Raw genomic sequence first — 250978 nt, forward strand, 5'->3', positions numbered from 1 at the left:
TCTCTTAGCAAATGAATACTATACAGATACCTTTTTATATACACATTGGCACATTTTAAAGAATTCGCTTATCTACTCTTAATAATTATATTGCACAAGTATGAATGATCTGAGCGGTTCTCTTTCGATTTCAAAATATTTTTCATACTAACAAACTCATTACTAAACAATTTTTTTTATGATAATATAAGTACATATGTATGTGCATTAGAGTGGGCTGAAATTCCAAAATTGTTGAATCCTAAGTCGGCCCGGTAGTAGAAAGTTGTGTTAAAATATTCTAAGAAGCATCGAGGTCAAAATATTCGCTTTCGGCCAAGTTAGTCAAAATTTGGTTACATGTTTAATTCAGGAGTCTTAGCTGCTTCAAAAACAAACAAAACAAAAACCAAAACGAGAAGAAACGGTCTGAGTCGCTTCTGTGGACGCGACTCTGCTCTTATACCCGAATCCAGTCAGTATATAAATACTGAATTTTAAAATATTTTCTACATCTCCTCCGCTAGAGTGCGCTCGCGCACTGAACGAGGCAGAGTGTGCGAACGAGAAAGAGAGTGAGTAGCGTGTAATCGAGCTGGAGGAGGTGGGGGAAGCAAAAGGAAATTAAAGTCTTCATTCTGGCTATAATAATGATCCGATCTAAACCAGATTCGGAAATCTGGCAGATATGGTCATTCTCTACGATACTTGAGATGGTTGCTCTAGCTCTTATAGTCTCTGAGATCTAGGCGCTCATCAAGACGTACGGACAGACGGACGAACAGATAGACATGGCTATATCGACTCGGCTATTGATGCTGATCAAGAATATATATACTTTATGGGGTCGGAACCGTTTCCTTCTCTGCGTGACACACATCCACTTTTACCACAAATACAATATACCCCTTAACTCTTTGAGTTCGGGTATAGCAAAATAAAAATCAATAGTTCGCGAATTATAAAGAATTTAGAATCAGAATTCAGAATCATTTTCCGGTCGGATATGGTTCGATTTTAAGGGAATTTACAAATTTCAGTTTTGTCCATACTAACTTTTGATTTATTGACTAACTTGGCCAAAAGCGAATATTTTGACCTCGATGCGCACGGGTCAAACGTTAACCGATTTCAAAAATGTTTTCTCCCCGCTGTTCAGAATCCCTTCACACAACTTTGCATTACCGGGCCACTCTAATGCGCATATGTGCTTATATGTACATATGTGTATCTTAGGAAGATTAGCTGGAAACAATCATTGTTTCAAATGTAGAAAAAAAAACAAAACGGAAATATTACTGAGCCGCATTCCAAAGTCAATATCGGGTTTTCCAGCCCGTTGTTTAGTTGTAAATTCTTTAGATAATAATTAGTGGAGCAACCAAACGTAAATCATCTTCATTTTTAATTATTTGCACTGTCCACTGTACAAATCATTGTTAATTAGCCTATGTTTATGCACGGCAGCGGCAGCTCTTTCATTTCTATCTCGCCTTATTCGCTTTGTTGTTGCATTTTCAGCATCTAAGCTGTTCTCTCGCGTTCCATATGACGTTCTTGCTCGGCTTAGCATCTGCTCGACGTTTCATTGTACGGACGCGCGGGGTATTTATTCCATTCTCTTTTAGGCTAGCCTTTGCTCTGCTTTCGGCTTCGTCACCTCGGTCGAGTCGAGCGACAACATCATATGAAGTCTGACGACGGGAATAGGTCCAGGGCCGGATTAGCAGTTCCCTAGGGCCCCCTAGGGCTAACAAAAAATTGTTTTTAAAAAACAAAACTCCAAATAATGAATAAAAAATATAATAGCCACTGAGAAAAATAAAAAATCATCAAACAAACATTAAATTTATAAGTTTTTATTTCAAATGAAAATAGAAGGGAGCTGGCGTGAAAAAAAGGAGAGCTTCAGATTGATGGTTGCCCAGGTTATTATTATTTGTTTGTATTGTGTATTTACAGTGGAGACTCAGCCGAAAAGAGATGGCAAAATTAAAAAATATTTTATGAACGCTTTGAATAAAATAAATGTACACATCTAGCAGAAAATTTTCCAGAGCTTTAACGAATCTAACTTTTAAAATAATTTTAGTTTAGGAGATATGAGCAGAGATATGATATGAAAATGAAATATAAAACGAGAAGGAACGTGCGAGTCGCTTCTGGGGACGCGACTCTACTTATACCCGTACTCAGTCAGTATATACATTTTTGATCTTATGATTTTTTAGAATTTTAGAAATAAAAAATTTTTTTCATTTTTTTGCTACATCTGATATCTACATCTACATCTACAATGTATATTATACATCTAACATGTAGATTGTACAATGTACATGTTCCATTTAGATTCTACATTTCCTCCGCTAGGGGTTGCTCGCGCACTGAACGCGGCAGAGTGTGCGAGCGAGAAGGAAAATGAGTTGCGTTGTCGTTGGCAGGAGGGGGCAGGGGAAGCAACAGAAAATTAATTTCTTCATTCTGGCTATAATTATGATCCGATCTGATTCAGATTCGGCAGTCTGGTAGATATGGTCATTCTCTACGATACTGCGTTTTTAGTTTTATCGTATCTTTAAAAATGTGCCTGCCACAGATTTTCGTCCTTTGTGGGGGCGGAAGGGGGCGGGGCGAAATTTTGAAATACACTTGTAGCAGTGTGATATCACATGAGTCTGGAAACCAAATTTGGTTGCCCTAGCTCATATAGTCTCTGAGATCTAGGCGCTCAACAAGACGGACAGACAGACAGACAGACGGACAGACAGACATGGCTCTATCGACTCGGCTATTGATGCTGATCAAGAATATATATACTTTATGGGGTCGGAAAATTTTCCTTCTCTGCGTTACACACATCCACTTTTACCGCAAATCTAATATACCCCTTAACTCTTTTTTGAGTACGGGTATAAAAATGTATTGAACCCTTTTTCACTTTATAATTTATTAAGCTGGGCCCACTGTGCGCATCTGCTGAGCGGTCTTGAGCTCGCTTGGCTCGTTTCTTACGAATAGACGAAGCTGTCGGGCAGCGGGCTCGTGGCAGAGACGAAGCATAGCCGAAAAGAGAATTGAAACCCCGCGCGCTCCCTCTGTCCATGGGGCGTACCGGTAAGCCTCGCCATAGAACAGCTTTTTTGTCGCTCATGCAGCATCTTGGTATTGTATAGTCTTTGGTACTAGGCTTAAGTAAAACGCGCAAAATAGAAACTAGGGTTGTCAAAATTATATCAAAATATCAATATATCGATATTTTCCCAAAAAAAAAAATATATTTATATCGGGATATTTTTTTTGGCAAAATATCAATATATATTTTATTTTTGATATATTTCGATATTTTTTATTCGGTCACACTCAACCAACGCTAAAAGTTCGACATGTCTTCAGCACGTTATTATTTTTCAGATTTTACTGAAAAAACGGGAAAGTGCACTATATGCAGCCGAACTATTAAAACTATTGGAAATTCGACCAATTTAATGTCGCATTTGAAAAACAAGCATAATGATGCATACATTAAGTGTTCAAAAAAGGTAAAGAAGGCGTGTGTGCGTGTGTGGTGTGTATGCACATATAATTGCGTTTGCAAAGCGGTGCACGGAACTAAAACATATATGTACCTACATATTATAATCTACATACATATATAAGTCAATAAGAAAAACTAAGTTTTCTCGCGAAATCTGCGTGTTGGAGCACATACACCTGAAACACACACACACAGCGATACAACGATACCTACATTTTTCAAAAACAAAAACAAAATTTCGCGTTGTGAAATAAAAAAGGCAGGCGGTTTGCTGTGATCTGCAAACACACTTTTGCTAAAATTTGGAGTCATTCCGTCGTACTCCACTAAAAACTGTAGTGGAGAAAAGCATTACGTTCGAGCGAGAGAGAAATATGATGTAGCAGATTTTCATACTTTTTACAAGCCTGTGTTTTTAAACAAAAAAACCACAAAAACACAAATGTATCGTTGTATGTGTGTTTTAGTCTAGGTGTTATTTTTTTTTTTGTTATTGGCTTACATATGTACATATATATGTATGTAGGTTATAATATGTAGGTAAATACATACATATGTATATGCTTTTAGTTCCGTGCACCATTTTGCAAACGCATTTTAATTTATGTTAAAATACGTATTTTAATATATCAAGCCGTTTTTTCTAGAGGTGGAAAAACATCGATGTTTGGAGACATCGATGTTTTCGATGTTTTAGTGAAAAACATCGATGAAACATCGATGTTTTGAAAGACCCCAAAAAAAATTTTAAAAAATACATACAATACTGCAAAGCATATGATTAATATTATAAAAAATAACAGTTTTATTTCATTTGAGATCAAAATCCATTCAGAACAATATACAAAAAAAAGGTAATTTTCCCAGATTTTAAAACAAGTCCTGATTATTGTTTAGAAATAATAACTGGTCCACCACTTCCGGCTTAAGGCGACTCCGACGTTCGGAAATAATTTGCCCAGCCTTGCTGAACATCCTCTCTGACTCGCAGGATGTTGCCGGGACGCAAAAATATTTTCGGGCTGCAGCTTTAAATGGCATCATGCCGTCTGTATTCATCTAAAAATGTAACTATGAATTTAAAAGTATTTCAATTGAAATATTAGTATTACCTTCCAATATAAGAGAGGATCAGTTTCCTCAGGCTCGTTAAGGTTTTCCAGATGTTGTCTTAAAGTCATAATGGCATCCGCGCGAGTTGATTTAACTTTAACCTTTACTTTGTTTTGCAGAAAAGAAAATGTTGGATTCGGTGAAGGTTCGGATAGTGTTTGAAGTTCCTGTGGAGTTTTCGACAAGAAATGACCAATTTCCTTCTCCAAAGCAGTAGCTGCTTGATCTGCATTCGTAATCGTTAAAAATCCCTCCTTTTTAAAGCGTGGATCAATTATTGTTGCTATTTGAGCAACAGTTCGTGTTTCGTAGTGAAGGAACCTTGTGTTTAAACGAGTACATAAGAATTTTAAGGCACTTAGAACTTCTACAGTTTTTAGTTTCGATTTTAAGTTGTTCAGCTTTTGCTGTATTTCGCAAGTAAGTGGAATAACCAGAGATATGGTTACATACTTGCTGCCGGAAATTGCGACAGTTGCTTCTTGGAACGGAGAAAGGAGTTCAGCTAATTCCTTCATAATATCAATTTCCTCTACAGAAAATGGTAGTGGCGCCTTAGGCAAACTAAGCAAGACGGTTGATAATGTGTCGTTAGTATCTAAGAGCCTTTTAACCATGGCGAACGCACTGTTCCAACGAGTAGCCACTTCTTGAATTAAACCCAACGGATTTTCAACATCCTGTGCCTGTTTAAATTTTGCCATTACAATAGGGCTGCGTTTCATAAAAGTAACAATAGCTTTACATTTCGACAAAACTGGATCAAGAATGTCTAATTTTAGCACATCTTGAATCAGCAAGTTAAGTGTATGGGCAAAACAAGGGAAATGTGTAATTCCGAGACGCTCACAAGCCTTTTTCATCGAAGCGTCATTGTCTGTCACAATGCAAACAACTTTCTCCACTAGACCCCACTCTACTAAAACCACTCGAATCGATTCTGCGATATTGGCAGCCGTGTGGTTAGTTTGGTTTATCAGAGTCGTTGTGGACAGTACGGCTGAATTTAGCTGGAATTCCGAATTTATAAAATGGCAAGTTATGGTTAAGTAGCCCTCATTTGCCATGGACGTCCATCCGTCGGCTGTGATCGCCACATTTTCCACGCAATCCAATGCAAATTTAAGTTTTGTTTTCAAATTTGCATATGCGTTTGGAATCGCTACGTTACGGAGATGGGTTTTGCTTGGTAACTTGTAGCGGGGGTCCATTTCTTCTAACAACTCACGAAATCCTCTAACATTGACAACACTAAACGGTTGCACGTCAATTGCGATCATTCGCGCTACGCGTCTATCAATTTGTTCCTTTCGTTTCGATTCGGATGGATACGAAAGTTCTCGAACCAAGAATGCATCCAATGTCGTTGGTGCAGGTTTTATTTCTACAGTCGCATTATTAGGATGCATTCGTTTCAGGTGATCATTAAGGTTCGTAGTGTTACCTGCTGTTTTGAGAGATTTTCCGCAATAATTGCAAATTCCACTTTGCTTGTCGCTGGATCTCTTGAAATGCTGCCAAACATTTGAGTATTCACGTTTGCTTCTCAAAGGTCCAGCCTCACAGTTTTCCTTTGAAGTTCCTATGATATAGAAATAATATATGTATTAATATTTTATGCATACATATGTATGTATGTGTGTGCATGTGAAAAAGCACACTGCGTTTACTCTATTATTGAATAATGTGAATAACTTACTCTTAAGATTTTTTTTTATAGCTCAATAATTGCACACTGCACAGGCTACTTCCAATCCAAACGAAGACAATAAATAAGCTATATATAAAAGAGGGTTTTAATATAAATAACAAATAGCTCCATTAACGACATACCTTTTGCGCTTAATCTTCTTCTCTCTTTAAGTTTTTCTTTCATAGAGACGGCAAAAACATAACAACAAAACATCGATGTTTAGCCAAAAAACATCGATGCTTATAAAAATTTTAAAAACATCGATGCATCGATGGTAGCATCGATGTTTTTCCACCTCTAGTTATACCCGTACTCAAAAAAGAGTTAAGGGGTATATTAGATTTGTGGTAAAAGTGGATGTGTGTAACGCAGAGAAGGAAACGTTTCCGACCCCATAAAGTATATATATTCTTGATCAGCATCAATAGCCGAGTCGATAGAGCCATGTCTGTCTGTCCGTCTGTCTGTCTGTCCGTCTTGTTGAGCGCCTAGATCTCAGAGACTATAAGAGCTAGGGCAACCAAATTTGGTTTCCACACTCATGTGATATCACACTGCTACAAGTGTATTTCAAAATTTCGCCCCGCCCCCTTCCGCCCCCACAAAGAACGAAAATCTGTGGCAGGCACATTTTTAAAGATACGATAAAACTAAAAACGCAGTATCGTAGAGAATGACCATATCTACCAGACTGCCGAATCTGAATCAGATCGGATCATAATTATAGCCAGAATGAAGAAATTAATTTTCTGTTGCTTCCCCTGCCCCCTCCTGCCAACGACAACGCAACTCATTTTCCTTCTCGCTCGCACACTCTGCCGCGTTCAGTGCGCGAGCAACCCCTAGCGGAGGAAATGTAGAATCTAAATGGAACATGTACATTGTACAATCTACATGTTAGATGTATAATATACATTGTAGATGTAGATGTAGATATCAGATGTAGCAAAAAAATGTAATATGTAACATTTTTTTTTTTTTAATTCTAAAATTCTAAAAAATCATAAGATCAAAAATGTATATACTGACTGAGTACGGGTATAAGTAGAGTCGCGTCCCCAGAAGCGACTCGCACGTTCCTTTTCGTTTTTTCCCATACTATGTATGGAGGTATTCATATTAAACATATTTTATTTCAGAATCCAACCAAATGCGAGGAACAGCTCGAAAGCAAACCTGATGACCAGCTCACCATTGAAAAATCGTTTATGTCTGTGCAGGAATCTTATAAAGGTAAAATGCCTGTTTTTATACCCGTACTCAAAAAAGAGTTAAGGGGTATATTAGATTTGTGGTAAAAGTGGATGTGTGTAACGCAGAGAAGGAAAATTTTCCGACCCCATAAAGTATATATATTCTTGATCAGCATCAATAGCCGAGTCGATATAGCCATGTCTGTCTGTCCGTCCGTCCGTCCGTCTGTCCGTCTCGATGAGCGCCTGGATCTCAGAGACTATAAGAGCTAGGGCAACCAAATTTGGTTTCCACACTCATGTGATAGCACACTGCTACAAGTGTATTTCAGAATTTCGCCCCGCCCCCTTCCGCCCACACAAAGGACGAAAATCTGTGGCAGCCACAATTTTAAAGATACGATAAAACTAAAAACGCATTATCGTAGAGAATGCCCATATCTACCAGATTGCCGAATCTGAATTAGATCGGATCATAATTATAGCCAGAATGAAGAAATTAATTTTCTGTTGCTTCCCCTGCCCCCTCCTGCCAACGACAACGCAACTCATTTTCGCTCGCACACTCTGCCGCGTTCAGTACGCGAGCAACCCCTAGCGGAGGAGATGTAGAATCTAAATGGTACATGTAGAATATACATGTTAGATGTATAATATAAATAGTATATGTAGGTGTAGATAACAGATGTAGCAAAAAAATGTAAAATTTTTTTTTTTTTAAGTTCTAAATAATTATATGCTTAAAAATGTATATGCTGACTGAGTACGGGTATAAGTAGAGTCGCGTCCCCAGAAGCGACTCGCACGTTCCTTCTCGTTTTTTCCCATACTATGTATGGAGGTATTCATATTAAACATATTTTATTTCAGAATCCAACCAAATGCGAGGAACAGCTCGAAAGCAAACCTGATGACCAGCTCACCATTGAAAAATCGTTTATGTCTGTGCAGGAATCTTATAAAGGTAAAATGCCTGTTTTTTCATTTTTAATTTGTTTTATATTGAAGTTTTTTGTTTCTAATTTCAGAAAACGGTTATAAGCCTAAAACTATAACCAATGCGATTACATATTTTATATGTAAAGACAATTTGCCTGTCCGCGCTGTAGAAAAGGAAGGTTTTGAATATTTGATGAACATAATACAACCTAAATATAAAATGCCTAGCCGGTCCAAGGAATGTCTTTAAAAGTTTGTTTTTTTTTCCAATTTCAATTGTAAATAGTTATATAACATAAAAAACAATTCATCGCTTTTAATTACAAATCTTCTTTTTGCAGATAACATATTTGATGGGAGAAAATTACACACATTGCACAGAGGTATTGAAAAAGAGAGTTTTAAGGAGGTCAATGACTTTGCATTCACCTGCGATGGTGTCACAATTACAAATTCAACTCGATCGTTTCTCACCATAACTGCACATTTCATCAGAAATGAACGTCTACAGGCAATTTGCTTGCAAGCTGTTAGGATGGACCAGGTTTGTTTTGTTTGTTTATTTGATTTTGTTTTTTATACCCGTACTCAAAAAAGAGTTAAGGGGTATATTAGATTTGTGGTAAAAGTGGATGTGTGTAACGCAGAGAAGGAAAATTTTCCGACCCCATAAAGTATATATATTCTTGATCAGCATCAATAGCCGAGTCGATATAGCCATGTCTGTCTGTCCGTCCGTCCGTCTGTCCGTCTCGATGAGCGCCTGGATCTCAGAGACTATAAGAGCTAGCGAAACCAAATTTGGTTTCCAGACTTATGTGATATCACACTGCTACAAGTGTATTTCAGAATTTCGCCCCGCCCCCTTCCGCCGCCACAAAGAACGAAAATCTGTGGCAGGCACAATTTTAAAGATACGATAAAACTAAAAACGCAGTATAGTAGAGAATGCCCATATCTACCAGACTGCCGAATCTGAATCAGATCGGATCATAATTATGGCCAGAATGAAGAAATTAATTTTCAGTTGCTTCCCCTGCTCCCCCCTCCTGAAAACGACAACGCAACTCATTTTCCTTCTCGCTCGCACACTCTGCCGCGTTCAGTACGCGAGCAACCCCTAGCGGAGGAGATGTAGAATCTAAATGGAACATGTACATTGTACAATCTACATGTTAGATGTATAATATACATTGTAGATGTAGATGTAGATATCAGATGTAGCAAAAAAATGTAAAATTTCTTTTTTTTTTAAGTTCTAAATAATTACATGCTTAAAAATGTATATGCTGACTGAGTACGGGTATAAGTAGAGTCGCGTCCCCAGAAGCGACTCACACGTTCCCTCTCGTTTTTTTTATAGATTTATTCAATTTGTGGTCCTATATATATATATAATAATTTCCATATTTAATTCAGTTACATACAGCCGGATATATTTGCAACTTATTAGAAAGCGCTTGTGACGAGTTCGGCATAGAAAGGTTCAAGTGGAGAAGTCTCACTACTGATAATGCCAATAATATGAAGGCAGCATCCAGATTATTTGTTGGTGATGGGAAACATGTTCCGTGCTTTGCGCATACCTTAATTTTGGTAGTAGATGATGTAGTAAAAAACATTGATTCGTTTTCGAAGTTACTGAACAAAGTTAAGCGTATCGTAAAATATTTTAAGCAATGTCCCTCATCCATGGACGGGCGATGAGCGGTAAAGGTTGCCAGAAGGCGATAAAGACTGACAAAATTTTGATACTCGATGGAACTCATGCTTAGACATGTTAGTGTCCTTCCTAGACCTATCAAATAAGGTTGCCATCGTATTGATAAACCGGTTCGGTTCGGGTTCGGTCACCATGAATGATCTACAAACTTGCCGAGATTTTTGCAATTTATTAAAGCCTTTCAAAGATGCAACTAAAAAATAAACGGAGAAAACTACGTTACCGTCAGTTTGGTAATTCCTCTGATTTCCATTCTTATGAAAAAGTTAAAGAATTTTAAAGTTGAATGGGATGATGGTTACACTGATGCACTGTTGAAAATTTCGGAATCTCGCTTTTATTCACTGAATATGAATAAAACTCTTGTGAAGTCAACTTTATTAAATCCTCGATTTAAAAAGTTTTACATTCAATCTCCAATGTGCGTAGTGGATGCAACCGAAAACTTTATTTTAGAAATGAAGAGCATTTTCTTCATGTACGTAACTTAAATACAATATTTTATTATTTTTTTGATTAAGAGTGTACAGATATATTTTCTTTAAGAATGTATTAGCTATTAAAAAAGATAGTATTAATGAAGATTACTAATAAATTTTTGTATAAATTCTTTCAGCACTCATTAGATCCACAGTTGGAGAGCGAAGTTACAAAAGAAGATGTCAATGAAAGCTTCCTTGACACACATAATCGCTCAATTTCAATCCAAAAACATGTGGAAAACCCTGCTCAAAAGGAATTGTCCTTATTCCTAAGCTTGCCGCTTACCCATTGGCAGAGCGATCCCTTAACATTTTGGTTATCCCAAAAAGAAACCTTTCCGAATCTTTTCAAGGTAGCTCTCAGTCACTTAGTTACACCTGGTAGCTCAGTGCCATCAGAGAGGCTGGCCTCAGCGATCAAGTGCGTTGTCTGTGATACTCGCAGTCGCATGACAGACAGCCATATAAAAGAAAGGGTATTTTTAAAATCCTTAAGCAAAGAATTTTGGATGCTTCCTTGAATAAATAATACCTATGTATAATTTGAAAGTTTGAAAAATTGTCGTGTTTTCTGTATGGTAATTCAATTTCAGGAATTGCTGTTAATTATGTTGAATACAAAAATATCAAAAATATCGAATATATCGATATTTTTCGGTGATATATTTTATATCATTTTGATATTTTTTCAAAAAAGAATATATCACCGATATGAAATTTTTTAAATATTTGGCAACCCTAATTTGAACTATGCCCGAGCATACATAACTAATAAAAATAATTTAAATATGTATCAATTGTGGCATGAGCGAATGGGACATATTAGCAAGGGAAAATTAATAGAATTAAAGAGAAACAATTTGTGTGAAGATATAAATTTATTAAACAACATTGAATGTGGTAATGAGATATGTGAAGCCTGCGTTAATGGAAAGCAAGCAAGATTACCATTTGCTAAGTTTAAAAGTAAAGATTATATTAAGAGACCTTTATATATAATACACTCAGATGTCTGTGGTCCTATTACACCCCGTACAATAGATGGCAAGAATTACTATGTAATTTTTGTTGATCAGTTCACTCATGTGCGACTTATTTATTAACATATAAATCAGATGTGTTCTACTTTTTCAAAGATTTTGTTGCAAAAAGTGAAAATCATTTCAATCTTAAAGTGGTAAATCTGTACATAGATAACGGGAGAGAATATCTGTCAAATGAGATGCGAGATTATTGCATTAAAAAGGGAATTAGTTATCACTTAACAGTTCCACATACACCACAATTAAATGGTGTATCCGAAAGAATGATAAGAACAATTACTGAAAAAGCTCGAACCATGATAACCGGCGTGAAAATGGAAAAACGTTTTTGGGGAGAAGCTGTATTAACAGCTACTAATCTGATTAACAGAAGTCCAACCAACGCATTATATCAGTGATGGGCACGAAAACTAACGGAAAGAGCCAGACAGAGCCAGACAGAATAGTCGAGCAAAGTGAATACACTTTGTTGTTGCTCTGAATTTCATGTGCGTAGCCCAAGACACATGATGTGTTGTTGCAATCTCGAGATCGCGCCTTCGAAGCATTTTTGCCTCTTTGACGCCAAATTTCTGTAGCATTGTTTTTGTAAAAATTCACGGATCGCTGAACGCGAGCGACGACCGCGGGAGCTGAAAGTGCCACGGCGTGCCCATCTCTGCATTCTATGATAAAAAGAAAACTCCATTTGACATAGTAGAAAACCAGTTTTGAAATATCCAAGGGGGTTTGGTTGTATTGTGCATGTGCATAACAAAACAAGAAAATACCTTATGGTTTAAAGTTATGGGCTATGGAAGCAAATAAATTTGTTCTAGCAAGAGATGTGATTGTAGACGAAATTAATGTGACAAACTATAGGACTGGAATTTTGGTAATTGAAGATCCTAATGGTGATTCAGAGATCTCGAATGAAAGTACGGATGATATTGTTGCCCAGAAATAAATGTTCAGATCCAGAATGACAGTAGGGATGGTATTGTTGCCCAGAATGATAGAATGGGAAATATCAATTTTGAAGTCTCGAATGATAGTACAGATGATGTTGATGCCCAGAATGAAAGTATGGGAAATAGTCACAGTAATGTCCTGAATGAGAGTAAGGAAAATGACAAGCCTTATTTCAAAAATTGTAATTTGAAAGAAAAATCTGAAGTCCGAAAAAGTAAAAGGCTTAAAGATAAACCACCAGTACCTTATAGACTTTTAAACAGTTGTCTACTATATTCACAAACTCTTTTTAATAACCTCCCCAATTCATATAATGAATTAAAAGGAAGAAATGACAAGTTGAAATGGGATCAAACAATTCAAGAAGAGTTAGATGCTCACATTATTAATGAAACTTGGACAATGGTCGAAAAACCCAAAAATAAAAATATTATTGATTGTAGATGGGTTTTTACAATCAAGAATGATGAATTGGGCAATCCTGTAAAGTATAAAGCACGACTTGTGGCACGTGGATTCACACAACAGTAATTGATTGATTATGATGAAACGTTTGCACCTGTAGCTAGAATAACTAGTTTCCGTTAACTTATGTCATTGTCAAATCAGTTTGATTTAATGGTACATCATATGGATGTGAAAACTGCTTTTCTGAACGGACAGTTAAAAGAGGAAATATATATGATGGTTCCTCAAGGTTTGGAATATAAAAATGACAAAGTTTGCAAACTTAACAAATCGATTTATGGTCTTAAACAAGCAGCTAGATGCTGGTATGAGATGTTTGAGAAAATTTTGAAAACAGTTGGATTCGTTAGTTCTTCTGTAGAGCATTGTATTTATCTTCTCGATAAAGGAGATGTTCACAAAAACATATATCTATTATTAAATATACACGATCTGGTCATAGCAACTGAAAATTCAGAAAAATTGTCAAAATTTGAAAAATACCTAATGGGTAAATTTAGAATGACTGATTTGGGTGAAATCAAGCATTTTATTGGCATAAAAATAGATAGATCTGATGGTAAAGTAGAACTTAGTCAGTCCGCATACATTAATAATGTTTTAAGGAAATTTAGTATGAATGATTGCAATCCAGTTAGTACTCCACTAGCAAGTAAACTCAATTATAAAGCATTAAATTCAGATGAAATATATAATGCTCCTTGTCGGAATGTAATTGGATGTTTAATATACATAATGTTATGTACTCGCCCTGACTTGAGTACATCTATTGGAATTTTAAGTTGATACACCAGTAAAAATAATAAAGAACTATGGCAATGCCTTAAAAGAGTTTTGAGATATTTGAAAGGCACAAACAATCTTAAGCTAACTTTTGTGGAAAGTATAAATCATGCAAATATTTTTACTGGTTACGTTGATTCTGACTGGGCTGGAAATGAAAATGATAGAAAGAGTACTACAGGTTATTTATTTAAAATGTTTGATTCATGCCTTGCAAAATTCAGTTGCAGCCTCATCTACTGAGGCTAAGTATATGGCATTGTTTGAGGCTACGAGAGAAGCTATGTGGTTTAAGTCTTTAGCTAAAAGTATTAGATTAGAATTTAATGAACCTATAAATGTTTTTGAAGACAACCAAGGTTGTATTAGTATTGCTAATAATCCCACATGCCACAAAAGAATAAAACATATTGATATTAAATATCACTTCTCAAAAAGCAAATTGAACAAAAACTCATTTGTGTTAAGTATATTTCTACAGATAAACAACTTGCAGATATTTTGACGAAGCCATTGCCTGGACCTCGATTCGTCGACCTGCGAGAACAACTGGGACTGAACTAAAAATTTGTTTTTATCTCAACATACTAATGAATAGTATGTCTCATATTTTTTTTAAATTTAAATTTGGATTTTGCCAAAGAAGAATTAATGCATAATTTTTAAATTTATGAAATTTAAGTTATATGGTTTTCCCCAATCCTTTGCAACAAATGTTGGACTTTAATTTGCAACTCCCCAGAATGCTCGGCTTACTGCTATATAAGTTATATTCTTTATTTTTATAAATATTAGATCTATGTATATTTTGAGGAGGTGTGTTGAAGCACTAACCATACAGTATATAGATGTGCCAGTTCATACAACGAAAGGGGCGCAGCTGATGTTCCCAGATCTTCGGCTCTGGGAATGGCCGCGTTCGGCTCATGACGTCACACGAGCCGACTGGCAGCAAGCATGCATGTGTTGTGTACGTGTAACACTCCAAAATATATGATTGTACCCTGCAGTTCTGGCAGTCACCTCATGAGAAAATTCATATGAAAAATTTTTCGACGTCGACTTTGCTGCCGTTGACGACGTCAGCAGAGAATTTGGCCAAGCTTCACAGCTGCTAACCGAAACGGATGTGTAAGAAAGAAAAGCAGATATCCATAGATTTCCCTCTCCCTCTTCCTTCTAATTTTTGGGTGCCTTCGTTCGACTCTCACTCTTCTACTCTCGCCCCTTCTCACTCTTTGTTCTCACTGTTCCATTATGCCAGAGTCAAATGCATATTTTTGGTGAAAAGAAGTACCGAAAAATATTTAATGGCGCACCTACTTTTTTATACTCTTAAACTTTGAGCGCAATTATGTACTTCAATAATTTATATCAATAGCCTTATTATTTTTTGGTAGCCTAATAAAAAGTACATTGTTATTAAAGTCTATTATATAATAATGGTAGCAATATCATTTAAACAAACTAATTTTATATATAGGTACTACCATAATTTAATCTTATTGTTACCATGATTAAATAATAGACTTATATAACTATGAAAAATTAGTTTACTAAATTCTATTTATTTATGTCCATATTATTTCGCTGGTCAAGGACAAAAGTAACTTATAGTCGGATATGTATCACAATCGAAAGGGTACGCGTCAAAAAGCAGATGAAAATGACACACGTCAAGAGGAGATGAAACAAAAGAAGCAGTAGCAAAGCGGTAAGGAAAGACAATTAGTTTTTCGTTGCGTCTGGCTGGGGTTGTTTTGTCTCCGTCTGAGTTTACAAAAAAGTGTTTTTTTTTCGGGTTTCACGATTAACTAATGCAGGTAAGTGAACTAAGTGATAACAGTGCGCGTTTCTACATAAGTTTAAGTGTTACTTGGGTTTTAATAACATCTAAAATGCAGAAAGCAGAATGCAACACAAAATACGTCTAGAACATTCTAGAGATGTGTTAGCCGAGTGCGTCGCACATAGGAGCCTCAGCGGAAGGGGGGTGACAAAAGTCAAAGAATTTAATGAGCGCTTTGGATAAAATGAATAAACTCATCTACATATATTTTCCAGAGCTTTCGAAAATGTAATTTTCAAAATATTCGGTATTCATGTGTTGAGCTAGCGAGCTTTTTCACTAGCGTAGTTTTGCGATATGTTTATTAACGAGACGATGGTTCTTTAGATTAAATATGGTTTTTTTGTTGTAAACAGTATAAAGGCGATACAGAATCAAAGAGATAGCGAAAGGTTCGAGTTAGATTGATGACGAGTCGGTTGGAGAGTTAGCTGGATTCAAGACGGGGTCAGATTGTAGACGCGGGGGTCGGTACAAGACGGTGTCGGATTGAATAGCCCGATTCCAAGACGATGTGCAGTGGTTGCTGGATCCAGACTAATTCAAAGGGCAGGCGGGCGAATTGCCCGTGCCCTAATGCGAGCGAGAGAGCGAAAGATCGAGAGAGTAATAGCGAAAGGCGATAGAAAGAAAGGTGTGAGTTGAAGACGCGAGAGAACGGCGGCATAGGCTGCTGCCGTGCGGGAGCATGAATATGTACATATGTATGTAGATGACAAAGTTAAGCAGTGGGCAGTAGAAATGCCGAACAATAATAGATATTTTCTCTACTGCTGCACCACTGACTATGATCTACTGATTATTTGGCTGCGTAACCAAACATACTCCCCCCGTTGAAGAGCACGGGTCTTTAACATCCCTTTTCAACAGCATACAGGGTTCAGCAGGCAAAGCTTGTTGTTGATGGGGCCGTTCTTCCTTCCATCGAGACCTGTAGATTTGATGCATGGAAGCAACGCGTTGTCCGGCACCCATTCGGTTGAAGTTGAGCCATGTAATGTGAGGCTCGGCGACAGAAGAAGAGGCGAAGAAGAATAGGTCATTCAAACCAGGCACTGGAAGTGATGTGTCCAGACTAGCATGGCTCTCTGAAATTAAGACTGAGGGATTAGCAATTTCTGCCCTCCCCCCAATAGGGCAATGTGGGGATGGTCTTGGGCCCAGCACAGCTCGAGGTCCAGCGCGATGCCCAGAATTACGTCCGCCAGCAGAGAGCGGGGGCTCGTTCAGATGAACATCGGCCGGAACGGGGCGTTTGCAGGGAATCCACAATGCTTGAAGGTATGTAAGCGAGGTCGTAGCCTGAGCAGGAACCAGATCCGACGCAAGTCCACCTGTGTTGATGCAATCGAGGCCGCCATCTAACTTCGAATAGGATTCATCGTCCCCTGCTCTACCATGAACAGCCGGAACAATAAACAGATGCTTCGATTGGTATTGACTTCTGTTGATCAGTCCAATTGGCTCCAAAATCGCGCACGAATCCACTTGGAATGGGGCCGGTGTGATTTCCTGACCAAACGCAGGATGCGGAGCTACGGAAGTGGACCGCTTAGTGATCTCTGAGAGAATGATCCCAGTGAGCGTCACAAACAGCTCTTCAAAGTCATCGGCGAGTTCACTCCCAATCTCGTCGCAGTCCAGCTTCTCGAGTTCACTGTGCACGGTTTTAAAAGTGCCGTGCAGCTCCTCGATTTGCTTCAGCCTGCCAACGAGCATGAAGTGGTCAAATAGGGAAGCGTTCTCCAAGACAACTTCTAGCTGCTTCATCCGTTGAAATAACGCTGGTGCCTTCCGCTTTAGGAAAGCCACACTGTTTCCAGCAGCGGTCACTGCACCGTCGTTCCTCGCACCCATTTCGGCAGCAGGCGCTAGAAAACGTTTCTAGCGGGAAGATGACCGCAAAGAAGAGCGAACGCTTGCAATAAATGCAGCAAGAACCGCAAGCAGATCGCAAAGCAGACGACGCGAGCACCGTTTTTGTGTTGCCTTGTGCAAGCCGAATACCAAAACCCGTGGCTTAATGCGAATTTAACGAACGACAAGTTTTATTGTTTTTGTGATTTAATTGTTTATATCACGTCGGGGTCACCAAATGTTGAGCTAGCGAGCTTTTTCACTAGCGTAGTTTTGCGATATGTTTATTAACGAGACGATGGTTCTTTAGATTAAATATGGTTTTTTGTTGTAAACAGTATAAAGGCGATACAGAATCAAAGAGATAGCGAAAGGTTCGAGTTAGATTGATGACGAGTCGGTTGGAGAGTTAGCTGGATTCAAGACGGGGTCAGATTGTAGACGCGGGGGTCGGTACAAGACGGTGTCGGATTGAATAGCCCGATTCCAAGACGATGTGCAGTGGTTGCTAGATCCAGACTAATTCAAAGGGCAGGCGGGCGAATTGCCCGTGCCCTAATGCGAGCGAGAGAGCGAAAGATCGAGAGAGTAATAGCGAAAGGCGATAGAAAGAAAGGTGTGAGTTGAAGACGCGAGAGAACGGCGGCATAGGCTGCTGCCGTGCGGGAGCATGAATATGTACATATGTATGTAGATGACAAAGTTAAGCAGTGGGCAGTAGAAATGCCGAACAATAATAGATATTTTCTCTACTGCTGCACCACTGACTATGATCTACTGATTATTTGGCTGCGTAACCAAACATACTCCCCCCGTTGAAGAGCACGGGTCTTTAACATCCCTTTTCAACAGCATACAGGGTTCAGCAGGCAAAGCTTGTTGTTGATGGGGCCGTTCTTCCTTCCATCGAGACCTGTAGATTTGATGCATGGAAGCAACGCGTTGTCCGGCACCCATTCGGTTGAAGTTGAGCCATGTAATGTGAGGCTCGGCGACAGAAGAAGAGGCGAAGAAGAATAGGTCATTCAAACCAGGCACTGGAAGTGATGTGTCCAGATTAGCATGGCTCTCTGAAGACTGAGGGATTAGCAATTTCTGCCCTCCCCCCAATAGGGCAATGTGGGGATGGTCTTGGGCCCAGCACAGCTCGAGGTCCAGCGCGATGCCCAGAATTACGTCCGCCAGCAGAGAGCGGGGGCTCGTTCAGATGAACATCGGCCGGAACGGGGCGTTTGCAGGGAATCCACAATGCTTGAAGGTATGTAAGCGAGGTCGTAGCCTGAGCAGGAACCAGATCCGACGCAAGTCCACCTGTGTTGATGCAATCGAGGCCGCCATCTAACTTCGAATAGGATTCATCGTCCCCTGCTCTACCATGAACAGCCGGAACAATAAACAGATGCTTCGATTGGTATTGACTTCTGTTGATCAGTCCAATTGGCTCCAAAATCGCGCACGAATCCACTTGGAATGGGGCCGGTGTGATTTCCTGACCAAACGCAGGATGCGGAGCTACGGAAGTGGACCGCTTAGTGATCTCTGAGAGAATGATCCCAGTGAGCGTCACAAACAGCTCTTCAAAGTCATCGGCGAGTTCACTCCAATCTCGTCGCAGTCCAGCTTCTCGAGTTCACTGTGCACGGTTTTAAAAGTGCCGTGCAGCTCCTCGATTTGCTTCAGCCTGCCAACGAGCATGAAGTGGTCAAATAGGGAAGCGTTCTCCAAGACAACTTCTAGCTGCTTCATCCGTTGAAATAACGCTGGTGCCTTCCGCTTTAGGAAAGCCACACTGTTTCCAGCAGCGGTCACTGCACCGTCGTTCCTCGCACCCATTTCGGCAGCAGGCGCTAGAAAACGTTTCTAGCGGGAAGATGACCGCAAAGAAGAGCGAACGCTTGCAATAAATGCAGCAAGAACCGCAAGCAGATCGCAAAGCAGACGACGCGAGCACCGTTTTTGTTGCTTGTGCACAGCCGAATACCGAAAACCCGTGGCTTAATGCGAATTTAACGAACGACAAGTTTTATTGTTTTTGTGATTTAATTGTTTATATCACGTCGGGGTCACCAAATGTTGAGCTAGCGATCTTTTTCACTAGCGTAGTTTTGCGATATGTTTATTAACGAGACGATGGTTGTTTAGATTAAATATGGTTTTTTGTTGTAAACAGTATAAAGGCGATACAGAATCAAAGAGATAGCGAAAGGTTCGAGTTAGATTGATGACGAGTCGGTTGGAGAGTTAGCTGGATTCAAGACGGGGTCAGATTGTAGACGCGGGGGTCGGTACAAGACGGTGTCGGATTGAATAGCCCGATTCCAAGACGATGTGCAGTGGTTGCTAGATCCAGACTAATTCAAAGGGCAGGCGGGCGAATTGCCCGTGCCCTAATGCGAGCGAGAGAGCGAAAGATCGAGAGAGTAATAGCGAAAGGCGATAGAAATAAAGGTGTGAGTTGAAGACGCGAGAGAACGGCGGCATAGGCTGCTGCCGTGCGGAAGCATGAATATGTACATATGTATGTAGATGACAAAGTTAAGCAGTGGGCAGTAGAAATGCCGAACAATAATAGATATTTTCTCTACTGCTGCACCACTGACTATGATCTACTGATTATTTGGCTGCGTAACCAAACATCATGTTTAAGAGATATGAGCAATCAAAGTTGAAAATTTTTTCGTTTCATAGAAAGTTCTAGAGAAAAATTTTGACTTTTAATGTTTAGGGGTTGCTACCACGAATAGAAAATACACTTTTTTGGTTATATATAATTTTAAAATTCGTCGCTTTTTTTTAAATAATATTGACACTTAGACACTAGTTCATTTTAATAATAATAATAAGCTGAGGTTGATATATTTGGTTATGCAATATATTTGCTGGCAAATAATTTTCAATTTTCTTGTTTTAAACTTTTTAATCTCGGTAGCAACCTCTAAACATTTTTTTAAAATAAAAATAAAAACATTAATATACTATTTTAACCCAAGATAAAAAAATTAAAGGGTGTTCCGTTTAAATAAAAAAAAAAAAACCATTGGCTCAACCTAATACCCTATTTTGCCTGTTTTTCGTTTGTCTTTTCCTGGTGAAAACCCAAGTAACTGAAGTAACTTTAAACTTATTTATATTATTTAATATTAAAAAATTAATTTTTTAATTTACAGGTTTCGATAGAAATATTTATATAGGCAAAAGTACCCAAATGGTTGGTCCTCGTCAGATTCGTAGAATAGTTAAAAGGGAAAGGGATCAACTAGGGGAAAGGTTGAGGTCAGTCGAAGGCAGTCAGAATAGTGTAGAAGTTAGCTCACAGGTATTAAATGATTGTATTCAGGAAGATATAGAAGTAGATCAGGAATATATAGAAATATTTTTTACAGAAGATCCATCACCCAATGAGCAGGTGATATCCGTATTGAGAGGTAAGTTTCTAAATCAACACTGACAAAAATATGGAATGGTAAATAAACATATATTTTCATATTGAATCAAAAGTGGCATATTTAATAGTTCGATTAAGTACAATGTATAATGATTTTTTTTATTGAATTATTGAATTGAATTATGAAATATGCCACTTTTGATTCAATATGAAAATATATGTTTATTTACCATTCCATATTTTTATCATTTTATTTATAAATTATACTTTTCAAAATCGTTTATTATTTATATTTTTACATTTTTAGAAGAGATGAAGCTGCTCCGTGAACAAAATGCTGTACTGATGCAAAAACTTGATGTAATGGCGGAGAAGCTCGCAGAAGCCACCGCCCTTATCAAAGTGAGCGTAAAGGTGGAGGAGGTCCCGGCTGCTATGAGCTTGCCAATAAAGTCGGAGGAGGAGCTTGATCGTTTTGAGGAGTCATTGACTCCTCAGATTAAAGATTTCTACGTAAGTACCATAAAAAACTTCTTATTAAAATTATAATACCTTCTGCAAGAGCTTGCAAAATTTTACATAGTCTCAATCGATTTATAAACATATTTTTTACATATTTACAGATAAATAAAGTTCGGAAGATGCTTGGAAGCTGCCCACTATCAAAATGCCTTAAAAACATAATAGATGAAGACACCATTAAGTTATACAACTTAGATGGGACATGCGGGAAAAAGCGGCTCAAAAACAGAGCTGGGATTTATTCGATTCTCAAAGGTAAAACTAAATACATCATATATTGCTTTTTAGCTTAAAATATATTACCTTCAAATGTTAAAATTCCATAACAATAGAAAGAGATTACAATTTTTTTTTTTTAATAAAATTTCAGAAGCATTAGAGCAGATAAATCCAATAGACTCGGCGGATAGGTCAATAAGAAAGGCGATACTAAATGTAAAAAACAACATCACAAAGAAGAAGACCAGAAATAAATAAAAAATAATATTGACACGTAAATATAATGGTTTTTTAATGAAGTTTTTGTAAAAGAAAGTAAGATGTGACTCTTTTCATGAAATTAAAAAAAAATGTCATCGACATATGAGAAGCCTAGGTGGCTTCCTATATGATTTTTTTAATTTCATGAAAAGAGTCACATGTGACTTTCTGTAAGACATATTTTGAAAAGTCACTGGTGTCTTTCCATAGGACATATATTGAAGAGTCACGAGTGACTTCCCTATGGACATATATTGAAGATTCACGAGTGACTTCCCCATGGACATATATTGAAAGTCACGGGTGACTTCCTATAGGACATGCTTTGATTTCATATAGGACATTTTCGGAATTGTCCTATATGAAATCAAAATACGTATAAGCACTAACCATACAGTATATAGATGTGCCAGTTCATACAACGAAAGGGGCGCAGCTGAGTGTTCTGTCCCGGCTCCCAGGCGCTTCGGCTCTGTGAGGCTGAGACATTCGGGTCGGGAGCTGGGCCGTTTGGCATGTATGACTCATGTCGGGAAGCGAAAGCAAGCTGAGAATTGCAAATGTGTGTGTGTAAACAGACACGACAAAATTTTGTATCAACCCTGCAGTACCAGAAGTGAGCGATGACAAATGTCAACTACGCGTCATTCAGGATTTTTTCTCTGCCGCTGCAACAGACGAGTAGAATATGACGTCGACGTCGCGATCGACGCGTCGGTCAGACCAAAACGTCCCGTCCGTCCGTCCGTCTGTCCGTCTCGATGAGCGCCTGGATCTCAGAGACTATAAGAGCTAGGGCAACCAAATTTGGTTTCCACACTCATGTGATATCACACTGCTACAAGTATATTTCAGAATTTCGCCCCGCCCCCTTCCGCCCACACAAAAGACGAAAATCTGTGGCAGCCACAATTTTAAAGATACGATAAAACTAAAAACGCATTATCGTAGAGAATGCCCATATCTACCAGATTGCCGAATCTGAATCAGATCGGATCATAATTATAGCCAGAATGAAGAAATTAATTTTCAGTTGCTTCCCATCCCCCTCCTCCCACAAACGACAACGCAACTCATTTTCCTTCTCGCTCGCACACTCTGCCGCGTTCAGTACGCGAGCAACCCCTAGCCGAGATGATGTAGAATCTAAATGGTACATGTATAATCTACATCAGGGGTCGGCACACAGACTCACACATTTTTTTGGTGCGTTTGTGTGCGAAAACAACACACGAAGTCAAATACGTTACTTATTTCTCTACCGCTGCGAAAGCCGAAGAATTGTGCATGGGGCACACGAATGCTTCTCTGCCGCTGAGGCAAGCGAGCAGAATATGAAGCCGTTTGTGCATAGCCCGAAGCATGTTTCTCTGTTGCGACGTCAGCAGAGCAGAATTTTCTCTGCCGCTACGTCATAAGGCAGAATAACGAAACCACACGAAGTCTTTACGCTGTACGTGTGCCGACTGCGCTGCTCGAAATTTTTTCCTATGCACAGTGCATACGACGCTGCCGGCCTCTGATCTACATGTTAGATGTATAATATACATAGTAGATGTAGATAACATATGTAGCAAATATATATAAAATGTAAAATTTTTTCTAATTCTAAATTCTAAGAAATTATAATCTCAAAAATGTAAATACTGACTGGGTACGGGTATAAGTAGAGTCGCGTCCCCAGAAGCGACTAACACGTTCCTTCTCTTTTTATTTGTTTTTCTTGTACTCCGATGTGACTTGGCCCAGAACCTGTTGGTTATTGAAATTAGTAATGGTTAAAATAAAGAACGCACGCAGATTTGTATATAATATTCAATTTATTATTTTCTTCCTTTGCTACCGACTTGCCACGCTGAAAATTTGTAAGAGAGTGAAAAAGAGGTCAGATGGAGAGACCATGGCACAGCTTTATAAGGTAGTCCCATCGCGAGAGTTGCACCATGGGAGAGACCAGCCGAAGGCTGGTAGATCTGGAATACATACATATTGCTGTATACAATAGTTGTCCCGCTTTAACGCATTTTTACAAGATTGATCCCTGCTTGTTTTGCACATCACAGGAACACACATACACATGTACAATAAGACCAAATGCGTGAATGATGCAATAGCTAGAATTATTGCAATAGCAATTTGTACTGCGTTGCTGCATTTCAGCTGCTCAAACATTACTGCAGTTTGAAAAGGATAACCCCAGAAGAGCTTTGGATCTCTGCGATCTCTTTGACCAGCGCCAGATCGGTGCCAGTCTACAGCGAGCCATGGCATTGGGCTCATCCTTGCCCTACAGCGATATCCTGCAGGAGCTGGTGGGTGAGCCTGTCATCAATATTGATGGGTTGCTGACCTACTTCCAGCCTATACACGATTGGTTGGTGCAGCAGAATCAGCTAAAAACTATGGACGTGGGCTGGCCATAGAGTACTATCCGACAATGCTGTATGCGGACATTTATATACGAATAACTCAAGTAAATACTTGCCAATGGGATAATAATGTACTAGTACTTCTCCATACTGTTCAGGAGCTAGACGGTTAATAAAGTGTACAGATCTTTGTATTTTGGTCACCTGGTAATTTGAATTTCCAACTCAGCCCGAAAGTATGTACGAGTAAAGTGGAATTCATGTCAAAATCATGTAGATATGCCAGTTAGAGGAATAAAATCCTGATTGTTTGAGATCAATTGAAATCAATTTTTTCAATAAAAAAAGTGTCTACATGTTAGCGTTTGATGGAAATGTTTTACTTTAGATGGCCTTGAATTGAATATCTTATTTTTAGAACAGCATTAGAAGTCAACATTAAACGGATGTATATAGAAGCTCAGCCCAGCGCTATTGCTTGTATATAAAGGCATGTGTTGACCTACTGAGCTTTTCCAGTAGCGTTGTTTTGTGAGGTTATTAAATAGACGATGATTCTTCAGTTAATATATTCACAGTTTATTGTAGAGTAGTTCATTATGTATGTAGTATTGAAAAATAGCGAAAGGTTCGCTCGTTGTCAAATCCGCAGATAACGAGAGTTCGCGAACTATGTGCCAGACAGCAAAACGTTTAACTACGGTGATGATCGATTTTGAAGTGTCTGCATGCTTTTTCTGACGAGCCTCCCTCACAGCGACTGACGAACGCCGAACGCCGTATAAGCAAACGCAAACAAAACGGTGATAAAGAGATGTTACATATGCTCAACTGCTCGTTGTGCTGCCATGGGCCGGCGCTTAGCCGAACAGCATGGATACCGAACTATTACTTGGACTTGCTCTAGTTGAAGCAAGAATTCAAAATTAAATTAGAGCTGATCTGCATAAACCGATTCAATATTTTAACCTACAGTCTAACCATACAAAAACTTCGAAATGGAATCGTAAAAACTATCAGCTTGGAATCCTGCTTTGTAAATTGTGATCCGCTTATCGAAAGACATTTAACGTTAAAGAGAGAGTTAAGCGCATTTTATATTTCGAGATATTTAAATGTAACTATTAAACGGAAACTAGTGAAACCAATCCAGTTACATATCATCTGCTAGCCACGAATAAAAATACACCTCCAAAGAAATATACATATGTACATCGTTTGTGTCTTGGACAGAAGGAATTGGGATGTGCCCCCGCTCGTGCTGCAGAATTTAAAGACTTCATAAGAAATCAGCCCTTGCCGATTTATTTCGTAGTTTCGTTATTTTATCGCCACTTGCTCTTTCCCTTTAAAATCAAATTTTTTCTCTGAATCCGACTGTAAAATCCAATGGGAATCCAAAAATGAATTTCATTTTCGTACAGCAATTCAAAATTCCAAATTGAATGCCAATAGCATGCTTACCGACGGTGTCTTCTCGTGCGAGTTCGAGGTATATGGAAGGGTCCAAGGCGTCTATTTCCGTCATCATGCGATGATGAAGGCCAAGACGCTGGGACTTCGGGGCTGGTGCATGAACACGGCAAAAGGCACAGTCAGGGGCTACATGGAGGGTCGGCGCCCCGAGATCGCCGTGATGAAGGAGTGGCTGAAAACCACGGGCAGTCCTGGGTCGAATGTCGAGAGGGTGAAGTTCAGTAGGCAACGGGAGAAGGAAGGCTATGGCTTTCCCAATTTCCACGATAGATCCGATGGCTACAAGCAGGTTCAAATTCAAAAAAAGGAAAAATTGGGACTATGAAGAATCAGGACCATCAAAGAGCCTCAGAAAATAAAAGGCAAACAAAACAATCCGATCTCAAATGGAAGATTCCTGGGCCTCGGATCTTATCAGCCCGATCTGGAAATATTCGTTAAGTATTCGAACATAGAGCATAGCATTGTCTAAGAAATATACCGGAATGAATCTAAAACAAAGGCACAACACAGGCGTGGAACTATAATTAAAATGCACTTGATTATGATGACTCTCGGAGGCTCTTCGCTCGACAGCCACTCATTAGAGCCGAGCAAATAACTATAGTTAAGAAATAAAAATAAAAGATTAACTGCAGTATGTGCTTGGAGTGCGTCATGCTAAGCGCTCTTCGCTTTGCCAGGCGTATTGAGTTACACTAATTATTCATTCGTGTAAATTAATTATTTACAGACAGTTGACAGCCGATCAGCTACAATATTTTCCCACGGTTCCGACAAGTCCAGAATTTCTGTAATTTCTGGTATGGAACGGAGTTGAGAGAACCATGCCCATGCCCGACCTTGACTCTTAATTAGCTTTTTCACCCAAAAAAAAAATGGATACGTTCCAGGTAGGAATATATCACTGAGCAGCCAACCACATCATAAATCTGGCTAATATTTATGAGCTCATATCCGAGACAGATAGACTTTGCAGATCCCAATCTAATTACAGGCTGAATCACATATGTACATATGTACATACATATGTACGAGTATATCCGTATGTGCACATTCATACTGAATTATGCACTCGCATCCGTATGCCACTGGAATAGCAAGCAAGCAATCAATCAGCGTGCCAACTCATTCACTGTGCCCTGGTGGCCAGTCATGGAGCCCCAGTTATCACCTCTATGGATTTCTCTCTCCCCATATCTCATCTACATCTCTCCTGCATTCACGCTGTGAGTCTTCTGTGAGTCAGAGCTTCGATCACATGTCGCCAGGTCAAGACTGACTGAAAATATTCCACAATCCGACAGCGGGGGTGGCAGTAGTTAACATTCAAACTGAATGCATATATTACCCAGTTATATAGAAAGATAATAGCATTGATAAGGGGCTGTCAAAAATCATCGAAAACGTGATTACGTAATATATGGACAGCCCCTAATAATAATACTCGTAACCCATCTATGCCGGGATCTGCTCAGATTCTGGCTACAATTAAGTGAACTAACTAAAGGTTAGAGTAGATTCTGTGTCGATTTAGCCATAAAATACAAAATACAAATACAATTTATTTGAATTTTAACGGATCTTTTGTGGGCCAGCAATCCCTGTTGGTAATGGCCAAACGCATTAGTTCTATCGTACACAAATATGTACATAGCTCCACACATTTTCCACATTTCGCTGGGTCAAGAGCGACAATCAAGAAATTCCACAAATGCGGGTGGCGCTGCCTTGTAGAACGCATGCGCAACATCAGCGCCAGCTGCGGCACATAGCCGCCGATCGGCAAACGAATTTGCCTCGCTCTGCGGGTCACTGATTTCCATTCAGGTGCTTACAGCAAATAGGGGGAAGATTAGTGTTCAATTGGATGGGGGTAACTTACTCATGGGATCCAGTGTTGCTCAATGAGGGTCTGGGCTGTCGTTAGCTTACTTAGCACAGATAACCACCGACTCACGTTGAGTGACTTTGTCCAGTTGTCCCCCCGCCTACGGCAAGAGCCACAGCAACCCACTCAATCGCTATGTACTTTCTCACAGTCTCTCCGTACAGTACGAGTACGAGTACGAGTATTATGCGGTTAAGCTTTTCGCCTGATAAGTGCCCTCACCTCACCCTCCCTTATAATTGCCAACATGCATGCAAAACACAGATACACACGCATACAGGTGCCTCATTGTTGTTCCCAAGCTTATGGATGATTTGATTGTACGAGTACTCGGAGTGGTTGCTGCAGCAGAGAGGCCGAGGCGGGGGCCGAGTCCCAGTGCTAATTGCGATTATCTCACACGAAAATATATAGAAACATCTGACGACAGCGCCGGCAGCGACGCTGGCTGCAGCTGGGACTGCGCTCAAATTTGAATTCATTTTCGCTTTTCGAGTTGGAAAAAAGTAGCAAAGTAATTTCGAATAATATTCTTACCGTCTAGTCAGTAGAGTTTTAGACGCGTTCGTTCCCTGACGTTACGTTACGTCGGCGGTACGGTACGAGAAAAGATTCCCGGATAAATCGGACGAGATATTGTGCTCAGTGAAAGGGAGAAAGGGAGAGAAAAAAAGCGTCTCCAAGAGTGAAAGCTATTGTGTGTGTGCCGCAGATCAGCTCGTCGATCAGTGAAGTTCTTTCAGCTCCACAGGCGGGGTCTAGGAAAATCTTGGGTTTGCAATTAAAGCAGTTAATTGCTTGCGAAAGACTTAATAAGTGAGCTGTCAGTCCCGACCTTGGCAGTGCTAAATATAGATCTTAGGATAAGCATAATGCACGGTGTTTCGGCCATAAGCTGGCTTGGGCTTTGGCTTTGCCTTGGCCTAACCTGGGCCAGTCCACAGCTCAACCTGCCCACCCCACAGCCGGAGATCTTCTACAATGGCTACACCCCCAATGTGGCCACGACGCCCGCCCAGTTGACGGCGGATCGCAATCGCGACCAACGCTACGGGCCGCCCTATGCAGACGACGGGGGCGGGGGCGGGGCGAGCACGGATGACGGGTCGGATGACTTTAGGGTGTGTTTTGTATTGGGTTAGCTCATTGGTATGCCCACTAACCCGGTGATCTCTCGCTTGCAGTACGGCCAGACCTATGACGAGCGCATGAGGATTGGCTATGCCTATCCCATGCCGCGTGTGAACTTCAGCGACCGCGCTGACTCACCCTTCAGTGGGGATGCCAATCAGTATGCCAACCACAACTACGGCCCGATTTCCAGCACCACCGATCGCAACTCTGGAATCGATCCCAACGCGAACGGACGATACTCGGATGTGCCCTACTCCGCTCCAGGAAACAGGAACTACAACCCCAACGACCAGTACAACAACAACTATAATAACAACCCCAATGTGGAATTCGTGGGCGGTGTGAACAACCGCAATCGCTTCGAGAATCCCTTCCTTTCCAATCAGGACCGCTTCAACCTCAATCAAGGATACGTGGACCGTCAGCGCTACCAGCAGGACCGTCGCTACCAGCAGGAGCTGGAGAAGCTGCGCACTCTGCTGGTGGAATCCGATCAGAAGGGCTCCCTGGAGTGCACGGCAAACGTGGCGGCCCAGTGGAATTTCGAAACGAACGTAAACGATTTTACACAGACGGAAGCGGTGAGTGGTCTCGGGCAAGCCCCGAACAAATACAACTCGCACTCTTGCTCGTAATTGTGGTTGAACGGCACGCGATCTTCGTGGTCGTGGTGGTGGTGGTGCACCTTTTTCCCAGGTGCCTTAGGCTGGCTGGCTTGTGTTCGCAGCTTTTTTACATGCCTCAGACACACACAGAAAAGACAGAAAAGTCGCGTTCTGAAGGTCGAATTGCCTTGTCAGATTCCCAGGCAGACATGCCAATGTCAAAGAGTTGTAGTATGAGAGTTTTTGCTATCGTGAAAAGTTTTGCGAGTATGTACTAATCGGTGCTGGCGGCAGATACAATGTATATGAGAAGCTTTAATGTTTTATTTGAGTGAAGAACAGTGTTTGCATCCTTATAAGCCCTATTCATTCTCTCCACCCTCCAGCTTAATGCTCAACAAAGGTATGTGGAGTTCCAGCGAATCACGGCGGAACAGTCGAAACGCATCAACAAGGACCTCATCTTTGATCGCCGCCTCTACAGACAATTGATGCTGCAGTCTGAAGTGGGGCCCAACGCTCTGCCCTTGGACGTTTTGGATAGGGTGAGATCTCCATACCTTAATCCAACGATGCCATCTTTTTCAAGCTCTTGTTCCTGTAGTACAATCGCCTGTTGAATGAAATGCTCTTCCTGTACAACAGCGCCGGTGTTTGCGCCTACCAGCAGCCATTCCAGTGCGACCTGCACTACATACCGCACCTCAAGGACATCATGGCCAAGAGCAGGGATTGGGATGAGCTGCAGCACACGTGGGTGGAGTACCACCGAAAAGCCGGACGTGGAATGCGCGACAGCTACGAGCAGCTCATTGACGTAATGCAGGAGGTGGCCTATGTGAACAGTGAGTTGGAAATCCACACTTTCATACGAGTATTCAGTCTGACAGCTCTGCTTCTGCAGATGTGACCAATGGGGGCGAGTACTGGTACTTGGCGTACGAGTCGGGAAACTTTCGCCAGGACATGGACATTGTGTGGGAGCAAATCCGTCCGCTGTATGAGGCTCTGCACGCCTATGTGCGAAGGAAGCTCAGGGATTACTATGGACCGGATCGCATCAACCGCATAGCCCCCATTCCCTCACACATTCTGGGCAACATGTTCGGCCAGTCGTGGTCGAATGTCCTCGACATACTCATACCGTATCCAGGTCGCAAGTTAATTGATGTCACACCCCGCATGGTTGAGCAGGGATACACGCCTCAGCTGATGTTCCAGCTGGCCGAGGAGTTCTTCACCTCCATCAACATGTCCGCCGTCGGTCCGGAGTTCTACCAGAACTCTGTGTTGGAGCAGCCCCTGGACAGGAGGGTGCTCTGCGAACCCTCGGCCTGGGACTTCTGCAACCGTCACGACTTCCGTGTCAAAATCTGCACCGACATCAACCAGCGGAGTCTGATCAGCGTGCACCACGAGATGGCCCACATTCAGTACTTCCTTCAGTACCGCCATCTGCCCAAGATCTTCCGGAACGGAGCCAATCCGGCCTTCCATCAGGCTGTGGGCGATGCCATTGGGCTGTCCGTGTCCACTCCAAAGCACTTGCAGACATTGGGCCTGCTCCAACGGTCCCTGGATGAGTCCAGCTATGACATCAACTACCTCTTTACTATGGCCATTGACAAGGTAACCCGAGAGACAGATCCTTTGAACTCCAATATGATGACGAAATGATCTCCTAGGTGGCCTTTCTGCCCTTCGCCTTGTCCTTGGATAATTGGCGCTACGATGTCTTCAGCGGAAATGCGAACAAGCGAACGATGAACTGCCATTACTGGAACATGCGGTGAGTGTGGAGCAGTTTGCAAAAGTATCCCGCATTTATATGCATTCTCCCCACCCACCCACTCAGGGAAAAGTATTCGGGTATCAAGCCGCCTGTTCTGCGGTCTGAGAAGGACTTTGACTTGGGTGCCAAGTACCACATACCAGCGAATATTCCGTATATCAAGTAAGTGATGAAAGTTCTTTGCATTTCGCCAACCAATCTCTGGACGGCATAATTATTGGCAAACATTTCTCTTATTTAATTATTTGCCGCCACATAACCAGGGCAATTAAGACCCGACGACTGTGGCATGTTATTAATTTTGCTATTTCTGATTACAATTCACACACGATTTCAAACATTTTCCGTCAAATTGCCGGCGATTACGCGCTGCGATCGCTGGATCGTCGAACCGGCCGTGGAGTTGGCCCACTAACATCACATAATGACCAGCACATACTCATACAAACGTGGTGTGTGTGTGTGTGTGTGTGTGTGTGTGGCTTGGTGGAAAAGGAAAATAAAATGAAACTGAAAACTCACATGTCTGCAATGTTTCCCGCATTCACTTTCCACTTGGCTGCTGCCGACGACCCAAGCGGGACTCAACCGGGTTTTGGCTGGCCGTCATTTGAATAGGCCGAGACGAAAACTGTTGCGAAAATCTAGACAACACACGATATGTCCATCAACTATGCAGGCCTGGGTGCCGGGTGCCCAACTGGAGCGGTTGACCCATTAAACTATAAATGTCTCGAATTTGCCTTTGTCGCGTCAGTGCAATCTGCAAATGGCAGTGTCAGTGACTGGCTCATTTCGGACTGAGTATGCCGAACAAATAACGGCGAAGGCTTCTCCTTACTTTGTCCAAATCTATAGTAGCTGGGACTAATGGGATGCAGTCCTGTATATATGTTTTCTTTGCCTCTTGTCCTCCTCTCCTCCTGTCCTCCCAGTACGCAGTTCTTTCAGGGTGACAAGGTGAACAAAATACTCGTACTATGCTTGCCGTTCAAACTAAGAAAATATCAAATTGGTATTTATTGTAACTCTTTCAAAATGGATTTAAATTATTAGGCTCCGAATCTGACTATTTAGAAATGGTTTCGTTAAGCCCACAAACTAAATGATAGCCTCGATGGATTGGCCAAATATTACCAAACATTATATTATGAAGCACAGCCTCAGAATTTATTCAGAGTGCCGTTCAGAATTTCGTGTTAAATGTGTGCTCTATTCAAAGTGAACTTTAATTAACTGCAAGTCCGATTCACCACCAGAGCCATTAGCCAGATTTTTATTGCAGCCATTCTTTTGGCATTAGCCGCACGCTTCTGTGGAATGAGGGAGGCGGGGACGGAGGATTACAGCACCAGTTCAGTCTTTGTGTTGGCGATTATTTATTGCATAATCAATAAACTGCAAACGCTACAGTTACATAAACAAAAGCTACCAGAAACAACTGGCCACCGAGAGAGTTCGCCTCAATATGGTAATAAAACGGAGCTGTGCCACAGCTCTCCACTCGATGGTTTTTCGTTTCCTTCTGCATGGTGCTCCAGCTGGTCGGCGCGGTTCAAATGCTCAAATATCGGTTAGCAGCACATGTCCTACAAACCGACTAAGGAAAAACGTGATAAATTCATGTCCCACTTTATTTAACCCACTCTGAAAATTGCAGCGGCTTCAATGAAGCCGAAAATGCAAATTGAAACCCAATCTTTGTGGTCGATGCAACAAGCCGGGTCGGTCACAGCCAGGGAAACCGCACTAAAAAGAGCATACGTACGTATACATTTGTACATGCATACATACATAAATATTTATATACAAGTACTCGTGCATAAAAGCTTGAGCAAAGGCAAAACAGCGCACGCTGGTGGTGCTAATAAAAAGTAATGCCCACACCGCAGAGTAAACGCTAGGAAATGGACGCCAGTGCAGCCGGAGTCGTAGCCAGAGCCAAAGTCGGCTAACTCTGGCCATTGGCTGTGGCTGTGGCTGCGGCTGCGGTGGGGGGGGTCTGTGCTGGGGGCTGGGGCATGAAAAGCGAAATGATACGTACGAGTATGGTGTGGAAAATGTAATAAACATGTTGAACTGTCTCTACTACCTCCTGCACTACTCCTGCCTCCTGGCTGGCTGTCTGTCGGTGGGCGAGACACTTTGAATATGCAATTATGGATGCAAGGCGATGTTTACCTCATTTGAAAATTAGATAAGATATTTATGGGCAATGAATGGGTGAACGACTTGATTTTAGGTCTTCGTCTGCCATGCTTGGTTGCTTGTGAGGAGAGTGAAGTGGATTGTCTGGAAGTGTGTTGGGTTAGAAAGTGAATTCTCCCTACCCAAACAACTGGAGAATGTAAACATGTATTAGCCTTTCGATACAACTGTGTCGGGAAACCCAGTTGAAAATATTTAACTTCAGTTGTACTATCAATCAATCCCCCCAACGGTAAAGAAAAGGCGATTAATAATGTCCAGTCGAGTTTTTAAGTATAATTTACTTAGTCAAATTTATTCTGTTCATTTAGTTTAAAATATCATTGGATATAAATGACTAGCGCATTTTGCGCAACGTAGTTCTTTCTATGTCTGTATTGAAAAGCCTTTTTGCAACCTTTTGTTTTAATTTAACATACTACATAAATATATACATACATATGTATATATGTATGTACATATACAACACATATATAATGTATAATCTGCCCATACCTCCCAGGTTTTTTGCCTTTGGGAATGGGTATCGCTTCAGAAATACTCTTTTTTTTTTTAAGAATAAAAAGATGTTTAATTGAAATTTTCATTGCTCGCGCAAAAATTGTATTTTCTTAAATAAAAATAGCCAAACTTCTAAATAGAAAAAGTGGAAAGTCCGATGGTAATCCATCGAAAAATATAAGGTTCTGTTTGTTTTTATGGTATGCCGGCAATAGTCAATGGCTGCCATTATGGATCATTGTTACAAATTTTAAAACATACTTCTGGAGCAGTAATCGACTTATTGCAGGAAGACCTTAAAGACAATACGCTTATAATTGAGATGGTTGATCGTTGGTTTATGTAGTCATGCTGGGATCAATTGAAATGATTAAATAAGTGTCAAAGCTCGTTAGGCATACCGAGGCGACCATAGAAGTGATTTGTCATTCTTACTGCCATACAATTCTGCACCATTACTCAATATTTTATACCTCATAACAAAAGAAATGAGAAGTATTTACCGCATTCTAAATAAAAAACGCGCTTGCTTTTCATGAATTATACCAATCAATAAAATACACAAAAAATATTAAAAAATAAATAAATATATAATTAATGTATAATAAACGATTCGATTAAACATTTTCTGTTTTTTATTGTCGTATTTCCTGCACATCTATCGTTCCGAATAAATTGATCGCCACAGCAAAGCCCAACAGTAAAATCGACTTCTTTTGAAAGTACTTTCAATTAATGATTGAATTTTCTCCTATAATTATTCGAATTTACTAGCATTCCTAATAGAAGAAGTTTACTGCACTCTGTAGTCTTTACTATAAAACCTTTACCATTACTGTCCTGTATTTGTATGTTTGATTGGGATAATAATTAATTTTGTTGGTTTGCTTCAACAATGGTATTGACTAAAGGAAAGAAGAAAATAATTAGGTAAACATTGAATTCGTTTTGATCACTTGGTTTTGTCGTTTTATTGTGTAACGTTCATCAGCTTCATTTTGTATGAGAATTTTTTTGTTTTTTACAGAGACAAAAAATATTTGGTAAATTAAGTACTTTTTATAAATCCGTTTCGACTGCTTTTCACAACAAGCAAAATTACATCTATGTATGTATGTAAAGATGTAGATGTAGTAAATTAAAAACTAGGTAGCGAAAATATTAAAACACTAATACAATACGTTCGTTAAAAACTGACTTAAATAGGCGCTTGCTGGACGCAGGCGTCTCCTTATCGAGCTAAAAACTTAACGCTAGCAGAAGTCTATCACACGCTTACAACGCTGGGACGCTGCACACAACTGAATGATCGCTGATGATCGCTTGGAACCGGGTGCACGAGTCGTGGGACCAGAGCAGAGCAGAAGAAGGAGGAGCCGCGGCTGGAGGACAAAACAGCAGCAGCAACCACATCAAGATGCACCCAGGTGGTCAGTCCGATCCAACAATCCACAGCACCAGTACAACATCCATTGGATCCTGGAAGGAGATCCCCGCGAGATCCAAGTGTCTGTGTCTGTCTGTGTCTGTGTCTTGGGAGGGAGTGGGGTTCTAATTGTTCTTGGTTTCGATTTCGATTTCATTCTCGTTCTTGTTGTGTGGGCTGTGCGGCCCAAATGTGTCGCTTAAAAGCCTATAACTAAAGATCATTTAACAATTCTCTCGTACATTTCTCACGGGTATTTTCGTCAACGTTTTATGGTTTCATTTGTCTCAGTGTGGTATGTTTATGGCTTAGGGCTAGAAGAGAGTTCGGTCTGTAAAACTAAGTTCGTCTGTTTCTCGTCTAATTTTCTCTGAATCTCAATCATCGTTTATCACGTTCTGCATAGCAAGTATTAATCAGTTGATCAGTGGAATGGGAATGATATGTAATGCATCGGACTGGAGTGGAGTGGAGTGGAGTGGAGGGTAGTGTTTCTTTTTGTATCTTTTTGGAAAGGGACTTGGAATGTCGGTTGGAAGTTAGGAAGTTCGGATGTTCGGAAGTTCGGAGTTCGGAAGTTCGGAAGTTCGGAAAATGACGACTGCTATCCCATTCATTACCGGTGCGCTTGCGCTTTTCAATGCTGCGAAAGAGAGATAGAGATAGAAAGAAAGAGTTCATTTCACCAATTTAGTAACCGTGATATGATTGATAGTCATGATAAGAAAAATCATGCTCCACCTCGTGCTCATGCTCCTCGATGGGATGTGAGTGCGATGAATGGTGATAGATGGGGGCGTGATGGTGGTCCTCCTCGATGTGCTTGTGGATGAACTCCGGCTCCTTGTAGCTGATGTGCTTCTCATGGTACTCCGGCACGTGCTGCTCGATATGGACATGGACGGGCTTCTCAACGGGAATCTTCACCGGGTACGGAACTTGTTTCTCGTGCTTGACGGGCACCTCCTTGATCACGGGGTAGGGGGCGGGCACATGAACCTTGACCTCATAGGGCACTGGCTTCTCGACATGCACTGGCACTGGACGATCATAGGGCACATGGACGGGCACTGGCACCTTCTTGATAACGGGCACGGCCACTGGTTTGTCCACGTAGTGGGGCACTGGCTTGTCAATGTAGTGGGGCACTGGCTTATCAACGGGCACCTTCACGGGGTAGTGGACAACCTTCTCGACGGGATAGGGTTTGTCGACATGCACGTGCTTCTCCACATTGTAGTGGACGATCTTCTCCACGGGGTAGGGTGCTGGGATATGGACCTTAACGGGCACGTGAACCTTCTTCTCGACTGGGTAAGGTGCAGGCACATGAACCTAGAAGGACATCGTTCGCTTAGGGGCATCTCTAGATGGGTGGATTATCGCATTAGTTTACCTTTACGGGCACTGGGCGATCGTAGGGCACATGGACGGCGTAGTGAACCTTCTTCTCGACTGGATATGGCGCTGGAACTTCATAGGGCACCTTCACGATCTCCTTAACTTCGTAGGGGATGTGCTTGATCACTGGATAGGGCTTAGGAACCTTGACCTTAATGGGCACATGGATGTGTTTCTCCACGGGAACATGCACGATCTTCTCAATGGGCACGGGCACTGGCACCTTCTTGATCACCGTCAGTGTCTTCTCCTCGTGGATGGGGAAGTGTGGCACATGATGGTGATGGTGATGGTAGTCCTCGTAGTGATGCAGACCGCGTTTGGACTTTGTGGTGTCTTCGCTGGCAGCAGCCTCGGCCGGCTTGGCCTCGGGCTCCGCCTTTTTCTCGTCGGCAGCAGAGCTCTTCTCGCCCTCAGCCTTGGCGTAGCTGGTGGCCAGTAGAAGGACCACAGCCAGCGTTGTCGCTGTGCACTGTAGAATTAAGGAGTACCGTTAAAGAATAAGCCTTAGCAAGTCTCTGTTTGGGAAATATCACTGATCGTTATTGAGTACGGAAAATTTCGGTCATAGCTTAGCTTGAATCACTCTTCCTTATAGGTCACTGATTTAGTTGCTTGCACCACTGACCGATTTAATTGGCTGTCTTGTCTCTTGAGTCCTTTCTACCACTTTGCACAGTACACTTTGATCCTCGGCTCGAATACATACCATCAACTTCATGTTGCCAAGGTTTATCCTTCGGTGGTGGGAATGGAAATCCGTATTCCCTGATTGGGTGGCACGCGACTTGCCACGAACGTCGAAAGGGGTCGATTTAGAAGGCGAGAACTGATCCCGTCTGCCGCACGATCAATTTGGAACAGTATCGAGGAGGATCTATGATATATTGGTTTCGACTCTACACGCTCCGTACCACTGTGAACTGTTGAACGGTTAACGGTTTAATGATGCCAACTGCAGCGCCTGCGCGCACTTTTATAGTTAAATCCGGAGCCAGCGAATGAATGGATGCACGAAGCGAATGCGCGACCACCAAGCCGAAGAGTGTAGACAACGGCGGACAACAACCACAGGTACAACAAACACAACAGCCACTGCGAACAACAGTAATAATAATCGCAATAGCCCAAAACACATGCGGAGCGGCGAATGGTGAATGGTGGGTTTGTATGGCTGTGTGGCTGTGTGGCTGTCTGTGTGGTTGTCTGCCTCTGGTGGTCCGCTTGGCTCGTTGGATCTTGGAGGCGCGAAGTCGACGCAGCCAAGCGCCAAATGCAACGCCAACTCCAGCTCAAAAAATCAAAAATAAGATTGCACTATGAGGGGTGATTGTGGATCGTGGACCGGGGAGCGGGGTCTTTGATGAGGCAGTGGTACGAGTAGACGTAGACGAGGGTCTATAGATGCGTGCCATTTTGCTGTTTAATTCGACTACCGTCAGCTGCCGTTTCTTCTCGGTGCTGCTGCTGCTGCTGCTGCTGTTGTTGCTGCTGGAAGTCAATGCACGTAAAAAGCTTGAGAAACCGCAAAAACAGCAGCAACCGGCACCACAATTTCTTGCTGGTAATTGAATAATACCCAAGTGGATGCGCCGCCCTCAAGCCACCTTCAAGCCGTCTTCTGGTGAAGAGGCATTCGGCTTCACTTCAATGTTGTTTTTATGTTAATCAGTGATGATTATATGCTTGTTACTGATGGTCTTGTACGGCTTTTCACCGACGAGATGGTTCTGTGGCTGTCCGATAAAAAGTGTTTGCAATGTGTCGGTCAGGGTTTGACACGATTCATTAATTTTCGGGGTGTACCATTTAGGGATTAATACATATATTATTAATTTTAATTTTTAATTTTATTATGGATAGATCAATCGTTAAATTCATTTTGTGTTTGTCGAAAATTCCAAAGGGATTTTTTACATTCGGAGGTTCGATCTGTTTTTTTATTCTACCAACTATAGAACAATTGTTTATCTTTAAAGCCTAAAAATATATAACTAAAAATGCTTTGAAAATCGTTGAGACTTAAGAATAAGAAAAGTAAGTTGATCTATTAGTAGTGACTAGTGACTAAATGTAGTGACTAGATTAGCCATAACCCACCCAAAAACCCAGCCGAAATTCTCCTTTCCCTTCTCCAATCCGGTGAATGTTTTTCCAAATTGAATGTTCCACCAATCCTGTGAGTCTTTTGTTATACCCTGCTATCTGATCGTGGCGGCCAATTTTCCTCTTCCTCAGGTGTCCACTAACAAGCCTCCGACTGTCGCTTGGCATCCTTTTACTTTTTTGCTCCCGCATAGTGCCCACTCCCGTTCACTTGACCAGGACAGGCACGACCCAGCCCCGATGTTCAGGGACCAGTTTCCGCAGGTGACGAGGCCAGTCGAGCGGGAGAGTGTGTCAGTCGGTCATTTGGTTGTGTCATTGCTCCACTTGGGAGTGGGGGCGCAGACGGGCGTCAACCATAACCTAAGACAAGGCGGGTCCATTTCTTAAGGTGTTTCGATTCCATTTCGCTTGCTGAGTAATTGACACCACCACGGTCCAGTCCCCCGAGTCGGGTCTGGTCTTACTCCGGTTGCCTTCCTCGTTATTATGTCAATGGGTCTTCACTCAGCTGCGGCTTGGCACACATATGGAGTACGTACAAAGATACATACAATATGTAGATATGTACTAGTATATCCAAGACTTGTTACGATGGCGAATATTTTCTCGCTTTCGTTGCATGCATGCAACTTTCGATTTCGTTTCGATTCGCGTTTGTTGCATGTCTTGACCACATTGTTCCATTCGCATATCCCAGCCCAGCCAGAAAGACAGAGAAGGAAAGAGAGAGCAGTTAGCTGTTAGGAGTGAGCAGTGAGCAGTGAGTGTTGGAAGCTGCCGTTAGATGCTCCAGCTGTTGATGATTATGTCATATGTTTGTCGGGAAGGGATGGGATGGGATGGTTTGGTTTGTTGTTGGGGCGACTACTGCTTGGGAGATGATTTCCACTACACTGTCTCGCCGCATCATAATCAGTTGAAGTGCAATTACTTCCTTGACTTAATTACCAAATATGGCACAATGACACCAGTAAACCCCTCTAGGCGCTCCTCTTTACGTCTGTACGTACACAGGTACATTCGAAAATCATCTCTCGATTCAGGGCTGTCCTCTTCAATGGCGATAATCAGGCTGCAGCTCATTTGTTACATTGTCTGCGGCCTGACCTTGCCGCATTTGGCGATAAACTAAGCTTTACATAAATACACACATCTATTTCTACTGTGGAAGACAATCGGCGCGGTTCGGTGGTGTCTTGGGGGCCGTTTTATGCGTCAACAAAAGTGTCAAAGTTGAACCAGCTGTCGATTGATCACCATCATTGTGGCGGATGATTCCGATTTGCATTTTTCTTTGGAGCGCGCTGCCTGATTTGGGTAACAATTTATTGTCTCCGCTCCGCCCGGCCAGTCCATTCCATTCCGTTCCCATTTTGCGTCGCCCAGTGTTTTGATGTTGATGTCTCAAATCTTGGACGACTTCCAACAATATGTAGAGCTGTTACCCATGCAGGCAAAACTGACAGTTATGACACTTTATGTGCCATTTACCAAAGTATGTTTCAGTTTGTTGCCGCCTTTATACCGCTGGAAGGTTGTTGCTGTTACCTACCTTGCTGTATAACTGTTTTCAGGTCTCGGCTGTTTCACCGTTTCACATTTTGTTTACCATTTCGACGGGGAACTACTGGGTTCATTGCATTACTGGTCAAGGTCGCTGCTGCTGAGCTCTACCAGTATTACAAGCTGCTTGAAAAGTGGCCCAAGCACAGCAAAAGTTGCCAATAGAAAAGGTCGGAAAAAACTCTACACATCCGCTGAAAGTTGTCTGTGGGGTCAAGGTGCAATTGATGGATACGATTGCAGAGGAAAGAAATGTGATTTGTATCTGGAAAATGGAATAATAATTTAGGTATGTTTTAGGTTTTTCACCGCAAAGTAAGGATACATCTCATCTCATAGATGTATATGTATGTGTGTAGATGAATCAATAGATGAATTGAAACAGAAAGTGAATCTCCTTGGCACGAGTATTGCATGTTATTGAAAGGGAAACCCCCCAAGTCAATGCCAAGTCTTGGCTGACCACCCGATATGTTCATTAGGAAAAGAAACCCAACTCACTGTCGGAACTCTTAACTATCCACATGATCTGCCGACAAGCCGAAAAGACCCTTCCAATGAATTTGTAGACGTGTAAAATGCAATGCAATAAAAGTGCCCCAGCCATCAAGGGAGTGTGATCGGCTCTACCTTTCGCTCTCCACTGATCGCAGCAATTAGAGCCCAATCCGAGTTTACGATCTGAGCTGTACGCATCTTAGGATGATAGGCAAAAAAAAAAAAACAAAATAATCAGAAAAACAAGAGGAAAGGAGGTCAATGGCAAAAGCATTTGAACTCTTGCTGCTTGCTTGTGGTGTGCTGGTTTATGGCACTTTTTTGAGTGGAAATTGTTTAGAGCATTCATTATCTGAAAAGTCAAGACGCGATTTGGTCATATTGTCACGCGCCGTTGAATGCTTCGGCTACGCTCAATTAAGTCGAAGAAAAATAACAAAAAGTATATATATGATATACATACATACATATATATTCACAATATGCATCGGGATATGGTATGAATAGCTACCCATGAAATGCAATTAATCAGGTTTGCGGCTTAAAGTCTCTTTTTGGACGGGGATCAAGCTAAACTGATTAATAAGGAAGTCGAAGCGAAGCTGAGCCTTCGACCCCCACCTGCGAGTTTATGCAGATTTTTGCCAGAAAGCCAGAAAAACCAGTCAAAGGAAAACTATTTATTAGCGTAATAATTCCGCCTTTGGCCAGTTTCGAGCTGCACAGCTGTGTGGTGAGGGGCGTGATCAGGTTTCTCCACCGAAAGACTTAGTTGACCCATTGACTTAGTCAAAAATATTGCACAGCCCGCAAAAGTGTTTATGAAATATTATGAGGAAAATCCGCTGGCTTTCGTCACTTTTGCAACGGAAATTATTTTAAATATAGACTTCACTTTCGGTTTCGCTTTGGTCTTCTACAATCCGTTTTTGTTTTTCTGTCCATAATTACAACAACACAACACCCAAAGCCAAAACAATGTTGGCAATCAAATGCCAGCGCCTTGCTATTGTTGGTGTAAATTGCGTAAATTCTGTTCAAAATTATGCTCTAGCGTGGCCTATGCTACTACGAGTATGAGTATAGTGGGTAGATAATCGCACTCGTCCAAGTCATTTATAACTTGTTGGCATTTTCGCTTTACATTCGTAAAATCTATTTTAAAAAGCTCTTTGCTTTGCTGCCTTCTGGGTCGCACTGAGCTCAAGTTGGGAATGAAATGCATGGCCAAGCGAGAGGTGTTGGAGAAATACGAGCAGAGTAGCTGATACATTAAAATGTACAAATAAATGATCGATACGAAGCGATGGGTTACGGTCAGCTCAATTAAATCCAAAATTCGGTTTGCTTGACTTCTAAGTACGTTGTAGTGCACACATACATATGTTCACATTAAGAAAGTATTGCTGTAAATCCCAGAATACAAGAAAACTCTTTACACACATGATATACAAATTTAGATACATTTTTATAGTATTGTTTTATAATATTAATAAAATTATTTTTATTATAATTGAATAATTGTATTGTATGCATAATATACATTTTTATAAATATATATCATTTTGAGAAACACACGAGTTCTTTAAAAACTCCATTGGCGCATCTAGCTCAGTTCATAAATACGATATATGTATGTATGTATGTATGTATGAACTCGTAGAGCGTAGCGTAATTAGGTAGCCGCATAGTGGATACAAATTAACCAAAACAAAAATAACAATAAAAGAAAAATTAAAAAAAAAATAAATATTGGCCAAGACATAACGATAAATACCAAGCAAATTTCAAAATTCAATTTAGAATTCAATAATTTTGAACACTGTAAATGGACAGACGTCTCGAAAGATTTTTCAATTCCTTTTCGAGCATACTTTTATATCAAAGAAAATAAGAGAGAATTAGAGAGAAAAGACCATGAAACCCCGTATGCACTAACATCTAAACAAGATAATTCAATGTTGTGGACAAAATTATTGAGATTTTTAAATATTGAGATCTACTAAAATCAGGTGATTTTCTTTTTTCTTTTAGGTATACAATGTATATGTACATACTATACATATACCATTTTTGTTATTTAAAATATTTTAATACATACATACTTTATATGTCTATTAATCAATATTATCAAATCTACTTCGGAGAAAATCACAAAGGGATGCATAAAAACATAAAACACTCAATTGAATCATACTTTGATTTTAGATTAAAGAGCTATTGCCTTGAATATGAATTTGTTGTATTATCGAGCTAATAAACAAAGCGGTTTAATTAAAAATGATTTTTTTCATCGTAATGCCTATGATTAATAAACATTTGAGTTAAAACCATTCCATAAACGTTGATATTTATGTACCTACTGTAGCAGTATTTGTTACATAAGATTTTCCTTTCGGTATAAAACATTATCCAAGTGCATCCCATATAAAAGTGTCACTTACAACGCTTCTCCGTCTCCGACTTTCCCAACTGCAATTGTTGCAAGTTTGAGCTGTCCTCCCATATTTGGGATAGTTTATAAATACTCGTATACGTATTCTCTGTGATAAATGTTAAAAAATTATCCAGACATGTTTCTATTTATCTGCCACTCGCTATCGCTCTGCTGGTTGCTTATTTCGCTTTTTTGGGTTGTCGAAATGTTGCAACTTACATATTTGAGTTTGGAAAATTTCTTTGCAACCGAAATGTTGCGGCGAAAGAAATTGCAAGTCAATTACCATTAGACGGTTTGCATGGCGCCATGACGCAATCGCCACATGTGGCAGCGGTTGTGGCAGCAGAGAAACGTGCCAACAAATACAATAACAGATATACATATACATGTACATACATATATTCATACATACAGCAAAGCCGACGTCATCACCATATCGCTAATTGATTGCGTCTGCTGCGGCTGTTGTGCCTGTTGTTTCTTGTTGCTGTTGTTGCATTCACTTTGCTGGTTTTTAGGTCGCGCCATTCTCCATTGCCACATGCCGCACACTTAAACACTCATACGAGTATCGTATTTGCGTGGAGCACTTGCGTAGATTCGCGGGTTAGGACAAGATCAATGTTGCTGATGTTGGTCAATTCGGGCAAGCAGGTTCTCCCGAAACGAAAGACTCAGGCAACGAACTTGAAATGCGTGTCCGCTCCTTCTGGGCTGTTTATCATTGAAATTGATTGAGCCGTCAAATGATGCTGGCAACCAGAGATAGCACTCCCCCTTTTATGAGTTAACTGTTGCATCATTTCCCTGATTGCCTGCTTTTTTTCTGTCTTAAGTGGTTGAAAGATTATGTGGCATAGAAGAGATTGGAGATTGAAGTGAATCGATTGGGACTGGCGGCAGATTCAGTTACCCCGTAAAAAAAAAGGGGTACAGTTTTTAGTACAGCGTTAATATCTGATAAAGAACTTTAATGCCCACTAATCTCAATCGTACACAGATAAAAAAAAACCCTGAAATTTTAATATTTATGCCATTGATTTTCATCCAAGAGTGGTTGTATTAAAATTGAATATTTTTCACTTACATTTTGATATAAATATGAAAAATAAAAATATTTCATATTTAAATTTAATATGTTTTATATTTAAATTTAATATGCTTCATAATTAAATTTTATATGTTTAATATTTAAACCTAATATGTTTCATATTTAATTTTAAAATATTTTATGCTTAAATTTAATATGTTTCATATTTATATTGAGTATATTTCATTTTTAAACTAATTTGTTATTATTTTGACTACGCCGATTTCATTTCAAATCGTCATGGTGTGAATTGGTTAAAGTTTTCAACTAGAAATAATCGCAACATGAGTAGAACTGCATTGGTTGTGATTATGCCCCTGCGCAAAGGTAACACTAGTCAACACTAGAATTAGGCTGTGGCCCAAAATAACTTTTTCTTATAGATTTCGGGGTTTAAATTTTTTTAACGAATTATGGTTAATTTTATGTTGTAGTTTATTTTTAAAGAATTTTTTAAAAATCTGGAATTTTTTTAATGTTTATTGTTAGAGGTAGACTTATATTTTTCACATAACTTAAGTATCTTATATCTGATTGCATAGAACTTTACAGTTCTGAAATGCTGATAAATGCAGCTATAAATCCGACCTAGACTCTTTGTATCTGCAGCTTAACGCCTGAAAGACATTAAGCTTTCAAATTCAAATTTCATAATATTTTGCGGTATTTTTGTTGTTGAAATTTGGACATTAAAAACTCGGGAAAAGTCGAAAAAATATAATTCTTGGCCAACATTTTTGGTTTTAGATAGATGCATTAAGGTAGATGCATTTAAGGTATTGCTTATTAAAATCTATGGATGGTCAACTTGCAGCCGTTTGACAAAAATGATTTTTTTCCCGAAATTTTTACTTTAAAAACTCGGGAAAAGTCGAAAAAAAATAATTCTTTTTGGTTTTAGATAGACGCATTAATTAGGCGTCGGTGGAGCTAAAATTCGTTAACCAAACCTCAAAAGTGAAAAAATAGACAAAAATACTTTTTGGAAGGTTGCGGGCCCAACTGCCAATTGGAAACAAAGCAAACGAAAAAGGGTTGAATTTTTGGTACCTGAACGTGTTCCTTTGGCATTGGATCAGCAACGGTATTTTTTAGGTACAATTTGTTTTGAGTCGTTTTGGGTGCAACGGCTCCAAGTTGTCCGTTTATCCATAGATTTTAATGAGCAATACCTTAAACGACGCCTAATTAATGCGTCTTTCTAAAACCAAAAAGAATTATTTTTTTTCGACTTTTCCCGAGTTTTTAAAGTCAAAATTTCGGGAAAAAATCCCGCAAAATACCGCAGAAAATTAAGAAATTTGAAAGCTTAATATCTTTCAGGCGTTAAGCTGCAGATACAAAGAGTCTGGGTCGGATTTATAGCTGCATTTATCAGCTTTTCAGAACTGCAAAGTTCTATGCAACCAGATATAAGATACTTATGTTATGTGAAAAATAGAAGCACTACCTCTAAAAAAAACCATGAAAAAAAAAATTTTAAAAATTCTTAAAAAAAGGACACCATAAAAAAAATAATAAAGTACTACAAAACTTTTTAAATCCCGAAATCTATCAGAAAAAGTCTTTTTGGTTCACAGCCTAAATAAAAAGTTCAATTTAGTGTAATTTAAATGTGTATTCAAGGCGGCGACAGCTTGAACCAGTTGGGAATTCGAGGGACATAAATAATAATATTAACATAGTTAAAATAAATACAAAAAATATTTATGTTCATTTAATATGGAATCTTCAAAATAAAAAGTGTTTTCTTTTGATTTTAAAACAAAAATTTTGAAATCAAGTCATAATAATATTCAATATTAAACTACAAATTTAATATATTATAGTTATTTTTAAGTGTTTTGTGTTTAGAATAAATATGACCGTATTAAAAAAGCAATTTTCATACATTTATATTTGAATCAAAGTGAATTCTATTTAATTTTCCTATGCTTGTATTTAAAAATCGCATTTCAAATTCAACTTTGATTGTGGCTATTTTTTCTCTGCCATTTTTATACCCGTACTCAAAAAAGAGTTAAGGGGTATATTAGATTTGTGGTAAAAGTGGATGTGTGTAACGCACAGAAGGAAACGTTTCCAACCCCATAAAACATATATATTCTTGATCAGCATGAATAACCGAGTCGATAGAGCCATGTCTGTCTGTCCTGTCTGTCCGTCTGACCGTCTGTCCGTCTGTCCTTCTGTCCGTCTGACCGTCTTGTTTGTCGCCTGGATCTATTAGACTATTAGAGCTGGGGCAACCAAATTTGGTTTCCAGACTCATGTGATATCACACTGCTACAAGTGTATTTCAAAAGTTTGCTCCGCCCCCACAAAAGGTGAAAATCTGTGGCAGGCACAATACGATAAAACTGAAAGCGCAGTATCGTAGAGAATGACCATATCTGCCAGATTGCCGAATCTGAATCAGATCGGATCATAATTATAAATGGTACATCTATAATCTACCTGTTAGATGTACAATATACATTGTAGATGTAGATAACAGATGTAGCAAAAAAGTGTAATATGTACAATTTTTTTTTTTTTAATTCGAAAATTCTAAAAAAATCATAAGCTCAAAAATGTTTATACTGACTGAGTACGGGTATAAGTAGAGAGTCCCCAGAAGCGACTCACACGTTCCTTCTTGTTCTATCAGTGTATAACATTTAACTTGAGACGGTTTTTTAGTCATATCTTGCTTATATTTACTAACTTTTCAAATAAATTAAAAACTATCGGGAAGTTTACTTTGAAAACTCATTTTATTTGTATTTTAGAGAATATTTTTTAATTACAATTTCTAATTTTGAAACTTCCTCCGTTTGCTATGTGTAATACGAGCTTGTAGCTTTAGGGATTTTATAACATAACAAACATCGTATTTTGATACATCTAAATTTCTTTCTTATTAATTGGAATTTTTGCCTTACTTTTCGAATACAACTTATCATTTTCTGATCTGTGGTTTCTCTGCAGCATAAATAACTGCTTGTCTATATTATTTTGCGTGTTACTGAAGATTCAAATTCTTCCCTCCTGCTGCATTTTTTGTTGACCCCCAATGAGACTGCGAATACGCTTTTAATGGTCATACGGCTCACATTTAGCTTCTTTGACAATTTTTCTTCCATAAACTGCCAAATGTCTCCATATTTGCTACCTGATACCTTTAGCCTCCCAGAATTTCAAGCAGAATACAGTGCACCACATAATCCTACGATTCCCTACATTTTTTATGGAACTAAAAATTACGATATTTTTTTGTTGATTGCAAATGCAAGTTCTGAAGAAAAGCTAGTTTGTCTTCTACAGCTCAAAAGCTTTGAATATCAACTGGTCGAAATAATAATTACATGGAATCAATTCACAATAAACGTAAGAATGAGTAGTATCGCTTTAAACAAGTGCGACAGCCATTAATAGATACGCTGTATGTATGAAGTGTACTTACAATGTGATTCAGATTTTCTTCTAAAGCTCATATGATTCAGATTTACACAACCTACTTCCTCTGCTTTATCAATCCTCTGTGAATATGCCACGTATCAGCGTTTTTAAGAAAATTTCACAATTGTGAAATAAGCTTGTTAATGTGTGTGTGTGGGTTATATACGGTACATAAACCGCTACAGTTTTGTCGTCGCACATGACACATGCTACCGTGCGCAAATGATGATTGGTACGTTTTCTGATACTCACTTTATTCAAAAAACTTAAAATCTAATTATAAGTAACAAAAGGTACAAAAAGGGCTCTGTCTATAAGAATAAAGGAAAATGGAATTGGAATTAATATTCAATTAATTTGGAATTAATATTTAATTCATTTGGGATTAATGTGATATTTGTTGCGTCGCACCGCAAAATTTTAGTTTGTTTGGTTCCATGAAGTCTAGTGTAAGATACATTGAGGCGGAGCGGGAGCGCAATAAAGCTCTCTCTCTCGCTCTTGGCGAATTCACCCCGCTTCGCCACCGTATATAAGTTAGGCCCAATAGCTTACTGTCTTGAACGCAGTATCGTTGTCGTCCATTTATATATAAATACATTTGCCGCCACCAAAATAGGTTTTTTTGTTGTATTAATATTTGCAAAAACTCTTCCGAAATTTGTGCACCCTCTTAGGAGCGATCTCTACCAGAAATCGCTGCTGCTTATGCCTAATTCTGCGACTGAAATATTCTTGATAAGAGCTGGAATTTACAAATGTCGTACATATGTATATCAATGAGTAATTTGACCACATATTTGTATTTCACTTGTATATTTAATTCTGTTTATCTCTTTGGGACAATGTTTATTGTTACATGCTAAAAATGTTTGGTTATTCTATACATACATATATGCATGTGATTATGATTAGCAGGCTATATAAGAATCATCTTTGCTCAGGCATCGTATTTCACATGATTATGTTCATGCTCCACGCAATACTTCTTTTGCGTACGCTTGCGGCAAACAAAGAATATAACTAACAGAATGATGAGACAGCCACAAGCATATGTGGCATATTTCAGGTAATCGAATTTAACAAGTTTTGCCTTTGGGTTTTCCTCCGCAGTTGTACTGGAATGCTGCTCCGTTGAGTATTCGTCGTCCCATGCGGGGCTCCATGAAGTGGAGTCCGTTGAAGTCTCAGTTTCATCAGTGTCCGCACTCGAGGTTGTTGTGGGTTTGGTTGTCAGCAGGCGTTCGCAGTCTCCATTGCCGTTGGGGAACATTATGTATCCAGGACAACATACTTCTCGCATTTCCGTCTTTGTTTTATTCTGAGAATATTTTTGAATTTAACGCCGTTTCATTATGCTTTGAACGTCAAAAGTTTACCACATTTTTTCGACCTCCGTTTATACCCAGTTTCCTGTAAGCCTCCTCGAATTTTCCAAATTCACTCAGTGGCGTGTCAACCTCTTCAGTATAGGTGACCTCAACGGGCACAGTGCACAAATGTGGATCTCGATTAGCCCTGATCAGCTTGAATGCCAAAATGCTTAGCAAAAATATGAACAGAAACTTGAACATTATTCTGTATAAGCAGTCCGCACGCAAAGAAATTAAAATTCAACTAAATTGCGATATTAAAGGCATGTTCTACCCGCGAGCCTGGATAAGAAGAAAGCTTCTGTAAAAGTAGCCATCATTCATGCCCATATGGTTTCACTTTTATTTTGCTTTAGCCGAGCTTTCTTGATGTTATTTGGGAGTTGTTGCCTAGTTTAAGGCTTTATCATTTTTTAAATGATCCAAGATTCAGCTTGGATACTTGGTATCGACTGTAGACAGATGAAAGCTTGGATGTGCTTTAAACTTTGTGCTTATAAAGCCTCCGTATGCTTGTCGGACAGCTTTCGCTTAGGCGCGCACAGCAAAAGAGTGGAATCATTTAATATTTGTTTGTGTGCATACAAATTAAAGAGTGTTGTATTGATTGGTTTAGCTTAGATTTAGATCATCTTTGAGCTCTTGCTTCTTATATTTGGTCGTAAAGATCAGAAATTGTTTTTAAAGGTTTTTTGAGCGCAATCCTTTGCTGGAATTCGCAGTCTTAGTCAGTGTATTTAATAAATTAACTATTTCTTGAACCATTTCGCAAATATGGATTTGGCTGGTAATGGCTGCGTCTGTCCGTTACGACTTTTGTCTGCAACTATACAATTTGGTAGAAATGAAAAGTCTACGGGAGGAGCAACCTTTAATCACCTTTTTCTTCGAGTACTTTTATTTGTTCCCTTGCAATCCGCAGCTTATTCATTAGTAGCTGGCTCTTACGCTTTTCCATTGTCAGCTCCAGGCCGATATTCAGATTGCTCTTGAAGACAATAGAGCTTACAAATCTACCAAATATATAAAATAATAATCGAGATGATTCAATGGCTTAAGACGCCAAACTTACGGATGAGTAAATATTGACTGTGATGTGGGCCTCTGGTCCGGATCTGGATGCATCATCTGGGCTATAAGCTCGTTGAATTCCTTGCTTAGTTTGGGCAGATGGGGAACCTCGCCGTCTCTCAGGTTGTGCCACCATGGGCCATTCTTAGGCAAGGGCCCACCGCCTGCTACCTCAAACAGGGTGATGCCCAGTGAGAATATATCCGCAGCGAACAGATTCATGTAGTTATCTTTGAGTATCTCTTTGGCCAAATAGCGGCAATCACCCTCCTTTACACGTGGATCCACCACGGACGTCACGTGTCCCAGATCGCCGATTTTGTATGTCACCAGATTCTCCGAAGGGCGCAATCCCCCATAGACACTGTTCAGCTCATCGTCCTCTTCGGTTTGTTGCGGTTGAACTTCTTCAAGTTTACGAGCGTTTGGGTTCATGCTGCAGAATATGTTCTCAGGTTTCAGATCCATGTGAGCTAAATCATTTGAGTGTATATAGCGCAAGCCCTCGATCACATGCAAGAGGACAATCTTCAGCTCGGCTTCACCCAAGCAATGGTCCTGGATGCGGGCGTGCAGGCTGCCGCCATCGCAGAGCTCGCTCTGTATTACCAAATGATAGTCCTCCGTCCATGCGGAATAATATCGCACCACGTTATCGTGCTTGCCAAGCACTGCATGGGCCCAAACCTCGTTCATGACGCTTTTTCTGGAGCAGAGTGCAGGGATCAGTGATTGTGACAAACTTACTTAGGAAACTTACTCGTGTGCGCTGCCTATCACTGGCACTTTACTCTTTTTGATGGCATAGGCGCAGCCATCGAGCCGATTGACGCAATGGAAAACCACACCGAACTCCCCCGAGCCAATCATTCGGACCTGCGCGAAATCTGACTGTAAGCGACTCGGGTCCAGGGCCAGGCGTTTGGGTGTTTGTGTCTGGCACATTTCACCCATCGAATTGGCGACATCTTCTGGCCCCTCAGATTCGGTGTGCGCTACGAGACCTGAAATAAATGCTTGACGATTGTATATGTGAAGACTGTCCAATGGAACTCACTGTCTGGTGTAAATGGATTCACATGTACCGTGTCCTGGGCAACGTGCAAGTTTGCCAGCCGATAGCTGCGCCGCAAGCGATATAATTTCCGACGAGAATTAGGTGAGCGTTCGTTCAGCGGTCGCTGAAATGCCATTTCAGCTTCCGTCATTGATTTCGGACTAAAAATGTAACTAAAGAAACATAAAATTGAATTTCTGACGGAATGGAAAGCGTTTCGTTAAAAGCGACAGAGTTGCTCGATAAACAGTAATCGGATTGCCAGCTTCTTTTGCGATTGTTTTATCCGATGTTTTATTGGCTACCAGGGCTGGAAACAGAGCTACGATGAATGTAGTAATTTGTGTATGAAATTAGACCTTGCTAAATTTAATTTCAAGAGAGAGAGAGAGAGAGATAGCATGATAGATAAAATGCAATATTAGTGTTCTAGACATGTCGAATGTGTTCAAGTCGAAAAACTGAGGCCCATTTTGTGACAAAATTATTTTTTCCAGCAAGCCAGCAGATTTGTTTCTGAAAAGCACAACTATCAGTATCGAATCAATGCGGCAACGTAGCTGCTATCAAAAGCCCGGTCATCCCTTGCGATGATCTAATTTAAAAAAAAAAGAAAAGTACAACAATCGATAGTTTCTGCTTCTCCCAGCTCAAATGGAGTGCCAACTGGACGTATATATTTCTCTCGCTCTGACTGCAGGAATTTCCCATTAGGCCATCTCTATTTTTTCTGCTAGTCAGCTATTAAAGTCTAGTGTCATAGCACCATAATAAGCTTCAAATATGTGGAAGAAGATTTTTCCCGGCTAATAAAAATCAAATTTTTAATTCGGTTAAAAATTCAAAGTGCTCAAACGAGCGGGAACGCTGTGAGAGGATAACTACGACTGCAACCTATATTATATTAATTCCATGCAATACATATAATTACGGATAAAAATATATATATATATATATATATATATATTTTACGTACAAATGACATATATAAATCGTCATCGTAGGATGACATACATACATATGTGTGTAAGAAGGCTGGGTCGCATACACAATCCTAAGAGAGAGAGAGAGAGTAGACAGTGCAAAGAGGAGATCGCGAGAACGAGAATCAAGAATCGTCAGCGGACGCCGCTCAGAGCGCTCTCTCCATTCCGTTGTCATTCTTCGTTTTCGTCCGTCGTTGTTGGTATCAGTCGTATTTTCATCAGTTGTCATTCGCTTTGAACATATCTAAACAAACAATTTAAGTACATATTCACCTAAACTGTATCCATTGCTACTATATCAACTCAATAAAGACACATTTGAACATAGCCTTTCACATGTACCTACTGACTGGGAATCGAATATATGTAGAAGTTGAGACGCTCATTTTTAATTCTGCCAACAACAATCGAACGCTTTATAGAAACAAATGGATATCGAAACGAAAAGAAGTTCTCTGTGAAAAGTTTTCACTGAAAACCCACCGTCCGTCCCACCAATAGGTTAATTTATTAATTGAAATATCAGATTTGTTATACGTATATACTATGATCTGATCCGCTGCTAACTATTTCCAAATATTTATTTAAAATTTAAAAAAACCACTTAAGTTTAATAAAAAATTAGCTATTTTTTATTTTTATTTTAAGAGTTACAAAAATAGTTTTTTTTTTTACTTTTATTTGAAAAATCAAAAATATGCATAGGAGAAAAAAAGATTATCCTTGAACCGAGTGGCGGATTACCATAAATTTAAACATATTCTTGATCTATGATTCAATACTTTTTAATATGATACATCGCATGTCCTTTAAGGACTAATATTAAGGATTCTTCTATCTTATATTCCTTGTGTTCCTGCAACACAAGTCTGCGTCGAAAGGTCATTTTCATCACTGGGTCTGTCTATCCGTCTTGTTTGACGCCTAGTTCTGAGAGACTATAAGAGCTAGAACAACCGAATTTTGTGTTCATGCGATATAACACAGAAATAAAGTTTGTTTATAAAATTTGGCCCGCCCCAAATTTGTAGTGTCTTTGTGGTGGCGGAATTGCTTTCACAAAGGATGCAAATCTACGGCATCCACAATTTTGAAGATACGAGAAAGCGCAATATCATAGAAAATTACCATATCTACCAAATTGACGAATCTGGATCAGAACGGACCATTATTATAGCCAGCATGATGAAATTAATTTCCCACCCCATTCCATCGCTGCAGCGCTACTCATTGTCTTTCTTCGATATTCTGAATTCTGGTATATATGGTCATTATCTAAGATACTGCGTTTTTCGTTTTCTCGTATCTTCAAACGTTGTGGATGCCACAGATTTTCAGACTTTGTGGTGGCGGAAGTGGCTCTCTTGGTTGTTCCTGTTATTGCAAATAGCTGATTGATTGTAAATAAATGTTTCAGTTACCCAATGATTTGAATGATCTTGTTTCAAGCAGTAATAAATGTAATAATACATATTTTCGATACGCTCGTACCGGAACACCTAGTCCAATTGCATTTGATACATTTTAATTAAAGCACAAAAACGCAACAGATCAGAGCACCAGTTTTCTTACATTATTGAACCAATACAATACAATACCAATTGAACCAATAAATTCTGTTACATTTTTTTTTTTTCAAATTTTCTTTTTATTTACATTATTTAAATATGTACAAACATTTCATAGAATGGAAGTTTACATGAAAAAGTCGAAGGAGCAACTCGTCTGCTATTTGATTTTCCGTCTCTGTCTACAAAAGAACTGTACACATGGAGGGTGAGGGCGAGGGGACAGGCATTGGCAGAGCGACGCAGATGGGCGAGGCAAGCTTTCTAGATTGGATTAACCCATCGACGGCGCCTATCAAAACTCTTCCCCTGCCCAAAATCCTCCAAGAATTTCGGCTGTTATCACAAACTAAAACTAAATTTTAAGTCGTACGTTGAGGGTGGCTTGGCGGGGGAGAGGGTGGCAAATTGGCTGGGTGGCAGGGTCCAGGTTGTTGGCCTATTTTTCGTTTTGATAATGTCGACTTGCTGATGCGCTCGCCTTTACCCGACTTCGATTCTCCAGTGGCCCTCGTAAGCGTTGCAATTGGATCTACTTTTTGTGGAGGTAGCCGCCGTGGCCGGAACTTCCGTACGAGGCAATACCGTGGCCGGACAGGCCGTGTCCAGAGATACCGATGCCGGAACCGCCGTATGAGGCGATACCATGGCCGGAACCTCCGTACGAGGCAATACCGTGACCGGACAGGCCGTGTCCAGAGATACCGAGGCCGGAGATGCCGTGACTAATGTAGGCCGGAGCAGGGGCGGCGACGGTGTGAGTAACGGCAACGGCAGGCTTTACGTGGCTCTCAACATGGACGGGCACTGGGACAGTCACCTTATATGGGACTGGACGGTCTACCTGAACGGGCACCTTGTGGACGACACGCCTCTCGACGGTGTAGGGTACGGGCTTCTCGACGGGGACGGGGTAGGGCTTGTCCACGTGGACTGTGTAGGGACGATCGACGGCGATCTTGACAGGGACCCTGATGACCTTCTCCACGGGGTAGGGCTGGGGCACCTCGACGGGCACCTTGACGATCTCCTTCACGGGCACATGGACGATCCTCTCGACGGGGTAGGGCTGAGGAACGGCCACCTTGACCGGGTAGGTTACGGTCTTCTCCACGGGGTAGGGCACATGACGCTCCACCTGGTAAGGCACCTGCACGGTCCTGATCACGGTGTTGGTGTGCACCTGGGTGGGCAATTCGGCGACAGCAGGGGCGATGGGACCGGGTCCCACACCAATACCCGATCCAAGGATGGCTCCACCGGACGAGGGTCCGTAGCCGTAGCCCAGACCATGGCCAATGCCGCGCTTCTCTTGCTTCTTCTCTGCCGGCTCGGCGGGTTCAGCGGCCTTCTTGGGCGCCTCCTCACTGGCGCTGGCCACCAGCACGCACATGGCCACAAGGCCGAAAATGAGCTGCAATGGACAAAGGAAAGCGAACAAATAAATTAAAATCAAAAGCGTTGGCCGCAATTGGGTTGGCCAAATGGGTTGGTTATGCAAGCAGTGACTGCACCCGCTTCCGACTGCCAGTCCATAATTTGGAATATGACGGTTACGCAATGGCGGCAATGCTCACTGGGCAATCAGCCAAGTTCAATGGTCCCCCAGGTGCCTAAGCATATTGGCAATGTTGCGTATACGTATGAGGCTCGAAATTGGAGCAATGTTGTAGGTGATTGGAATATTTGCATCTACTCTGGGCGGGGCGAGTAAATAATCAGATTCGCAATTCGTGAACAGTACAATACAACACACAATTACAAAGGGAATGGATAAAGCCGAGGTTGGGGTGCCAGGTGGGAACAGCAAAAACCCGTCACAGCTTTCTTCGGGCTCTTCAAAGAGTTTTGTTTGGTTTTGAACTATTAATCTGTTGTGTGGTCTTGAATTTAGCGCAAATATTTCTAGAACTCAAAAAATATATTTTTTTTAAATCTTACTTTTTTTATATTAATATCCTTAAAATTAATGAAATATTAATTTCTTATATACAATGTATGTACATGTGTAAAAAAACATATTTTTCCAACCTATCACCACTTAAAGACAATAAATTGAATATAAATTTGTACATTTCTATAAAATGTGTGTTTGACCAAAACTCTTTGCTTCTGTGTCATTTGTGAACCTTTGAAAAGTTTCGACATTCGTTTTATCTGCTTTGAAGAAGCATTTCAATTCGAGTAATTAACCTCAAACGAGTTTACTTTTCTGAATTATTTCAAATGCACTCGAATTACCACACCGAACTGACTGAGTTTCGCCATAAATAATGTTATTTAAAAGCCACTTTAACTAAGATCGGGCTCTCCAAGCTCAATATTTGTTGTTGTTGGAAACACTTTGGAACAGAACACTCAATCTGGGACCGAACATACCATGGATTTCATTTTGCACTGGGTTTGCACTTAACAACTTTGGATCAAGAGGGCTCGTATGTCTCCACCAACCCGCAACAGTAGACTGAATAATATCGCATAGACGTCGCGAGCTTTTATATGGCCGATGCTACTGTGGGACTGTCTTCTGTGGTGGCTGCGCAGTCGCCGCGAGCCGAGATCGAGGGTTCCAGGCGTCTGCGCAGCAGCCCGACCAAAAGCTCCTTTGCTCTCTCCCTCTCTCTTATTGGCTGGTTCTCCGTCTGTGTGAGGCTTGGCCCGAAGGAAATGCGTCAACGAAAAGCTCTTTTGGGGGAGCCTCTCACGTACACTGTCCGTGTCGTTCGTGTGAGCGTGCGCCTGTGTGAGTGCGTGTCTGTGAGAATCCGTGTGATGTCGGACTGAGGTATCCACTGGCAGTTGGTAGGCGGCGAGTGGCTGGGCCATAAGTCCATAACAATTGAAGACACGACACTAAAACATTGCATTTAAGTTGATAAACAACCAAGTATATCATAAACTATTTGATGTTAGCTCGGGGGTTAAAGAAGTACTGGCCTAAATGTTATTAATAAATATAAAAATGTTAGTAACGAATAAAACAAAATAATCATTATAACAGATTTTGTGTTGCTCCTGGTTCAGATGTGGAAATTATATCCACTGAAGCCGCATACATTACGTTCTGGCATTGCTGACTAATAACCAACCGAAAACACTTCCATCATATCATGAAATTAGGCACAGAAAAATATGCTCCATAACCGTAAGTCAAATTCACATTGGCCACACATTGGCATTCCACAGCATCGGACTACAGTTGCAGTGGCATGTAAATGTTCCGCTGGAAAACATGCGCCGCGGAGTCTGCCGGGCTTGGTTCTGTGGGGCTCGTTTCTGGGGGCTTCGTGACTGAACTGTTGATCTCTGATTTGTGTTTTGCTCAGTGGTTTTTTACATTTTGGCAAAACTCAGCCCGAACCTCGATATAGGTGCATTGATTGAATGGGTCTTGTCTGTGGCGAATTCTGTTTGTGTGTGTTGGTAACTTGACATTTTAATGCTGCCTAGGAAATACTCGCCAATGGCCATGTAAATGGAACGTGTGAACAATGACTAGACCACAGCGGACATAAAGGAGAACACTCCGAACAATCAAAAAAATAGCGCTAGATTTATGTGCATTAAATTAATTGCTGATATAATGTCCGAACATAATAGCATCTGGCGGATTGGGCTTTGTAATGTGCAGTTGAAGGCGAAGGTCGTCCATCATCAACATCACAATTGGTGGCACGGGGTCTGAGTCAAAGTTGAACCACATTCGAGGGTGGTGGCGCGGGGATGGGCGGGTGGTAGGCCTTCCCTTGGTGGCGCTTCTTTTGTGGTTAGCCATCGCTTTGGCGATGGTGGGGCTGTGCCTTGGCATGAGCAGATTCCCCAGAAGCAGCAGAATCACCGCACTGCAATCGTGCGGATGACTTGCGAGCTTCCATATAAATTATGCAGACCCGAAACGAAATCAACAATCGAAAGAGCTCAGCCCCGAGCTCAAGTTCAAGTTTATGCATCGGCGTCTTATCTGTTTTATTCATTCGGGTTTCTTTGTTTGCCTTCCTTTATGGTTTTTCTAGATCACTTTCATTTTGTTGTTGACTCGCCAACATTGGAATAAATGGACAGAGATATATCGAAGACCCAAACAAGCAGAGTTGTTTTCTAGTTGAATACCTGGTACCTAAACAATGTTAGGAGGGCGTATTGGGATTGGTCGACTTTCTTTCAATATGGTTTAACAACTGTTAAAGTGTCACAGCAAAATATTTTAAAATTTCATAATTCTAAATAAATATCAAAATAACTATCTGTCAAAAAATAAATGCAAAAAAGTTTCATTTATAATATCTTATTGGAATCTAATGGGTTGCTAAAATACATTTTTTAAACAATCAAAGTTATTAAAATGACTAATAGTGACTAGCCTCTCACCAAAGTCTGCCTACATTAAACTTTTCACACTTTTTTTACGTGTTTGCTAATGTGTTTAATGATTTAATGGTTTCTAATCATCGCTGCAAAATGTTTGACAGAGTGTGGCGCTGAAAATGGTTGGGAGTCAATAAAACGCCAAGTGGCTACGTTTTTCCAAAATTTAAAAAAAGTTGAACTACGATTCGATGTTCTTTTGAAAATAAATTAGAAAGTAGCTCATATGTTGTCGTCGCAGGAACTGTGATCTCTTCAAACTTGACAAACCAATTATGAACTGATAGTTTATTCAATATCAAAATGGAAATGTACCCGTCGCATCGTCAGTCTCGATTATGCAGATACATCGGACAGCGATTAGCATAAGATACGAGTATTACCAGAGTCGCAAAACAAGAGAGGAGGGGCATCTTCCATTAGATAATCTGATATTTGACATTTTGCGTTCACTGGCCGACCGCCTGCTTCATTTATTTAATTAAAACTCGTGTGACGTCAGACTCCGACTCGTTCTCAAGCTGAATCAAAAGCAATCTTAATTTATTATTGACTGCAAATTAAACACTCTTACAAAGAGTATGTGTATCCTTATCTTGGAAAGGGGGCTTGAAAGGTTTAGGGTCAGCAGGTCAAAATTGATTTTCGAATGTTTTTACAGATGTTTTTCTCCAGATTAGAAAATAATTGAAATTGAATTTTAGTTTATTTTTATGAATAGTATTTGTTTTTATTTCTGGAGCTCAACGGGATTCGAATTTCAATAATAGATTAAACTTTTAAATACAATAATGTTGCGGTATTTTTCTAAAAACGATGCAATATTTGTTGTTTTCGATTTGAATCTGTATATACTCGTATATAATCACCTTGTGCATACAAAAACATATGTATATACAATTATTTCGTGCATTAATTAATGCTAAGAACTTATTGATATTAGCTGAATTTATTTTAGGACTTTATAGCAGTGTATTGACTTCTTTAGATGTCTGAAACAAGTCTTCCAGGTTATTATGTTATTTAATTTTTGATTTTCTGGATACACGCCCAAAATGATCGCGGGGATTTTTTCTTTAAAATTTATTTGTAAATTTGTATGGGAATGGTAAGACTTAGATACTAGAGTGCGATTTCGTTTCGAACTATTTTCAGTTGTTCTTTGTGCCCCGATAAATTGTTTGAAAAACCCCTGCCATTAAAAATACAAATTATTTAAATCTGAGACAGCAGAGCAAACACCTTTCGTGTTGGCAGGCCATAAATTAGGGGAGTAAAGCAGAGTGAAGTACGAAAAAAATAAATATATTCACATTTGTATTAGCGTCTTTCTATAAGCTTCATTCTTCTTTCGGCAGCCGAAGCAAACAATTCAAAAATAAACAGATTTGTTTGAATTTATTTCTGCTAAGGAGATTCAAACATTATATATGGGTGGTAATTAACGAATCGAACTGCGAGTCCGTCCATATATTATAGGGAAAGTTCGATTTATCGACCGCTGCCTAACATTTGTCATTTGCCATTTGAATTGGAAACTTTTTGCACTACTGCGAGTACACTATAAATTATATAAAATATATCGCAGCACAGTCGCTCACTGCGGCTGCTCCAGATTTGAGATGCCACGCATTTGTCAATCGAATGCCGAACATGTTTCGCCGTCTGATCCGTGCAAATATGCTCGAAAGGTGATTAAGTTTTCTTTGGTTTTCATTCATCCAAACTGTGGAACAGCTTTTTTTTTGTGGAAGCCAACTAATTACGGCCTAATGGTATTTAAGTCGATTACTAAATTGTCTAGAGCGGAGTCTGTCAGATTGATAACTTGATTGGTGCTAAGTGGATTACATAAACGGAGAATTTAATTTAACTTTACTAATAGAATTTTCTAAATACATATAAGAAGAAAGTTGTATCTTTCAAATAAAAGACAAAAAATTAAACTAAAAATAAAAAAAATATTTAAGAAGAGAGGCTTGAAATTTTTGGATAAGTTAACCACATTAAAACGGATTTTTAGTAATTGAAAAATCAAAGAAAAGAATTTGGGTTAAAAGACTTAAATCAGCGTAGCGCTGAGCGTTTTTTTAAGCGCTATATTATACCTAACTATAGTCGAAAGACATCAAATCAAGCAACATTATCACTCTTTTCTGTACACCTACGAGTTGAGTGATCACCAGCAAACTTATTGTTTGATGATATATCATAATCACGAGCCCCGAAAGGAAGCGGCGAAGGTAAGGCCAGAGTTAACTCTAAAAGTAAATGCAGCAATTAATTGAGCAGTTTTCGGCTAGTACTTGTAGTTACATCTGCCAGGGTCAGTCTGGGCCTAAATCCACCGAAATTTATCATAATTAACAAGACGCTCAAGCGACACAATTTGACCCAAATTTTCGGAATTGAAATCGGAATGTGAAGTGGCAAAAGATTTTCTTCTGCCGGGCCATCAACGATTTCGTGCTGGAGCTGAAGTCTCTCGGATTGTGGTCTCGAGGTTGTGCTAGGTTCGAGCTAGGTTCGAGCGGGGTCTGGTCTGGGGTCTGGTGCAGACAAGTAACATTTGTCAATTGAAATGGCCAGAAAAACACAGACTTGTACGGACTGCGGGTCGAAGACAATCGTGCAAAACCTTCGACATTTAATTTGGTTTCTGTTTTTTGTTCGGTTGCACGTTTGGTTAGCAAAGAAAATTGTCTAGAAAAAAGCTGTTTACATGGGGCAATTTTTGTGCCTCTCTTTTTTTAGGTAATTGTCCGCAAAAAGGTCAAAAAGAGACACACATTTTTGATTTGCCAGCTGGTGGACACTGTTTTTCGCTACTGTTTTGCCTAATTTGTGGCTGTGACCTCAACACCCTCCAAAACCAGCTACTCTGATGACCTCTCGTAAAGCCTGTTGGCGCTTAAATTTCGGACGGTAATATATTTGGGAAATAGACAGAAATTTGTATCTTAGCCCCGAACAATGGACTGGAAACGAAAATAACCAAAACGATTCTCTTGATTTGACATTTTCCACGTAATTGACCCAATGCGGTAAGGGGCCCGGCCCCGCTTTGGACCTTGAATTACCAGACCAAGACAATACCACCGCACCACCTTCGATCAGAGCAAAACACGAAGTGCAAAAGCAACCAGACTCTGGCCTCTGAGAGAACCTGAGTGGCAGGCCCAAAAGCTGGCGGATAAATCCAGCAAAGAACTGGCTGTCATGCCCTCCTATCCGCCTACACCAACACCTTCAAGCCACTGTGTATTGAGAAGCGAATTTGGTTGGCCAAAGATCCGAAATAACGCAAATAAAGACATTAATGGAGGTGGGTCGTGAGTGGATCTCAATCTTTTAGGAACTTCAGAGGTAGCATACAATTTCTGGGGTTTAACAGAAGGAGTTTATTCCTTGGTAATTCGAGGAATTAAAAAAGACTTATTATTTGGTTTATTCATTTTATTTATTTATTTGGTGTCAGAAACCGCCTGCAAAGCTAAGTCCGTCATGCGTTCTTGATAGTGCTAGCTTCCAGGGCCATGTTTATCCATATTTTGCTGAACCTATTGAAAATATTGAGGCTGATTTATTTTGATATACGAGAATGTCTGTACATGGACTCTGGTATAGCTGGTTCTGATTTATTCTTCTTAATTCCCAGCAATCGAGGAGAGAATTCTTCTGAAATAAATAACAATTGGCTTTTAACATTGTCATTTATATCTCGTAATTCACTGGCATTTTTCGTTTTCATGTTCGAGCCGAACTCGTGTTTGGCAATAAAAATAAATAAATAAATCATTTTGAACTCCAGCCATTGTTCGACCGTACGAAACCTCCGCAGCAATTAGTGCAAAAAACTTAACAAACAATAAGATCAGAAAAACAGAACTACTCGTGAAACAGAAACGGAGAAAACAAAAACTTGCCGGCCTGGGAATTATGTCGTTGGTTTTTCGTTTTTCTCGTCTTAGATTTCTTGAGCAAGTCTCGAGTGTGAGATGGTGTGTAACACCCCGAGATGTGATGTAAATTTATGTTTTAATGTGGCAAGCCGAGCAAGCCAATTCCCAGGCGAGAGCCCTTATACAATTGCCTCTCAGAAATCTCAAAAGAAAACTGTTTCTAGTGTGGGTTTCATAACAATGGAGCTGTCACTAGAAAGCCAGAAACAGCTGAACTGATCCGCACCTATTTCTGGGTTTTCAACAAACAGCAGAAGCGAATATCCTGGAGGAGAGTCGAAGATCATCGTCACTTCCACTCTAAAAAATTTAAAAAAAAGTTCAGCTTTCTTTCTGTTGTTTAATAGGATCCAAGTCTGGGTTTTTAAGATTATTACATCACATAGGAAATGTCTTATAACCCAATCAGAAATGAGCTGGATAAGTACTGAATCCTTCATAACTAACTCAGTCTAACTGACACCCTCGGGCTGCTCGATTGACATTTAGAACCTGGCTTCCAAGCCGTCGCAAATCAATGAAAAACTATAAAAGCGATTTGCCTTTACCGGGCGCTTCAACGCCCACCAAAATCAATGCAAAATTAGGCAAATGATTTGCTGCCACAACATATCATGCCACGAGCATGTGAAATACAAAATTACTAATATCAACAGCACAGCGGAGCGCAGCGCAGAAGACAATGAGTGGGGGCTGGAGATGTGGCAGAAAACCGAAGCAATCCCAGCCAGCAACTGTTTGTTGCAAAAGCCACAGTGACACACTAACTGAGTGACTTCCAAAGCCCCAAACTGCAACAGCAGCAGCAACAAAAACACAAATTATGCAACTATTCAGAGCTTTGGCTCCTCGAGCAGCTGCAGTCGGCACTCGATTCGGCGGCAGGTAATCGTATTTGTATTCGTATTCGTACTCGTAACTGGACTCCAGCAGTGGCCCGACAGTTTAGCCAGATTTGGGAGTCTGCTGCCGCTGCTAAGCCTTTTTGTTGTTTTTGGATTTTTGGCGAGAGATGTTTTCCAAGAGATTTTGCTTTTCAATTGGGGGACTATTAGATTGTTGAATGCCCCTTAAAGGCGGTGCCTCCACTTGGCTCATTTGACATAGTTCGCGGCATAGATAAAGAACTTGAAGGAGTGTCCACAACCCAGAGAAACACTTTCAATACGGAAATTGCAAGTGAATGAGAAATCATTGTGGACTCGAGTTCGTTGCCTGGGTCTTTTGTTTCGTTTGCAGGCAGGTGAAAGGATTCGCTTCGCTTTCGTGCGAAACACACCCGTGGACCAGGCCAGGCCATAGCAGCCATAATTCATGGCACAATTGCATAATCCGATTGGCTGCGATGCGGTAGTGTTTACAAGCTTAATTGTTTGCAATTTGAATGCGCCACAAGATGGGGCGGAGACGAACAGCCAGAAGTCACCGCAGTCAAACATAATTTGATGTCCAGATATGATCTGGAGTATGAGGAAGAATATTTGAGTTGGACAAGAGGCTACCTACGGGTACAGTAGTTGAATCTTCTTCTTGATTTACTCATCCAACTTATCATCGTGGGTTCAATAGACTTGGCATTTAGCTGAAATCGGATCATGCACCACGTCAATGGCTGCAATTGCATTGTGGCTAAAACGGGTATTTTGTTATATGTTTGCTGGCCAAATGAAACAGCAAGCCAAATGCCGGGCAGGCGGAACAGAAGGCACACATGAAGAGGCCAGGTGGGAGGGCCTCAGAGTACCTGGGGTTTCCAGATTGCCAAAGACGCTCGCTTCACTTGACTTGGTCCGCTCCGACTTCGACTTCGATTACGTTTGCAATCAGAGCTTCGGTTTTGGGTTTTGTGTGTTTGGGTTTTGAGTTTTCTGTTCGAGAAACTGGTGCAAGTTTTTCTGATTTCAACTTTGGCTGCCAAACAGACAGACATTTTGGCAATATCGAAAAAATAACAGCCAAAACTAAACCAAATTAATTTCGCAATTGGACGACAACTATGCGGGGATGCAGACGCATTCGTTTGGATTTTGGCGATGGACAACTTGGCGATGACCTTCAAAAACCGCCGACTGGATTGTCGTTCATTAGAGCAGAGTTTCACATTTGGCAACATGTGGAACGTCTTTCGTGGTTTTCTCAGCCAAACCACCAACGACGGAAAGAATTGCGAAAATACATGTTGAGCTTTTCCATTTGCTCCGTTGCCATCTTTTGTCGTCCGCCGTTGTGTCACCATCGTTTTGTGGCAATTAATTAAATTTCAGCAAATATACGAACGTCCCCGTTTCCCTCATCAGCTCTTTGTTCCCGCCCCCATCGCCGCGGGAAATATTGTTTTAATTGGGCGCCGCCGCGCTGGTTGCAGAATTAGCTTGCCTTCCCCAACCGATTGTCCGCTCATGCCTGCCGCACGACAATATTGCGTAAGTGCTGCCACTGGGCGATTCCTTCAGATGTGCGCGATCGAAATCGATCGATCTGCGCGCTGCGTGGGGGATCTCTCTTTTGCTATGGGCGTTGCAATATCTCTGATTTATGGGCTATGAGTGCTCCAGATATGTATTTTTGCGAAGATGGCGATGGGTATATGGTCAATGAATATTCATTTTATTTTGGTTTAAATAAATACATACGATGAAAAGAGGGGGAGTAAAAAGCTAAAGGGCAAATGATTCGCATATTCATGAAAGAATTATATGAATGTGTGTGTACAATAAATTCTATTTAATATTTTATAGCCACACTTTCCCATTCGTGTAAGATAAATTTAACAAAAGTCGCAATGTATCATGTTTGGTCTTTCAGCCGATCATTATTCAGTATTTATAGTCAGTGGTGCAGCCTTAAAGTCGGATTGATTTACATTATTTGTTCGTTATTTGCACTGCCCACTGTACCTAATTGTAATCTACATGTATCTACACCCGCCCCCTCACTGTAATAGCCGTTTCAACCGTTCTTTCGTCTCTTCGTCTCGCACCTTTTCGCACTTTTCTCTCGTCGCGTATATAAACACAAATCGCGGTCTATATATGCATCTAGCTTCCTTCTTTCTTTCGCCTTCGCTGTCGTTCCCTCCGTCTGTCTTTCTCTTGCTTGCATTAGGGCACGGGCAATTCGGTCCGCCTGCCCTTACCACTAATTCGGCATATTGAGAATAAATGAACTTATATGTATATAAATCTATTCGTGACGTTTTAATATAAATCGAGTTGATATATCCTGATCCTCCTCTAAACATATACGTTTCTAGAAGTTTTTCCAGTGTGTCCTAGCAGCTAATGGATATGTCGCTTATTTTGTGTACAATGATTGTGATAATTATATGTAAATGTCTACATAGGGAAGAAATCAATGATTAGTTCTGGAAATATTGCATCCCTATAGAATATATTGATTTGTTACATTTGTTACGTTATCGACAATATATTTTTATTAGTGTCTATAGAGACTTTTTTTATTATTTTGTTTTCTTAAACAACAATTTCCATTGCGACAGCATTTCGTTAACATTAAATTACTATCTTGGTGATCATGAAAATTCTTGTTTAAACTAATTTGAAATAATTGGACCCTACGACTACGACCCAACGACAATTAAGTTTGATCAAGAGATCCGCTTTGTAATTGCCAGCAGTTGCACAACCCAAAAGACAATCCAAGTCAAGAACAAAATAAAACTATAGTATGCACACATATGTAATAAGAGTATACGTGTGCAACAGTGTCTGGTGAACCACACCACCGGCAAGAGCAAGAGCAGTTTCAATTGTAATTTGTAACAAATTATGGTTAAAGATACGAAATTACGAATGCATGTACGTGTAAGTGCAGTGTCTTTTGTGCCCCGTTCCCGCCCTCTATTAGAGGTGTGCACATGCTGTCTATAAAGCCGCCGACCTTCAGCCTGATCCAAGTGAATTCTTTGGCCTGGAACTGGTTCTACCCAGAGACGGAGACAGAGACGGAGACAGAGACGGAGATAGAGATGGAGACGGAGACGTATCGGCTCTCTTTGGAGTCCAAATCGGAGTAGAAGAAAATTAAATCACAAATTAACAAGAACAGGCGACTTTTTATTAGAAAGTTGTTTTAGTTCCGTCTGGACTGAGCAGCGTCCTTGGGATCGGACCTCAAAGTCATCGAGAGGGCTTTGGCCTCGCCGAAATAAATAAAATGGAGTGGGGCTGAGCCCCTTTCTGAAGATGGACAGATCCCGAAAGTAAATCTGTTGATATGGCTAGCATGTTTAGAAAAACGGTTTTAATTACATTCGTTTGGATAATACGTCAAATGGACGGACCGGTTCGAGAATCTTTCGTGGGTAAACAAATATTAAATAGCCCTAAACTTAATTGAACCAATTCATCAAGACGAACATTATGTTAAGAACTTTTTCGCAATGTGCTGGTTTTTTGAAAGTTGATATTTTGATATTTGACGAGGAAAAACCCCGCTTGGTTCGTTCACTTGTCGTAAAAAGCAGAAAACCGAAATTAAATATCAAGTGTCTGCTGTCCTCTCTTCTTTTATTTTTGATCCTCCGATGACCGACGGGCCGTTCTTCGCATGTGGCTAAATGTTATTAAAATTTACGACCGACTTTTAAATGAACTCAGCAGAGACAGTGCCCTGACGTCGACTGGTGAATGGATCGGAATGGAGATGTGCACGTCATCTTCGGCACTGGCTTCTCTGTGCGACCTTGCACGTGTCTCGGATCTCTGCGCTCAGCTAAGCGAGCACATCAGAGGTAATCTCTGGTGTCATTTACATTGCTTGGCCCGTGATGGATTATTGAGTGAGGTCGCTTGAAGATGAACCCACGCTAGGCCATCCACAACTTGCGATTCCTTCCGATCGAATGCGAATTCGTTTCCCATTTAGGTCATGCCAGCCAAAGTGACTGGCAATGTGACAAGATTACATTTGTAAATGTCAAAAGACATCAAAGGGACACTATACCATGTACATATTATGTGTATAGTGATGGAGTATGGCATCAAGCTCCCTGATCTCATTCAATCCAAAAGACCATTTGACGCTAAATACATGAAAATTGGCTTATTCGGATATTTTACAATTTTTCAATATTTTAAAATTTAATATTGAAATGATTTTACGATCATATTACAGCTATTGTGCGCAGGGTTTTTTTATTCACTTTAAATAGTTTAAATAAACCATTGCTTTGTATTTGTATTTATTTTGATTTAGATTCCTAGTGCTACAAGTCACAAAAGAGTTATACTCGTAGTTACAATTACAATATTAAATCTGTCTTCAGCATACGTATTTTCTCAATGCTACTTGTACTTTTAAGCTTCCACAAAACTATTGAAACGATGCATCCATCTAGGTAAGGGGTCCCATATATATTTAATCTCAAGGAAACAATCCGCTTAAAACAATATTTTCTTTATTTACAAAATATATATACAAGACATTGGAAAACAGAAGCTAAATTATTTCCATAAGCCAAATTCGCGCTGCCAGTGATAAAACAATTGAATAGTATTTTATACGTTTTATTTTATTTAGGTATCCTTAAATGATTGTCACATATGTATTTCAGTTGCTGTCTATTCAATTCATTGTGCGTGGAAACCTTTCACTGATAAACGTGACAGCTAAAATGTCCATAAATATTGGCATTTACAAACATTTAGCTGCTGTTTATCCTAAACGGGAGACTCATCCAACACAACTGCTTCCATTGGATGGCTGGATTGGAAATAATTTACAAAAGGCATTTTTTGTTCATCTTGGGTTCTTAGAGCTACAGAGAGTGGCAGGGCGGAAGTGCATCTTCCTAGGGTTGTTGTTGATGTTCTTGTTTGCAGGGACAGACAGGTGGAGTGGGAGCAGAGACCGTGTGAGAGTAGAATTTAATAGAAAATGTGGCTAAATTTCCTTCCGCTCATTTCTTGAAGGTCCGCTTGCTCCAATGGATCGCTGGATCGCCCTGAGTCCGCTTATTTGTGGTAGCCAGAGTGGTCGGCGTAGACGGAGGAGTCGTGCCCGTAGCTGCTCGCTGGGTAGCTGCTGACGGGATAACCGTGCACGGGATAGCTGCTGACTGCTACGGTGGGGGCGTGCTTCACCACGGAGTGGGAGACGACGGGCACCTTCACGTAAACGGGATAGGGGCGGTCGACCTGGACAGGCACGGCCACCTTGACGGGCTTATCCACGTACACTGGATAGGGCTTGGCCACTGGCACGGGGTAGGGCCTGGGAACCTCAACGGGCACTGGGCGATCGACGGGCACATGGACGGGGTACTTCTCGTGGCGGATGACCTCGTAGGGCTGGGGCACTGGGACGGGCACCTTCACGTACTCCTTAACGGAGACGGGCACCTTCCGGATCACTTCGTAGGGCTGAGGCACGGGCACCTTTACTTCGACGGGCACGCGTTTCTCGTGCACAACGGGATAGGGCCGGTCAACATGCACGGGCACTGGGATTCCCTTGGTGATGGTGATGGTCTTGTGCACATCGGCCTGCTTGCTGATCACGTAAGGAGCGGGGGCGTGGTGGACGGCGACAGCGGGAGCGGTGTGTCCAATGGAGTAGGCAGGGCCGCTGTGTCCCACGGAAATGGCTGCGGGACCAGAGTGTCCAGTCAGTCCATAACCATGGCCGTAGCCATGTCCGGCCACGGAACCGTGTCCCAGATAGCCAACATCCAGACCGGCGTGGCCGTAGCCGTATCCCAGGTCGAGCAGGCCGCGCTTGTCCAGTTTCTTCTCCAGAGGCACCTTCTCGCCTTCGGTTTTGCTGGCGCAGGCGGATGCCACCAGCAGGGCGGCTAGGCAGATCTATAAATGGTAGGGATGGTTGTGGCAATAAGTAAGGAACGACTTACACTTATCCTAGCATTTATCCTAGAACTATGCGTTTATTGCAAACTTCAATTAATTCTAAGCTAATTTTAGTCCAATATTTTCCGATCCCATTTAATTCCTATCTTTGTCAACGGATTCTCTTGCAACATAAAAATGGATACGAATATTACCCAACAAAACAGACAATTTGATGACCCTTTTGGACTGCTCGATCGATTACCCAATCGCATTAGAAAGTGACTGTGATATGACTGACGCCCACTTGATTGTTGTCTCATCGCCCTCCTTTGCGATTCAAATGGTCAGGTGAAATTCGAGCGTGCCACGCATTGATAATGCAATGCAGAGCTATGCCCTGCCCCCACTACGCCTACTTCCCCTCTGTTTTACGATTGCGAACCTGACAAAATGTCGCGTCCGACTGTTTGCGGCTTGCGTCATGTCACGCATGCGCAGTCAGCGTCTGGAGCAACTGTTCGAGTGCACCTGCAGTAGTCTATTAATTGATCAGTTGGCCCGGGCTGATTATGGCCTGCTGTTGGCTAGACGTGGCCGGCACTCAAATTATGAGTCGCTTATTACCCATGTGGTTCAAGTTGAAGTTTGTCATTCGCCGCAATTCCGGCTTTGTCTTATGCCATTCAACGGTTTGTTGTGCTCTAGGAAGTGCCCGGTGGCGACAGCTAGCCCATGCGCATAAATCTATTTGAAATTCATATTAAAGAGTTGAATTCCCTGGCCCAACATTCTCGCATATGAATAGCAGACGTCGCATCTCACCACTAACAATTCTCAGTAAGTGCTCAAGCCATAATTATGGTTGTAAAAAAATTAGTTAACATCGTTATTTTATGTAATATATGTGAGAGTCCCCTACAATTCTATGTCTATTCCCGAAGTCTCACGCAAATTAATATGCTCTCGACCCTCTTAATTCACACATTCACCTCAATTAACATTTACATTTAAATTTCTTGCATTCTGATTGATAAGATTTTAGATTGGCTCATTTATTTCCATTGTACTTACGAAAACTTTCATTGTGGAGAGAGATGGGACTTGCCAAGGCTGTAAATAAAACAATGGAATTGTTAGAATACAAATCAGCATACATTTCAAAAATATTTATCATCAGATAGAATTCGAAGTGCTTTTTTCTCGAACATGCACTGCATTTAATTGAAAACTTTTCTGATCTAACACAATCTTGGAGCACACATTTTTGCAAATCTTGAAAACTTTTCAACTTTTTCAGCACGTCTAAAATTAAAATTTATTTGGCACACATTTGTTGGGGTATACACTTCTTCGTTCTTTTCACTTACAAGTAGCGCAGAAATAATATCGAATATACTGTGTAAGGATTGTAGAATCCCAAGCGATTCCAAACCTCTGACTGGATGCTGTCTGTGGTCAGTGGCGCGCTTTTATACCCCCAAAGAGTTTTTGTGTCAAAACGAAACTGAAAACGCCGCCAAGTCCCAGCCGTCGAGCGGTTACCAAAAGCTTTTCCAAGCCGTCGCATCGCTCTCTCAAAAGCTCGCTGCTCGAAGTAGCTTGGCTTGGCTTGGCGTGCTGCTGTGTGGGTGCGCTTTGGTTGTGTGCAAGTGACTTGGAAAGCTGCAAGCGGAAGCGCCCACCACTACCACCACAGACAAACGAGTGTGCCATCAATACAAAGGCACTGGCGGCTCCGCTGTGCCTGTGTGAGTAAGGCGAATGGTTGTCCAAGTTCCAAGTGCTGTATAAAATATGGGAGCAAATTCGCCCTGAAATCAATTTGGGGTACTAAAAAAAACACTTAAATAAATTAAAATAAATAAAACAAAATCCAGAAATGAAATTTATTTTGGGCAAATCCCACAGAATTCTCCAAATTGTATTGTTAGTTATTTATGTTTGGATTTCGGTAAACAATCTCTTCGTATTTCTTCCTCCTTGAAATCGCATTGTTGTTCCTAAAATGTCTGACGAGGAAAGGTCATATGTCTTTCAAACTCGTCAGGTTTGGGGAGTCGACAATATAGTGGGAACCTGATTTCCGGAATCAATTAAATCGATAATAAAATTATTAGCTCAGCCTTTGTTTTGATTGGATTGGATCATTGAAAGCTGCAGAGTTAATATACGATTTATAAGCTAGATAGTGGGCACATAAAATTATGCGGTAATAGATCTGCTGATATGCACGCATATAAGTAACATATTTGTCCCGTATTTCGTGTTCTAAACACAACAGTAGGAGAAACACAAAAGACGTTTAGACCGCTCTACTTTCAATTCCTGATCACGGCTGCTCTCGGCTGATAGCCAAAATTTTCTTGGTGCGAAACGACGAAATTTCGTTATCATTAGTCTTAATTCTACCCATACTCCTCAGGTTGTTTGCCTGTCGTCGCATACTTTTCAACTTCGGATTGCATCATATGGTACAACATTGATACTTGAGGAAAGGCCTGGCTTGGCTGGTGATGGCTCTATGCTTCTGATATTGTTACTTCCACTGGCTCGAATTACGCATTGAACTTCCTAGAGGGAACAGTGGAAAGCGGAAATTGCATAGCTAAAATACCCTGGCATAATTCATGTTGCATGCCTCATGGCACGCACTTTAAGGAAGTGTTGCGGCTGTGAGGCTGTAACCACATTGCCACACACTACTATAAGTATTCCAGGGATCGTGTTTCATTCGAGTATCTGAGTTCGATTGTTTGCAATGTTTTAAATAGCCGAATGGTAGAAGGTAGACTGCAACTTGGAGTGACACTGGGACGGGGACTGGGACTGCAACTGGAACTCTGGCTGGGACTGCGATCGGGAGCCATGCGTGAGCCATGCGTGAGCCATGCTCTCTGCCGCAAAAGTGAAAGGCCTTTATGGGTCGGCGCTGCAGTCGTCGGAGCAGGCCGTAGCTGTTGCATTTGCACAAAATCAGATTATATATCAGCGGAGTAGAGTCTGCGATTTGGCAATTGCCAGCATAATTATTTGTTAATGCGCAAAGTGAAACCTGTTGGATGTTGGACCCCGCCATGAGACAGTTCCAATGATATGCGTGCGTCGTGATTGACTAATCTTATTGTTTGGCTGCCGGGCCTGAATGGAATTTACATTTTCTATTGTCTTTGACAAATTCTTTAAAAGCAATCGCGCCAAAAAAAAAACAAACATTTATCGCTTTGGTTATTTAGTTGGACTATAAAACAGCTGTCCAAAAGCTATAAAGGGCCCAGCCGTTGAACAATTTAATTGAATGCTGTGTGAGGGGGGCGCGGCAAATGCATCAATCTTAGACTTTAATCTACAATTATTGCTTTGTTGTCACCTGCAAGTTTGATGAAACCGACTCAAGTTTATTATCTATGTTTTGCATATTTTAATGCATAATTTTGAATATTAATTACCATTCCAAAAACACAAATGAAATGGCGAAATAGAGCAGTCCAGCACGCAATCAAATGCTTCCTTAGAAGAAATGCTTATAAATAATTTATTTATTTATTTTATTTAATTTATAGTTTTGCAAAATTGCAAAAATGTTCAAAAATGCCTAGAAATTATTTAAATGATAGCTTTTATTGTGCAGGTCCTATTTATAATCTTTACTCTCTGTTTCTAAGCCAAGCAACTTTTCAATTATTTTCCCTAACAGCAAGGAATAAAAATCCTCTCGACCATCCAAATCCAAGCCATGAGAATCCCCACTTAAAGGCTCCCCCAAAATGGAAGCCGCTGTTCGGCCGGACACCGGGCTGCTGGAGGCTCTGCAACTTTTACTTTTTTTTTTTTAGCAGAAATGTGTTTGTTTTCTATGTTTGGCCAGATGGAACCGACCCAAGCCGAGTCGGGCCACTGCAGCTGCTTGCCCCAACAGCAAACGTTACAGTTCTGTCAGCTGGCAACGGACAGACGGATAAACGTATCCAACAGACACAATTCAGAGCGAGAGGGATAGGGATAGCAATAGAAATAGAAGCGAGGCAGGTGGAAGTCGGTTCGGTTCGGTTCGTTGCTGTTCGGCTAGCCATGCGACGTCTTTTGGATGCTTTTGTTGCATGCGGTTGCAACATCTAAGCCTGCCACTCCCCCTGTGCCCTGTTGCGCCCCCTCCACAACCACTGGCTAGCGCTGTCTCACACCCCTTCCCCCTTTCCGGGGGCAGCTGGTGCAGTTGCATTTTGGCTTCGATTCAGCACTAACTTTTGTATGCTTCTTGTGCCCCGCATTTCGGATTCTCATGTTCGGAGTCCCCATAAATTGTGGTCAACCGATGCGACGTAATTCATTGATTATAACGACAACAATAACTGCATTTTACCCTCGTCCTCCCGCCATCTCATTCCCTTCTGTGCCTGTGCATTTGGTGCATGCTGATTTATGGCCAATTGTTTGGAGTGTGTTAATGCTTCGAGTGCCTCGGTGCCTTCGGTGCATGTTACTGCGGTCTGTGTCTGTGTCTGTGCCCCAGAGCCTGGCCAGCTGATGAGCCTCCGGACAGGGTGGCTTTGTATGCAAATATGCCATATGCCATATGTTAAATGCGAAAGAGTCACAAATAAGCCAAATATAATTAAGGTTTATTAGAGCAACACGTCGGGCAAAAGGCGGGCCCTCGCTCGTGTGTGGCTTGCATTGGTTCACACAATTGTAATGCTGTTGAGGTGCAGACTCCACTGTTGGGAAATTGTCTGGGAACTTGCTTGGGCACAGAAGCTGAAAGTCAATGAAGTGAATGGAAATATTCTGAAAGATAAAGTATGCTATGCAGGAAGTGTGGCTCTTCATCCTAGAGAAGAAGTTGTCATTGGAAATACGCGACCTAAATGAGGAGTTTATACTTCAAGAAATTAAGATTAGGGAAAAGCTATCCTTAAATGGAAAATGTCAGTGTAGTACTTCTTTTTATTAGCAGATCAAAGCGATCCAAGACTCGCCTCAAGCCCTTGTCATTGACACATTCTGATTAACGATCGAGCTTCCAAGGCGCACATAATTTTCCATCGTCTAAGTTTGAGTACCCTGCCAAACTACGATAAGTTTGACAACGTTTTGCTGGCGAACAAACCTGAAGAGACAGTAAAATTATAAAAATAAGAAGCAAACACAACAGTAACCATAACAACTTTTATGGCGACTCGAAAAGGAATTAGATCAAGTTCGCTGGAAGCGAGGCTGGTCGCCTCGAGTGGATGTCTGGCGATTCGGTTGTGGATTATTGATTTATGCGCACGACTCTGGCGGACAGTCGAGACTTGAGCTAAACTGAGCTCAAATTATAAGCTAATTAGGTTCGAAAAAGCGGATCTAGAAGAATGAATAATGAGATAATTTAGATTTGAATTACATGGCCACTGATTTGAGTATCAGCTCGAAATGGAAAAACATTAATACGAGCAAACAGCAGAAACGGATTCGAATCGGAATTGTGTTTGGAATCAGAGTCCGAGTCCCAGTTCGAAACCGAAACTGAAACTGAAAGTGCATTGTGTAACGCACTGGATCGTTCCGTATCGCCATCCGACACCGACTCTATTTATGGCCGAGACAAAAACCGGACCGACTTCTCGTCGTCTGTCTGTCCGACCTGGCCCGACTGCATCCGCAATTTTTCTAAGCGCAAAGAGGGGGAAAACCAAAGCAATGTTAGACCAAGCCATCTGAGGCAGCCCCTGCCGCGGCTTTTGAAGGAAGCTGGTGGCCATTTGTTGTCTTGGTCGCCTCAGTTTGTTCAGACCACACGCCCATGGCGCTTAAATGATTTGCTGGCAACGAGGAGCGGCATGGCCAACAGGGCGTATGCCTAATGCCCGGCCATTGGCTCCGTTCGACATCGGTCCAACCACGTTTTGTGCAACGTTTTTGGCATTTTGACATATCAAGTGAAAAACTTAAACGATTTCCGACAAGTGACCAGTTTTTTCTCTTTTATTTTTTCGGCCAATGGGTAAGATTTTATTTGCAACAGAAACTCATTGAAAATGCGCATACATTTTGGGGTTATTTAAATAAATCTAAAAGTTGTGATTTCACTTGGTCCGTGAGAGCGGGAAAAATTGAACTAACGACTGACCCAATCAAATCAATTTGCCATAGATAAGAAGTGGCCGATTTTCATTCCGATATCATTGAGGATGATGGATGAAATATTGATTAGTTAATCAGTTGATGATGAATTAAATATTCACATGTTAAGTGAGGATGACTGGAATTAACACTGTTATTAGTGATTCTTAAATCATAAATTTCTTTAGCTCCATATATGGTATATGCAATTGAACCAACTAATATTATAAAATGTGGAGATACTTCGACAAACCCAGTCTTCAGTTTATGTCAATATCATTTAAGATTTCTTTAATAACCATTAAAACTATAAGGATACCTTAATATAAATATATGGTACTACTGATTGCCATGGCAACCGCTTAAGGACTCCAAGAGTATAAACAATTGAATGTTTCATTCATACCAAATGATGAACTGTATTGTGATTTAACCAAAGACCTAGAGACCTCGTTTGCTGAAGTCGCTGAATTTTAACTCGGACAGTCATGACATGAACTTTATTTCAACAAATTAGTTGAACTTTATTTGGATTCCCCCACAATTTCGTTACAAAACATGACCCGTTTCCACCCGGCGAACATGGCTATGAAAGTCAAGGTCGGAGCACAAAAAAAACAGAAACCTAAAAAGTGTAAATCGACAAAATTGTACTTTTTGTGAGAGTAATTGTAAGCTTTGTCAAGCGAAACAATGAGAAGAGATATCAAAATCAGAGGAAATCTACAGGCCAAAAATAATTATTTAATTAGACCTGCTCTGAAGAGTGGCTTGGACTCGCAAAACGATTGAATGGTTACATTTTCAACATGTCAGTCCGACAGACAGTCAGTCCGGTCCGGTCATTGCATTGGACATTGAACCACTTTCGGGGCACGGCTAGCAGCTACTAAACGAACAGATCTCAGCCAGAGTTAGCCCAGTGTGACCTCACAAGCGACATTCACATCTGGTGGAAAATTGAATTGGAATTGGAATTAATTTATGAGCTAAAACTAGAAATCTATTAACAGACCATATATAGAGAACTAGAGTAAGATATGAGTTGGAATAGATGTATGCACATGGGTACAGGTTTACGAAACATCTCAGAGCTTATCAAATGGAAATTCTCAAGCGTTGTGGCTTTCCTTGAGTCCGCGTCTGTGCCTGTCTAGCCTTTGTCTAAGCCACAGATTCTCAGCCGCATTGTGCCATAGGTTTGGTGCGCAAGACTTTGGATTGGCGGCTCAACTTAAACCGAAATAACCAGAAATGTCAATTCCAATCACTTGCCTGTTTACAGGAAAATAATCTTCGATGGCTTAGCCATCCAATTCAGCAATTGGCAAATGAATGGCTCTGAAAAAAATCCAAACAGAGCCGAAAACCGATCATTAGTGGCTATCTCATAAACGACATACGCTCGTTCATACGCCCCGCAGCAGCAGAAGCAGGCACATTTCAGCTGAATAATTGCAGTCGCTTTGTGGCTTCGGAAAATTAAAGATTTTCGCATATTTCTTGTTGAAGTCTGGCTCTGGCTTTGGGTCTGGCTTTGGGTCGCTCGATCGTCGAACACATGTTCCATGTCCGAGAGGTTGAAAAGAATTTTCGCAACATTTAATTTTAGCACAAAGCAGCAGCAACAAAAATTGGACTAATTGCCGACAATGTTGGCTCTGATTGACTGGACCAAGACTGCTAACCCCGTCAGAGACTGCCCGAGTGTCTGATTGAATGATTGAATGAATGGCAACCGTCGGGCGACAAGCACACACGAACACATCCACTGGAGTCGACGAGGCAGCTGCCTAATCCCTGTTATTGGGTCATGTCGCGTCTCTGGGAAAATGTGGCGACGATGTGGCTATGTGGCAACTGCTGCCAAGTGCCAAAAACATAACACACCGCCACCAGACCAAGCCGCTGCTGCTGCTGCTGCTGATGCACTTAATGGAGCTGTGGCACGTTGGTTCCAAGCCTGGGAGTCTGCAGCCGTGATCGAACATTGTGAAAAGTGGGCATAAAAATGCCTTTTTTGCGGCTGTGCTTGCAACATTCTCTCATCGGGGAACAGTGAATGTGTGAAGTGAGGGAGATGGGAGACGAATGGGCAGAGGGCTGGGCTCAACGCCTCGACACGATCAATACTGGCATTGCTTTAAAAATGGGGAACCCCCTAAGGCGAAGGCCATTCCAACTAGAGTTCGGCTCTTCTAGTTTCTTTTAAGAAGAAACCAAGAGGCAACCAGTAGTTGAACTTGTTCTTAAGCCAAACTAAATATAGAAATGCTAAAAAATCCCCGAAAATCTTCAAAAATATTGCATAATGAATATAAATCAATTCAGAATGAATCGACAAAAAAACACCAACAGTTTCTATAAACATAAAATTCAATGGCTAAATTAACATTTCAAGCGAAGTCCGCACGGCGCGGCGAAAACAGAATCGGAATGGCTTTGAATAATTGCTACTTGATTGCGCAGCCGTCATAAAAATGAAGTAAAAATGTTATAAACATAAGTGCGATTAAATGAGCATAGAGCAAACGGCAATTACAAGACCACAAATGTTCACTTTTGCCTGATTTCAAAACTCCAAGAAACCAAACGGCTTGTCCGTCCGCCGCCGCTGCTGCTATGGCTGCTGTGGCTGCTGTGGCTGCTCGGTTTAAGGCTTTAACTGGAGCTCGACCTTGAGCCAGAATGCACAACGAGCAGCAAACTCGACAACAACTTGGCACCACCACCACCAACATCAACAGCAACAGCAACAACATAAACTGTGACCGAATCTATTCACAACTCTCCCTCGCAACAATTGACAAATCTTACACAGGCCAAGAAGCGTGACCGCGGCCGTTCTAAAGCCCGTTCTCATATTAATCATACTAAAGTCATGTTTCCGTCCCATTGCAGATACTTTTTCTCCACGGTGCTGCAGTTCCAGCTCTACAGGGCCATGTGCCGCGAGGCGGGCCAGTATGTTCCCGGCGATACCAGGAAGCCGCTGCACAAATGCGACATTTACCGCCAACCAGCGGCTGGCAATATGCTCAAGTAAGTCTCGCTTTCAGTCTAAAAGTGCTGCAATAGAATATTTAATTTTCCGCGAAATGTTTATCAATAGAAAAAAGCCTATGGCTTATAAATTTCCAAGCTTTTGGAACCACTATATGTGTATTGTAGTATATTGACCTACTTATCTGAACACATCTGAACCATTCCCGACCGTATTTGTAATTACCGAAATTTCTCGCAATTTTTCAAAAACAGAAAACTAATGGCCAAAGGCGCCTCCCAGCCCTGGCAAGAGGTGCTTGAGGAGACCCTGCAGGAGGGACGCTTGGACGGCAGCGCCCTGCGGGAATACTTTGCTCCGCTCGAGGAATGGCTGCGCCTGGAGAACCTGCGCACAAATGAATACGTTGGCTGGAACTACGATGGAGACTACTGCAAGAGAAGCATTGAAACTGCTGGTCTCCAGGTCTATGGAGGTTACTACAACGGGGCCAATCAGGGATCAACCCTGAGCATTCTGATCCTCATGATCTGCTCCTGTTTAAGCCTACGTTTAAGTTAGATTTCTAGAAAGTTGGAAACACACCTACATATGTACATATGTATATATGTTGAGATAATGTTAACTAGCAGTCAAACAAAATGTTGTACTTATACACTCACAACTTCCGCCTATTCAAGTCGCACCTATAGCTACAGCTATGTCCATAACCAAGTTGAACTTGAATCAATGCCAAAAAAATACATAATTCTAAAATAAAAGCAAAAAAAAAAAATAAAACGCAAATCTGACAAATTGCCAGACCGGCGGCACCCTAAACACTGCAACCGAACAAAAAATTAACATTGAGAATGCACAACTCTAGACTGATCGAACAGGAGACACCCAGTAGTCCGCAGATCAGCATATGATTGGGATCTTGTCTTGGAGGAGGCATTTCAATTGATTCTCTTAATGCCTATTCACATTTATTCACAGAATATATTTAATTTAAGTGTATTCAGCGATTATTTTTTTAATGGCCAGATTCAGCATCTTTATTGCTTCTAAATTAAATGCTTAAATAGAATCTCTCACCAGACGATATATGTATGTATGGAATTGTATGTACATATATCGTACAAAAATTAAATGATTTTTTGGCCTTTCGACAGGGGCAACCAACTGCCCAATATGCCCTCACGATGTATGGATATTACGCACAAAAAACCAGTACCACAGGGGGTTTGGCTGGGCATGGGATGGATTATGGTGAGTGCATGCGGACTCCATGCGGGTCATTGGAACTCTGTCGTCGCACGCACATTGCTCACTCATTTGGTGGGTCTGCTGCTGCTGCTGCTGCTGCTGCTGCTGCCGCTGCCGCTGTTGTTTTACAATTTAATCAAATAAAATAAATAAACTCTCGGAGCTGCTGCAATTTTATAGTTTCTCTTTTGTTTCTGCTGCAGCTGCTTCCCCAGCCCCATCCCCAGCCCCTGACTCTGACTCCGTTTCAGTATCCAACTGGTTTTCTGCTATTTGTAAATTTGATTTAATAAATTGCAGTCAACAACTGCAACAACCTCAGTGTAAACAAGACAATCAACACTTGTGTGGGTTGGTCGGGGGGGGATGGACAGCCGGTGGGCGGACCGCTCAGTGTCATTGTTCTAAAGTTTATCTAAGAAAAAAGACACTCTAGCTAAGTGGATAGAATGGAGCTGCAGATGGACTCGAGTGGACTCCCAATCAACTTAAATACAGAAGTCGTTGATGGGGCTGTGATAAATAAGAAAAGTTCTCTAGAATCGTTGAAGCAGAATGCAGATACTGAAGTAGGTGTGATGGGAAAAATATGAATATTTTCACGATGTTATGAAAAAGTCTTTCAGGCAGGCTCCGGCTTTAACTTTCACAAAAAAAAAGTGATTTATTTTTCAAAACGAAAAGTCAGGCGCTCCCGCACTCGTAAAACGCGAGACTTTTCTGTTTTCAAAACGGCAACAAATTCTTCTCCGAAATTAAAAGTAAACGGCTTTTTATACAACAAAACAAATCTTAAATGCAAAAGGGAAAAAACAGATGACTTAAGGATGCATTGACATGAATTTGACACCATTACCAGTCCAATTGAGCTTGTGGCCTTTTTATAAATAAATTTTATTTTAACCAACCTCAAAATTAGATCGAGGAAAAATTGGTTCGGGCAAAAACAAAAAGTAAATTCATCTTAACAGCTGTGACAGCCCGAGTTGGCTATCGATAAATCTCTGTTAAACATAAGAGAGGACTGTTTGTATGAGCTGGCACTAGCGCGTGGGTATAACAGCAGTAAATTTTGCGCTTAACAATACAAAGATTAAACAAATTCACAAAAGTGGAATCCAGAGCGCCTTGAAATGAAAAGTATGACTTTTTGCTGAAAAGTAAAACGCAAAGTGAATGTGAAACCGGAGCCTGCCTCTTTAAGTTGCTTACAGAGAAAAATGAGCATATGAATGTATAATGTTAAACATTATGGAATGATGATTAATATTGTTACACAAATTATAAAAAAAAAATGTATATATAGTATAGTAATTTCATCTGCTTTTACGATATTTCTTCTTCCTTTCTCTCCTCTATCGCATTTCAATTAGCTAATGCTACTTTCCCACGTTGGTTGAGGGTAGGTTCTTTTATTCAGGCAACTCCCCCAGTTTAGGCAAAAACCAAAAGCGCAAATCTGAGCATAACATAAATGTGACAACAACAGCAGCAGCCGGAGACAAGTTTTTGCCATGCAATGACAGCCGCACGTTAAGGACATGATCAACATTTCAATTAGATGCAATCATCACCATTCCCTCGACCCGGGGCTGGGAGACTCGATCGCTTTGGGGAGTTGAGTTTCATTCACTTGCATTGGAGACTTTTCCGCCTCTGACTGGGAGAGGGGTTGTCTGTGGTTGTCTGTGTGTGTGTGTGAGTGTGTGAGGGGCTGTGCCTCAGATTTCACTTTCGTTTTGTAGAATTTACTGTGCAGTGCGTACTTCCGCTCTCCGATCTCAAGTCCCCTCGCACTCGACGCGGCCTTCATTAGCCCGACGACAATTTGCAATGACAACTGTTTTTGTATTATTTGTTCGGTTTTTTTTTTCGTTTTGGAGAAGGAACATTCGGGCGAGCAATGGAATCACTGCCAACGGGGAAACAGTTTTACGGAGAGTCGCGTTCCAAGCGTACACGCAATTCAAATCAAGCGGACACAGCTCAGTTGTGAATGGAAGAAGAGCCTTTCCACTATCAGATAATGCCACTCCACAAAATAAACGGCAAATAGTGTTTACCTTAAAGCTTAAATTTTGGTACTCAAGAATTGAATCTAAAAGTGAAGAGAAATTACTGGTACTGTACCCATAACTTCCAATTAAAATTCAAATAAAATACTTGGAAATTAAATGGTTTTAAGTGAGATGCAATCATAAAACATTGTTTATAGGTACACAATCCTTAAAGCCCTCAAAGAAGCCGGAAATAATGAAGTGAACTCAACACAAAATCCACCTTAGTCGAAAATAAAAATATAAAATAAGTATGACGCGAAACGGATTCAAGCAGCAGCTGTTCCTGCTGCTCGCAGTTTTTCTCCACTGTGGATCCACGCAGAATAGCAGCTTGAGGATAAACACGAATGTGAAGGAGATTGATGCAACGGCCATTGCCCTGCCGTCTATCCAGGGACCCGGTAATATTTGCATACGCGAGGAGCCGTACGTGGAGCACATCCAGGTTCCGGAGATGCAGCCGGTGCGCGTGCGCACCTCCAGCTGGTGCATGGAGATTCCTCCGCGCTGCTCCACATATAAGACGGAAATGCGCGAAGTGATGAAGGTTCAGGTGAGTCGCAGTGGCTGGCCAAATGTTCGATGTGGCGCAGGTGTTCCACTGCCGGCTCTGCCTTTGCGGGAGCCTGTTGCATCATCCCACCCAGTGGCAACACCTTCGCAGTGGCCACTTTTTCCCCCATGTGGCGGCGCCTGCTCCGCAAACCTGATTCAGTTTTGCCCAACCAGGAAGCCGCTCTCCACGATATCCATAAATTGGCCCGATTCGATGGCCGACTTTGATTACTTTGCTCATATATTTCGTTTTTTTTTAAATTTAAAAAAATTTTTTTTTATGGGTTCTGTCGGTGGAAAACTCGTTGCGCAAGCTCTTTAAGCTGCTGCAGAATTTCCTCTATGTCTGATATGCAGAACGGAAGTCGAGATTGAGTGGCTCTTGCCCCGCTGAGCGAATACTCAATTTGACTCAGATGCAGGCGACCGGTTTTGACCCGAGAGTCTTTGGGTTCTGGCAGTGCGTGTCCTTGGCTGCTAAACTTCTATGAACCATTGTGCACCTGCGACGTGTACGTAATTCTCACGATAGCCTGGAAGCAGAACGGATGAACATGGAGCTACTCTTCTTTAAGTTTTCAATTTTGCGAAACTGCGTCGCAGGGGACTTCAGAACTACCGCATTTGAGTTATTAAGACACTTTTGCGCGTTCTTAATCTGATATTTTGTAGTTAATTAATAATGATTCATAAATCCTTCCTTCCATTTCTGTTACCCATTTTGTCCATGACTTCGGTCCTCATACTCCTACGAGAAGAAATAGTCGAGTGAAGCTTCACCGCATTGCATATCCACATGTTCCTTCTGAACAAATGTAACTTAATAGTCGTAATACCCTCGGTCGGTCTGTATTTGTACTCGTATCCAACTGCGCAGTGTGGAAAACCGAGAAAAACAACAGCGGCCAAGTGTTGTCGAAGCATGGCTAGAATCCGGTTGCAGTTGCCTGAACGGAGGCACCTAATCAGGCTCAGCTGGTTTTTTCTTTTTCTTTTTTGCTTACTCGTGTTTACTCGTACAATATTTGCCATTTTTTTCGTCGGGTGGTTGGCCGGGGGTAAACAGAAATAATTATGTCATGGTGTCAGTGATGGAAAGTGCAAATGAAAAGCGGAAAATCCAGCGTTTATGGCCGGGCTGGAGTACGAGTACGAGTACGAGCAATGCTAGGCGGGAAGGCAGCCTGTCGGACTGATCAGCAGCATTAAGAGCTCCACTTGAGTGTACGGGGGCCTGACGCGAGGTGAGTTGATGCCAAAGCTGTTGACACACTTTCGATTGCATCACGAATCAGAGTTGCTTCGAAACTGCATCGCCATCGCCATCGCCATCGGTGTGACAAGACGCAGCCAGTTTTGGCTTGGTTTATTTTGTTCGGTTTCGTGTCTAATGATTTGTGCAAGTCGAGATCGGCTTGTTGCTTGCCCCAAATCAATTTCATAATTATTTTAATTGGAATCGAGCATTTTGTCCGAGTATGAGGTGCTGGGGGTTGATCCGTTGGCATTTTTCTGGACCTAAGCAGATGCCAACGGGTTTCTCACCCTGCAAAGGCTTTTCCAGGCACCTACCCATTCCCCCCAACTTGGCTGAGACATTTCTTGGCCAACACTTCGCACGATTTTGGACAGAAAATGCTGCTGCTAATTCGCCAATTTCGTCTAATTAATTAACATGAACATGGACGCGCAAAGAAGTGTCTGCCTCCGAGTGGGCAAACTAGTTTGATCTGATCTGCAAGCTCGCTGTAACTTAAGCCTCAAAGTGCCGAAAGATTTTCAGCAGATTTTCCAACTTCAATTATGTAAAGAGAAAATGTCGCTGCGACTGATTGATGGGCACCCAACCACCAGCACCACCACAAGCAGAGGAGAGAAGTGGGTGGTGGGTGGTGCGTGATGTGCGATGCTTCATGCGGTTATTCGAGTGGCACATGTAAAAATTGCTCAACTCAGATTCAATTACCAGATGCGAGGAGCATTGCATTTGAAAAGCCAGCCATAATTATGCAGACACAATGAATCAGAGACAAAACTCGAATCGAATTTCACTGTTTATATTAAAATTTCCGCCTTACTCATTTATGGCGGCCCCACAGATACACACATACATATGTACAGAATAATGTACATATGCATATATGTAGTATGTGATGGATCCATCAGCAATCTGGCGAACAATGCGTAAGTAGGGAAACGAACTGGGACTTTGGGACTTGTACTTGCGCTCTCCGGGAATGAGTGTGAGAAGCTTGGCTGGCATTCAGTTATTCACTTAAATTGGCAACCAAGGGGTATTCGAGTGTGCTCGTGGGGAATTGTGTGGGCGGGGCAGTGCCCTTTGCTGGGGGACGGGGGACCTACAATAATAGTCTTCACTTCGTGCTGTAAAAGAGCTGTGTCAAAGTCCACAAGCGGGAAGTGTCGCCGAGGCACTGCCAGAGATGATGGAAAGCTCTTCCCGAGTTTATCCAATTAATCTCCCGCCCAGCGTCCGAGATCAAAGAGAAGATTTGGGGGCCACACCCGACACCAATCTCAAAGCTCACATAATTTTATGTGCTACTTTTTGGGTTTTTTCAAGGCATACTTTTGGGCTGTGCTCAAGTGCAGAGCATTTTGCAGTACCCTGAATCACGAGTATGTGCAGTCTTTATTTTATGAGTTTCTTATATTTAGAATATTAATTTAAAATTTAAAGGCGGGGCATCCATGCTGAACTATGACCAAGAATTGACTTTAACTTATACAAGATTTACTGCACTGAAACTAATGCCATTTTATTGTATGTGTAACAGAAATTGAACAAGACGCGAACGGTTCGGTTCTGCTGCCAGGGCTACGAGGGAAACCTGTCCGATAGCCAGGCAACATGCAAGCCCATCTGCAGAGGCGGCTGTGGGCGTGGAAGCTGTGTGATGCCCGAATCCTGCAGCTGCGAGGAGGGCTACATCGGAAAGCACTGCACGCAGCGTGAGTAGAAGTGCATACGTACATATACATACATACATATTTATGTACCCAACATTCTTGCATTGGGGATCTCGCTGAAGGCTGCGACCACGATCGCTGGGGCCTCGACTGCAAGAACCTCTGCCAGTGCCAGAATGGGGCGGCCTGCGACAACAAGTCGGGCATCTGCCACTGCATCGCCGGTTGGACAGGTCAATTGTAGGTGTCCCCCGCCATTGCACCCACACCCAATACAAATCACGCAAGCAATCCGATATTTCAGCTGCGAGCAGACGTGTCCGCCGGGAACCCATGGCATTATGTGCCGCAAGGCTTGTGACTGCGATGAGAAGCCCTGCCACCACCAGACCGGAGCCTGCATAGTGCAGGAGCGTCCGCTGGAGCTGAATGTGAGCCACGTTATCGTGGAGACAGTAAACTCCACGCTGGAGAAAATGGGCATTATACCACGGCCAGTCACGCCCAGTCCCCTGCCCGACGTCATAGTGATCAAGCAGTCGCCCTCCCAGAACCCTGGCCAGCTCACACCCAAGATTATTTTGCATCAGTCGAGCAGTGATCTTCTTGAGAATCTCCACTCGGCTGCAGCTGCTGGCGTCCCGGCGCCCGAGGTCATTCATGTCATCACCAACGGCGTCACGTCCCCACAGGAGCACTTGGCCGGCTTCATCGCTGGCGAGGGGAACATCAGCCAGAGTGCGAGCGACCAGCAATCGGGCCTGGTGGCCACATTGATCGGCATCATGCTGCTCCTGCTCATTGCGATAGCTGTCGGCTCCTTGTACGTCTACCGCCGCTACCACCGCAAGGAGGCGACCGTCTACAATGCCAATGGCACTGTGGCCACACAGCCCTCCAATCCGGAGGTGGTGCTCACCGAAGCTGTCGCCCTGGGCAAGAACTTCCACGAGCCGCTGCCCGAGCCCCCAGTTGTCTCTGCGAAAAGAGCCCATACGAACGATGGTATGTAAGTGTCTCTACCGACCTGGTACGAGGGCCGTTCGAAAGGTCCTTAAAGATGTGTATCAAAGAGAGCAAGCCCCAGCTCAGTCCACTTTCCACGCAACACCACAACCGTCCCCTTTTAACTAGCTACAATTAACTATTTGAATGTCTTGCAGCGCCTGCGGAATTATATGACACGCCCAGCAATAACTCGTCGATAAAAACAGCGCCCTACGCCTACGCTAGGAAAGAATCTCTCTACTCCATCGTCACGCCCAAGTCGCGCAAGGGCAGTCTGGACTCGCATCTCTATGACGAGATACGCTATCATCAGCAGCAGCAGCAGCAGCAGCATAATCTTCATCAGCATCATCACCAGCATCCGCATCCGCATCCGCCGAGCCGAGGTCATCCACAGAACTTTCAGCACGCCACAACTGCAGCGGCCTACTTGCCGGCCCAAACGTCTGCGATGGCAGTCAACGACCATTCCACCAGCACTCACCACCATCACACCCACCATCGACCGCACCACGTCAGCCACTTGATAATTCCGCCCCAAAACTCCAACTTCCTGCAGGTGCCCGCACCCATCACAGCCAAGCGGATAGCTCACCTGTAAGGCGGCAGCAGGACAGCAGGGCACACCAGGATAATAACCACACCATATCTAGCTTGTAGCTCTACTCGACTCGAATAATTCCATTGCCTGCTCATTCTCTCATCTACAATTATGCCTATGATTTAATATGCACGAGTATGTACGACACTTTGAATATACATACATATATGTACTATAATTTATAGAAGACCCCTGGCGTGACTGCTTATTTCATTAGCTGTGGAGCACGTACCACAAATGGAGTCGCCCATGGCGCTTGATTTATTTTTGTATTACACAGGAAGTGACTGCTATAACTTGCCTACAAGTTGTAGGAAGTGCGATGATTATATTTGTGTCGCAAATAACCAGCAAAGATGGCGATGCCCACAACGAGGACAATTAATGCAGCTATTGCGGGTGTTGACATTGCCTTTCCGGGATTGGTTTTAACAGGAGTTTCATTGTTATTCACAGGAGTTTTAATGTTATCTTCTCTTTCTGCATCCAAATATTGCTTGTGTTCCTCGTATTTTTTCGTCGTGGTCGAATAATCTGTTTGGAGCTCCTCGGTGGTGTCTTTGGTGAGCCCTTCTGTGCTGCTTGAAGATTCCAGGGACACCTCGCCCTCTTCCTTGGTTGTAGATTCCGTGTCTATGGTGTTGGCGTTCAGCTCCAGCGCTATGTTTAGAAATATCAGCGAAATCGCACCGAACCACAAGGAGAGCCTGCACAATTTCATTTTTAGTGATTTATTTAATTGAAATACAAGTTGTGTATCCGCCGAGTGTGCTAGTAAAACTGCAAAGTTTGAATTTGTTTCGGCACAGCGAATGCCGCATCCGCTCGTATTTTCTCTACGGATTACTCTACCGATAAGACTCGGGCAGTGCGAACTCAACTGCTGGCAGTATAACTGTTAAGTTGTGTACATTTTTTAATGACTAATACGAGTGTATCCGAAAATGCCCAAGAGACTAGCTTCAGGGCACCACCAAACCAAGCAAATACGAATAATAATAACAACAATATAAGAACAGCGCAAAGCACACATTTTGTTTCGAGCTTTTGAGGTTTGCTCTTCCGGAGAGCGCGCACGATGATAAGGCGGCGCTATGCCCGTAGTACAATATCGCATATTCGATTCCCATGCCAGTCGATCATTCGCTCCACGAATCTATAGCTTTAAACAGCTGGTCGTCATGCACTCGAATGGAAATTCATTGTCGTCTGTGGGGACGGCTCGGCTGACGGTGGTCGCGGGGCTGGCGATGCTGGCGATGATTGGGGCCATGCCAGAGGAAGAGCCACCGCAGCTTTTCGGCGACATACACATACCGAGCGATATGGAATCGCTGAGTCTTACCCGAGAGCGCCAGCAGCATCTCTGCCAGCGCGAGGTGCCGTAAGTACTCGAGGCCCGTTTATTTCGAATGGAACTCCATCCTACATCCCTCACTTGCAGCGTTGTCTTCTTCCAGACACGGAGGAGTTCACCCCATCGAGGCAATGGCTCCACCATCTTCTACAATCGCATTGAGGTCTGCTGCCTGGGCTACAGGCGCGATCCCTACTCCGGCAGATGCGTGCCAGACTGTTCGCAGAGTTCGCCGGACAACTGTTTCAACGGCTTCTGCCGGGCTCCGGGTCGATGCGAATGCTTTGCAGAGTTCGTGCGCAACGCGCACGGTGCCTGCATCCACACCTGCCCCATATCCTGCCAGAATGGCAGGTGCTACCTGAACGGGACATGTGCCTGCCATCCAGGCTACGCCCTGGACCGGGAAACGCGCCTCTACTGTCGGCCCCAGTGCTCCCAGGCGTGCGGCACTCATGAGGAGTGCGTCGCTCCAGGACTTTGCGACTGTTCCCCTGGCTATCGTCGCACCGACGAGCTGGGCTGTCAGCCCATCTGCACCCCGGACTGTGGGTACGGCAAGTGCGTTGCTCCCAACCAGTGCGAGTGCTTTCCTGGCTTCATCAAGCGTCCCCAGCGAAGTGTCTGTGAGGCAGAGTGTCACATGTAAGTCGCCGCATCTACCCTCACCACACACTAGATCGTGCCGCTTCCATTGTTGATCTTCCCTTCCCTTCCCTTAAAGAAACTGCGAGAATGGCTTCTGCGAGTCGAGGTACAAGTGCCAATGTCGGGAGGGCTATCGCTATGATCTGAACACCACCAGCTGCCTGCCCGAGTGCGTAGACGACTGCGGCCATGGGAACGGAGTGTGCATTGCCCCCGGAGTGTGTCGCTGTTTTGAGGGACACGAGGGCCGAGGCAATGGGTGTCATCCCAAGTGCGATGGGTAAGGCTAGTTGGGAAAACTGTCCCTGTCCGTATATTATATGTATGTGTAACCCTCTAGATCTTGTGGCCCCCACGGACTGTGTCTGGAGCCCAATATCTGCGGCTGCCGGCCGTCCCAGCAGCACTGCCTGAATGGCAGCTGCGATGCCAGCGGCCATTGCAGCTGCCCCAATGGACAGACGCACTTCGTCGATCGCTGCCTAAAGCCACCACAGCTCATCCATCAGTTCGCCACGAATGAAAGAAGGCTGCACTTCAACCAGCAACTTAGCTATGAGTTCAGTGCCCTGATCGGACGCCACTTTAATCTCGGCTAGCCCACACAATAAAGCTTGTGATCACCTTACTAGACAGCTAGACAGCCGTACAGCTCTGACGACCCTTTATGCCGCTCTTGATGAATCCTGGCCGGCAAATGCAGAAGTTGGGGGCGGTGCAGAAGCCGTTGGGACAGCCCTGGGGGCAGTGAGGCTGGCAAATGTACCGCTGATGCTCGTCCAGCACGTACCCCGGCTTGCACTCGCATTGGTTGTTGCCCACACAGGCTCCGTTGAGGCAGGGCACGTCGCACTTGGGCAGGCACTCGGCGGTCTTACGATCCCACTCGAAGCCGTGTGCGCACTCGCACAAGTCGGGGCCAATGCAACGGCCGTTCTTGCAGGGTCTGAAAGAATAGACGAGATTAGATCGGGTCGGAGATGTGGGCACTCCTACTTACTGCTCGCAGATGGGCTCGCAGCGTCCCTGTAGCTTGAGGTAGCCCGCCTTGCAACTGCAGTGGCCCGGGGCCGTGCACTGTCCGTTGTCGCAACTGTCGCATACCGGCTCACAGCTCCCGTCGGCCGCCTGGCGATAGCCTTGCAGGCACTCGCACTTGTTGGGGGCTACACAGCGTCCTTGGGCACAGCCCTGCCTGCACTCCGGCTGGCAGTACTTGCGGCTCACGGGATCCAGGGCGTAGCCCTCTCTGCATCGGCACTCGTTGCGCTCGTCGCACACTCCGTTGCCACAGCCCAGGGGGCAGGTGGAGATGCACTTCCCCTCGGTCGTTCGCACGTGGCCAGGAATGCAGACACAAGTGTTGGGCGCCGTGCAGATCCCGTTTGGGCAGTCGTCCGCGCATATCGGATCGCATTTCCGATAGATGTGCGGGTTGCGCTCGTAGCCCTCGCAGCACACCTCAACACTGCTCATGTCCGGGGTGGTGCCATTGCCAACGAACTTCTCCCGCGAGTTGCGCAGCAGGGAAGCGGTGCTGTAAATTCAAAAACGGATCTCGGACTCAAATATTCATGGCTAACAAGCAGAGACTATATTTAAATAAACATAAGCTAATGAACCATTCCATTCCCATCAATAATCACCCCCGAAATTCGTGGAGATGTGGGTCAATTGACGATGTCAGTGGTGTTTGCCTCAGAAACATTTTAAGTCGATTCCTCACAATTACCTTGCGTCCCAGAAACTTTCCCAATAATATAGCAATATCCATTGGTCTATTGCAATTGTCCTCTAAGGCTTTCCATATTCAATTGACTCGAGATTTTCATGTTATCATGGATTAACTCGAGTTAATTGTTTGTTAAAAGTCCTTCTATTAAATGACTAGCCGGAAAAAAAACATCTTTTAAGCATTTTCTAGAATATTTACAGCTGCATTCGGAGGGAGCTAATCGACTGCATTCCTTTCGTATCGCGTTGCATCCTATCACTAGAATGGCTGGCGACTTACATAAGTCGTTGGAATCCGAGTATATTGTACTATTTGCCCGGCACACAGAGTGAGCCGCGGCGCACTCCATTATCAGGCCAGAGGAGGATGTGGAGGTCGTTAGTTCACTGTTTTAATGGTTCGCCTTGTTTTCGATTTCTTTCCCAATCGAGCGATAATCATTAGTTTTACGTTCAATTTTAAAGTTGTTTGTTCTGCTCGTTGCAAAAGCTATTCCCCGACTTACGGAACTTCCTTATAGCAGACACCGCTGGCCATGGCCGATCGGGTTTTGTTGATGAACAGTGCCGTCTCGTCCAGAACTTGTGGGGCCCGTGTCACCAGGCGGTCCAACCGGCTGCACGTAGTGTCCGTACAGGGGCGGCGAGGTTGCGGGCTGGTAGGTCTCGGCAGGGACGAAATCGCTCCATCCATGGCTGGTCTGGGTCTGGGTTTGGGTCTGGTTCTGGGCACTCCAGCCGTAGCTGCTCTGGTTGTGGCTGTTCCACCCGTAGCCGTTTTGGTTGTACTCACTGGCATTGCCCGACAGCTGAAGATTACCCGAGGGCGGCTGACGCGTTTTAATGCCCGCCGTCTTGAACTGTGCCTGGCCAAGGGCGCAGATGGCCAGCAGAAGAGTCAGGGCGAGTATCTGACACGATGACCTCATGGTGATGTGATGTCACTTTTTTTTCTCGAACTACAATTGTAAAGTACGCACTTATGCGCCCACGTCCGTCGGCGGCTGGTGTTGCACTTCGACTAATCGACTGACTCTCAATAAACGGGCTCAATTGCGAAAGCTGAGTCTGTGAGTCGCAAATCGCCTCCAGCGACCCCTTGCCCGTCCCCTAATCAGCACCTCGCCAGTGGTCGTATCAATGGGGCAGCCGGACTGAAGGTTTGCTCTCGGCAGCTGAACAGATGTCTATCTATATGGTCAAATATATTTATAATTAACAATTTGTATCGGCTTCTGTTTTTGCTATTTTCAAACCATTTGAGCGGCGGTTCGAAGAAATTCAGTAACAAGTGACTATTATTGATTTCGAGTGGAACTTTGGGAAAGTACACTCCATAAATTTAATACATTTTTAGAATATTATGGCTCAAAGACGATCAAAAATAATATGAATATTTATGTATCTACTGTCTTATGATTCAACTAACAAAATAATTACAATATATTTCTGCCCTTTGTCTATCCTCTTTGCACCCAATGAAAAATATTACTGCTGTTTCCATACCGTACATTCGGTTACATCTCTCTCTCTCTCTCCGCGGCAAAAATCCAAGTTTTTGTGAAGATAATTATTATTATTATTAGTAGCATATTGATTGCATTAGTAAATGAATAGAAATGTTTATTTACTACTTTAATACTTTAATAAACAAATAGTAAATAAACATTTCTATTTATTTATTTATTAGTAGTATCTTCAACAAACAAACTTTGCGGAGCACTGATCTAATAGCCATACCAATTTCATATTATTCTGCGTTTTTCAGTTTGCTTGCCTCTTCAAAGTACCACAGCTTTTGCCCGCTTTCTTGTTTTCTCAAGAATATACATACATATGTATACATAAGAGTATTTTTATATGTATGTCTTCCCGTGGCATGCATCTACACGTTATGATCTTTGAAATGCAGAATATTTATGAAAAGTAGCACTTGTTTTTATTTTGGGTGTACGGACATTGGAACGGATGAACAGATTCGACAATTGTTGGAGTGGATTATTGGGATTTCCTAGTCTTAATTGCTCTGCAGCACTAGAACAGCCAGCCTCACATCCGCTTACACCGCCGCTCCTCCCGATAGTAGCCCGGAGCACACTCACAGTAGCCTGGCGAGAGGCACAATCCGTTCGCACAGTCCTCCGTACAGATGGGCTGGCATTTTAGGTTCTGGGGGCTGCCATGGTTCACATAGCCCATGCAGCAGAAGGATATCTGTCGGAGTCTCGCATTCGGGTTGATAGTTTCCACACTGCAAGAAAATCAATGTGAGACTCGTCTTGGGAACTCTGGGGGTGGCCTACATCTCCTCCCTGTAGCAGACGCCGGAGTCTCGTGTGGCCAGCATCTCACGCTCCCAGTTCTGTTCGGGCAGCTTCAGCCAGAACTGAGCGGCGGTGGGCGAGGGCCGCTCAATCGCTAGGCAGACGATAAGAAGGCCAACCAGTGGGGATTTCAAGTGCATTTCGCTCAGCTCTAGAATCGTGAATGGGGCCGTCAATGGGAATGATCGTCAGCGCTGCGCTCGCAAGTGTCTCCGAGCTACTAAATTGTCTTCTCAGTCAGGCTCGGCTTTTAAGTGTATGGAGAAAGAAATTGTCTATGTTCATGAATAGATAATTACTCGTATTATTCTAAAATAGACAATACACCAGGGGCGTCGCACATAGAGGGGGGGTGCGACAGAATACACATGCATGTATACATACATAAGTATGTATGTATGATACTGATACTGATACTGATAAGCTATAGTTGGGAAATATTTCATTGTTTATTTCAATTTTCTTTGTGGCTGAAAAGTGAGAGAGAGTGGGTTTACGGCAAAGAGAGAGTGACTTCGAGGAGAACATGAACTGCTATCAGTCCATGTGGGGGCGCTCCCTCTCACAGCCACCACATCGAATTATGGAACCGCTCGGCTCCGCCCAGGATGAAGTGCCTGCCCAGTAGGAGCTCGAACTCCAGGATTAGGGAGCTGTTCGCGCGCGTTGGATCCACCGAGGCATATGTGGTGACCGTGTCCGGCGACATGCACTTGTCAATGAACCGCATCTTCCCCTCCAGACAGCGACAGCGGCCCAGGGCGCTGCACAGTCCCATCGCACACTTCTGATAGCTGGTCTCGGGTCCGGGCACTATGGCACACCCACAGACATTCGGAGCAATGCACTTGCCATAGAAGCCACAGCCCCGATCGCAGACGGCCTCGCACTTCTCCCGGTTCCGCACGTACCCGTTGAAGCAGCGACAGTTGCCCGGAGAGATGCAGACTCCGTTCTCGCAGTTGTCGCCGCAGTCCGGCAGGCAGCTGGCAGTATAATTGTCGTAGCGGAACCCGTTCTGGCACACACAAGTGGTCTCGTTCGCACGGAAGCCATTCTCGCACCGCCTGTGTGGGGAGTAGAAAGTGTCAGAAAGTGCTGATTAAAGCCATATCTTCAACTAATCGAACTCAGTGATGGAAATCGAGATGAAAATACCGCGAAATATTTATCAGTTCTATAACTAAAATGCACTAAGGGGCGTGCCAGAATTCCGTAACTCTCTGTAGAGTAGAGAGACCGGAGTAATGATTGCAATTAAGGGTGCAAAGTAAGGACACCATGGAAGTGTGCAAAAACCCTTGAAATGTCTGAGATTCGAACGGACATAGCTAATTATATTAAATTATAATAGCAATTAGCACTCCCCAAAAATTCAGTGGCTTGCGGAACACTTACTTGTAGAAACCGTTTTCGCAGGAGGTACCATTGATCCGCTTATGGTAGCCGGGAAAGCACTCGCATTGGTTCGGGGCCACACAGTGTCCGTAGCCGCAGTCGGGAATGCAGATGGGTTGACAGCCCAGGGCCGCCGACTCCCGCAAACCCCTGACGTAGCCCTCGGCACAGGAGCACTTGCCAGGCTCCAGGCAGACCTCGTTGTGGCCACAGGTCTGATTGCACTGCGGCTGGCAGAAGAGTCGCGAGCCATCCAGCTCGTAGCCCCTGTCGCAGAGGCAGGTCCCGTTCAGGAAGCAGCGCCCGTGGGGACAGCCCAGTGGGCAGGTGGGCACGCAGTTGTTGCGGTAGTTCAGCACAAAGTCGTCGAAACATTGACAGATCCCGCCGGCCAGACAGAAGCCGTTCTCCTGGCAGCGATCGTCGCAGTCGGGGACGCACCTGCTCCAATCGTACTCGTACCGCCGCCAGCCCTTGCAGCACACTTCGATGACGTTGAAGTGACGGTTGGTGGTGCTGTTGCCCACGATCTTCACCTCCTTGTCGTACTGAAAGAAGACAGCCCTAATCAAAGGAGTAGTGACCCAACACCCTAAAATTCAGAGCCCGTCCCGTCCTCGTTACTCACGGAACTTCCCGAAAGCACTTGTCCGGATGTTCTCCTCGTCGGGGAAGCGACAGGCCATTGGGAATGATGAAGGGCTTTCGACTGGTGGTCGTCGAGGAGTGGCGTCGCTGCTGTGCCTGCTGCTCGCGCTGCTGCTGCTGCCGCAGTTGCTGTTCCCTGAGGCGCGCCTGATCGTCCTGTTGCTGTTGCAGTTGCTGCTCATGCAGCTGCAGCTCCATGGCCTGCAGCAGACAGAGGAACAGGACCAGCAGCACCGATTGGATACCCAACGTACGCAAAAGCTGCGACATTTCAGCTTTGTTGGCTGAGTTACCGAAGCGTTCAAGTCGCGATTGCCGACTGTTCCGGCTGCGACGACTCACTTGGGTCAGTGAGCGTCTTAATCGCGGCCAGAGGCTGAGATAAGCGGGCTTGACTTTTAATTGAAATACGAGAGCTGTGGTCTGTGCTGAGGCCTGGGGAGAGATTGATCCAGAGACGCGATGCGGCCCACTTCATGTGCTGTACGAGTATGTATGTCAAGTGAAAGAGTGAACTACGCCCAAGCATAGATTTTTGTATGGCATTTCATAGCTAATTGAGGCACTAGTTTTATTGAGAAAATTAATACTTACATATATGCACCCAAAATATAGAGACAATTCCTGGAAATTTAAAACTACGTTCGCAACTAACGACTGAGAATCCATCTACATCTACATCTACATATATTTTTAAATATTTCCTAATAATATAAAATGGAAACTGTAGAATTTTGATCTTGGCTATGGTCAATCAGACGCCTCTCCTTCAGCTGTAACTTAATTGTAATCTTTGTATTGCTTTGTAATCATCTCTAAAACCACAACCGAATTGCGCTCTATTTCGCGTAGGCTTTGGGACCCTAAACTGATAAGCCACGAGCCACGAGCCAACTCTGGGAAGGCAGAGAGCTCGCTAATCTCAGGCCCATTAGTAGGATTTTAGCAAGCGTATTGCGAGGAACGTAAACAGCAAACAATTAAATAAGCACAGACTGGAAACGGCCTTCGAAATGGGGTTACATGAGGCGAGCCAACATCTGAGCCTGCTGCTTCTTTGCCTGGTTTGGGGACTGCCCCGTACCCAGGCGAATGTGCCAAACTACTCGGAGTACGATTCCCCGAATCGTTACGACCCGAGGCGTCCCCAATCTCAGGACCCAAGCCAATTCGGACGTCGCTATTCGGCCAACAGACAGTCGCTCTCTCAGCCGCTGTACAACCGTCCTGGGGGAGCGAACTATGAGGTTTTGAAGCACTTGGAGCAGACGCCAAAGCAGCGTGAGTACCTGATCCGCTCCCACGAGACGCTATTCGACAAGGTACAGCACAAGTGCCGCATCTGGGTGCCGTAAGTAGATGCGACGCTCTTCCGGGGGATAGATACATTATTACACTATCCCACACGCTGCTTTAGTCCTGAAACGGCCGCCAAGTACCCGCACGCCAACACCATTCAGACAGACCTGGCCAACAAACTATCCCTGATCGAGGTTTGCTGTACTGGCTACTCGGCCAGCCGCCTGCTGGGAGTGACCCAGTGCCGTCCCCTGTGCGGGTGTCAGAACGGAAGCTGCCGGTCACCTGGAGAATGCGACTGCTACGAGGGATTTGTGAAGAACGACAACGGGGACTGCGTGTTCGCCTGTCCGCTGGGATGCCAGAACGGCCGCTGCTTCCTCGACGGAAGCTGTCTCTGCGATCCTGGCTACAAGCTGGACGAGACGAGGCGCTTCTGCCGTCCCATCTGCAGCAGTGGTTGTGGCAACAGCCAGCGCCATAACTGCACGGAACCCGAGATCTGTGGCTGCTCCAAGGGCTACCAGCTCACCGACGATGGCTGCCAGCCAGTCTGCGAGCCGGACTGCGGCATAGGGGGCCTTTGCAGGGACAACAACGAGTGCGAGTGCGGACCGGGGTACATGCTAAAGGACGGGGTCTGTCAGACCGACTGCTATCAGTGAGTAATTACCGTGTGGTACGCCTTTCGCTCATAAATTTTATTCCTTTACTTACCGCAGGAAGTGCAGCAATGGCGTTTGTGTCAGTCGAAACCGATGCATCTGTGATACAGGCTTCAGCTACCACGAACCATCTACCATGTGTATTCCCGTCTAGGCGCATGGAACCTATGCATATAATTTCAAAATTCTTTATTTATACACTTCCCTACAAGTTCAGGTTTTTTTAACAATCGGATTATAAGAATATAATTAGTCATTTATAAAAATAAAGTCAGATATCCGCACGGAAGTTGCAGTTGCCAGAGGGACAGTCAACGTTCGTGGGAATGACAAAAAAAAACTCAGATAAACATTCGATTATTATATTGCTATAAATGACTCCTCATATGAGCCCCCATAAATAATAATTGTTTTATTAGCCAGCCATGAACGCAGCAACGTTTTCAAAAACATTATCTTTGAATCTACACATGTGATCTCCATCTGATGTTTTATCAGGATTGCTGATGTTGATGTTACTGAGACGAGTTATAAATTCGAACTGTTTTATTCTCAAAACTTATGCACTATATATAGGAAACTCTTTAATTATGTTAATTAAACTAAGACCAACTCTAAGTAAAGAACAAATGTGCGGCTCTTGTTCCCACGACTATCCTTGATAGTGATAAGTGTGTGTGACTGTGCGACAAGTGTGTCGACAGATTTGGGTTCGACGCGACCCATCCTAGATTTAGATGTCCCTTTTCTCAAGTGGCCTCCTTCAAGTGGACTGTATTATTGATGGGGTGGCCTGTGTCGTTATGAACAGCTGACAATAGCGTGATTGACACTTTCCAATTTGTGTCATTTAAATCAGTTCAATAATTCATTGTGCTCACTCAGTATTTCGTCCAGCTCTCCGATTATGCGCCTCGCTATAGGCGAATTGGAAGAATTTGAAGAAATTTGTTTTTACTATCTGGCAATGGGAGCACGGAGCCAGCTCTGTGATAGATTTTTCATTTCATTTTGAGAGTTCGCATGAATTGGCCAGTCAAGATTTGCGAACCAAAGGACGTCATTTGGAAGCAAGAATTATATTTCCTTATGTTCGATAGAGACTGCTTCGATTCAGCAGTAGATCCAGCAAGTGGCTCTGGTGGTGCTTCAAGTGCAGGTATTTTGATTTTCCCGCCAGCACAAGACAATCCTTTCGTTTCATTATTAAACTTTGGAGCCTTGCAGTGAGTGCAGACTGATCTGGCCAATGAGCACATGGCGACTGGCGCCTAATCAACATCTGGATCATATCGAAATGCAATATGATTGTATCGCTGATTTCCATCTACTGTTACCTCTGCACGTAATTCAGCAACCTTTGCCCCATCTTTTAATTTCTTTGCGAGCGAACCAGATCTGTGGCTGCAGAACGCGACTGTCGGCGCAGAACACGCCTGGCTGCAAGGCTTTCTGCTGGTGCCATGATAATCCTCTGCCTCTGTAAAGACAAAGGTCTTTGTCTAGCTGCGATTCCCCCTCTTCCACAGTTCTATTCGAAGCACTTCCTCTCGTAATTTCTGCGTTGCGAGTACGTTTGTATTTCGTTTGTGACTGAAACCGGGCAAAAGGGCTGTTGAGCTACTGAGCTTTTTCAGTAGCGTTGTTTTGCGTTATGTTTACTAACGAGCCGATGGTTGTTCAGATTAAATATGGTTTATTGTTGTGGACAGTATATAAGGCGATACAGAGTCGAAGAGCACGGCGAGTCGGTTGGATAGTGAAGACGGGGTCAGATTGTAAACGCGGGGGTCGGTACAAGACAGTGTCGGATTGCATAGCTCGATTCCAAGACGATGTGCAAGAAGTGAGTGCAAGACGAAATCAAAGGGCAGGCGGGCAGTATTGCCCGTGTCCTAATGCGAGCGAGAGAGCAACAGATCGAGAAAGTGATAGCGAAAGGCTAGAAAGAAAGGTGCGAGATGAAGACGCGAGAGAACGGCCTCATGCATAAATGTGTACATATGTTTTTTAGTACAGTGGGCAGTGCAAACAACGAACTATAATGAGGATTTACTCTACTGCTGCACCACTGGATATATTCTATGTATTTAATTCCACTATTTGGCTGCGTAGCCAAACAGGGACTCTGGATCGAAAAAAATACTAACATTTGACAGCCATGGAAAGACCTTCTTTATACAACAATATTTAAATCGCGATTTTCAGAGCTCCGGTCGCTGTGCATGACTCTCGGCCTGACTCTATTGTGTGGAGAAACGAACACAACATTTTTATAAACATAGATAGAAGATAGATATGTATTTATATGTATGTGTACTTATGTAGTTTAAATAAGACAACTTCAATATTCTATAGAGAATTCTCACAAAGGGCTTCATTGACTTCGTAAGAATGTTTTTTGCCATATTTTGGATAGAATTTAACGGCTGTAGCTACGATGGCCACAAAAACGACGACAGCGATGCACCACCCCACTACGGAGTGCCAGTTGGATGACTCCGATCTATTTTTGTGGGTTTGGCTGGGCTCGGCCTTGGCTGCATCATTCTTCCCTTGATTTGAGGTTGCCTTGGGTTTGGCGGCCTTGCATATGTAGCGCACTACCTCGGAGCTGTAATCCCCACTTCCCCCACACACTAGTTGGCCACTCGAGGGATCGCAGAGGCACTCACGCAGCTCCAGGCAGGGCTTGTCATGATCATCCACACAAACGTTGACACATTTGGCGTTGTTTAGGGGACCCAGCTCGTCGAACTCATTCCAGCAGAGGCATTCCTGAGAACAGTTCGTGTCTGGCAATTGTGAGACCATATCGATGGACGTAGAATCTTCTGTGGTGTCAGTGGGTGTGGAGGCAGAAGTAGATGTAGAGTCGGAAAATGACGTGGAGGTGGAGGTAGTCTGAAGCGTCTGAAGCGTCTGAAGAGTACATCCCATATCTGTCTGCTCATAGCCAGGCTGGCATGCACACACCTCTGGCTCCAGGCAGTCGCCGAACTTGCAGCCCTTGCTGCAGTGGGGAACGCAAGTGGATAAGGAGAGGTGCACGTAACCCTCCAGGCAGCTACAATGATCCGGTCCAGTGCACGTAGAGTTCACACAGTTTGTCTGACAGACGGGTTGACACACGAAGCTGCCAGAATCGTTGGGCAGCGGCTGGTAGCCCTCGTGGCAGAGACAGATCTCTGGGGCCACGCAGTCCCCGTGCTCACAGCCCTTCTCGCAGACCGCCTCACAAATATGCTGCGAGTTCCCTTGGAAACGGTAGCCAGATTCGCAGGAGCACGTCTCTGGGTGGGTGCACTCTCCGTGCACGCAGTTGAGGCTGCACTGGGGCTCGCAGGTCTTGTTGGGGCCCATCAGGTAGCCTATGCTGCAGACACAAACCTCCGGCGAGAAGCAGAAGCCGTTGGCACAGCCTTGGCTGCACTTTGGCTCGCACTTGCCGTCTTCCCCGGTGGCCACATAGCCGGGGTAGCACTCGCACACATTGGGGGCTGTGCATTGGGCATAGTCCGAACACTTTTTGGGACAGTGCGGCTCGCACCGGTCTCCCTTCATGGTGTAGCCTGGATCGCAGATGCAGACGGAGGGTGTCAGGCAACTACTATGATCGGGACAGACCTTGGAGCAAACGGGCAGACAGTTTTTCCCTTCGCCGGCATAGCTCGCCTCGCACTCGCACACTCCGGGTCTCACGCACTGACTGTTATCACCACAATCAACCTCACATATGGGAAGGCACCTACCCTCCCCGTCCGCCTGATAGCCCTTTTCGCAAACGCAGACGTTCGGCTCCTGGCAGAACGAGTTGGGTCCGCATTTGGACGAACAGACGGGCTGACACGAGGAGTCGATCTGCGACTTGGCATATCCGAGTTTGCACTCGCAAATTCCCGGCTCGGCGCAGAAGTTGTTATTCACACAGAGCTCTGGGCATACGGGCAGGCATTCGCCATCGTTGTGGACCTTCTGGTATCCCTCTTTGCAGGCACAGCGATCCGGCATCAGACAATACTCGTTCTTGCCGCATCTGGAACAAATGGGATCACAATTGGCTCCGCCATAGCCAACCTTGCAGCCACATTCATTCGGAGCGGTGCAGTAACTATTTCCAGAGCAGCCTTTAGAGCAAACGGGCATACAGTTGAAGATGGATCCCTCGTAGCCGTTGCAGCAGAACCTTTTTGTTTCAATTTTATAGTCTACCTGGGGGAGTAAAATATTATTTATTTTTAATTATTATTTATTTACTCAGAGCATGGGGAATACAAAATATAAATTTTAAAATATATTGTTGAGAATCCATCAGAACTTACTTCTTCTACCCATCCATATACTGTACGATACTTGGTCTCCGAGCCGATCCAGAACGAATGCTTCTGATACGGCTCCTGTCGACTCCTGTAAGCCAGTCGCGTGTACGGAACATTCTGCTGGCGCTCACAGACCTTTGGATCGTAGGCTCGAACCGCGCAAATAAAGCCGACAGCCAGAACCAAGACCAAGCCCATCCGAGGACCTACATTTTGAGTGATGGCTTTTATGATTTGCATTTTTGCAAATCTTGTGTAATTCTGGGGCACATTCGTACTCGTATCTCCAAATAAGCGTTCTGTTATGCGTTCTGCACAGCGTTCGGAATTAAACTGAGCTCTCGAACTGGGACTTCCATTCAAGTTCTCGCATCTCGTATTTGGCCACATCCGTTGTATCCGAGATAAACTACGTTTGCCCTCGAAAATATTGGAAGCTCGATTTTATCTCAATAATAAGTTGTATTGAGTATTGCATTGCTTAACAGGCGTAGTGATAAGAACAAAGTCTTCCAGCGACCTTGATCCCTTAATTAAATATTTTCTTGGTGCTCTCTTAGCAAATGAATACTACACAGATATCTTTTTATATACATATTGGCACATTTTAAAGAATTCGCTTATCTACTCTTTATAATTATATTGCACAAGTATGAATGATCTAAGCGGTTCTCTTTCCATTTAAAAATATTTTTCATACTAACAAACTCATTACTAAACAATTTGTTGTATGATAATATAAGTACATATGTATATGCATTAGAGTGGGCTGAAATTCCCAAATTGTTGAATCTTAAGTCGGTCCAGTAGTAGAAAGTTGTGTTAAAATATTCTAAGAAGCATCGAGGTCAAAATATTCGCTTTCAGCCAAGCTAGTCAAAATTTGGTTACATGTTTAATTCAGGAGTCTTAGCTGCTTCAAAAACAAACAAAACAAAAACCAAAAAGAGAAGAAACGGTGTGAGTCGCTTCTGTGGACGCGACTCTGCTCTTATACCCAAATCCAGTCAGTATATAAATACTGAATTTTAAAATATTTTCTACATCTCCTCCGCTAGAGGGCGCTCGCGCACTGAACGAGGCAGAGTGTGCGAACGAGAAAGAGAGTGAGTAGCGTGTAATCGTGCTGGAGGGGGTGGGGGAAGCAAAAGGAAATTAATTTCTTCATTCTGGCTATAATAATGATCCGATCTGAACCAGATTCGGAAATCTGCCAGATATGGTCATTCTCTACGATACTTGAGATTGTTGCTCTAGCTCTTATAGTCTCTGAGATCTAGGCGCTCATCAAGACGTACGGACAGACGGACGAACAGATAGACATGGCTATATCGACTCGGCTATTGATGCTGATCAAGAATATACATACTTTATGGGGTCGGTACCGTTTCCTTCTCTGCGTGACACACATCCACTTTTACCACAAATACAATATACCCCTTAACTCTTTGAGTTCGGGTATAGCAAAAAAAGTCAATAGTTCGCGAATTGTAAAGAATTTAGAATCAGAATTCAGAATCATTTTCCGGTCGGATATGGTTCGATTTTAAGGGAATTTACAAATTTCAGTTTTGTCCATACTAACTTTTGACTTATTGACTAACTTGGCCAAAAGCGAATATTTTGACCTCGATGCGTTAACCGATTTCAAAAATGTTTTCTCCCCGCTGTTCAGAATCCCTTCACACAACTTTGCATTACCGGGCCACTCTAATGCGCATATGTGCTTATATGTAGATATGTGTATCTTAGGAAGATTAGCTGGAAACAATCATTGTTTCAAATGTAGAAAAAAAAACAAAACGGAAATATTACTGAGCCGCATTCCAAAGTCAATATCGGGTTTTCCAGCCCGTTGTTTAGTTGTAAATTCTTTAGATAATAATTACTGGAGCAGCCAAACGTAAATCATCTTCATTGTTAATTATTTGCACTGTCCACTGTACAAATCATTGTTAATTAGCCTACATATGTTTATGCACGGCGGCTGCCGCTCTTTCATTTCTATCTCGCCTTATTCGCTTTGTTGTTGCATTTTCAGCATCTAAGCTGTTCTCTCGCGTTCAATATGACGTTCTTGCTCGGCTTAGCATCTGCTCGACGTTTCATTGTACGGACGCGCGGGGTATTTATTCCATTCTCTTTTAGGCTAGCCTTTGCTCTGCTTTCGGCTTCGTCACCTCGGTCGAGTCGAGCGACATCATCATATGAAGTCTGACGACGGGAATAGGTCCAGGGCCGGATTAGCAGTTTCCTAGGGCCCTAGGGTGCTAACAAAAAATTTTTTTGAAAAAACAAAACTCCAAATAATGAATAAAAAATATAATAGCCACTGAGAAAAATACAAAATCATCAAACAAACATTAAATTTGTAAGCTTTTATTTCAAATGAAAATAGAAGGGAGCTGGCGTGAAAAAAAGGAGAGCCTCCAGATTGATGGTTGCCCAGGTTATTATTATTTGTTTGTGTGTATTTCAGCCGAAAAGAGATGGCAAAATTAAAAAATATTTTATGAACGCTTTGAATAAAATAAATGTACACATCTAGTAGAAAATTTTCCAGAGCTTTAACGAACCTAACTTTTAAAATAATTTTAGTTTAGGAGATATGAGCAGAGATATGATACGAAAATGAAATATAAAAAAATGTATTGAATCCTTTTTACTTTATAATTTGTCAAGCTGGGCCCACTGTGCGCATCTGCTGAGCGGTCTCGAGCTCGCTCGGCTCGTTTCTTACGAACAGACGAAGCTGTCGGGCAGCGGGCTCGCGGCAGAGACGAAGCATAGCCGAAAAGAGAATTGAAACCCCGCGCGCTCCCTCTGTCCATGGGGCGCACCGGTAAGCCTCGCCATAGAACATCTTGGCATCTTGGTATTGTATAGTCTTTGGTAATAGTTAGTCGAGAGATAATCTTCCTATCCATCGCATGGCTTTATTATATCGGTCATCATACTGACGCCTACTTTACCTTACCAATACGAAATAAATTGTATTGTACCTATTGAAACGCTCGATTCTTTTTGTAATAATAACTGACTTTCAACGGCTATTAAAAAACTCTTAATAGCCAAACAGTCAACATGTATATTTTCCGCCCCTGGGTCTGTGAGGTCATAAAATTGAAACTGAAACTACATACATAAATATGGAAATATATTTAATTAATTAATTATTCGGAGCCCCGCGACCGAAGCGACAAAGTATACTCACATCATGTTTCCGCTGTGGGTCCCATAGAGGAATCTTATTTGTACTCGTATTTTTATATTATTTATACGTAAGCCCATACCCATACCCGTAGCTCAAATTGCACGATAAGCGAAATCGCAAATGTCATATTACATACCAGTGAGTATTCAATGTTAAGGATCTCAATTTGCGTGGTCTGCACTTGGACTCGTATCGCAATCTCTGCTATTGGGAGGCTATTGTTCTGCCTGTCTTTGGGTTCAATAAACACATACAGCCCATGGGGTATCTGTCCTATATACATGCACACAAAGAGGCAGCAAAATGCAAAGCTAGGATGATAAGCGCCCATGTCGGGATTGCTTGTCCATCTTCATGTAATTGAGAACTCACTTGTCTGATCATTTGACAAGTGTATCTTAAAGTGAGCAGTTGCCCGAGCGCTTGGACCAGTGCTACCACTCGTGCTAGATCATTCCTGAATATGTGGGCCCTTGTGCTAATAATAATCTCAGGTGTTGGCCTGCAGGCTCAGGCCTGTGTCGATCGCGTGCCGTGAGTAAACATCTGTGCATCGTATAATTTTTGGCTCCAACTCACTTGAATCTTTTGATGAATTCCAAGTCTAATGAAAATGCGGGGCACCCTGGTAACTATGCGCAAATATCAGGGCTTGACTAATTGCACTGGGAACTGTGGATCCTTGGTGGGCAGACCTAGAACAGAGGTAAGCCAAAGCTGATCGGCCAAAGAAGTCACAACGAATTTGGGATCGTCCACTTGATCATTAAAGTGATTTATAAGTTGAATATTCAGACATGTTCATTATTCTTCCGTAGACGTACATGTCGTATGAAGACGTCTGCTGCGAAGGATACATTCGCAACGGCGATGAGTGAGTAGAGAAATCACCAGCTGATTGGGCCACTTACTAAAGCTCCATTTCCACTCCACTCAGTGAATGCGTTCCCCAGTGCGTGAATTGCGGCACCACTGGGATATGCCTCAGCCCTCAAGTTTGCCTGTGCGGCAAAGGCTTTGCCAATCGGAACAATCGCACCATCTGTGAGCCAGAGTGCAGCGAGCCATGTGTCAACGGCAGCTGCGTGGCGCCGGACGAGTGCCAGTGCCGGGATGGGTATCGCTTCCGCGATGACTCTCGGACCGAGTGTGAGGCGGTTTGCTCGGTGGACTGCGAGAACGGGCACTGCCCAAACCCAACGACTTGCGTGTGCAACATCGGCCATCAGCGGGATGAGGAGTTGAAGAAATGTGTGCCCGTTTGCCAGGACGAGTGCCTAAATGGCGACTGTGTGGGGCCGAACGAGTGCAAGTGTCACGCTGGCCACGAAAAGCGGGTGGCACAGCCCTGGAAATGTGATCCAATCTGTTCGGGCGGGTGCAGCAATGGGATATGCGTACAGCCGGAGATCTGCTACTGTAAACTGGGATACACCCGCATTACCGATCACATTTCTTCCCGCTGCGTGCCGCTCTGCGATCCTGCCTGCGTCAACGGCACTTGCATCTCACCTGGTCACTGCGCCTGCTCCGAGGGCCATGCCTTCGCCGACGACTCGCACAATGTCTGCGTGCCCAGCTGTCGAGCGGGCTGCGAGAACGGGTTCTGCAGATCCCCCGGCCAGTGCGAGTGCCACGAGGGATACGTGCAGAGCTCACCACATCGCTGCACCCCCGTTTGCAATCCATCCTGCGGGAGCAACTCGCGCTGCATTGCGCCGGACACTTGCGCCTGCGACACCGGCCACGTCTTTGTGAATGGCAGCATAACGGAGTGCGAGCCCTTCTGTCCGCGAAGCTGTCGGAACGGCATCTGCAGCAGTCCCGGGGTGTGCACCTGCCTGGAGGGCCATCAGGCGTTGCTCTCCTTCTACTGCATACCCATATGCACCAGACCCTGCAAACACGGAACCTGTGCCGCCCCCAACGAGTGTCGTTGCTTTAACGGCTACCGGCCCAGTCCCACCCAGGGGCCGAACGTCTGCGAGCCGATTTGCAGCCAGGAATGCGGAAATGGCCGCTGCATCGCTCCGGAGGTCTGCCAGTGCGATTCTGGCCACTACAAGCGCTGGCCGACCGGCACCTGCCAGCCCTACTGCCCCCAGAAGTGTGTCAACAGCCACTGCGAGGGCTCCGGCCAGTGTCGCTGTTACGAGGGCTATCGAATGAGAGCCGGCTCCGACTCCATCTGCGATCCCGAGTGCTCTCCCAGCTGCATCAACAGCACCTGCGTAGAGCCCAACAGCTGCGCCTGCCTCGAGGGCTACGAGGATACCAGACTCCACTACCAGTGCGTCCCCAGCTGCCGACCACGCTGCGAAAACGGACGCTGCTCGGCCCCCGGCCAGTGCGATTGCAGTCCGGGCCACGTGGTGACCAACTCCAGCCAGCCGCACATTTGTCAACCTCAATGCCAGATGCAGTGCATCAATGCCGAGTGCCTCAGGCCGGAGACGTGCGTCTGTCTGGATGGATACAGGATGCTTCCTTCCAGCACCAGCGAATGCGAGCCCATCTGCTCCCAAGGCTGCTTGCCGGGTCAGTTGTGCATAGCCCCGGAGACCTGCGAGGGATCGGTAGCGGGATCGGGATCGGATCAGACCAGGTCTCTTCCCTCCACCGGCAAGCACATCGCCTTCCACTGGACAATGCTCATCCTGGCCATCCTCCTCTGCCTGGCCCTGGTGATGACTCCGCTGCTGGTCGTAAGGGAGATGCAGCGCCGTCGTCGCCCCAACGACAAGCAGCAAGTCCATCTCATCGAGAACCCCTCGTACGGTGTGATTTTGGCCAACAGCGGGGAAGGGACCGTCGAGGAAGGCATAGGCCTGGGGGACTAAAGAGCATAGCCATTTGTCTTAATTTAATTTCAATGTTTACGGTTTGTTTTCGTCGCCATGCTGGGCTTACACCAACTAATGCTTGGTGTTCATGAACACATGAACAGGGGTACGATTCCTACTTATCGTACGAGTAGACCTAGGTAAATAGTGGGCCTTAAGGCGCTAAGATTTGAACTGACAGAAAAGGAGTTGTAGGGGAAAACGCACCGCTGACCTAAATAAATGTGCAACAGGCAGCGGGAGTTATCTTCAACCTCACATGATAAAGTCCGTAATGTGAGCGTGGACTCATAAAGTATCTGTAGACCTAATTAAACAATTGTAACCAGCAGAACTGTATATAAGCCGAACATTTCTTCCGAATAAAACTAGTACTCATCGAAACTCCATAGCTGAATATTTACATGGTGGAAATCCTACTCCCTATAAGTCTCAAGGAATGGGAATTTCCAGTAGGCAGAAACCGTCACCGTAACTACAAAAGTCCTAGTGCCGATTAAGGAAGTTCTGGACGATTTCATTGGGAGCAAGACCGCACAACCCCGAAGTCGTAATATAGTTCAGGATAACCTGATCACTTGGCGTCTTTGAACATAAATACTCGTACATTATATTATGGGTTAATGTTAAGAAAGTAGGAGTACACTACTGTAATACATTATGTAATATGTACATTACACTCAGTCAACCTTCTCTGATCCTCCTGGGCTCAAGGGGTTTCCTCCTATGTGGCTTGGGCTGCAACAGAGCTGAAGTGTTGCCCAAATTGGTCGAGTTGATCAAGCGATCTGTGAGCGTCACTGCAACGGAATGGAGAGCAAGAACGTGGGGCCGACTTAGTCGCAAAAACCAATCTTTTTCTCAATATTTCTCTGTCAGCCACCCACGAAAGTAGCTTCTGCCCAGGGAGCTTTACTGTTGATGCTGATCAAGAAAGAACATCGGCCAGTTAAGCGGGTAGTTTTCTGCATTGCATTGTCTTCCATAATTAACTGCAATTCTCGGCTGCACAGAGATATCCCGTGCTGCAAAGAACGCAACAGCACCGACATTATTCTCCAATTGCTGGAGTTCTAAAGCGATAATGTTGGATCCCAGACTTCCCCAGTTCAGTTAGTTGCGCGACTCGTCGCCGATTAGCGCTCATTCTCACTGAAGTGGCTTGTAGGGTCGAACGTATTTAGCTTCCACCCGAAAGCAGGCTACTGGAACAGTGCCAAAATGTATCTCAAATTGGGGATAAAGAGATCTGTTGGACTCAAAAGCAGCGAGTGGGAGCCGAAAGGCACTTTTGGTTCGAGTTCTAGTAACATATGGAGCCACACAGAAAATATTGGTCCAAGTAAGGAAGTGCATAGTCCATATACTAATATAAATATCGCGGTACATAAGGAACAAAAAAACCATGTGTTTGTGTCAGATTCGGTAAGACCAAAGTCAAAAATTGCCAGTTCCCGATCCTCCGCTAATTAACGTCGAGCACAGGGGTGCCGAGGCCGCCAGCCCAAAACGGACGAACCAAGCCGCTCATAACTATAAGAGCTAGAGAACCCAAATTTGGTTTCCAGACTCATGTGGTATCACACTGCTACAAGTGTATTTCAAAATTTCGTCCCGCCCCCACAAAGGACGAAAATCTTTGGCAGGCACAATTTTAAAGATACGATAAAACTAAAAACGCAGTATCATAGAGAATGCCTATATCTACCAGATTGCCGAATCTGAATTAGATCGGATCATATTTATAGCCAGAATGAAGAAATTAATTTTCTGTTTGTTCTTCCGCCCCCTCCGGTCAAAGAACCGCTACCTATCTCTTCCTCGCTCTCACACTCTGCCGCGTTCAGTGCGCGAGCAACCCCTAGCAGAGGAGATGTAGAATATAATTGGTACATCTATAATCTACATGTTAGATGTAAAATATACAAAAAATTTTGTTTTTTAATTCTAAAATTTATATACTGACTCAGTAACGGTATACGAATAGTCGCGTCCCTAGAAGCGACTCACACGTTCCTTCTCGTTTTTGTTGGCCTTGCGCTACCCGTCACCAGGCCAAGGCATAGGCGGAGCGAAAGACGCCGTGGCAGAATAAGGACCCTTATATAAGCTTTCACAAATATTAATTTTTTTTTTTTTAGTTATAGTTAGTTTATAGGTTTTTCTCTTAAATTTCCGTAGTACATAAGGAATAATACCCACACAATTGTATAGTAACAACTCTCGCAGAGTGCGACGGCCGCGAGAGCATTAGCTATGGCTAAGCTAAGGCTCCTAGAAAGCAAGAATAAAAGCATGGGAAAAGGGCACGCATAAAACGGAAAAAGAAACCGAGCAGGTAGCACACTATCTGCTTGGGGAGTTGCGAGTTAGACTGGCGAATGGGCCAAGTTTAGGCTGGGTTTGCTTTTCCTTCTTTCTTTTTTTTCAATTATTTTTTTTGCAGCAATCCACCAACGCAATATTAGAGGAAAGCGCTATCGCTGACGTATTGATATGAGTGAGTACAAAATCTGCGTTACGTTATTGCTACTGCCCCAAAACCCATGTCCCATATGCATACCCTTACCCCAATGGCCCTATAGGGTACAAAGAAGGTGCACCTAGAGAAAGAGAAAAATAATACTCTTATACGGTATAAGACCGAACAGATCGGGAGCGGCATGCTGTCTCTCTCGGGAAAACGAAGCTAGGGCTTGCACAGTGGTGCCGTTAGCGACGAACATGCACCGAAATTTAGAGTAAAGTCATTTTATGTTTTATATCGAGTATAAGCTTAAGAATGTTACCTATAAGAAATCAGAATTGAAATGTCTTGTTTTTGTAATATAATGAATTGCTAGCGTCCTAATATGCGGGGACCATGCTGGGAAAGGGAAATCAATAATGGAAGTGCTTAGGAGGCTATGAAAGCCTTCCGTAAGGGATCATCGGACGAGCCGGAAGCGGAGAACATGGGGGAGGTTATGCAAAGGTGGTCGCAACAACACCATGACACGAGTCTGCGTGGTTAGGTGTAGAATCTACACTGTAGATTTACTCGTGTTTGTGTTTGTACCCAATATTTCTCTTGCACTTGAAATATTAATAAAAGTGAACTGTATCTGTGTGTGTGAAGAAGAGCCGTGTCCCGTCCGATCAAGGCATCCACATCTCTGGAGAACCCTTCAGACCCCTGGAGAACAACAGCATTCCGGCTCACTTGGTAAGCAACTAAAATGAAAACAAAGGCGACAACGTCACTGCCGAATGCCTCAGGCTGACACCTCCCCATCAACTGGACCGTGTTCATCCACCATGAACCATTTTCATCCTGGCCATCCTGTGCATCCTATGCCTGGCCCTGGTGATGTCTCCGCCGTTGGTCGTTGTGACTGAAAAGCCCGACCATATCTGAAAGATTCTGTTGTCGTTTGCTGTCTAGTTTAATTTCAATGTTTATGTTTATGGCTTGGTTTCGTTTCCAGGTTTGCACCGATGCACAGATGCTTGGCATCTTCGAACATACTCGTAGTTCACACATACATAAATACAAATACAAATACACTATACATATACGAGTATACGAATATATACGAGTATGCGGCTACACTAAACTTGTATGGGTTAATGCAACGAACGTAATCTACTATAATAATTTATGCAATACATAATACTCTTTAATCAACCTTCTCTGATCCCTCTAACGATGACTTCTGTTGGCGGCTATGGGTTCTTAGCTGGGACGGACCTGCCCAGAAACGATCCTTGAGAACGCTCAGGGAGAGTCGCATTCTAGCCATTTTATGTGTATATGTATATGTAAATGCGGTAATTGGGGTTGCAGAGCTCTTCGAGGCTCACACATATTCGAATTTAATTTAAATATCAATTATCGACTGATCCTCTGTCGGATCAAAGTGTTAACTCATTCTGGATCTTCGCAGATCCGCAGTTATCTTAAAGTGGATCAGAGTAGGCATGGGTTGCGCTTAACGAATTGACTACTTAGGACTACGTGCAATATGTTTACTATATAATGTTCGCCGTGCCTAATGGGATTTTGTTTTGTTTTGTTCTGCTTTGTCTTTAGCTATCCTAAGTTCCCTATCCTTCGCAGGTCCAGCCCCGCCCCGCCCCCGAATACAATCTATGAACACAGTTTGCTTTCTGTTCCCTTGTCCTCTACAAGAAGGTCTCCCGATTGGCTCTGCCCATCCTCCGCCAGCCCCAGGCCCACCATCATGGCGGGGCATCGTTGGGATCGGGTGGCGGCTTTTCGGGCTGCAGCATCGCCGGCGGGGTGGGTGTCGCTGGGGCTATGAGGAAGCCGCTGGAGGCACCCGGCAGGGGCATGCCCAGAAAGCCAGCGACTCCGCTGGTGTTGGCCGAGTCGCCATCCTCCATGATGACCGAACTGTCGGCCGCCGACGGGATGGTGGGCAGGAAGCGCACTCCCAGACGTGGCGGCGAGGAGTCCTCCTCCTCTTGGACCGCCTCCTGCCGCACCAGACGGGGCTTAGTCGCCTCGTTCAATGCCTTTCCGTTGTGCGCTGTGCAAGAGAGGATAGAGACGAAAATATTAAACTGATAGCGTGGACTCAAAGGGATTTCCCCTACCTATGATCGAGGGTAGAGGTGTGCTGCTTCCGGCACTGGACCGGGATAGCCGGAAGGTCGAAGTGCTGGCGGTGGTGGCTGATGCCGAGGAGTCGTTCCTCGAGCTGGACAGATTCGAGTCCTGCGACGTCTTTCGTGTGATCAGCCAGGCGGAATGTCTGCGCCGTCCGTGGCCGTGCACATGTCCGTGGGGCTCCATCATTTTCAGCGGCATGCTGCAGTTGCTCTGCGGCACCGGAGCGGAGGAGGGCGGGCCATGCCGCCAGCTGGACGACCGCGAGCTGCAGAAGTTCTCGCTGGAGATGGAGCTGGCCCGGTTCTGGCGCTGTTGGCGCAGCTCAGCGAACTGGTACTGGTAGGGATTGGCGGCTGCAGCGGTGTAGGCCCTGGGGCGTCGCTGCTGCGGCTGTCGGCGTTGCTTGCGGCGCCGGCGCCGGTCGCCACAGCAGAATGTTCTCAGGCGCTGCCAGAGGCCCGGCGCCTGCTCCATCTTGTGCCAGTTGGGCATCTCGCTGGGCAGCATTCTCAGGCAGCGGCAGCCCGGCGGATGGGCCGCAGCCGCCGGCAGCAGTGGCGGTGGCAACTCCCCCCTCTTTGCCCGGGCCACAGCGCCCCTGGCGCCCGTTCCGCCGCCCATGACGCGCGACTCCTCGAAGTGTTTGCAGAGCGTGACGCAGTCCTTCTTGAACTGCTTCGTCATGATGGCGTAGAGGAAGGGGTTGCAGCAGCTGTTGAGGGGCAGAACGAACACCGTGAAGATCTTGGCCTGCTCCAGGGAGATCAGCTGCAGGCCGAAGATGGCGGTGATCGAGAAGAAGGCGATGGGGGACCAGCAGAGGAAGTCGGTGAAGACGAGCAGGGCCATGCGCTTGGCTATCCGGGAGTCGTTCGTGTTCCAGGCCTGGCTGCCCCGGATGGCCCAGTACATCTTCAGGTAGCAGCCCATCAGCGTGAGGAAGGCACAGCCGTTGATGATCATCAGGGACACCACATAGGTCAGGCTGGCCACTCCCGTAGTCGTCTCGAACGGCAGACAGACGGCGAACTTGCGGTAGTCCGAGACGCCCAGCAGGGGCAGAAGGGCCATGATCAGAGAAAAGACCCAGCCCACGCTCATGATGTATCCAGCTTGCCGCAGGGAGAGGCGCTTGTTCAGGTGTATGGCGTGGGTGATGGCATAGTTCCGCTCCAGCGTGATCACGGCCAGAGTGTAGACCGAGAGCTCGGAGCTGAGCACGGCCAGGAAGCCGGCCAGCTGGCACAGCAGCGACATCTGCCAGGGGATGGCAAACATGCGGAACTCTCCGAGAGTGGCGGCGTCGACAATGGCCAGGATGCCCAGGTAGATGCCCATGAAGAAGTCGGCGGCCGCCAGGTTGCACACCAGGAATCTGGGCACATCCATCTTGGAGCGAGAGCAGAGGAGCACAAAGACCACGGTGCCGTTGCCGAGCAGGGCCAGCAGGAAGACCACCCACACGCCGCAGCGCAGTGTCCACCAGTCGAAGAGATCGGCGCAGGGCAGGAAGGTGCCCGGCATCGGCAGACACTGCACCGACCCCGGCTGAAAGTCATCCGCGGATATGCCCGCGAACAGGCCCGTTCCGAAGCCATAGCCCGTGGCCGGGCCGCTCACGTCGTGCTCCTCGAAGTACTCCTCCATGTAGCTGGTGGGCGCCTGACCACCCGTCGGGGACTGCAGCTGATCCTCGCCGAAGGTAGCCCCCTCCCAAGGATCGTGCATGGCTGCTCCCAGCTGCTGGCTGAGATTGTCTGGACAGAAAAGACCGAACAAAAAAATGATAGCTAACTCCACAAGTGTTTGGGAGTACTCTGGAGCTGGATACTTACGCATTTGTGGCCAGATATTCATCATGCTGTTGTTCCACAGCGTCATGTCGAACTCGGCATCGGAGGGAAAGAGTACCGCCTCCTGCACCTGTGAGGTTTTCCTCTTGGCGGACATCGCAACCAGGGGCAGGAAGGCGCAGCAGTGATAGGCATAGGACAGGATCAGCGTTTGGATGCGCGGAAAGGTGTCCGGGGGCGGGAATTCCCTCAGCTTGGGATTGTTGAAGGTCTTCAGGTGCAGCAGGGCTCTCAAGCCCGACTCGGGCAGCTCTGGGAAGATGTTGTTGCCCAGATTGAGATCCTCGAGGGCGCTGAAACCGGCAAAGGCCTCCTTGTGAATGAAGGTGATATCGTTTCCCTCCAGATCGCTGTGGGTAGAAAATCAAAAATCCTATTAGAGGTTCCCACAAAGTTCCCCAATGATCGTTTCTTACAGCAGCTGCAGCTTGGGTATGCCTTGGAAGGCATCCTGTGGGAGAGCACCGATGCGGTTGTACGAGAGAAGCAGATCGTTCAGCTTCTTCAGACCATGGAAGGGCTTGCCCTGAAGGGTCTCAATTTGATTGCTCGATAGATCTCTGAAATGAATGGAGGTCAAGGGAAGTTCCCGAGTGCAATGCCCCTCTACTCACAACAGCCTTAAGTCTCTGCAGCTACTTAAATTTGGGATGCGTTTCAGGGAATTGGTTTTTAGTTCTCTGCGGGGTAAAGAGACAGAATACCTCAGTTCATCGTAGTCTAGCTTACATATGTATATGATGTTCTCCCAGACATACAAACTCTTCAGTCTTGGCGTTTGACGGCACAGGTTCGATGGCACCTCCTGAATGCCCGCACGGTCCAGCTTGAGTATCTCCAGAGCGTGGCAGGCCTCGAGATCGGGAAAGGCGCGCAGAGTCCGCACATCCGAGAGGATTCTGCAGGAGCAAGAGATACTTTGACTTGCGATCAATCAGTGACTGGGCGGTACTCACAGCTTCCTCAGCTTGGTCATGCCTCGGAGGGCGCCGGCCGTAATCGTTGAGAGGGGATTGGCTCTCATGTCCAGCATTTGCATGCTCCTGGGTAGCTCCGTGTCGTTTATCCAGCGCAGTCGATTGCTGGTCATAGAACTGCATGGAAGTGGGGAGAGAGGGGGTCGGTCTCAAGCAAATTTAATAAAACCGTTTACCCACTGCCAAGAAAAGTATCTCCTGGCAAGTGGCACTCGGCAGCAGCTGCATTTAAAAGTCAAGTTGGCGCACACACCAACAAGGCAAGAAACCCAAAAATAAACTGTGACAACTGCATTCTTTTCGCTTCTCGTATTGTTAACGTCTCTTCGCTTTTCTTGGCCACCATTCAGACTGGTGGCTGGTCTGGGAAGTGCAGCTGAATGCAGGCTCTCAGAACCGCAATCAGCAGCAAAAAAAGTTCCTTCTGTACGTACGTACATATTCCAGAATCCTTCTTTAAATTTCGAACCAAACAAATGAACTTTCGGCTATACATATACTCGTATATGGGGTCTGTCTCTCTTCTGTTAACTTTTCCACAAAATCCCGTTGCTTATCTAGTTTAATTTGTTGCATTGTCTGGGCTTCAGGGCTCCCACTCGGCTAACTTTCACTCCCTTCCTGACTGCAAGACCGGGTAAAAAAATTGCAGACGCTTACTGAATGTTTTAATCCTTTTAAATTTGATTTTTTTTTGTCGGCTCCAAGCCCCACACATGCCAGGAAATGGAGGAGTCTCTGCCACTGCCCTCGCCCCAATTTATTTTCCAGCTTAATTCCCCAATCATGGTCGCGATGGCTCTGGGATGCAGCGCAGCGTGGCTTTTATCGCAACATTTAACATGCTCATAATTATCCTGTTTACCAGAAATTGAATTTCCTTGGGGAGCTGCAATCGCAAACGATGTCAACATTGCCATGACAGTTGCCACTGACTGTTGCCACATGATGTGGCTTCTATATGCTGGAGCTGCTCAAGCAAGCGGGCGTGTCGCAAAAACAAAATGCAACTTGCAGCTCTCTACTCTCGATTCTCTGTTGGGTTTCTTAGAATATTCGCATAGAAAGAGGGTGGCCGGAACGGGGAGTGGGGCAGGGGAGTGGGGCATGTGGCATGGGGCATGGGGCTATAAATTCCACAAGTAATGATGCGTTATGATTTTTGGTTTCCGCCTGTTTGCCGCCCGACAAAGTAGGAAATGTTGTAGCAAGTCAACAACATCAGCAGCAGTTGCATCCCATCGACTATTTCTAATCTCGGCCGGGCACCTGTTTTCTTACAGGATATCTGTGTACGGGTGTGAGGAGTGTCTGGGGCATACTTACAGCTCCTGCAGCTGCGACAATTTGTTGAGACCCTCGGGCAAACTGCTTATTAAATTATCATCCAGTTCTCTGCAAAGAAAGAAAGCACAGACGCATATTTGAAGTACACGAGTATTTTCAGATTTCGATTATAGAAACTGAGTTGCGTTTTCCCCATCTCCATCTCCATCCCCTTCTCCTTCCTGGAGGAGTCACAATCACATTCGCATTCGCATGGCTTTGTTTGGGGTCAGTTTGGCTACGTGACAACACGTATTTCGAAACGGAGGGTTTTCCATTTCCTCTGGGAAGGAGTGTGCAAATTTATGCATGAAAATAAACTGTACGAGTATTTTAAAGTGCATTGAATTGCATTGATATTCGACATTCTCTACCTGCAGAGATTGAAAGGAATATATATAGCCCTCGCTTAAGTACTTACAACTAATTAATAATTACAATCAAGTAAGGCATAATAGAATCATTACATGAAAAAATATATATTAACAATTCCCGATATATATTTCACCTTTCAGGTAATGTTCATTAAGGAAATTCACTTGATAGATCTTCGTGCATTGATCAAAATACTCAACATGCAAGAGGCATGTTCCTCCGAATTCCCCTTCTACCGCCAACATGTTATTCTACTTGTTCGTCCCCTCTGCGGTGGAAACTCCCATAAATGCATTTCGTGGGCGGTGGGGTGTGGGTGGTTGACTGCAAACAACAGCTGCTCTGTCCCCCAGCCCCAACTTCTGCATATGACCCACTCTGTGTGCAGGAGTCTTCACTTGAGGTGGAATATGGGCGGTGCTTCCCATAAATCCCGAAGCAAATGCTAGAATGCACACGGAACATTCTCCCCCCATTCTTCTTTAACGCATAGATTTACGCGTTGCACGGCGAAAGTTTTTCACTTTCACTTGATGCATTCCTCGGAGGTTTGCCACGCCCCTGTCGACGCACCCCCTCGGTATCCTCATTCGCAAAGAGAATGGAAGTCTGTCAGCAACAACATAAATTTGCATATTTGTCTGCTGTCCCACCCGGTGGGCGGCTACGTCTAAGCAGCGGAAGTTTTTATGGGCCCACGGAGAAGTGCGGATATGCAGCGCAAAAGCCAAAAATTTGCGGTAAACAGCAGAGCAAAACGTCAACGCGGTCGACGACAATTTAAGCTTCGGAACCGAACCAAACCGAACCGAGCCGGTAGTGAGAATATAAAAGGAAAACGAAAACTTTTTCACACTTTTGCTGGAAAATTGAAATTTATTCGAGCCATGGCCGCAAAACGGATAACCACCATTTCCACTTGCCACTTGTGCTTGACTAAAGTTGCTTCGCATTTTCCTTGCCCTAACCATTGCAGGAAGGGTGCATTTGCCTTGTTCTAGGCCTCGCTAAGAAATAAATGGTGTTAATTATATAAAAATAAATAGATTAGATGAGTGTCAGAGTGGGAATATCCTATGTTGATTAACTAACAATTCTGTAAATTCTTTAGGTGGCCATATCGAGTCGGTTATTGATGTGATCGATTTAATATACTCCATTTACTCCATGAGTACATGCTATAAAAAGTTCGCATCACTTTTCGTGTCAGATTCCGAGTACTCTATAGATTCTATGGTATGGAATATAATAAGAAACCGTGGCTTGTGCATCCACTGCTAGAGCAACCAGACTTCGGACTGGCTTATTTCGAATTTTGTATTTTTTCTATTTGATATCAATTGCAGTTTTGTAGGTCGAGGCGGTGTCAGGGGGCTTATGTCATGTCTGCCCTGCTCATGTGTGTGTAAAGTGCTGAAAGTATTTGGAGTTCTTGACTTTGTTACTTACAAAACTTTTAAGGCGGTTAAATTTTTGAGAGACCCCGCGGAGATTTTCATGATTTGATTTCGCTTCAGCAAGCTGCAATAAAAACGAAATATAATTAATGCTGGAAGCTATGCACATCGGGACGGGTGAGGACTGAGAGAGAGACTCCGATTACTTACAGGACGATCAAGTTTGGCATTCGGGGAAAGTCCTCGTCATTTATTATTGTCAACAAATTGCTGCCCAAATTGCTGGCGATGGTTGGAGTAAAGTGGTAGCAGACGGGGAAAATTATGAGCAATGGCAGGATTTTATTATCCCTTAACATTCATTTATAATTCAATTCTTTTCGTGGTTGGGTTGGAGTAAGTTTATAGATCAAAAATGGTAATACGATGGCAAAAGTTAAGGGGTCAAAGTACGCGGAAAAACATGCACATAAAATTATTATTATTGGCTACGGCTCGTTTATCAAGGATTTACTGTTGCGTAAAGGGAACACTAACTGACATGCAATCTAAGGCTGAGTACTAGATTAAATCTAGTAGAGTAATGCATTAAAATGGCGATATGATGTAACCCTTATTTATTCCCTCAAAATTAGTTAGTCAAAACTAAACCTAAAAATTATCTTAATTGGTTTTAAAATTCAAACCGCACATAAATTGTCAGACTTAAACACTTCTGCTAATTGCAGCAGAAAATTGTCCAAAAATATTACCCGAATGCATGCCAAAAAATACTTAAATGTGGGAAAATAAATATGCGTAATGGCCCAACAGCGACATGGATTAGAAAAACAAGCCAACAGTTTGCCAATTTCGTTTGGTTAGATCAACAATTTTTGCGGGACATGCAGAGGGAAATAATTAGTGTAAAAAGTTTGGAAATAAGCAAATCAAAGGGCTCACAGTGCTTCGAGGGTTCTGAGTCCGGCCAGGGCGTTTGTTGGGATGCGATAGAAGAGATTGCCCTCGAGTCGCAGGGTGCGGAGCCGCTGCAAGTGCCCCAGACAATCCCCATCCAGACTGGCCAAGGCGTTGCCATTCAATTGACTTGATGGGTCGTGGGTTGGTTGGTCGGGTGGTTTGGTTTGTGTTTTTTAGCCATGGCAAATGTATCCAAATATAAACGGAAAAACAGGGGAAACAGCGGGAAAAGTGTAAAAGAATTGCGAAAAATATGACAAAATAGCGTGTAATTGCTGCGCTGGTGCATGTGTGTTCGTTTTGATGTTTGTGTGAAACAAACAAATGCGAGTAGATGTACATAGATCCAGCTGAGCAGTCCTTGAGTCCTGCTTCTCCGTCTCGACGATATCCTCTGCTCAACTTAATTGCAATGCACAAAAGCAAACATCAACGTCCACGTACCCACACAGATACTCACACAGCACGAATGTTGGTGTTTTATTTGTTAAATACTTTTCAGTTGCATACTTACAGGCTAGTCAGCTGGCCAAGTCCTTGGAACGACTGCGGCGGCAACGATTTGAGGCCACAGTTCTGCAAACTCAAACGTTTCAATTTTCCCAAACCATAAAATGCATTGGGATCCATATTAATGATGCTATTGTCCGACAAAGTCCTGCAAATAAACCTTCCCTTGGTCAACAAAATATCCGGAATAAAGTCAGGCTAAAGTCGAGTGTCTTTGGCTAAAGTGCAGGAAATTGCAAGGATAGCACAGTCCGGAGTAATTAATCGTGCCAACTCGCTGAAATATACAGCGTAATCAAGTAATTTATATTACCAAAGAGTCGGGGCGGCCCAGGACTCTGGTTGGGGTTGGGGCTGAGGCTAAGGCTTGGGTTAGCTTTGGTCAGGGATGGGTCGTGTGTTGACCGCTGTGATTTTTTCTTTCTCGTTTCTGTTTCGTTTTTGTAGATGGGAGGGGCTTGCTGTGAAATTGAATAATGAGTTGCCACGCCTGTGAAGGGCAACTTTGCGCGTTAATATGACGAAAGTTTTTTATGCTGTTGTCATATTTTCTGCTCCTGTTGTTCGAGTCCGGCACAGATTAAAATGGGGGAAGTTTTGCGGTTTCTAAAATACCCCAACGGATATCTGACAGTCAGAGTGGGAGGGGGTGAGGCAGACATAATCTCGAGTATGCATGATATTGGTACACATTACCATTAATTCTAAAAGCTTGGCAATGTTGCAGGAATGTGTATATAATAATTTTAAATTTTGTGTTCAACTTTTTTCGCAAATTCTTCTGCTATTAATCAGGAATACTCGATCCACTTGTACTTACAGCTCCTCCAGATTTGGTACCATAAAAAATGAGTTGGCCTCCAATTTGGTTAGATTGTTGTTGCCCAAATCCCTGTTGGAGAAGTAAATGACAGAAACAAAACAATAAGCAAATTAATAACCTTATGGAATCATTGGCAGCCCCGTCAATTCATCTATCAAAAAGCCACCGAGTCTAGCAAAAAACACTTCCATTGCCATGAATAGAAAACGAGGCTTAAATGATGCCAAGAAAAAAAGATTCCATGGGGTGGGCCATCAATCAAACCGGCATGAAATAAAAACATATTGAGCTAACCTTAGACCTCGCCAAAAGGGAAAATGGCATAACAATGAAGATGAACTGCCTGGCATGGAAAGAGTTTTTCCAGATGCGAACGATGCGAAAGATGCGATCTGTTTGCCCAGCCAAAACTTTGAAGATTCATCGTTGAAGTGAGTCGCGGGCATAGGATGCAAGTGATTTAAATGGCTTATGACCGGGGTCCCTGAGCGATGCGTTAATTAATAAGCTATTTACTTATTTATTTATGGACGGTTCGAGTTGGCCATTAATCAGTGGACAGAAACTTTGGCTCGGCCAAAAACGGCTCCAAACTCCTTTGAGAGAGCCCGTCGGCGGCAAGAAAACGTGACTCTCATACGTGAGCACTGACAGCGTTGACGTTGACGCTGATGATGACGATGACGATGATTGCGAAACGCTGCACAACGTGGCGTATGTGTAATTAGATTAAACCGCATGCCAAAATCGTCCGAAACCGAATCGGACCGAAGACTGCGAAATTGACTTGTAATTATGCGGATTGAGGAATGCCAGCCGCGGCACAATGCCTCGATATCTCGGCCTCTAAGCCGTCCTAATCGCTCAATAAGAGGAAGTTTCTGTTTCTGTATCATTCGCAATTAAATTGATGCAACTTATGTGTGTTTCGAGGGGATTCGAAAGTGTTGTGTTGGCAGAACTGATGAGAATAAATAAACATAGATTTGGTTGGGATGGTGGTTCATTCCTATGTATGTATAATATATGTATAATCTTTGATATCTACATGTTTGGTAATACTCACAGGAAGTAGACCTCGGTGGGCAGGTTGACGGGTACCGCCAGGATGCCGATGCCGCGGCAGCTCAGCTTGACGCTCTTCAGGCTGCCGCTGCAGTGGCAGTGCTTGAGCTGCCACCGTTCGCAGATCGAGTGCAGCGTGCGCTGCTGCGGACTGCCGCTGCCTGCATCCGCGGCGGCTGCGGTGGCCATCTGGCTGCCGTGGTACTCCTGCAGGGACTTCTCGTAGAGAATCTGGGCCTCGCGCTCGGGATCTGCCGAGGGCAGCATGACGTTCTCCCTGATACCCGTCGCCGTGGCGGTGCTGGGTGTGTTCAGGGGCGTGGCAGTGGGCGTGGCTGATGTTGTGTTAACAGTAATTTGGCTAAATTGTTCGCTAAGTGGTTCTCCTCGATGAATTTCTTGCTTGGCAGAAGTTCGGTTCTCTTTGGTTTCCTCGTTTACCTTTGCCGCTATTGTGCTGCTCGACGCTGGTGCCGGCAGCAGAATCAGCAGCAGCAGCAGAAGCAGTAGCAGCAGAGGGCAGAGCTTCAAGCGCACCCACAAACTGCCACTGTCTCCACTGCAAGCGCAGACGCTCTCCCCACGCCGCCGGCAATGGCAATGCGTTGCCATAGCTGTCGTCTCAGTCGCCGTCGCTGTTGTCGTCGCAGTTGCTGATTGATGCTGTCAAGCATTTGTCATTTGATGACAGTTTTGTGTGCGATTCGTTTCTCGCTCATGATTCCCGGCTGCCGTCGCCCGACGCCGCTCGCTCTCCCGCTCGCACTCTGCTGCACTGTTGCCGCGCGTTTTTCCTATTTAATTTTCGTATTTACCGTGCATTCACTTTCTGCTGCATTGTGGCACAGTTATTGGATTCTCTTCGTAGTTCCCCTTTACTTTCCTTGCGTTCTCCGCTTTGGCTTCGCGCTTCGCGCTTCGATTCACTTTGATCTCGTGCGTTTCACGTTGCCTAACGTTTCGCAGATGCACCTCGTTCCAGGGTCTTCCTCGGCCGTGATTGATGCTGTCTGCGAGAGGGAATAATGGAGGGTAATGGAGTGTCACGTTTCGCCTTATGTATTTATAAATATGTATGTGCATTCGTTGGTGATTGATCGTCACTATCAATCCTCGTTAAGCGGGCAGAATAAGCAAATTATTTCATGTCATTCCGAATACGTATTTGGTGATGTATTCAGAAAAGAACACGACTTGGGTAATTTTACAAAAACTGATCGTCGTTATGGCAGCAATATGATCTAATAAGTATAGGCTATATTATCTTCAGACAAAGGCTGATTTGGCTGCTCTTAGGTTTGTGAATCGATCTGGGACTAAAGCTGAGGAAGTATTTTGCCATCAAACAGGCCCTGAGTAACATACAAATATAAGGAAAAACTAGCGCATGCCTAGCATAAGACTTTACAACTATTTGCCTTTTAAACATCTTGGATATAACATTATAGTCAACTCTACGAATCTCTAAAAAGGTTGGGTCCCGCCTGTTGTTCACTGTGGGCGTTTGTTCTAGCATTAGTTCGTCATCATACATTACTCACCAATGCGTAATTATATTTTATAGCATAACCCTTCCAAAAAGTTCTCATATAAAAACGGATGGCCCTGAATAACGTAATATGTTCGGCCTGCGAAAACTTTTGCGGCACATTACCCTTATCAACGGCACAAAGAAACTTTTCCAAACTCAATCCGAACTCATAAAGGAGAAAATTAGCCAACAACCCGTCAAACACTTCATATCAACAATGTTCCCCAATCAGCCGAGGACTGGACACTGCCCTACACCGACCCAGGCCCATGCACACAGAGCCTTGTTCCTGTCAAAAACAAAAGGACTGAAGGAGCCCACTCACAGCGCACACAGAGGCAGAGCTCAGAGCTGATGAATGACAAATTTGACACAGAATGCTCCATGCAGAACGGTTGGTCAGGCCCATTTTTCAGCACTATTCCCGGCCATAATTAATGAGTCTGTTGACAGTTTTAGATTTGCAATGGGCTACAAAGTGTCGACGAATCGCTTTTTATATGGGAACCAACTAAATGAATATTTACTCCACATTCTGGCTGCCATGCTCTGTCACGGTGATGGGTCGCGCAGGATGAGGAGGACAAAAATATGTCCAGAAATAAAAGAGATTTCCCACCGTTATCCGCAGCACGAGCCAGCGGCTCCGCTCCCACCTCGCGCACACTTCTGCTTGATGATTTATGGCATGTTTATGTTCCACTGACCTCGCCAATACCAACCAGCCCCCAACAACAACAACGTCGGCCCAGCGGATAGCTCGCCACCTCCGAAATGTGGCCCGTGGATAAGGCAAAGAGCCGAAAAAGCATAAGAAAAAAAGTCTGAAGACCAGCTTTAGCTCGCCGAATTTTATATACCCTTGACGCTTGTGAGAAACCTTAAGAATAAGTAACGAAACTTATCTATTTGTATGTTTATAAATATTCAGATTTTGTATTAATGTTTTTTGCAGCTTTGAGGTAAAGGTTTTATTTAGGTTTAATTAAACAATCGTTTAAGCTGAGAGAGAGTGAGCTACAAATATAAATTATAGTACCCTTTGAAAGGGTACGAAAAGAAGCACAAAATATACAGCAAACGATGACATGGGGGGATTTCAATTGAGAATAATCGAATCTGGGGAGTATTTTATGGATTTGCCCATTTCCATTCATGACCAATAATTCGTTCACTCCTCTCGACTTTGCTAATTGTAAACAAGCATCAATTGTTATTTGCTATGAATATCGATGGTAAACACTCGGGTATTTAGTATCTTTTATGCGATTTGAAAGATTTTGAACAGGTTGACGACAAGGCGATGAATATTATTGTGTAAACTAAGAGATATAATGGGAGTACCGAGGAAGAATTAAAGTCTTAATTTCTAGCAAGTACTATGCATATTTCTGTATGAATATCTTTCCCCAATATAGAAATTATTATCCCCTCCGTTCTATTAATATCGTCTTCCCCTAGCAACAAAGCAAATGCGAAAGGTAAACTTTCATCCCGGGCCCTCATGAACTTTAAACCATATGCAAACGAATCGGAAAATTCAAATATTTACACCCGGAGTTTGGTGTGAAGCAACAAGAAAAGAAAAATGAATAGGTGAAACATAGCCACGAAAAATAAAACACTAGAGTATGAGACCAAATCAGAACCGAAAGGAAACCAAATGCATGCACACGTTTCGGAGATTGTTTTGTGCTGTAAATTGGCAGCAAGCTGGAAACGTTTCTACAAACAGGCGGTGGATGTGGATGGGGCCCGGTATCTAGGCGGGCTTAAAGTACTTCATGTTGCTCTGCCAATACTCGTGGCTGGTGAAGGATTTTGTTTGCTCACGACTTAATATGCATAAGTGGGTTATGGGTTATGGGTAATGGGCTATGGGTAAAGTTTTGCAGTGTTTTAGAACGAGATCCTCGGGCTGTGAATCTTAGATAAATTCGTTAACGCTTTCCCTAAAAGGATTGACTGATTGGATAATACATAGTTGGAAGTAACTTAATTTTCATAATGGCTCAACAGAAGTGCTTTCCGACAAGAAAAAATTGAAGAATATATGTACTTAAATTATCTGGAACAGACGTGATTAGACGTGATTATTATTTACCCCTTTATAGATAATTCAGTATTTGATATACTCCCAAATTTCCCAAAATATGTATAAATTTATTTCAATTTCGCATAACATGACGTTATGCTCTGGTACACTGGAGACAGAAAACAGCAAAATTAAATTTCTGAGCAACTTTGACAGGCCTAAATGAACTAATTATTGCGATGTTAGCTGCTCAATTGATTAGTTGACATTGGCTGGATATTTTGACAGATCAATCTCAATCTCGTTTATCAAATAATCGCTAAAGCGCCTTATCGCCAGCTCGGCTGAGCCATGCAAATTTTCACAGTAGAACGATTGCCGAGCCAATAATCGAAGTCGGGCACGGGTGTTTTAGCGAGTTAATTGTCCCACGATTTTGTTGTGACTGTGACTTTAATTGATATATGGTCGTTTGCACGTGTGTGCTTTTTGGACTTCCACGCACTTCAATGCCAAACCGCGGTCAGCCCACATGCCCTCCCCGGTGCTCCGAAGCTTCACAAAAGGCTTCAAAAACTCATGGAAATCTCATAAATTTTTGCATTCGCAGCGATTAATTACAAGAGCGCAGACACTGACACGCCCCAAAAAAACACGCCGAGTGTGTGTCCGTGGAAAATATGAAAAATATGAAACCCGATCTGGCAAAGTTTAATCAAAGCTGAAAATTGATTTTGACATGAAGTGAATTTATATTTCCCCCAGAAAAGAATCCAGCCAGCTCTCGACTCGAAATGCAAACTTGTGTGGCTTGATTGAATCGATTTCGGCTCACTTGATATGTAAAAGAAATCAACGCACAACCACAGCAGCTACTCGCACGTCAATTTCAGTATGTTTTTTTTTTGTATTTGGTTTTTTTATTTTTACATTTTGGATTGTTTGCGATTTTTTTTCAAGTGCAGCTCACCAAATACAAAACTGGATTTTCAACACAAAATGCAACTTTAATTTGTTGCCGAGCTGTCGCTGTCGCTGCCGCTGCCGCTGCAGTTATGCTGCCTTATGCTGACCTTGATTCATTGTGGGATATTTTCGTTTTTTGTTGCGTTCGTATTCATTTTGGGTTTTTTTTGCGCTCGACTTTATTAATGACAGTTGTTGCATAATTTATTTAATTTTTTGGCGCGCTCAAAACTGTTTTAAGAGCAAAATAATTAAATGTGATTTCTGTTTAAGGAGAAAATCAATTTTCTTGTATATCATCAAAGGAGAAAAGTTTCCGACGGCGATAATAGAATTAAATAGGGTGGAGCACTTAAAGAATGTAAAACAGAGCTTAAGTCTTTGTTGCCAGTAATTGATTTTTGATTTTTTTTTTTTAAATAGTATTAAATAATTTCTCACTGAACTTATTTTCGGTAGGCAGGAATTTTTTTGATTTGTGTTTATTCTTTGCAATGCATATATTATGAATAAAATTCTTGAATTTTCACCCATTGCCTATGTATATATTTAATTATGAATGCAAAAATGTAGAATCTATTTTTGGAGCTGCCAAACAATTATCAGTTTGGGTTTACTTCAATCAAAGCAAAGGCCACACGAAAGTTCACACCTCCGAACCGTTTATGCTCGTATATGTATGTCTGTATGTATGTATATGTCTTGGCCATAGCCCAACGATCCCAGTGATCGGGGCACTTCTGATCGCTTTGATCTTTGAATTCTCCTTTTGTTGGCCCATTGTTAAGAATCTTACATGTATTATTATTGCTGGATTGCTGTCGAATCGATTTCGTGTGGCTTGAAGATGGCCCGAGGGCGAGATGGGAACAGCTCTCATTATTGGAGATTATTCAACTGTTTATTTTATGGCTTTCTCGTTACATTCTCCTCAGATGGCGAATTGGCAGCGTCATCGCCATCATAATCGAGCTATTAGCCAGAAGGAAAGAAGGCTTCTTATTTACATTTCATGCTACTCAATTTTATTGGCAGTTTGGGTCAATTGTCTGACGACTGAGATGTGCCTGGAGTCGTTTTGAGATGCTTTCTTGGAGATTCCCAAATGTGTAATTAATGCTTGAATGTTGTTGATTCTTTTCTCCTTTTTTCGACTAATTTACGAACATGTAAGCAATCCATTTCGGCAAATGGATATGGAGTTTTGTTTATTATTGTTACAATACTCGTGCAATCCATTTTTTGGCTGGAAATCAATAGAGCATCGAACACAAAGGCGGCTGCCAACTGGCAACTGACCTGAAAATGTGTGCGAAACTCGATTAAGTAGATTGTCACTGTAGGAGGGATTCGATTCGGAGATAGTTCTGGCTATCTCCCAGAGACGTGACACAGCTGCAACAATTGATTACGCATCCGACCCGCCGAACCCTGTCAACTCGGACCGCTGCACCAGACAAGACAACAATACGAGCACCAGCACGAGCACGAGCACAACACAGGGCCAGAGCCAAAAATTTGTTTGTTTCTTTTTCGTTGCAGACGGTTTTATGGTTCCCAAATTGGTAACGCCTGAATGGGTGGGTGAAGATGTCAGTGGCAGGCCACTAGAATAGAGCAGATCCCCTCCCTTTGGCGTTGTAATTGCTGACTGGGTTTTGTGGTCTGTGGATTGCTGCTCGGCGGCCCTCCACTGAAGCTGACACTTATTGCACTCTCTGAAGGAGGAAGAACAGCCTTTGCCCTTTGAGGCGGCCAGAGATCCCTTTAATTAATCGATTAACACCCACTCTTGAAGGAATAAAGAAACTCAAACCTCATTTAGAGTCAACAAAAAGAAAATGCCATTCTTTCACCTTAATGGAGGTGCCGGAAGATGGTCCTGCCAATGGAGCTACTCCAAGCCAAGTAGAAAATTTTCCATTTGTGGCAAATGCGCAAATTGCATTAGGGCAAAAGTTTTCCTTTCAACTTGAACGATTTTGTTGGCATCTTCTGCCCTATCGTTCCTTCTCAGTCTCAACCTCCGTTCCCGTTCCCGCTCCCGCTCCAGCTCCGGTGCCATTTACCTAATTACACCAAAGTGGCAACATCATTAAAAAACTTGCACAGCTCTTTTGATTAACACCAAGCAAAGACCCACACATCCATATGCTCGTATAATGAGCGTAAATGAGTGAACGAGTATCCACACACATACATACATATGTACATATGTATATATATTGTGGCACATATTTGGGGAATCGTGTCAATTGCGTTTTCCCACTGCGAAACAATTTCCGCCGACGACGACGCCGACGACGACCAACAACAGATGGAGCCCACGCCTACGCCTTGAGTTATCATATCAGAAGAGATGTCGCCATTCAATAAATATAACATTTTAAATGAAAATGTTTATTTTTGCGCTACCAAATTGCGGCTGCACTCGCCAGACTTGTTTGCTTGCAAAATACTCTATCCCGTTGATGGGGTGGTGCAGTAGCAAAAAGAGAATTGCTAAATAGATACCCCAATGACAGCTTGAAACCACGAATATTCAAATGACACAGGAAAGCTGCAGCCATAGATTACGCTCATGATTTATACAATAATGCCGCAGATATAATATTTGTAAGGCAAAATTGAAAGAGTATTCTGCAATCGGAGTGCATATACGGCGGCATTCATGCCACTTCAATCTGTCGTTGCAGCGTTGTTGCTGTTGTCTCTTTGACGCTTTTCATAATGAAAATTAGTTTGTTCATGCGTAATTTTTATAAACTGTCGTCATCAATAGAAAACCGCTCACTGCTCTGAGTACCCGCTCCCCCCGCAAGTAGTTCGTTAACTTGCCCCGGCTCGCCTTGGAAATGCACTTAGGCTTTGGTTTTTCCATTTGTTGAGCATACACTTTTCAATTAGCTGCAATTTGCCGGGTCTTGGCTGCGGCCTGAGAAAGAACATTTGCCAAAATTGATGACGCCTCGAGCAACCCTTCTTCTCTCCTTCGGTATCTTTCGAAACTTGGAGCTCGTAAATTAAAAGAAAAAGGTTACGCTCCGGCTGCTCATCCCTGGGGCTGCTGATGGATTACAAATTAAGTTGAGACTGATGCGGTCTGCATCATCGAGAGGTCTGCGAGGCTCTGATTAAATATTCAAGCCGGGTGGGAATCCGAATCGTGGGGAATTTTCGTGTTTCGCTGGAGCTGTCTCCAAAGCCTAAATGGAAACCCGAACACGCGTCAACACTTTGTGCACAGAGTGGTCAGTAGTCACTGGTCAGTGGGTGGCGACTACTATACGCATACTCGCAAGTTTTTTCCTTTTGTCACAGTTAATGAAATGCATGAGATTTCTTATGTCTGCGGGTATCTTTAGCGCTAAAGTGTTATGAGTATTTCTGGCTACCAGATTGGCATACATAATTAACAATTGCACTCGGGGCGAGCTCTCTAGGTTGATGCCAACGATTTTGATGGCTCTCGGTCTGGCAGTGCATTGACACTTTTTGTGGTTTTTTTTCGTGTTTCTTTTGGCTAAACGAAATCTGACTTCAGATAACCGTAGTCGTATTCCCATGCATTATGCTTGCCTTGGGAAATTTACTCTGAAGACATTTAACTGGATATAAGCGGTGCATGGGGACCAAATAAATCGTCGCTTTTCAAATGGAGTCTTTGTGTTGTTACGTTCTTGTATTCGCACGACTTAACAGAATTTTTAATTCGTCCCAGGTTCTATATTTCTAATTTCTCCAAGTTGTCAAGAGACAAGTTTTGTTAAAGCTTTAAAATATGAGAATTTCCTAAACCTAATTTAAATATTCAAATACTTAAGCCATTTAATAAGTTTATTTTCAAATTGTTCTCATTTATTTAGTTATCTTCCATTATTTTTATATTTGTCATAGATTTACTCTATTAGTCGAATGTTAGTCAAGCGATGTATTAATAATCAGGATGATATTGGCATTCATTTTGTAGCTACTTTTGTTCCTTATTTCGGCTTGTGCTTTTTATATTTTTAATCTTTTTTAAATTTGATCAATCAATTAGTTTCGAACCGAGATCTTCCTTGTATAATTCACTATGCCTATTATTTAATTCAAGTTTGACATTATTCCCGATCATACGGCATTAAATATTCAGTTGACACAATTTCCACATTTCACTGAAACGCGTGTCACAAGCAATTCGAATACCACGAGAATCGAGTATGTATTAAATCTTATGTGTGCTATCATGATCGTGAAATTCTAGGCACAAAAGCGTCACGAGCAGCGTCAAATCTCAACTCGACGTCATCGATCAGCGTGCGATTTTTATATTATTTTGTTGGGGCTTTGGCTTGTGTTGATTTTTGTTTTATTGAAAATTGAAAGTGTGTTATAAACGGACACACACTCGCACTTTGGTGCATCGAGAGCGAGAGTGACACACACACCGCGGTGTAGGCACAGGCACAGCCACAGACACAGTCACAGATGTATACAAAGACACAGGGGAGATGAAAATCAAAGCAGCAACAAAAGTTGTTGATGCCGCCAAAAAGTAAACGACCTTTAACGCCAATAAAACACACCGAAACAGCAGCAGCGCCAGCAACTGCCACAGGTCCGAGGGGAAAGCGGCAACAATATTGTCGACTCCTTGCCACAAATCGCTGCTGTTGCTGGTACTGCTGGTGGGTCCGTTAAGAAACGCGGTCAGCGTGCTGCAGTAACGTAATTTATGCGTAACGAGTTCACGCGCCTACAAAACTTTTGTGGCACCTCAGAATCGAAGTCAAGTTATCCGTTGGCTCGAATCTGCTTTGGCTTTCCAGGTGTTTCATTCGAGTTTTCCGTCAGAGCGAACCGCACGCGTCGAACGCACAAAGCGTATTGAACCGAAAGTGTTTTCGGAGGAGCCTCCAGACAGCGGCAGCCGAGCAGCAGCACAGCAACATCGGACGCTTGTTGCCAGCCACACGAGCACGAGCACTGTTGCCAATCGCTTGGGGTTGCACTGTGGGCTTCCCCTCCTTTGGATTCCTACTGGCTTTGGGCTTGCATAGGTGTTCCTTCAAAATGCATAGGGATATGCGTATGTCAGTGGATTCAATCAAGGTTATGCCCCATTAAAAAGCTGATTTTGTGTCTTGACTTCAGAAACAACTAACATAATTAACATATTTAATGCCCATAGGATGAAATCTAACGCCTATATCTGTGGTGACCGGCTGTATATCTTCTCCTGTGGCGCAGAACTAGTCTTCGGTACTGTAAGTGAAAAAAAGCTCAAATAAACCAAATCTGAAGTATTTTTCCGTTGTGTTTTTTTCCAAATATTTAATTTAAGTCTAAACTTTAGCATCAGTTAATCCCCGATAAATTTCCTAGAAGTAAGCCCCAAATTCGAGCCTCACAGTCACATGTTGCTGAGACGGCGCACTGCTACCCCGCCACTGAATATGTTTTCCTTTCTGGCACGACTACTGATAATGATGCTGCTGCTCCTGGCTACAGCTCGTGGATGTTCCCAAAGTACTTTGGGGAGGCGAGGAGGAATGGTAAATGCAAGATTTACGCCGGCATTCATTGAGTGGCCATAAACACCTGTTGCTTCCAAGGCTCCTGGCCTCCTGGACTCCTGGACTCTGCCCATCCCGCTTTTCGCAACATTTAATACATCTGCTGCTGGATGCTGGCTACAAAAGAAAGTTTTATGGACCTGGGAGGGATATATAACGGAAAAGTTTCTTTTATTTTTAGTCTTTTTAAAGCGGCTTATGTGAAAAATAGAAAATTGTGTGATTGTTGGACGATTTATTTGTGCGAGTAAGTAGGTACATGTGTATGTATGTATGTAGTTGTTATTGCCAGCCGCTGGAAACATTTCGTAGAATTTTTTCCGCTTCATTTCGTTATGTCATGCCAGAGGTCACAAAACTTCCCTTCCCTCCCACCACAAAATACCACAGAAGACGTGTAAATTGTCAAAAAGTCAAAAAACTGTCTCCTGTTAATTGAAAAGCATTTAGTTTGAAATGTTCGGAATTTAATGTTGATTTTTTGTGGTCAGAACATGGAAAGTTGACGCACAAAATGTATGTTGAGAGTGTTTTTGGTTTTTGTAATTATCGGAACATTGTGTGGGGGACATTCATTTCAATTAGCAGATGATGTCACTTTATTATTTAACACTTTTAGGTAATTATTGGTCATTTATAGCCGTGAAGGATTTATTCATTTTAACGTGCTGAATAAATCTTCACTAAATTAAATGTTTTTCAACAGAGCTGGCTGGACTCTCTCCTTTTCATTTGCAAATTTTCGCATTTCGCTGACGGCTCATAACTTCAAGCCCTGAATGGGAAGGGACACCGAAAGGAATGGCGGTCGAGAGCATTATGCATAAATTTCCGTTAATTAAAAGCGCCACAAAGTGCACGCGATAGCAGTGGCGGAAGGGCGCGCAATAGATATGCTCGTTGAGGGGGAGAGAGCGATCTGGACCTTAATGCAGGCCCAATATAAAATATGCGTGTCGGTAATTTGAGGAATGCAACAGAGGACCAAAGGACTCGTAAATTTCCAAGAGCCTGCCATGCTGAGTGCCGCAGTCCGAGTCCCTGCTGCCCCCATTGAACTCGACCAACCCGAACGGAAGCGGAAGTTGCAGCAAATGGCGTATGAGATTGAGTGTGTGAAAGTGATTGTGTATGTGCATGTGTTTGTGTAAGTGCGAGTGCGGGATGCGGGACATTAGAAGCAGCGTGTAGAAGAAAGCTCTGCTCGGCTGTCCTTGTAACAAGAGTCCTCCTGACCATGCACACAAACAGGATAACGACTATAACTACAGCAAGGAGCCGTTCATGCTGAAGGGGGCCTTTGGAGAGCAAAATATTTACACATACTAAATCAGTTGGGCGAGGGCAAGTGGACAGTGTAAGTGTGTTTGTGTGTGCAATGACCTTGTAAGGATATTTCCTTTGTGCACTTTTTGTTGATTAAAGTACTTCAATCCAAATTGTGCAGCGTTTTCCTCACAATTATGCATTTCTTTAGGAAAATTACTGAATGACTGCCTCACGGAACTCAATTGAATAATAATATCGTTACTGAGAAGCTGTGAAAATTATATAATGTAACTCACCTCAGACTCTACCACCCATGGCTTGACAAATAACCTCAAGGGAGTGCCACTCATTGTGATTTTTTCCATGAATCTCCACCATTCATGGAGGATAATAAACTATTCATTAGCAGTGGAAGCCCTGTCAAATGCAGAAGCCGCGCACACTTTACCAATAATTCATCAACATTTTATTGGCCCAAAGAAAATGCAATGGGGGGATAAATAACACTTCTGTTTTGGAAATTATAATAAATTTTGCATGACCAAATAAGGTTCATGGCTTAAAAGTGTTTTCAGGCAAGTGAAAATGTGCCAATTTACAAAAACAAACCCTGATATTAAAGCTACGAGACATAATATCTTTAATTTAATTTAAATTTGAGCGTGAAAAGGGGCAAATCGTTGAGATGAATCGTAGATGAAATAGCAACACGACTCTTCATAGCATAGCCGTCTACATTGTATAGCACGAGAAGGTTCAACCACGCGGTGACTTGTTCTGACAGCGGACAGCCACTGCTGTCCTTACCCGTGTGTACTATAGATGGCTATGCTGGCAATTCTGTCCAGTATATATATTATGATCTGATCTATTTTGCTTTCAAACAAATATCCTGGTACTTTGCAGTCTATTTTCGGAATATTCACATCCAGTGTGAATATTTTAAATTATGCTAAATCTAAAATATTAAAACTAAACTATATACATATGTGTAATGAATAAAGTGTATGGATGATTAATTTTCAAAGAAATCTTTTCAATATTGGAATGAATTTGCGGCTTGAATTACTAAAAAAATCGAATAACTGCGAGAATGTTTCCTGGCAGTTTGACATGCTGAAAAGGCTTATCGAGGGCTACGATATACGAAAGCAATGAAGTATACTCGTAGCTTCCTATCTTTTTGTGATTTATGTATTGCAAAACATTTTGCAGTCACCTTTGGCCGAAAGTACTTGACTCGGTTCCCATTTCTTTGCATAAAGAATACAATCCCCCCAATGCCCATCGCCTGTCAACAGCTCAGCGTAGTTCCGACTTCTCTTCCATTCCTTTTTGGCAATTGATAAATCGGGGCGATTTTTTTTATGAAGCGTGTCCGCAAAACAAATATGGGGAATGTCCGAGAAAAAGTTTCCGAAAAAAAACAACCCAAACCCAAACAATACAGAAAAAACAAAGAGCAGTTTTCATAAAAAATGAATGCTGCAATTTTTTGTTGGAGCCAGTTTTAAGTGCTTGTAAGTGAATGCATATGAATATATATTGTTTCGATATTTTCTTTATGGAAATTGGCATCGGGCAATGCATCCCTGATGCTAATAGGGAAAATGACAGTGGGATGAAGTAAAAACTTATTGAGAAAGGAAGTAAATGGAGTTTATGCAGTCTGTAAAGTTATTTAACAGAAACCCCACTATGCCAACATTTAACTTTAATTTCTTTAATTCCTTATTCTTTCCTCAACTTTGTATGACTACAGGCTGGACAATCTCCGCATCAACTAATAAACATGCCAGCCCAAATTTGTGCCAGAATATTCTCTTCAAACGAATGTGTGACACTCCTAATCTGATTCCATTTCGTGTCTATCTACAGTCCAAGTGAAATTAATTAACTTTTTCTGAGATTATCAGTATGACAAATTTAATACAATCATAAAACCTGACCAACAAAGGATGGGGCTGGGACGGGGGCTCTTGTTAGTCGGAATATTTAACCTTTAGAGGAGACAATGTTGTCATTTTTTGAGCTGTCGCAATTTATCAACAAATTAACGTCTAAGTAGAAGAAGCCACAAAGTGAGGAAAAATTGCCGCCTCATTTGGGAAGCAGTGTCATGGGATTGCCTTTTGAACAGGGTCAATGGCCAAAGGGCCAGCAAAGGGCAGTCTAAGCTCTCCACCAAATCCGCGGAAAGCCCTGACCAACAAGAGCAGCAGCAATAATAATAATCAATATTTGCTCTGATGGAAAAAGAAGTAGAAGAGGACACTGCAAAGTCGGAAAACCCCTAAATCGCCTCAGTTGCGTGTTGGAACTGTCACTCGAAGACAACAGGACAAATACGAGACCAGGGAACGAGTCACAGGGAATTTGTGGGAGAGAGTGTCCACAAGCAAAGTCCACGATACGGCCTCGTCAACAGGAAGCACATTAAGCATGGAATTGCTCCCTCCCAAACAGGAAACGGAAGGAGGATAATGGAGAAGGTGCCGGCTAGTGTTGATGTTGGTTTCGGTCGCGCTGGGGCGTAGATATTTTTGGGCACATTTAAATTGAAATGGCCTATGATTTGGCAGATTCTTTCGGCTTGACTTGCTTTAAGTTGAGCCTCCTCAAGGACAACAACGCACGAAGCACGCACACCGAACGAGAGCCAAAAAAAAAGGCATTGTGGAATGAAATGTGCCAGGTCGAAGGGCAGTCAAACGATTGGATTTTATGGTGATGGGAATAGTTCATAAGAAGATAACAACTTTCAGTTAACTTCAATATGAGTTGGGCAAATACACGTACATAAACATATCTCTTACATACTATATGTCGCTGTTGTTTTGAGAGCTTACATTGAGGATGACAGAGGAAAACAGGTCCTTAAAGGGAATGCAATGCAAACATCTGAATAATAAAATCTGCTGAACTGTACCTACATATGTTCGTACACCTGAAATTCTCTACTGTAGGGCATTTCTAATTTTAAATAGCGATAAACGATAAAATTATCGATATGGGCGAAGGGGGAAGGAATATACTTGTACCTCTACTGTCTATAGAAAATCTTTAAATATGTTTTATATGATTTATTTTCAGAATAATACTTCACATAGTAAATATATTTGTAATCCGAAATTTTTCCTTTTTTCCATATATCTAAAAGAAATCTTAATTCAAATCCCCACATGTCCAGCCATGTCAAGATAAAGCATACAAATCCTTAGGAATACGATTGTTTCATTTTGCTGAAAAAGCTCCCCACCTCCCACTAAATGATAAATATACATTTTAGTTTTGTCCAACAATTTTTGCAGCCACAAGCAATCTACTCGCACATGTACAATGTTCAAATATATGTCTAACTGAGATTGTTCCCATTTATTTCCATTTTGAATTATAGGACCCGTCCCCCAACAGTGAATCCAGGCCAAAGCAGACACAAAGGAGAAGTAAATTAAAAAATAAATAAATACACCACAAAAGCAGAGCAAACAAAAAACCAATAGAGATATAGATTTAGAGAAACATCCTCGTATATTACAACCCAAAGGGGATGGAGTGGGTGTGACACGGGACCCGGAGCCCGGTACCCGGAACCCTGACGTGCGTGGGACCGATAAAAATTGTGCTATGCCGCCTACATTTTGGGCCACGGAAAAGGGTGAAATAAAACTAGTCAAAAGTTTTGTGGGCCGCGGCGCGTGTGTCGGTCAATGAACTTTGGTCTTCTAATGAGCTTACACTTCTTTGTGTGATTTATGTTGCTGCAAGATACCGAATCTCAACAATGTCTCAACGTGGGTTGCCCCATACAAAATTCACAGCTAATCGCATTTTATGTGTGAAAAACATGTCGTGTACCTAACACGGACATGGGCATGGGACGACATGGGGGCTGCTGCTGACTGACATGCAGTTTATTTGCATATTTATCTAATCCCGTTGGCTTGGCGCAGGACAAGAGGAGTCGCAACTGGTGACAACATCGCAGCTGCCCTTGTCGGATTTGCTAAGGGTAAAAGTAATGACAGTTTGATGAGTTGCTCTGGTGGGGTGGGGCGGATCGGGTCGGGTATCGAAATGGGTGTCAAAGGTGCAATGCCAGCGCGAAAATACTCGGGGATTACGTAGGGCCAGTTCCAGTGCATTTGGTAAGCTAAGCTGCTCCATTTAACCAGATACTCGTACACTGGGAGAAAGTAGATTATTAATTTATTATTGTTATTATTTAAAAATGAATTTTACGGAATATTGGGCACAGTACATTGACTATTTGGAGAGATTTGCAGAATATAAATAAACTACAAGGAGAGAAAATGCACTGGACAGAAAGGGCAGACTGAGAATACGAATAAAATGATTTCATCCATTATGTACAGATCGAACGATTGAATTACGATTATAATGTTTACTTTCAGTGAGTGTTTTTTTATTAGTTTGAAAATTTCGCAGTGCACACAACTGTTGAGTAAGTTAAGAACAAGAATTTCAAATCAAATATTTGTGCTACGGCTCAGTGGACCAGGCCGGGATGTTGGCGCCCAGGCCCACCCATGGCCCCTGGGGGGACTGCCAGCATAACAATATCCTTAGATTGGTTTGTGCCAAAGTGCGCCAGGAACGCTGCTTGGGGATGGCAGAAACTGGTCCAGAGCAGACATGCCAAGGCAGCCCAGGACAGTGCCACCGTGCCACCAGGCAGGCAGTATCAGCATCCCCTTGTTAACCCTGCTAAATGGCAGGGACCGGGCGCATGCATTGGCATTGGCAAACAGGATCAACAGGAATTTGCATTTTATGGCGTCTGCGAATGCATTACCCTCCCAGCTCGATCCAAACCCTCTCTAGGGACTGCGCCTGACCCTGTAATTGTTTAAATTAAGTTTTGTCAAAAACTGCAAAATGCAATTAAAGTCTCGCGAGAAGCCGCAAATTATGTGGACACTGTCATTTGATGCACGGCGGAGGCGGAGAGCATGTACCACGGAGCTCACTGACACTCGGCGTAGTGGTGTCCTTGTGTCGTGTCGCTCATCCTCCGCATTCCGGGGGCAATTAAAACGTCAAAAATGCTGTGACAGGACTCGTCCTCGGTATTACTTTACAGCTTTTAATTGTCCCCGACACTGCAGCTTGTTTATCTTATACTCGAAAACAAAAACAGCGAAAAATGTGAGTGTGCAATAAGTTCATTGGTCACCAGGATGTAACTAATGGGGGAGGGACAGTGCGGTTTGTTCTAGCAAGGCGGGCACAGAGTAAAGAAAACTTTTGATAAATTTAAAAACAAAAAATTAAAATTTTCTTCTATATGGCAATAGAAATTTACAGTTTCGTTTTAACAATTAAGAATTTAATACGACAAAAATACATTTAATATTAAAATGGTATATTATCAATTTGATGCCTATCCCAGACAATTCTTAAACAACTTTTTACATTTTAAGATAGATTTTTATTTTTTTTTTATGCTTCGAATTTTCTAGTCCAACTGGGTCTGTGCCTATTAAATCCATTTAATTTTCCAATTCATTTTTAAAAACGGAAAGTTAGGCGCTCCCGCATTCGTGTTTTTTACATTTTCAAAAAGGCAACATATTCCTCCCCGAAATGAAAAGTAAACTGCTTTTTATACAACAAAACAAATCTTAATTGCAGAATTAAAAAAATAGATGAATTTTTGATAACCAGGGCAAATTAGCTTGTGCCTTTTTTATAAATTTTTTTTTAACCCAACCTCAAAATTGGTCAATGCAACCAAACTTTGCGTTTTTGGGCGAACAGCTGTGGCAACCCGATTTAAACATGACAGAGGATAACAGGAGTAAATGTTGCGCTTAACAGTACAGGATGTAAGTAAATCACACTTCTGCGAATGTCGGAGCGGCTTCAAATGAAAAGTATGACTTTTGCATCCCGGAGCCTGCCTGTACATTCAGTTTATTTTGCAATGCGTGCATGAACTTTAATCAAACCCTTAAATATTAACCATCAATTCCATTATTTATTTAATAATTATCAAATTTTTCATCAATATCTTTTTTTGGCCTTGCAGGTCTTCAACTTTTTCATCGATTTTATTTCCATTGAATACGAGTATGTATGTTTCGCAGTAGGTATTGTTGTTGTCAAGATCATAAAGTATTTGTCAAATAAAAGCGGAATCCATTTGAAAGTCGATTCTTTACTGTCCCCATTCCCCACCACAGCTCTGACCCGACCTTCTCCTCTTGTTAAGACCATTTTCGTTGGCCAACGATGTTCACAAATTTGCTGTAATTCGAGTTTTATGCAGCACTCGACATGCAATTTTGTGTGCGCCATGCTCATCGTGGTCGTCTTTGGTTACAGTTCTCGGTTACCCAGGCACCATTCTTCCTTCCTTCGCCGTCGCTGCATAGTCCTCAGTCAGCTGTCACCCAGACATAACGAATGGGAGCTAAATGTAGCTCTCTTGGATATTTTTCCTAGCCATCAATATGCCAAGGTTCCTAAGTAGGTCGGTCGATGTGGGGGGGTTGGGATGAGAGACATGCAGAGGGGCGTGGGATTAATAGCTAGCTTTCTGCAGCATGTTTATTGTTTAGACATGGATCCCATATCCCCAAAAGGAACATGTAGAAAACGACTGTGGACAGTAATGTCTCCGTGATGTCTCTCTAGCATCCGTAGTCTGAACTAAATGTCTGTACCATTATTTAAATTATAAGTCGCGCCTTCTATCATGATGACTTTAAGTTTACGCTGTATCGAAATATCTCCCAGAACTACAGGCAACTTAAATTGTTAATCTAGTTATCCTTCCCGTTCTTCCTTCCTTTATCTTTTGGGACGTTGATATACACTAACTGCACCATTAAGGCCCAAGGCCAGTTGCGGAGTTGAGGTGCAAATTCGAACTGTTCCCATGCTCATCCCTCTTAATGACACCAACCCATGCAGGGTATACCACATGAGTTAATAGATTTGGGCTTGTATGCTTGTATGTACACATACATATATGATTTTATGGTCGAACCGATCATATCTCTATGTTTCCTTATTCCCAAGAGGCCTCCTTCAAGTGGACTGTATTATTTACGGGCTGGCCTGAGTCGGTTCCATGAACCCCAAGCGACACAAAACCGAGGCCACCTACGCAAGAACCCAGGTAGAAACGCAGCCCGTCAGATGTTCAGTTCCATAAGGGCAGCTATCTGCATTATTGTCACGGGTGTGAGCATCCAGCTAATGGACCTTAGAGCTAAGTGCGAAGTATGTGAGAATGATTTGCTTAGTTGAAGAAGCAGTGAACCAAAGTCGCAAGCTAGCCGCTGCGATCCGAAACAGGATTCCTCTTAGCCATGCATCCCTAGGCCGGCTATCACTTACTTTTGCGCTTTACGTTTTCAGCCAAAAGTCATACTTTTTATTTCAAGGCGCTCCGACTTTCGCAAAAGTGTGATTTATTTATTCCTGTACTGCTAAGCGCAACATGAATATGTTCATTTTTGTGTTTTAAAATAAACATATTAAAGGAAGACCAGGCAATGCTAGTGTTGCTTTATTTTTCGTTCGGTTTCCATATTTGCTTTATACATTTATCATTAAAAATGTTTAATTGTTGAATGGATGGATTGTCGTCGATGGACTCTCTGCAGTACAACTTCTTAAATTTTGTAGCTTAAAGACCCAAAATGGTTCGTGTCTTAAATCGAACAGGATATGCTTATGTGCAATCCAAGCAACTGTAACAGGTCCAACCTTGTCCTAGGAAAACGAAGTTCCCGGCTTGGAGTCTGGTCCGTCTCACTCCATTTTGTGCTAAGAGAATTTATCATTGGAGCCCTCATAAACCTCATAAGCATTCCCCCTCGATTAGCCATGCCATACTCGTAAATCCGTTCGAACATTATGTGCAACTGTCGCGCTGAGACATTAGCGATTAAATTTAATAATCCATGGGATGCTGGACCTATCCTGGCTTTAATGTGAACCGCGAATGTTCGTTTTCATTGCATAATCTTCCTGAGAAGGAGGAGGGCCATAACAGTCCCACCTCGCCGCCACATTAAGTGCAATCAACAACATTTTTCGGGGGAATTTTTATGGGAGCAAACCAACGGAGCGCATTAAATAAACGCCACGAGACGAATCTCGTTTAGTTTTACTCCAACAGTTTTCCACCTAGCATCCACCGAGCCCCCTCCCTTCCCCTCCCGGAGCAACGATATCTGGCAGAACAAGTTCGGTTCAGTTGTTGTGGCCCGGCCAAGGGGTTAAGAAAATTTGTTGGGAAATGTTCGTCTTTGTTGCTTGTCGTCTGGCTTATCGTTGACAGCTACTGTCTGTCTGGGACAGTTCTAGTGCTAAATTATTGAAATTTGACAAGATTTCAACCCATGGCTGGAGGGGTCATGCGGCGAGCAGTGATGGCTGCTGGTCAAGTGAAGTGGCTGTTCACGCAGCCGGACGGACAGGGTGTCCGAGGGGCCACTTCTCAAGTTTAACAAATCCAATTAATTAGCTTCTGACGTTGCGACACTCGAGGACTGAAATTAAAGCCAGGCATGTTGCAATTGCTGCTCAATTTGTCAAATATCGATTATTGATTACAGCAGCCCGTTTCGGAATTGCGTCGCCTGTTCTATTATTAGCTCTTCACGAGAGCAGAGCGTCCGTCCGTCCATTCATATTGCTCGACGATGCCTTGATTCCTTGTCGGGGTTCTGTTTTGATGGAGCCTAGGCCAAAGGTCGATTTAGGGGTAGAAATGATAAAAGGTTCAATTGATTTTTGGAAGGAGCTTAAGGTGGGCATTAATTGTGTGCCAAGCTGTACATGGATTAGAATGTGGAATCCATTATTAAAGAGTTACGAGTTTTTCTATATATTTCTAAACATATATCAACTCTATACGTGAATCGATCAAGCACCTCCATCCATTGGGTTTCAGTCTACCACGAAGACAAAGTTCCTCGTGCACATTAATCGCCCCAAGCTATCCAAATCTCTCAACTGCATCCCACAGATACGCACTCATTTGGTTGGCTTACTGGCGACTTGCTGCTGGTTAAACACTCATAATGGTCAGCTTAGTGTCGGCCGTAGTCGAGTGTTCGCCCAGTCTGTCTGCTTGTATCTGGCAGATAGATTCGCTCGCAGCCACTTTTCGTCTGTGTGTGCCCCAGAGATGCCTCTGATGTTTGAACAAAACTTTAAGCTGACGAATTAATCAAAACAATGTTGCGGGGCAAAGTTTGCAGCCAAAGTGGATAATGAAAAAGCACAGAATTTCCAATTGTTTGGCTTTGGTGCATTTCGTATCTTTCAGCGCGAAATGAGTTGCCACTTTTTATGGCCAATGCCGCCGTTTTATTGGAGACCCAAAACTATTTGCTGCAGTTAAAGTTGTAGGAAATAACTGAAACTGCTAGCTGAAACTGAAATACAGACTCCCCTCCTCATACATATGCAAATTCAGCTGTCCGTCTGTCTGTCTGTCTATCTGTGTTTGTATGTTGGATTGTGCAAAGAATGAAAGCCAAGCCGTGCTGGAAAATTGAAAGAGAAACACAACAATAAGAGTAGCAATCCGTAGCCAAGGGCTATCTGATTGGAAATATAATACAAAAGGATAACACAAACTGCCCTTTTGGCATTAGAAGAGCTTCAACCTTTTTAATCAAAACTACAGACATAATTCCGCTAGAGAATTTTTCAGTGAGAGTGAGACAAACCTTCAAGAGAGCAGAAAATGGAAAACAAAACACAAAAAAAGTATGCAAAAAAATTGTGATAAACATCAGGTTCTACCGAGATTTGAACTCGGATCGCTGGATTCAGAGTCCAAAGTGCTAACCATTACACCATAGAACCGGTTGACTGCCGCCAAGAAAATGCTCCCAAAGAGATATTGTGAATGTGCGAGAAAGGCAAAAAGAGAAAGACAGAGGAACTCTGCTCGTTCGGCTAAAAATATAATGCTTAACAATAAATAAATGTGTAGGTATAGGCATAATATGTATGCATATATGATTATTATTTAGTTTAAAATATCAGAAACAGTAGGAATATTTGTATGTCTATGTACGAATTCTTTCGATTGATGGTTTTTAGTCTGGAACTCAAAGTACAGAATTTTAAATAATTTTTTAATGGATTTATTAACTTAATATTTTATAAAATGAACAATCTGATTAATTAATTAATTATTGTAATGTAATTGAGCCATCATATCAGTTTTCATCAATAAATTAATGACATTTTAATTATTTATTTTTAGGAACTTAACCTGTATACATAAATATGTATGTATGTACATTGTACATATATGGGTAAGCCTATGTACATATCTTCAATATAAATTTAATTATTATAGTACTATTAATAATACAATTTTAGCGATTGTTAAATTATGTATTGAGGGATAAATAAATTTGATTGACCAGAATAGAAATATACTGTAGTTTTATTTTAAAGAAATATCCTTAGCTGTCAAAATGTACAAAATATATGTAAAAGTTGCTGAAATGTGCACAATATTTACGTATGCACTCTTAATTCCAACCACGCCAAGGTCATTAGTATTTCCATTTCAGTTGCCATTATCAGCACAATTACTGCGGTCTCTAGCTAACTATTCGCACTGGTTCATTCTTTTCGAATTTCTTTTGAGATCCTTTGTCTGTTTTTTTTTGGGGCGTGACATGTCAATTAAATGCAGCTCGTTTTCATTCGTCTGGCTTTCCTGGCGAGTGTCTCTTTGTGTTTGTCTCGCACAATTAAACTGAGCTAATTAGCCAAACACTTGTTATCCTTGCCCCCCGATCCAGAGAGACTTGTTGGAATGCCAGGACACGTTACTGCTTTGCTTACCTCCAGTTTAAATGGGTTTAAGCGTTTATTTTTATACTTACCGGTGGATGATACGAGTATACAAGTATGCGTACATACCTACATATATGTATGTATGTACTTTCCCCATTCTCCAACCGACATTATTATCACATCATTTGCATGCGTTTAGCGGGGGGTCGGTCGGTCGGTCGGTCGGTGGAGGTAAATAAGTGGAACTTTGTGCAGCTCAGGCGAACGTAATTCGATGCCATCAAAGGATGATGACAATCTCATTAACATGGCATCGAAATCAGAGCATCCTAGCCGGGTAATGGTGTCATATAAAGGCGAATAAAATCCAACAGACAATTCAATGATAGATGCTCGCTTTATGTTCGATTCCTGTCTGCTGATGATATGAAAAACATTTGCAAGCGAATTGCATTTGCTTGCTTGGAACTACATTTTAGTGCTAAGGGGTCTCTACGGCGTAATTTTTATTAGTTATTTTTAAATTCGCATCGGTAGTTAGTTAATGCGTTAGTTCTATCGTATCTTTAAAATTGTGCCTGCCACAGATTTTCGTCCTTTTTTGGGGCGGAAGGGGCGGGGCGAAATTTTGAAATACACTTGTGGCGCTCAACAAGACGGACGGACGGACAGACGGACATGGCTATAACGACTCGGCTATTGATGCTGATAAGGAATATATATAATTATGGGGTCCTTCTCTGCGCTGCACACATATAGAAAATGAAAGCATTTTTGATTTCTCAATTTCTCTATAGAGGGAGATTTAGTTTCTGTCAGAAATATTGAAACATCTGAAACAGTAATACAGTATTTTGGATTGATATGATCCCAAAATATTGAAATTAAAACAAACTGATTTGATGTTAAATTCTTGTGTTTCTCAGAAACCGGTGAGTAACATTTTATATAATTTTATCCGATAAATAAACGTTAAAATTCTAAAATTGAATTAATTCTGCCACGTTTAACTACACCACTCAACATTAATTTTACATGCACGACACCTATATCTGATTTTGTGAAACAGCTGACTGCCGTCGACAACATGTTGAGCAACTTCTACAGTAGCAAAAGCTTTTGGTTTTACGTGGTTGAAAACTTCGGAGTTTGTGAAAAGCTTTCACAGTCTGTTTGAAATGTATTCGTCTTTGTATGTAGGCAAACAGAAATTTAATATCTTAAAAGATTTAGCTAACCCATAGATTTCTTTTATCTTAGAGATTTCTTTTGTGTTCCTTTGAACCTATTGGGTTTCTATTGTCGACTAGTAAAATGCAGGTTGTCAAATTGTATTTCCACTTATCTCTCGTTGCATACTTATAAATCACCAGGGGATGCGAATACTGCTCGATGGGGAATGGAATCTAAAAGTAGGTTGACCAGTAGGTGAAAGCCTGATCTCGGGTACCACGGGAATCAATGGACACGCTTTAGCTGGCTGATAAGAGAAAAAAAAACATCACCAAATAATTTGGAATCATTGAATAATGGGAATCCATCGTTCGCTTTGGGAATGTTTTAAAAATAATTCATAATTACTATCGCCCAACCAATTACGGCACATTGCGTGAGCATGTTCATAGATAAGGCTGCACTCAACAGTCAATTTTTCAGATAATCCTTGGGCGTGCGCTCCGAGTAATCGAATAGGCTTATACGAATTATTTGGAGCTGCATTTTGTGATTAACACGAATTGATTTTTTTGTAGATAATGGGATTACCTATAGCTGACATTTTAATCGCAGAGATCAAGGCAAATTGTGATTTATTCGAAACATGGGCTATCTTATCTAATCGGACCTTTGAAGATACGCTACGCCCAGTCGAGTGGGATAATCATTGATTTCCATGACGGGGCGGAACCCATTCTTGAATCGAAGTTGAACCTATTGGACAGGCGGAACTGTGCCCGTAACACCTATGGCATAAATTTGAAAAGGAATTGCCGCATTATATACAGTAAGCATTTTTATTGGCCCTGTGGTCAAGTGTTCGATGCTTATCAGATCGTAAAATGTTGCCAACTTGTGTACTTAGATAAGCGACGAATTACCACAAAAAAGCTATCCATAGGAAAAATAAAAAATAAACGATTGGCAACAGTGAAAATCGATTGGAGAATAGCCCTCGTATTTTTCTCCTTTAAAGCGATAAAAGCGTTTATCAATCCCCAAAATATTTCCATAATCTATTAATATTATTTGTGAATCATTTGGCTATTATCATTTCGTTGTTCATCAAAATTCTGCTTACTGTTCGACCACCAGGTGTCCTGAAATATTTTGCTTATTTGCTGTTTTAATTTAATTAAATTCCAGAAATAAATATCTATTAATTTTATTGATTTGTAATTCCCGGTAAAGTAATCTTTTTTTTAGTTCACTTAAAACGCTGCGCTTGGGCGAATATTTAATCAGACGTCATTTTTCTGGATACCCAATTGGACTACATATTTTGTTTAGCTGTGAACCTTTAAATAGTAATCCTCCAAAGGATCCCGAGTTAATCCTGCATATCCCGCGTAATTAAATATACACATTAAAAATGGTCACAACGGTAAGAACTAATCAGCATTTGCTTTAGTTGATTATATAGTTTACTATAAGGTCGTCGGGGCATCCCTATATATAAAGATTGTCTCAAGGTCATAGTTGTGAGTAACAATCGAAACGCTTTATATGTACATACATATGTCTACATTTATATACATATATTATAGCATAGATGTGTGTGTGTATATATTAGCACTCACTATGTACCTAAAGTTTGAGACGTTATCTGTATACTCGTTTCAATATTAATAAACAAACTTTTCTAATGATTCAGAGTCAAATCAGATTAAATTTATCTGGATATAGAATATGTCCAGAGATAAATATTTATTCAGATTTTTGTGTCGGTCCTATGCACTCCATAGACAGCACCATGAAGAGTTCATTTGAAAGCAACATTAATCTCTCAAGGAGTACTGGTTAATCTCTTTTAACGCCATATCTCAAAACCTAATCAGAACTATTTATAAGAAATGTCTTGAAACGTTGCCCTAAACTATTAGCCGGTTCCACTTCAAATTTTTTAAGATTCTCTTCAGAAAATCTGGAGGTACATACATATGTACATATGTAAATATATAACGTTAATTTCCATATATATTATATAGCAAACAGAAATAAATATCTATCGCATTTGATCCATACAATACATCAAAACCTATACTGGTATTCCCCGTCCATTGTATTAATGCGATAATACCTTTTACTGCCACTTTCCCTACTGCAGTCCCGCATCCGTTTCAGGACGTTCGACCCAATAGAGGCACGCCACAAATAATGCCGGTCCCGATCCCCTCCACGCCTGCCACTGATAACAGCCCATACATACAGTATTCCATATTCCAGTGTCAAGCAAAGAGCAAATATTGTGTTGTGTTGTAGCGGAGCGTGCGTAACATCATCGCTTAGGTTCTAATCCGACCCGACGCATGGGTGCGAGCGAGCGCGGGGATCCAATTGCGGCTGATAAGAGCGCCCCAGCACTAGCAGGTAGCGGTAGCAGTCCCCATATCGACATCGACATCGACATTGACTCTCTAACGCTGGCGTCGACGTCGATGTCGACGTTGAACTAGAAGCGGCAACTTTTCTATAGCATCCGATCCTGAACGGCGTTCATTGCTCGCTTTGCCCTCGCTGTCTGCGGTCGTGTGTGCTGTCTGTCGCGTCTCAATAACGAGTGAGAGAGGAGAATCGTCGATAGCGTTTTTGCGTGCTTTAAGAATTCCGAAACAATTAATACAATAAACTTCGAGAAACCACAAAAGTGAATTATGTAAGTTTACCAACTCCAAAGCGAAGATCCAAGACAATGGAAATATTGAATTTGAGTGCGTGACTTCCTCGTAACACGTGCGAGAGATCCGAGGTGTTTGTTGCTGGTGGTTCCGCCATTACTAGCCTTGCCAACATTGCTTTCGTCCAATTCTGTTTAGTGGGTCAGTGCACTGCTGGCGAGAGTTCATTGTCACCACGAAGAAGATCGCTCTCCGATATCGCCCCTCCACCATTCCCCAATTCGCTCACACTTTATTTCTGCTTCGATCGAGCCTCTTTTACATCGGCGCTGAACGATTTCTTTGGTTTCTTAGTTTCTGATACCCTGTATTCTTAGGGTTCAAGGGTATATTTAATTATTTGCCGACTAAAAGCTGCCGTTACCATTTGTTGATATCTCTTAGATTATTCCTATCGGTAAATCAATTGCCACTATTTACCTCTCACATCTATCAGTTTCCATTTACCTATACATATACGGGTATGTACATTTGTATGCACATCTCAGTAGAGGGTATTCTACGCATCACAACGTTCATAGAATGTTTTTGTTGTTGTGTGTACTCTCGCTGCCAGATCTTCTTGTTGTTGCTGTTTGCGGCTACCTCTCATTCCCGCTGCACACTTTCGGAATGTCTTCGGGTTGTGCGCTGTCATTGGTGGTGGGAAACGAGGAGCGGAATAGTTGCCAAATATTTTTAGATGCTGGCCTATTATCAGTTTTGTTTTCACACGCAGTTTCTTGCTCTCTTACATTTGTCGCTCTCCTCTCCCGCGAAAAACTGCGGAGAACATTCTCAAATCACAAATGCGTAATTAAGCATGAGGCTCAAACATTTTCGCAAAACAATCGCCTGGCGACAAAGGTTTTGACGTTCTCTTATCGGAAAGCCGGTTTCCCCTACATAGGGGCTCCTACAGTTTCTGTAGTTTCTCGTACCACTCAGCTTTGGCTCAAAATGTTCTATAGAATATATTTGTATAAACAAACATGCCCTGGCCGCGTGCCACTTTCATTACTGTTCAAACATTATCAGAAGCCGTTTTTATGATTTGCGAGTCAACTACCAAAATATCAGGGAGTACCTAAACCGGTGTAAAAAAAAAAAAAAAAAACAGAAGACACTTCCATTAACCTGATAGTACAGTGCCTTTGGGGCATTTAACTTGCAACAAATTTAACTGCCAATCATTTACCGTGTGGAATGTCTATTTCGAAGCCCGCCAATCAATCTTAAGTAATCGCAGGCGGAACTCGGAATAAAATAGCGCCAATAATAATGGGGTTTTTCAGTGTTCGGAAATTCATATGACCCTTTGGACTCTCCTCCTGATTGCTAAGTCAGCTGTTTTAGCACTTTCATTCTTCACTGACTTTGACTTCTTCATTAGCTTGTTATTTATTTTGGGTCTTATCTGCCCTTAGTTCTCCGTACGCATCGGTAACTGGCCAACATTTATTGATTAATAAAGGAATAACAAAAACCTGCAAATGTGTCTGTAGATGGGTTTTGGTATGTTTTGCAGATACCGCCAATTACGAGCATTGGCCTTTGTACCGGGGCAAATAAAACCCATTGAAAAGAACTTGCCACTGTCGAGGCCAACGCCTTCGTGCTAGCATACATAATATTCCGATTTGATAACTTTTAGCAAGATAATCGACATTTTGTGAGATTGAAGCCTTTGATATTTTGTGTCCTCGAGGAGTAGTTCCTAGTCAAACCTACAATACAAGTTGCAACATTCAAATAGGTACATGACACGTTCAAGTTTTGATACCCAGCCATAATCAGGTGTTAAGTCATATTATTCACGCGAATGATAAGAGGAAGCCTTGACATAGACCAGCCCACAGACCAGCTCGAGTGGTGGTCTTATCGGGGATGAAAGAAAAGGCAAAAAAACCTATGTATGTACTCGTACTTTAGTCATAGATCGTATGATTTCTAGAGCCACCGCTCCAGTGCCATTTCCATTTGCAGACGTCTGGCATATTCCGCGCAAGTCAATTTGCCTAAAACCAAATTAGCCGCGCAGGTGAAAGTGAAAAACTAATCTCGCCTTTGCTTGCCTCAAACTCGATTTCAGACCGCCAACGTCATGTCCGCCAACGAAGCGCTCTTCAATCGTCCCGGCCCCAATCGCCTGAGGCAGTCGGAGGTCTACCGCACCACCAATCCCAAGGATGCCGTGAAGATACGCATGCAGAAGGAGGGAATGGGCGCCGAGGAGCCCATCTCGATTCCGGGCCTGCTCAAGCGTACGGTCAACAATTTCCCCGACTACCCCGCCCTGCGCACCAAGAGCGGAAAGACTGGCTATCAGACAGTCACCTACAAGTGAGTACGGAGGACGCTGGCTAATCCGATTTCGAATTTTTGCAATTTACTTATCGCCGCTAATTGCATTACCCTACCGCCCGCCCGCCCGCAGACAGTATGAGGAGAAGGTGCACCAGGTGGCCAAGGCATTCATTAAAATTGGCCTGGAGGAGCACCACTCGGTGGGAGTGCTGGCCTTCAACTGCGCCGAGTGGTTCTACTCGGCGATGGGCGCCATCCATGCCCGCGGCATCATCGCCGGCATCTACACCACCAACTCAGCCGACGCTGTGCTCCACGTGCTGGAGAACTCCAAGGCCCAGATCGTAGTCGTTGACGATGCCAAGCAGATGGACAAGATTCACTCCATCCGCGACAAGTTGCCCCACCTCAAGGCCGCCATACAGATCCAGGAGCCATATGCGCCGTACCTCAAGAAGGAGGACGGCTACTACCGGGTGAGTGGGCTACTTCATTCCCTTTTCATATTCAATTTCCATAGCTAAATGCAATAATTTAATGGCTCTTGTCTCCTTTCCTCCCAGTGGTCGGAAATCGAGTTGATGAACGTCAGCGATGTGGAGGAGCAGTACAAGACCCGTCTAGAGAACATCGCAATCAACGAGTGCTGCTGCCTGGTCTACACCTCTGGCACCGTCGGCATGCCCAAGGGCGTGATGCTATCCCACGACAACATCAGCTTCGACGCCCGGGGCATCGTCAAGTCGATGGAGCGCGTTGTGGCCGGCTCGGAGTCGCTTGTCTCCTATCTGCCCCTCTCCCACGTGGCCGCCCAGACGGTGGACATCTACACGTGCGCCACGATCGCCGGCTGCATTTGGTTCGCGGACAAGGACGCGCTGAAGGGCACCCTGGTAAGGACGCTGCAGGATGCACGGCCCACGCGCTTTATGGGCGTGCCGCGCGTGTTCGAGAAGTTCCAGGAGCGCATGGTGGCCGTGGCCAGCTCCAGCGGTAGCTTCAAGAAGATGATCGCCGGCTGGGCCAAGGGCATCACTCTGAAGCACTACATGGTGAGTCAAGGGTAAGTATTCCCCAAACCGGATGAAACGGCGGCCACCAAATACTTCAACTTCAGCTTTGTGTGCGCATAAATTATGCAAAAAGGATGCACAGTTAAAGTGGCTGCAGCGCCTTTCCCATCCTCCACTTACTATATACTCCATTCCACTCCATTCCATTCCATGCCTGCATTTTTTATGCCCCAGCCTAGCCCAGCCTCCTGGCCAGCCAGCTCAAGAGCCGAGGAGCCGGGGAGCAGAGTCCCTGGAAGACGTGTTTCGGTCCTGCTAAATTATGCAAGCCGAGGAGCGCCAACGCGCTCTGTGCCGTGCTCTGGTTTAAGCGAGAATCACTGACAACAACATTACTCATACGTCTCGTGCAACACGCGGGCACGGCTCCCTCCTGCTGCTACTGGCATTCGCCAGCACATGCCATGCGGGCACGTCCTCGAAAGCGGGGACAGAGCGGGGAGTCACCAGTCGCCAGCTACCAGCAGATATTTGGGCCATCGTGAGAAGCTCCCACCTGAAAATACTTGGGCAGTGATTGAAGCATTAGGAAACCCATCAGGCACTTTAAGAGCACCCACCACGTGAATGGAGGGCTACATTCCGATTTGGGAGCAATGGCTTAAATATAGCTGCCCCTGATAACTTCTAACTGCAAGGAGCTGCACGCTTCTATTAAATATTAAAAAGCTTTGCGGCATAGAGACCGAGACCCTACCCGACCCCACCGACCCCACCGCCCCCTCTCAGCCAACTCCCTTTTGTATTGGTGGCAGCCTCGAAAAACTCATCAGCAAACAATTCTAATTAAAGTTTTGTCCAACGTTCTTGCAGCAAGAGCTCCGGAGGCTTCCGCTACAAGATTGCCAAGTCGCTCATTATGTCGAAGGTGAAGCAGGCCCTGGGCTTCGATCGGGTGCTTACCCTGGTCAGTGCCGCGGCCCCCATGTCGCCGGAGACGAAGAAGTACTTCCTCAGCCTGGACCTGAAGATCCTTGATGCCTTTGGCATGTCGGAGACAGCCGGCTGCCACACCATTTGCCTGCCCGACTCGCTCTCGCTGAACTCCATTGGCAAGACCCTGCCCGGCTGCGAGTCGAAGTTCATCAACAAGGACAACAATGGCCATGGCGAGCTGTGCATCCGAGGACGCCACGTGTTCATGGGATACATTGACAACAAGGAGAAAACGGAGGAGTCGCTGGACGATGACTGCTGGCTGCACTCCGGAGATTTGGGCTTCGTCGATGACAGGGGCTACGTCAGCTTAACTGGCCGCTCCAAGGAGATCATCATCACGGCTGGCGGCGAGAACATTCCGCCCGTTCACATCGAGAACATGATCAAGAAGGAGCTCGACGGCATCTCCAATGCCTTCCTGGTGGGAGAGCAGCGCAAGTATCTGACAGTTCTGGTCACTATTAAGGTGGGTTCATGGAATGACGAATGTTGCTCAATGGCTGCTTATACTTATTCCTTGTTTTCTGCAGACCGAGCTGGACAAGGAGTCGGGTGAACCTTTGGACGAGCTGAGCCACGAGTCCTCTGTGTGGGTGAAGTCGCTGGGAGTGGAGCACAAAACCGTCTCGGACATCCTGAAGGCCGGTCCCTGCCCCAAGGTGTGGAAGTCCATCGAGGATGGCATCAAGCGAGCCAACAAAGTCTCCATCTCCAATGCCCAAAAGGTCCAGAAATTCAGCATCCTACCCCATGACTTCTCCATTCCCACCGGCGAGCTGGGACCCACACTGAAGGTCAAGCGCAACGTCGTGGCCAAGATGTATGCCGATGAGATCGAGAAACTCTATGCCTAGACCATCATCGATCCAAATCCAAAGGAACCCAAAGCAACACAAAGACATAGAGAGCTATGAAAGAGCGGAACTTGAGCTTTAATGTAAAATTGAATTTAACGGACTTGCAAGCCAATAGAGTGCCACATTATATACATTATAGGATATAGGCTGATGTTAACTGTTGGATATTATACTTAACCAAACTCCGCGCTCCAGGAGAATGCAGTTGGGACCACTCCTCGTATGCCTGCTCTCCCAGGCACTAGTTTTCCGCCTACTGGATCCAGCGATCTTCTATTTAGTACCTAAGTTTTAAATTTGTATATGCTAATTTGTTTTACCAACTGAAACGCAATGAATTGCTTATTGTCTGAAGTGCCACAATAAATTTATATAGATATGTATGTATGAAAGCTCTCGCCTTGGCCATCACTCAATGGAGGGATAAGGCTCCAATAAACAGGGGGAATACCAATTCAAAGCAAGGTGCAGACCGGAGAAGGAAACAACAGTTCCGAAGCCAAAGTCGTTTTTAATTCTCCCTTCTCTCAAATCAGGAACGATAAATAAACCAAATTGTATCTGCACTAGGTTGAGCCATTTTTTTTTTTTAATTTTTAACGGGACACCCCTTAACTTTGTTCTCTTGGCTTTGATAGTAATATTAAAGTGTTTATTTGTATTTAGAAAAATGTTTTAGAGGTTGCTACCGAACTTTATAAGAAATTTTAAGCTAGAAAAAAACAAGGTGTCCGCCTGAAAAAAAAAATTTGTGATCAAATTTTGGCCCAGCCTAATCTGCACTTTATTATAAATTTTCATAATTAATCTGTTTGTCGGTTACACTGAGAAATAAAACTATTGTGTTGAAGAATACAATCTCGGAATCGCCATAAAAACGTATCCAAAGTAGAAGAAGTTGTAGAAGATTTACTCCATGCGGAACTAATGCTGTTCATTATTGTTTAGGGTTTAATTCAATATTCTTATTGCAATCAATCATCAGTCCAACACATTTTGTGGTTTCTTTTTTAAGGTTTGCATGCTTCTAAGTTACTCGATTCTACTTAACTAAGTCTCATTGTTGTCGTCTCCGTCTTGCTCGGTGGTCGACTCCAGACCCTGGGCCAGGCGCTCGGCCACGCGCTGCATCAGCTCCTCCATGCTCATCTCGATTTTGACACAGGAGTGGCGGGCGGGGTCATAGCGCTGCTCCTGGCCGCATTGGACACGCTCGCAGATGAGGCTGAGGCTGAACCAGCGGCTCACGTCCTTGTAGCCGGCCCGGCACTCGCACTCGTTGTGGGAGACGCAGTGGCTGTGCTCCGGACAGCCGCCCTGGCAGATGGGGCGGCAGATGAGCTGGTGCTGCTTGTTCGGGTGGTGGGAGTGCTCGTAGCCGCGCATGCAGTGGCACTTGTTCGGCTCCACGCAGTAGCTGTGGGCTGGGCAGGCCTCGAGGCAGATGGGCTCGCAGAAGCCGAACAAAATGGTGCGATACCCAGGGCAGCACACCTGCACGTTGTCCCAGCGTATCCGCTCCTCGTACACCACGTACTGCTCCGCTTGCGACTCCGAGCTGGCGTTGGCGGGCATTCGAGTCCTGGTCACCGGCACCTGGTACTTGACGCTGATATTCTTCTGGCAGTGCCCGTTGGTGATGGTCAGGGCCAATACCTGCAGCTGCTCTTCCGCAACCAGCAGCAGCCCCAGGCCGAGGGTCAGCAGTTGGACCAGCATCGCTTTTTGGGCGTGGAAGATTGTACGCGTGTACGTCGCTCCGAGTGCACTAAACGCAGCCAGTCTTTCCGATTAAAGCGAAGTCCGCCTCGCCGATGCATTTGTTGCCGCGGTGCATCATGCCCATACATATGTACATAGGCTTCTGTCGTACGATAACTGACTGTCGGTCTCTTATTATTATTCATATTATTTTCGCAGGCTTATCGGCATCGTTCAGTACCATGAAGTCGCGCCACAGGCCACAGCATTGGAAATGTACCGACACGGCCGTCGGAGAGTGGAGACCCCTTTCCAATTCAATCGAGTCTGTTCGAAGCCGTGCGTGTGGAGAGTAAGGATGGGTTCCACGATCCAAAGTTGTTGAGGAACTCACATTGAAGTGATCGGACGAACATTTTTCAATTAATATTCTTCATTCAAGTTTCTGTGATTTTATTTCGTTTGATTTTTTATACAAATCATTTCGTTTAATCTTTTGTTCTTTTTCGTTCTTATTTTGTATGGACTCGCTATGGACTCGTCCCACATCTCAACTTTTCTTTTTTCTTCCCAATATTATTTTTTGTAACATTTTTCCGGGACATTTAAAGTTTTCATAACCTTTAGCTGTAGCTTTTTAACGATCGGTCTCTGTGGGGTCAGTTTTACTTCTTTAGATAAACCAATTTAACTTCAAAGTCGGCAATGATGATTTAGTGTCCGCAGCTGGTACTAATATAATAATAATAAAGTACGCACTACATTTTCTACCTACTTAGTAGATAGTAGACATTCACTTTTTAATCACCTAGGGGGAGTAGGTCAAAAATCATCGAAAACGTGATTACGTAATATATAGACAGCCCCTTGGATCAAAAAGTGGCGCTAGGAGTGTGATGTGCTACTTAATTTAAAGTATGTTTAAACACACTCACTTATAGTAACTCATGAGTGCAGCCTGGTGTACTCTCTGAGAAATGCACAAAATACATACATACATATATGTATATATAACTGCCAAATATGTACAGTTGTGTTCAATGAAATAGTAGTGCCGCACCTCACTACTTTCAAAACTCTTTTTGAGATAGTTCTAGTCTTTCAAATTGAACAAGTGATACCTTTACGGAAAGCCTGGAATGTAGGCATTGGATAACCGAAGAAACCCCGTTACATTTGCATTCCATCTTCTTGTTTTTCATGACTTTAGATAACTACCCATGATATCTTCTGTTCAATGAAATAGTAGTGCTGGGTTAAATTAATTTTTAAAAATGAAAAAACAAAGCAAATTAATCTAAATAAGTCACCATCCGTAAGCTCAATTTGGTGATTGAATAATTTGATGAAAGAAAGTTTTGGACATAGCGGTACTTTTGATTTTGAAGCGTTAAAGAAATCATTTCTCGGTCCAGAAGAGGATACTTAAGAGTTAGACTAAAAACTTAAGGCAGGAGGTATATTGGAATTGAAAATTAAGTTGTATGCACTCTCACTATTGTATTTTACCCAATTAACTAAAAGAAGTAAACTGAAAATCGATTTTGTATGCGAAAAATTTATTTTTTAGAGGATGGTTGGCGGCGGTCGAAGGCAAGACCAGGCCTTGAATATCCTCAAAAACTATGAAAAAAATTTTTAATCGATCTGTCAGTGATGTGACAGTTTGTAGACGGTTGATTACACATTATTTGAATGCAAGAAGTTCCAGAAAGCTCCGCGTTTGGGTCTAAGAGTACATGGGTGCACGACTTCAGTTTGGAAAAACGCATGTGGAATGGCCTGTGTCACAGTGACAAAAATACTTTTGACTGATGATAGTAAAGTTGTATTATATGGTAAGATAGACTCAAAAGAATATGTTTGGCATTCACAGAAATTCAATTACCACTTAAAAGTAGTAGTAGTACTTTCTAGCCTGGCGTTTGAGTATAGTATGGTTTTGAGCGAAACTGTGTATGTAGGTATACTTTAGAATACATTAAATTCAAATTACAGTTGAAAAATTCATGTTAAAAGGATCTTTTAACAGGATAATGACTTAAAATACCCAGAAAAGCTCGCTAGGAATTGATTTTTATCGGAAAAGATCGACGTTTTTCCAAGGCCAACTGTCCAACTAGATATAAATCTCATCGAAGTCTTATGCTGGAATACCAAATACATTGTTGACACTGCAAATCCGTGAACCAGAGCCTAGTTTTAGCAAGTGGTTCATGGATTATTGGCTCAAATCCTATTGAAGCGTTGGCAAGAGATTAATGACCCATATCCGGCCGGTGCAAGTTCGCAATGAAAACCAAATTGATAAAAAACTACAAATTAAAGCTCAAGAAACATGAAGAACATGAGATATATGTTTTTATTTGAGTTTCGTTGTTTTTTTTAATTATCTAAAAAAACACTACTATTTCATTGAACAGCATATTTTATGGGTATTCGGCTTATGTCATGTAAAACAAGAAGATGGAATGCAAATGTAACGGGGTTTCTTCGGTTATCCAATGCCTACATTCCAGGCTTTCCGTAAAGGTATCACTTGTTCAATTTGAAAGACTAGAACTATCTCAAAAAGAGTTTTGAAAGTAGTGAGGTGCGGCACTACTATTTCATTGAACACAATTGTACATATGTATGAAATATAATTCAGAATTCAGAAAAAGACACAAGTAACAACTGCATGAATGCATTTAAGCCTTACATTTTGAGGTATTACGTGTGTCAAAATGAGTTTATATTCCTAGTGGATATGACGCTCTGATTTGAAGAAATTAAGTCAGCTTTTATCGTTGATTTAAGTTTTTCCATTTTGATCTAGCTCGAACGGGGAAATTTTTCTCCGAAAGTGGACACTCAACACAATTTGTGTTCAGCTAAAGTTGAGTGTGATTAGGGATTATATTTCACAGTTATACCTGTCTATTATTAGATAAGAGTGTGACTATCTATGGGGGGACTATTATCTCAGTTAATCCCAATCACCTGCATACATAAATCATGTCCCTATCTACTGAGCCACCTAGTGCCACCCTTGTACCAATGTAGTACTAGGGATCCACCTATCGATATCCTATCGTCGTGCATGGAATTCGAATATTTAAAGATTATTTTTTGATTTTATCATAAAAATTGCTCAGATTTCCGATTATTTATAAAAAGTTAATATCTGGATTCAAATGGATGGAAGATGGTTTCTCCAAGACCTACACAATTCTTTCTTTATTGCTGAATTGAATAAGATCAACTGAATAATATCCTTTTCGAATATACATCGCTTCCACTGGTTCGCCACTCTTCAACCTGTCCACGTTTCCAGCTCCTTGCATTAATACTTACTCTTCTGCCTACTAACATATGTTGTGGGCTAACAGCTACACTACACATCTGCATAAATATGTATGTTTGAGAGCCATACAGATGTTCAAATGCTGGCTGTGACGGTTACTCGGGAGGGTATGGTATTGTAGTATCGTCGTATCGTTGTATGTACGCGATGAGTCGGGGGCTTTGCATATGAGTCGTCGTGAGTGCGTTTGTGTGCTCGATATATACAAATAAACATAAGCAGGGAGCAGGCGAGCAGGAACGATTAGCAGGCTGGCAGAAAAACGTAGAGTCATCGACATAGGCAGCGGCAGCGGCAGAAGCAGCGCCAGCCAGTGTGTGTGTGTGTATGAGTTTATGTGGAGACGGGTGGAGTGTGCGACGGATGTTAATGTTACCCCATGAAAGCTAAAAACGGTAACAGACGACGCGACTGCGACGTTCTCGCAAATTTGTACGTACATATGTAGCATACATATGTAGACATCTACATCTACAGACATATGTACATATGTAATCTCGTCTGTAATGAGCAATAACAGAAAAAAGGCAGCGACGCTGGCAGAGCGAAAGCCAAAACCAGAAATGGAATGAAAATGAAATGTAATAGGCAGCAGCAGCATCAGCACCGTCGACAGCGGTGTCCAGGGGGAAACGATATTTAAATATGTACAGGTACAAGCTACATACGTGCATACATACAAACATTCCTGCATACATACGTATGTATGTACGTACCTCTCGCGTGTATGAAAACATATGTAACCGTAAGTATGCTGTCTGACTTGTTCATACATGTAAATACATACCTACATACATGCAAGCATATATATGTTTATACGTATGCATGACAATAGCATGTGAATGATGATGATGACGTACCAACAACAACAACAGCAACAACTTAATTTATTGTGATTATCAGCCGCATTCGGTCGGCGTTTAGCGATTGTACACTGGCCGTCAAAAAAGGTGGGAAGGCAGTGTACTGTTTTCACAGGCGAGGTAAGAAAATGTGAGCATGTAGCCATGAAACGCCTTGCACAGTTTTTCTTATACTGCAAGTTAAGTTAAGTTTGCTAATGGTAATGTTAAGATCAACACGTTGCATTTAATAATAGTCCCTCCTATAGTTAGGGCAGTGGCACCAAATAGGATTCGAAAGTTACAATTAAGCAAGTGTGTTTTAAAAAGGTATTAAGCTAAATTTTTTTTTAACGGCCCTGCCCATAATAATTCATTAAATGCATGATAATGAATGGATAGAATAATATTAAAATGCTGCATTTTTTATATTTACCTATGCTTGAATATTGGCGATTCTGATATCTGTTTACCATAGTGAAGAACTGATAGTGAAGAAGAGTACTAGCGAAGAAACGAGCCGTGATCAGTTTGGAAAGTCACTGGTCATCGAATGCCATTTAACTTAATCTGGAAATGGTTCCAGAATTTTCCACTGACGTCGGAGAAAATTGCAGCATCATCAACAACAAGCACCGGCAGACGTGTGATGAGCGAGGGAGAAGGGATGCACAATCGGTGCGTAGCCAAGAGCTGATAAGGAAATGCGACAAAGACTATGGAAAGCTGTCACCGATGACAGTGACAGTAATGTAATGATGACAATTCTGAGTGCTTCTCAGATGCAAAAGTCGGGGCCAACGAACCGATTAAGTTATTCAATAGATCAGTTTCACAGATGCTGTGCCGACGTCAGAATTGAAACAAAGTAGGACAATTTGAATTGTATTTTTCTCTCTCTCTCTCTCCGTCCTGTGACGCTAACCAGCATATAGTGTGCACCTGACGAATGTGTCAAGAGTGTTTTGGTTGGGCACAGTGAAATAAAACTGATTATTGGCTTTTGCTTTTGCTTTTACTTGTCACGGGTTGAAAATTCTCTGACTATGTTTATATGGACACAAAACTGAAGTTCCATCTGAAGCATGTTCTGTGTACAGAATAACTCTTCTGAATATTTTGTCACCTGCACAACTGAATTTCCGTAAGCTCCCCTCTCTGACCGTTGTGATAATGTGTGGGTTAAACAGCTTTAAATACCGGTTGTTATTGTTCGAGTAATTTCTATTTATGCGGCACTGACATTCATTCTGCTTCGACCATGCTAGTTGTTGATGTACAATGTACAAATGTATTTACATACATCTTTGAGTACGTATGCACTCACGAGTATGCTTTGTGAGTGTGTAGAAATGAGTTTGAATGAGTTGCTGCAAGTGTTTCGCATGAACATACATACATATGTACATACATATGTACTTGTATGTAAGTACGCTTGTATGTCGGTTGTTTGTCGATATGTACCTACACGTGTTATTTGATTTTCGTTTCGCTTTTTATGTCCGTCTCTGTCTGTGCTATTGGCGCTGTTGTTGGTACATGAATATAAAATGTTGTTTATCTGTCCCCGCCACCCCACATATCCCCCTTTCGATTGGAACACTGCTTCTTCTTCGTGCCCCGCCTCTACAGAGCTCTGCTGGCTCTTTTAGTAGTTTTCTGTGAGCGAGAGTGTGTGTGCGTGTGTGGGTTTTGTATCGTTTTTGTGTGTCGTGTGTGTATGTTTCCTTATTGTTGTGTGTACTTGTTTGCTGGCTCTGCCACTGCCACTGCCCGTGCCTCTGCCACTGGCTCTGCTTCTGCCGCTGCCTGGTTGTCTGGCTCACTTGTTCGAATGAACTTTTTGCTTTGGCTCTGTGCTGACGCCTGCTAATCAATGCTGTGCGCCGGGTTATTTCGCTATATCTATATGTACACAAACAAATCTACAAAAGTCACCGACGACATGCACATGCTCATGCTCTTTTGTTGCTCTCTCTCCCCCCACCTCCGGAGCTAACAATCAGTGAGAACACACATTAGGTCATGCATACACACATACGTTGGGGTGCGTGTAAATATGTACAAAACATATTGTTACACATGCTAAACCCGATGTACCCTGTGTGGTGTGGCCGCTGTGTGGGTATGCATATTATCATTGTTATGACCACAGCCCAACATATGGCAAATCGCTTTGAGTACGCATCAGACTCTTGTATAGCGCGTCACTTTGGTTTATCATGTGTTGCGTGCGAGTGAGTGATACAGTGTATGAGCATGTACAGTGGAAGACCAAAGTCTAGACTCTAGATACTCATTTGACTGTTTACCAAGCATAGAACATTATGAATATAATATCTATAAAGACCCGATGTACAACTACCATGGAGAGTAAAGGTTTGCATTTATTTTGTTTAGCATAATTTTGGAACGATTTGGCACTGTATTTAGTCCTAATGATAGGATAAATTGTCTTCCACTCCCAATGTGGGACCACTTGGAGCAGTCGTCCACTGTAATTGCATGACGTGTCTGCTTAGTGGCCTGGCCATTCATTGAGTGCCAGATCAAGCAACCACAAACAATGCTGGTCTTTAGGGTGAACCCTTATTGCCATACGCTATGAAAAAACGCAACAAAACAAAAAAAAAACACCAGACCAGTATCACGTCCTGTCCTTCATATATATTTACATACATATGTATGTATGTACGTTCTATTTATATGTAAGCAATAAATGTATGTATCTTTTAGGGACCACCCTAATCTTACCTCCGATGCATGTTAAATGCCCAATTTATTGTTAGCTTTATATGTACATATGTAGCTAGTTCGCATTTAAGGTGAGCTTATTCTTTTACACATGCCTATGAATTTCACATGTATTTCGAATTTTTATATTTTCTTTACGCTACCCGATATAATTCTCATGTACCGTTACACATGTCCCACTCACACTCGCCCGTCAAACACATACGACACACTTAAAGTTTATGTACGTACATATGTGCATATGTATGTACTATGTGTAGCTACCTACATATGTATAGTTGAGGAAGTGAGAAAAAAAAAGAAAGCTCAATATAACAACTATTTGTGTTGTAGTTTTGATGCACTCGGCACCGGACGCCCGGACGCCGTACGACCCATAGACAGGGGGGTTTACACTTGTTACCGATTCATGAGCTGCTGTTCGTTGGTAAATAATTTCATAATAATGTTGTTGTTGCGCGCATAACAAAAGATAAGCTGCAAATACAAATTGCAACAATTACAATTGGGTTAATAATATATCGTTTTATTGCTTATCTGAAGGCCCCACTGCGCCCCACAAGTCCACACGAAAGCAACAGACAAACGCAGTTCGCACTGCTGCACTCACACACACACACACCGCAAGCAATGTGGCAAGAGGCAGGAGCGCTTTTGACATTTTGCAATAAAATAAATTAAACAATAAATTATAAATTTGTACAAAAAATGACTGTCGGAGAAACAGGCGCACAGCAAGGCCCAGCAGCACGAAAACGAACAAACGTACTGCCGGCAGCAGCTGAGACGCTGACGGCGACTGCGACTGCTACCGCTGCTGCGACTGCGATTTGTTGTTGGCCTGTGTGAAAGTTTATTTTTCTCTGTCCTCTCTCTCACTGCTCCGCCTATTTCCAATTCTCTTTATGCGGTGAAGTGCGTGTCCATGTGTGCGTGCTCTGGCCCCCGCGTCTAATGCGCCCGACTCCGAGGGAAGCCCGGCTCGGCTAAGGTGGGGGGTAAAACCCTCATGTACCATGTTTTATGACCGACGAACAACACACATGTCCCGAAATGCCGTACCTGGGAGGGGAGGGTATCTGGGTTGCATTGGGTTTCATCTGTATATGAGCGGGCATGTCCATTGCCATGCGATCGATTCGATCTCAGCTGCTTGTCGAAGGTCAGTTTCGGATTGAGTATTAATGATGGGTATTTTAAGACCGAGCCATAGGTCTGTCCCTATTACGAGCATATGTACATTCATATACTATTGACACTGTGATTGATTTAAAAAATATACATGCCAGTCTGCCAATCGCCAATCAGCATGAAGTGTATTAAATGAGCTATCATGGTAATCGTTGTCTAGGAAAATTAATATTGTAGAGAGGTGCGGTATAGTAATTAGTTCATGTAGTACAACAACTGATGTATCTATTTATATTTAAGATGTAATTCGATCCATTCTGTCATTTATATACACATGCATAAATATGAACATATGTAGATAAAGACTGCTAAGCTTAATGGTTGGGTGATAATGGATCTATGCGTTGGGATGGAATAAAAAACTTGATTTCATTATAATTAATTTATTTATTAATTAACCTCTCCTGCCATTTTTTTGTGGTTGGATCAAGTTCGTAATAAACATTTGCGAGATAACAATCATTTTTATAGATGACAATCCCACAACCCCAGATCAAGGCAATTATTTTATATGGTGTACTATTGCTTCTAAAAGATAAGATTTCTCGAAAAATTTGAAAGATCATCTTGGGTGTACATATGTATGTATATATGAATACAAATACACATGTATAATTGAAAGGGAAATGGCAGTATTTTCAAAAAAATATGTACATACATACGTGGAATAATAATAAAAATGTCAATATATGATTAGTGGTTCTTCAAGTATAAAGATAATGATTGTGGATATGTTTTTCATTCCTGGAAATATCGATTAGATTAAAATATACTTAAATATACCTTAACTTAGGAAAAAAGTTCAGTAGCTCAACAATGGCGTTGAATTGAATTCAGATTGAAATTCTTTAATGAATCTTCTAATCAATGAAAAAAATTCCTAATTCCTTTTTTAATTATGTTTTTTTTGTTTAGTCTGGCTCATTAAACGATTTAAATCCGCCTAACATAAAAAAATACAACTGAAAACACGACGACCTATGACACTTTATAATCTGCAACAGAATTTGGGTCTGATGCCACATACGAAGTCTCAAACACATAGACATACACACACACACATACATACACACACACATGGCAATACTCGATCTTAGCATTATCTCCCAGACCGAAACGATCCAAACATGTGTCTGGGGGTCAGTCAATGGGATCCAAGAACATACTCGTACCGGATCAAAGACCGAGCTCTTTACTAATCGTCGGCTTCTAGAGAGATTACTGGAACCTGCAACCTATTTATCGCCCATGCCGATGCTCGCAACAGCAACGTCATGGCCTGCGGAGCGATCCGAGCCGATTCGGGGCGGTCTTATCAACAGCGTCATGGACCGACAGATGCTTTAAATAGCGGCCGCTGTAAGAGCCCAGAGTTTATTTGACGAGAGCGCCTGCAGGATGAACGACATAGACATAGACTTGGAGCGGAGCAACCTCAAGCCTGCCAGCAGCTACACCAGCACCTCGCTCCATGAGGCTGTCAAGCTGCGCCTGGATGTGGGTGCGACGGGAGCCGTGTCCGTGCTGCCGCCGCAGACCATACCGCGGCGCTTCCAGGACGTGTGCCAGCAGTTTGCGGATCACCCAGCCCTTGTCTGGGAGACGCCCGGAAGGGGGGTAAATGGCTGGACCACCTTGACCTATGCCGATTACCAGCGCAGAGTGGAGCAGGCGGCGCTGATGCTGCTTAATGTTGGACTGGAGGAACGCAGCTCGCTGGGCGTCTTGGCCTTCAATTGTCCCGAGTGGTTCTTTGCCGAGCTGGCAGCCCTACGTGCTGGTGCCGTTGTGGCTGGCATCTATCCCAGCAATTCGGCGGAGGCAGTGCGTCACGTGCTGGCCACCAGCGAGGCCACGGCCTGTGTGGTGGACGATGCTCAGCAGATGGCCAAGCTGAGGGGCATCAGGGACAAGCTGCCGCGCCTGAAGGCAGTCATTCAGCTGCACGGACCCTTCGAAGCCTTCGTGGACCAGGAGGAGGGCTACCACAGCTGGCAGCAGCTGGAGGAGAAGACTTACCCGAATGCTCTGAAGCAGGAGCTTCTCGAAAGGGAGAGCCGGGTGTATGCCAACGAGTGCGCCATGCTGATCTTCACCTCCGGCACTGTGGGCCTGCCCAAGGCTGTGATGCTCACCCACGACAGCATTGTGTTCAACGCCAAGTCCGCCTCTGCCAGCATGAAGGACGTCCAGGAAGGAGCAGAGAGCATGGTCAGCTTTCTGCCCCTCAGTCACATCGCCGCTCAGATATTCGATGTCTTCCTGGCCCTCGAGCATGGCGGTTGTGTGACCTTTGCCGACAAGGACGCCCTCAAGGGAACTCTGGTGCGCACCTTTCAGAAGGCCCAGCCGACGCGGATGTTCGGAGTGCCGCGGGTCTTCGAGAAGTTCCAGGAGCGTCTGGTGGCCGCGGAGGCCAAGGCCAAGCCCTACTCGCGGCTTCTGCTGTCCAAGGCCCGTGCCGCGGTGGCTGAATACCGACTGGCTGTGATGGCAGGGTGAGTGTGGGCACTTCCATTCGAAGTGGACCGGGAATGCTAACGTTCGCCATTTTGCAGGGAGAAGCCTTCGATCTACGCCACCTCCAAATACTGGTTGGCCTCCCGCATGATCCGACCCATCCGTCAGATGATGGGCCTGGATAACTGCCGAAGCTTTTTGACCGGCGGAGCCCCCACCTCCGATGAGATGAAGAACTTCTTCCTGGGCCTGGACATAGCGCTGGGCGAGTGCTACGGCATGTCAGAGAGTGGCGGGGCCATCACCCTGAACACTGAGATCTCGAATCTTTTCAGCTCAGGCCAGCCGATTGCCGGTGTGGAGGTGAAGGTCCAAGAGCCCGATGCCAGTGGGAGGGGCGAGATCGTGCTGCGGGGGCGCAGCAACTTCATGGGCTACCTGGGCCAGCAGGAGAAGACCGAGGAGACCGTCAGGGCGGACGGGTGGCTGCTCAGTGGGGATCTGGGCTACTTCGATCCGCACGGCAATGTGGTAATCTCCGGCCGACTCAAGGAGATCATCATCACGGCTGGCGGCGAGAACATTCCGCCCGTTCACATCGAGGAGCTGATCAAGAAGGAGCTGCCCTGCGTAAGCAACGCCCTGCTGGTCGGAGACCATCGCAAGTATCTCACAGTTCTGCTGTCCCTGAAAACGAAGTCCGATCCCACGACGGGCATCCCGCTGGACGGCCTGCGGGAGGAGACCATCGAGTGGCTGCATGAACTGGACCTCAATCAGACCCGACTCTCCCAGCTGCTGAGCATTCCGGCCGACCTGCAACTGCCCAGCGACACGGCTGCCATATCGGCGGCCCTGAAGATATCGGCGGATCCCAAGCTCCTGGAGGCCATCGAGGCGGGCATCAAGCGGGCCAACAAGAATGCCATTTCGAATGCCCAACGGGTGCAGAAGTTCGCCCTCATCCCCCACGAGTTCTCGCTGGCCACCGGCGAGCTGGGACCCACACTCAAGATCCGGCGGAATATAGTCCACGCGAAGTACGCACAGATTATTGAGCGTTTGTACAACTGAAAGATCTCTTTGGCGACGATTTCTTAGCTTAGGTTTAGGTTTTAATCAACTTTGATTGACATTGATAATTATATTATACATACATACATACGAATATACATATATATTGGATATGTTTGGTTGAATTTGTTGCTCGGCGGTCCGAGGCTCAGCTCAAGGCTGTGGACTATGATCTCTCGCGCTCATGTCTGATGGGCTGCGATTCCATTTTGCTGATGTACTGAAAAATATGGAAGCGATGAGACAGGGTGGAGAACAGAGATCCGATGTGTCAACCAACCACTTCATTGATGGCCTTCAGTTTCCGTTTGCTCTGCTCCTTGCGATCCACGAAGCGCCGCAGCCAACGCAGACAGGCAAAGGCGATGGCTATGGCCACCAGCATCCAGATGATCACCGATCGAGAGTCAAAGCGATCTGTGGGAATCTTGGGCCAGGTCAGTGGCGGAGGCGCTGGATTCAGCTCGTCAGACTTCTGTGATTTCTGTGCACCCAAAGTAACATTTTGTTTTTGTTTTTTGGTCTACTGATGGGGGGGTCTCGATTGGACTTACCGCACACTGAACTTTGCTGTGGATGGCCTCGCCGACACTCAGGAGCACAATCGAACGGTTACGGCCGCCCTCGATACAGTCTATGCCCTGCACCTTGGTCAAGTCCTCGTTCCAATCGCTCAACAGGCTCCAGTTCCGAGCAAAGTTAAGGGAGCTGGGAGCCCTGAGCAGCAAGTTCTTCACCAGCCAGGCACAGCTCCAGTGGTTATCGGCCAGATTGATGTGCCCAAAATGAAGCAGGCTGCTCAAGTTGACCGAGTGGAGGCGATTCGAGCTGAGATCCACAGCCAGGGACAGGCGGTTTAGGGCTGGAGGGAGTCTTTGCAAGAAGGCGGCTTCGATGAGGGAATTTCCGTCCAGTTTTAGATGCTGCAAGTGCGTCTGATGTTGCATCAGCTTGGGCGATATATCTGCGATTCGATTGTGGGATAGAACTATCTCCTCCAGTTGGGTGTTGGCATGGAACAAACTTTCCGATACGGAAGTCAGTTGATTGAAGCTGGCGTCGATTTGCAGCAGACTGACAAGCGACTCCAGACTCCCATCCTCGAGGTGGGAGAGAGTGTTGTGGCTGATGTTGAGTCGCTGGGGAGTGAAAATGAAATGGCAATGAAATGACCAACACTAGCAGCGTGTCTGCTGCTTTGTAAAAAGCAACACAGGGTTATTTTATTGTTGCCAATTCATCGTGCAACGGTACAGCATCTTCGTGTTATTGTTTCTATATTTTATTCTTCTTCCATGTGCACTCACCTCTAATGAATCCAGTCCCAGTAAACTTTCCTTGGTTAGTTCAGTCAAATTGTTGTGACTCAGGTCCAAGTCTTGGAGCTCAAAGTTCTTCCCAAATCCCTGCGGCTCCAGCTCCTGCAGCAAGTTGTTCGCCAGATTCAAATGTGCCAAGCGCGCAAGACCGCGCTGCGTGAGGAATTGGAGACTGCTCAATAAATTCCCCTCCAGGCGGAGACTGCGGAGATGTGTATTGCTCTCAAAGGCCACTGGATCCACGCCTGCAATCAGATTATGTTGCAGCGTCAGACTGGAGAGACGATGCAGGCCATCAAATTGGCTGCCATCGATGAGCGTCAGTCGATTTCCATTGAGCTGGAGGTGCTTTAGGTGCGAGAGGCCATAGAAGGTGTCATCTGCAATCCGATCGATCTGATTGGAGGCCAAGTTGAGCACCTGCAGCTGTGGATAGAGCACGAAGCTGTGGGCCGCCAGGCTGGACAGACTATTGTGACTGAGATCGAGGGCGGTTAGTGCCCCCAGGGGCTCGATTGACCACGATCTCAGCCTACTCAGGTTGTTGTGGGAGAGCGAGAGGGTCTGCAGCCGGGGCAGACCATGCAGGAAGAAGTCCTCCAAGCTACTCAGACCACTATGGTGAAGCTCCAGGTGCAGGAGGCGGCCGAACCGCATGAAGAATGCATTCTCAAGGTGCGGCAGGCTGCAGTTGCTCAGAGTCAGGGATGTCAGGACCTCCATGTCCCGGATCATCGTCACCTCCGTCTTGTTGCAATTGCTCATTTGCAGGCAGCTGACCCTGGAGCTGGAGCAGAGCAGCATCCAGAGCCCGAATAATATTTGGTACACCGCGTGGCACATTTCGCTGGAGACTAACCCAATCAGGCCCGTCGCTTCTGTAACCACAGGGTCTTATCTCATTGCAGCTGCTTGTGGAGCCAGTTGACAACCCGTCAAGATAGTGAATCAGTTGATCAACTACCCGACGTTTGCCCGACGACAATATTTACTCCGCTTCCAGCAGAAAACGTAAAATGTACATATACGAGTAGTAGCTACCGCTTCAAGACCTCGCCAAATGCATCAAGTCGGACAATGTGGGCTATGGCAATGAATTTTAGCTGTTTGGGGCAAGATAATAAAATAAGGAAGAAGCTTTCAACTAATTGATGTTAAATACTACATAAAAGTCATCCCATCCCATTCATCCTAGACATATTCATAGCCGTCGACTCTGCGTGTAGAATTTATATTCATTTATATTATATATTTATATTATATATGGAATATATATCCCTTAAAAAGCTTAAAAATTGTATTTATTGCTTGTAGATTTAATTGGGTAACTACACTGATAGAAAAAAGGCATAGTAAAAATCACTACAATCATATTTAAATTTAAAATGCGATTTTTAAATACAAACATAGTCAAATTTAATAGAATTCACTTTGATTCAAATATAATTGTATTAAAATGGCTTTTTTAATACGGTCATATTTAATCTTAATACAAAACACTTTAAAATTAATATAATATATTAAATTTTTAGTTTAATATGTTTCATATTTAAATATATAAAATGTATTAAATTTAAATATTTTCATTTTAATATCAAAGTTTAAGTGAAAAATATTCAATTTTAATACAACCACTCTTGGATGAAAATCAATGGCATAAATATTAAAATCTAAGTGAAAATATTAAAATTTCAGGGATTTTTTCTATCGGTGTATCTGAAACAGCGTGATAAACGATTACTATCGTATATGTATTTACTTCAATGAGAGCTTGTTTAGATTCCGAAACCAGACAGGGGTTTTCACCGCCTAGAGAAAATTGCTGGAGAAATTTGCTCAACCCATGATCTACGAACGTCTCATGCAGGAAATACAGCAGGGCACGGGAAGGACTTTGGCAATGGCGGACCGCAGCACAGTCAAGCCACGGAGGCTGGAGGCTGGGCACTGACTGGGCTTCCTGCAGCGCGTAGGAGCCCGATTCTGTGCCCAAACCTTGAGCCCCTGGTTCGCTCGCTCACACAACTCACCCAATCATTCTTCTGATGAACAAATCATACTTTTGCATTGATTTTCGTACTGAAAAGGATGATAAATCATCCTAATTGCTTAGGCAACTAACAAATTGATACCATTGAAGCTGTCATCCGTGTAATTTGATTAGAAGTAGTTGTTAGTACAGCAGTGACACTCCGCCCGATATTCTATTTTCTTCCCCTTCTCTCACACAAAAATAATATTTTACCATATACATAAATCTAAATCTACTAGTACGTAAGGAAGATAAACATAAAGGGACAGTCTATAAATTCAATTGATGAGGTTTATTTATATCTTTTACGAATGTTTAACGTTTAATGTTTGCTCTGTGCATTGCGGATTTGTAGATGGAGTAGAATTCGCAGCCGCTTAATAATCTATTTTGCTATAAAATGTGTGAGTGGGGCTCTGCTGGATGTTTTGCATGCACGAGTGTTCGTTGCAATGACACCTGCATTTATTATTAAACAAATCAACAACATTTACAAACCAAATATAAATATTCCAAATTAATGCAGACGCATAGTGTTTCCCACAGACCTATGAATATTTCAATTAAAATATGCAATTTCCACAATTGAAATCTCCTGCTCTACTAGCAACCACCTCCACCACCCAACCACCCCCACCCACATCCACACCCACTCTTGTCTCTGTTTCTGTTTCCGTTTCCGATTCTGATTCTCTGTCTCTGCTCCTTCTCTCTCTTTCATTTGGTTCTGTCCTATGTCGGTTTGGTTTATTTGTATATTTGCTTTTCACCTGCATTTCAACTTTTACTTTATCCTATTTGCCTGCGGATTTTGACGGCATTACGAGACTGTCTGTGTGCCAGCACCACTAGAAGCTCCCAGCTGTTGCGAAGAGAGATGGCAAGAGGTTTGAAGAGCGAGAGGGCTATAGCGGAAAAGCCGCAACAAGCAATGCACTTAACCAACGGACAGAGGCATCCACATCCCATCCTCTTGGATGGGGCCCCCCCCCAACCAAACCACCTGGCAAGTAAAACGATTATGACTGTACAAATTTGTCCGTTGCCACAATTGTTGTTATGTATATTAATTTGAGTTTTGAGCCAGAGCCAAAAAATGTTGTTGCTGTGGCAAGGGCTGCAAATTGAAATTGAAATGTGGCAAGTACCGGATCGAGGGCAGCGAACCCCGAACCCCGAACCACGAACTCCGAACCCTCACCTACCATTTACACATGCTCCTGCTCGTGCTTGTAAGTGCAATCAGAATGCTAACGGATAATGTTTGCATTGCGGTAGGTCGGGTACCAGCCCGGACAATCTGTCCGTGATTGCAATTGTCTAAGGCAAAGGAGTGGGAAGATACCGATGGGTTCCTGTTGCCTGATATGCTGATTTCGTGTAGGATGTTCGATTTTCCTCTAATTTAATCTTAGGAGCTAAAGTGAATTTGTAGGTTCATTCGAAATTTGTTACAGATACATTAGTGATACAGAAATATTACAAAGCTTGCAGATATCATTTTAAATATGCCCAAAAGTTGGCAACTGTAGGACGGCAGCATTTCCCACCTTGTCTGTTAAATATTTCACATACTTATACAGAAATATGTGCACTTCAAATTAATGTTGTTGCCAAGAGTATTGTTTGGTGGGAAATATTTTGGTATTCACACAGCTGACGGCCCCCTGCCCTGAGCATAACTATGTATATTTTCAACAACTAATCTGGTTATCTATTCCAAATGTTTAACATCATATGAAGCTAATTGGCTCGCAAAATGATTTTTTTTATTCTTTTATTTGTTCAATAAAACCTTAAATGCTATTCGTATATGTTCAGTCTTTAGCAACTTAGCATCAATAGAATAATAATGAAATATCAAAATCTAATTAGGGGCCAATGCCTTTTTTATTGTTCCAAAGTCTAAGGGAGTTTTACACATGTCTTGACTGTTTCGAAAGCCGTCCAACTGTTGATTACAGCTCGGAAAATATGCCTCCGTTTTATATTTAAGTTAATGGGCGCTTGTTGTTCCATTGAATAATTTGACTTTCATGTACAGATTGCGAGATGCAAAGGCGATACATGATGATATCATGAATATTGTCCCTTGGTTCTCCAACACTGATTAGGACTTAATAAGAGAAACGGCTTAGAAGTCTTTTGTTTTAAAGAAGAACGAATTAATTATTCGTTCTTTGTAGGAGTAGCTTCAGCAAAGCTTTCCATTGCACACCTTCGAGCTGCAAGTGAAATGTTTGATTGATAGCCCCATGACACCTTCACTGGCAGAACCGTTCAACATTTTGCTTCTCCTTTGCAGTGGAAATTTAATTCGATTTCCATGGGCAAATGCGCTTTTAAACTGCATCTGCGATGACTGCAATTGACTTGAACTTTGGCTGGCACGCCCCCGCGGCCGGAGCCAGCCAGTGTGCTAAAATGACAAATTTAATATGTACTTCTTGTCTGCCGCTTGTTTGTTTGCCTTCCCGACGCTTTAGCTGCATTTTCCTTTGGCCAATGGACAAAAAAGCTGAAATTACGACGACTTGGCCCAGTGCCAGCAGTCGTGGCGGAAGAAGGAACAGCCAACATATTTGCCAGAAGCACTGCAGATGGTCTGGAGGAATACTCCTAGTTGGGAAAAGCAAAACTGTTTTTATTTGCGAGCAAGTCTGGGACTCTCGGCTCTATCTGCTTCCATCTTTGTGTGTATATGGTATTAAAATATTTTTGTACACATTTCAGCTGCCAAAATTATTTCAATTTAGTTCCGCAAAATAAATTTCCCTTCATATTTTTTGCGCCAGTCCTTTTGGAGCTTCTCGTTTTTATGCTGGTGCTTGCCCATTTGGCTCGCGTAATGAACAGGAAAGTGCCATATGATTTACTTATACGTCATGAGTGATAGTTATGCGGAATGAAGTTGCCGGATAAGATTTGGCTCAAGTCGGATGCAGGACATGATAAATGGAATATTTCATCTGCGAGCAGCTCAACCTGAACTTGAAGTGCAATCTGAGAGGAAACTGCTGCAAGGACTGGGGCTGATTGATTTACTCGTAAAGCGTCGCGTAAGTTTAAGAAAACTTCGTTTACAGCTTGCTGTTTCGAGGAGATATTACTCAGTATCCCAATGTGCCAAATAAAACATTTTCCATTCCAGATTCGTCTCAGAACTGTTGAATCTGAGACCTTTTTGCAGTTCTTAATTACGTTTCCTTTCCCTCTTTCAGTTCTTTTGGCAATTTCACATTAATTTCCCTTGAAATCAGCTCCATTTAAAACTGCTCGCCTTCTTTGCTATTACTATAAATATTTCAGTAGGTGCATTGTCCGTTCTCTGTACTTTTTTCTGCTGGTTGAGCTCTCATCCGGCATGAATGGCCCTTGGCCAGCTCTACGTGTACCCGTGGCTCCCTCTCCACATCCCACTCTGTGTTACCCTTGGCCCATTGTAATTGCAATTCTGACCGGTGGCGAAGTCCAAACAACGGCCAGAAAAATAGAAGCTAAGCTCGCTTCGTGACTGTTTGTATCCGAATCCCTGCCCTTTCAATTTTAATGGAATTTTTACTTTATTTACTGGAGCAACAACTGCACTGCAACACAATGCGAATTTCTTAATCTCTTTTTGCCTCTTTTTTATAAGCCCAAAAAAGCTAAAGAAAGCAGGAGACCAGCGAGGAATGCTTGTTTCGGGGCAGAATCTTAAGATACCCTTGTAGACCCATCGGTTAAAAAATATAGTGGTCGTTAGACAGACTCAAACGCCTTGGCGGTTTCGTCTCTAAGTGGTGGTCAAGAATACCAACTATGAGTAGACGTAGAAATGCTTCTGCCATTACGTAGCTGTCAGCTAGGAAAAAACAAAAGCTTCTGCAAGGGTATGAAAAAGTGGCAGAGGAACAAAATTTCGAAAGTTTTCATTACAGGAAACACAGGACTGCATTTAGTTTGGGTTTCCTTTTTGCCTTTGAAGTTGCAACAATTACTGCTGCACATGTGTGCGTGCGAGTGTGTATCTGTGTACATATGTATGTGTTTATTTATTTGGTGTGCAGTTAAAATTTTGGCATGCGAACAATAAACGAAGGAAAGGATACGGACACGAATACGGATGCGGATACGGACAAGGACACGGACAGGACCTGAAATAGCTCTGCCACCGATTGACTCTCAGGCTATATTCAGCCTGCTGGTCGGCGTCGTCTGACGCTTTTCCGCCCTCATGCTTTTCCGTATTTAATTTCATTTTTCCCTACGCTTCCCGGACCACTCCCAGTCCTTCGTCCAGCCCTAGGTCCAGTCCTAGTTTCAGTCCCAGTCGTAGGTCTAGTCCCGGGTCCAGGCGGAAATATTCCATCAGTGGTGTGGGAAGCCAGGCTTCAATTTGGTTTGGTTTTTGTTTGCAGTTTTCCGCTCTCCGCTCCCCGTTCTCCGTTCTCCGTTTTTGTGTTGGCTTTTAGTGCTGCACAACTTTCGTAATTTCTGTGCATTTTTTAGTGGGCTTTAGTGGGAGGCGGGCGTAGGCGTAGGCGTTGTTGTTTTAATTGCTGCTGACAACGAAACTTTCAACAAATCAGAGTCATGTCCGTCTGCATTTGCAGCCCCCGACGGCTGTGCCGACTGCTGCTGAAAGAGAATTGCAAAAAGGATGATAGCAAAATGATTGAATAATCGACGTAATTTTCTGGGGATTTGGGGTGTGGCATTTAGCAAAAACCAAACAAAATGAAAATGAAAATAAAGTGAGTGAAAAGTTTTGCATGAGCATTTCCATTCCAAATGAACTTACGAGTAAAAGCTCTAAATGAATTTTAAGCGATGCTCCAATTACATGGGAATTTCATAATTTATTAAGGGCGAAACCATAATAAAGCGCTGAGGATGGCCTCTGAATTTTTCGAATTGGGTAGAAATTCTAATTGCGCTTGCCTAAAGCTTAAAGTAGTGAATTTTTAATCTGTCGTGTGTTTGGAATCTGTACAATAAAAATTTTGATAAAACATCAGGTCCATCACTCTAGTAATTTTTTATATCTGTGGTTCACTTTCAGCTTTATTTTTGGCTTTGGTATAATGCATTTTCATGATTTAAATGACGTGCCATTTTCTTTCGTATATTTATTTATTTATATTCCTATCTTAGATTAATTCCCGAAGATTCCATGGGAAGAATACAGTAAATTAATTCTGTACCTCAAAACACCGCGTTCAGCTACAATATGAGTGCGTGACAGAAAACATCCTTCCAATCTCCATGACGACCGCTCATTCAGCAATTAACCCAACACAGCCGCCAATAGGGAATGCTTCCTCGTGTGGCATTGCAGATGGATGGAGATGCAAATTTGTAGACAGTCGTGTGCAAAAGCGAACCGACTGATATCTGAGCTCTTGGTTGCACCAACAACAACAACAACAACAACAACTGGCTGCTACAAAGCCTCCGGGCTGCCACAGTCAACCCACTTTCGCATCAAAATGGCTGACTGCACACACATTTCCGGGAAAGAGGTCCGTGTTGCATGCCAATAAATCATAGCGCTCCAGCTGCAGACTGCAGGCCAAAATATATGTATATAAAAAAACGAGTAAATTTCTATACGAGTATTCAAAGGTTCCGACTGGAGGATACCCGCAAATAATTTGTATATCTTTGCAGTGGTAAAACGATCTAAAATGAAATTTCGCCATAAATGTCTACTCGAATATGAACCCATTTTATTGCTGGCAGCAACAAAAATGTGTTTCTAGGGTATAACGAACGTAGCATACCCGTGACATCCACTAGTTACAGGTGTAAAAGGATGAAATATAAGGACAAAGGAGCTGAGGGACTCGAGAGTGTTCGTAGCGGTAATGGTGCAATCGGCCATGCTATTATTGTTGCATTTGTTGCACTTTCTGCTGTTGCTGGTGTTGCTGGTGTTGTTGCCATTATTGTTATTGTCCGCCATTGGCACGATTGAGTCCGTTTCGTTTGCCCGCTCTGTTGTTGCCGGCCGGCTGGCAAAGTTGACTTGTCATAAAAATTGAAATTCTTATCAACTCGTTCGTGCGTCCGACATTCAAGGATTATTGCATTAAAGCAACCAGAACGCCACAGACAGGGCAGTGGCTGGGTGGACGAGAGAAGGACCTTTCCCAGAGTAATGGAAAAATCGCGTAAAGGTGCCATGCCTTGAGAGCAGTCGCAGTTTCAGTTGGTCGAACTTCCGCTGACCAGAGCGCCTGCACTTTCCTTCCTTTGAAGCCATCGAAGGGATTAAAATTGCGATAAAGTGTTTGTCCTTCTCGGTCCTGGTTCTGTCGGACTCCTTTGGCCTGGTCCCCTCCTTCTGATAAGCCGCTATCAACGTCGTGTCCTGAATTGAAATGGCAGCCTCGGCCATCGCAGGTCCATCAGCATAAGTCCCTTCCCTCGCATATCATTTATCATATTTACTCGTTTCGATATGAGTAATGTAAAGCGAACACTGAAACGAAATGCCAAATGAGCTCAGTCCCGACCGTCAAGTGCGAGTGCAATTTCGACAGTCATGTTCTCGTATGCCACACGGATTGCATTTCCCTTCCATTATCTCTGACTCGCGCAATGTGTATTGCCAGTTGCTTCAAAAGGCACGACGGAGCCATGGCACTATGGGGAAAATTCCCATTTTTCGGGTAATTTAGTCATTTTCTCAAAGTATTAAAATTTTTTTTTTTGGTAACATATTAAGAAAACTTCAAACTGTATAGTCCAATACCAAAAATGTTATATAACATAGCACTGTTATGTCTAACAGCTGTTAAAGTCAGCTGTTGCTGTAGAAAAGCACTTGCTTTAAGATTGCAATATTTTTGCAGCCTATTTTCAAAATGCCACTATTCAAACGCGAAACATTCTTAGCTATGTAATGGTTGTACTAATACTTTGTTGTTGTGCGTGTTCTATTAATATTTTGTAAAAGTAGGAAACGTTCTCAAAGCACATTTTTTGGAAATATATTTCAAGTTCGTGGAGACAAATAAAAAAAGAATTAGGGTTGACAAGTGTACGTCCAATTGTATGTCGTAGAGCTAATAATTTTGATTTAAAGGCAGTTTGTCTAAATGCGCACTTTTGCGCACTATCTGTGCAAATTAATTTTTTGCAGCGGACTTCGAGTTTTCAAACGCGCAGCTGTTTGATGTATGGCGCAAGGAAAAAGGCAAATGCAATCAAGAAAATGCGATTCTGGATTTTTTTTTTGAAGAGAGTTAATAAAAACAATCATGTTTTAAAACTTGTGCTATGTTTAAAGAGTAAAAGTCAAATTGTGTGCCGAACCTTGAATGCCAAATGGAAAAAAAGCAGGCGGAACAAAAAATATTTTGAAAAAATCATTAAAACTGGTTAATGAGCACAACAAAATTATACAAAAGCGACTCGAATAGGAACAATAATCGACAAATTGGTCATCCAAAGTTGGCTTACTTGTTAAAGGGGTAGGAGCTAAAAAAACAAGCAGCAGCTCTATCAAAAACTCAAGAGCAATGTCTCTATGTTGGTTCAAGCAGCAAGCATAAAGGCCTTGCCCTTCCCATCGATTTTTAAATCCTCTTATTATGTGAAATTGAAGGCCCATATTCAACTTTTAAGGATTTCGAAGATGAATTAAGAAAAAACTAAGAAAATTTCTATCAATATTAACTATTGTTCCTTTAGCTCCTGAATTTCATAAAAATGAAGTTTTTCCAAAAGTAAAACTCTATTTTTATGTATAAAGGAGTATTATAGTCAATAAATATTAATAAAAATATTCCAATTTTTAATATTATAAATGAGGGCGGTAACACGCCTACTTTTTCCAAAAATGTTTCTAGGGGTGTACATAGCATAAATCAAAAAACCGCATCGAAAAATCTTGCTTAGTTTAAAAGTTATTAATTAATACCCGAAAAATTGGAATTTTCCCCATAGTGCATGGGTATCTGCAGTCACGCCAGAGCGGGAAGTGTTAAGCTAAAATTAAATTATTGATTCAATCAACTAAACATCGAATATTTGGGGCTCTATTTGATGGCTTAGTCATTCAAGATTTATATGGTTTTATAACTGGTTCACTGGCATTTAAATTCTTTGCTACATTTTTTTCCACATTCCTTTGACTTTCCCACACCTTGAATTGAACAGAAATTCGTCTTCCTTTTGCAGTTTCCAAGTGCAATCAGCTTTTGACCTGGGCTTGTTCCGCCGCCTCCTGTGCAAGCCTTATCGATGCCAACGAGCAAATAAAAAAACCAAATTCCCCGAGTATTGGTTCGCCTAATTTTGAACGTCAATGTCCTCGACACAGTTTTCGGATAGGAATGGAATAGGAGTAGAGTGCTCGCTGCCTGGCGACAATTCATTTGACAGTCACGAAATCAATTGGAAAAGTGAACAAGCAGAAAGTGAGAGGCGAAATCAAGCTGCATAAATTATCGGGAAATCAGAGGGGAGAATTGAAACAATGAAGTGAACGAGGACTGAAGCTGTCAATTTGGCAGGACTACAAATGCAGTTCCAGTACGGCCTCGCCGGCAAGTCTTTGCTCTCCATAAAATTTGTCGCCTTTTGTTGCCGTTTTCTTAACAAGGAAATGCAACCAAAATCTGGCTGCTCGTGTAGTCTGAGGAAAGGAGTCCTGCAGATGGTTCGAGTCGGAGACATCCCTGCCTCGGTGCGGGGTTTGCCGTATATGTATAAGGGTGCAGGGAAAAGCCTTTTCCTTTTTTCGTTTCGTTTCTTTTTTTTCCCTTTTTGCTGCCTTTCGTAGTCTCCGCTCTAAATTGCACTTTATTTGCGGTTTGTTGATTTTATTGCACAACTTTGTTTGCGATTCTGCTTAAATTTCATTACCCGATCCCAACCGAAACGAACTGGGCCACGGGCCAACGGGGGGTTCAGTGGATTCGGGGGGTTCAGGGGGTTTGGGGGTTCAGGATGTTGGATTGAAAATGAATGCCAAAACCTTGATATGAATTAATATTTGAGCAGGGCTGCCAAGTGGAGCAGACATCCAATGGCCATCCAATGGGGGGAGAGAACGAGAAAGAGTGAACGAGTTGTGGGCATGGAATGGACATTGGTTAAATGGGTCAATACAACGCGATTGATGGTACAAATATTAAATGACAGCTTTAAGTGGGGAAACTTAAGCAGGTGCCAGAAGACCCAGAGCCCCTAAGAACGAGCCCCAGCTCAAAGCAGAGTTCGCTGAACCCTCCCGACGCGTCGTATGCTTGATATTTCCATTCTGTGATCCCTCTCGAAGGACTGACACACTCTCCACCGAAGCCAAGCCAAAGCCAAGGCAAAGGTTAACACAACTCAAAATCAACTATAAACCCTGGGAAAACAGAACTGAAACACGAAACATGAAAAATCAAAACAAATAAGCAAACAGGCAGACAAACAAAGTGCCAGGAAAATTAAATAAAATCCGCACAAACAAAGAGCTGTGGTCGGGCAGGAGCGAGAGGCAGAGAGAGAGAGAGAGAGAGCCAACGGGGGGCGGCGGAATCATCTGAAAAGCTTCGCACGAAACAGCACAGAGAGATACAAAGATACTGGAGCAGGCCACTTAGATTGCGGCTGGCACAGCCACAACAAATGTGTATCTTTGTGTGAGAGAGTATCTGTGTGTGGGCTTTGTGTTTGTGATAAAAATAAAGCAATTGACGGAGCACGCGACAAAGGCCAACAGCAAAAAGATACAGAAACAACAATGGGCTGCTGCCAGAGAGGAGAGATGGTGCAAGGATGAGGCAGGGAAAGGCGGAAAAGTGGGGGAAAATGGGAGTGGAGTGGGAAAATTAATTACCCTTCCTTTTGGCTTCAGTTTTGTTTTGTTTACCATTTTCATTTAATTACCGCCAGCGCACTAATCTGAATGCTTTAATTTAATGTATGTTATAGATTTTAATTTGTGCAGTTTACGAGAATAATTGTTATAATCGCTTTGACTGCACTGGGAAAAGTTTATATGAGTCTAAAGTGGGCACAATTAGGTGATTTTATCCGGTGTAAATGCTCAAACATATTGTGGAATAGCAAATATTGAAGACATGGAAAATATTTCAACAGTTCAGAGCCATCTCATTCTACTTCTTGTACTCGGTATAATAATAATTACGTATATTATTAATCAATCGAGTGCATTTTGAGCATCTGTTTGTTTACAACATCATTGGAAAAGTATGTTACAAAAAGAGTCCAGCGACAAACTCCTTTTTTCAGCGCTGGAAAGTATGCAGCAAAAAGGCGACAACCATTTTGCGTATACGCAATCAAGGAAAATCTATGGGCTATGCTGGATAATCAAAAATGTTAATTCAGCAGCCCAAAAAACAATCGGTCTGCTGTTTGGACAAAAGATCCATGCCTGGATGGATGTGAATGGCGTTTGGCATGTCTCGGCAGCCTCGACCTGTCTGCACCTCGCTGCGTGCCAGGCGCGAATGCCTCGATAGTCGGCCAGCCTGCCTGCTGATAATGTAGCAGCCTTCATTCATGGATACCAAACGAGGGAAAAACAAAAAGGAATACCAAGCAAAAAAAAAAGCCGAGCAGGAGCTGCCACTACTTTGTCGTTCGTGCAGCTGCGCGTCGGGTGCGCGAGGTAGAGAGGTTTGGAAGCCACTGGAAGGACAAACAGGGATAACTGCAATGGAAGGCAGGTATTCTGGCACGCCAGAGTAATTTGAGAGTTAGTTAAAAGCTCGAGAAGAGAGAGTGCTAAGAGAAAGCTGCCTACAAGTGTCCCGAACCAAAGAGAAAAACTGACAGGACTCTATGCAGCATCTCTCTCTCTGAGACTTCCTTTGTATCGCACTCTCCATCTGTGAATTTCTCGCTCTGAGGGCGCCCTGTAGTTTTGCGTTTGTAAAAGCCATTTTTCATTCATGCGAATTTACTTTAAATTAATTTTTTTGTGGGGTCATAAATCATTTTTGGCGCTGGACCCTACGCATGCTGGGTCTCTATGCGTGAGAGAGCGTTGACGTGCCTGTGTGCGAGCTGGTACTAGTATGCGTGCAAGCTCGCTTAGCCTGTATTCGAGGTGAGTGCATGAATGAATGTGTTTCGTGTACTTTGAATACTTTCAAATTAGTTTCGATTGCATTGGGGGATCGCGTTTCCAGTACAGCAGGTCAAGTAATGCAGGTTACAGCGGCACGAGAAAACTGTTCAGTTTTTCGAGGCATGCTTAGAAGTGGCTCTCACTAAATACAGGGTTGAGGGTTTGGTTTTTATTGGGCAATTAATATTTCCGTTCAATGTTTTTATTTTTACCAGCGGCATGTCTTTATATACATACCAATATTCGAGCATAGAATTTGACTGATGAATGGCGCTCTTAACTCCTAAGGGGTTATGCACTTTATTCAATAGGTCGTGTTGTTATGCCTGTATCAATATTTTGTACTATCCTTTATCTATCTCAAGCGAATAACCCATTTCTCATGGAAAGTATCTACCATCGGGGGGTGACCACACACAACTACAAACGCAATGCGAATCGACAGGAGCACGTCTCTATCGCCAGCACCTACCCCCACCCGCACCCTCTCAATGAGCATCTCTCTAGGTTAACTAACACCACGAAAGCTCGGCTCAGCCTTCAGAGAGAGGTTGGGGGAGTTAAAGAGAAAAAGTTAGAGAGAGAGAGAGAGCGACTATTTGCGCATCTCCAGCACTCTCTTACAGCCTCCACAAGGTAAGCGACAGGACAGAGCTTTGAGGGAAGAGCTTTCAAGCTTCTTCCAGGCACAGGAGTCACGAGTCCTGACGACTCGCTAGGACTCGTGGATGGTCACATCTTCCAGCCATGGCTCTGGCAAAATCGTCCCACCCACCCCCCACCACCATTCGATTCGCTGAGCCCCGAGCAAGAGCTGGAGCTGGAGCTGGAGCCACAGCCACAGCAATCGCTCGTTTTCTGCACAAGGATGTTTCGTTGGATGCTCGGGCAGGGCTCGCTGGCAGTCGTCGCCTCTGCAGTCACTTCCAGGGTTGCCTGGCTGGCACTGTTGGACGAGCATCGGATTCAGTTGGTGTTCCGGTTTCGGGTTGTGCTGTCAGTTGCCTTTTTCTCCGTGCACAGCCACTGAGAGATTGAGTTCCATCAGCGGAGTGTCGCGTCGCGTCGCGTTGGTCGTGGTCTGTGTCCCGTGCCTGTGCCTCTGCCTCTGCCGTGTCCCGTGCATCTGTGTGTGCTCTTTGTGCGTGTGCGTGTGCGTGAGTGCGTGCGAGTGTGTTTGTGTTTGTGTGTGCGTGTGCCTGTTGTCTGTCGCTAACGGTGCGCGCGCGTGTATCTGTGTGAATGTGTGCGTGCGTGCGTGTACGTGTACGTGTACTGTGCACTACAATGCCATATACATATTTACTAATACATGCCTACCACACACATACAGACATGGGAATAAATTAGAAAACGTTGCTCGAATACTCGTGTGTACCACCAGACCATCAGACCATCAGACCACCAGACCATCAGGTAAAACAACCGAACTATTCATGAATATATATGTATATATATGATATATACCATCGTTAACACGCGTGTATGTGTGTGTGTGTGTGTGTGTATGCTAGAGATGGAACTGCGTGAGTGAGCTCGTGTGGGGGGTGTGTGTGTGTGGTGCGCCTTCCAAGAGGAGGAAATTGATATTCTTATTTCTTCTTGTGCAAAATATGTACTCCCTCCCCTTCACCATCTCCATCTCCATCTCCATCTCCACCTCTGTCTTCCCACTTTCCTCATGTGTGTGTGGGGGTTCTTTTTTTGTGAAAATTCCATCAGCATCAACATCGAATCATCATCATTATCATCATCGTTATCATACTCAGCATCAGCTACAGCATCAGGATGATTGTCCCCGTCGCAACATTGTTGTACACACACACACAAACATTTTCCCACTTCACATCACATCCTTCCTTCATCTATTTTTTATTTTTATTTTTCCCTATCTTCCATTTTGATTTTTATTATTTCGATTCGATTTGATGGCCCCGCAAATGTTTTGCCAAATTTCTAATTGACCATCAAGGCAATGCTGTTTCAAAATGGAAAGTATCTTGCGGATACATGTCAAGTGCAACTCTCTCGCTCTCTCTCCCTCTCTTCCTTTTGTTCGCTCTTTCGCTCTTTGTGAAGGTGTATGCGGTGTGTGTGTGTGTGTGTATAACAGGTGCCAAAAAATAAATGGCAATGGTTACTTTTATGCTCATATTGTGTGTGGGAGGATGGAGGGACTAAAACCGAAAGATATTCTGGGGTATTGTCAACAAGTGAGAAACCCGTGATGATTGCCTGCTGAATAATTTGTGGTTTGTGAAATTAACTAAATTCCATTTCGTTTCCTTTCCTTTCTCTTCCGCCTTGCAGCCACGAGCTATGGATGACAGAACTAAAACAAAAACAGAAAAACTATATAAATGAAAAATATACACATAATTTAAGGCTAAGCAATATTTATTCTGATTGAGTGAGAGGAATTACAAAAATCCAACAGTGCGCGAAAATAACCGAAAATCGAAAACTGCGTGAAAAATCTTTTATCGTAAGACACTAAAAACCCCCAAACAAATATTACTAAAGCAATGAAAAAAGGCTTAAAATATAAACTAAAACAAAACAAAAACTGCACAAAAGAAACTATAAGCATTAAACAATAATGATGACGAGGAAAGATATTTTAAATATATTGTATATACTGTAAAATATATTCGAACGATATAAGTATAAAAAGTATACACACAAGTGTACTCCAGGAGGCGACAAAACGATTTTAATATCATTTGTAATACTCAGCAACAACCGAAAGAAATCACTTTGAATACAAATTTTCTATCATATAGAAAACCCACTTAACGGAAATTGTTATAAAAGCGCAGCGAATGCCGCTCAAATTTTCAATAAGCTGACAAAACACGCACAAGATTGATATAATAAATACCAAAGAAAATACAAAAATCTATTGTGGAAATTTGTCCACACTGAATTTAATTGAATCATTCGATCCACTCGATACATAGTCGTACATATGCATATTCCGATAATCGCATCTAACTAAGTAATAATCATTATTGAGCTCAAATTACTGGCATTACATTCATGAAATCTCAAGAAGTCGCGGAAGACTAATTTGATAAAGTATTTGAAAAAGAGAAATAAACCAAGTTTAATGAATAAAACAATAAATGGAGCATTTCTAATAACAATTATTCACCTAGATCAACTAACTATTTATATACCAATTGGATCGCCCAACTTTATTGATTGCAAAATCAAAGAGGAAGACAGAAAAGGTGAGTGCGAAGTATACTTGTATGTCTAATTATATTCATTAGAAACACAACAGCGAAAAATAAATAATTGGTTCCAAATATTCCCAATAATTAAATTTATTCAGAGATTCATTCATTTATTTTGTTTCGAATTCACTCCCAAATCGTCAGAAAATATATTGCAATAGAATGGTTAAACAGGGCTTTTTCAGTGATTAAAAATATATCTATTACGAAAAATATTGTAAAGACTTTTAAAACTAAGTTTTCAAATGTGAAGCTCCTAAAACACTTTTTTGTATTTCTTGCAGTTTTTTTCTGGTAGATACATTTTCATACATTTTTGCGAACGAAGAGTATAACGAAAATGTAGTTTGTGAAAACAAAGCCTGATCCACGCCCTAAAAATTCATCACCATCGAAAGCTGCAATAAGCAGCTCTCTCACAGAGCAACGGCCATAACCACAGGCATAATTTAGGTATTTTATCCTACTCTGGCTCTGGTTGGCTCCCCTCCGACGAGCTCCGGATACCCTTGAGGTTGCAATGCCTGTCCCCGTGTACGCATTCGGGCTTGATTTGCTTTTTGGTTTATTTCTCGGGCAAGCATTTTAAAATTGTTCCATTGACCTTTGAAGACCACACAGACACATTCAAATACACAGCTGGCACAGTTGGTGGGTGGTTGGGTTGTTGGGTGGTGCTGAGTGGGTGGTCCGAGAGAAAACAGAGAGAGAGAGAGGGGGGGGGGGGGCGGTGGCGGTGGCAGTGGCTGCCACTCCGAGGACAATGAAAAGCAGCGAACAATTGCCAAATAAATAACTTGACGCACGCTCCGTCTGTCCGTTTGTTTGCTCTGGTGCCGTGGTTTTTGGGCTTTTGCTTGATTTTCATTTTCATTCTCTGTCTCATTTTCATTTCGCATAGCACACACACACACACACAAACACACGCATATGGACACATTTGCTATCATGTTGCATATTAAAAGTGCTCCGGCTTCCTGTTTTTGTTTCCATCTTCCACAGCCGCTGCTCATTTTGGCCAGCCGCCTACCGCTACCCTGCACTTGGCTCTTTTTCATTAATAACATGACACAATTCGTGCTGCATTGTCCCAAGCCGACTGCGCCTGAGAGCACTTTTGGCTTTGCCGCCTTCTTATGCTCATTATGCTCATTTGAGGCTTTGTCTTTTGCCCAGACCCAGACCCACCATCCAGGCTGCCGTTCGTGCTTGTTCGTGCTGACTCTGGCCCAGGCAGCTTCTTTAGCCATTTCTTTTCATCATTCATTCATCCAGACTCCGCCATTCCGGCACACCCACACGCTAGGTGTGTGGGGCGGGGCGTACACTCATAGCACACCAACACTCATCAGAAAATTCAAATGCAAACAGCCAGGCAGAGGGAAGACAGCAGAAACAAAAGTGCAACTGTGAGTGTGTCTATAGCCATGTCCCTACATAGTATACCCTTGAAAGCTCGTTGTGGCATAGGAAGTGCGTAGGGTTGTTTGTCCAGGCAGAACAGAAGTGATGAATGATCTTTTTTGGAGAGTTTTAAATCTTTAAAATTTCAGTTTTCGTTTAGAAAAATCCGCAAGATACATACAAAATACGAAAAATAATTTGAGGGATTGGATGTATGGAACTACATCTAGCAGCAAATATTTTGTGCATCAATTTATTTCCTTGAGGAAGTCACATAGGAAAATATTTATAATAATAGTTAAACAGATAATAAGCCCTTAAATTTATAAGCTATCACATTTAGTTCGATGCCATTAATTCCATTCAGTAAGAGCATCTCAAACAGTAATGTCTGTCCCGTTGTTGTTACTGTTGCCTTCGCTTTGGCCGACGATGTCCTTAATTATGTGCCAGCAGCCCTGACTGACTGCCACAGTGCCACACTGCCACACTGACTGCTGAAAGGACACTCACACACACACACTGACAAAGTCTGCCACACGTTGGCATAGGCGTTGTCAGGCTCGGCACTCGCGGCTGTTCGGCTCGTGGCGGACTCGCGGCTGAGGACGATGTGTCGTGCTGGTCCTGGGTCCTGTCGCGCCGCGCCGCGTCTCGCGTTGCAGAGTCCTTGTTGCGCTTGTTTTATCGCTCTTGTTGGGCCGTTGTTGATGAGTGTCGCCGCTGCTGTTGCTGCTGTTGTTGCTGCTGTTGTTGTTGGTCCTCTCTGAAGTGCGCTCTTGTGGAGGGTGTCATGTCCGCTTAGTTGTTGCCGCTCTGCCGTGCCCCTCTGCTGCTTGCCGCTGTACTTTGAGGCGACACCGCCGACGCCGACGCCGTCGCCGCTTGCTTACTGCTTATTTATGTATGAAGGACCTTAAACTTTCCAGCAAATGAAAATGGCCGTAGCCCACCTGAAGAGACATCAGTGATGCGTGGGGGTGGCACACGAAAAAACCCGAGTATATCTACAACAAATGGCGTAGCTGCTTTTTAATCACAGCCGGCGACGCAGTTTTCAGCTTTCAGTTTTCAGCATTCAGCGTTCAGTTTCGCTTTTCCATTTGCAAAGTTTCTCACGTGTGTCCTCCCGCCCTACCCCTCCTCCACAACATCCTTGTAGTCCGACACACAAAGGATGACACACAATGCTCACTTTTTGTTGTTGTTGCTGGGCCTTTCCCTCAGCTGGCTGCGTTTCTTCTATTAACCTTCACTTCGCGAATGAAAAATGAATTTAAGGTTAACGGTTCTCAGAGCTATTTTCTTTTTTTGTTTAGGCCACTTAATTTAAGTCGAAACTAGGCCAGGGCAGAGGGGCTTCTGGTAAATATATGTACATAGGCGTGCATAGTGGCCGCAGCGGAAAGGTTAGCTCCGCTGACGGAAAGTCAAGAATTTTCTGCTAACGAAAATTGAACAAAGCAAGGGAATGTCGTTCAGATGCTTATTAAAAGTTTAGGGATAAATATGGAAGGGTATTAAGTGAAGTACCTGGAAATAAATAGGAATAGCATTGCTTAATTCCTTCAGACTTGAATATAAATTAAATTAAATTGAAAACATCATTGACCCTGACTTTGCAACAAACAAATAATCTTAACATTACTTTTCAAGGAATTTAAAATTTTTGAGCTACTTAAAAAGTTCTTTAACTAGGAAAACAATATACTGTGTGAATGGAGAAAAAACAAAACATCTAGAACGAAAATAATGAAAGTAATGATAGATGATGGAGATTTCGATAAAAAATATTATCTGTTACTAAACTATTATAATCAGGCAGGATCCGGTTTTCAATTTCACAAGAAATGTGTGATATACTTTTAAAAACAAAATTTAAGGCGCTCCCGCATTTGCAAACGGCAACATATTCTCGCCGAAATGAAAAGTGAACGGCCAGTGAAATTGAGCTTATGCTCTTTTTTATAAATAATTTTTAACTAAACCCATCTCAAAATTGGATCTGAAAAAATTGGTATCTGTTAAATATAACAGAGACCTTTTTGTATAAGCTGGAAATAACGCAGTAAATTTTGCGCTCAACAGTACAGGGAGTAAATAAATCGACTTTTGCGGATTCCAGAGCGCCTTTAAATAGAAAGTATGTCTATTTGCTGAAAAGTAGAACGCAAAGTGAATATAAAAACCGGAGCCTGCCTGAATATGTAATTTTTGAGACCGGATTTGTATTAAGCAAAGAGATTTTCTTTGTGGCTTGGGCATTGAAGAAAATATTTTGCTTTATACTCATATTTATATTTATATTTATTCTTGTGTAAACTTTGAATCTCAACAAATAGTTCATTTTTAAATTATGAAAAACGTCTCTTTGTAGATTGATTACCTAAGGAGCTGAAACATTGATCTCTAAATCGATTTGAAAGTCAAACGTCATCAAACGCATACATAATCATATTTAGAGTTGTCATACTGTGTCTAATAAAACCACGGGACTGATGTACATGGTAGGGTAAACGGAGTCTCGAAGATGCTGTGCACAAGCAGACCTGGCTCCGACGCCATAATTTAGGCAATTTTAGTGCTCATTCGAGGATTTGTCTGCTAATCTATAATTAAAATTATTGTCATATCATTTGGGAACTGAAAACTTTTGTGTGGCCGAAAGTTTGGCTGCACAAGCCGAGGTGAGCGTGAGAGAGAGAGAGAGAAAAGGCTAAGCCATGAAATACCTTAACATGCTGCCAGTTAAACTGTCCATGACCAAGTTCTCTACCTCTGGCACTGCCTCTGCCACCGACTTCCATCCAATCAAATCCCATTCCAAGGCGAAGCAGTAGCGGCTACGTGCCTGTGCATTTGAGCAGCAGATGTCACATGGCCAGGCCCAAACTTTTTGGCCGACAGCAACTTAGATAATTTAACAGAGTGGAGGGGAGCCGAGTAAGGTGCAAAGGACTTCCTTTGCCGACTTTTCGGGTCTCTCTACGTGAGATAATGCAAATTTATAGCTGGCAATTAGCGGGTCGCGAATCGCAACCTCAGCCGAGGCAATAACTTAGGCAAAATAACTTTGACTGGTCCCCGAACCTAATTGCAGTTGCCAACGTGAGAAATCTCGGGCAGAGCGCTGCCAGCGGGTGAATTTTCCGACTGAGGAGGAGCCCTGCACGGACTGATGTGACAAACCAAAATCCAGTTAGCGTAAAATCCCTCTAAACCATTAATTATCTTGGGAGGCGCTGCGCATATGTGAGCTGTGGGCTGCCAAATAGACACAGAGGCAAGCAAAGGGTGCCTGCAGATACAGATACAAAGGCAGATACGGGTTGCTTCTGACTGTCACTGGCACATGCCGAGCAGCGACGAGTTTGGTTTGCCGTTTATCTGTTATCCAACAGTTACACTTTTCACACACCAACAAACACCCACAAAAGATGCTCGTCGTGCCGTATCTGTATCTGGGAGATACACACACACACACCCCCACACACACACAACAAACCACACAAACATAGTCGCTGGGAGAGCGAGAACAAGGCATCAGTTGCAATCTGACTTCAATTCAATTATTTTAGATTAGAATGTGACTGTGTCACACACACTTTTGTCTCTCTGTCAGCTGTCATTCATCCGTTCATATGTTCCATAAAGGGAGGCGAGGCGCAGTCCGCCCGGCAGACAGAACGGGAGCCCGGAGCGGGTGGGAGGGGTCTCCAGTGGGCCAGGATACGTGCCCTATACGACGCCTGTTCTTGCATTGACAGTTGCGTACTCCACATGTGTGTGGGTGTGTGCCTTTTGGGTTCACAGCGAGTGTGTGTTCCTCAAAACATTGTCCCAGGGATCCTGACTTGAAACGAGCGTGACAAAAGTTACAAATGCTACAGGCCCAATGACGTCAGACCTGCTGTGGCTAGAAAATACTCAAGTCGCCTAAAAAGGGAGCATATAAAAGCCAAGACAATTGATTTGTTCGAGGGAGAGTCTGGCAATTATTGACCTTCAAAATGTTTTGGGAATATTTTTACATTAAAATGTGTTTCCTAATTTCAATGTATAAATACCAAAATCAACAATTGTTCAGTATACCATCTTGGACCAACCTAAACTAACCAATCCATTTTATATCCTCCTGTACTGTTGTACTTATCGAGCATAAAAACCCATATTTATTACCCAAAGGCGACTATGCATCCCTTATTAGCATAGTGGCTGTCAAGAGTTGCTGTCTGCCCAAAAGGAGGACCTACGTTCTATCCCGTTCCCAGAGATTCACTGCCTTGATTCCCAAAGTTAAAAGGTTACACCTAAGAGGTTACGGTTACCCAAGAGCAGGTACATGGGCGCAGAATCAGGTAGAAAACCAGACGACCCGATAATAAAACTAATATGAAAAGCGAGAAAAGAAAACTGGTTTGGGTTTGGAAAATATTTTCTGGCCTTCCACGAGAGCGAAAGCGAAAATATTCTTCTGAGTTAGAAAATACTCGAAGATTGCGATAAAATGTGCTGAGTTTGAGACTGGAGGTTAGCTAGGAAGGAAATCACATCGCACTTACAATAGTTCCGCTCTATCTGAGTCATGTCGGAACGAGCTGCGCTCCTCAATGAACAACAAATGTATCTTAATGTGATTGCCACCTTATCAGTGTCAGTATGCGGGCGACTTATTAAGCGGGCATTATGATACGAGTGGAGACATAAAAGAGGAATACTGAAAGAGCTATATATGTATGTCTGTAGCTACGAGTTTGAGAGAGTGAGAAGCATCAGAGCCCATTGTCTGGCAGTCGGGGGTGACCTTTGGCAGTGCCTGCGATATGCAGCAACCCTCCGAGATTGCCAGAACGAACTTATCTATAGCTATGGCTGCGGATGTTGTTGTGTCCCTCTGCCTGCGTCTGGCTGCCTGCTCTCCCTCCGGCCAGCCCGGCTTAGGTCTCAAGCGATCGGCCATTGTCAGGCCAATTTAGTTCTGAGCCGAACGTCGACGCGCTCAGACAAGTTTCCTGAATACTCGCAATGAAGATCATCTGGGGCCTCGTACTGCTGCTGAGTCCCGTGCTGGGCACCTCTCTGCGGGAGAACTACTGCGAGCGGAATGTGACCGTGCGGTCCGTGCAGCCCGTAACCAAGCAGCGGACCATTGTTAAGCCACCGTCCAAGTGGAAGTTCTGGAAGAAGCCCGAGAAGAAGACCGAGTTCTACAACGCCGAGGAGGAGCAGGTCACCTACAAGCTGGTCAGCGAGTGCTGCCAGGGATTCGTCCAGGTGGAGTCTGGTCTCTGCGAACCCGTCTGCGATCGGGGCTGTCCCGCCCATGCCAGTTGTGTGGCGCCGCAACGGTGTCAGTGCATCAGCGGTTACATCTCCGCCCTGAACCACCAGGACGGCACCCACTACTGCGAGCCCATCTGCGAGAGGGGCTGCGCCAGTGGCTCCCAGTGCGTGTCGCCCAACACTTGTGCCTGTCGCGAGGGCTACAAGCACTTGGCCCCCTCCGGCGACGGTGTCAGTGGCGACTGCGTGCCCACCTGCCAGCTGGGTGACGGCTGTGCCAACGGAAAGTGCATCGACGTGGAGCGCTGCTCCTGCAATCCGGGGTATCTGTGGGACAAGGAGGAGGACAGATGCGCGGAGGTCAGTGCCGAGTCGATCGCCGATGAGCTGGACACAACGGAATACAGTACAATGGAGGCAGCCATTGCCACCGAGACTGGCGCCACCGACTGCGCCGAGGACTTTATACTCTTCCGCGGCGAGTGCCGGGAGAAACAGTTCAACAGCAACGAGGCGGGCTGTCTCCAGGGCGGCTGTGGTCCCCACCAGACCTGCAGCGAGTCGGGCCTCTGCCAGTGTGCGGACGGCTACCTTCAGGAGGAGAGCGCCGATCAGAACGCCACTCTCAGCTGTCGTCGCACCCTGCTCGACCAGATACTCAGCCTCGACGCAGCTACCGATGACGAGGACGAGCTGAATCCCTGGACCATTCCCATCATTGGTGTGGCCAGCGGCGCGCTCTTCGTGCTGCTTCTGGTGGGTCTGCTCGGCGGAATGCGCCATCGCCAGAGACGAACTGCGCCCAAGCCCAAGGAGGGGGAGCTCCAGTGTCAGTTCTCGCAGAAGAGCTACGACGTGGACGAGTTGGTGCCATGAGGGGAATGTGGTCAGTGGGGTCTCATGAGTTCGGCTGTGTTAGATCATCTTTGATTTGTATATTATAAATATTATTTGAGAATAAAGCTTACGGATTTAAATCTCGTGTCTCTTTGATTATATTGAGAGGAGGTTAATTAAGGTCTGAACACACATATGAGTGGATTGCGGAAATCTAGAGTCAAAAATATTTTTCACCTTCTGGGAGAATAGTCTTGAGAGTAGTTTTCCTTCCTGCCATTCCCATTCAGCCTCACGTAAGTCAAGTTATAATCAAATAAGTTGAGAGAATAACTGCGGTAAGATACCGGGGCAACTGCATACGAATATATATATAATATTCTGACATAGGAAAAATCGACAGGCGTTTTCTGCTGGCACGCTGCTCTCATATTTGAAATATATTTAGAATGCAGATTGCATTAAACAGTGCACAGTTTCCGACTGGAGTTGGCTTAGAAGGAAATCGTATCGCACGTACAATAGTTCCGCTCTCTCTGACTCATGTCGGAACGAAATGTATCTGAATGTTATTTCCAGCTTATCAGTGTCAGTGTCAGTAAGCGGACGACTTAGATTTCCATTTGAAGATGTTTCTTTGAGCAAAATAACTAAAAATATTTTACTCAAGAGAAATCACTACGTTTTCGCTTACTTATAATTAAGTACGATGTGCCTAGCTTATCAGTAAGATAGGAATAGATTTGAATGACCCGCAGAGGCCCATCAATGACTAAAGATTTCTCCTAGTTGGCCCCATGCTTCTATTATGTGTCTAAATGATTTATGAATGTTGAACAGAGTGCATATCTTGCATTTTGACTACTTCCTTATCGGCCTGGACTACTGTTCGGGGAAACTCAATGATAGGACAAACGCGTCCAATTGTACGAACTATTTCTAAGACCATGACAGAAACCAAATGAATGCATTTTAAGGGGGATTAACGCTGAGAAAGGCGATAAACTGATTGGGAAAATTTTCGTTAAATCTTTTAATTATTCCAAATTATTATCGCGCTGTTCGCTGCTAGTGGATACATTTCATACAGTTTAGAGCGCCATTCGGCCATTAGGTCGCTCATACTGATTGTGAGTCCCTCAGCTGCCATGTGCGCTCATATGCCGATTACACGGATATATAAATAAAAAATTCATAAATGCGGGTACGGGTATGTGAGGCAGGAGAGCAACAAACGAGCCAACTTCAAAATGGCTAAAAATACTCATACATACATATATGTACATATGTATGTTAGTACATACATAATTTATCGAATACTAATATTTTGAGATTTAGCCGATTAGAAAGTGGGGGAAGACATCGGAAATATGTACATATATGCCTAAATGTTCATTATATATATACATATCTACATATACATATACAGAAATATTTTGTATATTCCTTTGCTCTACTTTTGAATATTAAAAGTATTTTTTCGAATTAATTTTCGAGCATTGCCTACACATCCGCATCAATGGACCAACACTTTTGTGTATCTGTATCTGTATAAATGTATCTCGCAGCGGCACAAAGATCTTTTAGCCATAATCGCTGCACATTTGTATATATTTCGCACAGAACTAACACATAGAGAGCAGAGCTTTAAGGTAAACAGGGAGAGAAGAGAGACAGAGAGAGAGAGAGAGCTATCACAGAGAGACTCTCAAACGGATAAAAAGAGGGGGAGAGAGTGTGTAGCAGGGAGAGAGAGAGAGACCAAAGTGCGTGAGAGCGCATAAACATTGACAGCGTGCAAATTCTTAGAAAAATTCTCGTATAGCAGGACCAACCGACGCACAAAAGACCCATCCCAGCCCCCTCCCAGTGGGCACCGCTCTCTCTATCCACCCCACCCCTCAACGCTTCACCCACAGGGCCCGAACCAGGACCCTCTGACAGGAGCAGCATCAGGGGGCAGTGGCAGAAGTAGAAACACCAACAACAACGAGAATACTTAAAGCTTCTTTAATTTTTATGTTGTTTTCTCTTCTCTTTGTCGGTGCCTTGAGTGCGTCTGTGTGTGTGTGTGTGTGTCTGTGCGAATATCTGTGTGTGCCTCAGCCATTCTCTTTGATTGCTTTTGTGCGTGTCTCTCTGTGGGTGTGTGTGTGTTGGTGTAACCTTTTGCTGGTGAACATTTTTGCGTGGGAAGTTGCCCAAGGACATGGACTCGGCTCAACTCAACTTGACTCGACTCGACTCGTTGCCTCGCTTTTGCTTTTGCCTCTGCCTCTGCATTTGCCTTGGCTCTTGCTCTGTTTCCTCCCCATCATCTTTTCCATCTTCTTCTTCCTCCTCCTCCTCCTCCTCCGTGTCTTCCACGAGCTTGGCATTTTTCCTGCTCATTTTTCTACTCTCGTTTTTTGTCCAGCTTGCTCTTTTGCTTCTTAGTTATTTATTTATTATTTGTTGTTTGCAAAATTTATTTCAGCCAAGCCAACGAACAAAATGTGCCAAGTACTCTGCGAAATTTCCAACTCAAATTCTGAGGAACCAGAATATATACATATATATGTATGTAGATTTGGTGTAGATGTATATGTGAAATATAAGTGAAATGTAAAGATAGTTACCACAAAGATTTCGCGCTGCTGGTTGACTTTTCTATAGTTTTCAGCAAAGCATTTTCACGGTTCGTTTGGTCACAAAATGACAGGGCTACGGCGGGGTAGCAAAAGTGTCCGCAGTTAAAGCTTTAACCTTGGGAGCGAGACATGGGATTCATTCATACGATTGGGCTGGGCGCTTACCTAAAATACTCGCATATACATACGAATTTGTGAAGATGAATGTAAAAGTGGGTTACCTCTAAAATGAGGATTATTTTATAATAAAAACGTAGCAAACAGAAATGATCGGCGGAAAATTGTTCATATGTACAATGATAATCTAAAATTGAGAAAAAATAGAACCTTGGGCGAATGCTGCACAGCAAAATTTGTAACGCACAGAAGGAACCGTCTCCGACCTCATTAATGATATTGGGAGTATGTACCTACATACATACATACATACATACATACAATGTATGTATATTGTACACATTCTTGGTCAGCGTCTATAGGCGAGTTAATTTGCCTGTTCTTTATGATTAGTCGGAAGCAGAAGCAGCATCTTCGGATTTCTTGTATGTACATTAAGCTGGGCCAAAATTTGGACAAACACACACTCCTTTGTTCTTTGTTAGTAAATAAAACTACACAATTTTTCGTGTAATGTTTAGGCGTTGCCACCACTAAAAGAAAATTAAATTTTTTTGCTTAAATAAAAATTAAAAAAAAAAATGAATTCGTTGGTTTTTTCATATAATATTGAATCTTAGAAATTAGTTCATATTGATAATAAGGTATTTTTATTTTTTTGTTTAGTTTCTGCTAATAAAGTAACGATTGGTGAAAATCAGAAAGTTCAGCTAAGGTTCGAAAAAACTTGTGCAGGTGTTTTTCTGTCGTTGGTACCAATATACATATATTTAATAGATTTACAGCATTATACAATTCATAGAGCCAAGAAAATATTTATTTATTTCTTATCCCAAATTACATACATATACATATATATATATCATATCATATGCCAAATGTTTGTGCATACCTCATAAAGATGTTTTCAATCAGACCACTATATCATACGGCTATAGTTGCTAAAGGTACAAAGTATTGATGGTTGGGTGTGTTGTAGATTTATAGTCTTATAAAATGCTATTTTACTTGGATATATCCTTGGAATTTTTCGTGTAGTATAATAATTATGTATCATATTTTTTATGGTTTTTAATCTCCTTCAAAGCCATTTTCGTATGCACATTTTATGCTTTATTTTACGATTTGTGTCCATGTGCATTCAACAGATTGATATACAATGCCACAGGGAGGGGGATAAATTCCCTTAAGTAAAACTGGTAATTCCTCACTGCCTGGCGAGAGAGTTGTTTGCCTTGCAGTACGAGAGTTCCATTTATTATCGTTTCGTTTCCCTCGTAATGGGGAACTTCAATTCTTACACCAAAGATGCAGCGCTAGCAGTGGCACAGAAATAAAGTAAAATCAAGGAGCCAGCACTTCTGCACTCATTTTCTGTTGCTTGCTTCTCGGCTGTACGGGAAATTATTCGGTGTGTACTTGTTGATGCAGCCCTCGAACAACACTTACTACCCACGGCCCCAGCAACAGCCCCTGTCTCTTTACTCCCTTCCCCGACTTCCATCACTGTCTTTCTCTGTCGCTCTCTCCTTTTCTCTCTGTATACCTCTGCGTGCCAGTGCCTGTGCCTGTGCCCCACTGCAGCTTCTGCAAAAATGCATTGTCGGAAAGTAGGTCGCTGCAGTTAAGCCAGCTCTGTGTGAGTGGCAGTGGCAGTTGCAGTGGCAGGTGGCAGGGCACCCAGTGCAGCTGCAAGGAGAAATACCAGTAGCAGCCATCAAATATTAACCACCAGTTGATCCTGTGCAACATGCTTATATAAGTATATTCCTCTTCCTCTGCCTCGCCCACGCCCTCCTGCAGCCCAATTAACTGGCAGAAGGCTGAGAAATATGTAAAAATTCGGTGCATTTTTTTGTGGCAGCCACTTTATGGTCGAAAGCTTCTAAGCCCAGGTGGGGGGGCGTTGGGCCTAGGGGAGAGTTGGAGATCTAGGGGCGTGGCAAATGCAACTTCAGCTTGCCACTTTTGCCGTCACGCCCAGTTAAATAGCAGCTGCAGCAGCAGCAGCAGCAGGAGTAGCAGCAGCAACAATACAGTTGACCTATTTTTGCGAACGTACGCAGACTTTGAAATTATTTACAGCACCAAAGAGAGAGGCACGCGGAGCGAACGAGCGAGAGAGAGAGAGGTGCCACAGTGCGTGGCATATATGATGCTAAAGCAGGGCGGAGGGGTAATGGGTTTCAATAATAACAGACCGTCGCCTCCTTCCTACTTATTCTGCACCAATTTTGCTTCTTCATAATTTTGCAAGCAGATGCTTGCTGCATGTTGATTGTCAAGCCGTGGCAAGGCCACGCCCTACTAGGCGTACACTATGCCAAACTTTACTGCGCCCAATGCCGTCCGTGTCTCAGACAAAAAATAATTTTAAGAATTCTAACATATTTTTTAGTTTAAGAATAAGTTCTTAAATTTACATACATTAATGTCTACATACATATTTTCATTGTACACATGTACAAATGCATTTCCAAAAATTTACATTTTGCTTCAAGTCCATCGTTTTGTGTAATGTGTACGAAAATAAGTTGTACATTTGTCTGGTAGTCAGGAAATTTGCATATGTATATTGTTTCCTGAATATTTTTCCGAGTGTAAGCGCTGCAATTAGAGAGCTCAGGAATACACAAAAACACACAGAGACATACTCCTAATGCACATCCTAAAGTGTGTTAATAAGTTTCGCATTACAAAACGCGAAGTTCCAAGAGGAAATCCTCATAAACTGCACTCTATATTGAGGGGTGGGTGGGTGTGTGTGTCAGTGTGTCTGACATTCATGGAGTTAAGCTAAGGGAAAAACTTATATATGTACGAGTATGTATGCTGTGTACGACTGTGCTCAAACACACGCACACATCCCTATAAATATTTGTTTGTATATTTCGTATTTTTATGCTAAAATATTTGTGTGCTCGTGGCTGACCTAAAAAATCGTTAAATGTTTGAAAAAGCGTTTTTTACCCGTCTCAACATCCCACTCTGGCTGCTCCTCCTCCACTTTCTTTCTGGTCTTCGCATTTTTTATTTTATTTTATTTTATTTTATTTTTGCCTTTTAGAAAGCAAAGTGCCCAGCCCGCAAAGCATTTAAGTTAATGCACATGGAATCACTTACAAACTCGTACATATGGATGTGCCTGTATATACGGCTATATACACATACAGCTCGGATGAGTGTATATACATATATACATATATGGCTATATGTTCTGGTAAAATGCGGCTTGACAGCTCTGCCACAGGATCCAGAGGGTGTAGGGAATACACCAGGCCAGCCGAGCTGCGAAACTTTGTGGCTGGCTTTAACTTTATGCAGTGCATCATAAATTGCTCCATTGAAAATATAATTAGGTCTGCCACAAGGCAAAGGAAATTAGAAATCGCTGACCCAATTCGTTTAGGTTATGCATATATTCTCGGGACGGTTCTATACCTAATTTAAATATTTGCATTTATGAGGATTTCATTGGTTTTTCCCTTTTAAACTCAGCAGAGCTTAAGCTAAAATCTCGGAGTTTAGCTTCGATGAAAGCTTGAAATGTGAAAACCAATTAGAAAGCTTTTCGAACATTTTAAGAGTTCCCATCATTGAATTCCCGAGTGAGCAGATTTTCATGATAGTTTTATTTCTGGTTAAGTGAATTTTTGAAACTGCCAACTATTATTGTAGCTAATTGTTAGTGGGTTGGTTAACACCTGTCATCAAGCCGAAAATGTCGTCGTTACATGTACGGCCCTCCATGGCTTTGTCTTGGCAAGCTGCCTTCAATTATAAGACACATTTCCTAGGAGCTGAACCGGGAGGGGGGCTATGGCGAAAAAAGGTTAACGAGTTGCCATATATAAACTTTTACTGCAATATTTTGTGGCACGATTCTCCCTCTGCCACAGCAGGGCCACACTTCAGAGGGGGTTGCCTTTGGCCGACAGCTGCGCTTCGAATAACTCAACTGTGCGTTAAGGCCGGGCCAAAGAGAAGTTTTGCCGGTGGAACATCAGCCAAGGGGTATGCAAAGTGTTTGTGGTCGGGGTCGGAGTAGAAGTGGGGTGGAAAATGGGTGGAGAACGGCGACACTGACACAACCATCCCTCCCTCCCTCCCTCCCCCCTCCATCCAACTGGCAGTGGCAGCGTCGTCGCCGCCATGTAACGTTAGGCTGCCTGATTATTGGAGCAAAAATTAATTGAAAATGTTGGTCAATTGCCTTGTAGGCAGCCCAGCCCAGGGGAGGCGCAAAGCAATCTGCTTTGGCTGTGGTGTTGCGGCTGCATTACCGCCCGTGGTGCAAGTTATGGCGATGATGATAATGATGCCAATGATTATTGCCACCAGCATTAGTAATTATTATTTACTCCTTGGTGCAGCGAACTTTGCTGCAGTCCTGCGCCTGGCCCATCCTCTTGGCAACTATTTTTAAATGCCCCAACATTAATTAGTTTTAATGGAGTTTGAAGCAAGTTCCCCCAGACTGAGTGAAAGATATTGGAGAACGGTCTGGCCACGAACAAAGGGCTAAGCATGGCTGCCAGCTGCTTGTCCAACAGCTTAACAATCTTAAATGCATTTAAGATGCGCCGCGATCGACCAGCATCAGATTGTGAAAGATGAGCTCCTTAAGTACTTATCTACTCCTACTCCTTGCTACTTGCTTTTGTTCCAAGTACGGCAGAGTTAATTGTTTTCTGCCAAGTGCCGGAGGGGCGAGAACCTGCCTCAGAGATTTATGACTTACATAATTTTGGCTCGCTGTGGGAAAGTTTTTCTATTAAATTGATTGATATCGTGTTGAATATTGATGGGGCTTGCCTAGATAATGCAGATGTAACATGAAATGATAGATTGAGCTTAATTGGGATGTAGTTTGAGGGTGTTAACTATGGCTCACAATGATTTATATAAAGATCATAATAACATCGACATATTTCCAAGTTATTGGTTAATTAATATGTACATATTTTGAGCATTGTGGACCACAGTAAACATTAAAGAGATTCATGTAGATATAAATAATAATACAATAACAGCGAAAGCAAGCGAAAAGCATCGAAAGCGAAGGCATTGCTTTTAGAAACTGCCCACCAAGGGTTCTTGGTTTGATGTATTTGGCAGTACTTTTGATGTACATTCGAAGAGTTGCAAGATTTTGACCGCTAGTTAATGTGCCTCGCTCTGTCGTAATTTGGTTCTAATTTCTGGAAGTATTTTTTTTATTACGGAAGCAGTTTTTCTTTTCGGTTGAAGTAAGAATAAAAATGACAATACCCGAATTTTTCGTGTTGTATATAATTCGTTCATATAAGTCCACGTAAGTTGATGGCTGAAGGACAAAATAAAAATTTACAAATTAAAATTTAAAAATTACAAAATTTAAAAATAACTAAAAAGTTGTTTTTAAGAATTGTATAGGTAGTTAAAACTATATATTAGAAAATGAAGGTTATTTTGTATTAAAATTAGGCTTGCGCAACAATTTATAATGTGGTTTGATCATTTTCTGTCGAAAAAAAAGCCCAGAAATTAGAAATTTTCAGAAATTAAAAACACCCCAGGATCCAAGTAGTTCTGATTTCCAATCTTCCACTGTACAACTGTACATGTCGCTAGCCAAAATGTATTTCAAAGCAAAATTTATGTCATTTAGGTCTAGTTCTCATGTTTTTTTGACCTGACATAAATTATAATGGGCAGTGCCGAATAGTTCTAGGTTTTTCTTGCTCACTCATAGGCCTCAAGATATTCTGCAAATGGATAGAAATTTCCATATCTAAATCGGAAATTTGCAACGTTCTGTTTCAATAGTTCGAATTGCCTTTGGCAAGTCCACAAACTGAGTTGTCGTCCTCGTAGTTCTGGTTCGCTCCTTATGCACACCCGGCCTCGAGCTGAAGAGACAAGCACGTAATACGGATAGAATCCTTTGGCAGACAATCAACAAATTGTGATTACAATTGCCGCAAATTGAAGTCGGTTTTGTATTACTTCCCATGCCCCACGCCGACGCAACATCATTGCATTGCAAGCATTACAAGCATTAATAGCATGCACTGCTCGAGAGCTGAGCTATCTACAGCATTCTATCTTTATGCATTTTACCGGAGAACAACTGCCCAGGCAATGAAAATCAAAATGAAATTGCGTGCAGCCTTCAATGGGAGTGGATTCCTTTCAGCAAGCGGGGCTGTCCCACTACCCATCTTCGCATTCACCGTCTTTCCATCTTTCCATCTCTCCATCTGTACAGCTATTCCTATTTCTTTTACTGTGGCACGGGGATAACATTAAGTAGGAAACAGCATTTTTCCAGCGACATCCAGGGATAAAATTTCAGCAGGAACGAGCTTAAGAGAGTGGCCAGCGCGAAAGAGCGAGCGTGTGGCTCCTCTCTCTTGCCTGCGTGTGTGTGTGCAGGACTTAATTTGATTTTGAAACCGAAGCACCCTGTATACGCTCTTTAAGTGTTTGTTTATGCGTGGCATAGGAGTGGAGGCTTAGAGAGGGTGGAACGTGGAAGGAACCCCAAGGAAATGGAGAAGCCGAGGGGCAGCCTGCACATCTGCCTAATAAAATTCATTAAAAAGGCAAAGGAAACGTTGAGAGTTCTCAATGCTCTCAATACTCTGGTCGGTGTTGTTGGTGAGACATTAATTTTTACTTAATTTATTTTTGCGCCGTCGCAAGACCAGCTCTCATCCCACCACATCCCCTTTAGCCCCTTCTTCTGTTGCTGTTTCCGCTCCTGCCCCATCGCTACAGATTTCTATTGCCTGTGAGTCGCTTTTCGCTCTGCTTTCGTTTTTTGTTTATTTGTAATACACACACACACACCGTCAAAAATATATATACATATATATATATAAATCTATGTATATATATTTATATCTACACCTATACACATATATTTTTCGTCGCATTCACCGCCACTCGCCTCGGCTCGGCGCGGCTCTACTCCTGCCCTGCCCCAGCCCCTGCCTCTTGCCCATCTTCCAGCTCATTTGCCGCTTCGACGACAAAATTTCAGTTTTCAGTACTGAGTTTCAGTTAATGTGCAGTGGGTTAGGATAAGGTGACTGAGGGGTTGGGGAGGTGTCAGAGGGGTTCGAAGTGGGAAATATGAGGTGGATGTGCTTTAAGTGCCACTGAGATTGTGTGTTGGCAAGCCGTGTGAAGGAGGGCTAGAGCGGGGTGTCAGCTCATTGGAAATATGGGTCAAGTTGCTGCCGTCTGTGCTTAAAATGCAGTCGCCGTCGCAGTCAGCGTCGTCCACATGGCAATAATTGCTGTGGCGCATTAAGGGTTAATCCTATCGCCTCATCCCGAGCAAAATATCGTATAGTGGTACGGAATGCTCGTACAGCTCCTTTGTTCTGGAGGGGGTGGGGGCCCCAAGTTAATCGCCCCAAGAATGATTCTTATTTATTGTTGCAGCTCATTGGAATTTATATTATATTAAAATTGTTTGTGTGTGTGTGTACTCGTATGAGGGTTGGTCGGTCTTTAATTGGAATTCAGCCACAGTTAAAATAGCTATATTTATTTCAGTGCGATTTTTGTTCAGCATTGGTTTTCAATTTGTTTGCATATTAAACGAACCGATGAAAAAATGTGGGAAAATTGTAAAATGTAACTATCTAAATAAATTATTCTCTGTTTCAATTGAAAAATTAATTAGTTATTTTACTTGCATTTTTTTGATCAGGCTGTTTTTTATAAATTAATTCGAATTACATCAAATATTTCATCATGGGGCAGTGCACATTGGGCGAAATAGCCGACGTGGCGGCGGAAAGTGAATATATTGATCAAAAATAGGGATATCAGGTTGAAATTTTAGACCGAGCTTCTCAAGATACTTTTACGTTTGCAGTAATTTGAACAGAGTATTATAATATGAAAATTAAATTAAAGGACGGTCTTAGCACATAATAAATAAATAAATTTAATAAAATTTAAAAATTAATTATGATTTATGATTCTTACGAAGTTTCTATTCTCTTCTATTCTCATAGATTATTATTTAATTCCTTGAAATCATCCTTTATTTTACATTGGGTTTTTTATTCAATAAGTAAAATATTTGCGTTGCAGAGATTAAGAAATGTGTGGATTTTCCATCTGTTTTTAAGCCCCTCCCCCGCATCGACTACAATTATCTTCTTAAACATTCCCAAGTGAAGAGGATGGGAAACTCCATTTTTTTTTACGGGCTATCGAACGGACTATTAAGGATTGTATTAGCCATATTTTATGCGATTTCGGTTACGGCAAACACCATTTGGACCTGCAGCAACACTAATTTGGTAAATCACGTTCTGGCAAAGTGCTTCTTGGGGGTTGCTGGGATGAAAGGGGTGGAAAAGTTATACGTTTCGCAGTCGTGCTCGCTTTTGTATGTGAGTGTGCGTGCTGTGATGTCCATGAAAATCGGACTTCTGGCCATAATGGGTATGTAATTTATTTTTGGTTGTGGACATTCTATATTTGGTCGAATGGGCCATGTTAAATGCCAAGCTGTGTTGTTGTTAACGCAGTTTCCGAACGCTGCGAAAGGGATGTGGAGACAGCCTTTTGTTGGTCTTTTCTTTTATTTTATTTTATTGTTAAAAAATCGCTTGCTTTATTATATTTCGGTTGCCTTTTTCTATTTTTCTGGCTTGGTCTGGGTGTTGGTCGAGCTGGTCAGGAGAGTTGGGTTTTTATGATTTTTAGTTTCATCTGAGATGCTCTGGTGCGTCGAAAGGGTGCTCCGCTGTAGCTGCTCCCGTCGTCCATCCATCCAGTAATGTGTCGTGTGGAATGGGTTAGTTGTCTTCGGGTCGGGTCGGGTTCGCTGGGTTCATCCTCGTATGGCATGGCCCATTAAATTGGCCATATTTTTCGCTCATAAGCAGGCGCTGGCATCACATAGTTTATGTTTGGGTCCCTCCCCTCCTCCTCCTGCCAACAAATATGTTCATAACATTCTGTTATATTGAAAAGTTTTGCTCAATGAGTTGGAATCATATAGGGTGGGTTTTCTTTGGGCGGAACTTCCTTTGTGGGAGCGTAAGGTCCCTAACAAGTGAAAGAGTTTTGATCAAATGAAAGAGATATTTGCAGCATATCCAGCGGTATACATATTTGTAGCTATTTCTTATCTCCAGGCTAGTTTTGTAGTTTTACATAAATAAGGCGGTCCAAAATAATGTATATTCTTGCTTTAGTTTCTCTCTTATTTCTACCAAGTAGCCTGCAGTGCGAATCTGCTGAATAGTTCGGCATAGCCTTGAGGCATAGCATCTCCCAAAAGATTTCAGATTCTTTCTTCTTACAGTCAGGGAGCCCAGGGACTTGCTTTCCATCTGCTTCGCAGCCTCTGGCTCGATTCACCGTTCACCATTTACCATTTACCATTCCATTTCAATTTCCTTTCCGAAGAGGAAAAACTTAAAGTGATGAATTGCACTGCCAGTCCCAGTGCTGCAAGGGACGCTTGGAGAAGAAATAGTCTATTGAACTTTGACTTCGGCCAATGGTAATGTGGTGATGATGATGAAGAAGGGCATGGGCATGGGCATGGGTATGGGGATGGGTGGGCATGGAAATCAGCATGGCATTGCTAGCTTCTCTGGTCATGTTTGGCTTCGGTTTGCATTGTAAGTGCATATAAATTATTTTTTGAGCGGCAGGCAAAGGAAGTATGTTACAGTCAGGGCGGGGTGCCACAACCAAGGCGTGGCTGGGAGCAACACGCCCTTACATGTACATATCTCGTATCTCCCAGCAACCTCATGAATATTTGTTGTTGTCGAAGCTGTTCGTTGTCGCTGTTGGGTCCTCCCTTGTTCGTCCTCGCCCTCGCCTGGACAGTTCTCCTCCTCCCTATATGGCATTGTTGGTTGCATATTTATATATTAAAAACTGGTAAACACTTTTGCCAAGCACAGGCAGAGTGCCTTTGTCTCTGCGCCTCTTTCAATGTGTCGCCTGTCGGCATGCACAGCCAGACATAAATCATCTGTAGCAGGCGCATAAATAATAAATCCACACAGGCACTCTTATGCGTGGTATTTCCTATAGGTACGCGAACATACACATATGCATGTGTGTCCTCGTATGTGTATGCTGTCTGCATTACAAGTTTACAATTATTTTGATTTTCGCTTTAAAGTTTTCTTTGCTTTCAGCTTTTTTCTGCCAATATTTATTTGAAAGGAAAACTGCATGAATGCCAATTGAAGTGACTCATGAATCATAGAATTATATCATAAAAATTAAATTAAAATTGGCCTGAAAATTCACAGAATTCGGAGAATGGAGCTGAGAGTAAATAAACTTGTGCTTATATATTTATTTACCCTTGTGGTGGGAGATAAAGCTCACTCAAACAAAAGATTTTTCAATTAAATTATAATTGATAAGCGGACGGGGATAAGACACATTCCAGCTCGCATTCATATAATTTCTTTAATATTAAAGCCATGTCCCAGGCTGTTTGTGAGTTATTTCTGCATTAAAGAACCAACAATTGTTTCGAAACTGTACTCGTTTTTGGTTCGCTGTTCTAAATCTTTTAATCATTCAATATAAAGTGACACTGTTTTTTCTCCATGGGAAAGCCCAGGAAAGCTGTATTAAGACTTGGGGAAAAAACATTGTCATGCCCGAAAATCCCTTACCGAAAATAAATACGGCCACTTCACAGTCGTTGGCTTATCCGAGCGAAATGGGCACTAAATTCTTGTCACATGCAAAAGAAACCACTCGCAAACTCCTTCTCCTTGTTCCCTCAGAAAAAGCTAGCAGTTTGTCATCAACTTTTAGCGGTTAGCCGGGAACAAGAAAAAAGAATGCTGAAAAATGTTTCTCAAAATCCACTTGTACAAATATTAATTTTCCGGCATTGCGAAAACTGTCGCCAGTTCTCGCTGGCTCTAAAACAACACCAACAGCGGGCGAGGCAAAAGCAGAGGCAAAAGCAGAAGCAGCCAAGAAAGAAAAAGTCTGGCCGAAACATGGCTAGAAACATTTCAGCACATAATTCTTATTTCCAGCCGCAAAATAAAAACTGCAAGAGGGATGGCTAGAAAGAGGGCAGGGCAGCCAAAGGCGGGGAATGCTGGAAGAAAAAAACAATTTCTCCTTTTCGCAAAACGAATTCATAATTCATTGAGCCGGCTGTGAGGAGGGGCTCGCCTCACTGGACGCAAGTGAATGAGTGGCGAGGCGACCACAGCACACCACACCACACCAAGCGTTTGGTATCATTTACACCATGCATTTTGGCCATTTCCATCTCAGCGGCCCCTGCCCCCAAGCCCACCTCACTCCCCTTTAGCATGCAAAAACCATTTTTGCTCTGTGCGCTGAAAATTAATTTGCTCACGCGCCAAACGGAAAAACTCCCCGGAACTCCCAGTCTCTGGAGTCCGAAAAAACGGTTTCATCTGCAATGCGACGCAAACAGTTGCCCATTTTCGACCGACTGCCCCACCATTCTGGCACGCTCTCCCTCCATTTACGCTGAACTCGTGTCTGAGCCGGTCGTTCATTTTATGCGACGACCATCGCATAAATTTCTTGAAATTTCATACATCAATACTGGCGGATGGTGAACGATGGCAATCGAGTGGGAAAGCGGCCAAAATTGGTAAGGAAAATGCGAGAAAATTCTGCGGCTGGCTGGCACTTCAGCTGATTAGACGGACCACAACTCGTCGAATATTTCACTGCGATTGCAATAAAAATGATTCCATTGCCGTTTCCGTTGTCCAAGTGGCGTATGCTCAATATTTGCATCGGGCACCGAGCCAAGAAATAAAGTTTTACCTACATTTGGGACCCTCGCCTTACGCCGCCTCGCAGGTTGCAAGCTACAATTCTGAGTGGATTCGTTGTTGTGACTGAGGCAAGTGACCCATTAAATGCCCCACAATGCACCGCCAACTGTTGCAACCTTCCCGTTGCCCCAGCCCATTCCGCAGCCCGAGCAGCTGTCCCTCGTCATCGTTTTGTGCACACCATTTCTACATATTTTCCGGGTAGGGTAGGGCACGTTCAATTGCAGCTTAAACGCTGTTTTGTGCACTCCCCCGGACATTTCTGACAGCGATTTGTGCTGGTCTGACTGGATCCTTGGCTTCCATGTACTTGAATTTGTGGAAAATTATTTTCACCGACTTCTTTCTTATTGAGAATCCGACACCTTACAGAATGCACAGGGTGCAGCTGATTAAATTGAATTGAAAATAAGCCAGCTTGATATTATTGTTGCAAATATTTTCAGAGTCAACTTATATTTTGTTAAGGCTGAAATACGAGGAAAACTTTCGAAGCAAACCAATTCTACGTTGCGTTCTCGTGTGTCTGCCAATGTTTTAAATTCAAAACATTTTTTCCAATTACATGTCAAAACAGCAAACCCTTGCAGGGACTCAGAACAAATGCAGAAAAACTATTTTCATTTTTTGTACTTCAAATTCCACTGACAGCTGGAAACTGAACTTTGACAGGAAGGCAAACAAGCCCAGAGGGAAGCAGGGAGCAGAGACGGGCCTTGAATGGGGATCAGATATGGGAATGGTTCCTATTCCTATTCTGTGCATTTATTGTCTCCCTCTCGGACAGGCAGTAACAGTAACAACGAGAGTTGCCTAAAACGGTCCCAATTTCAAAGTAAGCAAAACCAATTGACATTCGGACTGCTCTCAGACTTAGTCCACTTGTGCCCGGAGCTTGCTTGGGAAAAGTAATTGCGTGGTACCAGCTTGATTGTCTTTTTCTGAGGGACACTTTTCTTATGCGAAAACTTTCGAATGCAAAATGCACAGAATCGAACAACTTTTGACATAAATATGCATAACCCTATTTGGTCCGGACATTCCTTGCTTGGACTGGACTGGCTTGGCCTGGTCTGTGGTCTGGTCTGTCGTCCGTAGCTCGCTAGTGTCCTGCTTAACAGGACATGCCATAAATGTGCCGCACATGTCCGTCAACGTCAGAAGCGGAGGCTGAAACTCTGCCTTGCGTGGCATTTGCATTTTGCATCCTGCAGTCCTGCAGCTGCTTCAATTCCTGGTCGGCACCAGCAGGGAATACACTTGTGTATTTATCGTTTTGCATACGCATTATTTATTAAGGCTGGCAGAGAGAGAGAGAGAGTTGGCCGGGGAACTAGCTGGCGAGTGTGGGAGAGGCTGTGGAATCATTCCAGCTTTGTATCTGGCATTAAGTAGGCCTTTCGGCCATTCAGGACATCGGACAACGGAAGCGGCAGGAGCAACAGCATCCTAACTGGTCTGGCAGCTGGTTGAATTCCTACGAGTGCTTAGCATGCAAAATGTTCGGGGCTTACTGTTTTAGCAAAACTAATTAGTTTGAGTAATTGAAACTAGAATTCGTACAATTGCTTTGAGAGTCTTCCTCTAGTCTTTGGGTCTTTGGGCTACTGCAGTGCTGCAGTTCCTAATTGTTGATTCCGATTTGGTTTAGTTCCTTCAGAGGGTGGGAGGGCGATATAATCTGATGGAGATAGCAGCAGCTCGGGGCCAAATGCTCGATGAGAGAAGTTAAGGAGCAAATCTTAATGGAGATTGGACTGCTGATGAAACTGGGGCTGGGATTAGCATAAATAAATATAAATATATTCAATAGTGAAAGTCGATTGAAAGATGATATAATTGAAGTAGGGGTAATATGCAAGGGGGATTTTTGGTTGTTGAACTACTCGTACATTTAATGAACTTGTAAATTAGAGGAGAAACTAATACATATGGATGTGAATTGTTTCAAATCGTTTCTGGATGTTTTTTTTTCTTTCTTTGTAGAATCAGAGTTATAATAAACATAAGCGGGATTCTATTAATTATAAATAAGTATATGAGTATATTTCCCGTTTTAACAATTCACCTTGTGTTTTGATCATTGCAGCCACAAATTTTGGGACACAGCATAGAGGAGCAACACCGGAACAATAGCAAACCAAATGCTACGAAGCACTGCCATATACAACTGCAAGTGATTGCACGGCGAGGACTACCAATTGAATCGCTCGTCATTTATAAATAAGGACATACACAAAAATAGAATAAGAAGCAACTGGATGAGAGGAAATTTTACAAAATCAGAGACTTCGGACAAATGCAAGGCAAAAAGCCACACGGGAAGAACTGCAACAGCAAGAGGAAAAGCAAGAGCAAGAGCAACAGCATCCAATTAGGAACTTGTTTTTAGAAGAACTCACAAAAAACAAGAAAAGATATGAAGTAATAATTTACAAGACTCTCTGTCTCCCACTTTTCCAGCCAAAGGAAAAGCGAAGCAGAAGCAGATGCACAAGCACAAGCACAAGCAGAAAACCGACGCTGAAGTGTAAACTTTTATTATAGGCAAACAAAAGAAAAGCAAAGAAAACGCTCTTAGGGTTGTAAAGGAAACGAGCAAACAAAAGGAAAGGCATAATAATATTGCAGTGGTGGGCAAACAATAAAACACATACTCGCCATATTGATAAAAGTAAAACGTGGAAAATCTCATAGCATTAGGAAGTATTAAGGACAACCAAAGCGAACAACGTGGGGGGGAAAATGTAAACTGCAGCAGCTGGATAAGGCAGAAAAACTCCTGAAATTAAATTATTATAATCTAGTGGAAGACAGTGGAGGGCAGAAAGATATCCGCTGGCAACAACCAACACGAGAGAGACTATGAAAAATGCACAGCTGAAGCTGAGTGACGTTGACGATGACGATGAGCTGTGGCTGGCAGTAAGATTATCACAGTGCGGCAGCAGCAGCAGCAGAAGCAGAAGGAGCATCAGTAGAAGCAACAAGAACAACCAGCAACTTTCCCAACTGCAACTAAGGAGCTTAAGTACAAAAAACTACAGCACTACAGCACGGCAAAATGTAGCCTGCAACGCGAGCAACAATGGACAGCAACAGTCGTCGCTAGGCAGCAACATGTTGTCGCCACAGGCAGCAGCTGCAGTGGCAGCGGCAGCACCAGGAGCAACAGAAGATACAGTTTCTACCGGCAATCATGCAACAACCCAACAACAGACAAACATAAGACTGTGCGCACGCAAGCGACAAAGGATGCGTCGGCGACGAAAAAGAAAACCAGAAAAAGCAGCAGCCGAAGTTGCAAAGGAATTCGAAACAGTAACAGTAACAGAAACAGAAGCTGTAACAGAAACAGAAATAGTAGAAACATCTAGCAATATCAACAATAGCAACAATCTATGGCCGATAGCAACCTATTTGCAGTGCCCAAGCAGCATCAATCCATCAATAATGCCTGACCTTTCGCCGGCCACATTCAGCTGGCTGCTCCAAGTGTTGCTCGTGTCGTTGCGTCAATGGCAGCTACCCGTGCAACTGCTCAGAGGGATCGTGACCAGCACCACCGCCATCATTTCCTACTTAAACAGGATTGCACCACTGCTGAGAAGAAGATCCAGTCAGAGCAGCAACCAAAGCAACAGCAGCAGCAGCAGCAGCCACAGCAGCAGCGCGCAAATAATTAACGGACTTAATAAACACTCATGGATATTTTTATTGATATATTTGAATTTATCTGCTAAAGGTGAGTGCCACTCGACAAAACCTATTCAATTTAACCCAAGTGCCAGCACTCTAGTGAGTGGCATGCATCAGCAGCCTTCCCATTCGCCTGCACTGGCAAGCAACAGTTGCCTCACAAGTCATCAACGTCGCCATTGTTTGGCAGCAGGAGCCACAGAGGCAGGCCCATAATGCACGCCGGCAACATATTGTCACTTTGACACATAAAACCACTCATGAGTGGGATATTTTGTGGGCCTACGATGTCGTTGTGGCTGTCGTTGCCGTTCCCCTTGTTGATGCCATTGTTGCTTGTTAGTTGTGACATTTACGACAGCCTCAAGTGAAGCAACAACAGCCATCTCAGACCAGTCTATGCCACTTGAAAGCGTTGAAAGCGTCTGTGCCTCAGGATGTTTTCGCTTTTTTGTCTCCCCCACTTTTAAAGCCCTTGTTCGGGGTTACCGCGAGGCGGTCTGTACGTATTTGATGTGCTCCAAGGACCGTGTTGCACAGATGGGTTTGTGTAAATGGTTTATGAAAAAGTAAACTCTCATTGACGCCTATCACTGCAAATGTAAGACTAGCAGCATAAAGCCTTAAGTTGGCAGCTTTGTCATTTGCTGGCTAATTGAATAAAATTCCTATTGTTAGTTGGCCTGCATTGTCAAGCGGAAAACTATTTTTGATAACCAAGCAAAGTCATTTTGAGCAATGTGAGGCTGGGGCAAAAGTCGGCATGCCGTAAATTCTTTCAGCAGAAATTTCCCATCTCAAGTATCTGCAGTGCATCGCTCCATGCATGCCTGCGTGTGGTTCGGAAAATATTTTTAATGGTTTCAGGTTTTTCCCTGCTCTAGAAGCTTACAAATTCTTTGTCACGGCAACAATATTTTAAGCGAGACAAGGACCAAGTTTGGATAGCGGCTCGAGGCATTCAAAGGCATTCGAGGCATTAGAAAAAAAAAAGAAAACCAGCACCTGCTGTGGGGATGGAGAGTTGTGAGAAGAGTGAGTGCCACTTACACATATTGAGGTTATTAATGGCTGCCCATATGGCTAGAAGAGCGAGAGAAAAAAGATTGAAAGTGTTGCCAACGTTCCGTTTCGCCTGTTCGGGCTCTGGCACAAAATAAGCCGCTTGTTCGTGTCGCGGTTTGCGTGCCAAGCTATGAAATCATAAACGCACACTGGCCACAGAGACTCAAAAACTATGAGAGCAGAAATCAGATTCAATATTCGAAATTCGCATCACATTTTCTTATATTTCCATAAATACTAATTAATTAATTTACCCCGTTCTGAGAGACGTTCTATTTGGTATACAAATAAATGTAGTTTTTCTTTCCTTAACAGCAAAAGGTTTTCAATCAGAAAATGTGTTTTGAACCACTGTGCTGAATGCATGTGGGGTCTGTGTGTGTGTGTGTGCTCTGGAAACGTCTTTGTCTTTGCAGTCAAAGTCGTTTCATTCCCTTCTCCTTTAAGTGTCTGTCGCTTTGGCTTTGAGTTCATGTTTCATGCAGCACAGCACCAGCAGCAACAGCAACAGCAACAGAAGTTTCAACAACAATTGCCGTCGGACCGACGTATGCGTGTGCATGTTTATGATTTTATGGCAGCACTTCCGTTTCCGCCCTGGCAATATTGTAGAGTCTGCTCTTCTCTCCCCATGGCTGCCAACGCTAATCAGATTTAAACTTTGAACAACGTCAACGTTGCTTACACCAGCTGCATGTGTGTGGCTCTTAGTGTACTTGTATTCATGAGTGTGTTGAGTATGCGCTTGGCCCTATGACATCGTTCATACGCCCCGTTGGCCAGCCAAGTGCCCCTCTGCGTACCCTTGTCTCTCGTTCTCTCTCTCTGCGTTGCTCCCTGGTCATGTTTTGTAAGTATGACATTTATTGCTACGGAAAGGCTTTTGGCATGCTTCAAGAATACAAGACTTTTGCTCATTTGACAGGATTCCGGGCCCACTCGTTGGGCCCATGCCGTACCATGCCATCCCATCAACGGGCGATGACTAAGTTGATTTTGTTTCTGTTGCGATAACGAACAGGGGCAAGATGAAGTCGGCGAATGTAGTCAGTTTATAAAAAGAAAATATTAAAAATATTAATAATCCTCAACATTCGCTGACGTTAAAGGTGAAAAGTCGTAAACAGCTGAAAGAGAGAACGATTTTCAGGTTGAAAGGTGAATGAAAATAGCAACAGAACTTGCAAACACTCCAGGCGATTTATATAGGGAAGACGCCTTAGCGGTCTCGCTACTGTGAAAAATAATGTTCACTGTGCCAGTGGCGTCTGCCTTCTTAGATGCCTAGGTAATGCCTGTAGCGATCCTACGTTAAGGCTTCCATTGTAAACAATTCACTCCATGAGATAGTCTCATGTATAATTTGATAACTTTCGCATATGCCAACTCCCTCTCAGCTCTATCAATCTATATATCCAGCCATGTCGGCTCGCATACGATAAATGTCACAAGTTCCCTTCCATCATTAGCTAAAGGGTTGTACAAGAAAGAAAAACACAATGTCATGCCTGCCATTTGCATTATGGAACACACGCACTCGGCCACACGAGCCTGAGACAGATGACGGGCCCATCATCCAAATACAAATAATCCCCAGCCCATCCGCAGCCTGCCTCAAACATATCACAAAGGACCTGGATCAGCAGCGGGATGAAAAGGGGGGATAAATGTTGCCTGGACTAAAATCAATCATCAAATACGATAGCATTCATAATTTTCAATAGTGGACACAAGACATTTTGATTGATGGCTCTGCCGGAGTTGCCGGGAATGCCAGCTCCTGCTGGAAACCATCTCTATGGGAGAAGTATCCACTCTCCTGTCCGTCCATCTTTGCATCGATTTGTTTCCTTTTTATGCCTACTCTTGTCTCAGGTTACACTCCATCTTCTTCATCCCTCCAGCAAAACAAAAAAAGTACTGGAAGGAGGAAAACAAGTCATAAGCAATTAAATGCTTTCCCAGCACCCAGGCCCCATCCAATTAAGGGCAGCTATACGGGTATATGGGGATGTACAATAACGAAAGGCGTGTTATAGAGCGGGAGATTTGTAGGGGAGGGCTAGAGCAGGAGCAGAGCAGTAACCCCTTGTTGTTGTTTGAATTTTTATTGCATAATTTAAGCTTTGAATGGTTAAGCGTCACCTTGGAGCTATTAAAATGCTCGCTTCTCCGGTTTCTGGCCCGTGCCCTCTGTCTCGTGCTCTCTACTCCCTCTACGGCCATTAGCAGGTGCGCCCACTAGGAGTGGGTGCGGTGCCAGCCAGCAGGAATAAAAGTCAGGGAAGACAGCCATCGAGCTTCATATTTTTCTCCCTCTCTTTATCTCTTTGGCCGCTTTTCTCCGTGCCTCATTTTGTATTGGCTTTTGCGGGCTTAAGTGGTTTGGCGCCGAGTCAGTTTGCGTTTTGCTTTCAATTTTTAATATTGGCGGACAGCACGAGTCGAAATATTTCTCCAGTATACATACATACCTACAAGAATACTCGTATGCCTCCTCTCACTTGCAATGGTTTGGATGTGGATTATAAGAAGACTACTGATATGGAGTAGAGTAGATGGGAGAAGAGAACCCGTGCCCATGGGTTCGTTTGATTGCCATTTGATGTTGTGGTCGTTTAGAGGAAAACGTATACGACTTGCATAAAACTAACTTTAAATTTCCTGTAGTTAGGGAGTACTAAGGTCTCTTAGTTTTCAGTTTATACTTGTAAAAAAAATACCCAATCATTTTTTTAAATTTTATTTTGCTGAATTCGAATTTTAACTGTGAATTTATTTTTATTAACAGACTACAGTGTAGGTCTAAAACTTAAAATTAATATTTTGGTGAGTTGCCCTGGCAGCGGAGGCCTTTGGCTATGTGTAATTGTTTGGGGTATGTGCTACAAAATGATTCTGTTGTGTGTTTTTATCACCCAATTAAAATTAGAATTAAAATGAAACAATTTCAAGCTATTAAAATAGATTTTAATGTAATTCCATGGAACCATAATATAGACTACATAATTCGAAATGCTCTCTTGAGCGATTCCAAATGTAGACTTTTTCCAGTTTACAGATAGTTGTTTATGCCAAGGATATACCTCAAGAATACTCCATCTACGATTAATATGAGGAACAATCTTTATACAAATACACCAGCCATTATTGCAGCTGTCAAGGTTCGAGACGGTTCAATTCGCTGTAATGTGCTGGTTATCTAGAAGTTAATGTCCGAACTATAGAGTATTCCATATTTTTTATAGCTTCAAAGCCTAGAAATAACAAACTTCTTATTTCTCTCTCTCTCTCTCTCTGTTCTTTTGGTACTTTTTTGTTTCGTTTCGTGGAGAAATCGGCCAATTTCATGTCGTTATTATTGCTATTTTCGTTGTTGCTGTTGCTTTGTGTGTGTATTCGGGCAGCTGCATTTTCTAACCAATTTTGGTCGGTTTTTATTTTGAACATTAAATTGCACGCCGTCGTCCCAAGCCGTTGCGGTGGCTTTGGCAGTCCGCGTCGGCGTCGGCGCCGTCCTCCAGACGGCTCTGCAGCTGTTGCCGCGCTTGCTGCCCACTAGCTGCTTCTCTCTCTCGCTTCCTCTATCGCTTGCTTCTGTCTCTGTCTGGCCCATGACTGGAATTGGCTTTGTGAAATAGCAATTACTTTTTCATGCTCCACTGCAATAAAATTGCAATTTTATGCGGCCTGCCGACAACAACAGCAGCAGCAGTAGCATAGCGGCAGCGGCAGCGGCAAAAAAAGCGAAGAGAAATAACGAAACGAAACGGAAGTGCAGCCATTGAAAAGGCATTTCGAAATGGCAACAGTCTACCCCGAAACGTGGAGAGGGGCAAAGAGGGAGATGCGAATGATAGGTCGAGGCGGAGGCCAAGTTGAAGATGATGCCACAAAAATGGAAAGTTAATGACTCCCGACATTGTCCATGTGAGCCATTAACGAGTGCCCTTCGGCCAAGGAGCCCAAGCCTTGTGGCACAATTTAAAGGATCATTTTCGGGTGACTTCGATATGTTTCTTTATTAGCGAAGTTACCGGAAAACTGTGCCAGCTCGGTTTTGGATGGTCCGTTGGATGTTTTCAGATTCTTTTTGATATTTTTCGATGGTGCCCCAAAACAAAGAAATATTAAAACAAAAGTCTCGTCTTGGGATGACGCAACCAAAAGTCGGCAAAAGTGTCCTTTGTACTCAGCTACAATGGAAGTGCCCCAGAGCTCCTGCTTCTCCATCCGTCTCTTTCCAGCCTTCTCTGTTGTCTCGCTCATCCTCATATTTGTTCTATTATCACATTCATTTTGACACTTCATCAGACGTTGCCCTGTTTTGTATGTGTGTGTGTGTGGGCTGTTTTTTTTTCTCTTTCTGGGTCCTCTGTTGCACTCCTGTTGCTTTGTGCTCCCCTCTCTTTCATATTTTCTCTTTTTTCCTTTCTCTATGCGTTGGTGTCAATGCTTTGCCTTAAAGGCCCAGTTAGCTGCCCTGCCCCTGCCCCTGTCCCTCCCCTTGCCGCTCATTGTTGGCCCGTGCTCGTTAGCTGCAGTTTTTCTCTACTTTTCCTTTTGCCTGCAGGCTCGTCATTTTGTTTTAATATTAAATGAACAAGGAAGAGAGCGTGAAAAGCGAATGAAATATGCAAAAACGTAGAAGAAAGTCGCCAAGCAGCAGAAGCAGAGCGAGGGAGAGAGAGAGTGAGTGAGAGAAAGAGAGAAAAGACTAAAGACAAATTAAAACTAAAAAATTCATGTGCATAATTTTTAAATGCTGTTCATTTTGTATGCAAATCTGTTGGGTTAAGCTCGAGGTAAGCTCAAAAAAAGGGAAAAGTTTTCCATGTAAAGCAGACATTTTTTTTGGCAGCAGAAAAGAAAACCCTCGAAAACAAAGCACCCATTGAAACGGTGGAATTTAATTAAACCTCATTTCAGTTCAATGCAATTCTCTATGCAGCAAAGTAAATCAATCTGCCGTTAATTCAATTTTCAAGAACTTCATCAGGGGAAATTGCCCGAGACTATTTTCCCATCGCCAACGAATTTCACAGTCCCCGTGGCACATGAACTGCATTCCCAATCGCTCAGCTCGATAAATCCCAAACTTACAGCTACTTAGTGTCTGCTTATTGTGTTGGCTGAAAGAGAGGTTGCAGGATGGTGGGCATTGGTGGGCGAAACCCTTAAGAAATTATCAAATTCAGAGGCAAAGAGCAAGCAAGCAAGTTTGCTCCTTCTCATCTGCTTTCTTTTGTAGTTTGTTCTGTATTCCACATTCATGCATAAATAATTCTCCGATAACGATGCGAATATGTCCTTCCATACAGTTACAATTGTGCGCATACATATGCCTCTATGCTCGTATCTGTGTGAGGCAATCTATTATCGCCAGGGAAAAACGGACCAAGAAAATTTGTATGTGAAAAACTTTTGCTCAATAAAAGTTTCCTTTTGTTATGCGACTGCCAGAGAACAATGGAGTCACAGAGAGTGAGGTGGGGGACATGACCTAGCAAAGGGTCTGTGGAGGATATCTTACATACATATGCATGTAAGTCTGCCGGCAAAAAGGACAACCAAAACGCAAACTTTCTGCCATCCTTTCAGAGTTCTGGTTCTGCTGTTGCCTTTCCAATTGAACGCCGAATGCGCAACCCGCATGCACACATAAGACCAGAATCCAAATCCAAACACAAACCCAAGCTCAAGCTCAAGCCCAAGACCATACTCGTAGACCAAGGAACAAGTTGCGCAAACCAAGAACTCGTAAACTTTCGCATATCAATAAATTTAGTTGCTGCAACTGCCATCCCCGCTCTGCTCTGGCCCCACAAGAATTATTGATTTTGATTTGCGGCGCTTCTGTGAAATGGCACACATGCATCGATCCTTTTCCCCCATTCCCAGTCTGCCCAATATCCCCGCAAAAGTATAAGAACTAGCCAAGTAAGTTGCATCAACTAATTCCTATTTTATTTACTTGCAGTTTGCCTAGCAGGATATCATGAAAAGAGACTGTTACATGATCTTTTGGATCCTTATAATACACTAGAACGTCCCGTTCTCAATGAATCGGACCCGTTACAATTAAGCTTTGGTTTAACTTTAATGCAAATTATTGATGTGGTAAGTAGCAATCGAAAGGAGTACGATATGAGTGAATATAAAATGTTTTAAATTTAAGATTGTTATGCACTAGTATATTTAACACCCAATTGGCTATATGATGGGGGCTTATCTGTCAGAAAAGCAAATTCGTAATATATAGTAGAACCATATGTAGATTGGTAATAGATAGAATCCGTTTAATATTTAAATGATTATAATTTTAATAGGTCATATTTTTAAGTAAAAGAAGAACAATATTCTACAGACTGTTATATTAAATAATAATAACAAAGGATTGCTCTGGTAAAACATGGACATGTAATGGAAACCACAATAAGCTAATAAAAAGACCTACTATTTTACATTTGTCTGGGGCAAGTAATTTGCTTTTGCATCATCATCATCCAGTGTTGCCTGCACTGAGTTTGAGTTAGATATAACTATTCTTTGACTGCTATAACTCACCCGAAAGACTGTCTACTGTACGATTATCTAGTGGAATCGCTACAGTACAGCATTCAATTTAAATTGCTCAATGCATTTTAGGATTTAATTTCCACTTTCAGTTTCTCTGAAAAGCCGCCTTAAAGTATGCTCCAAGTTTCCACAAAGCAGAATACCTGATGACACAATTTCGTTTTGTATAAAAAGTGAATTGCCAAGAAAGTGAAATTTTAATTATTTGCCCGAGAGAAACGCACACAGGCACACAGTGCCACAGTGCCACAGCGCCACACAGCAACATGCACCTGCAGCAGCAGCTGCACCTGCAGCTGCATATACACTCGCACCTGTGTCCTGTCTGTTGGCTGTTCCTTGAATGGCAGCTGGCGTTTCTTTCCGCAGCACCTCTGGCCTATATACAGACAGGACATACATATCCTGCCTGACTGGCACTGTCGAGAAAATTACATGCAACGTCATGTGGCACGTGCGGTGTTTGACTCATTCTCACCTTTAAGGGGATGCGGTGGGGTGGCAGCAGGACGGAGTGAAACCCACCGCCGCCTCCTGCATTCATCAGTTGAAAAAACTTTTCTGCAACTCACAATTGCGTAGAGGCCAACAAGAGAGCGCTGGAAGAGGGGAAAGGGATAGTGAAAACTCCCAGAGCTAAGGAGAGAATGGGTGTGTGGGAAAAAGGTGGAGACTGCTACAAAAGTCCAAGCGAGGCGTTTGCTTTTGTTAGTGAGACAACCTCAATTCATATTAGATCTACATTGCATTTGGATGGTGTGTATCTGAGTGAGAGTTGTTTGTTTGGCTATGCCTCTGCCTGCCAGTGCCTGCGCGTCCCGCACAAAGTTGGGATCCAGCAAAATGGAGCGCACAAACAAAGGACTCTCACACCCCCTCACACTCAGTCACATGAGGCATGAAAAGAAAAACAGCAACCAGCTGAAAGACTGCTCCTGGCATGGCATACGCAGCAGAAGTAAAAAAAGCAGCGGGAATAAAATAAAAAAAAAATGAGAAGATCTCAGACGCTAGAACACTGCGCATTCAGTGACGCGTTAAAAGTCACACATACAAAGGCAAACAGCGAAAAAGCATTGCAGAATACACTGGGAGAAAAACGAGACTTTCAAAAGAAGGTGTAATTTCTTATCATATTTACTTACAATCCCAATCCGTGCTCAGCGAATATTAGTGACTGCTTATGCACAGTGACTACTTGCCACTTGTGCCAATAACAGACAAATAAGCAGTTAGTGCTTGAAAGACCAACTTCGTCGGGGTGGAATGATTATATTTTCTACTCTGATAATCTCTGAGACACAGGTGCTCGTATAGAAACAACGAACGCTCCTGAACAAGCTAGATTTTCGGTTTAATTTGATCATTGTTAGCTAATTTCAAATAGGAAACCAAAATATGAATTTTAAAACACTCGAGTATAATATTTGTTTACGGATATGTAATATTAGACTTGATTAAAGTCGGGACTGAGCGTTCATCTATCGAAGAATTCGAGAACGAGTATACTCTGATTTTTTTTCAGTGCATTTACAATACGAGCACAGCACACTCGCACACACTTGGCATGCAAATAAAATGAATAAATAAAATTTGCACATGTGTTGTTCACACCTTCTGCCAAAACATATAAACCAGAGGGCTGGCGGGGAATCGTTTGGCAGCGCCGTGTGGGCCGTGGCAGTGGCAGGGGCAGAGACAGCGGCAGTGGCAGGGTGTGGGTAAAGCAATGAAGTACGACTGGTGATGGTTGCTGGTGCAAAATGAAGTTGAAAGAACAAACGGGCACAATGCGCCGCCACCGCCATCGCCACCGCCACTGTCGTTTGTTGTTGCCCCTGTTGGTGGCAGTAAAAACTGCAGCACGCACACTTAAAGCGCAGTCGCAATTACATGAAACAGGAGGAACTGGGATCTGGGAACTGGGAGTTGGGAGTTGGGAACAGGGCGAGCATAAAAACCGAAATCGGGTCATTTGGGGAGCAAGGAAGTAGGTATTGGGGAGCAGTTACCACCTTTCCACGCAAGAAATGCGGTTTATGGGAACCGCACCGAACTGGGACACACTCAAACTTTTATTGGACCGTATAACTCGCGGACTTATGTAGATGTCATGGCAATCAAATGTGGCTAATGCCTGATGGGAAGTCGTTATCGAGGGAAATTAGTTGCATATGGCGCGACAATGTGGAGGTCGCGATAATAAATGATAAGAGCTCTACCCTCCAGGGATAACAGGGCAGAAAATAAGAGATTCCTCTCTGCCACTTCGCACAGTTGGCATCGTTGCACACTCAGTTGCAGGTCACCAATGCCATTAGTTTTCCTTTGGGAAATCGAAGCATTTGACACTGGCCATATTTTAACTGTTAAATGCAGTGGCTCCTGCTGCATTTGCATATTTTTTGTGACCTGCCTCTGCAGCAGCTGGGTCTCCAAGCAATTTAAAGATTTGGCACCTGCCATGATAGCCTGCCATCCCCTTCCACTTCCCCTTCCCCTTTCCAAGTCCGGCAGCAAGAGCTTCAATTCAATTTAAAATGGGGCAGGACGCGCACACCGGGCAGAGGATGGAGAGCCCTTTGGCTTTCATCAATTTTACTTATCTGCCAACGTCAACGTCATCGTCATCGTCTTCGATAGCAGCAGCCTGCTTCAGAGGAGGACCTTCTCCTGCATTACGGTTATCTGTCATGTTGCCAAGTGAATCTGGGAAGCTGTTAAATCATAGACCCGAGCGAGAATAGCAGGCTCAGTTTAATCTAAACTTGGCATCTGAAATGCACTTTTATCGCATGTGATTTATACAGAGCCTCTTTCATAATTGCTCCCAGAGGAGGTCAACTGTGAAAAGGACTGCCTTTGCTTACACAAGTAGGAGTACTCGGACTCGTATTCGTATTCCTTTCTAGTCTACTCTCTTTCTGTAGCTGTGTGGAAATTGCATTGAATATGTTTGAAATTTATGTGGCGTGTGTGCCTGGTTGGGCTCTTTGTCACGGGTATAGGCATGGGCATGGGTATGTGCCACGCCTGGCAACGAGATTAGAATGCAATCATGTTGCACCCTGATTCAGCTTCTATTCCCGTGGGCAGGAAGCACTCGCCAGAGCCCTCAATGGTCTCGGCACCTGCATTCATTTCGTCAGCATAAACAGGACTCACTTGCACTCTCACGTACCCTCGCACGCAGAGGAGATGGTTTTGGGCATGCTTGGCATACTTTTCCAACGATTTGAATGCATTTTCGGCTCTGCTCTGTCGTTCGGTGGGGAAGTGTGGAAAGCTTCACTCACTTTCCCTTTGATTGATGTTGTTGCATTTTCAAATGACTCGACCAGGTTGTCTCTCTTTTTCCCGCTCCATATGTCGATAGAACTCTGTCAAATGAGTACAGTCCATGACACACACACACACACACACAAGTGGAGGCAGGATGGCAGGAAGCTTGTCCTGTCCAATCCAGTAGATTGCTTGTGGTAGGAATTAGGGCAGCAGTTGACCCACTGCTGACAATACCGTGCCTCGGATGCGTTCAAATACTGTGCCATTCTTGGGCGGGGCAGCAGTTCACATTAAAGGGAAAATTCTTCTGTCTAATTGATGGCAGAATGTTCCCCAATTCGAATCCATTTTCGCTGTGGATATTAATTTGACTGGTTCATCAATTGATGAATCCTTAAGAGTTCGTTAAGAGTTCATTCTCGAATGGCTTTCCGCGGTAGCTTTGGATATAGATAATAATAATGCGACAACATAATCATTTTTGAATTGGTGGGAACAAATTCCTTCCACATAAATTGATGGGGTTCCCTTAACGCGTATGCAATATAAGCCAGCTAAATATGTGTCCAAACCATACGAGTATACGTGTAATAAAATCGAAATTAATTAACTCGATGCGAACCCCGAGTGCTCCGACACAGGCAGGCACTCATTTGAAATTCCCTTGGCTTTGTAAAATGTGTGCGATTGCGGTTATGTATTCGAAAGATATAAATGGCATACATACATATATACGAGTAGATGTGGTCTCCGGGTAATGCCTTGTAAATATTTGCCGTCAGCTATCATTTTGATAATGGAGTTTCAAATGTTTGCCATTCATGCTCATAAACATATGTTGACGTGATGGAAAAGCCAACTTCGCCGAAAAGTCGGGCGCCGTGCCGGGGGGCGTGGATGTGCAAAAATGTGCAAAAAGCCACGCCCACAAGCCAGCTTAATTGCATTTACCAAGTGCTGGAGCAAGGCACGCACGGCCCCGAAAGCAAAATAACTTCTTGCACTCTGTTTCAATTAATTTCTGGTCGTTGAGCGAAGCGGAAGGAATGAATAAAAAAGTGTTTTTTAATTAAATGCGCCGAGTGAATGCAATGCCCACACTGAAGTATAATCCATATTATATTGAGTGGCGCACAAAGATGGAAATAATGAGCACAATGATCGGGCCACTTAAGGGGTTCAAAAGGAAGTAAAGCTCCGTGCGAGTCAATGCGAATATATCGTCAGTTTACAATTGCACAAATGCCATAAAGAACCAGAGGAAGGAGTAAATGCACAGGTTGCGGCAGTCAAGAATGTTGCGTACTCTAGAATTGAATTTCCTTCCTCCAGGGATCTACTAAATGGATAAGTATAAATATTAATATTTTATATTTGTTTATGGGGAGATGGGGGGAATTCTATAGAGGTTGGCAATTTTGTGGCAAAATTCCCCATCTCTAATTTGGATTGTTAAGTCATTTAGTCAAGATATGTGTATGGTTTTATAGCGGTATTTATTGCACGTTGAACGTTTGTATCTACCCTTCCGAAATTGCATTGCTGGGTACGAAAATCTCCTTCATCGAAGTAACCGAATAAACATACTTTCGGCACACTCTGTAATCAGCCAGAATGACAAATGAAATGGGAATAATCGAAAGCCATGTTGAAAAAATGTAAAAGCAAATACGAGGAGAGAGGAGAGAAGCAAAGTAAGCAAAGAGAAGATAGAGCAACAGAAAGAAGCTCTGAAGTTTCCTGTCGTGACCTCTGCGGAAGAAAACCCTAGAGTGGGAAGTGGGAAGCTTCCGAGAGGGTCGGGGAAAGTAAGAGTACAAATAAAACAACTCCCGAGCGCATTAATTAAAAAGGCGCAGACAAAGCGAGGCGTAGATTAATTGGCGTCAATGGGAGCCGGCAAAAGAAGCGGCACAGCAAGGAAACCGTCCCAGATTCAGATAAGGGCCAAGACGCTACGAGCAAGGCGAAGTATGCGGTTGAGCGGGCTGGGGTGCAGCGGTGGGGAAGTGATTAAGTAGATGCTGGATGAGAAGGGGCTGGATATCAACGGATATCAGCGGAAAATGAGTAATGAAGTCGAGCTGGGGCAGCCATTTTTTATGCACACAGGACAATGAGAAACTAGGCCTCTGTCTGCGTCTGTGTATCACTGCATGTGTTTGTGCGTGTGCGTGTGCGAGTGTGCGTGGGGAATGAGCTCCGCGTTGTATGCCACAGTTGTATACCATGCACCCGGTACTCGTAGAGTTCCACTGTATATTGAATTCCCGCCATTTAACTACGAAAATCGCAGAGAAAGCTAATTTTCAAATTACAGCCAGAATAAATCATAGGAATATATCATATTCCTATTCGGTAGGGCTGCTTAGATCGTTCCCGGTTAACCGGTATCCTATAGTCGAGGCGTCAACTCTACCGTTCGTACTCGTACTGTTTCGAGTTGCTTTTTTAAATTCCCCGAACGCTGTTGCTTGCCATGTCAATGAACCGACTCTGCCTATGGCTCTGTATCTGGCTCTGTGGCTGTGGCTGTTTCTGTGCCTGTGCGTGTTTGTGTACCGCACATGTGTATGTATGTTTGTACGCCAGTCCCTGTTTGTGTACATGCAAATTTCCGCGTGCCGAAACTTGTCTTTGGCCTGGTCGAAGGCAGCGTAGAGCAGCGCAAAAAAATAAAAACGAGAAAAAAATAAAAGCTCTTGGGTTGTAATAATTTTGCCGTTTGCTTTTTCTGCTCATTTAAAATTCAACAACTGCCGCTCATAGCTGCCATTTATTTATACTTTTCCTTTGCCACAGACACTCATACACAGACACGTAGACTTGCCTCCCTCATACACTATTTGAATGAGAATAAGCTTCGTTTATGGGAGTTCTGTACCTTCACACCGACCACACCCTTCCCCCCAGGCCATTCATCTGCTGACTCGGCCTGCAGGCTGCAATAGCAAGACAGCTAGACCAAGCCAAGCAGACAGCGACCGCTACCAAAAGAAGCCACCACTTTCCTACTTCTGTATGCATTCGTCTGGTCTCGGCCCCGTCTCTTTCGGCTCACGTGATAATTATGTACTCCTTCACAAGGTATCACTTATTTGCTTAGACGTTTGCCTGTCCAACATCTGTGTTATATCTGACTCGAACAAACACAACCAGTTGTATAATAATAACAATAATAATAATTTATGGCCACTTTTTGTTTCAACCTAAAATAATTGGTTGCAAATTTTATTCTATGTGGTTTCATTTATTAAACCAATCTAATAGGATTTGTATTTAATGGCTAACTTTTAAATATTTTAGCTGCTTAATTTTGGGACCCGACCATAATGAATACATTAGAGTATGATTAATTCGTTTTATAATGCCCTGGGTCTCGTGAATCTCTTTTTGTGCATTTTAATTAAATTTTGTTCATTTGTAGCTCGCACAGTTTTTGCGGTCTTACCATTATAATTGTACATATAACACATTTTTGTATTGCTGCAAATGAACATTCGCATATAAAATGCAAATTGGAAGTGGAATTCAAGCTAGAGTGGGAGTGACAGAAAAGGCAGCGCTACCTAACGAAGGATAAATTGTAAAGAGAAGCCAACGTCCCGTAACGAGGAAGAGCCATCAGTTGACTGGGCGTGGATTCTTCGTCTGAGGCTTAAAGATGAAGTGAAAAGTTAAAGATCACATTTAAAACCAATCTACATGTGAAAACAGGGCGTGGATTACAGCTAGCCTTGCACCTAGCGGAATCTGAAACACCCAACTATGTGACCATCGCAGCCACTCCTTTTTCGTAGACTGCTAAATGAATTATGGTGCTGGAAGCCACCCACCACCGAAAATGCACTCCATGTGTAAGCCGACAAAATTAGTGAGCGTTAACAAAAACTCAATTTGTAACAACGGAATTTTATTAGTCCTCTCTCGCTCAGTGCTCAGCCCCCGGGGCAGGAGCGCAAAGCCGTAGCATACTTTTCGTCGACCGGTATTTGTGTGTGTCTGCTGCGGTTTCAGTCGCAAAGTGGACCGCAAAATAAAAGCGTGCAGATTGTCTGTGTGTGTGTGGGGGGCAGAGCTGGGTGCAGCTGGGTGAAATGGACTCTGCTGCAGTCAAGTGCAATAATGTAATGGCTATATTTAGCCGAACCCACACAGATACACGTCCCATGTTTGCTCTTGCACTGCGTTATGACCGCAATATTACCAAGTCCTGCCACGTCCCTCCTTTACAATGTTCTATTTGCCGCATGCTTCGATTTCCCCTCTTCCACCATTCCACCACCCTTCCACAGTACGGGTATCCACCAAAAAACATATTGACTCGCCTACGGGCTTGGCTCTGTGGCTGTCTCCTGTGTCCGGTGCCCTGTGCCTTGTGTGTGCTCGCAGCAGTTGCATTGGAGTCCTGTAGCTAGGAATCGGTGGCTCCATTTCATCTCTACCGCATTTCTGTCGCATATTTGAGCCCATTTTGTGATTGCACTTGCACACTGACTAACGGAAATTGCTCGGCCAAAATATTTGTGCAATGCGATGCCTCTGCTCATCCCGATTCTTTTCTGTCCTGCTCCGTTCCGCTCCGTTTCGGTCCGTTTCGCTCCTACAGCTCCTGGCTATCTTTGTTAGTTAAGCGCCAGAGATTTTGTTTTTCGCAGTTGTTTTCATTTCATTTTGCCCAGCTTTTTGGAGTTGCTTTCCGTTGCTGCTGTTGTTGTCCGAGTGGACCATGAATATTTCAGGCATTTAATTGTAAATTACACATACGCCCTGTGTGCAGTTGGTGAATTTTTTAAGAGCTGTTGGCCTGCTCCTGTTTTTGCTGGTTCGCTGGTTTTATTGTAATGCGCGGATTTGGTTATTGGAGCGCATCCCAGGGGCACGTTGGTTAGATCGCATTTAAAAATTTAACTCTCTTGATTAAAGTTCGCGAACAATTTGTCAGGCTTTTCGGCTTTTTATTTTTACTTTTCTACTGTTTGGGAGGAGGTCTGAAACTATGCAAGGGATATATTATAAAAATATTATTCTAATAGGAGTCGCACTCCTAATACGAAAATATATTGGGATCCTCAGAGAGGTGTGTGTTTTCCCTCTCTGGATGTATCGTGAGCCACGCCATCTCATTGGCAGGTGATCACATTAAGAAGAACTGTATAATTTGTTGTGCAATCTTTTAATAATAATTTGGCAACAAAAAATAAAACTTTTGTAATTTATAAATAGAAAATAGTTTTTTGTTTCCAGTCTGGACAGCTGTTACAGTTCCTACGATTTGCAATCAGTTCGAATCAACCTCAGATGTTTTTCCAGCTTTCATTTGCCATTTAACATGCATGAGTGGGCAACCAACCAATTCCCACCGCAGGTCGCATCCGCTGTGGCAGGAAATACTCTAAAAAAAAAAAGGCTGCGCAAACTTTTTCCGCTGAATAAAGTTATATGCGGGCTCGCACATACATATGCAATTTGTTGTGTTAATTAATAATATTTGATTGCGAGCGACGTGTGTAATGAACTTCCTGTTTGGCATACCTTTTTTCAGGACGAGAAAAATCAATTGCTTGTCACGAATGTGTGGCTGAAACTGGAGTGGAACGACATGAACCTCCGCTGGAACACCTCCGACTACGGGGGAGTGAAGGATCTACGCATACCGCCGCATCGCATCTGGAAGCCGGACGTGCTGATGTACAACAGCGCCGACGAGGGATTCGACGGCACCTACCAGACTAATGTCGTGGTGAGGAACAACGGGTCGTGTCTGTATGTGCCGCCGGGAATCTTTAAGTCGACATGCAAGATAGATATCACGTGGTTTCCCTTTGACGATCAGCGTTGCGAGATGAAGTTCGGCAGCTGGACCTATGATGGATTTCAGGTTTGGTTCAGTCTCCAACAATGCACAAGCAGGGCAACCAGGAAGTACTCACAAGACTCGTAGTTGTTTTGCTTACTTAATTACACTTGAAAGAATTTTTGGTTTCGTCAGTACGTTTTCGTTTGTTTTGCTGTATTCGTTTGAAGCGAGCGAAAATATTTATATTATTCTACCCTCTCCCCGAATATCATATATAAAAAAAGCTGGATTTACAATTACAAGATGAAACTGGCGGTGATATCAGCAGTTACGTGCTCAACGGCGAGTGGGAACTACTGGGTGAGTAAGCCAACGTCGTTCGGAGCGACATCCTCAACATATCCGACATATGAACCAGATTCACTATCCAAACCCAAACTCTCAGCAGCCGTTGCTTCTTTGGCAAGTGACTCACGTTCTTCAGACAGATACAGACAAATTGAGAAATTAATTCAGATACTCTCCCCACTCTCTGTGTGTGGAAGTTCGTTCATCTTGCCTGCTGGCAATGCGAACCACAGTACTCTTCTCATCTCTCCAGGAGATGATGGTCCGAAGCGGCCGATTACTTTTGTGTACCGCACACAAACACACACTTCACATGTAACTTTCTCTTGCTATCTCTCTCTCTCTATCTCTCTCTGTTTCTATCTTACTTACTCTCTCTCAAAAAAGTCTCGAAGCTGCAATCAGGGTTCAAGCTGCGAACTAAAGTTCCGAACTCGTTCCGTTCGAAACTACGACTGCGTTTGCTCATCGCAAGCTGATTGAACCAGTGCCGGAGCAGTGGAAAGCACTGCCTGTCACCTTCAATCAGCTAAAGATGAGAGCGTTTATTATCACTGCTTTGATATTTCTCACACTTGTCGGTCTCTCAGTCTCGGTCTCGGTCTCTCATCATCCCATTCGAGGTCGATGCGGTCAATACGGAATGAAGTAGGGCACTTCATGAACCCTGTTACCCGTACAACCCCGTACTACATTACTCTATACTCAACTCTACTACTTTCGTACTTCACTAAAACCCACACGCTTATCCAGTGTTCTCCCACTCACTCTACTCTTTCAAAACATCAAAGAAACCAAAAACTCTACTTTCAATAAGACTATCACAAAATGTTTGGGCGCTTTAACTTTTAAAGTCCGAAATAGCCGCGTAAACGTTTCGATTGCCCTTTGTAAGAACTCTGATTGGTGGAGCATACCGTTAGACTACCCAACAGCCTAAATATGCTACTCCAATCGCAGGTGCTAATGAGTTATTAACCTAACCAAGAGGTAAGGCCTGGCCCGTGTATGCACTCCAATTAGAACATTTTATCCTGGAATCTATTAATAGTTTTCTTTATCGAAGCTAACGGCATGTAAAGCGATTACGAATGAATGCTGAATAGAATGTATTTACATATAACCAAAATACAAATAAACTTACTGCAGATACAGATACAGCTGTAGACCCCTGGGTTGTAGAGCTAGCTAAACCTTTTGAATTTTGCCTATACTCTATGTGCGTAAACTGGGTTCACTCGCTAGGCTCTGGGTCAGATAGTTTATCTTAGCTCCATCCCCCCTTAATTCTCTAATTGACTACTCTGCATTCAGTGAGGCTTTTAAATTGGAAATAGCAATGCAGAAAGACAAGAGAAACACAAATTACAGAAGCAAAAAATAAAAGAAAATTTAAATTAAATACGAACTCTGGCACTCCCCCTCCCCCCACAATCAAGCATCCACTCACAGACAGAGTGTAAATTGAACTTTTCTGCATAAAATGCTGAGCTGGCAGAAAGTCTAGCCACGCCCTCGATCCGTAAGCGTTTTCCCAGTCAGCGCAAAAATGCCACCAGTGGTGCTGAGGGGAAAATGAAAAAGAGCTTTGCTCTTTAGTCCTCTGCACAGCCACGCACCAGAACCAATTAAGAAATTAAAGGACAAATAAGTCCGCATTCTCTCCCCCCCTGTCTAACCCCCTGTCATATATGTGCACTATAAATTAGCGCTACCACAAATACAGACACTCGTATAGCCGAAAAGTTTTCCGCTCCACACTAGCCACAAAAGTGCAAAAGAAAAGTTTGTGCAACAAATTTTATTTTCGTTTGCCGACTCCTTTCATTTCAGTTGCTTTTTTGTTGATTTCGTTTTGGCTTTTGTTTTTTACTCTATGCGTAATGTTTCGGGAGTTTTCCAAGGTTCTTCCGCTGGCTCTTTTTCCTATCCACCATTGTTTTCGGTGCGCACTTGCGGCCGCTTCCCCAGCCAGTTTATGCAAATTATTTTGAGTTGGCAAAGTGCTCCCGATATGGGAGGTGCAGAGACTGTGGTCGGGCCCCAAAGTGGGATGGTGGCTGGGTAATTTTTTAAATACTCCACCAAGGCGATTTGTTCGCCGCTCTTGTAATTCCCCTGATAATCTTGGAGTAAGTTGAGCAGATAATTTAGTCTGAAGTTTGAGGCTAGGCATATGGATCACGCTCTCTGCCAATAGTCTGTACGAGTATTGCGAATATATTTGCTAACATGTCGGGGGCAATGGCCGTGAGGGGATAATAGCAATTCATAGCTTGGAGTAGAAGTCTGCCTCACAATCGGCATACTCGTAATTCATCGCCTAAAATGCCGAAATTCTTCAAGCAGTGTTTTAGTTTCCCGTATAGTACTTATCAACATATTGAGTATCCATTAGCAACTAGCAACCACTGAAAGGGTACAACCCAAAGGTGGATTTAAGATTTACAATCATGAAATCCCGTTTACACCACTCTACTCTCTACTTTACTTTCTCCGCTTATATGCATATATAACCCGCAACGAAATTTCCCTTCTACACATAACTTTTCTAGTATTTACATTTGAAGCAAAGTGCATAAAAACTTTTCCCTATAGTAAATTGCTCGGCTCTGCTCTGGTCTTACTTAACTTTACTTACAATTAGTTGCCTAGACAAATAAAACTCTTTCCGAAACTAAGTTTACACTCAACTAACTACACCCATTCCTAGTTCCAGCTCCATTCCCATTCCCACTCCCACTCCACGGCATGCACAACACATTTCAGACTCCACACTTCACAGTCCACACTCCCTGCCCAAGCAAACATTTCTACCTCCCATGCATACTCGCATCATATCTATCCCGCATATCGTATACACACATGTATATTTATAGAGAATACGTTATTCAAAATTAAGTACACCGACTTTAAACTTTAAATGGCAAGATTACTTCTAATTACACTTACCAGCAACTCTAGTCTTTGCTCTGCTCTGCTCTGCTCTATGCCCAAGAACGCTATCGTAACTCTTATCCAATGCTTACTCTCCTATCATACTCGTATTCCTATTTAACTTGTATAATGCCAAGAAATGCTCGAAACAAATGCTCAGATCAAGTCCTAAGTAAAGCTGCCACAGATACATACTCGTATACGCATTGCGTATGGGTTTCGTATCAATCGAAACACAGAAACAGAGATGCCTCTCCACCACGAATATATCTTGTATTAATGCTCTTCGTACAATTGAACCACCGTAGGTGTTCCAGGCAAGCGTAACGAGATCTATTACAACTGCTGCCCGGAACCGTATATAGACATAACCTTCGCCATCATCATCCGCCGAAGAACGCTATACTACTTCTTCAATCTGATTATACCCTGTGTGCTGATTGCTTCAATGGCTCTGCTGGGATTCACTCTGCCACCGGATTCGGGTGAAAAATTATCGCTGGGTAAGTTCTAGTGTTCTAGTGTTATAGTTGGGGGACTTTGGAGGGGGTACATTAATTTGAAACCACTTACGCAACACAAATACTTATGAATTATGGAGAAGGGGAACCGCCCACACATGCAAACAGCTCGAGAGCCGCTTCAAAAGTATTTGCCAAGTACTTACTTTTTAAATAATGACAGACTCGTCTACAGCGCGGGCGAATTTAAAATTAGATGCCTCCCATAATGCTGTTGATGAGCGCTTGAAGAGAGCCCACTGAGAACCGAACCGAACCGAATCGAGCCACTCACTCGCTAAACTGACTGACTGACTGACTGACTGACTAACTGACATGGCGCATTACTCGTTATTGCCATCGCTCCCCTTCCTGCTGTTAGTGTCGCTGAAGATGACGGCACAGTCCCAGCAGAACCCAGCCCAGATCCTTGCAAGCGTTGGCAAACAAACTATTGAACTTTTAATGTTGCTATGACTGAGTAGTAAAAAGTGTTCAACGAGCCGGGCGTAAGGAATGTTCCGGCTGGCTGTTAAGCACTCGCCTCAAATGTGCTGTCGATTTGGCGGACGAGTCAGGGAATTAGTGGGGTGGAAAATCAGTAGGGACTCGACGAAAGTTGAGGGCTTTTACTTCAGCCAAAGTTGAGTGCTCAAAACAGGAATAGATGGCTAGCAAGTGGGTGTCGGAAAGTACCTAAAACTACTTAAAGATTCCCAGTCGCAGGAAGGGGAGGGTTGCACAAGTGAAAGGAAAGATTCTGGCAGTATTAGTCATACTACTTGTACGGTATAAGCAATCCTACTTTTGGGAACTGAGAAAACGGACATAGAAATACATTAATGCTGATTTTAAATCATAGAGATAGTCACTTTAAAATGTTGCAGGTTACAAGCAACGAACAAAAATCAGACGGAAAAGACGGACTGTTAATGAACAAATAATTAAATGATCACTCACAGCAGACACTATACGAAATAAGAGCCTCCGTCACTTAACCGTCTTCCTCATCCGATATCTAGGTGTTACCATCCTGCTCTCGCTGACCGTGTTTCTCAATATGGTTGCCGAGACTATGCCAGCCACATCCGATGCGGTGCCTTTGTTAGGTAAGACCATTTTGTTTACCGAAACTAGTCGATGGTAATGCTTCTTGTAAATGTAAATGTAAATGTAACCGTAAATCGTATTATCGATGTTTCTACCTTTGGTTTTGAGTTGTGCGTTCTTCTTCTTTTGGAAGTGTATTCTTTCCTTATTCAATCCATACATTCGTTACATAACTACATACACGTATATATGTATAAATATATATATAACCCTCTAAAGTTATTGCAGTTGCATATTCATAACATATATCCATGCATTTCTAAAATGATTTTAAAGTCCAAGTAAAATCCGATGATTTTATAATATTAAAACTTTGACACACAATTAAACAAACCTGTGAAAACCAATTCCGTTCCACGCATCAGTTTCCATGACTCGTTTCGAAACGTTTCCTTTGGCTCAAAAGTCAAAAGATATACTTTATCGATTGACTTTGGGGTCTTTAAGGAAATCAAAGCTGATGCCAAAAAAAAAGAGAATAGTTTCTAAAATTCGTAGAAGAAGAAAACCGATTGAAAATAACTAAAGGGCATTTAAATGTTGCTATTAAGCTTTAAATAAATACTATACCCGTACATAAGTATATTAACTTTAACAGCCCAAAAATGATCAATACATATACACTATATGCAAAACATATGAGCTGGTTTGAATAATGCACACACATTTGACGAGTTTCTTGCACGCTATAAATATACTTTTTTTCGGTTCAAAAGAAATCAATTAAAAGTAAAAATTATGATATAGTTGGGTTGTTCCTAATTTAATAGGTATTTCTTATTGAATTATCTTATCCATCTTTCGGATGGTCCCGTATATTTTCAAGAGAGACTCTTCTGACACAATTTGTTGATCTTATTATATTTAAAATTAAAACAAAATGAGCCACCCGCGTAGGGAGCTCGTATATGAGTTTTGATTACTAGTTTGTAAATAATAATCCGTTTTATCCGACTAAAGGGATTTCTTTATCTTTATTTTAAACTATTAATAGCGAATTAAAAAATTGATCATTAAATTGAAAACAGATTACAGTTGATCAGAAATTGAGGAAGGAACAACCCCACCATATGATCAATGAATCCGAAGACAAAAATTGCAACCCATCGACCTTTGACAAAATATTTTTAATCGTTTCATGACAAATTTATTCAATTTTCAAATTCCAATTCTATCTTCAAAAACGGTTTCAAAACTTTAATATTCAATTTATATTATAAAATATATCTAATTCCGTTCTTGGCGTACAATTTCGGTGTCTAACTTCTATGTATACCTAATATTTTTCTAAAGTATTCCGACTAAAGTTACCTAAGTGTGTGTGTATGTTAAAGAAAAGAGCATTAAACCTATACTTGTTTTTCTTCAATGCCAATACATTTGTTATGCCGTTAAAATAATTGAGAGACTCAGAAGATAACAAACGAACATTCTTGCATTTAATGTACTAACTAAATTTTGTATATATCTCTTGCCTTTTTTTCTTTCTTTCAAACAAACTGTGTACCTTTGCCAAAAACAAACTATGTGCGCTCTCAAATGCATATTAACCATACCAAAATCAAACACTATGAATGATTCCGAACTATGAAATATGCGCTACCCTGAACAATGCTCCACATCTAACGAACCAACACAACAAACCACATCTAAACCAACATCTGACATCCAACAATTAAACAAACCAATATTCACATGCACCACAACAACAATTACTCGTACATAATCTAACACACCCAACGATATACTATATATACGTAATATATATATATATATATTGACAACACGCCCAACCAACCAACAGGTACATATTTCAATTGCATAATGTTTATGGTAGCTTCATCCGTTGTGTCAACGATTTTAATATTAAATTATCATCATCGAAATGCTGATACGCACGAAATGTCCGAATGGGTAAGTCACAAATAGGTCAACCCACCAACCATCCCAAACAACTACTCGTACAAGTAAAACTACAACAACCAACCAAACTCTCCAACAAAAAGAAAATCAAAAAAATAAAACCACTGCAAAAGCGACCATCACTCATTATATACTCGTACGATATAGCCTCAGTCAGTACACAGTGGCCACGGGACCACAACTGTTCTGGGGGATTGGTCCTCCCCTTCTGTATCATCTGGTACGAGGCACTGGCACTGGCACTCCCTCCAACCATCTACGGATTGCTGGAGACCGCGGATGGCGGATGGACAGATCCCAATCCCCCAGATCCCATTACAGCTATCGCTACCGTTGCCACTGTCGCTGGCGGTCCCGTGTCCACTGTCGCATAGCATTAGCATTTTTTGATATGATTTATCTCAACCAAAAAAGAGAAAGAGTGCTAAATTTATACGAGAGCCATGCAAAAATAATTTATGTGTTAGCTAGAGAAATGTTTTTGTGTTTCCTCTTTTCACGTTATTTACTTACTTGTTGTACTGTGTTACTTTGTGTTGTTTTCCATTGTTAAAAACCCCAAAGCCCAAAAACCAAACCTTTAAAATATTATTAAAACGCCATAAAGAAATAAAGTAAGCTTTTGTGTTATAGAGCTAACATTGTGACCGCACATTGAACTTAAAAGTATATTTCAATGGACTAGTGTCATTTCGGTCGTTTACGGTCCGAACCGCAACGGAAAGCTGCTTCAAGAAGGGGGAAAATACTAACAAAAGAATCATCCATGAGTGATATGACTCTATTCTGGATTTCTAATTTAACAAATGAATAATTATGAAAATTATTCATATGATAACAGGTAAAGGATATTTAATCTTGATCTCAAACTGTTTGTCTGTTTTCCTTAAATGCTGCGAAAGAGATGGTCTAAATCGTACATTATTAAGTATGGTGGTTTCTTTCTGGGCTAAATAATAAATAGACACCAATTATAGTTTAGATTCTCTGCTACTTCGAGCAAGTATCATCTTGTGACTGTGATAACTCTGACTTACACAAATAGCTATTTTTTCGGGGATAAATTATAAATCATTAATTATATTAAATATGTCTGTACTAAAAGAACCAAACTATGTTCATGTGACAGTTGAAAAACTCTTGAAGCTCCTTGAACAAATTATTGCAAAACATGAAAGTATCTAAATAGAATCTAAATGCAAAAGAAATCAGCAAATAGTTGCACAAATAAATATGTATACATATGTTGTTGTTTGTTATCATTATAATTTTTATTGTTGTCGTTGTTGGTGTTGTTGTGTTGCCGTAACAACATTTCTGTTTAATACACAATCAGCCCGTTTATGTTGTTTGCAATTTTTCGTTTGTGTTAGTTGTGATGCCTACTTAGAGGCGCTTTTGCAAGCTGAACTTGATGTTTTCAATTTGATTTCGTTAGTATACTCAAATGTATCTCCAATATGGTCGAAGCCCAGACCACAAAATGTCAGTCGAGTTTAATTTTAGCCAATGTGGGCCGTAGTGACCCGTAAATAATAAAAAGAGGCCAATGAAACGATGTTAAGCGAACGCCGCGCCGAAATGTGACGGACGGATGTACAGAGTACGAAATGAATGTTGTAACCATCCAACATGTCTAGCTACTATACGTGTCTACTATAAAATAATTTATGTAATGAAAAATATCGTAATGTTGATGTTGGGCCCATAATTTCTACTTATGTGTATGTAAGCCACAACCCCAATCCCAACCCCAATCCCAGCAAGAAACCAAATATCCCGAGTCCCCAGTCACCAGTTCTTCCAGCCACGAACCATACACCCAAGTCCTAACCACGTTGAGCCCTTTTTGCTCGTACCTCCTCACCAGTTGCACACTCTCCTTTGTATCTGCATCTCTGTACCGTGTACACTCGTACTCGTACTTATATACCCGTGTGTGTGTGTGTGAAAAGAACCTACAAAAACCAGATGACAAAGTCCGAACTGCAGTCAAATGATATATTATGCAATATGATGCGCTCTGTCCTCTGTATCTCTTTCACTCTACCCCACACATATGTATGCTCGTTCATTTATATTGTATATATGTACTCGTATTATCTATTTTTCTGTACATAGACTCTGTGTGACAAATACATTTTTGATGTTGTGTGTGTCTGATTTAGCAGGGAATGGTTGGTAAGGCTGTGGATGGCCGACTATTTTTTAGGGTTTGCGTAATTAGAGACAAATGATCTGAGGCAGGGGAACTGGGGTATCGAGGAGTATTTTCCACAAGAGTAGGACGCTTGAAAGAACCACTTAAAGAATCAAGTGTATCTAGTGAACAAGTCCCCACCGGAAGAGTCTGCACCTTTACCGCAAATTGTAATATCAATAACGGGAAACATCATGATTTTGTTGCAGGACATCCAAGTGGAAAGCAATTTCTTCGCATTATTGCAATTGCCCCAAAGTGCATAATGAAAAGTTGCGCCAGACGAGACTCGAAGAGGGAATGAGTGAAAAGATAAGGACGAAGGAAAAAAGAATAAGGGAAACTCAGTGGATGTCGATTGGCTTTTGAGAAGTCACTCACATGAAAAGTTTTGTATGGTTTTCGCGCAAGAATGTGGTCCCTCCATGTCCCTCCATGTCCCTCCATCCGAGCTCGCAGACCTTTCTCCATACAATTGAATTTGGAGCACATGAAGGAAAAACCAAATCGAGAAATCGAGCACACAAAGTAACAGAAAGCCAACAGTAGGAGATGGGGAAGGGAATAGGTATGGGACACGGTAGGTTCGGCTTGCGTCGGGTTTGACAGTTGCTCCAGTTGTGAGTTGTCCTGACACGGGAACGAAAATTGAGCCAATTGGCGAGGCAGGTGCATTATAAATGTGCAGGCCCGCGACTTCTTCTGCTCCTCGAGCTCTACGCCTGTCGCCTGCCGCATGGCACTTGAATTGGCTCCAGAGACCTCACTCCCTTCGCAGGTTGGGCCCCGTTTTGTGTGATAACAACAAATCAATTTGCACAAAATTTGCACAAAAAGAAAAGATGGTGGTGGAGAGCCAGTGGAGGGCAAGCACAGAGCGGTTGGTTGGCTGGAGAGGGGAGGGCGTTATATATGTACGAACAGACGAGTACGTATTGATATGGATATGGCAAATGCCAGTTGCTCCATTGCAATGGTTAACTTTGCATTTAGTTTGCATGCCACGTCCTGAAGCGCATTTCCATGTAAGCTTCTCGCTTGTTAGCCAAAAAAGAAGAAAGAAAAACCGCCAACAAGGAGCAGAAGCAAAACGATGGGACAGGACACAGGGCCTGGCAGGAGCAGTATCTGGCAAAGTGCAAGCGGGGTTGTCAGCTGAGAGCGAGGGTATTTCAGCAGCTCAACTGTAATATTGTTAGGTGGCGAGAGAGGGACGGGCACTGTGGATGAGCTCTGGCGAAGGAGCCAAGCATGTCCCGACTATCGATTCGATTCTTGTTTCTGTGGGTTTTTCGGGCGGCATTTGAATTCACTTCAACCACGCGACCAGCTAACCTGGAGGCAATGGATGTTCAATGTGATTGGAAAGGGAACTGAGACAGGCACAGAGACTTGCACAGGCCTTTGATTCCTACGTTGCTGAAAGGAAACCATAATTTAGTAGTCGAATCTTTTAGACATATATGACGTTATGGATACTTAAACCTGCAGTTTAATCAACAATTAAATAAAATACGAAAGCGTAAATGAAACCTCAATCGCCTCTGATACGGAACCAGGGGATATGCATACATAGTATGTATGTATGTAGTAGTTGTTGCCACCATTATTGCTAGTGTTGTATCTGTGCGCTTGTGTTTCTTGTTACATATATCTGTGTACGTATCTACATATCTGTGTTTGTGTTGTAAATCATGAATTTTGCATGCATCATAGCTATAAATAAGCAGAGAACATTGCGAACAGCGAGCCCCCCCACTCTCCCACGTGCACTGGCACACTCTCCGAGACATACAAATAAATATTACTACACATAGCTAAGTGTAATAACAAATCACCCGCCATACAAACATACATCCTGCATCAGGGCACATGGGAACCCAAAATGGGGAACACCAACAAGTTGCTCGCCATATAATCGACTCCACAACTTTGTTGCTTTAGTTGTAATCAAATCAAATATAAATCATACTTGTGGCCCTCTGTCTGCTGGTATGTGAGTCTGTTCATGCAAAGTAGCCATAAATCGTGGCGTGCCCGGCTGAGTCGAGCGGGTGCCCCTTTCTGGCCACACACACTCTCTGCCAGAGACACAAGCCATAAAACATACAAACACGAACTGTACGAGTAACACACGCAATTGGAACCTATATGAATATAATAATTTTGAGTGGGGCTATCGTTGGGACCGTTCCACTAAACGTTTCAATTTCGCCACCTGCCGTTAGATACGCATCGTATTTTTATGCTGGCTGCCTTGGATACTACGAATGAGTCGCCCGGGGCGACCACTGATCCTGGAGTTTCCGACCACGCCCTGCTCGGACACGTCGTCTGAGCGCAAGCATCAGATACTCTCCGATGTCGAGCTGAAAGAGCGGTATTTAGCAATAATATGCAATTATGCTGTTCTTGCTTTTGCTTTCTCCTGATAATCGCCGCATATTCCTCGGCGCACCTAAGCGGGAATTTCGTATGCACCAAGAACGTACATACATATGTACATATGTACATATAAATAGCCCAACCAAAGTAGACTCTGGAATACTTGGCAAGCGTACAACGAAAGCAAAAGCAGGACAGGAACAGTGCAAAATATTCATAGACCTACAAAGTGTACTTACCAAATTGTTTGTCCTCCCCCAAACGAAGCTCCTCGAAATCACTGCTGGCCAATGTTCTGGACATCGATGATGATTTTCGCCACAATTGTCGCCCCATGACGCCAGGCGGAACACTGCCACACAACCCAGCCTTCTATCGCACGGTTTATGGGTAATGAATCCAAACATACTCGTACCATAAGCATAATGCTCTGCTGGCCCCTGGGTCAGCATTCGGTTAAGTGGAATAACCAACTCACGTCCTATGTTTCTGGCCTTGTGCCAATTTGCCAATTTGCAGACAAGGCGACGATGGCAGCATTGGACCAATTGGCAGCACTCGAATGCCAGATGCGGTCAGTCATCACACGTGCATCAAATCATCAACAGAATATGAATTAGGTTTAATCTTAAAGGAAATTCGCTTTATAACTGATCAGGTAAGTTGGCTGAGAATCATCCGTGAATATTGGGTGGAATATCTGGGGAAACTATATCTATAATTGTTATCAGATTTTAAATATATTGTTCACAAACTAGAAGCCCTCTCAATGCATGCCCCAGACTGCACCGAACATCACTAGCATCTAGCACTTCCCAGACCATTGTTACAGATGAAAGTTAATAGTTTTGCCTCTTCTTTTCTCTCCAATTTAACTCACTCTCTCTCGCTCGCTGAATACTCATACCAACCCAAACATGAAATATAACCCACAAAAAACCAAACACAGCTACGTAAAGATGACGAGTCAAATGACATTGCCAATGATTGGAAATTTGCAGCTATGGTCGTTGACAGACTGTGCCTTATCATATTCACAATGTTCACAATATTAGCCACAATAGCTGTACTACTATCAGCACCACATATTATTGTCTCGTAGCCATATGGGCGAGGTGGTTATTGTTATTGGTTTTATTATAAAATCAATTTGTTAATTATTAAATTAATAACGAAACTTTTTAAGTAAATTAAAACCAAAAGGAAAACACTAAAAACCACAAAAAAAAGAGAAAAACACTTGATATAAATACCATTGACTAAATAATACACACAGAAAAAAAACTAAAAAAAAAATATAAACAAAATCTTGTCTTTAAAACGCAATAATTTAAATATAAACAAGCGAACTCGTTTAAAGAAAGTCTTTCGTAAAAAACCACATACACTAAAAGAGACTTAAAAAAAATCATGTACTACCATTGTTTACAACATTTTTAATTCCAATTTTCCTATTTCTTTAAAAACAAAAAAATCTAAAAACTGATAAAAAAATTAAGTTAAAAAAGAGTACCCCAAACCTTCCCTCCACTCCCAAATGACATTATCTAATTCTTCCACTGAATATGCATACACATATTTGAGTATATGTATTTGAAAGCAAGCAAAAACGGGTAAATTTTCCTTTATAGTTTTTATATTTTAAAAAGTAAGAGAGAAGTATTCATAAAAAATAGACCGATTTTCAGAATATTTTTTTTTGGATACACTTGAAAATATAATGCTGTTTTTTTTTTGAAAATCGAAGCAAGACCCCAACCCTTTTTGGAAGACTTCATTTTGTGAGCTTTATAGTGAAAATTGTAGATTTAAATAAATTCCAATATAAATGTGCATATGTACTTACTCTGTGAATGTATGTATGTACATATGTACATGAGATCAGAACCAACGTTTTTGAATCCAAAGAAGAATAATAACCAGATTTGTAATATTCGTAAGCGGAATTGAGGTCAGTCCATGGAAGTCCTAGTAAGAAACCAAGAAACCTTTCTGCTAACTACATATACATATAGTCACTTAGGGAAAATACAAAATTCCAACTCCCTTCTCCTCTCTAGACAAACATGCATTTCCAAAACAGAACCAATTAACCTAACATATCCAATACTACGTAAATTTAGACCCTCCCCCATTGTAATTTTACGTTGAACAGAAACACGGATACGGATAAACACAAAAACCCAAACCCAAATCCAAAAACCCCTAAAAACCAAACCCATTAAAGCAAACCAAAACCAATAGAATAACCCATCCAAATTGGAATTAGAAAAGAATTCACAAAAGTGTAACTAAGAAAAAAACGAAAAAGAAAAAAACGAGAAATATGACGCAAAAGAGATTTATCCAGTGATTTTGAGTGAACCAGCCCATTGCGCACAGCAGATGGAATGTGTCTCATAGATGGCATTCCATCTCGACTGGCGCGGCATCGAGGCACAATTGATAAAATTTAATGGTTGCGAGCAATAATATCTGCGTGTTGATGAATTGCATGATTTTTTGGTGATGCAAACGATGATCGAGCGAATTATTGCATGGACCTAGGACCTAGGCCTCGTGTAAGAGTTCGCTCATTCATCGCAGTGAGAACAGCGAAACATCGTACACAGTCTAACTTTTGGTATTGATATGAGTTATTTATAATTTATAATATTTTTTTTTGATTTTTGGTTTAATATTATATATTAAATACTAAAAGTTTATACACTGTACAAACACCAGAGGCAATTCACTACAAACAAAAAGTTGAACAATGAATAGGATAGAAAGGCAAGTCGAACAAATACGATTACCGATATACATATACTCGATATGTATATATACATACTTATATACCAATAACAATGAACATCACAAGACCATAGAACTCAGAACATGCCAGTGCATGGGTAATTATGTGCTTCGCTTCAGTATTGAGCGCACGAAACATACATACTTGAAAACGAACAAAGAGACAACCAACACATATACTCGTAACCCAAGGAGCTTTATACAATTATATACATACTCGTATGATAGAGTCGATCTCTGCGATCGGGAGTCAGTCTAATCGGGCCTAATCTCTCATACATTTGATACATAGATACATACAAATACTATGTAAATTCACTAGCAAATACTCGATTGTTGGATGACTCTTCTATCCTTAGAGTATGATCTTACAGTATGTTACTGTCCGCTAACTAGCCAAGCACACAATTTCTACAACTAAACAAAATAAATAACACATGCAACAAAATCTTAAAAATTAACATGGCATGGGAGTCGGTCGAGCAAATGCTAAGAAGAAGACGGAGGAGAAACTCGGACAGATCTTCTTTAACAGAGGCAAAGAAGATCCCAGGCCAGAGACTATTTCCTGTCTTGACTCCTTGCCATTTTTCTCGACGCGATACCCAATGCCAGAATCGAACGAATGTAATGCAAAATTGAGTTTGACTAATTTCACACAGCATTTTCTTTTCACACAAAAGAAAACGTTAAACATGAAATTAATTTTTTAATTTTTAAGTTACAGTTATTCTGCTTCTAATTGTAAATCTTGTGCAATGAAAACAATCAGAATTTTTCTTTGAATATAAACTAAGCGAACAAATCGAAACGAAACAGAAACAAAAACTGATACAAGCAAACAACAGCAATGCAACAGCAAATGCAGAGAAAAACAAAACAATAACAATAATTTGCAAGAATAAATAATGGGAAATATGATAAGTAACTAAACGAATTCACACAATATAGTCTAAGCCACACTGATTACACAGACCGCGAAACTCTTAGCTGTAATTAAGATTCTATCCAAAGAGCTGAAAGAAACAGAGATACGAGTACAACCACAACAGAACAGCTAGCAATAGTTTTAAGACAAACCAAACGAGGATATTGAGGAATGGTTCTACTCGTATTCGAATTATTGTTTAATTTTCTATGAGTTTGGGTTTTAGACAATTTTGAAGCAATTTTATATCGAATTTTGTATGCCAGCCATTTTATAGCTATACAAACTTTTGATTAAACCTTTCCATTTCAGTTTTAACGTTGTTTTTCGGGACAGTTTGAATTTGTATGTATAAATAAGGTTTAGCTTTTGATAAACGATAAATGGGGTAACCAAAATGTATGTGGAATGGAGATATTTTGATGAAAGGTGAAATTCTATGTATATTTTGTTAGATGCCTACCACATCAGCGCGAATACAAATAGATCACAGACAGATAGACAGATTTTGTGGGGATTTTTGTTCGTCTTTTTGATATGGATATACGTTTATTTTGTATGCTTTTCCAAGTGAACGTCAGTGAGAACAATTAACGATAGATTTCAATCCTACGCATAAGAATATCTATAAATAGAGAACATAGCAACAAGCTGCCAGCATGAGAAATAAAAACAATAACTAATTTTAAATGTTTTATACATTTCCATCATTTGTGCTCATTTAAAGAAAAAACCGAGTCAGAAAAAAGGAAATAAACTCAAATAAAATAAAAAACCAGCATTGGACAGATTTCAAGCAGCAGTCGATACGGGATTATGTTCAACATTCAATTAGCTGAAGTTGAAGGAGCGTCTACACATAAGCAATTTTTAAACGAAATGTCACCCAAGTAAATAGATTTAGAAAATAGTGAGGCCCCACGAGGTGGAGGAATCTAATCGAACATATTATTCACATCCAGACAACTGGGCCAGTTGGTTGGGATTAATACTCGTACTAATACATTTCTAGGGCGTAAAATGGACAGTTTGGAAAGCGTTTCTTTCATCATACATACGGTACACGACACATGCATATATAAATATACATATATATATGTACGTGTATATTTAAATGATATACATATGTATATGTGTGGGTGCAGACATATATATACTTCTTTTTTACACTGGCAAACAAGTATAGAGTATACATACATATAGCATACCTTGTAATACATAATACAAGAAAATATTTGAAAGCAAATGAAACTTTTTCCTACAACTAGTTGCATTTAAATGAATTTTAAAAAATATACCTAAAAGTATATATTTATTAAAAACAAAACAAAAACCAGAAAACAAAACAAAACAAAAATGAAACACAAAAACCAACTCTTTCTCTACTAAAAACAAAACCAACATACAGAAAAAAAAGAAAATAAAACTTTAATATACCATTTAATTAGACATTTAATAAGGGTTCAATGAAAACCGAGTCAAGCGAGAAGAATCGTAAACTAGTAAATATTTATATTAAATTAATTTTAAAAAGTGAAGAACAAAACAGAAAACACAAAAACAAAAGAGAAGCGCTGATTTTTTATGTCGTTATTAGTATTTAAATTTAAATAATTGCATATAAAGAAAACATACAGAATTAAATGAGAAAACCAAAAATATAAGATATAAAACATAAAAAAAATTAGAAGAAAATTGACAAATTGGTCATTTTGACCTAGTAAATTATAGAAAAAAATAAAACCAAAATTGAAAGTAAACAAAAACAAAAAACAAAAGAAGGAACCCCGAGAAAACGATTGTAAAATTTTAATTATTATTATTCAATAATAAATACAAAAAAAGGAAAGATTTGACAGAAATACCAACATATACAATTAGGTTTTATTTCATTCCAACTTTAACACGTACTCATTATTACCTTGGAGAGAGGATCCTGATGCTCAAGACGAAGATGCAGCCGCCTTCAAAAGTCGGAAAGGTAAATTGTGTCTCGTCCTAGACATAAGCTGATAATTAAGATATAGGCAATGTACAATAGAACGAGTACACGTTAACACCAAGCACATATCTGACCAATGTAAATATGTACAAATGTTCAGTCGATCAATATTCATAAAGTCCTATTCCATAGCATCATGAATTCATTGCAAAACGACACTTAACACATTGTACAAAACAAAGCTTAGTTTACTTAGTAATAGAAGACAAGCAAACATTATAACCTGAAGAAAAAACAGGACTACACATTGCTCTGATATCATAACTATATTCAAAGTGTTAAAATTTCCCGTCTGACTATCAAGAAATAGAAGCTTGCAAATTTTACTAACGAAAAATTCTGATTCCCTGCGCAGTTTGTCAACAACCAGCTGAAAGTTAAATTAAAATCCAGTCGTTCCTTTACGATCTTCTTATAACAGAAATAACTATAAAACAAAAACATATGTATATCCAGCTAGCCAATCAACTGATCTTACCCTCGAATAGCAGAAGGGATGCTGCGTGTATGTATGAAAAGTATTTTACCAAATCTCATTTTTATTAACCAAGAACATATGGAAGAACGTTGACATACTGTTTTCGCCAGAAACAATTTCCTATTTAATCCCAATTTTCGGCATGATTTCTTTATATCCTACCGCTATTTATCCAAAAACTTCACTCAAATTAGATACATTTTCTCAAAAATTGTACAAGTTTTCCCTGTAATCAAGTCGGATTTCCCAATACTCTTGCATTGTTTATAATTTTTCTTTAGCATGTTACAATCCCTTTTAAATATTCATATGATACAATTTATTAACGTCTTATTTTCCCCTCGAATGCTAACATAATTGCGAGTATCCCGGAGATGGAGTCGGAGAGATGGTGAGTGTATAAAAACTCACCAAAAAAATATTTGTTTCATTAAGTATACATTTTTGTATAGAATAAAATCATCGACAACATTGGATACGTGGAATTTTCTGATACTGGAATACGGAACATCATGTGGAAAATCATCATAGTTAATATAGAGTATACAAATGTTTGTGTTTTATTTTTCTGAGATGTTTTTGTGTACAAGTAAGAACATGAATATTTATAATTTTGTCTCACAACACAATTAATTCTATTCCGTTTTTTATTATTAGTAAGAGCATATTCTGAGTTCCCATCAGCGAATGGGAAGTCGATTCCACATATTGTATTTAATATACTCACTCTAAGTCTTAACCAGACCAGAAGGGACGGTGTGAGTCGCCCCTGTTGCCGCGATTCTACTTTTATACCCGTACTCAGTCAGTATATTATCAGTTTACATATTTTCGCAACATCTTCTAAACTTCTCACACGAACACGCCGTTCTAACTCGCGTACGAGCGAGAAGAAGAATAAGTAGCGCCTTCTGCTCTGGAGGGGGTGGGGTAATAACTGAAAATTAGTTCTTCATTCTGGATATAATAATGATCCGATCTGAACCAGATTCGGCAATCTGATAGAAACGATGCTCAGTTTTTTTGTGTTCTCGTACCTTCAAAATTTTGGACGCCACAGATTTTAGTCTTTTGTGGGGGCGGTTTTTGAAACTTTGAAATACACTTGTAACAGTGTGATATCACAGAGTCTGGAAGGGAAATTTTGTTGCTCTAACTCTTAAAGTCTCTGAAAACTAATCGACACACAAGACGGACAGACGGACGGACTGACAATAACTATTTCGACTTGGCTTCTGTTGCTGATCAAGAATATATATACGTCTGTCGATTACACACATTCACTTCGACCAAATCTCTAATAAAAATCCCTTCGAGTACGGGTATAAAAAGGTTACAAATAAGATCAATACTACAAATATGCACAATACAAATATAATTATAGACTAATTATGGAATATTCTTGGTATTCAGTCCTTGGTAATGTTCGTTAATTATTATTAAACATGCTGTATATATTTATGTTTTAAGAACTTAAAAGCTAAGCACTAAACCAAAGAGAACGGCATTGGATATCATTTCGGTCACGCCCACGCACAATGAACACGGCCTGGGATCCAAGAATCGCCGGACTGACGAGATCCCGGCAGGAGTGTTTGAGGAACTGGATATGGGCTGAGGCGGAGACTTTATTAACATTTACCCTGTAGCGTAAATTGCTAACTGGTGACACAATTAATATGTCGTTTGAGGTTACACAAACATTTATTGATTTCGATAAGAATAAATTAAGAAATTTGTATGATATTTGCAAAAACTACTTTCATTCGGACTAGAACAATATAATAATGGAAGTCGTCGACTCTACTCTTATACCCGTGTACTCAGTCAGTATATAAATTTGTCAGCTTATAATTTATTTCGAATTTTAAAATATTTTAGATTTTACATTTTGTTGCTACATCTGTTATCTACATCTACAATGACGATTACACATCTCTAATGTATATTATACATTCACAATGTAGATTATGCATCTTTCCGCAAAGGTTGCGCGGGGGGAAGCCACTGAAAATTATTTTTGTGAAATACTCTTGTAGCAGTGTGATATCACATGAGCCTGCAAACAAACTGAACTAGGTGCTCATCAAGATGGTAAGACGGACGGACAGACAGACATTGCTATACCGACTCGGCTATTGATGCTGATCAAGAATACATATATATACTTTATGGGGTAATCAACGTTTCCTTCTCTGCGTTACACGCATCCACTTTTACCACAAATACAATATACTTCTTAATTCTTCGAGTACGGGTAAAACAAATAAAATTTATTTATTTAATTTAATCAATATTTTAATCTAAGGCAGCGGCACTTCTGGGACCGTTAAATCCGTGTGTGGGCAATTTCATGATGTCGCACACACTTAAGTTTAAAAATAAAACAGATTTGTATTGTTAAGCATTACATACTAAATCTTTCACGCCGAATAAAAAGTATACTATGTCATGATGTCATGTACGATTCTTGTTTTCGTCTCTATTTTTAGGTATATACATTATTGTTAATGTTGACTAATACAACAAATTTTCTTTTGGAAAAACTCATAGTGAAAATTTGGTTTTTCAAATTTGTTTGGTATTTTTCAACATTGATTTGTGTAAATGCTCTTTGAATTTTTTTAATTTTTCTGCTTAGCTTGGCACATCTGTGCTGCTTAAAGCGCACATCATCATAAATTTAATTAAACATTTATAATTTTACATAGGCAAATATGCACTGGCAACACAGTTCAACTTTGACCATTTATTGTTAAGCTTCTAAATATTGAGGCACACTCATGCAGAGGAATATTTTCCATTTTAATTCAATGTATTTCATGAACATATTTTCCTGCGTTCAGAAGTTATTAATTTATCAAGCTGAATATTCCATTGTGCGCCAAGGCGTTTGCATCGTAATTTGAGAAATGGTTGTAAGCATATTTTTAGATAGTAGAATAAATAGAAGAGTTTTTATCATAAATCATAATGCAATGGCAATTTATTGTTTATTGGATATAGTACTATAGGAAAAGGAATGAAAGGTTTTTGATGATTTTATATGATTTTACATAACATTTTAAATCAATTGGTTAAACTAGCTCAGTTTTAATGCATTAAGAAAGTAATATCAGGATGGAATTATATGGAAATGAGTTTTTATTGGCTTTAAATTTTTTGGCATAATAACTGATACGTATAGAAACATTATCGGAAAAGAATTTGACTTAAGCCTTTGTTAAAAACAGAGCCGTGGCCTACGAAATAAAATTAAAATAAGCTGGCAAAAACACCAATGCTGACACATATTATTTATACACATATGTATATGTAGTTATATTAATTATAAGATTTTCATTTGTAGCAGCATACCGAGTTAACCGATCGTACTTAAGGTGATAACTTTCCAAGCGATTTAGGCGCGAAACTGCGAAACGTGATGAAAGATGCCACACCCCCGGAAACGACCAAAGTAAACTGCTGATAAATAAGTTTCCGCCGCCCAACATGTTGCTGCCGCAATTCAATTTAATTTCTTTTCTGGCAGCATTGCCATCACCTCTTAGCAAGCCAGCTGGGCGGCCCTGAGGAGATTGTAAATTTAGTTTAATATTTATAATAAAAATCTGAAATGTATGTGTACAAATCTATTTGTATATTTTGTGTCTTTCTATAAAGCATTACCTTTTAACCGGGGTTCGGGTTACTTGTACTGTGTTGGCGGTGCGGACCGCAATCCGACCGATTGTTGTTCGTATAATTCGGCCAGCTTTGGGGTGTTCTTGACAGTCAGACCGTTACATTCACAGTGCGTTTGCCTGTGTACCAAGATGCTGGACGTGTTTTTAAAATAACTCAGGCTCCTGCATGCGTTAGCCGCACCAGCTTGCCCACTGTCGTTAGCCACTCAATGGCTGCTTGTGTTCAGACTGGTGCAACTGCATTTCAAATGACCCGCCATCTGCTTGAGTAGTAGAGTGCTGCCACTGCATTAAAAATAGTTGGAAACAGGCTTTCAGGTAACAGCGTTGCCACATCACTGAAAATTGATTTTAAAGTAAAAAGCAGTGGCGCCAGTGAGCGCCAGTAGTTTCACAAAATCAGATATAGGTGTCGTGCATGTAAAATTAATGTTTAGTGGTGTAGTTAAATGTGGCAGAATTAATTCAATTTTAGAATTTTAACGTTTATTTATCGGATAAAATTATATAAAATGTTACTCACCGGTTTCTGAGAAACACAAGAATTTAACATCAAATCAGTTTGTTTTAATTTCAATATTTTGGGATCTATCAATCCAAAATACTGCATTACTGTTTCAGATGTATGATCAATATTTCTGACAGAAACTAAATCTCCCTCTATAGAAAAATTATATATATTCCTTATCAGCATCAATAGCCGAGTCGTTATAGCCATGTCCGTCTGTCCGTCCGTCCGTCTTGTTGAGCGCCAAAAGTGTATTTCAAAATTTCGCCCCGCCCCTTCCGCCCCTTCCGCCCCAAAAAAGGACGAAAATCTGTGGCAGGCACAATTTTAAAGATACGATAGAACTAACGATAACTACGATAAACTAACTAATAAAACTACGCAGTATCGTAGAGAATACCCATATCTACCAGACTGCCGAATCTGAATTAGATCGGATCAAAATTATAGCCAAAATGAAGAAATTAATTTTCTGTTGCTTCCTCTGCCTCCCCTGCCAGAGACCCGTTACCTATCTCTTTCTCGCTCGCACACTATGCCGCGTTCAGTGCGCGAGCAACCCTTAGCACTAAAATGTAGTTCCAAGCAAGTTCCCTCTCTAGGAAACTCTTTTTTCCACCTTCTTAGAGATGTTTCCTTTGTATACTATAATCAAATATATCTGCTGTTTATGTTCGATTAAGGACTCACCTGTTGGCTAGCACACCTCGCCAAATTACAGTGTAAGTTACATTAGAGCTGTCAGGCCTCAACTTCCAGTTTCAAGAAATTAGCCCCAAGAGGGGCTGGAATGTAGGATAACGGAATTCACTTTTTTAAACAGCATAAAATTTATTAAAACCAGTAAAGATATTAAAGTTAAAAGAAAAACCCAAGCGAAATGGATGAAATTTTTTTTTATTTTTGTTCAAGAAAATCCAAGCGAAATGGTGGAAAAAATAATACAAAGATGTGTTTTTTTTTATATTTCACAGACATCGATTTTCAGACAGGCTCAGAAAAGATTTTATTTTTCGTAAAAATATCGTTTTTCTAAGAGTTGTTTGTTTTTATAATATTGCGAGCAAATATTTTTGTAATTTTAGATATCAAAACCTCCATAAAGCAAAGCTTATACGAGTATGTATGTATGTCCACTAAGGATGGGAAGGGCGATGCATGGCAATGATCAGCTACGCATGGATATGAAAAACGTTCACAATAATGGATTGAATGCCCTAATTCTTCTTCCCCCTTTGAAATCTTTTTATAATTAAACGAAAATTGAATAAAAAATGAATAATACTTATAGCTTACAATCTAAAGGCCCAAATACCACGAAAAGTTCCTTGGCTATCGTGTCTAATATTTTTAAGTTATTGTTTAATAGTCTTCGCACATGTTGAATCCCACAATCATGGTAGAAATCGCGGCATTTGCTCATATTTGTTCACGCCTGGCTATGGTTGGTTGAATTGTAGATACAAAGATAATTCTTTGATCGTCTGCTCGCTGGGCAACTGTAAACTGTTTTTGCATTGTACGCCGACTCTGCGAGTACAAACATATACATATATTTATGTAAATTAAATTATTAATGAAATGTATTAAGACCCAGGCCCTGGAGGACGGCATAATCTATAAGATAGACGAGAAGTATGAAGGGTCGCAGGGCTATAAGGAAAAGTATATCAAGACAATCGAGATGATCTGCGAGCATTGTGGCGTGCGATTGCGGATCAATGCCGACCGAATATGGGGACCACGATCCGGAATACGATGGCATGGAGTCATTCTCTACCATGATTTTTAAGGGTGACGGTGATGCCGATTATATATGTACCTTTGCAGCCATCCACTTCAAGATAGAACCAGCCGCCCACTCACAGACAGGAAAAGACGATTTTTTTCAAGAGTTCATCCAACGACGAGCTGAATCAAGCTAACGATTTTTATACCCGTGCTCAAAGAGTTAAGGAGATGTGTGTAACGCAGAGAAGGAAACGCTTCCGACCCCATAAAGTATATAAATTCTTGATCAGCGTCAATAGCCATGTATGTCTGTCTGTCCGTCCGTTTGTCCGTTTTTGACTCACACGTTCCTTCTTGTTTTTTTTGCGGGTGTACCACAATAACATCAAGCTTAAGATAATGCCAAACAAATAAACACCCCTAAAGCCGCTTTCAAAAAAGATCCCTACTGAAACTATTGACCCCTTGTGAGTTGATTCATTTATTCGTGGGTTCATTTATTAGCGTCCTGTCTTACCGCCTTTCCCAAACTGGTACGTATGTATCTATGAGGTTGAACTGCCCCTGCGCCAACAGTTGTCAAATATTTTTAAATTATTTGTTGGATTACAAATTTTTTGTTGTATTTTATTCGTGTTATTTTTGTAGCTCTCGCAAATCAAACAAACCCGGTGATAAGCACACAGGCATACGGGGATATACACAGATACAGCAGACCCTCCGCCGCATTCAAGTGGTTTGTACATTGGCAGGGTGAAAATCAACTGTAATTCGCCTGCAACACCAGCACCCACCGTTAAGTGTGCTGCGTTGTTGTTACTGTTGCGGCATGTTGCGAAAAATTGCATTGCAAATACTCAAACCCTGCCCATCATAATGATAAGGGCTGGCAATGCAGCTCTCCATCTATGCCTATGATGGGTTCGCCCTTCCATCGTTTTTTTTGTTCTACAATAAACATTTTTGTGCGTGAAAAAAAAATGAATTAAAATATTTTTTTTTTCGTGCATAAAAGAAGAACAAAAGCGGTTTAAATTTGTATATAACTATGCTGCAATCTGTGTGTGTGTGTGTGTATATAGGTGGTTCCCTTATTGTAGTTGTTGTATGTGTATGTGTATATAGAGAGGTGAGGAGGTGCCTCCTCCTATGTACCCGCACACAATCCCATCCCGCACAGCGGTGGCAACAACAACAATGCGCTTTTGTTGTACATTAAAGCTGCCGCCTGTCCCCACCGTCCATCTGAGTATCGGTGTTCGTGAGTGCTGGTGTGCGTGGGCTTGTGTCATGTAAAGTAAGTATATAATTAACGGCATTTCACATACATATGTATGTATGTAGATGGAAATGTGCGTTTCGCGTACATAGGCCCGACCGCCTGCCGCGGCCCCCCTCGCATCTCACTTACCTCATTACATGCGAAGAATACATAAAGTAAATGTCAAAAGCGACACACAGATACTCGCTGGCACGCACGCACACTGATGTACGTTTGCATTTGCATCGCGAGCTGTTGTCGTTGCTGCCGTTGCTGATGCTGCTGCTGCTGTTGTTGTTGTTGCTGATTGAGTTTGAGACGGTGATGAGTGCAAGGTGCGACCCCACCGGAGCCCCTTTCCGGCGACCATCGAACAACCGCCCACATCTCAACCAATACCACCTCGACATTGGCCGGGCCT

The 250978-nt window shown here is 42.6% G+C and overlaps 23 protein-coding genes, 1 long non-coding RNA gene and 2 other non-coding genes across 32 annotated transcripts; 12 read left to right on the forward strand and 14 right to left on the reverse strand.

Annotated features, from left to right (window-relative positions):
* The first annotated feature begins 20808 nt into the window (after positions 1-20808).
* Positions 20809-21992, forward strand: LOC111075806. Its single transcript, XM_022369295.2, has 4 exons — positions 20809-21033; positions 21301-21506; positions 21617-21770; positions 21886-21992. The coding sequence occupies exons 1-4, from the start codon at positions 20814-20816 to the stop codon at positions 21990-21992; spliced, it is 687 nt and encodes a 228-aa protein (XP_022224987.2). The 5' UTR covers positions 20809-20813.
* Positions 21993-25721: 3729 nt separating this feature from the next.
* LOC111068894 (acylphosphatase-1) lies at positions 25722-26472 on the forward strand. The gene has a single exon (XM_022358669.2). The coding sequence runs from the start codon at positions 25821-25823 to the stop codon at positions 26163-26165; it is 345 nt and encodes a 114-aa protein (XP_022214361.1). The 5' UTR covers positions 25722-25820; the 3' UTR covers positions 26166-26472.
* Positions 26473-28267: 1795 nt separating this feature from the next.
* Positions 28268-79252, forward strand: LOC111068828 (angiotensin-converting enzyme). The gene is made up of 9 exons (XM_022358568.2): positions 28268-28852; positions 28916-29446; positions 29857-30015; positions 30075-30315; positions 30375-31099; positions 31156-31259; positions 31326-31424; positions 78137-78277; positions 78494-79252. Exons 1-9 carry the CDS (start codon positions 28604-28606, stop codon positions 78798-78800), a joined length of 2556 nt encoding a protein of 851 aa, XP_022214260.2. The 5' UTR covers positions 28268-28603; the 3' UTR covers positions 78801-79252.
* Positions 35061-37695, reverse strand: LOC111068830 (MAGE-like protein 2). 2 transcript variants are annotated; one of them, XM_022358573.2, is made up of 4 exons: positions 37508-37695; positions 36794-37270; positions 36139-36732; positions 35061-36040 (listed from the first exon to the last, which is right to left on the reverse strand). In XM_022358573.2, exons 1-4 carry the CDS (start codon positions 37517-37519, stop codon positions 36035-36037), a joined length of 1089 nt encoding a protein of 362 aa, XP_022214265.1. In that variant the 5' UTR covers positions 37520-37695; the 3' UTR covers positions 35061-36034. The 2 variants fall into 2 exon arrangements, with proteins under 2 accessions (XP_022214265.1, XP_022214264.1); XM_022358572.2 differs by having other exon boundaries at positions 35061-36732.
* On the reverse strand, positions 44690-44827 carry LOC121404905. The gene has a single exon (XR_005968264.1). It is a non-coding gene; the product is annotated as a U4 spliceosomal RNA (small nuclear RNA).
* Positions 48739-49569, reverse strand: LOC111068833. The gene is made up of 2 exons (XM_022358576.2): positions 49319-49569; positions 48739-49260 (listed from the first exon to the last, which is right to left on the reverse strand). Exons 1-2 carry the CDS (start codon positions 49511-49513, stop codon positions 48880-48882), a joined length of 576 nt encoding a protein of 191 aa, XP_022214268.2. The 5' UTR covers positions 49514-49569; the 3' UTR covers positions 48739-48879.
* LOC111068829 (wee1-like protein kinase) lies at positions 49319-51686 on the reverse strand. 2 transcript variants are annotated; one of them, XM_022358571.2, is made up of 5 exons: positions 51441-51686; positions 51144-51387; positions 50385-51089; positions 50192-50325; positions 49319-50132 (listed from the first exon to the last, which is right to left on the reverse strand). In XM_022358571.2, exons 1-5 carry the CDS (start codon positions 51589-51591, stop codon positions 50062-50064), a joined length of 1305 nt encoding a protein of 434 aa, XP_022214263.2. In that variant the 5' UTR covers positions 51592-51686; the 3' UTR covers positions 49319-50061. The 2 variants fall into 2 exon arrangements, with proteins under 2 accessions (XP_022214263.2, XP_022214262.2); XM_022358570.2 differs by having other exon boundaries at positions 49319-50138; positions 51441-51685.
* LOC111068831 (chorion protein S38) lies at positions 54067-56476 on the reverse strand. Its single transcript, XM_022358574.2, has 2 exons — positions 56374-56476; positions 54067-55408 (listed from the first exon to the last, which is right to left on the reverse strand). Exons 1-2 carry the CDS (start codon positions 56383-56385, stop codon positions 54527-54529), a joined length of 894 nt encoding a protein of 297 aa, XP_022214266.1. The 5' UTR covers positions 56386-56476; the 3' UTR covers positions 54067-54526.
* Positions 67777-70606, reverse strand: LOC111068832 (BCL-6 corepressor-like protein 1). The gene is made up of 3 exons (XM_022358575.2): positions 70498-70606; positions 70202-70240; positions 67777-69145 (listed from the first exon to the last, which is right to left on the reverse strand). Exons 2-3 carry the CDS (start codon positions 70211-70213, stop codon positions 68297-68299), a joined length of 861 nt encoding a protein of 286 aa, XP_022214267.1. The 5' UTR covers positions 70214-70240; positions 70498-70606; the 3' UTR covers positions 67777-68296.
* Positions 79253-81408: 2156 nt separating the features above from the next.
* On the forward strand, positions 81409-86821 carry LOC111068944. 2 transcript variants are annotated; one of them, XM_022358751.2, is made up of 5 exons: positions 81409-82100; positions 84901-85075; positions 85156-85273; positions 85338-86042; positions 86197-86309. In XM_022358751.2, the coding sequence occupies exons 1-5, from the start codon at positions 81798-81800 to the stop codon at positions 86213-86215; spliced, it is 1320 nt and encodes a 439-aa protein (XP_022214443.2). In that variant the 5' UTR covers positions 81409-81797; the 3' UTR covers positions 86216-86309. The 2 variants fall into 2 exon arrangements, with proteins under 2 accessions (XP_022214443.2, XP_022214442.2); XM_022358750.2 differs by having other exon boundaries at positions 81410-82100; positions 85338-86038; positions 86197-86821.
* A 947-nt stretch (positions 86822-87768) lies between these two features.
* On the forward strand, positions 87769-89275 carry LOC111068945 (wnt inhibitory factor 1). Of its 2 annotated transcripts, XM_041595271.1 has the most exons (5): positions 87769-88026; positions 88087-88644; positions 88724-88751; positions 88838-88927; positions 88988-89080. In XM_041595271.1, exons 1-4 carry the CDS (start codon positions 87824-87826, stop codon positions 88880-88882), a joined length of 834 nt encoding a protein of 277 aa, XP_041451205.1. In that variant the 5' UTR covers positions 87769-87823; the 3' UTR covers positions 88883-88927; positions 88988-89080. The 2 variants fall into 2 exon arrangements, with proteins under 2 accessions (XP_041451205.1, XP_041451204.1); XM_041595270.1 differs by having other exon boundaries at positions 87770-88026; positions 88724-88927; positions 88988-89275.
* On the reverse strand, positions 89197-91408 carry LOC111068923 (fibrillin-2). The gene is given in 4 exon segments (XM_022358716.2): positions 89197-89593; positions 89648-90184; positions 90888-90979; positions 90981-91408. Coding segments are annotated over 4 exon segments (1269 nt in total). The 5' UTR covers positions 91311-91408; the 3' UTR covers positions 89197-89283.
* An 893-nt stretch (positions 91409-92301) lies between these two features.
* On the reverse strand, positions 92302-92932 carry LOC121404839 (platelet endothelial aggregation receptor 1). Its single transcript, XM_041595218.1, has 2 exons — positions 92685-92932; positions 92302-92632 (listed from the first exon to the last, which is right to left on the reverse strand). Exons 1-2 carry the CDS (start codon positions 92843-92845, stop codon positions 92431-92433), a joined length of 363 nt encoding a protein of 120 aa, XP_041451152.1. The 5' UTR covers positions 92846-92932; the 3' UTR covers positions 92302-92430.
* Positions 92933-93130: 198 nt separating this feature from the next.
* On the reverse strand, positions 93131-95083 carry LOC121404838 (tenascin). The gene is made up of 3 exons (XM_041595216.1): positions 94732-95083; positions 94104-94667; positions 93131-93772 (listed from the first exon to the last, which is right to left on the reverse strand). The coding sequence occupies exons 1-3, from the start codon at positions 95019-95021 to the stop codon at positions 93268-93270; spliced, it is 1359 nt and encodes a 452-aa protein (XP_041451150.1). The 5' UTR covers positions 95022-95083; the 3' UTR covers positions 93131-93267.
* Positions 95084-95671: 588 nt separating this feature from the next.
* LOC111068947 (cell death abnormality protein 1) lies at positions 95672-97153 on the forward strand. The gene is made up of 3 exons (XM_022358752.2): positions 95672-96102; positions 96169-96711; positions 96773-97153. The coding sequence occupies exons 1-3, from the start codon at positions 95765-95767 to the stop codon at positions 96867-96869; spliced, it is 978 nt and encodes a 325-aa protein (XP_022214444.1). The 5' UTR covers positions 95672-95764; the 3' UTR covers positions 96870-97153.
* Positions 97154-98424: 1271 nt separating this feature from the next.
* On the reverse strand, positions 98425-101378 carry LOC121404837 (neurogenic locus protein delta). The gene is made up of 2 exons (XM_041595215.1): positions 101038-101378; positions 98425-100927 (listed from the first exon to the last, which is right to left on the reverse strand). Exons 1-2 carry the CDS (start codon positions 101272-101274, stop codon positions 99068-99070), a joined length of 2097 nt encoding a protein of 698 aa, XP_041451149.1. The 5' UTR covers positions 101275-101378; the 3' UTR covers positions 98425-99067.
* A 3249-nt stretch (positions 101379-104627) lies between these two features.
* Positions 104628-107475, forward strand: LOC111068943 (cell death abnormality protein 1). Its single transcript, XM_022358749.2, has 4 exons — positions 104628-104782; positions 104852-104954; positions 105067-105122; positions 105186-107475. The coding sequence occupies exons 1-4, from the start codon at positions 104712-104714 to the stop codon at positions 107086-107088; spliced, it is 2133 nt and encodes a 710-aa protein (XP_022214441.2). The 5' UTR covers positions 104628-104711; the 3' UTR covers positions 107089-107475.
* Positions 107476-110521: 3046 nt separating this feature from the next.
* Positions 110522-130376, reverse strand: LOC111068925 (leucine-rich repeat-containing G-protein coupled receptor 4). Its single transcript, XM_041595285.1, has 15 exons — positions 130093-130376; positions 120994-122002; positions 119925-119996; positions 119109-119252; positions 118577-118720; positions 117845-117916; positions 117687-117758; positions 115863-115931; positions 114516-114653; positions 114318-114458; positions 114174-114239; positions 113976-114119; positions 113542-113909; positions 111691-113463; positions 110522-111623 (listed from the first exon to the last, which is right to left on the reverse strand). The coding sequence occupies exons 2-15, from the start codon at positions 121602-121604 to the stop codon at positions 111313-111315; spliced, it is 4125 nt and encodes a 1374-aa protein (XP_041451219.1). The 5' UTR covers positions 121605-122002; positions 130093-130376; the 3' UTR covers positions 110522-111312.
* An 11758-nt stretch (positions 130377-142134) lies between these two features.
* On the reverse strand, positions 142135-142206 carry Trnaq-cug. The gene has a single exon. It is a non-coding gene; the product is annotated as a tRNA-Gln (tRNA).
* Positions 142207-143997: 1791 nt separating this feature from the next.
* Positions 143998-145750, forward strand: LOC111068924. Of its 2 annotated transcripts, none has more exons than XR_002607236.2 (3): positions 143998-144089; positions 144909-145159; positions 145579-145750. It is a non-coding gene; the product is annotated as an uncharacterized LOC111068924 (long non-coding RNA). The 2 variants fall into 2 exon arrangements; XR_002607235.2 differs by lacking the exon at positions 145579-145750 and adding an exon at positions 145238-145512.
* A 1110-nt stretch (positions 145751-146860) lies between these two features.
* On the forward strand, positions 146861-152588 carry LOC111068885 (very long-chain-fatty-acid--CoA ligase bubblegum). The gene is made up of 6 exons (XM_022358660.2): positions 146861-147028; positions 149122-149372; positions 149467-149812; positions 149900-150399; positions 151223-151814; positions 151879-152588. The coding sequence occupies exons 2-6, from the start codon at positions 149134-149136 to the stop codon at positions 152200-152202; spliced, it is 2001 nt and encodes a 666-aa protein (XP_022214352.2). The 5' UTR covers positions 146861-147028; positions 149122-149133; the 3' UTR covers positions 152203-152588.
* Positions 152589-152960: 372 nt separating this feature from the next.
* LOC111068886 lies at positions 152961-153997 on the reverse strand. Its single transcript, XM_022358661.2, has one exon. It carries the CDS (start codon positions 153922-153924, stop codon positions 153256-153258), a length of 669 nt encoding a protein of 222 aa, XP_022214353.1. The 5' UTR covers positions 153925-153997; the 3' UTR covers positions 152961-153255.
* Positions 153998-163416: 9419 nt separating this feature from the next.
* Positions 163417-165671, forward strand: LOC111068900 (long-chain-fatty-acid--CoA ligase heimdall). The gene is made up of 2 exons (XM_022358681.2): positions 163417-164537; positions 164598-165671. The coding sequence occupies exons 1-2, from the start codon at positions 163438-163440 to the stop codon at positions 165571-165573; spliced, it is 2076 nt and encodes a 691-aa protein (XP_022214373.2). The 5' UTR covers positions 163417-163437; the 3' UTR covers positions 165574-165671.
* On the reverse strand, positions 165597-167759 carry LOC111068901 (leucine-rich repeats and immunoglobulin-like domains protein 1). Its single transcript, XM_022358682.2, has 4 exons — positions 166881-167759; positions 166128-166712; positions 165854-166057; positions 165597-165793 (listed from the first exon to the last, which is right to left on the reverse strand). Exons 1-4 carry the CDS (start codon positions 167733-167735, stop codon positions 165740-165742), a joined length of 1698 nt encoding a protein of 565 aa, XP_022214374.2. The 5' UTR covers positions 167736-167759; the 3' UTR covers positions 165597-165739.
* Positions 167760-180956: 13197 nt separating this feature from the next.
* Positions 180957-240321, forward strand: LOC111079589 (neuronal acetylcholine receptor subunit alpha-7). Of its 2 annotated transcripts, none has more exons than XM_041595318.1 (13): positions 180957-181083; positions 182315-183237; positions 207429-209084; positions 216084-216223; positions 225513-225848; positions 226052-226127; positions 229361-229555; positions 230575-230661; positions 232467-232576; positions 237014-237165; positions 237438-237560; positions 237690-237828; positions 238120-240321. In XM_041595318.1, exons 3-13 carry the CDS (start codon positions 208205-208207, stop codon positions 238270-238272), a joined length of 2391 nt encoding a protein of 796 aa, XP_041451252.1. In that variant the 5' UTR covers positions 180957-181083; positions 182315-183237; positions 207429-208204; the 3' UTR covers positions 238273-240321. The 2 variants fall into 2 exon arrangements, with proteins under 2 accessions (XP_041451252.1, XP_041451253.1); XM_041595319.1 differs by lacking the exon at positions 180957-181083 and adding an exon at positions 181265-181420.
* Positions 189631-190898, forward strand: LOC111081662 (multiple epidermal growth factor-like domains protein 10). The gene has a single exon (XM_022377779.2). It carries the CDS (start codon positions 189673-189675, stop codon positions 190804-190806), a length of 1134 nt encoding a protein of 377 aa, XP_022233471.2. The 5' UTR covers positions 189631-189672; the 3' UTR covers positions 190807-190898.
* Positions 240322-250978: the final 10657 nt, after the last annotated feature.

The sequence above is a fragment of the Drosophila obscura genome, unplaced genomic scaffold, assembly GCF_018151105.1.
Source record: "Drosophila obscura isolate BZ-5 IFL unplaced genomic scaffold, ASM1815110v1 contig_46, whole genome shotgun sequence".
In the NCBI taxonomy this organism is placed as follows: Eukaryota; Metazoa; Arthropoda; class Insecta; order Diptera; family Drosophilidae; genus Drosophila; species Drosophila obscura.

Bases quoted from the DNA above. Each gene is read 5' to 3' on its own strand.
- LOC111068925 (XM_041595285.1), bottom strand. From the start codon at position 121,604: ATGGCAACGCATTGCCATTGCCGGCGGCGTGGGGAGAGCGTCTGCGCT. The intron at 119,253-119,924 runs GTAAGTACAAGT...GTTTATTTGCAG, and splicing joins GTACCAAATCTGGAGGAGCT to GACTTTGTCGGACAATAGCA. The intron at 118,721-119,108 runs GTAAGTATGCAA...CGACCCATCAAG, and splicing joins CTTGGCCAGCTGACTAGCCT to TCAATTGAATGGCAACGCCT.
- LOC111079589 (XM_041595318.1), top strand. From the start codon at position 208,205: ATGAAAAATGCACAGCTGAAGCTGAGTGACGTTGACGATGACGATGAG. The intron at 229,556-230,574 runs GTAAGTTCTAGT...TCCGATATCTAG, and splicing joins GGGTGAAAAATTATCGCTGG to GTGTTACCATCCTGCTCTCG. The intron at 237,829-238,119 runs GTAAGTTGGCTG...AACCAAACACAG, and splicing joins TTCGCTTTATAACTGATCAG to CTACGTAAAGATGACGAGTC.
- LOC111068945 (XM_041595270.1), top strand. From the start codon at position 87,824: ATGCACTCGAATGGAAATTCATTGTCGTCTGTGGGGACGGCTCGGCTG. The intron at 88,027-88,086 runs GTAAGTACTCGA...CCTCACTTGCAG, and splicing joins CTCTGCCAGCGCGAGGTGCC to CGTTGTCTTCTTCCAGACAC. The intron at 88,645-88,723 runs GTAAGTCGCCGC...CTTCCCTTAAAG, and splicing joins TGTGAGGCAGAGTGTCACAT to AAACTGCGAGAATGGCTTCT.
- LOC111081662 (XM_022377779.2), top strand. From the start codon at position 189,673: ATGAAGATCATCTGGGGCCTCGTACTGCTGCTGAGTCCCGTGCTGGGC.
- LOC111068944 (XM_022358750.2), top strand. From the start codon at position 81,798: ATGACGCGAAACGGATTCAAGCAGCAGCTGTTCCTGCTGCTCGCAGTT. The intron at 85,076-85,155 runs GTGAGTAGAAGT...ATCTCGCTGAAG, and splicing joins CGGAAAGCACTGCACGCAGC to GCTGCGACCACGATCGCTGG. The intron at 85,274-85,337 runs GTAGGTGTCCCC...CCGATATTTCAG, and splicing joins GCCGGTTGGACAGGTCAATT to CTGCGAGCAGACGTGTCCGC.
- LOC111068947 (XM_022358752.2), top strand. From the start codon at position 95,765: ATGGGGTTACATGAGGCGAGCCAACATCTGAGCCTGCTGCTTCTTTGC. The intron at 96,103-96,168 runs GTAAGTAGATGC...ACGCTGCTTTAG, and splicing joins AAGTGCCGCATCTGGGTGCC to TCCTGAAACGGCCGCCAAGT. The intron at 96,712-96,772 runs GTGAGTAATTAC...TACTTACCGCAG, and splicing joins TGTCAGACCGACTGCTATCA to GAAGTGCAGCAATGGCGTTT.
- LOC111068894 (XM_022358669.2), top strand. From the start codon at position 25,821: ATGCTTACCGACGGTGTCTTCTCGTGCGAGTTCGAGGTATATGGAAGG.
- LOC111068830 (XM_022358572.2), bottom strand. The intron at 36,733-36,793 runs GTAAACTAATGC...ATGTCCTTCTAG, and splicing joins ATCGCCCAGTGCCCGTAAAG to GTTCATGTGCCTGCACCTTA.
- LOC111068886 (XM_022358661.2), bottom strand. From the start codon at position 153,924: ATGCTGGTCCAACTGCTGACCCTCGGCCTGGGGCTGCTGCTGGTTGCG.
- LOC111075806 (XM_022369295.2), top strand. From the start codon at position 20,814: ATGGTTGGTCCTCGTCAGATTCGTAGAATAGTTAAAAGGGAAAGGGAT. The intron at 21,034-21,300 runs GTAAGTTTCTAA...TTACATTTTTAG, and splicing joins GGTGATATCCGTATTGAGAG to AAGAGATGAAGCTGCTCCGT. The intron at 21,507-21,616 runs GTAAGTACCATA...ACATATTTACAG, and splicing joins CTCAGATTAAAGATTTCTAC to ATAAATAAAGTTCGGAAGAT.
- LOC121404838 (XM_041595216.1), bottom strand. From the start codon at position 95,021: ATGTCGCAGCTTTTGCGTACGTTGGGTATCCAATCGGTGCTGCTGGTC. The intron at 94,668-94,731 runs GTGAGTAACGAG...TCCTTTGATTAG, and splicing joins AAGTGCTTTCGGGAAGTTCC to GGCTGTCTTCTTTCAGTACG. The intron at 93,773-94,103 runs GTAAGTGTTCCG...CTCCCCACACAG, and splicing joins TGCGAAAACGGTTTCTACAA to GCGGTGCGAGAATGGCTTCC.
- LOC121404839 (XM_041595218.1), bottom strand. From the start codon at position 92,845: ATGCACTTGAAATCCCCACTGGTTGGCCTTCTTATCGTCTGCCTAGCG. The intron at 92,633-92,684 runs GTAGGCCACCCC...ATTTTCTTGCAG, and splicing joins GTCTGCTACAGGGAGGAGAT to TGTGGAAACTATCAACCCGA.
- LOC111068943 (XM_022358749.2), top strand. From the start codon at position 104,712: ATGTGGGCCCTTGTGCTAATAATAATCTCAGGTGTTGGCCTGCAGGCT. The intron at 104,955-105,066 runs GTAAGCCAAAGC...ATTCTTCCGTAG, and splicing joins TGGGCAGACCTAGAACAGAG to ACGTACATGTCGTATGAAGA. The intron at 105,123-105,185 runs GTGAGTAGAGAA...CACTCCACTCAG, and splicing joins TACATTCGCAACGGCGATGA to TGAATGCGTTCCCCAGTGCG.
- LOC111068901 (XM_022358682.2), bottom strand. From the start codon at position 167,735: ATGTGCCACGCGGTGTACCAAATATTATTCGGGCTCTGGATGCTGCTC. The intron at 166,713-166,880 runs GTGAGTGCACAT...TTCACTCCCCAG, and splicing joins TGGGACTGGATTCATTAGAG to CGACTCAACATCAGCCACAA. The intron at 166,058-166,127 runs GTAAGTCCAATC...TTGGGTGCACAG, and splicing joins ACAGCAAAGTTCAGTGTGCG to AAATCACAGAAGTCTGACGA.
- LOC111068828 (XM_022358568.2), top strand. From the start codon at position 28,604: ATGCACGGTGTTTCGGCCATAAGCTGGCTTGGGCTTTGGCTTTGCCTT. The intron at 29,447-29,856 runs GTGAGTGGTCTC...TCCACCCTCCAG, and splicing joins ATTTTACACAGACGGAAGCG to CTTAATGCTCAACAAAGGTA. The intron at 30,016-30,074 runs GTGAGATCTCCA...TTGTTCCTGTAG, and splicing joins CCTTGGACGTTTTGGATAGG to TACAATCGCCTGTTGAATGA.
- LOC111068829 (XM_022358570.2), bottom strand. From the start codon at position 51,591: ATGACGGAAGCTGAAATGGCATTTCAGCGACCGCTGAACGAACGCTCA. The intron at 51,388-51,440 runs GTGAGTTCCATT...CATTTATTTCAG, and splicing joins GAATCCATTTACACCAGACA to GTCTCGTAGCGCACACCGAA. The intron at 50,326-50,384 runs GTAAGTTTGGCG...TATATTTGGTAG, and splicing joins CAGTCAATATTTACTCATCC to ATTTGTAAGCTCTATTGTCT.
- LOC111068885 (XM_022358660.2), top strand. From the start codon at position 149,134: ATGTCCGCCAACGAAGCGCTCTTCAATCGTCCCGGCCCCAATCGCCTG. The intron at 149,813-149,899 runs GTGAGTGGGCTA...CTTTCCTCCCAG, and splicing joins AGGAGGACGGCTACTACCGG to TGGTCGGAAATCGAGTTGAT. The intron at 150,400-151,222 runs GTAAGTATTCCC...ACGTTCTTGCAG, and splicing joins CACTACATGGTGAGTCAAGG to CAAGAGCTCCGGAGGCTTCC.
- LOC111068833 (XM_022358576.2), bottom strand. From the start codon at position 49,513: ATGTTCAAGTTTCTGTTCATATTTTTGCTAAGCATTTTGGCATTCAAG. The intron at 49,261-49,318 runs GTAAACTTTTGA...AAATATTCTCAG, and splicing joins ACGGAGGTCGAAAAAATGTG to AATAAAACAAAGACGGAAAT.
- LOC111068900 (XM_022358681.2), top strand. From the start codon at position 163,438: ATGAACGACATAGACATAGACTTGGAGCGGAGCAACCTCAAGCCTGCC. The intron at 164,538-164,597 runs GTGAGTGTGGGC...GCCATTTTGCAG, and splicing joins CGACTGGCTGTGATGGCAGG to GGAGAAGCCTTCGATCTACG.
- LOC121404837 (XM_041595215.1), bottom strand. From the start codon at position 101,274: ATGCAAATCATAAAAGCCATCACTCAAAATGTAGGTCCTCGGATGGGC. The intron at 100,928-101,037 runs GTAAGTTCTGAT...TTACTCCCCCAG, and splicing joins TATATGGATGGGTAGAAGAA to GTAGACTATAAAATTGAAAC.